This window comes from Diuraphis noxia, unplaced genomic scaffold (assembly GCF_037042655.1).
Source record: "Diuraphis noxia isolate RWA-SAM2 unplaced genomic scaffold, SU_Dnox_SAM2 contig0003, whole genome shotgun sequence".
NCBI classification, from domain to species: domain Eukaryota; kingdom Metazoa; phylum Arthropoda; class Insecta; order Hemiptera; family Aphididae; genus Diuraphis; species Diuraphis noxia.
This window is the reverse complement of record NW_028301713.1, coordinates 57,014,193-57,302,550: the sequence shown is the minus strand read 5'-3', so window position 1 is coordinate 57,302,550 and position 288,358 is coordinate 57,014,193. Positions and strand designations below refer to the sequence as shown.

General features: G+C 28.3%; 8 protein-coding genes across 10 annotated transcripts; 4 read left to right on the top strand and 4 right to left on the bottom strand.

Moving 5' to 3' along the window:
* Positions 1-56,496: 56,496 nt before the first annotated feature.
* Ih (hyperpolarization activated cyclic nucleotide gated potassium channel Ih) lies at positions 56,497-105,821 on the bottom strand. Of its 2 annotated transcripts, XM_015515464.2 has the most exons (10): positions 105,344-105,821; positions 77,940-78,103; positions 73,165-73,301; positions 72,944-73,081; positions 70,363-70,431; positions 66,723-66,872; positions 64,615-64,833; positions 64,381-64,527; positions 64,193-64,310; positions 56,497-57,231 (listed from the first exon to the last, which is right to left on the bottom strand). In XM_015515464.2, exons 1-10 carry the CDS (start codon positions 105,631-105,633, stop codon positions 56,891-56,893), a joined length of 1,773 nt encoding a protein of 590 aa, XP_015370950.1. In that variant the 5' UTR covers positions 105,634-105,821; the 3' UTR covers positions 56,497-56,890. The 2 variants fall into 2 exon arrangements, with proteins under 2 accessions (XP_015370950.1, XP_015370951.1); XM_015515465.2 differs by lacking the exon at positions 70,363-70,431 and having other exon boundaries at positions 105,344-105,820.
* A 3,493-nt stretch (positions 105,822-109,314) lies between these two features.
* LOC149057581 (protein ZBED8-like) lies at positions 109,315-110,682 on the bottom strand. The gene is made up of 4 exons (XM_089223455.1): positions 110,669-110,682; positions 110,230-110,560; positions 109,706-110,024; positions 109,315-109,421 (listed from the first exon to the last, which is right to left on the bottom strand). The coding sequence occupies exons 1-4, from the start codon at positions 110,680-110,682 to the stop codon at positions 109,315-109,317; spliced, it is 771 nt and encodes a 256-aa protein (XP_089079581.1).
* Positions 110,683-117,161: 6,479 nt separating this feature from the next.
* On the top strand, positions 117,162-123,531 carry TRAM (translocating chain-associated membrane protein 1). The gene is made up of 7 exons (XM_015515462.2): positions 117,162-117,545; positions 117,642-117,809; positions 119,706-119,821; positions 119,964-120,179; positions 120,251-120,366; positions 120,430-120,732; positions 120,786-123,531. The coding sequence occupies exons 1-7, from the start codon at positions 117,411-117,413 to the stop codon at positions 120,887-120,889; spliced, it is 1,158 nt and encodes a 385-aa protein (XP_015370948.1). The 5' UTR covers positions 117,162-117,410; the 3' UTR covers positions 120,890-123,531.
* Positions 123,532-129,886: 6,355 nt separating this feature from the next.
* On the top strand, positions 129,887-139,142 carry LOC107172598 (uncharacterized). Of its 2 annotated transcripts, XM_089223055.1 has the most exons (9): positions 129,887-130,237; positions 130,309-130,381; positions 130,500-130,718; positions 133,436-133,558; positions 134,025-134,206; positions 134,731-134,860; positions 138,415-138,577; positions 138,648-138,782; positions 138,844-139,142. In XM_089223055.1, the coding sequence occupies exons 1-9, from the start codon at positions 130,198-130,200 to the stop codon at positions 139,060-139,062; spliced, it is 1,284 nt and encodes a 427-aa protein (XP_089079181.1). In that variant the 5' UTR covers positions 129,887-130,197; the 3' UTR covers positions 139,063-139,142. The 2 variants fall into 2 exon arrangements, with proteins under 2 accessions (XP_089079181.1, XP_089079182.1); XM_089223056.1 differs by lacking the exon at positions 130,500-130,718 and having other exon boundaries at positions 129,888-130,237.
* On the bottom strand, positions 139,059-142,497 carry LOC107166689 (integrator complex assembly factor WDR73-like). The gene is made up of 5 exons (XM_089223057.1): positions 141,427-142,497; positions 141,105-141,336; positions 140,920-141,010; positions 140,529-140,831; positions 139,059-139,618 (listed from the first exon to the last, which is right to left on the bottom strand). Exons 1-5 carry the CDS (start codon positions 141,477-141,479, stop codon positions 139,179-139,181), a joined length of 1,119 nt encoding a protein of 372 aa, XP_089079183.1. The 5' UTR covers positions 141,480-142,497; the 3' UTR covers positions 139,059-139,178.
* Positions 142,498-146,786: 4,289 nt separating this feature from the next.
* Positions 146,787-284,855, bottom strand: klar (klarsicht). Its single transcript, XM_089223454.1, has 23 exons — positions 284,783-284,855; positions 284,167-284,231; positions 244,169-244,239; positions 236,661-236,851; positions 236,431-236,554; positions 236,216-236,333; positions 234,001-234,162; positions 233,781-233,910; positions 231,044-231,168; positions 178,788-179,021; positions 178,470-178,556; positions 178,308-178,405; positions 177,897-178,236; positions 177,634-177,819; positions 177,279-177,563; positions 176,701-177,180; positions 176,477-176,608; positions 176,304-176,415; positions 162,440-162,618; positions 162,187-162,353; positions 160,214-160,505; positions 159,986-160,116; positions 146,787-149,317 (listed from the first exon to the last, which is right to left on the bottom strand). The coding sequence occupies exons 1-23, from the start codon at positions 284,853-284,855 to the stop codon at positions 149,086-149,088; spliced, it is 4,014 nt and encodes a 1,337-aa protein (XP_089079580.1). The 3' UTR covers positions 146,787-149,085.
* Positions 254,508-265,232, top strand: LOC107165958 (uncharacterized). The gene is made up of 21 exons (XM_089222656.1): positions 254,508-254,735; positions 255,215-255,274; positions 255,334-255,558; positions 255,858-256,081; positions 258,112-258,340; positions 258,610-258,699; positions 259,456-259,572; positions 259,701-259,841; positions 260,988-261,125; positions 261,206-261,342; positions 262,116-262,305; positions 262,402-262,472; positions 262,674-262,911; positions 263,008-263,126; positions 263,251-263,446; positions 263,519-263,658; positions 263,808-263,973; positions 264,108-264,346; positions 264,431-264,503; positions 264,593-264,804; positions 264,946-265,232. The coding sequence occupies exons 1-21, from the start codon at positions 254,609-254,611 to the stop codon at positions 265,123-265,125; spliced, it is 3,312 nt and encodes a 1,103-aa protein (XP_089078782.1). The 5' UTR covers positions 254,508-254,608; the 3' UTR covers positions 265,126-265,232.
* On the top strand, positions 270,106-279,125 carry LOC107165959 (uncharacterized). Its single transcript, XM_089222657.1, has 21 exons — positions 270,106-270,344; positions 270,811-270,870; positions 270,930-271,154; positions 271,454-271,677; positions 272,116-272,314; positions 272,576-272,665; positions 273,033-273,149; positions 273,280-273,420; positions 274,666-274,803; positions 274,886-275,022; positions 275,794-275,983; positions 276,076-276,146; positions 276,279-276,510; positions 276,605-276,714; positions 276,784-276,979; positions 277,320-277,459; positions 277,600-277,765; positions 277,900-278,138; positions 278,225-278,297; positions 278,388-278,599; positions 278,783-279,125. Exons 1-21 carry the CDS (start codon positions 270,251-270,253, stop codon positions 278,960-278,962), a joined length of 3,234 nt encoding a protein of 1,077 aa, XP_089078783.1. The 5' UTR covers positions 270,106-270,250; the 3' UTR covers positions 278,963-279,125.
* Positions 284,856-288,358: the final 3,503 nt, after the last annotated feature.

The window sequence follows — 288,358 nt, the reverse complement described above, 5'->3', positions numbered from 1 at the left end:
TAATAATTTTTGTTGTGGCTTGGCGAGGCACGATTGCTGCAATTAGTTACACTACAATTCAACTAGATGGTACGTGATTTAAAGTACGTACCTCCTGCAGTCACAAGTTCCTGGATGGGTGACCACCCGGGTTCTTAGTGACAAAAACCTTCCACCTATACATTTCAAACGTGTTGCCAATCTACCATACCAACCATACTAACCCCTTCTGTTACTCTAACACTAACTAATGTCCACTAACTTAAATTGCCGAACTCAAGACCAATAAAAAAGTAAAAATAAAAATAATTTTCGTGGAAACAGAATTTTAAAATATCAAAATAATTAAGTACGATTATAAGGTTTAATAGATCGGATTTTAGTTCTAATCAAAAATACAATTACTTATACAGTCAACTCGCAATATAACGAATTAACAAAATTCGATATAACGAAAATCTCGATATAACGAATAAAACTACCGGTCCCTTGAAAATATCGCGGTATAACGAACAAATGCAATGTATTTATGTCTCCTCGATGTAGCGAAGCGTTTTTTATCAAAACTATCGCAATGTAACGAATTTTTATAAATTTGAGCTTTCTATTACGAATTTTTAATTTTAATTAAGATAAGATACATGTCTCTAGTGTATAACTCTATGAAAATTTTATATATTTTTAAGTAGTAGGTTATATATAAGTATGTTGCTATTACCACATAATAGATTACGAAGTTTTTCTGTTGATTATCATGCGATAGTACACTCAAATACAGTATCGCAATTCAGATAAGACTTATGTCGATTAGTGGCTCTACGCAAAATACAATATATTTTATACATATGTATACGAATAATAAAATTGTTAAATAAATATGTACATACATATGTATTTGTATTTTATTGATTTAAGTTTTGAATTTTTGTTTTAAATCTCGTTATAACGAATTCAACTGGTATATTCTCTTGATATAACGAATTTCGATGTAACGAACTTTCGATATAACGAATTTTTCTTCTTTTCTTGGTCCCTTGAAATTCGTTATATCGCGAGTTGACTGTACCTACCTAAAAAGTTGTTGGATTTAATGCATGTTTATTTATTTATTTTAGTTTCATATTATTTTGAAACCTTTTTCGTTATTGGTAATCCTTGACCTCAAAACGTAAGGTGAGCAATACACAGAGCCAAGCAAATGTAGTACTTATAAAAGCTACGGCGGAAAATTTCCGGTTTTCCTTACCTTCACCACACGCCACTACCCAACCAGTAACCACATAATATAGTACCTTCACCGTTTCACTACCCATCTAAGTATTATATTCACGCCTGCATTCGCTTATGAGAGTGTCGTGTCTTTAGTATCTCATTTCGTTTTATAAACACCGTACAACCAAATAATATAATGTGTTAAGCTGTTTCACATCGACAAGTTCGCGAACAGAGAGAAGCATGTCAATGGTGGTGGTAAACATCTCACGCGTCACGTTGATTGATGTGGCTATCAAAAAGGAATATCTTGACGTCGCGGCGGCACCACCACGGCTGGAACTCACCGTATGGATATCTCCACCTATTTAATGTATGTCTCTGACAGCTGTTTCGTGTGTATCATACGTATATAACAATCACTTGTATTAAAACATATACCAAACTAACTCCATCCTTTCGCCACCTGGAGCGGAAGACAGTAGTAGGTAGGCTCCACCTATACTTGTGAGCAATAATATATATTATAGGTAGGTACAAGTTTGGAAACTTTAATTGGGCAAGTTAACCGTGACGTGAAACTATTATTAAACCAACTGCGAAATGATATAGAATATAAGGAGGGGGTAAGATATTTAAATTTACTACACGTAGAGCAAGACAAGCGGGGAAACAATAGTTGCATTGGAACATAACAACGTAATATTATGTGGGTGTGATCCATTTTTAATCATTCTGAGCATAGCGATGAATGTATCTATTGGTTTTATACTTATGAGATTTCTTGTAGCAAATTGGATCTATGGTAAGTAATTTTAGGAGTTCATAATTGAAAACATTCATTAATTTTTAAAAAATAATCAAGAAAAATAAATACTTACTTGTACAAAAGTACACAGGCCAAACTATATCTCTTATTTCGTCCTTTCGTAACTTGTAGGGGTGGGTGGTTGTTAGCCTCATCGATGAGCAACAATTAATTATAGGTACAAGATTGAAAAATTTAATTGGGGAAGTTACCGACGTGGAACTATTATTCAGTTTTATTGCGAAATAGCCACGAAATATAGTACGATAGAATGTAAAGTTTATGAGTAGGCGACTAAGCGTACTACAAAAGAAGCGATGAGGAAATAATAATTAATTACACGTGATCATAACAACATAATAAGTTTTTTGTACCTGTAACAAATACATACAGGAAGGGACCTCTTTAAATTAATTTTTGTTATATTGTTATAATTTAAAATTAAATAAACTTTTTTTTCGTTAGTATCGATAACCAGAGGAGGAACCATGGTGCCAGTACTTCTCCTAAAATTAAATAAACTGTCCCAAGAATCATTTTTATACGGTAAACTGGATACACGTTAAAAATACATCATCGAATCAACGCAGCGATAAAATAAAATTGGATTCATATGAAATTTTTACGCGTGAGATTTTGAGTTTAGATATTTTTTACAATAACAATTATAATATGTAATAGCTGAACCTGTTCACTTCGTAGCCCATTTAAAATTCTACCTTTCTTATAGTTCAAATTGTGTGTTAAATTAGTTTCCTGTGATTATGATAGCAGTATATTTTTATACATTTATATTGATAACGGTTAAAATATATTAAGTAATAACTAATAATCTTACAACAATATTCAATTTAGTTTGTCATTATGTAAATTTATTCGTTTTATCAAGAAAAGTCTGACAATTCAAATATTCAATTAGATAATATATTGGCCAATCACTTTTTAACTTAGACAATATTTTGCCAAAGGTCTAATATATCTCTGTACCACATTTTATCACAATCGGTCTAGCAGTTTAAGAATGCATAAAAGAAAAACAGACAGACAGAAATCCATTTATAGATATACATATATAAATAAAAGTGTTAAATTTGAAAATTCCGAATTCATAACGTTTATCTTTATTTTACTTTATTTTATTCGTATCGTTAAAATATGTTAATCACAAAGATCAAATTACTATTTGACGCATGTCAAAACAACGTGTAAGCATCTAACATCTGGGACCCCAAATAAATTATATTCCCAAAACTAAACCTAGACCCAACTGTTGTTGTAGTAGGTACCAAAAATGAATCCAGGGCTCATAAGTTTTTCATTCTAAGAAAAAAAGTTGATAATAAAGCAATAAGTTCCTCATATTTAATATTAGGTAGTATTAATGTTTTGAATTAATCATTTTTATAAAAACTTCATAATATTCAATATAGGTACAAAAAATTTCTTTTTTTTAATAAGGCATCTGGGACTTTAGCCATTGGATGTATTGAATTAACATACATTTACATTTATATCAAATTAAATAAATTGCGTACTTATACAGAATACAATAGATTAATTATTAAAATAGACAAAAAAAGCATAGTGAAGTATCAAAGTGAGCTATAAATTTGTTTTATGCACCAGGGACTCTAAATATGAAATTGTATTATGCCATTTTTCCGGGCACGTCTCCAAGGGGGGGCCTTAGGGGGCTTGGCCCACTAAGAAATGTCAGTGGCCCCGGACTGGCCCCCTTGATTTTTATTTTTAAATATTATGCATGGTGTGTAATATAATTGTCTCGAGCCGGTTAAATCCTAATTTTATATTATATGGTACTCCATAATATATATAGTAAAGTTAACGATCGTATAACAAAAATTAAATTCCGAATTTTTATAAATATTCGTCAATAATACAAGATAGACAATAAGACGTCTATTAATAAATTGAAATCTAGGAATGCCAAATACGGGTATCGAACGCACATTTGATAAATACAACTACAGACAATACTATATATAATAGTGGACCAATACGGTAATCGTATAATAAAATAAACATGCCTAACAAAATGATATTACCCAATATAATATGGGGATTTATTGATTCCGCCGAAAGTACCTGCTTAGGAAAAAGGTTTATATTGATTCCGCCAGCTATTAATTCCGCCGGCTATACTGTTTATAATATCTACACATTGATTCCGCCGGACACTGTTCATCCCCCCCCCCCACCAATTGTATGTCTATTTTAAAATATATAAATGTAACTAATTTTGATCAAATTTTATAATATTTTCATAAAATTTGATCACATGTCTAAATTGAATAAAACTATAATAATTATATAATTCAAAATGAAAACGCATAATCTAATTAATATGTGAATATATTATAAAATGTATAATCTAAATTTTATAAAATTATAATAATTATATAGTTCAAAATAAAAATATATAAATGTTACTACTTTTGATCAATTTTGGTCACATGTCTAAATTGAATAAACTGATAGTAATAATTGTATGTAGGTATAAAATTAAAATGTATATAAGTAACTACTTTTGGTAATATTTGGATACGTATTTTAAATAAGTGAACTTAGAAACTTTCTAATTAGACTATACGTTTTAAAATACATATACAATGTGGAAGGGGGGAGGGGGGATGAAATGTGTCCGGCGGAATCGATGTGTAGATATTATAAACAGTAGCCGGCCGCGGCGGAGTCGATATGTAGATATTATAAACAGTAGCTGGCGGAGTTTATATAAAATCGGCGGAATCGATATACGCCCTACAATATTATTATCTATCGAGTTAGAGACTTAGCACTGAGCAGCGAACCATATAAATAGACGACTTGTCCTAATATAGTTTTTTAAGATGTATATGCTTAACTAATACAGACAATGCATTGTGAAATAAAGTATTATTTTTTATAGATATTGTCTGATAAGGAGAGGAGTGGTATTGGGTACAAAAAACCGAAAGGGGCCATAAAATATTGGCCCCCTTATAGAAAAATGTCTAGTTACGTGCCTGCATTTTTTGCATAATTTAAATATTTTAGGATATTAGTGCTAATTTTTAATAATTCACATAATAATATAGAACTTTTATTTTGTATTTTCATGAATCTATTCCATATTATGTGGCATGAAAAATATAAAAAGTGTTAGTCATTTATTTAAATCCATTGGAAAAATATTAAATGCCCACATTTGTATTTATATTAAAATCTATTTTATAGTAGTTCGGCGAATTTACTTATCACAATGTAAGTAATTATGATTCGTTTTTAGTTTTTCCGGCTGTAATTATATATTTTAGCTCAGTTTATTCTGTCATACATTTGTACGTATTTTTTTTAAACTTTGAACAGAATAAATTTTCATTTTTCAGTTCTTTAGAGCATATTATAGCGCTGTTTTTAAAATTTTAAAAATAATATTAAAGAGCATATTTTGGTTATTTTTAGTGCTATAAGATCCGAGCCGTGCTCATATCTTATAATATAATTCACAAGATGATCTCCTCCACCAGCAATTATTCTAATCATCTATACATGTGCACCATTAATTAAGCAACGGATCCGTCAATATTAAATTAGAATATAATGAGATATTGATAAGTTCAGATACTGAGTATTCACTATAACTTTTATATAAATATAACTTTTGAGTTTCTAGTTTTTCTTTAAGTTGTTTGATACTTACATATATTTACAAACATGTTTTGATAATATTTTACATGCTTTAAACTCCAACATAATTTTTCACAATTATACAATGATATTAAACTATTGATTTTTTTACTATTATAAAAAAGCATAATTATAATCTATGCATCAATGTAAAATAAATAATTTTTTATAATAGTTAAAAAAAAAACAGAAAGGTTGAATGATTTTTAAAATTTTAAATGTATTATTGAATTATATGTACCATCATATACGAGATAAAAATAAATTTAATAAAAATAGTATATTATATTTTTATTAAAATTGAATTAAAATTATATTACAATAATTATTATTTAAAAATTTTTGAAATAAATAAATAATTCATTGAAAATATAAAGGTACAAAAATTTAAATTTTTTATATTTTTTTTTCTCCATATCTTCTGATTAGAAATATTAATACATTCTTTTTCAATGAAAAATTATTTCAGATACAAAATCATTCTTAAAATGCAATTAATTGTTATTTTCAGTTTACACGACTGAGCAAAAAAATGCAACCCTTCATTGACTAAGCCTTTCTATTAATGAAATATTTTGTGTTACAACAGTAAATTTACTTATTCGTATTTCTTATTTTTTCTTTTTAACATTTAAAAAAAAAAAACTAATTAATCACATACAAATTGTAATCATTTAATGTACTTTTAATTGTTTTATTCGTTCAACGTTGGTTCGTGTATGTTATGTATCAAGTTTTTGTTCAAGATAATTCTATATGATATTTTATTTTGTTTTGCCTAATTTATTTTTAAATATATTTTTATTTTAATTTAAAAATAAAAAATGTATTAAAACTTGTATTATCAATGAATTTTTGTGCTTTGAAATCAAATGACGTATAGAATTACCTTTCCTAAAGAATTAATATTATATTGCTAAGCATTTTACAGTAAACTGTATTTTAAATTGAAATTATTAGCAAACGCAAAAAAATGTAAAAACTTTTTACTATTGAAATGAGTTACACACATTATTATTATTTTTTGTTATGAGAAAGAAACTTCCAATTCCACAGTCATTGGCCTGCACATTAAATATTTACAAATATTATAAATTATTTACATATAAATACAATAAAAATTAAATTCATGTGTCAAAGACAGTTGTGTTCTCGAGAAAGTCGTAATTTTGGGCGGTGCTCTTCTAGCTGAGTGTTTTTTTCCATCGAGGATGGGTGGTTCAAGATAATATTATATCTGTAATGTGTGTACTTTTGGCATTGTAAAACGATATATTTGACGGCGATTGTTCACGGCTATTGGAATTTTTTATACAAAATATTTATGTCGGAATATTTTGGTTATAATATAATAATTGATAATAATTAATATTGGGTAGGTATCGGTGTAACGAGAGAAGGTAACATTTAATACACGCATTACTGTTTAGTTGATATCAAACATAGTACAAAATATGATCAAAGTTGTGAAGTTTAGCCTCAACCCATAATAGAATTCAGTCAAAACCACCATATACGCTTATTTTTTTGTGCCATAATCTAAGTAGGTATAATATTGTTGTCAAGAGTGCAAACATTTTTTAATTATTCTTTTTCACGTTTTAATACTGTTATTTAATAAAATGCTGATAGTTTATACAGTTTAATTATTTCTGAACCACATTCTAAATCTAGATCATAACCTATTAAAATGTACTGAAAATTCAGTTTCATGTGTGAAACGGATACTGAAAACACTCCGAGATTATAAATTTAAATGTATAAATGTGTAAAAATAAAAGTGCATAGTAGTAAATAAGGGAATAATATTGGGGTGGTTCCCTGTCGAATGTTGATAATAAGGTGTGTTATATTATTGTTTCGGTCATTTTGGGGCAATAATATTGTGTCAACATTTTAGTTTGCCGTTTTATTTACATACAGCTGAAATCGTACAAAAACTCCAATTTTTTGTAAACAGACAAATGTGATTAACGTATCTCGATTTTATACTGAAAACAATAAGGAAACGATATCACTACCTATATTTATCAGTTCTAAAATAATTGATTATGTAAAACATAGAAAGGTATAGGTTTATCGAATGCGATAATAATAAAAATATAGGTATACGACATTTCACAATATACTACCCGACTACGAGACTAAAATTAATAAAATTACAATGATTTTACCCGTCTCCCTATCCCAGGTCAACAGCATAATATAATATATTGAAGGTATGGAATTATAAAAGCAATCGTATTTCATTGAGATTGAAAAAAAAATTAATTTAATTTAAAATGATAAAACATTCATATACAGTTGTAGATATGTACCTATAATAGTTTATTGAAAAATAATGTAACGAAAAATCACAATAATTTATGTAAATCGTGTGGCAAAGCAATGAAGTGCGATTTACATCGTAATGACGTGTGGAATCCTACATAAACCGTTTTAAACAAACCTATACAGCAGACGACGAGTTCGGCGTTTTCAAAAATCACCTGTTTGAAGTACCGCTAGTGTTCACTTTCCAATCGATACGGGGGTTTATGGGGTTTTTAGAGTAGCACTTTCACTGAGTACCCACCTTAAACGGCGCTGCGCGTGTATCCAGAAACAAAACCCCATCACGTCATTGAAAAGCCAATAGCTTCTCGACATACATATACTTCAGTAGATATCGTGTATGATATAGTTCAAAATCTAAAATCAAATTATCATCGCGTAATACGAGTAAGTATACGACGATATCAAATGAACAATATAGACAGATACCGTGTGTCAATGTGACGAGGCTAAGGAGAAGTGCACCATAATACCGTTATGTGTACAGTGTATAGGTATACGTTTTATTATAAATGGGTAATAATTAAATAACATAATTACAATACTACTGTACAGATTGCACTAAAAGTAGAAAGCTCGGCAGCGTGTATAGGACGACAACTACGAATAATAATAATAATACTAGCTAGGTACGTGTGTGCAGAAAATGGTATTTCATTATTATTATTATCATTATATAGCTTTAAAATACCCAGTACGTGGCTAATTATTATTATTATTATCATGGAGTGACGGGGCGCCCACCCCGAGACAAAGGAATAAATAATATATATAAAGTGTCGGCGCAGGGTCCTGATAAATGCGATCACGGCGTACCCGAGTCCTATACACACACATGGTAAGGCACACGATATAAAGTATAATATTATATATTAAATATATACATATATATGTATATATACGAAGGATATCACACCGTGTAGTATATACTAATATATTTACGGGACGGCCTTTGATTTAACCCTTATTCCGAGCACGCCGCATTGTCGCCCATATATATTCGCTGTATAATACTACGAGTAACGTGTTGGTTAGCGTGAACAAAAAAAATGCCCATATGGTTTTTGCAACCGATAGCACTATGAATTAGGTAAGTACAAAAACCACTCGCCTTCAGCTTTTTTTCGAAATGCATGTTTTAATATTGATTTTTGATAAGAAATAATATAATATTTTTCTATAGTTCACCGTAAGTATTTTCCGTCCGTTAGACATTATAAGTAGCTAAGGTCTAAGATTGTATACAAATGGAGATGATGTTTGCAGGTATACAAAGTACGGAGTACAATAACCAGCTGGTTCTTGAACTCTGTGTAGTATGAATGGGCGAAGGGGAGTCGGGATATACTCCCTCCCAAGGACAAAAAAAATATATAGTAAAAAGTTAGCTTGGATATGGTTAGAATGAAAAATATATACAATAATATTTGAACTATTGCCTAATACGGTAGAAGTTAAAATATTAGGTATTATTGATGAAATACCTATTTCATCAATTATCAGTTACAAATCATTACAATACGATTTAGTATAATATTCTCGATAATAAATACCCAATTTATATTTGAACATTGTGTAAAGGGATGATAATTTATAAAATTTTCGTTTATAATTTTTTTTAAAGATATACTATGTCTATACAGACATGATATAAAAAAACCTTAATTATGGTGAAACAGTCTGTAGGGATTTTCACGTTTTTTATTTGTATTAAATAAATAACGTACTTAAGATTCAGAAAAATTAATTATTTTTTGGTATTTGAAAAATGTAATTATGTTTTTACATTATTTATACCTCTATTAGAAATTAAACTTGTGCCTCCTCAACAAATAATACAATATTAAGATACTTGCTCTCCCTTTGACCTCTTATGTTGCTGATGATCATGAATAGTTATGCGTGTCTCTATGACGGAAAGAGGGAGGCAACTGGAGACTGATGCTGTCCGTCTTATTTTTTCATTGGCCAACGTGCATAATGTATATAACAATTGACTACAATATTGATTCCTCACCAGGTAAATGGTAATCAAATTGAACATTTTGGGACGAGCATTTCCCTCAATGGTGCCTAGTGTGGATGAGTACATATTAGCTGATCCTACACGACCTACGTTAATAATAAAACCAACGTGGGACTTACCTTGTCTTAAAACTATGTTAAATATAAAGTATAAACTACACATATTTTTAACAAAGTTGTTTGAGTGGTTTAATGGTTTGAACTAATTAATAAAAGCCTAAAATTATTTATATAATTATTATAGGTAAAACTATTTTATTTTCTGTAACCATCAATGGAAATCCTATACAAACAAAAATATATTCGTGAGCCAAAATATTTCTTTGGTATACTCGCACTCATAAAATACAATATTTAAATATTTGGCTTCGAAGTGCATATCGTTGGGTATATAGGATTATTATATTTATGTACCAAATTTATAGAACCACCGTGAAAGCGTGATTGACTTAGTTGTGTATCGTTTATCTACAAACTCACACACACACTAGATTTCTATTATCATATAACCCCCGAAGTATCTACCAATATACCTTTAAATACGCAGTGACATTACGTATATTATATTCGTATAGTGTAATGTGCACTATATAATACATGCATTAGTATATATATTATTTAGTATACATACTTTAAGTATACGGTCGACAGTAATGTGCGCGGATGTTACTTATATCACCACCTAGGTTATTTCACATCCTTCCGTGTATCGTATAAGTAATACTCGGCTCCAGTCGTCTGACACACACACACACACACACAAATGGACAAACATTATATAAAAAGGGGTAAAATATGGGAGTGAACAGAAACAGCAGCAGCAGTGGTATCATGTGGATACATGTATAATGTATATATAATATTATATAGTATGAGCGCAGGGCTTACATGACTGCTGCAGTAACACGCGTGTTATACACTGACGGTAGGAGTACAGGGGTGGGTACAGGAGAAGGAGATATACCGTGGAGGTGACGTGGACAGAGGGTGGGGATGTGGGTTAGGTTACATACAATGTCTCGGTATGTGTATATGTGTGTATAGAGGAGGTACTTTGGACACACTCCAATCGACAACACACACTACTATGTCACTCGGTGGCTGCGTATACTATGCACCACGTGTATGTGGGGTGCGTGTATGTGGACGTGTTATCGGTGCAGAGGGTAAAAGTCTGGGGAAAGTGGGTCGAAGGCATCGGCAATGGCGAGAGCGGTGGTAGTGGCGCTTGGAGACGGCCTGTGGTGTGGAAGGGATCATGGTTAAAACGCGTAATGACCGCAAAACAGAAATGCATATTATACGAAAAAATAATAGTAATAATAATAATAATAAAAATTCTCTCGATGGATAACCGAATTTATAATGTACGTGCGTAGTTAATATTATTATTATTATTATTATCATTAATTCGCAAAATATTTTCGTAGTTTTCCCACGCGTCACGCTTGATATAATTTCATATGAAAAATTGACAGTTCTCTACGGGTCTTCCTTGTGTGAAGCGCAATTTTAATATTACGATAATAGCTGTATGACATTTGGATTCGGATGTAATATAGCCTTGTGTTGGTAATATATTTATTATTATTATTATTATTTACCCATCATGGACACTAATAAAGTAAAATAATAACCTGTACACAATGTGTTTATCATAAATACCAGCGGTGGCACGAGGGTTTTTAATGAAGTAGTGCACACTGCACATCCAAAAAAAAAATATAACCAATATTATATATATATATATATATATATAGAGAGTATAGACATATATATTTTTATAAATTGTATTAACTAATTGTTTACAAATTTTGGTTATTTACCAATTATTACCTTTTATTTTGTTTAACACGGTTGTTGTTTAAAATTTCTAATAATGATCGAGTAACATTATCAGCTTATAATCGGAAATAATAAACGAATGAGAGTAAAAATAAATTATAATGCCGATACCGACGCGCAACGGGTCGGCGACGTCAAAAATTAATCGGTGAAAACAAGTTATTTGGTTATGTGCACAAACCGAATGTGTACATCAATTCCATTTTTTAACATGGGTTGCGTGTTTCGACTTGTTTTAATTTTTAATATGCTGTACAAAATGTGCACAGTGATTGTGTGCACTACTGTACCACTGTCTAGGTATATAATACACATTACTCACCGATACCGTTCCGTCGCGGACATCCACCCGGTTGTATGGCCTTCAACAAAAAAAACCTAATCCAAATATTATATTATTTTCATAATATTCTGAATTTAGGTTTTGAAAAATAAATAAAATAATACTATAGGTACTTAGTTGTATTATTATGATTTCTATTTTCTATTTTTCTTGAGTTTGGTAAGGTAGTGTACGCGCACTTGTCCAATTCACACATACATTATACACGAGCCGCCACTGATGATAACGATGATGACTCTTGACGTTGGACGTTCGTCGTTTCGATTGATTCCCGTCTACTGGCACTGATATCGGTCATATTATATTTCCTACAGCTGTAATACTAAAGAGCTGATGAACTTTAATTGATTTTACGACGATAGGTCGGCTTTCTTATTTTTAGGCCTTTTTTTAATTTTTTTATTTTGAAAAGATTTACCTTTGTCTTTAAATAAATAATATTGTGAATCAACCACAGTGCGTAAGTAAATAAAGGCATAAATAAGTATAATATTACTATATTAGCATAAAGGTTTATTTTTTTTAATCCTTTGGAACTTCTCGAAGGCTGAAAAGTAGTGAAAACACAAAACAAACAATCATTCAAAATGCTATCTTGGTCGTTTTTGATAAACCTAATGCAAACAATCATAATATTATAGTGATGCAATTTAAAATAATTCATTAAGGCACATGTTATTATTCATAATATTATATTTATTTTTCATTAGAATCAAGGTATTTCATTTGATATCGATTACTTATTGTATTCAATGGTAAGTACATATTATTCTATATCTTTTCACGTCATGATTAGAAAATCTTCTTAGGTAATTATTAACTTATATCGTGCCTATTTGTTCTGTATAAACATGTTTTTATTATTATTATTTATTATTAAATAATTATTACACCATTGATTATTAAATTATTATTTGTGGGACACGGATTTGCTAAATTCATATTTTCAAAATCATAATATCTTATCACATTCTGTGGTTAGTGAAATATATAACGCATTTATACATGATTAAACTTAATATTCTGTACGTGTGCTATACATACGTCGTATTTACTAATATTTAGGTATATTACATTACAATATTTGTTAAGACGTTGAATAAAGATCTTTTGTGTAAACTAAAAATCATCAATGCATGAAAATCTTAATTTAATAAAATTACCTGATTAAAATTTAGTTATGTATAGGTAATTTAGTGAAGATTTTCAGAGTCCTTTGAATTATATTTTAACCGTAGTTCGAGAATTTAAGGAAAGATAATTCAAATAATAAATTTCAGCAAATATAATTTATTATTACATAATCCTAATTAAGTTTTATTACAACAATCTTAGTAACATATTAAATATAGAATAACGAAAGACTAATTATTACGAGTGTTGTAGTCATTCAGAGTTTCTCAAAGTGCAGGATGATATTCGTCCAAAACTATTGAACTTAATATTGTGTCTATTTTATATATGCTAACAATAATAGTATAAGTGCATAATATGTATACCTGAACGATTATAAATATGTCTAGTAAGCCATATTCCTGAACATCAACAATTATGTTTATACATACTTATGTTTCTTGTATCTTGTATGTAAATATGTAATAATTTCATAGATATGTGATCCGTTGCAATGTATTGTATCTTAAGGTTTTTAAAAAAATGTACACCATAATAATATATTATTCTAACAAAATTAATAACCTGCATACTTATTTACTAAACATAATATATAAATATTATTATATCATAATAAAATAGTTAAGTACTAACTAAATGACCTGATTCCAATGAATCAACAAAAATGTGATGTATTTTAAGCAAAAAATATATAAAAATAAAGTGTATTTACCATCAAATCAAAATGTGTTATTCTAATAATATTATCTTACTAGCTGTTTTTTGCACTCTGGATGTTGTGTTTTATTTACTTTGTTCTATATTAACATATTTTTTTTTAAATAATATATTTATATTTTTGTTAAGATCCAAAGCTGCTTGTGAATAAATTTTATAAACAGTTTTAAATATCAAATCGTTTTGAACAGGTCTAAAGTAAGAGCGCAGGTTTTTGAAAAGTAAAACTACACTATACTATAAAGTTCTAGTCAATTCACAGTTTTTTTTGACGTTTCAACAGCTTCCAAATCAATTTTGCAAAACCTATGTGCTCAACGTTATTATGGACGAGAAGTTTTTCAGATAATTGATAGGTTGCGTATAAAAGAGAAAAATAATAATACAAAAGTAGGGAAGTTTTCATCGTTAGCGATGGATATAAAAGAATTGTTGAAATAAAATTGAATTAAAAATAATAACACGGGCTAAGCATTTTTGATATAATAAAAGATATCATTTCAACTTAGTATTTTGCCAACAAAAATTATAATTTAATATGCTGTGAGACTGAAAAAACTAAATATTATTACGATTATAGATACTTTTCTTATTTCAAATAATTGTTTTAAAATGTTTTTTTGATCCTAAAAATAGATTTCTGTCTTTAATATTTTAAAGTGATCACGTTTCTAGAATAAAATATGATATATTTTCCATTGCATTTCCATAAAGCCTTAACATAAAAATAATTTAAAAGTATTTTTCTCAAAATAAACATAAAATTTAGGTAGATTTACAGAAAAATTAGCAACAATAGGTATTGTCATTAAAACATTGAATCATGACAAATATCAGTTAGTTTAAATAACTATTTATAACACTGGAAAAAATAAAAACATTTATCACAGTTTATACTTGATTAAAATAATATTATAAAAGACTATCAGTGACTTAATAATATCGTTAAGTTATAATTACCTAGATAATTAAATTATTGATCCTTTTTTTTCTTATTAATATTAAATTAATAATCTTCCATGAATTGTAATTTACTTTTCAATTGAATATAAAACTATAGTTTTTTTAAATTAACAACACCATTATACACATATGCAAAATATTTTAAAAATCGGTTGATGATGTAAATTAAGATACTGATAATTATTTTGTTTCCACATACTACATTTTTCTAATGCAACTAAATATTAAATATCTAAATAAAATCATTTTTTTATTCATAATATAATGCATATAATTTAAATATGTTTTGTTGAAAAATAAATATGCTTTATTTAATCTATGAATATAATATTAATACTTTCTTTTGATTTCAATCCATTAAGTAATACTATATTAAGCACATATATCTTACGTTCAGCTTCAATTACAAATTTACAATGGATGCATTTTGAAAGCATTACTTGTAAGAGAAACAACCTAGAGCCCTCATTCAAATAATGATCTACCCATTATAAAATGAAAATGAAACAAACAAAAAATAATAACAAGACTTTTCTGTTATTATTATTATAATGAGAACTTTAAATAGATGATTCAAAATAACATAGAAAACACATTTATATTATGTATAATACCTATTTTACAAACTAAAGTGTTGAATGGGAACACGATTATTATAAATAATTGAATTGATATTTTCATGATAAGTATTATACTTAACCTAACTTTAATATTAATAATATTATATCATAATTAAAATTATATATGTACTAAGTACTTCATAGTTCAATATAATATTATTTACATAATATATTATGTGTATTATATTTTTTATGAATGTTTGAAACTACGTTTGTTTAAATTGTATATTTTGCATAATATAATACACCTTCAAAAATAAAATTAGCATTTAACAAATAATTTGATCGTCGTTTAGTGTAGTTTCTATAAACTAAAGATCTCGTTTTTGACTTAAGATATTATTTAAATTATTGTAGATCATTATACGCTTTCGAGTGATTCAATAAATCAATTGATTTTTATATTACTGTATGTTTTGTATTATTTTATGAATTGACCCTTAAATGTAAATATGATGTAAACCATCAAAGTGAAAAAATCACATAATTATGATATTATATAATAAAAAAGCTACAACAGTATAATACTATAATATCATATTTACGTTTTTCAAGATAAAATATTTCTGATCGTGGGTTTCATATTAAAATAACAATATCATCCAGTTTCCCAAGCAAAAAGACATACATTTATGCAAATAAACGGCTGCGTACGAGTTGATTTCTGGGCACCTGTTTACCTGCACCGATACCGTTGAGTTAATTCCCGGGTCATCAAGAGATATGTACGAGTTGATTCCCGGGTCATCAAGAGATATATACGAGTTGATTCCCGAGTCATTATATATTTTTTTCAATGTTTAGTAAAATATTTAGCCTATTAGCATAACCCAAGAAACACTAAGAGGAGGTTGACTAACAAGTTTTCAAAAATATTTTTTTTTTAGTTTTTACATTTTTGTATTATATTATATTATATTTATTATTTATTAAAAACATCTAGTAATTAGGTAAAAAAATACAAACATTTTTAGTAATTAAATAAAAAAATATGAAAATTGTTAGTAAATTGGTAAAAATGTCTATCACATTATTTTTATAAATTGGTATCTGCAGGTAATGGATTATACAACAATAGGGAATCAACTCAGACCTACCTCTTAATAACCTGAGAATCAACTTGTACATACCTAATAATAACCTGGGAATCAACTAATACATAAAATAGGTCTCGGTAATCTACTCACCCATCGTGAAATAAACACCCTGTATAATATTCCTATGATGGGGGGGGGCTTTCATTTGGGCAAATGACCCAAAATAACATATCGTTTGGGCGAATTTATACACATCATTTGGGCGAAATTTACAAGGACCCCTAATTTATCTAATACATTGTTTGGACAAGCTATAAATATATACTAATTAACATTTATATAGATTAATAGGTTTTCTTTCCCGTTTTAATGACTCTCAGTTAACTCTAACTGGTATGGTTAAAAATCTAATATATATAATCTAATATCTAATATATATATATATATATATATATATATATATTATATTAACTAAATTTTAATTAATAAATGTCACACTTTAGTATCTGATTAGATTAGACATGTGCAAAAAATGAAAACCCACACGTCTTAGTACAATCTAACAAATTATCATTAATTATTAATTAATTATCTGCATTTGTAAATTGGCGTATAAATACCAATCAGCCGAAACGATATAATAATAATAATATTTATCTGTAGTAAATATTATAAAAATTATTGTAGACGTAGGTGTGTTACTTCCCTATTATTCAATAATTTATAAATTCGCCTAAACAATCAGTCAATTTCTCGTCCAAATTATATTTGCTTTACTCAGGTAAATATTGGGTTATTCGCCCAAATGAATGACACCCTCTATAATACAGTGTAGATTACTTTTTGATTATATTTTATTCGTTTCATGACGATGGTACATTATTGATTGTTGCTAAGATCAAAACTACTGATACAATGCACAGTACAGGCCGCAGTGATGAAAACATAAAATGTTAAACACCGTATACACCGTTAATTAACTAGGCAGGTAATGATGATATTTTTTTAATATTACCGAACGTTTGAAATCCACTCAAAATCGTGCAGTATAAAACGAACCTCAATGCATATACTATCATGAAAGATTCAAAGTGCACAAATTCGACCCACTCCCTAAATTACCATTATGATATACAACCTAAACTCACAAAATTGACTACAATTATTGGTAAAACGATTCACACTTCGTGTGGAATCGACGAGTAGGGCGCCCGGGATTGGGCTACATTTTAACTACCTGTTTCATATAAAATATTTATTTATATTTTACTACCTGGATAGGGCCATAATAGTATAGCACACAAATATACTATTAATATGAATATTATATTATAATTATAACGTTTATTAACCAATTATTATTTTTTGTTTAACAAATAAAAATACAATACGTCAAATAATTAATATTTTTTTTAAATACTTCCATACAGATTTAACTAGTTTAATAATAATAATAATAATAATAATAATAATAATTACAACGAGGTCCATAAAATTAGTCAAATATGAAAAAAATGTTATAAATAATGCCAATACTCATTTTACAAAATTTATAATACAAGGTCCATAAAGTTGGTCAAAAAATAAATTTAGTAATAAAAAGTGGCCCAATTACCGGACCTACCTGTAATAAATATAAAATTTTAGTGGTCCAATTACCGTTTACCTTTGGAAAAAAAGGTAAATTGTGGCCCAATTCCCGGGCGCCCGACGAGTAATATCTGAGGATATCTGAATGACTTTTTCATTATTACCAGTCTCATTGAATCATATACCTTTCAAAGTGTATATTATTGTGGCTTGGAAAAAAATCAACACACTTCGCTTCTAAAATCCAGAATGAATCGTTGCCTGTAAAGGGGCAATCGTACGTTAGATTCCAATATTGTACGACGACTGATGAGGTATTATCCTATTATTATTATTATTATAATGGACAGTCCGTAGTTGCGGAATAATGACACACCAAATGACGTAGTGTCGATATATGATTGTCGAAGTCGTTCTATTGGTCAATATTGGCAGGTCACAATATATTATATTATTCACGAGCACACCTGTGGTACTATACATTATGTACGACTGCCGTCATAAATTATAATAATATTCTATTAGCCGCTCAATAGTTTGCATCGCATCGATAGTGTTTAGTCGAATAGCACCGACCGAATACCATTAAATTGCAAAATGTACGAAACGTTTAAATGTTCTCTCTAGTATATTAATATAGTTTCTGCCTATGCCGATGACGGCTGACACATGGCGTTGATTCCATAAAAACAAACGATATTACCACTGCGATTTGAAATAAGAAAATTAATATTTTAACAGTGTGACAATAATAAATGGTATTTACTTTAACCTAAAGACAAATTAAGCAATGATAACACGCAAAAGTACTAAAACGATATATTTTTAACTATATAATATATAATTGTATTTTATTGAAATTTTAACCAAAAGTTATTATGTCTCGATATTAAAATATATATATTTTTTTAAACTAGAAATCTGTACGATATGTAAAATAGTTTATGTAGTAAACTATGAAAGTCATCCTAATAATAGATACGAAAAAAAAACACTTCAATATATCTTGCAATTAGTTACAACAGTTTTATTATGTTTATATATTGTACATAATATGCTATCAATATATGTATCTAACATTTTAATTTGATTATTATAGAATTAATGGAAACAGTTATATACTTCACAATTTAAAAAATCATATACTCGTACCTATGTAAGTATAATTAATATACCTAGATATAGGGCCTAGGTACATGAAATATGCTTGCTACACGAACATTTAACAGTATACCCTAAATCAGTTTGGGGACATGTCGAAGACACGTACTGCATAGTCTAAACGAATCCGGGCACTAGTTCCTCAGCTCAATTTGAGTCCGTAAATACGCTGACTGTGGTGGTGGCGGTGGAGGCTATGGTAGAACAGTTAAATCGCGTTCGTAAGAATAACATACTCGTATAATATTATGTAAATACAATTCAGTTTTCCCATATCACCCTCTCCTCCTTCCCCACCAACTCTTCCAACCCATAAACCTCCACCACCCGTTATAAGTATACACTCCGATAGAATCTAACATGAACATCGTTGCACTTGAATACATAAGTAATGCGTTCGAGTGTCTGCTAAACATTTTGCACGGTCGTATCGCTTTTCTTCCTGCGTGCGCGTGTGTAACAGCTGCTATGTTGCTCACATGTCGAATGTGTGTTTGTGTCTGTGTGTCTGTGTGTGGATCACATATAAAACATAGTGTGTACAATAATATGTAATATATTATATAATATGCAAGTGTAACACGGCTCGTTTCGAGTTGAGTGTACATAGTACTACCTACGTCGTCGTATTATAATGACATACGTTTAATATATCGATATGGTGTGTGGTGAAATAATAATAATAATTAGGTAATTAAATATATATAACCACGATGATAATGATAACGAGCCCATGAAGAAAGAGGGGAGTATATTCATAAGTGCATTTTCAATAAAAAAAATTAATTGTGCTTAAGCTATGCATTATCTCATCTTAGTTTTTTTTGTAAAGAGAAGATTTTAATGCTTAAGCACGAGCATTATTGGAGGGTGCTAATTTTAAAATTTGTGGTACTAATATTCCTTAAGCCCCCCCCCCTGTTTGCGCCTATGGATGTATGACTGAATGTACAGCAGTTGGACGTATTACAACAATATAATAATGATAATAATAATATTAAAATACTTGAAAGATTATCACAAATGTAGACTTATTATTTTAATGTCTATGAAATTTTTTTTTTTTATTGAGACCAAGGCTTCAACAGCTAGGTCATTAGCCTGCGATTTTAGATACAATATTATTAATGGATTCTTTAGTTATGATTGTATGTTACATGATTACAACTGTAATTTACGTAATTTTTACAATAATTTTTAACGTTTCAAGTTTACTTAAAACGTTTATAAAGCGTAAATAGTGCAACTTTTTGCACAATGGGGTATGTCCATGAAATTGTAACGGCGGAAAATAAATATTGCGATAAGCTATGGTAGATCAATAGACTTGGTTTAGGAGTGACTACGAAACACACGTTTAAAATAAATAATATGTAGGATCTTTCAAAATATATAATGATATGTAAATGTCATGATTTAATTTAATCTTTCTTCTAAACATATTCTATATAAAATATAAGTTCTCTAAAAAAGCTGTTAACTTTGTGAAATTTTTGATGCTAAGTACCTACCAGTATGCATACGTATTAATGTCAGTTATATCAGTAAGAACTGAATGAAAACGAAAAATATTACCGTATTAGCTGCAGTAAGTAGTAACAGACTGTCCTATATGAACAAATTTTAAATATTTTATACTGAGATGAATCACTAAAATGACGTAGAATTAATACTTATAGCAACTTTCGTACGAAGTTAATAATTAATAAACAACGAGATTGATGATGCATTTTTACTTAATCAAATCAATTTTAAAACCAATACTCATAACTTACACAATAAAGATTTATTTTATATACCACATTTCTCTCAAAAGTACATGTTGAACGATCCTTTCAATATTTTCATGTCTTGCGGAAATAATCAAGTTTCTAATACACTATTTAAGTAATAATTTAATTGAATAACATTTTGATTGTTATTTAATTTTCTTTAATATCATTTTGTATTACATAAACCCGCTTTTTTAGGTTTTTTATCTATGTAATCACTATTTTTATTTTTATTATTTTATTCCTTGTATTAATACTGTACTACATACTTATACTGAATTATTTAATATACCTGTCAATTGTCAAATATTATTATATTACTATTTTTATTGTTATTCTATGTTGTAAATTGGATATTGTCCGTATAAATATTAAGGTAAATAAATAAATAAATATGATAGTGTAATTGGATAGATTTAAATTAACCAATCCCTCCCACCTTTGAATAATTTCTGATCATCTCCTGACGAGACGTCTCTATTATAACTCGACGTTCATATATTATTAAACGCGGATGAACTGACTTGATGATTGTTATAATAACACGACAACCTAAAATATAGTATTATTACACAATAAAATTAATTGATGAAATGAAAAGATGAAGAGTTAAAAACTTTGCTGGCACACTCCGCTCACTGCGACCACTACCACTCCCTTGCCACTATATAATCTACCACCATACCACTACCACGAGCACATAAAACTATAATAATGATAATAGGACGGCGGTGGACGAGTATATCATTTTATTATTATAATGCACATATCTATAAATATATATATTGTGATATTAGCAATAGTAATGTAACGAGTAATAGTAGTAATATAGTAGTGGCGACGGCGGTGGCTGTACGCCTGTACAGAGAGTAATACAATGGCCGCGAATGGGATTTGCTCACCCCGGGGACGGGATTAATTATTTGTCAAGACCATTATTATACCAACGGATGGCGTATTAGAGAGCACAAGCACGATGAGTATTACATTATAATAGTAGTACAGTGCCTACGGTTCGGAGGGTGAGGATGTATACCTAATTTAACCGAACCACAGAGAGTATTCGTATTATGTGCAAGCAAAGTTGACCTAGTTCTTCGGAACACCGACCTGTTTATTCGCTAACATTTAACGACCAGCCAGCGCACCAGATTCACCGCTGAAGAAAAATACATTTGAATATGATTGTGACTCATACAAATGTGATAAGAAGAATGATCCAACGAGACTTATTGGAGAACAAAATGCTTATTACAATTTCTATAAAAGGTATATACCAAACGATGATTTATTGTTAACTACTGTTCGTGTTTTTGCGTATCACATTGAAAATCACATTTTCACCTCGTAAAGTTTTTTTTCACAGAAAATTCATTGAAAAAAAACCAATATTATTACTGTGATGTTATGATAATATTACCATTATTAGTTTGTTAATTAATTAAAAGGTGAATTTGTGTAAGATGGTTCATCTGTTCAGTTCTGTATTGAAAATTATTATTTAGAACTTATAGGAGTGATCGTGTATTTTATAATATTTTTATTTGTGTACGTATAAATTTGTAACTTGAAAGATGACTGCAGAGTAAAATTTATGGTAGGTAAATCTTACATTGTCACAATTTGAAATGAATGTTTCAAATCAAAACATTAATAGTTACGTAAAATCAAGAGTTTAATACCATCCTGCGTAGACGATTACTATGACTTTCTACTTTTTGACGTAGGTAGCGAACAATGGACTATACAATCAAAAGAAAATAATGTCAAAGTTGAAATGCTACTGTAAACTATATTTTAATATAATAAGTAAGTTAAGTTAAACATTATTAAATTGGTTAAATGTGTTTACATTATTTTTGAATCGTCAATTTATTATTCTTACGTTTGTCATTTTGACTGTCTCTATTTTTTTGGAACTAAATTTAACATAAAATTTGAAAAAAATTTAATTTTTCAGTTTTTAGTCTTATTCAATGATTATCAATAATTATCTGTGGATAATTTATTGACCATCCGTGGAATAACCCATTCAAATAATTATATTACTATTAACTACTCGTATTAAGGTTTATTTTTAGGACAAAAAAATGTAAAATAAAAAAGTGGGCAACCGCTGTGAAGTACCAGTACAAGTCGTACAATTCGAGTGTACCTCATTACTGAGCAGACATTGCGTATAATGTATGTTTTGAGTTTTAATTTAATGATAAATCGTTGTATACGATGGGAAAACGATTCTGGCACGAAAGCCTAGTTTATCAAACAACCCTCTTAAAAGTAGGTACCAACTAAATCCAATTCGCTACCACGCAAAAACCATCATCATTGTCGATGCAATGATCCGAGCATCTTTTCTACAGGAAATAGCATCTTCGAATGCAAAAAAAAAAAATAAATAAATAAAAAACACACATCATCGTAAAATCAATACATTCGTTGTTTCGCTCGGAATCTAATAAGGGAACCTATAGGGGTAGTTATTTAAATATGTCAAACAAATATATAGGTACATAACAAACTAAATAATAATTAATCTCATCGTTCCTCAACTATATGACATAGATTTGGACGAGAAATTTTCGACGTACATATTCTAAGAATTTCGGTTTACGTTTCACCTCGAACGTGGTGTACACCTCGCTTTTGCATTCGCAAGTGTGTGTGTGTGTGTGTGTGTGTACCAGCGGTGTACCGTCGCCGCCGCCGCCTCCAGATCGTCCTGCCGATATAGTTCTACGAGCGCGCACACGAGTTAGGTTTTCGAAAATTTTCCACCTACCATTGATCTGCGCGCCCGGTAACCATGGCAACTCAGCGGGCTGTTAGAGCGGTCTCGCGAATCCTCCGCACCACTCACCGCCGTCGTCGTCCTCGCTCTGTATAATCCACCCGCCGTTTTTCACCCCCTCCCCGACGCATCCTTTCCCCCCCTCTTGCACCACATCATCGCTCTGTCTTTTCTCGCTGCCTTCCCCACCTTCACTCACTCACACTTTATCAGTCTCTCTCACTCTCTCATACTGACTCGTTCTGATGTCATACGGGGTGGACCGGGTACACCAGGATATGCGGCACAGTGCAGGGGCATTGCGAGAGGGTGTGCTCAACCACCACCGCCACCGCCGGACCATCGATTTTACTCGTTACCCTCTTCACGTCGGTCAAACCCACACTTGTCGCCACCGGCACCTTTTAATACAATCCTCTGCTCTCTCGTTGTTACCCTATACACTATTATCTATATGATGTAAATATTACACTTACACACACACACACACACACGTATATTTTAAGCATACAAATATTTTTATATAATATACATTTTTACCTTACTTTTGCGCCTACGATGTGCTTGGCTTAAAATTTCCCTCTTATATAGGCTTTTGAGTGATGGTGCTATTATATATTATGTAAAAATCGGTCATAAAGTTATCTACTTCGAAATAACCGACTTCCGTCGATCGATTAACGGTCAAAAAACACTATAGGTAGGTACTGAAAAACATAAAACGCATATATGATATATGTATAGTAATTAGACAATTGATTGCCATTTTAACTATAATATTAAATATATATATATATAATATATCACTTTTTTTTTGGGTATAGATAATTCCAGCTGTTGTCAAAACTGTGGTACTGCATTAACAGTAAAATTTATCTATGAGTAAAACTTATAATAGCTGACTGTCTAATCTACAACCAAGAACGCGCCGAACATAAAATATCATTCAACCTCGACTCCACACTCGGACCTATTCATGATAAAAACCTAGATATAATTAATTTTTTAAGAAAAACAAAGTTGTTCAATCTTGTATAAAAAAAAAAAAAAAAAATGTTTTATCCAAATTAATAACTTTCCATTGTATCAATACATATTATATTATATAATTACTGTATAAATAAGTGTAACTAATGGCCTTTGTTGTCGATGTAAATATGCTCAATAAAAAATAAAAAATAAAATTCCAGCTGATTATGGTGTTTTATATTTTGTACAGTGATATTCTTAAAGCAGAAAACCCCATTTTTCTACGTATAATTATCGTTGCAAATTATTAATTTCTGTTATATAGGTACAAAACGAGTTAAATAAGTATTAAATGATACTCAATACTAATGGTGCACAATTTAAAACTGCACGGTTCAACTATACTATTTTATTTAAGGGTAATATTGAATAATTAAACACTTTGCTCAGCAGCCCATAAAAATTCTGAATTCTTCAAACTCTAATATAAGAAAATGGTATATTTCATATTTTCATAATTTGTTATAAATTACAAAAAAGTTACAAAAAAAGTGTGACATAGAACTTATAAGATATAACACACAGTATAACATTATACTTTATATTTACAGATATTTTATTTTAACGAAATAATTTAATATTTATAAAGATATTTCAATATTTGAATCCTAATTTAAAAATATATTTGTATGATAACAACGTGAAGAAATATTATTACCTACATAGAGATAAATGATATGCATTAAGATACAAACTTATATTATGTATATTTTTTTTTATTGATCACAAATAAATAACATTAAGCTCATTAGTTACAAGCTACAACCAGATTTTTAATTATGAGATTAAATACAAATATATAGGCTATATAATTGGGCAAATTATGATTCTATACGTACAACTATGATGGATATTAAAATAAAAACATTTTTTTTTTCTAAAAAACAGTAGGTGCCTAATATTGATATAATTAAATGTAGTGTCATCCTATATAATTGATATTGCTTCTCGCTATATGCAATTAATTTATTATTTACATCTCTTTTTCTGAAAAAAAAAATATATATATGATTGTTTTTATTTTCATTAGTGGACATTTTAATTTAACTTCATATCACATCATATTATCATGAAAAAAGGCCTTTGTAGAATAATATTTTTAAATTTAAAATTAATCCAAAATGTTTATCACATCTGTACGGTATTTTATAACTGTTTCATAAATGTGTGTAGTACGTGGTTCCTTTTGATTACCCAGCATTTATTCTCTGTTATTAACAGTATGATAACAATAACAGCGAACTTCGTTTACACAACATTAATATCGTAATATTTCATTCATGGTGCTTGAATTTGTGTGTCTTCAGTATATGGTGACACTAAAAAATTTACTCGCGATATAATAAGAATTGATTATTATTATTGTAGATACGCATTTGGTCCAAAAAGAATATTAAATCGTAAAAATAATGATATAAAAATAAATGTAACTTATCTTGCTTGAGAATTAAGAAAAATGATTACGCTATATGTTTATGATCTACAAAAAACCACACTCAGTTCTTAAACAGCTGAAAAATCGTAATGACTTTTGTCGTGAACATACGATAGAGCACTAACTACACGGTCTGTTAGAGATGTTTTTTATCCATAAATTAGTAAAAATGCTGACTCTACACGGTATTACGAAAAGGAAACCCTATAGCTGTATAAGAAACGTCCTTTTACTCCTTTAATATGCGCTTGAAACCAACCACCGCGGATTATTCATAAAAACGACATTCTTTTACAAAAGTATGAATCTCGACAACCGTGATATTGTATAAATCATATTTACTATACAATTTATTTTCTATCAAGATAAAATACCATATAAACACTGTAAAATAAATTCTAATTTAATACTGTACATTATTGTGTGGTCTTAATATCTGTCTTTGAGAGATAATTGTGTACAATGTTGGCTTTAACAAACAATTAAAATATTATTATTGCTACCTAGCAACATTTTTTGAAATAGAAACAATTGTTCTTTTAATTTTAAAAATCGTATATTCAATTATAGTTTTTGAAAATAATTCATTGATTGACATTTATGAAAGTATTCTAAAATAGAATTTAAGAAAAAAAAACTAATTACTTGGATTATATGAAAGATTTATTGTTGAGAACAAAATTTACTACGTTACTATAGGTATATTAGATTCTGAGTGGAGCAAGGAATGTATTGATTTTACCATGATGTGTGTTTTTTTTTGTGTGTGTCTGTCATCACGTTTTGAGACAGTAAAAGGGCTTCGATTTTCGACTTCAGTACATCGTTCAATCAGAAAGTAAATCTAGTTGGTACTTTGGGGGGTTAAAAAGTTAAAAATTCTCAATATTTTTCTAAATAATCGGGATAAACAAACTAAAAATTAAAGGAAAAACGGTAAATTTTACGCACAATCAGTTTTCGGCAAAATCGATTTTGGTTTTTGATGTAACTTTACCGAATGTTTATATAAGTATATTATATTCACATGCAATTTTCAAAAAATTTCGACTGAAGTTGAACTATTTATAGTCATATGCAACTTTCGATAATTATTAGTTTTTAGATTCTGAACGAAGTGATGAATGTATTGATTTTACAATGGTGTGTGTTTTTTTTTTTTTATGTTTGTTTTTGTGTCTGTGTACAACATAACTAAAATAATGCTTCAATTTCAAACTTTGGGGGTGGTTTCCGATGTAAAAGTGAATATACTTGGTGCATTATAGAGGTCAAAAGTAAACATTTTCCAACAGTTTTAAAAAAATCGAGAAAAACAAAAAAAAAAAAATGACAGAAAAACAGGAATTTTTACCCAAAACCAGTTTTCGACCAAATCGATATTTTTATATGGTTGTAATTCAAAAAATAATCACTGTAAAAACTTGAAATTTTCACCAAATGTTAATGTTAGTGATATCTATATACAGTTTAATTTTAAAAATGTTCGACTTCTTTTGAGTTATTTGTAGACCACTGAAATTTTCGATTTTTTTGAGAATTTTTTTTTGAAGTGTCGGCAAAAAAATATTGGACAACCAAAAAAACATGAAAATTTAATACAAGGTTCCTTATGAGTTTTTCTAATTGTACCTAAAAAAAATTAAAAATCGTTAGTCACAATTTTTTTTTATAAGTGTTTATAGTTCAAATTTTTACGAAATCTGTCGAAAACGCAAATATTTGCAAGTAATTTTGAAGTTGAAAAATCATATAAATTTTTGTGTTTATAACTAAGAATTAAAAATACAACACTAAGTTTTACATAAGTTTTCCTTCAAATAGCTATAGATAAAACTCGAAGCTTCATTATAGGAAAAATTTTAAGTGCGTTTGAATTTTAAATTTTTTCGAAATAGCGTAACGATAAAGATTTATCCTCAAACGATTTTAAATATTTGTAATTATTCAAAAAGTATAAGTCCTAGATACTTGAAAATTTTACCAGTTATTAAGATTGACATTTCCTTTACATGATTTAATTTTCAAAATATTTTGACTTTTTTTGAGATATTTATAGACGACTGAAATTTTCAATTTTTCTGAAAAATTTTTTTGGAAATGTCGATAAAATTTTTTACAAAGTTCCTCATAAGTTATTCTTATTGGCATTTTCTTTATATGATATAAATATAAATAAATATTGATAAAAATTTATTTTTTGGGTAGAAAATATTGAAGATTTAATACAAGGCTCTTAACATATTGTTACAATAGCAGTTGAAAAATAAAATAAATTCATAGTCACAATTTTTTTTTATAAGCATTCAAATTTTGAATTTTGACAAAATACGTTTTCACAAAAATTTTACAATATATAATGACACATATTTTATTGTTTTGTGGTATTTAAAATAAAATATAATCATAATGTTTTAAAATTCAGATTTACGAGGACTATTATTATACTAAGTTTTTGAAAACATAGCTATAGATGAACAATGTATGGGTGTAGGAATTTATAAAATAATAAATAAGTGAGTACAATTTTATGAAGATGGAATGGATAACAATGTGTCGTTTCATAATATCTATTGTCATTAAAAGTCAGTGCATTGAATATTAAATAGAAAGTTATTTCATAAAATAGCTAGGTTTACCAAAAAATATTAAATTAAATATTTAAGTAAGTATATAAAAATTAATTATAAATAATATTTTCAGAAAACTACATATTTTTTTTCTCTTAATGGATTGATAAATATTGATAACGCAAAATATAAAAAAAGTCGTTTAAAAAAAAGCGGGTAAGTGGGTACCGCTCTGCTGTACATTAGGGGGTGGGGTGGACCTCTGACTAGGGTAGGTTAAATTTGAATGCAATGATACGATTCATTGTATACGAAAAACGATTCTGAACGGAGATGATTTGTCAGTCTAGGATATATTATATTTAAATATTGTCATATAATATTCTTTTTTGAAACAAATATTTTATTTTTCAATTAGGACGCATTTTGCATAAGGCATGGTTAATTAATTTTTCCAAATACATTGCATGTAGTTATCATAATTCATAATACCTTATATTATTATGATGATGATAATATGACACAATATCAGTTGGAAAACACGATTTTTATTGTAATTTTAAAACATTAAGTATATTATATAGACAAACTAATACACTATATATATTTAATGTATAACAGTAAAGTTATGCATCATACTTCTGTGTAAGATTTTAAACGATTTAAAAAATACATTTTAAACGAAAACTTTGCTTAATGTTCCATAAAAATATAAACTGAATTTTCTTAGTTTATCGTTGTGTTCTTTTCAGCAAACTCTTCAAATGAAAAAGACTCGTATAATCAAACCACTGTGTTTACTGCGGTTTGCTGTCAAACGTTTGCTCTCAATAATTTCACACCCGTTACACAAATATAGATACTCAAAGTGAGCATATGATTTTGCGAAATTGAGTTCCAATAATGAATATAAAAAAAATATAAAAACCATCCACTACTGTTTTATGCTTATTTTGGTTATCATTTAATAAAATTGTTGTTAAAAATATATATTATAATATACCTACATATTATTATAAGCGTGTATTATTTAATCATTATGCATTTTTTTTTGTTTGTTTGGACGATTATTTATTTATATATTTTTTTTGTCAAGTGAATTCTTTGTGTTTGATTGACGGCGTGTATGTATATATTATTATTATTATTATTACATCTTCATAAAACGATCAATTTTTCGTGTCGTAACAGTTCTTATGTATATTATGTTGTTATTATTATAGTGTGTACAGTTGTTGTTACACTTAATGTACATATAAGCTACGCGAGATCTGTATACTGTTTATTTACAACTTTATTTTCTTACGACTGCACTACATCGTCATTAAGAGTTTTATTATGTTCTCTTATTTACCCGTCATTGATTTAGATTGTCAAAGAACTATCTTAACAGATTGATTTCAAAACGCTTCGAAATATACAAATGTCATAAACAAACCAATACGAGTTGACACGATGTTTATATTTATTTAACAAATAACAATCGATCACTTTTTGCAGAAGATTTTATTACAATATCTGAAAATATTACCATAGTTAATTAATATAAAATAAGAATGTAATATTGTATGATAAACGTTGGTCAAATAAAAATGTTTAATACAGTTCAAATAATAAACATTAATACGTCTATTATTTGAATACGATTTGTTGTATAGTTAATAAGGATGTGATATATATATTTTTTTTAATCAATGTTTGATTGAATGTTAGGCCTGATCCAAGTGTTCAAATGGTAAACGGCTCACTTTTAACTTCGAATAGAAGTCATTACTCCTCATTGTTAGATAAGCACTCCACATTTATTCTAAATTGATCATTTATAAGACCCTATTAATGTAATATATTTGAAATTGTAGTACCGTTAAAATACTAGTAAATATTTAATTAATAACTTTATACAAATTAATAGAAATTCCGTTTTAAATCATTCACTATTTATTGAGATATATAAAAACTTACTCTGCAAAAACCTCAGTATAATATAAACATTTTAATGATTCGACCAATTTTCCGCATTCAAATCTCAAATCTGTTGATTACTGAACTCTGAAATAACTAAAAACCTCACAAGGGGTTACCTCACTTGAAGATAAGATGATGTAGAGAATGACTTGAATTCCTAAAAAAAATTACAAGGTAATAAACTGACCCGTATTACGCGTAGTGTAATCAATAGTTACATATTATAATATATTTTAAGAATAAATATTTAAACAACAACAACATCAAAATCAAAATCAATAAAAAATAATAAAATCAGAAATTATGGCGTTGATGGACAAAACATCAATAAATTAATAATATACTAAATACCCTAAATATTATATTTGTAACAGTTTAAACTTGTATTATATTTATTATAATCGATTTTGTTGTTGGTCCAATGTATTTAATATTATGTATTGAAAAGTTCCTAGGTAACGATTAGATTAATTATAATAAACAACCTACTGCAGATATCATATGGCTCTGACGGTTCTGTTGCGATAAATAAGTATGGATATCGTAGCTGTAAAATTTAAGCTATTTAGGAAAGCGATGATGGAATTTGAGTTCTAGAACTCAAAAACTTTGGACCTTATAGGCATATTTTTTCTATAATTTAAGACAATAATAGTTCTTAGTGAAGGGAAGAATGTGCCTTGGTTTTACAACGGTTCATAGTTTTTTTCTGTGTGTTGATGATTGATGACTCATTATTTAATATAATCATCAAAATATTCAAAATCTTTAGACTTATTGAAGACGTGTAAGACATAATAATTTTTTCAACATGAATTTTTTAAGTCACATTATAAATGAAAAAATACGTTGATTTTTACAACAATAATAATATATTATATCTGATTGTTAGGTACAAAGATTGTATACAAATGGAGATTTCAGGTTTATTTATTGATATGACCATGATACTTACCCGTAGAGTTTTTATAGTTCCTCGTAACAATGATTTCAATTGGAGATTTATAATAATGGTTTAAAATTTTTGCCACTGCGTCTTCAGTTAACAAAATATTTACACCAAGAGTGAACCTTTTCATACAATTTGATGATACTGTGTTAGGTCCTTTTTACTATTTTAAGTGATAATTTTGACAAAAACTCTTTTGGCATGATTGAAAAAACTAACGAAATGATACAATAATTTAAAATAGGAAACCAAATGTCACTCTAAATTGCCATAATACGCTTTTCATTTTTGCTGTGCACGCCATTTCATCGGTTTGTATAAAACCGTGTCTATATTATTAATCCGAGGACCTATATAAATCTACAGTTGTAGACGATCATAATTTATTCTGTACAGCCGTAAATTAAAGTAAGTTATTAAAAAAATTAGTCTATGACGTATTTTGGTATGACGAGGAGGTGAGAAATCAGTATTTTTTACTCGTCTACCATCACCAATGTACCACTAATGCATAAAATCCAAATTAAATCAATGACATTTGCATTGTCTATGCCTATTTAAAGTTTTATTTAATCTATGATAGAATGAAGTATGCATCAACCCCATTGATTTGCGTTGGACATTACGGAATATATTAATGCTGTAGAGTGGAAGTGTCGGCGAGAAAATCTCACAAATGCACAGAACGGCAGAACGTTTAAACAATGTACGTATAAAGCATTGATAATACGGTCATAATTAAGTTGATTCATACGAAGTACAAACTATTTTAATATTCCGAACATTCTAGGTGACTAATTTATAGAATTACTCGATGCCTTGCACTCTATCCTCTCACTAGTCATCTAGCTCATCTAAAATCAAAATTATAAAATTATAATGAACATTGAACAACAACTTTATGAATTATAGTGCATTCAGCGTTTAATAGTTTATTACACTCAGAAATAATCTAATAGAAATACCTAAAAGAAATAATAGTAATCAAAATTACAAAATTGTTTATAAAACTAAAACAGTTAACAATTAAATTAGCGTTAGGAGGAAATAATTCAGCCATGTTGCTCTTTCGATGTTAAATACAAATTGCGCCTAGTACATAATATATTATGTAGACCATCTACGATACCAACTAAATAAAATGTATGAAATAAGTATATGTTTTAGTAGTCATTCGTAAATTACCATAGCCGATATCATTTTCACCTCAATTAACGGCCAAAGAATTCCACTGCCTCTGCTTTCGACGTTTTATCTTTGGTTTACACTTATCTCGGCTTGCCGTCATGCGATCGTCGTACGCAACCTGTTGGCTGCTATCAAACTGAGTGAATATAATGTCAGAGGACGTAAGATGATTGATGATGGTATACGGACATCATAGACGGACAAGGATAGAATTATTGGCGACTTGAGGAGAGACGATGTGAACGTGGTACATCAGTTAGCAAGGGCGAGAAAGTCTCACCAACCACCGTACCAACTATATATAATATTAAAATTCCCGATATAGTATTTTCGATGGAAAATTTTTTGGTACATACTCGAGTGTTATACCGAAAAAAGATGAACAATCTGACCTTAGAGCGACGACACACAAGATATAAACCTGTGGTTAAATAAATGAAAACTGGAGAGGGAGTAGTAACGAGGAAAATTACAATCTCCGACCACGTGTGAGTATCATTCCATGTCATCTGTCCCGTCATGCACTTGTCAAGTGTGTGTCACGTGTATCTTGTGACGGTCAAATTATTTATGGGAGAGGGGTATGTGGTTGATTTTTTTTAATTTGGTACACTATTTAATCATTAAAAATATAATTTATGGTTACCGATATTTTATGTCTGTATCTATGTAATTATAAATATTAAAAAAGGTCATCGAGATCTATCTCTATAATTTAATTTAAACCATTTAAACATCATAATTTTTATGATATGCATAATATATAATTTATTCAATAATAGTTTCTATGTTTATTTTAATATTAATTTATTATTTGATGACGAGTATATAGTGATGCATAAAATCATCGTTTATAGTTTCGTGATGGAGTTATCAATCCTATCTTCATACTTCACCAATGTACGTATTCCTTTATATTCCATATATTGCATGCGAGTCAGACACAGTTAGTACAACTATAGCCTGTAGATCAGTGACATATTTGATGTCAATTTGAGCCTTTCCGATATGCGTTTCTGACAGTACTATCGTCTTTTTTATTTTATTATATTCAAACGAATAATAATAATTTTAAATAATATTTACGTATTCGCTGATTATCAACCCTAACATTTTATAAATAAATAAAATTTCAAAAACCTCAACTGTTTATCTGACAAAAAATAAAAACCTGACAACTTAGACGACACAAAACCTATCACCTAAGTCTAAATGAAAATATTTTTTTTAACATAATTTAAAATGTTTAAAAATTTGAAAAAAATCATATTTTTTATTGTAGTAATTTTTTTAATTTTTGACTGTTTTGATTGAAAATATACATTTTTAATTTCATGAAATAGCCAATAGTTTTTGAAATAATGAGCGTTTTACGTTAAATTTACCGATATGTATACATATATATATATATTATATATACATATATTTACTATTACATACTATAAAATGTGTATCTAATTCTAATACAAGAGGTGATCTGGTGGTGTGACATTATTGTATACGTAAATCTGTGTGTGTGTAATTATTGAGTTTGAATAAAACCTTCACCAAGAGTGTAATATTTACTTTTTGCGCCAAATAAGGTGTTGATCGTACATGGACAGCCTGCATACAGCATACTACCACGACTATCACCATATTATACCGGCTTCGTTAATTTACTCGGGATTGATTTCGACGGTAGTAAACGCGATTACCGACACGCATTCACATAAACAATACACACACGCACACATCATACGTGTATACTCACTGACACGCCAATCACGTCTTTAGCACGTGCGATAAACGATAGGGGGTTCGTTCGTTTTTCCACCGACACCGTGGTATCCGATGTTTTTAATTGGATCGTTGAGAGATCGTTGACGCAGAGAGAGGGAGAAAGATAGATATAATATAAACCTGTCGTGTACGATAAGTAACAATGAACATTGTATTATTATACACACTTTGAAGAGTGTTTCTATCGGTGTCGTGTTTCATTGATAAAATAATAATAATAATAATTTAATATACTACACCATCATATTATAATGTATAACGCGTATATTATAGATAATGTCTTGCATGTATGCATATTATATATTTTTATACTCGTATTGTTCGCATTATCATACTTGAAGAGTTAAGTACGATGGTAACTATATAAGGGCAAGGAGTATACGTGAGTCTGAAAATCAGGACGATAATAATTTCAAAAAACTTCATCGCAGAATATCTATAATGCATCGTGTACTGCACACAATTATTATAAACCGAGCTAAATTCAAAACATTTTTTTATTAGGTACTTATTAAAGCATTATAAAATATTTTTTCATAACTCGAAGGCATTTTTTTAAATCTGGGTTACAGTTATGGAGATACTGAAAATTATAATATAGAATGAGCATAACGATAACCTTCAATAATAATAGTAGATGCCTCTTAAAAGTAGACTGTGAAAAACCAGTAACCACCAAACTGTATAGAGTATCGGATCTTTACGAACTCAATAGTTTAACGATCATCGTTGCCATGATGATTTTTTTTTAATAAGGAACTGTGTAGGGGCGTCAGTCGTTTCCACCAAAAATCTTGATTTTCGTTTCCACCAAGTATCGTTTCCACAAAACCGAATAAGGTTCGATTTTTGTTTCTATCTATTACCTGTATTGAATTATAGTTTGGGAGCCATTTAGAGATATCCTAGATCCACTACGAGAAGGTAGTTCTTATTGATCCCAAAACATTTTTTGACTTAATTTTGTGATTAAATATCCAAAAATTAAATTGAGTTGATTATAATCAAATTAACGTATTTAATAAATTTATTATATTATAATCAAATATTTCTGATAATTCCATAAATTATTTATTACCTACTTTGAATAATTGTAGCATATACCTTTTTTAATGCTTATTTAGAACGATACGTTATGAACATTTGTTAATAATTTTTTTTTAATGTTATTAATGTGTGATTAAAATATGCGTGAAATTATGCTGATCTTGATAACGTAGACATTATCTACACCCTACACGTGATATAAATTAGATCGAATTATATTTATTAATAATAGGTAGGAATTACTACGTGTAAAATCAATTATATTTTAATATCAAATGGTTTATCCCGAATCCTGACAACATCGATGGTCGACAGCACTTCAGATAGATTCTAGGGGCTCTCCAACTACATCTCAATAATATAAGTAGAAATAGATTTGGTGGAAACGAAAATCGAACCTTTTTAATTTTGGTGGAAATGAAAATCACATTTTTGGCGGAAACGATGACCACCCCTGTGTAGTATTGATTTTTTCATGATAACCGTAACGAATGGTTTTATTTGACATTTGACCAAGTGTATTTTAGATTCTGAGCGGAGCGATGAATGTATTAATTTTACCATGGTGTGTGTTTTTATAATTATTTTTTTTTTTTTGTGTCTGTCATCACGTTTTGGGGTAGTAAAAGTGCTTCGATTTTTTACTTCAGTACCTCGTTCGATCAGAAAGTGAATCTAGTTGGTACTTTGTGGGGGGGGTCGAAATTCTTAATACTTTTATAAATAATCGAGAAAAACAAACTAATAATTAAGGGAAAAATGGGAAATTTTACGCACAATCAATTTTCGACAAAATCGATTTTGGTTTTTGATGTAACTAAACAAATGACCATAGATACATGAAATTTTCACCGAATGTTCATATAAGTATATTCTATCCACCATGCAATTTTCAAAATTTTTAGCTTAAGTTGAACTATTCATAGGTATTTGTAATTTTCGATCATTATTAGTTTTATTTTAATTAATGTCGATAGAAATTTATTCGTTGGGAAGAAAAGTTTGAAAATTTAATACAAAGCTCCTAAAATATTTTTACAGTAGCAGGTGAAAAACAAAAGATATATACAGGCACAATTTTTTTTAAAAGCGTTCAAATTTTGAATTTTGACAACATGCGTAAAATCTGCAAGAAAATTCGCAAATTATTTTAAGCTAGAAATTCATAAAAAAATTTTATTTTAAATCTAAGATTTGAAAATTTTTTATAATCTATAATATGTTCTAGACAGATAAACCGTCTTCGCTCAGAATCGTTTTTCGTATTCAATGATATAATATCATTGGATTCAAGTTTAATTCCATCCATTACAGTAACCCACTTGTAACCTACTGTACAGCAGAGCGACATCCACTTTCCCGCTTTTTTTTTTTAATCTTTATTTTCAATATATTCTATAAGAAGTGTACCTAATATTAAAGACCATAAAAACATAAAATATCAATATATTAATGTGATATTTATTTTTATTTTTATCTTGTAATACGCAATCTGTACAATTTAGCACAATAAGCATAAAGGTGAGAAAAGTAACACAACAGGCAAGAAATGCGTGATTAAAGAAGCCAACCATTAGTGACACTTTAGAATGTGATATAAATAATATAATTAAATAAATAGATTATAATATATAATATTATAAATCAACTTGCTAATAATATTATAGTTTATAGAGGATTTTCAGTGATAAATATTATACTGTTTAATAAGTTATTATTGTTTTATATTCCTAACTATTAGCGGTCGATCAATAAAAATACCTCAATATTCGTTTCGATATTATTTATTATTATAAACTGCTTAAATAATTTTATAACAAACAATACTCATTGAAATAATATTTAATTTCTTTTCATTATTGCTATAAATTAAAGTTTTCATATTCTCGATAAAATTATGTCATGATTCAAATCTTCAAGAAAGTGATGCATTCATGTTTATTTATCTTATTAATTACCGCCAATAACTAACCTACAAAATACGTAAATGGGCATAACATAAGACTAGGGAAATCATTTGCAGTGATTACGCACCAAGTAGCAACCCTAACAAACAACCGAGTAATATCCATTATACAAAGTGATTCACCAACATCATCCCTCCCCCCATTTTTCTTCACTAATTATTCAGGTATTCAAAATCTGATTTTTAAATTTTAAAATATTATACTTATGAAACCTTTTTTTTTAAATCTAGAGATTTTTTGTACAAGTTAAGGAATGTAATGTGAAGATATAAATTTTTGTTTTGATGTGATAAAAATATGCGGCAATTGAAACCGTTTGTAAGCATGGCGACGTCACCACCGTAGCAATACTCACAATGAGTGCATAAGCAGACACTATACAAACGGAACTAAATATCTAATGAGCCTGTAAAATAAAAATAATTTTTAATGTTTTACATCTGCCAGGTGCCCCCTCCTTTTATACTAATAATTTACTACTGTAAATTTATTAGAGGATAATTTTTCTTTCGTATCAAAATTTAAATTTGAAGAATAGTTTTTTAGTTATTCAACTTTATATACCAAGGATAATAAGTTTCATGATAATGGGTTTGGTAAATATGGCAGATATGGTAATTTTAAAATGTTAATTTATTTATAATATAAAACTATAAATATTTATGTTTTATATAAATGATCCAAGCCTATTAGTTATTACCTATATCCGTATTCACATAAATTTTATATTTTTGTTCAAATCTTTTTTAAGGACTATTACACATAATAATAAAATACAACTGATAAAACCTATAAACATTTTAGAAACTGATAATTTTTTTGCTATAACTTTGAATTAGAAACTTCAAAGTTTAAAAAAAAATATATTCACCAAATAATTTGAAAAACAAAAGTTTGTATCGTTACAAGAATATAGAATAGTCTTTTTTATATATAATTATACATATTTAGAAATTCCAAAAATCAGAATTTGAATAAATTTATTTATAAATCGAAAAAGGTAGGATGAGCCTCCTTGATGAATCACTCTGTATACATAGTTCAATAACTAGGATCAAATTATAAAAGGACAATAGCACACATATTTTCTTTTTATTAATCTGTATATGAACAATTCTACCAACTCCTTCTATAGTTTCTACTAAGTTGATCTATTGAAAATAGCTTGTAATAAATATAAATTTACATCAATATTTATTCAGTATGATTTATGAACGAACCGTTACCAAACCAACATTTACAATGTTTATCCGTAATTCGTTATCGATGCGCCTTCCATGTTGGTTAATTTTAGATTCTATACAAATATAATGAATATTGATTGGGATCGCGTATAACAACGATGAAGACGACACCTAAACATCAACGTTAACACCCGTTCTCTATTGCTTGCTTCGTCACTTTAAGGGATAACGTTCCCGCATTAAATATTAACGTAAAGAAGGTACATGATGGTGTTCACATAATATAAATACAAACATGCATAATATATATAGGGCGATCAATTTAACGTAAGAAGCTTGTCATTTCAAGAGTACTAATGTTTTTGAAAATATTTTTATTTTACATAATTTTAAGTCTTAACAAACCTATGTTTTTGGAAATAAATTATGTATTTTATTATTTTTTATTGTTGTTGGTTTTTTACGTTTTTTTTAAATTTTATTTTGAATTATGACTTACATTTTCAATTCCATATTCCTGAATAGAATTTTAATAGAAGTATTTCCATAATTCCATCAATAAAAATCAAATTTCGGACGAGTAGATTAATAGTTATAATTATTATGACTTAATGAGTATTTAAATAGTATAGGATTGGAATAATGTACCAAACCACCAACATCTAGCGAGATACCTAGTACTTATTTCATCAATAGTACCACTCTGCAAATCGTTCAAAATTTTTTTATTATGTAGATTCTAAGACAATATTCATGTTGTTTTATACTGTATATTATATATTATATATATTCAAATTCAACTATACGAAATATAAATAATAAGTACGTTATAGTAATATTACACCAAAAATTACTTATGTATTTTAAAATTATTATTTGTATGAACCACTGGGCGTACCTATAGATACTACTATGGAATATTGTTTATATACGGCCCGCTAACAAAAAAAATATATAATAACAATATAACTTTTTAGAAGTAAAATGTTGTTTCAATCCTTTATTAAACCATGTAGTTAAATAAATATACTCAAAAAACACTCAAATTTTTTGAACAAACGAGTTTATATTTTTATCTTAATTTAAAATATATCACAGTGGTAATATATTATTATGGTTTGTATTACACGGTAGCTAGGTAGTTGGTTAACCTATACTACTACGTCATATTGTTTGTATACGGGCCCACGAACAAAACATGTCCCGTGTGGTTGACATATATTCGTTTATAATATGCATAAAATTATATGGAAGGTTTATATCAATACTATAGTGGAAAGCACTTAAACCCCTATTCCGCAGGCACAAAACTATAACACCTATAACAAAATAATAATATTTTATAATTTAAAAACCATATATGTTTTCCGGTTGATAAAAATAACTCTGAATCGGTCAAACAATTCGATTATTTAATCGGTTATTAGAAGTCATGCAGTTATTGTTGTAAGTATTATATGATATTATAACTATTATTTTTTTTTATTAATAAGAATAGCCACAGTGACGTAAGCCACTGAGATACAAAAATTATTTACAAAAAAATATGATATTAATGTTATGTCATTTGGCCAATTTCGTTTACCTACAATATAACGCGTGATGACGAAAATAACGATAATAATAACAATTACAAAATACCTAATGTGTTATTATTTATTACATACGTATTGTACAATCCGTGATGGGTAGGTATTCATCGTTTCACTCTGCGGGTTCCCGAGATTTCATACGTATGATCACAATATTTTATTATTAAATGCATTTCGATTTTCATGAATCGTGTAAAATAGTATATTCATGTTTTTTTTTAACATTCCATGTAAATAATGTAATAATCATCGAATAATTGAAATATTTCAGCTCGACACTGAAATGTTACACAGTAATAATTTACAAATGATTGTTTAAAATCGAATTCTACTTCAGCGCAGGTTTGACATTATTACATCTGACAATGAATAAAACGTTTTTAATTCTTCAAGTATTATTTTAATTATTTTTGTGATTTAAACTCCATCTATAAAAATTTGCCTACCAAGTTTTTTATTGAAAACTTAAATTTCTTTCCATGAGATAGACTTTGTAACGCAAAAGCTCACTAAAACACCACTTACCTACCACGAGGGCGAGACTCAGACTATGATAAAAATAATTATAATATACCTATTAGCTAACCAATATTTTAATGTAGTTCGTAATAGGTATGTGACATTTCACTTTGCATGATTTCGAAAGTTGTACGAATCATCACAATTTTATTATTTTAATATATTTTGATTTCCACGAATCACGTATAATATCGTGATCATGTTTTTGTTACTCCGTATTAAATAATTGTTATCTAAATTATTTTTAACTGCAATATTTTCACTCAACACTGCATTCTTGGATGTATTTTATATATTAGTATTTTATATATTTTTATTTTATATATTAGACTGTTTAAAACCAAATACCACTGAAGCCTATGCGTGACATTATTAGGTATATCCAATGACGAATAAAACTTTATAATTCTAGTATTTAATCATGGCTTAGACTCATTCGTCGTGGTAAAATAGTGTTGTCATGAGAGGAACATAACAAGCTGATTTTATATAAATATAATTATTATTATTGGTTGCCTTTAAGATAAATAATATATTAATGTTATATAATAATAGCATTATTAATATTTTAATGAGGTCGTTTTAATTGGAATAAATACTCTAAAAAGTCAGTAATAATTAATAGGTAGATTTAATAATAATATTCTAATTAAATTAATATATTATTTTTAAATTTTTATATTTATTAATTTGTTCAATACTTTGTGGTTATAATTATGGGCTATGGCTCCACAATGGACATTCGTTGTGGCTAAGCCGTTAAGAAGACTCCTCTCTCTAGAGAAATATATCATTAGGTACACAATTTAATACATATATTATATATTTATACACAGTACTTGAATGTTTAAATTTCATATAGATTAGGATATAATTAAAATACGCTAAAATATTTTTAAAAGAGAAGGGTTATACTGTCCACCTCCAAGCATTCCACAATATATTTGCATACAAGTATTAAAATAACATTTCAGGCATAGGTACTCTTAATATTCAACCATAGATTAAATTGCTAGAACCTAAAAAAGTTATTGTTAAAATTTAAAATGTATAAATATAATAGTATTGTATGTTCAAATTATTAATTTCAATTATACAAAATATTTTCTTCCTACGTAAAGCACATGTTTTATTACTTTATTATAAACGTCTATAACGTATTACACTACATCTAGTGTTTCTTAAATGTTACTATATTATTGAATATTTTACGGTATGCAAATATATAAATTATTATAAAATATTGAATGATAACAATATGGATGGAAATCCAAAACGTACCATTGGCAAAATTTACAAAATCGGGTTAGATATCGATTCTTATGGAAAAACATCGATAAATTGATTGGCGCCAACAAACTAAATCATACATTTACTGTTTCTTAGTTAAATCTGCTATTAAAAATCACTGGTTAATCCAAAACGAACTTTTCCTTACAGAAATATGATATTAAGATAAACAAAACGTACTTTTTCTAGTATTACGCCTAAACGTACTGTTGCCCATGCTAAAATAATAGGAACTAATCATAAACTCTACCAAAGAAACTACTTCCGTAAACTATTCCAAAACGTACTTTCATTATGTTACGCCAAAACACACTATGATCCGTTTTGTAGGAATAGAGAAGTAAGATAAATTATCCAAAACGTACCAAAATTAAATTTTTTAAATTTTAATTAAGTTTGAAATTAAATTAAAAATATAGTTCTAGCATATTGAACACATTTGAATCGTTTTAAATAGAAATATTACATTCTTGTGTAATAAAAAAAAAAATACATTATCTTCATAACAATTTATTTACTTATTAATGGTTTGTTTTTATTGGAAATGTTGATAAATAGAAAATCAATTCTCCAGAAAAATCGGTATTTTGGCAATAGTACGTTTTGAATTTCCACCTTTCAAATATCGCGGAGGGATGTATTACTCTCACTAAAAACCATACGACCCGTTTTATCACCACAAAACGACTTTGCACAATACGACCAGCTATGCAATACTATTATGGTACACAATAAAACTTATTATTATTGTATAGGTTTTTTTTATGCATTTTTTTCATTGGACTTGTTTTAGATATTTTATTTCTATCCAATATATAATATTATTTACTACCACAGTATTTTTGACGACATTTTTCGTTTATACACCTACCTATCGCCAAACGCCATATTGGCAGTAACTCAAAAACTTGCATTACTATAAAAACGATTTTAGCGTCCAGACACGCTGCTGTGAAAACTATCGGCAAGATCAAACTTTACTTTATGTATCTTTGTAAACAATATATATATATATAGCCCTCCCCCCACACACACACACAGATACAACGTATTTTATATTATATATCAAAAATAAACACATGTGTATTCGTATCAAAAAAATAAAACTAATACTTTTTTTATAGTTTGCTTATACGTGTGATTTACGCGCGTTTTAATGTTTTCAGCAATTTATTCTCGAGGCATTGTTTTGCGGGGTGTCTGTTCAAAATGTTGCAGTTGTATTACGCTCGCTATGGGGAAAGATTATGATTTAGTTTTTTTTCCTCTTTCTTTTTCTTTCCTCGAAAAACAGATTTAAACCTCGATTTGTGTTGTATAACAAACACATAAAATATGTTGAACTAAAAAAATAATATATACCTACACAATATAGTAACACTGATTCCACGGAGAAGTAATATTTTAATTTAAAATTACTGTCTGAGCGGCAGCGGCGTCGTACGAGCTAATTAATTTAAAACTAGCACAAAAATATTAGCTTGACTGCAAAAAAATTAACGTTGGTTTTTATTACGATAAACTGAGACTTTGTATGGTAAAAAACTCAGTGGAGATAAATAATTGCTCGGGCTTACTGGTGAAAATTGTGAGCACATTGCCGCTCGGATCGGTGGTGCCACAAGAATTATGCAAAATACCTTAGTACCAACTTTATTATTTTTTTGTTGATCAAAACCCGTGAGGATTCATACATATCTGCCACACGTCATATTCCAGGTATCTATACATTATTGCGCTCTTGAGATGTAACATATAATATAGGAAAGAAGAGAGATGAAATTTGGTTTTGTGAGTGTACTACAGTGCTTAGTTGAACACAAATGTATTCATGAAGTTCAAGAAAATACTCCAAAAACACATGTTTCTGATACACACCGTGCATCGAAAACATAAAAAAAAATTAAAATAAAAAAAATACAGTAAAAACAAAATGTCGCGAACAATAAGTCAAGTTATCAGTGCCCAGTTTACTATGGCTCTACAATACAAATACTTCGGCCCCGACAATTTTTATTCAGAACAAATACGTGAGTTAAGATCAAATCAATTTAAAAAGCTAACTGTAGTTAATCTCTTTAAATAATTCTATATTTAAACTAGTATTTAGTGTTATTTACATCAAATATAAATAAAACCTGATCATAGTTATAAGGTACACATAAAATTAATAAAATACCAATATTCATCTTCGAATTACTCTCCAGATTTAGGTTCTCAAATGTCTAAATTGGAGTGACTGGTGGTAAAATTCTTTCAGAGTTTTACTTGCGCTCAACTTTTATGCTATATTAATTTGGTGGAAATCTAAATATAGTATGTATAAGGTATCTTAATTTTTATAATATAAAACAACTGTTAATAATAATTGTAAATAATTTTTCTATGAACATGTTAATATGTTATACAATATAAAACAGAAGAGTGAAGACTTTGCGAACGACCTTCAGTACCTAGTTGAGTACAGCTGTACTCATCATGTGCGATAACATAATCCAAAAACACGTGTTTATGACACAAACCACGGTAACTTTCAAAAAAAAAAATTTTCGAAAAATACGAATTATGTGAACAATATAGTCGAGTTTGCGGCTGCCTAGTTCACTACCACTGCTGCAATATACATAATATTTCACTTGTGCCCATTCATCACGCCATTTTACACAGTGTTTATAGTTGAGAAAGTGTGTGGAAGAAGAAGATATATTGGACTTAGACACACGACGCGCGCGAATGCCGCATAATAACCAACAATATAATTTCTCATATAACCTGTGTGCGAACGTGTATGTGCGTGTGTGTATGTTTGTAAAATGCATAATATTTAGGCCTTCCAACAAATACGTATTTTTGGGCAAAGTTCCAAAGATATGCTAGGATAACCTAGGATAACGGCATCCAAAGTTTAATTTATTTTATTAGAGAAGATACTATACTCGCGTGTATGACAATAAGTCATTATCCCCCCTCGTATATCGATCGTAAGATAATTTTTTATTATTATTATATTAATCCGTACAGCGTACACTGCACGAGATTATATTTTAATATTCAAAACAAATACAACGCCAGATCGCTGCAGTTATGAAAATAATATATCGTTTTATAGCAAAAGATTATAATATTATCATATAATAGTATATCATAATAATACGGAACTAACTGATTTACGTATTACGCAGCAGATTAATGAAATCGCTTTGCTGATATACATAGCAATATAAATACGATGGATTATTATTAAAACAGGAGCAATGTGGAGAATACCTCCGACAACATTGAAAATATATAATATTATTATGTTAATGCCTCTCGTGTCGAGTTTGTTAACTGTGCATTTGGATTTTTTTTTGTTAATTTTATTAGGACATAAAGTGAGGGGAGGGTATTAAATGAAAACTAGCACGACAATAATAATTCAGATGACGATGAGTTTATACAAAATGGTTTTTTACGAATTGAAAACTCAAGTTTATTATCTGCTCTCTGTACACATATTTTCGTAATCTCTAAGTATAGGTATTATAAACATATTATACAATGCAACGCACGAAAAACTTAAGTTACAACGTAAAGTCTAGAGTTGTGTGTTCTTGTCACGTACAGGTTAATTACATTAGTGATTTAATTATTTTGACGAATTAAAGCATAATGTTGGTTATATATATTTTGTTCGGTCCGTGATCCATTATGCACCACTAACGATATTATCATCGGCGTTTATTGGCCGCAGCGAATGGAAACCACCAGCTAACCTGCTCTCTATTGTTACTATGCAAATTAAGAAACTGTTTTACTGTTCTACATAAATAATATCGCATAAAGTTAGTTTTATTGGCCAATTAACTCTCTTAGATAAAATCACTCTTATTATTCCTCTTCAATCTTATAATTTAATAATACTTGTTTGATCAATGATCAATATGAGTAAATACCAAAACGAAAGTGTTTTTCTTCTGATACTGCAAATGATATGTTAAAGTACTGACCAATAGTTGTCACTAATTTCACTCTACATGTTGGTGAATATTTTGTGTAAATTTCAAAGTATACTTCATGAAAACAGTAAAACCGTAAAAGAAAATCAAAACGGTTAACTCATCAATAGAGACCCTGTATCAAGCTGCAACACCTGCCACCGAACCTCACTCGGTATTAAACGTATTATATTTTTGAATGCTTGAAAATACAAAATAGGGAAACGACACACTCAGATCTCAAGCTACCTACCAGCAAATAAAAAATAAACCTTCAAAGAAGATTGAGATTTAAAAATAATCAATTCGATTACATTAAATGCAATTTATTAAATAGACTATAATATTATTTTTGTTTCACTATCGTTAATAACTAATAATTATATATATTATATTCTTATGAAATTATAATTATTTTTTCAAGTATACAAATCAACATTTCGTGTTAATCTAGTTACCTAATTTAAAATATATGCTAATAAAGAAATAATCTAAGTTGACTGTTGAAGCTTTACTTGTTAATAATAAAAAATAATAATAACAATAGTTAAGAATTAAAAGTTCTCAAAAATTTAAAAAATTAATTAATTATATAGTGACTTAGTTAGTTTTTGTTTTCGGTTTTTAACTTTTGAACAAATGAAATTATGTTTCTCAGTATAAAATATGACGAATTGTCACCTTTTATTCTTACCATTAAAAAAAACTAAAAATGTACCCATTTATACAATGAATATGTACCAAACTGATGAGTTTGGAATGATTCATATTAATTATTGACATCAGTATTTTTATTCAAATATGTTTCATTATAAATAAATTCGTGCGTGACACATAATTTTTACTGAAAACTTACCTATTGTAGTAACGTTTTTAATATATTTACGTAGTTAGTGTCGTTGACGTAAATAAAATTATCAATTCGCTTCATAAATCTTTGTCATCATCATTTTTTTTTTGCTGCTAGTAGTCCCATAATCAAAAAACGGATCTCATGAGGAAATAAAAAGAAGGGATTCAAAATAAAATATAACATAATCATTGGACGTCTGAACGCACCAGACTTCGGAGCACAGACTCATTAACTTAGCTGTTATGCCGAACGCTTTCACGGTGCAACGTAATTTTCCGATATGTTGACAAATTGGATAGAAAAATGTCAACAGCCATACGCATTGAATTAATTTATGAATTATATGCACTTCGTTAAATTTTTATTCATATTTAAAATAATATTATGTCTCTCCGGTCGTTTCTACTTATTCGTTGATGCTGTGGCGTGTGAATTCATATACATATATTTTTAAATTAAACTCGAAATAATCATGAAAGTGGTTTACAAAAATACTATATATTTCCCATTCTACTTAGCGGTTATTATACCAAAGATTTATTAGTTTCAATATTATGCCTACTATAATCTAGGTAAATTATTTTCAAATTAATTTTTTACAACGTTTTCCAATACATACAATACAATAATTTGTTTTGGTTTTTTTCGTAAATTTCTATTCAATATACCAATTTGTAAATTTTACTATTATAACGTTATATATATTTGTAATTGTATTAGCATAATTATCCAAAACAATCATATTTGAGACTTGAGAGTATTATTTACAAACCATTGCACTAAAATATAAAAATTAATCAAATTTTGATTTTAAAAGTTTTCTTTTCATTATTTTCAACATTACACAATTACATTAATCTTACATAAAAACTTGATTAATATGTAGATTTGTAGAAAAATATTATGTTGATAATGAAACATTTTTAATAAGTCCGAATTAAGAAATACGTCCACGGTTTGTTGATTAAACTGTTATATTATTTATAGATAGCTATAAAATATTACAACCAATTTATTTCGAATCAACGACAATCAAATTAAATGTGTATAACAAATGTAAAAACGTTTTACAGTATAAACACGTTGCATGTACTCAAAATATATAATATTTTATTCAAAACAATTAAGTTAAGATAAAATAAAATTAAAAAGCTAACTGCTGAAGATAATCTATTGAAACAACTTGTATGTTTAAAGTGTTTAGTATTATTTACGTCTAATGCTAAATAATTACAATATAAAGTAAGTACATATAAATTTAATTAAATATATTCATCTTCAACCTGCTATCCAGACTAAGGTTTTTAAATGTCTAAATTGGAAATTGGTATGAATGTTTTCAGACTAATCATTGAACGTAATAAAAATAAAATATGAAGTATCTTATAAATTATAATAGGTACCTAGTTTAATATCATTGCAGTTGTTAATACGAATAGCAAATTGTAATAGTTTTATAAAACATTTATTGTGTTTCAAATTTACATTGATTGTACATATAAAACAAATGAAGAAAACAAAATTAATATTTTAAATATATTTTAGTTTTACACAACTATAAATAAACTATGTATAATATACATATTATGTGTATATAAAGCTTTTTCTCAAAGTTGATTCGTTGACTAACTGCTGCAAGCACTTACAAGAGGACTTGGACCGTTTTGTGGTGTGGGGTGATACTATTGGTTTATCCCTCAATGTCAATAAATGTAAGTCTATGTGCTTCACTAGATGCCGTTTCCCTCGTCAATTCTTATACTATATTATAGGTTCTGTCCTAAATTTCGTTGATACTGTTACTTGTGATTTTGGTTTCTTCCTAGTTCCCTCACTCTCTCCTAGAGCCCACATTGATTACATAACATGCAAGGTGATTATGACGTTAGGATTATTAAAAGAATTGCTAGTGAGTTTGAATTAACTAGATCCCTAAAGGCAATGTATTATGCGTTGGTTAGGCCCATATTCGAGTACGATTCTGTGGTATGGAATCCCCAATCACTGGCCCACTCCCAATCTATTGGATGTGTCTAACGTAAATTTCTCAGCTTTGCTGGGTTTATAAGCTCAATATCCACTATCCTCCATATGACTATGACCTGGTGTCACATGGGTTGAATCTACTTCCACTGACAGATCTCGCCGCTCTGCTCGCGACTTGCTCTCCCTTCTAAACCTAATTTGTGGGATAACCGATTCACCATCTCTCCTTCAACATATTCATTTCAGGGTCCTTGCATGCCATATTTGTAACGTTGCCCCTTTCGCTATACTGAAATTAAGCACTGACTATCTGGTTAACGAACCCCTTACTCGTTGTATGATACATGCAAATCTTGACCCTTCTTTTCCTTACCTACTCTAGTTTATTTGTGATTTTTGTTGTATTTATATATTGTTGTTAGTTATATATCATCTATACTCTTAATAATGTAAATATTAACTTTGTTTTTATATCTAAATTAGGCTTTCACCCATCGTATTAATAAATAAATAAATAATTATCATTTGATGGATAGTTTCATATAAAAAAGGCTGATAGTATCAGCCCAATATTTCCACAATAAATTTGAAATTCTAATACTAAACATTAATACAAAATGAAAGAAATGTAACACGGCGGAGTGTATATGCAATATTGATGCATTTGTGTATAGTGTGGGATCCTGTCAAATAATAACCATAATATATATATTATATTATTTAGAACTTCTATGAAAATAATATATTATTATAAAAAGTATCAACTTTAATAGTTGTTATAATTAAAGATATGCAATAGCAAAATTCAACCATCAATATAAAAATCAGGACTTATAGGTATTGTGATGTGTTTTAATTCCTTTAGTAATTTTTCAAATGTATCAGTTATCAAAACACAAAACCTGTTTTGTCAGTGAATTAATATTATTTAAATAATATACTGTTATCAAAAATCAATTTATATGATCTATATAAACCCAACCTATTATAATTTGAATGAAAAAATACAATATATTATACTAACTAATAACAATCAATGGCACTAGATATTGAATATTGATTGATCAAGAAGTCATATTTGAATAGCTTAAATATACTTAATAACAACTTGAATTAAAATTGTACATACAATATTAATGGGTTTAATATTTATTTATATATGCCAACTATATTTAAGAACTTAAGACTTAATCCAAAAAGTTTCAATGCATTCAGAATCATTTTTAGAAAACGTTATTCTTACTTCCAAAAGTTGTATTTAAAATCAAAAAACATAATTACCATCATACTATTGATTTATATATATATAAGTTACAAGTATATAACTTTTAGTATAAAGAGATAACACATTCAATTAAGATACCAAGTTTTTATTTTATTTTGACAATTTTACATTCGAAAATAATAATATAAAATTTTATACTAATTGATAGTCCGAAATCTAGACACGTAAACTGAAAATAAAAAACATTCTGAAATAACTTTTAAATATAAAAAATATATATTTTTTTTAAATATAAAAAAAAATTACAACAAGAATATTATTATTTTTAAATATTATTATAAAATACCCAAGTTCCCACGTATGAAAATAACTTAAAATCTCACAAATCTTCATAAAAATAAGATAGAATAACAACTATACTATCGTTTCAATAATAATTCATATTTTTTAGTAGGTATATTGAATACGAGTATATCTGAGGGTATATGAATAATTCAACTATTTATTTGTAACGAAATAGCTATTTAAGGTTATTCGACATACTATGCGTATGGATAGAATTATTGTGGATATGATATTTTGATTTAATTTGTATGTAAAGAGCGATTCACTAATCATGCTCACTCCCACTTTTTCTTCAATAATGCGTTTATTCAAAATCTTTTTCGAATTTGTAGACATACTTAAAGACCATATTTTCGAATCCTTCATTTTTGTATTACTTAAGAAATGTCTAGTATATATAAAAACTTCTGTTTTTTTTAAATGGAAACACCCATTTTCTAGCATAAATAATTTAGTAAATAATTTATTTTTCTTAACATTTTGATTTAACTCAAACGAGTATTTTTTAAATATTAAACTTTATTGGTCAGAGATAATTTGAGTCTATGATTATGGATATAGAGAATATGTAGGATATAAAAAGATGACTTGAAAATAATACTAAAAATTATACCTAATTTATCAATATTGATAATAACCATTTAATTTTTTCGTTGGACCATTTTAAGGACTTTTGACCTTAGATTAAATGTTTTGATGGTTAAAAATCACTCTTTCAAATGTTTATATAGAAAGATCAGTTTTAAAAGCATTATCCACTTAAAATATACAGTAAATAATAGGTTTCTCGTTTTAAAAATAGTAGTTCATTCAAAATCACATTTAAAATAATATTATAATTTATTATAAAGTTGAATCACCTATTATTTATTGTTTGAATTATATACTTATATAATATATTAGAACTTATAAGCCATAAATGACAATACCAGCATAATTCATAATATAGTGTGAGGTCAGATTATTGGTATAAATAGCTTAAAATTAGCCTAAGTATGTTTTAAATATAAAAAAAAATATTGTGCATGGAATTAAAAATATACCAATGGTAAAAAAAATCAATTCCCCGTAATACTAAAATTTTCACAATTAGAAACTAAATCAGAAACAACCTTAAACATTGAAGACCTGAGCATTTTGATTGCTTAAAACTTGATGAAAAATTCATAAAAAATTGTTTTGAAAACACATAATATTATTTTAAAACCTAATCGCATTAAACACATCTTTTATAATTTATAAACCAAAATGTTGTAAAAAAAAATATACTTATCGATTGTCATAATAAATTGTCAGTATTATAATTATCCATAAGCAATAATAATGTTACTTATACAGTGAAATTAAAAACACGATATATATTGTTCATATTTCAATTATAGTTCATAAATATAGTTTTTATCATTAATATCTATAATTTCCGTGTACTTTAATGATATACTATGATTATAACTTTGATATTTCTAAATAAATATTCGTAAGAGTGATTCTCAGTTATCAAAATGTATATGCTAAGGTTAAATATCCTTAAAATGGTCTTACAAAAAAAATAAAACATGTGTTATATTAGATCTAATGTATATTATATTCTTTGAGCCAATTTTACATACCTTACTATTATATAATTTAGATATTTAAATATTATGACATAATATATAATATACTATGTACAGTGGTGTTTGTAAATGCGTTATTTTCATAATAATATATTAAAATAAATACAATTTTATAATCACCTTATTTGTTTTTTCAATTTTCAATTTAACAAAAATATTTGTAGATTAATATTCAAAATAATATTTTGTTTTAAATATTATGGTTTTAATAATCATACTGACAATTTTAATACCAAAGTTACCTAATATAAATAAATAATACGTGTTACAATTATATATTTATAGATCTGTAGACTTTAGCTTAAACAATTTAATGCTGTTGTTTATACGTAACACTTTAAAATTATTATGGACGAAAGACTATATAATATAACACTTACAAAGGAATGCTTTACCATGGTCGTTGTCCGTTAGTACTTCTCTAATATTATGTACCTTTCTATGTAAATGGAGTTAGTTATAAGTTATAACACATATTCTATACATAAAACGTCTAACATATCTGTTAAATTTCAGGAGCATAGTAGTTATTTCTTTGATGTGTACGTTACTCAGTTCACATCTTGAGTCAAGTTTCAAATTTAAAGTACAACAGCAACCCGTTTGAAATTAAATATTAAATGCACTGAGCGTGCTCTGAAAATACTGAGGTCAAACAAAAATCATTATTAATCTATGTTGTGAATTTGGCAAATGCGTACAGCGTGTGCATATAAAAAAAATAATGATACATAATTTTATTTTATTATTATTAAATAGTATCTGAAAATTCGTTTGATTGAATATTGTATCATTCGTATCAAAATAATATAATGTAGCTATTACTGTTGTACAGTTTAACTATTTATGAGGATCCAAATTTTAAATTCTAAATTCTTAGCTATAAAAGTTGAAAATATTTAAATTTTTTAACAACAAAATAATTCGAAAATCGATGAGATTTTGATAAGTACTATCAAAATTTTAACTCCAAATATGTATATAAAGTGCTTATAGATCTTTAATATTTATCAACTGCTATTATAAAACTTATATGAAGTATCTCATATTAAATTTTCACTTTGTCTTAAGTATTTTTTATCGACATTAATTATAAAAAAAAAAAACTAATAATAATTAAAAATTGGATATGCAATTATTTATTCCAATTTATTCCAATTATTCAATTCAATAAGAGTCAGAATATTTTGAAAATTTTACAACCTTATAAATTATAAATACTTTCTAATATACTATTATTTTGTGGAGATATAATTTTCGTAGTTAATAAATGATTACAAAGTAGTTTATATTAATAGATTCAAGTATGATTTTAGCGTTGATTAATTTTCTATTAGATGTACAAATTTATGGTGTGGTCATTGCTTCATTAAAATTAAATCACTTAGTCAGCATAATTACTTTTTGATTGGTAAATAATAATAAAGCTTTTAATGTATATGGTGGTGTGTAAATATAGTGTGGGTGAAAGATAATCAGCATAATTAAAAAATTAAATTATGATAAAATATGCATAACAGGTGTATGTTAATATATAATTCCTATACATTTTGTATGCTATTATTGATATTACACAAATAGAATTTCTACACGATAATTCACAATTTATATAGGTATTATTTTGTATAACTAAAAATTTTAAGTTAACATCTGAAACTTTATTGGGAAGGCCATATAAAGAACATATTGATGTGAGAGATGTTCTAAAAATCCGAAAAATAATTAAGTATGTAAATTATAATACCATAACTATATTTTAGTGTAACTACAATACTTCACATTTCAGCCCTGAATCCCACAATGTATATATAATATTGTAATTGTTAACTAATTTTAAATTACTGTACATTTGTAAACTAATGGCCACAGAATCCGATGTTTTATATTAAGATCAATAAAAAAATACTTCACATATCAAACAAAATAATTAACAATAATTAATTATTATCGACGCAATTCGTTTCATACTATAATTTCACATAAAAATACGACATTAACTTGTCTAATTTCCTATATTTCAACGAAAGTCTTAATAATATTATTATATACCTACTCGTATTTCATTTATCTACAAAGTACCAAAACTTCTGATGAATTCTTGTTTTTAATTTCAATCTAACCCGTATAATTTAATATAATATGATACACACAAATGTCAAAATAAATATATACTAAGAAAATTCAATTTACTTTATAATATTTAAATGCTTCTGAATGAAAAGGTTTTCGACCGAACAAAATCTATGTTGAAGCTATTTGGATAGATTCCAATGCAATCGGTTGAACAATATCGTCTAAAATGTAATGCGTTTTTTCATCTTGTATCTAAGTGTCTTTCGTACAATATAAACCCGTAAAAGTGTACTTATGTACACCACGCATACATATATTTAAATATACAATATATGGATATTTTTTAGGAAATTTTATTCGTCAAAAATACTCACATACTAACATGTTAGTATTTAATTATTATTTTTAATAATATCTAAAAGCAAACTTTTTAATTTTAAAAGACACTAAATCCTATACACTATCTCAAACGTCAATCGTGTAGTTAATTGAACTGTTATGTCACTAATTTATTTTCTCTCCGTTGTAATAAACAATTATGCAACTCATAAATGATTGGATGAGTACAATCAACTTTATAGGAACATATTTAAATTAAACAATTTTGTGTGCGCCGCATTCCGTTTGAAAAGAATTACATTTTAGGCCACTTTTTCAACCATGTAGCAGAAGTGCTTTTAATTTATATGATCTTGTCACTTTGATGAAAACCACCATTAATAAACCATACAAGTACTACACTAAACATCAGTTGATTTTAGTCATGAATAGGTTTAATTATTTTACTACTAACCACATTATAATATATATATTATACTGTAAAGTGTAAATTCAATACATTGGTTTCCTATTAACCAATTAATATGCAAATACATATTATTATGTGATATTATTACTTGAACAAATTATTCACCTTTTACGGTAGTTATGTGAATAAAATTAATTTACCGTCATTGTCGATGGTATTCTTTAACAACGGTCGTCTCCATCAGTATAAATTTTAATTTTAATTTTTAAGTATATATTTGATCATGTCTGATTTACATACCATTGAATATTCCTTAAAGGTCTTCTTCTATCTTCTTCAAAAGGCAATCCGACTACACATAAGTATTATTTAATCGTATAAAATAAATATGGCAAGTCAAACAATACACGACGGCGACGTTTCGGACGAAAAAAAATCAATTTCATATAGAAAAAACGCAATAGCGTAAAATCGAAATAAATTGTCAAAACTTTTGTCATTAGTTCAAAATATATTTTTATCGTTTCGGTGTTACGCGTATAATTTGATATCCATTTGTATAGGTACATTCGATATGAAAGTGAAAATTCGGAAAAACATTTATTTTATTTTTCATTTACAGACCAAATTCATAAGAAGGTATACCTGATAATAATAATAATATAGTACTGTTAGTATTTGACAATGTTATTATACTTTTCTGACGTTCATATATTATTATAGTTAAGCGAAGTTCTAATACCGTAAAATTTGGGTGATCTGACGGAAAAGTTATTCGAAATTTCCTCTAAATAAACGGGTGATAAGACCTTTATATAATGAGATGTACCCTATACGGCGACAGTGCGATACTGTACTTTTCTTAACGTTTAAATCCCTTAAGCCTTAAACACACACAAACCCAATGACAATATCCAACGTCAACCGGCACTCGATTCCTCAGAGGCAACAAATCAATTGTTCCGCGGCGAAATTTTCCGACGACGGTCACTATCTCTTCATGGGTCAGTCACTAAACATTAATTTATTTAATTTTTCCTCAACAATCATCTTAACATAGCAGACCATTATAGTAATATTATATGAAGGAGGAGAAAGAGATAATGGTGGCACGTTGCGTAGAAGTAAAACGAAATTATCTTACTATGTTTAATTTTTTAATTTATTTTTAATCAAAATAAAAATGTTGTGTAAAACATAGTATTATGATGATATAATATAATAATAGTTAAAAAATATAATTATTTTAATAATTTAATCGTATGGCAATAATAAACGTTCCTCTAAAAAAAAAAAAAACAAAATTAAAAAACACACTTATAATATATAATTATTATTATAGGTAGGTAGTTGTGGGGAGGAGATGGGTAGTTTCAGTAGTGGTTAGTCGAGAAAAATAAAAAACAATAATATCAGTATAAAATTGTTATGTAGAAACTGAAACGCTGACTGTACAACACGTGACAATTTTTTTTGTTCCTCGTCGAAAATAATATATAATAATTATCACATAATTATTTGCTGCCATGTCACAGCTTAGTGTCTCCAGAGACTACGCGCTGGTCGATGTTGGCCATCCGGTTGGCGCGGTCGACCAGCACGGAGGTCACGTGGTCCTTGAACTTGGGATACCGGTCCATGACCCTGGTAAACGCGGTTGCGGATAGCGAGAACAGGTTGCAATAAGTGTCAGCCCGTACACTGACGGGACGCCGGGCCCCAGACGCCCACAGGCACGTCTCACCGAAGTAGCTGCCGTCGCTCAGCGTGGCCACAACCTCCTGTCCACCGGCCACCAACACCTCGACGACGCCCTCGTGCACGAAATACATCTTCGTAGCTGCCGTCCCTTCCCGCATGATCGTGTCACCTACATAAATAAAAAAAACGTCATTTTTTATTAAATTTAGACATTGGTGACTACAATTATTTGAATTGGTTTATGATGATACAGAGAAATGTCCACTTAATTATTTCTTTTCAAACAATGCACACAAACCCCAATTTTCATAGAATAAGATAATAAAATTGATTTTGAAACTTTCTTTTCATAATGCGCAAGTATTAATGTTATTATGTTAATTATTGTAAACTTTTTAAAAAATGTGTAACTATACGTTTTCTCATCAATCTAACATATCAATGACGTATTGGTCCATATTAGTTGGTTATTTGCTTTTTTTTAAACTAGTCATATATTATTAACCTAGCTGTTTTTAAATTTCTCATTATTTAATAATATTGTGTAAATATAAACACTGCCATAATATACCACTACTTCGACTTCACGAGTAGGACATATTTTAGATTTTCTGGTAGTACATAACGACAAGCTCATACTACTAGAGTACTAAAATCCTGATATCTAATATTCTAATGTGGTGGTGCATGTGCAACATCTGCTCAGACCAATAGTATATACATCATATCGTCTTTAATTCAATAAACCTCTCTCACATTCTAAAACACAATTGTTCAGGACACGTGAAAAACGTTTTAAAAACTTTAAAAATTATAATTATAATATTGTATTGTTTGTCAATGTCTTAATGTCTTGCCATATCTGAGGTCTTATTAGCTTATGTTTTTGGCTAACTTACATAGAAATTTTTTTGAATGATATTTGGTGTCGTATTATACATTTTTAATCTCTTAGAAGGTATATTTTATAAATAGTCAAACGTGTTCTGACTGCCTGACTGATCCACTATAGAGTTTAAACTATGATAGCTAGGAACTTGACATCTTAACTGTATTTTCCGTACAACCATTTATTGATACACTAAGAAAGATTTTTTCCAAAATTCGCATTGTAATTATTTAAATGCCACTTGAATAAATTTAAATACAAATCTAACATGTTCATTTATACCATACATCTGATAATAATGCAAACATTATCTTATGGAAAATCACTTGTTTTATAAAAATATAAGAACTCTAGAGAAGTTGAGTATATCTTGCAGTGACACTATTTTGTTCATTTGTGGCATGTATATTAAAATAGTGCATAAAAAACAGTCAAGGGGTTCTATCGTGTCAATCATGATTGCATACCGAACATACCTTAAAATTATTATATATGTACTATTATTTAAATTTCATTTCAGTGTGCTACAATATTGTCATCAAATACTCCACACCTCATGTAAGATGATATCATGCACGTCTGCTGAATGAGGTACCTACTCGCGTGAACACGATTTATGATTTTGGCCAAGCATGGAGATATGTTATAAATGAATATTGTTTTGCAGGTAGTCGTGGCCAAAATCACGGAGCAATGGTTCATGAATATAATACAGGGACGAAGAAGGTAATCAAGAGACGAACGCGCCAAATGTGTGCCATTGTGTCGTAAATCCTCAGTGAACTACACATTTTTAGTTTTATGTCAGACAATTATCTAAAAAATCTGTTATACACGGACAAAATGAGATCCATTTCGCTCAACGCTGTCACTATCGTCTTTCGATTAGTTATTTTAATACTACAGACTGTAATGTGTACCAACAAGTCTCGTATAATAATATCAAAACGCACTGAGCACAGCACTAGAAGAGTATAGTACCTACCTTACTATCACTGGATTATAATATATTTAAAACATTAAAGGTTTGTAATACTAGTCTAGAAATTTCCAAACTTCACTATTATATTATTTAATCGTTCAACTACCTCACGAAATATCATATTATACAACTTAATAATTGACGTTTAATAGGTATTCACTACAGTAGAGTAATAAACAATGTAAAACCAACTATCCCGGTAATTTGTCAAATGTATAATTAAGAGGTTATGTCGTTATACTCCATAAGGTAAAATATGTCTCGAACACTCAAATTCTTTGGTATTACCCACCCACGTAACTCTCATAAATTGTAGGTTATCAACTTAAAAACTTTTGATTAAGACTACGAATCGTGAATCGAACTAATCTTTTACAACTCAGATGTTTTGTAGAAATATTAAACTTATAAAGTTTTAAAAATTAAGTTCACGATGCCACGCTTGATGTCAATATTTATTATTTTCATGGGATACACGGATACACTTATACATAATATATAACATACAATAACTTTGTTCATAATTTGTGTTATGTTCTGTGGCGTGGTATAACGCTATTATTTCCTTTAATCACTAAGGTACTTAATACAAACGCTTTCCTTCAAACGTAAAGATAACAATTTTTCATTTATCAGCTCGAGATATACCAAATAATCCTTTTAATGTAAGACCACTCATTATTTTTAAAACTATTTACGTTTTTGAAAATATGTTGCTGACTTTTATTTAAGTAACTGGTTTAAAATCAGCATTTTTAACAAAAAACATATTTTAACTATTTATATCGTTTTCAATCTGTTTTTTGTTTACAGAATATTTTCAGTGGTGCTTGATACATAAAATTCAAATTTTGAACGAGTAGTTTATGAGTTGACTTTAATACATTTTATTTCAGAATATGAAATTGAAAAAGTATGTTTTCATTTAAAAGAGTAACTTATAATGAAGGATAATGATAAAAAGATAATTTTTTTTTCAAATAGTTATTTTTATCATAAGTTAAGATTTTATCGTAAAAAATTTTTTTTCAAAAACGTAAGTGTTTTGCGAAATTATTAATGAGTGTCTTAAGATTACTTCATATAAATTGTTTATTGGACTCGTATTTACACCCATAAATTTTAGGAACTTTATATATTATAAACATAAATAAATGTTAAGAAAAAGTACTAAAAAAGCTTTATTGCTTAACATATATTAGAAATAAAATTGTTTTGGGTTTTCAAACACTATGTCAACAAAGAATTTAATTTTTTTTTTATATATTATAACTTTATAAGATAGTTAAAATAGTTTTACTAGCTAAACGAGTAAATTATGCTGTATTTTGTTATGATTACAGAAGTTTTCCATGGTTTGTACAAATTACGATGTCAATATGTATATTTTAATTAGTTCATATTTTACAGGTGTGGACAAAAGCGACAATAGTCTATAACATACATTATCATCGCACGGGAAAAAATATTTACCTTCTATATTAGGTCTCGCAGAAAACTGACAATAAATTATAAGCAAAAATGTATGAATAGTTTAAAGCAATAATGGTTCATACAAATCATAACTAATAAATCAACACATTAACAAACATAATATATTAAGCATTGAACGTAACATATTGTTAAATTAGCTAATGGTGTACACATTACACATATATTATACAACTAATACGTATAAAACGACAAGCTATTGTGTATACAGTTTCAGATTTTAATTATTCGCCAGGTTCAACTAACAACTTAGACAACACACAGTGGTCAACAATAAATTATGTGCATATTAAAATAATAAGTTCATACTAACATTATAATATCATTATGCTAACTGGAATACTGTTTTAAAAATAGTGTAAATTAAGATAAATAGTGCAATTCGATACTAATTGTATAACGCAGTAGTTGTTTTATATTAGGATAATAACTACTATTATAGTAATATAGTATATTTTATTGTGACCTAATTTTATTTCTTCCTAATTTTATGATGATATTAATATTTTTTTTTCTTCTATAAAACGTCAATTTTAGTTTTAAACTTCAACAGTTTACCTATTAAACTACCTACCTTACTAAATTATTTAACCACGAAAAATCATTCAATAATACACAACACTCTAAAAATTATAAAATAATTTTCTTAAAGGTTAAAATATATTTAATACATTTTTTAAATACGCAAAAAATACTCAAACATTTCAACTACCTACGCCTATGATGTGATCCATTTACTCGATCAGTATAATATATTTTAAGTTATAATGAAGTAAAAGTAGGTAGGTACACTACAACTAATTACTAACTAATTATATTACCATGACATAATTAAAAGGTTACGAGTTGTTTAAGAGTTCTAGAGTATAAAAATTCGAAAATATCTCACCTTATTTTAACGATGTTCGGGGCATACAAAGTGAGCAATGAAGGACATTTATAAAATGACTAGTTAAATTTTCAATTACTTGTTTTATTGATTTTATTTAGTTAGAGCACAGCATATATTATAATTGGAGTATGAAGTATGTATGTAAATCAAAATCATGTTCTAAATAATGACTTCGACAATGTTAGCATTTTGTTTCAGGTAACATTCTTTGTAAGTCAAAAAGTGGGGGTAATATTGAAATATGAGGAAAGAAAATTTACCCAAACTGACCACTGTTACAATGAATGCATCATAAGATTAGGTTACACGGGTTCTCCCTGGGAGAATTCACCTATTTACCACCAGATGGGTCTTCTGTTGTTAAGTTATTATGGAGCTTTTATATAAATTTGACATTTTCCGATTTTTTGTAACGACATTCTTTAAATACGCTGTGATTTACCACCATGTGTAGATACTACGCACTATAATAGATATAATATGATACCTATCTGTATAAATTGTTTAAACATTCACATTTTTCTATGGATCATTCTTAACAATATTTTTTATCTATGCTTAAGATTTGGTAATATATTATTTGAATATATATATATTTTTTTTTTTTTATTACAAAACTTTAAAAGGTTAGGAGTTTTAAATACAATGCCACATAATATATTTTTCTCAAAGACCATTCACTATATACGAAATCTAAGATGGATTTATTTTTTTTACGATAATGTAGTTTGTTTTTTTTTTTAACTTGTCAGCGAATAATATTGATGGTAAGACCGATAAACATTATCGTTTAGAGAAGAAAAGAAATCGAATCCCAAGGTGGCTTTATTTTTAGGCTTGTCCTTGTGATATATCGTAATACTATTTTTAAAGCGAAAAAGACCATTTTATCAACCGGTAGAAGAAATCCGGAAATCAATACATTCATTATTATTCGAAATTGATTAGAAAACATTTTTTACGTTAGAATTATTAAAACCACTACAACCAAAAGGTTCTAATAGTATATAACGTTATATGCTTATAAAATGGAGGGAGGGGGTGAAATGTAATTATTTTTTAAGCGTTTTGGTTCGTATAATTTTTCAAATAGTAATAGTTATTGTAATAGTAGGTATAGCTGTATTAAATAGGTTATATAACCATGAGATATAATTGATAACAATATATAATCGGATATTGTTGTGTACAATAATAATGATAGTAATAATATCTAGTTTAATTTAAAAATTTGTCAAAATTTGTAATATTAAATTATAGTGCTTCATTAGAGATGTAAAACTTATTATTGAACGGCCGGATGTTAATCCATAATGTAATTTGGAAACCACAATAATAATTGACAACGCAATAGGAAAAAATAATAATATATTATAATGTTCTCTAATTTTTTTTTTTTTTTATCATCTATTCCGTAAGATAGGTGCACAAAACATACACTGCATACTATAATAATTTTTTACTGAAATCTGACGTTGAATACTTAATAATTATAAGAATATAATATTCATGCATAGTTTCATTAGTCAATCATTTAATTACAAACCAAGCATTGGTAAACTGTGTCTCGTGTTTTTATATTGTATTCACTGTTATTTAATATTATTTTTTTATTTTTTTATGCATAAAAGTGCATTTATATTTTATTCATGACCAAGTATCGGGGCAATCAAAAGTTTAATATTTTAACAGTTATTATTCCCATATTATAATTTTGTTGCTATTTTTATCTAAAATGATAACGGTACCTTATTAAAATATGATTTACTATTTTATTTTGATCATTCAATATAAGTATTTCACTTTTGACAAAACATAATATAATGTATAATATAGATTGTAACAGAAAACCCTGCGATTAATGAAAAATGAAAAAAAAAATGATACTGGTTCAATGTATGATAAAAATTATGAAAAATTATATGGATAATATAGTATTTACTTATGTCTAAATGAAAAAAAAAATCTCGTACTGTACTTGTAGTACAAGTGTCTAAAATATATTATGTATAGAATATTTTTAAATATTGATATGATAAAAAGTTATTTGTTTTGTAAAATCATTCTGCGGTTGTAACTTGTATAATGGATTATTAAATATTAATAATGTTACTTATTGTACGATATTTGTGTTATAATTAGGTACAATGTATACCATAATAATAAACTTGTTGTAGTTTCATTGAAATACCTAGCTGAAAACCTTTTAAATTTATTTTATGTGTCAAGACATCGTGCATAAATTTTTAAAAACATCAATGTATAATCAGTTGTGCAATATTTTGCAATGCGGATTTTTTCAACACATAAATCGTTTAAAAAAATGCTTATAGGCACAACTGTGTATTCATAATACTTAACGATGAATGTTAACGTCTTACGAATTTCGATTTTTAAACTACACGATCAGTCAACCAAGAACAGACTACCCTGCAATATCCTGCAGCTAGTCACATTTACAAAAATGTTATGTGTGCTTAAAGCACAATTCTTATGTCACGCGTACTGTTTTAAAACTGAATTATTTTACATTTCCTTCACAGAGATAGTTAAGTATTTTTTCCTCGTCTGTTTACTCTTGTATGTTTTTTATTATTATTATTACTTTCCAGCCACTCTTCTTTCATCCCGCCAACGGCTAGGCCATCTATCAGTCAGCCTTGAGCAGAATTTCTTATTTGAAAATCGTTAAATCTTGCATACTATTGCAGTGCACGCTGTTGTTTTCTTTCATTCCTTTCCTCACTAAACTATATACAGCCACCATCGAGTTACTCGTTTAAAAAAACGCCAGTGTTCAAAACAAAACATAAACAAGAAATTACCTATTGTTTCCCCAGAAAAATTATGAGTGGAAAATACATAAAAAAAATTACCAGGTTGGAACATTTCAAACTCTAAGCAATCAGTCAATTCGGTAAGAAGATTGGAGTCAGCATTCTGCAAAAGTGGTAAATTCGTCACTAATCTCCGGCAAGTGTAATTACGAACGTCCTAAATTTAAAAAATGCAAAGTTTACATAATATTATGATATATCCAACAATTATAATCTACCACACTTACCTCACGCAGTTTGTCGGACATTTCATCCAATATCCACTTTTCGTCAAAAAACTTTCCCTGGTACCTGTGCTCAAAGTATTCTGTTATCCTCTTACGCATGTCTAATGGCAGTCGCCTGTATGACATGTATTCTTCTACTTGTTTGACCTATATTATAACAATCAAACAAAATTATTGTAAATATTGAATAATCTAGTATGTATATTAGCACATAAGATGTACGAATTCTCAAACCTTTTCACGATACTGTCTACGGGATGAATCCAAACTTTGTATCAAATTAGTGGCATGCCCCAAGAATAGAGCATAGCACGTGGCTCCACTAATCATAGACAACATTGTCAACCACATGTCGGTTAATGACTGTGGGGGGAACCGGCCATAACCGATGCACAACATATGTGACATAGCTTTAAACAGGGACCACGAATATTGTTCAGCCCAATTGGTATCCTATAACATAAATGATTAACAGTAACGCTATTAATTTTAAACTTTTGTAAAAAAAAAATAACACAAAATATATAATGATTTAGTTACATAGTTTTACTGTACTTTCTTTGGACAGTAAGTATATTATTAATAAACGATATGATTCAACTGGATTTTGTTCAAAATAAATCGTCCAAAATATAATATTTGAACATAACAAATACAGATACCTCGATTAGATATAATATATAAAAAAAATACTTCAGTAGATTGATTTATATTTGAGTGCAATTTCTTCAGAGAGGTTCTACTTTTATCTTATGCAAAGTAATCCACCGATATAAAATTTAAATTATTAGATTCATCGCGATTTTCAATCCATACGATTTCGATCTTTGGAAGATTTTCTACAAACAACAAGTTTTTACATCACATCACTCAAATCCAACACAATAAAGCTCTATTTTATGCATCACGGAACTTTCGTTTTCCAACAAACATTTAAATTATAATACTGTATAGTGACGTACACATATACGAGTGACATATAGTTTTAAAAGAGTAAAACGAATACTATTGTACATATAAGTTTAAATATAATCAACAAATAACTACAATATTCCTATTAATATGTAACTTAATATAATTATAATTAATAATTTAATACTTTAAAATAAATCTCTTCATAATTTAAGTGTGTTGATTAATTGTATTCACGTATCCTACTTTATTTGTGACCAAAATAAATTAAAATAATATTAATGAAAAGTTAATGATAATTTTTGTATTTATTTAAAATTGACGATTCATTTGACACTATAAAGTATAAACTATAATATTTAATAGATTAATATATATTTACCTATTATATTACAATGATGTACAACATTCATATAATTATTTACAATGTTTTTAGTATTTAATATTTGAATAACGTAGGTATAATTAAACAGCTACACTATAAGTATTATATGGCATTTATACCGTTATATCATGAGGTGGGTACTCATATCTCAACAAAGTTGATAGATTCATGACATTTTTAAGTGACATAATACATTTCAATTTTATAGTATAGGTAATTAAAATGCAATTTTGTCTGACTCATAGATTCACAGTAGGTCTGGTATTCATTGAAATAAATTTTTAACAGGAAATATAATAAAACAATTATAAATATATGACATTGCTTAACTGACACAGCTAATTTAGAACTTAGAAATAGGTATTATGACTTTGCTAAATTAATAGCTGCATAAAGATGTGGCACAAAATAAAGTGTTTTAATTATTGCAAACAAAAAGTCTTTCAAAAATGTTTTCATAAAACATAATATAGCCTCAACAAAAAATCAGCCCATAATAATATAGTTTTACTACCTCGTGAGAGTATTAAAATTGTTTTTTATGTCTTAATATCAATCAAAAATTTAACCAATTCAAACGTGTCGCTTCAAAAAATTATCATAAAGAAATAATTATTTTTGCATAATCAGTTTTCCAACCGATTAATTATTTGATATGATTTGAACCTCCTTGCTAAAATTACAAATATTAGGTAGGTTCAAAAATATTAAATATTATGTTTTTTATTATCATAGTCAGGAAATGGAAATTATGATTAATGTATTAAATTCTCACATCCAGAACTTATATTAACTGTAACTTGATTAACTAATATGCTAATATTATAACTAATGAACTGTAAATAATATTATAATATTGTCATTACGTTAATACATTATATTATTGTCCATTCGCACCATTAAATCTGTTAAAATATTTTACTCTAAGTATAGATTGCTTGCAATATAATATTCACCATTCGCCATTTTAATATCATAAGGAATTTGTTTTCTGAATTTAATAAAACTAAATTATTTTTAGTAAAAAATATTAAATGTTAATTACCTGTAACTCGTTGATGGCAACCCACGAATTGGCCGGAAATCCTTGTAAGCTAGGAACGAGAAATTGTAGACAACCAGACCAATGTCCAATGAGTAACATCATGCATATTAAATTGAATATCCTCATAAACACACTGGCCATGTTCAGGAACTATGATAATGATATTATTATTATTATTATGTAAATTAAGTCGAATACCTGCATTATTGTTAAATGTCACCAAGTACCTAAATCAATATGTATTTTATCAATAGGGATTAAACAAACTATTCACAAGTATTGGTAAATTTCAATAATATTTTATAGGTATCATTACAGAAAAAAGGATTTATTATTTGTTTTAACGTTGATTGCCATGAAGCTTGAAAAAAAATCTTAACATTTTTCATTTAAAAATAATGTACATATTATAATGTAATCTACTTTTGAAAAGCACAAATAACTATTTCACTATTGTATCACGTTTTCGAGCAATTTTATAAAATGTATATTTATATTTTCGAGAGGATACGTTTTTATTTTATAGAAAGTACTTAAGTAGTAGTGAACTAGTGAAAGTACTCTAAAAGTTTTACGTACCATATGCTTTTGATAATAAAATGTATATACATTTTTCTCGTAATATATCAAATGTATCGTTACTATTTAAGAAAATCGAAAATTGTATTAAATAACGATTGTCATGAATTCAATATTTACAGCAGTTTCGTTTTAATTAAAATAAAGTTTATAGCTAGTTTATATAAATACCTACTTAATATAAATACTCGAAATTCCAATTGTTATTTACATTTCAGACGTTTAGCTTAATGTAAAATTTTTCAACAAATATTTAAATCTTAAAACTATAAAAATATTTTAGATTAAACCGTTAAGAAAAAAAAATAGAATACAAATTATTATTCTCCAGTTAAAAATGATATCATTTACATAAAACCAGCAATGCGCATTCATTCAAAAAACAATAGTTAATGAAAAAGAGTCAAGATATATTTTTATAATTTTTAAATAATAATATTTATAAATACTTAAAAATAAATAAATAAATAATCATATTTTAAACCCCTTAATTGTTTTTTTTTTTTTTTTATTATTATTCTATTAATATAATAAAATTGTTTCAATATACCTAGTATTTTTACAATGCTTTTACAATATTATAAAGTTAATGAATTATTAATTGTTTGATACCTATATTTTATATTTTGTATTCGATTCTGAAAACTATATATATATTATTTTTTAGAAATATATGTTAACCTATTTAAAATATTATTAAATAGTCATAAAAGTATGTACAATATTGTACTTGAATATTTTTGTTCATTTATTTTACAACATATTATGAGATAGGAATGTTATGTACATATTACTAGAGATTGGTGTATTTTATTTAGTTAGGTTCGGTTCCGGTATTGATTAAATATTGGTATTTAATTAATTCATTAAAAATTATTAATAAAATTGTAAATTGAGGGTTAAAGTTAAAATTAAATAAAAAAAAAATCACAATCAAAACAGATATGTTTTATGTAAAAGTATAAGTTTCTATTATTTAAAAATATTTTAATTCGATTCTGATTTAAAATATTTTATTGGTTTTGGATATTTTATATGCTATTTTTAGTTCGGCTGTAATCTCTGGACTACTCGTCATTCTTCGTGTAAGAAATATTTATACTTGAGACATTTTAAAATTTTATTTTTTTAATAACAACAGCTGTTAACTATAAAGATATGGTAAATAATGATACTAAAATGTTTGTTTGATAATGAAAATATAAATTAATAAAAAATGTTGCATATTTTAATATAATTTATACATTTAATTAGTAAGTAAGTAGACGTAATTAGATAATTTTTCAAAAAGTTTTAAGTCATCAAATATATATTTTACATAGGGATAAGTACCATAGGTTTAAATTTAATTTCCATCAGTTCAACTGGCTGTTTAATTTAATGATAGGTTATTTAAGTTTGATACTAAATCGTCTCAGTAAAAAGCTGATGTATTGACTGAATTTTACCTTTCTATTTAGGTCGTCTATCGCTTAAATTGTTCACAGTCAATTTAATGTGATGAATTAAATTCCAACACTTGCAAATATTATTAAGTTAAAATAACAAAAATAAAAAGTAATCATAAAACAACGTTTTCACAAAATATAATTACGAGCAAAGTTTTTTACAAGATGTCATTGTCATGCATTTGAAGGCTTAAAGTTTATTAAATTATTTTGCTTTCAGAAGTTTTAAGGTCATTAACTCTTCTATGCTTACGTGAAGAAATTTATTATTTTTTTTATGAAATACAAGCTTGTTCACTAATGTACTATCTAAAATTAAGATAAAGTTACCAATAATTATTGTATGATCTATAATGCACACATTTCTATACCACCGAAGATAATAATAATTTTTATAGAATTTGTAGAGTTATAAAATAATATTTATGTAATATTTAGGTATTATCAATTTATATTCGTTATTTAAAAAAATGATTTAATAACTAATATGTATTATTTATACCTAGGTAGACATATACCCAGTTAATAGGTACTAACTGATACTAACAATAGTATAATATACTAGATATAATATAAGTAGCTAAATTATTAAGACAATTTATATATTTTCAAATTCCTAATATATGTTTTGATTTTATAATAGTTTAATATTAATGTAAGGCATGCATTAAATAAGGTGCACAAAAAAATGATTAAATGAACACTTTATATTATAAAAAACACAATCTGCAGTTAGCGTTATTTTTAAGAACAACAAACATTATTTGTCGGAAGTAAAACACACATACACATAAGCCACAGAATGATTTTGCTTCACACATAAAAAAAAAAACTTAATATACATATTTACAATATTTACAGAATAATTATTATAGCAACGCGAGTGAGTAGATAAAATCCCATGGAGAGTAATATGCATATGTGTTAAACTGGATACTTTGGTATTTCGTTAGAAAAAAAGGCATTTCAGTAGCGTAAAGAGTGAGTTTTTATTATATACAGTGTCTTAGTGGGAATTCTGCAGCCAAAATATTCACCAGGTGATAAGACAATGAAAATGCACTGAACAATAATTGTTATTTTGGCGCAAACACTGCAGCTGATTCCTCGTGCGTTAATTATGAAGATAACAACACTTACAACATTTCATTTTATTGATTGTTACGTTTCGAATTGTGTATATATATATATATATATAGGTACATATTATATATTTCATGTACTTTAATGTGTACCACTCTTTGAATTAAATTGCGGTTTTAATGAATGTGTCGAAGCCGGATGTGAATATATGGTACGTTAGTTTGTGTGCGTGGAAAAATGACCCATCCACAACTGCTTTTGTAATTCACGTCACATATTTTCCACATAGGACGTGGGAGGAAAAACGCGTTTAATAAATCGCCGACAAATCACATTTTTCCTTTGGTGGGTATCAAACTCCGAACAGAAATTCCTCTTCATCGGTATAAAATAAAAACGTGTTCAGATTTTTAAGTTCAAAATAAAGTGATGTATATAGATTATGAGTAGGTACACTGAGTCGTAGTGATATAAATTATCAGAGAAAAATAATAGAAGAAAAAAGGAAAAAAAGCGCAGACGATTATTACCTTGATCATGGATCGGCTTTCAATCTGACCTTGTTGACCCGACGACATATCCGATCGTATTCTTAACATCTACAAAAAAAAATAATAATAAACGCAAACAAGCCGGCGTGTTAGTTTTCGTGCTGCATAAAATATACGCTCGACACTCGGAACAAACAAAACTAAATCTCACGAGTTAGCGGTTAGCGACAATATTACAATAATAAGCTTATCATGCTAATTGTTTAAACATTATTTCAATTCTGTTTAGACAGTTACGAGTTAGACATAATATTAAGTTGGCATTCCTTGTTCCGTCAAATATATTAGGTTTAGAGCACAAACTATAGTTCAAACGATATAATTGAAGGTAAGGGTTATTATCACGTGCATTTCTTTCAAACCAAAATTAATTTTTACTTAAAAACAAAATTAACTTAAATTGAAAAAAAAATACAAAAATTTAAAATATCTACTATACCATAAAAAGAGACAAAATATTTTATACGATGTCATAATAATCAATAGATAATAATATGAATATTTGATTAAAATTATGTAAAGTTAATACAATTATTCATTTTTGTGTTAACACAAGAGTATGCAATCCTTTTTATCGAAAATATTATTGGTTTCAAGTAAAAATATATTTTCTCGATTATTTATAAAAGCACTAGGATTACTTTTGATCACCTAAAGTTCTAATTAGATCTAATTTTCTACCAAAAACTGCTCCATAATTAAAAATCGAAGAATTTTCGCTGTTCCAATACGAAAAAATATTTTACGATAAATTATTTGAGAGAAATTTTCATGTGGTAAATCATCGACTATGAAATAATCGGACGCCTTTTTCTATGGAAAATTACTTTTATCTCATGACAATACATTTAAAATGCAAATTATAATTGATATAATATAAAATAAATTATTATTTTTTTATTATTCCTTCGTTATTACAATTTCGTGTTAAATAATATTAAGTACCAAAACATGCTATTAAAATATTTTTCTCAGTAATAAAAAGTTATTGAACATAATACCTTCAATGATGGTCGCAAAAAAGTGTTACTTTAAATCACTTAATATTTTTTCTTTTTCAGATTTTCTTGTATTAAGAATATATAAATTGTTTATTATTTAATTTTTTTTTAATTATACATTTACTATTATAGGTAAAAATCTATGGTAAATATTAAGAGATAATAATATATTTTATACGTAAGCAGTTATGTACTTTACCAACTAGTTAATGTACTACTGTATAATATAATAATCAACAGACCTTCTTAAAATCTCAACATCACTATTTAAATCAATTAACTAATTTTATAACAAAAACAATTTTTTTTTTGACCAATTATAATTGATTCTTCAAACAAAATTGTAGTACCATATACAGAGTCAATAAATTAGGTAAATTTTAAAATATTTATAATTGTTTTTTTTTTTTAGTTAGTCATAATGTTTATGTCGTTTATGATATGTTTCAGGTTATTATTATTAAGATAAAAAAAAAAAAGTCAAAATAACTGTAATTCATATTATAACAAATGTCCTATTCTAATTTATCGAATGTTTTTTCTTTTAAATAATAAAAACCTATATTAAAATGTTTTCTTATCAAATGATCGGCTTGCTATAATAGAAAATACAAATAAATAAATTGTGAGCAGCACGCAACGGGCGATCATTAGTTTATTTTCTTACAATGTTATATTATAATATTGCAAATAATACAAAACTACCGAAACCATTATGCAACATATGTTATGCCTAGTAAGTCTATACCTAGTAAAATAAAAACCGTTTATAATCAGGGACGGATTTGAACTTTGGACCGGTCCGGGATAATAAATTTTTAGCGGCCCCATGTTTAGATGATAAACTAATAATAATATGTATATTTATAATTATATCAATTCGATACTACTTATTACAATATTATAAAAAATCTTAATTTAAAATAAAAATATTTTTATTGTTCAGACTACAGCTCCATGCCGACTTGCATTGTTAAAATTCGTCGTCGTTACCCGCCGACAAGTGACAACACGAAGACGGAATATCATATTATTTATAGATTTACTGTTCACAGAGATTGTTTTATTTTTGATTAGAATTATTGCTATAACTTTAAATTATTATTCAGTTTTTGTTAAATTTATCCTGTTATATTATGCGTTATAGACTTTGGCAATATTAATTATTCATATTTTGGTTATTGACTTATTGCTTTTTAGTTTGCAATAATTGATATGAATAAAATTTAAAATCGTATTTATAAAAATCTATAAATTTTAAAAATTTTAAATGTAATTTGCGACGGGTTACAGCCGTAGTTTGGTAGCGCTTGCAGCGGCCCTGTCAACTAGTTCGCACGCGGCCCATCGGGAATTTCCCGATTTCCCTATGGCCCAATCCGTCCCTGTTTATAATGATATTCAAGACACAAGTAAAAGTTTGTCATATTAACCGATGTATTTATTATATATTGAACATACAAATATATTATTATATCAAAGAATCTCAAATTTAAAAATTGTTCATTATTTATATAAAAAAACTCACGTAATTTACGTAATATTATTAAACCACTTACGTATACTTCTTCCCATTGATTCACGTAGCGTACCAATCTTGATAAACGGAGTAATCTAACTAAACTAAGTAGTTTTGCAAGTCGAAGAATGCGAAGAGCTCGACCTGCGTGTAGAATCTGTATACCTTCACCCACATCCTGTATAAGTATAAATAAATGTATGTTATATAACACTTCGATTAACTTGATCTTTAGTATAAATCGTGATTACAATTAAGTACCTGATTGAACATAAGAAATAGATAATCCAAAGGTAAAGAACTAATTAGATCCAAGAAGAACCAAGATCTCAAGTAGTTTCTAGCTATCAGTTTTGGTTCTAATATCACTTGTTCAGAATTGTCCGTTTGTAAGATACCTAAAAATAATATTATAAAAATGTTCTAGTAAAAATCTCTGAAGTAAACACTGAAAATAAAATATGCAATATAACTTCTCAATTAAATATTTTGTAATGATTAATATAAAAAATATATATTTTATCATAAATGTATAGTTACTGTAAAGAATCATTCGACTTAAAACATTACCTGCCATACATTGTTGGTAATTTAAAAAAATTTAAATTTTTGAATATTATTTTTTTTTTTAGTATCTATACTGTTAATCTTACGTTATAAGCTACATAATTTTATACAGCTAATATAAATATGATAAAACTATTAAGTCATACCTGTAATATTACAGATAAACGGGGATATATAATGTATACATAACACTAATCAAAAAAAAAAAAAATCAAAAATAGATCTTATATTTTGTAATTGATACCACATTAATTATTAAAAAATGAATAAGCATAGATATATTTAAAATTTCTACAAAATATATTTCATATTAAACTTATTCTAGACATGATTTAATAAATTGCCCTTAGAAATATTGGCTTTAATAACAAAAAGCACTTTAAATGTGTGTAGATTTTTTCAAAACTTTGAAATAGTTTATAATGTCTAAAATTTCTATACAATTGAATACAAATAAATATGACAATTGTATCACAAAATGATTTGTATTAAATCTTAAAAATATGTTCGTTGAGATAACAATGTGTCTCATAATAAGTTCGTCTTTGAATTTCGATAACCTCTTTAGATCATGTATCGTGCTGATATTGGGTGCAATAATACTTAAGTTGTTTAATATTAACGATGTATTTTAGATAGGTACTAAATATATATATTATATATATATATATATATATCAGGGTGATTCTTTTAAGTGGGTACACTAATTATCTCGAAAAAGTATTTAATTTTTTCAAAATATTTTTTTACATGGTTTCAAGTTGTTAACAAACCAACTTTTTTATTAAAAAATTATATTTTTAAATATTTTTTATCCTCATCATTTTTTAAATTTTTACTTTTTTGAATGACAACATAGAGTTTTAATTTCATATTCCAAAGCAGAATATTTTTCTAAGTATTTTGATTCATAAAAATCGAATTTAGGACGAGTAGTTTATGAGTTATATGTATTTAAAGTTTAGACAAGCGGAGAAGTGGGCAAACATTTTGCGGGAAAACCCCGTACCTCCAATCTAAACTTTAAATACTTATAACTCAAAAACTACTAGCCCTAAGTTCGATTTTATCATGATGTGTGTTTTTTTTTTTTGTCTGTCATCACGTTTTGGGGCAGTAAAAGTGCTTCGATTTTTGACTTCACAGTACCTCGTTCGATCAGAAAGTGAATCTAATTGTTACTTGGGGGGTCAACAGTGAAAAATTCTTAATAATTTTCTATATAATCGAGAAAAACAAACTAAAAATTAAGGGGAAAACAGGAAATTTTACGCACACTCATTTTTCGACAAAATCGATTTTGGTTTTTGATGTAACTTTAAAACAAATGACAATAGATACATGACATTTTCACCGAATGTTTATAAAAGTATATTCTATCCACCATGCAATTTTCAAAAATTTCCGACTTAAGTTGAACTATTCATAGGTATTTGAAATTTTAGATCATTATTAGTTTTTTTTTAAATTAATATCGATAAAAATGTATTTGTTAGGCAGAAAAGCTTGAAAATTTAATACAAGGCTTTTAACATATTGTTTCAATATCAGTTGAAAAAGAAAAGAAATTCATAGTCACAATTTTTTTTATAAGCATTCAAAGTTTAAATTTTGACAAAATACGTGAAAATCACAAAAATTCACAAATTATTTTAAGCTAGAAATTAACAAAAAAATTGTCTTTTTAAATCTAAGATTTGAAAATTTAATAAAAGATTCCTTAAAAGTTTTTCAATCATTATCACAAATAAAAAGTCCACTGGAAATTCAAATTAAATTTTTATGAGCATTTGAAATTTAAATTTTTACAACATTGGATTTTCACTTTTAGCGATTTCCTTATTTTGGTGTAACTCTAAAACAAATTACCGCAGATACTTGAAATTTTCACTGAATGTTTATATAGGCATTTTCTATATTTGATAAACTTTTCAAAATATTTAGATTTGTTTTGAGCTGTTTACTGACATTTTAATTTTTCAACTTTTTTAGTTTTTTTTTTTTTCTATAAATATTGATAAAAATTTATTTGTTCGGAAGAAAAGCTTGAAAATTAATACAAGACTTCTAACACATTTTAACAATAGCAGTTGAAAAATAAAATAAATTCATAGTCACAATTTTTATTTACAAGCATTCAAATTATGAATTTTGACAACATACGTAAAAATTACGAAAATTCACAAATTATTTTAAACTAGAAATTCATAAAAAATTTTCTTTTTAAATTTAAGATTTGAAAATTTTTAATAATCTATATACCTAATATATCCTAGACAGGTAAACCGTCTTCGCTCAGAATCTTTTTTCGTATACAATGATATAATATCATTGGATTCAAATTTAATTCCATCCATCACAGTAACCCACTGGTAACCTAGCTACTGTACAGCAGAGCGACATCCACGACTTACTTTTTTTATGAATCAAAATACTTATAAAAATATTCTGCTTTGGAATATGAAATTAAAACTATATGTCGTGATTCAAAAAAGTGAAAAACTTAAAAAATTATAAGGATAAAAAATATTTTAAAAAATATTTTTTTAGTAAAAACGTTGGTTTTTTAACAACTTGAAACCATGTAAAAAATATTTTGAAAAAAGTAAATACTTTTCGAGGTAATTAGTGTACCCACTTAAAAGAATCACCCTGTATATATAAAAGTTTAATGACGTTAAACTCACCAAAAAATAAATAATCTACTTTCTTGACCACAGAAAAACACGGAATATTAATACAATTTCTTATCCAATTATCATTCTACGAAATCAACGAATTTTCCATTTAAATTGAATAAACATAAACACTACTTAATAATGTGAAACGAAATACTCTAACAGAGTTAATTAATAATTAGATAAATTGTTTACCATCTGAAGAATTATAAAAACGTTTTTTGTATTTTTTTATTATTTACGTATTAAGCAATTAATTTTATTTAAGTGATTATTTTTTCCGTATAATATTATAAAACATTATTTACTCTTTAAGATATTATTCAAAAAAATTATATTACGGACATAATGTATATAAAATGAAAATAATAATAATATACGTATTACGTATGCACAACATTTTATTTACAGTATATTATGATTAAAGATTATGAAATAAAAATGTAAAAATGTATTTCAATAAAGTACTATACATCACTAGAAAACGAAGGTCAGGGAATTTAACATTCCAAATAAATATAAATATTTATGATTTTAAGTATAGTTACCCAATAGGTACTTAAGTGGCTAGAGAAAAATAATTGCAATTTGTGCATCCTTACATTTATGATCGTTCAACGTTAGTTTCTTAACGCAATATTATTATAATAATACATTAATACCACAAAATGTTCACCATTCTCATAAATCTAAGTGTATGACACTCTATAATAAGTTAATTACTTGATAAAACTACAGTCAATTTTAGTTGCTTAAAAAAATTATTTTTATATTTCAAAATGTTTAATACTTAATGTATATGATAAAATTGAAATAAAATTATTTAAAATGAAAAATAAACTTAAATATTTTGAATGTCAATAACATTCAAGTTTTAATTCAAATACATTGCACATATGGACAGCATAGAGTTTAAAAACACAATTTTTCAAATAATACATTATGTAATTTAATAAAATAAAAATATTATAAAAATTACATTTAATAAATTACTGTTTAAATAAAAATTAACTATTGTCTAAAATATATATTAGGTATTATCATTATTTTTAAAATACATTATAAGTTCAAATTATGGTAAAATTTTGTTAAATTTAATATTATAATAACATTTTATTTTTACTTCAACTACACAAAAATCAATTTTATGACAGTATTATCTAATATCTTTTGAAAAAAATATAAATATTAAATGCTAATATAGGTACTTACATTAAGATATATTCTTTGTATTACAATATTTACAATGATGCTATTTTTATTTTTATTTTTACATTTAAAATAATTGCATTAATTAAATGTTGTTCAGTTGAGATAGGTATGTATTTGATTTATGTTAATAATCATTTTTTAATCATATTTAATCTATTTAAAAAATCTTCTAAAACTTTAATTACATAAAAAATTTATTGTGAATTGATCGATTGGATAACGAAAACTTACAGTTTTAAAATCACTTTTGTAAACTGAGCTCGGTTCAAAGCAGTGTTTTGATGTTATGCTGACTATAATACATACTGTACTATCCTAACGTCTTTTTATTAATAATTAGCATTCATAAGCCATCAATTGAATCATTTTATGCGTTTAGGAGCAGAGTTAAGGTGTAAAGCTAAAGGCATTTAATTTCCTAAACAAATAATTATGGTTTTTTTTTTTTTTTTTTAAGAACGTGGAAATTGGGAACCATAATAATACAAGGTTTACATCTTCACAACATTACACAATAATAATATTAATATTAACCTTAATTTCATTTATAACAAATATAATAAATTATTAGTATATTACCCGTTCTAAAGTTTACGATAATGTCCACGAGGAATATTGTATCTGATAAACAATTAAATATTATCCATCTTGTATCAAAATCGTCGTTGAAAAAAGATATTCCAACCGGAAGTATAATCAAATTGGCAACCAATAACAGGAGCATACACAAATCCCAATAAAACCTGCAACAGAACCACACAATTATGTATAACGAATAGAATTACACATATCATTTACATAAATTAAATGAGTTTGCATTTACTTTTATACAAACAATATTGCACGAGTAAGTAAATATTAAAGTTCGTATCCATATAAAATTCTGTAAATTTCAATTATAGGAAAGAACTAAGAAATTTATTTCGTTGGAAAAATGTAATTTATTCTATTGCGTATAGAGTATAGTTGAACGCCAAGATAACAATAATTATTCAATGTTAACCATTCGATTTTCGCTAGTAAATCGAAAAATTCACATAATCAGAAAATTAAAATGAAAAAAAAAAAGTTGTTTGTGTGATGTAGACATTTTTACACGGAATTTTAAACCTAAAAATGTTGTAAAATTATGTTAATAGTAGTTCTACCTCCAATACATATTATGTAGGACAATAGAACAATAAAGTATATTTCACATACCTACATTTTTCATATTAATTGTATCATAAAATAAAAACGTATAACTACGACATATTAAACGTGGAACAATTGTATTTTAATATCTATAATAAACAGTAATATATTTCAATCTTTATTACAGTTTAAAAATAACGTTTAAAAACAAGTACCTATATACGTACCTACATATTATCATGGGATATCATCACAATATCACAATATATATAAATTATCATTAATAAAATACAATACCTACACTATAATTAATGCATTACTCAAAACATGATTCTGGCACTTTTAGTAACAACTACTGTGAAATAATTATAACTTCCACCTATTAATTTCAGTGTACTGAAAATCACAAACGAATTATTTAATTAAAATTAAGTTTTTTCCTTATTGTTTTTGGCATAATAATAATTCAAGAAATGAATACATTTTCTTTGGAAAATTCTAAACGATTTCTTTAATGTGAAAAATCATATTATACATTTTAACTGTTTAACTGTTAATCTACTGCCATCATCTTACTAGAACCTACAGCAAACGTTTCCACTTGTCACCTCTCCGTTACCGTCATATAATAATTAAGATTAGTGGTTTGTGAGATTTAAAACAAATAAATCGAAATTAAAACATAAGCAAGAAAAATAAATGAAATGATTAAGTTGCTTACTTTTATTTGAATATATTCGAAATCATCGTTATTTTTTTTAATTATTCATTAATTGCGTGTGAATTATGTATTTTAGATTATAAACCGTAATTTATAGTAATAAAATATAAAATAATAAAAAAAATATAAAATAATAAAAAAATATAAAATATAAAAATATAGTTTTAGTATTTAAAAAATTTTATAATTACGAAAATCGTATATTATTATTTTACGATTTGACTGTAGATAAACCATCCCCAGATAATAATAAATATTATTACTATGATTTACGATCGATAATATTTTATTAAATATTATGATATGTTAATATTATTAAACACCAACCGATCACATTTTTTTAACACATTACTAATAAGTACTAAGTGATAATCGTTACAATATTATTTTTTGATACCATACTATTATGATTAAGCGTTTTTAATTATTTATTTTCTACTAAGAGAGTATGTATAGGTCACATGAACATTATGACGTTAGAAATTGTTTTAAATAAAAATGTCTCATCAATGTATTATTGTAGAGCTGTATAATACACAGGCTATACACATACACTGAATGGTACATCCACTGCAGTTGTCATATTAACATATACAATTTTTAAGTTAATGGGTGACGTCCGTGAACTTATTAGACCTTCAGTAACCATTAATTTTAAAAATTTGCAGACTTCCTTAAAAAAAAAAAAAAAAAAACACAAACACGTGTTTTAAATCGCTGACATGCACAAGTATAGCATACATATATATATTATATATACATAAATACCATATTAATATGTACATTGTATTTGGTGTATCTATTACGTTTTTTTTTTTTTTTCATAGAAACACAAAGTAAAATTAGTTAATTCAAATCGACAATCTGGGCACGAATACTGAAGAATTTAACTATTCATCTTAGTTTTAGACATTTTAGAAAAAAAAACGAATGGGTTGATTGCAAAAAACATATTATAAATGTTCTACGTAAATAAATTGAACGCATGTACGTGTATTTATCACACATTTGTTGACTCTGGTTTTCTAAATTTACGTCATTTAAACTATTAAAATATACTTAGTGAAGAACCATGTAACTACATTTTAAAATCGAATAAATTTTTAAACCATAGTATTTTAATCATAAATAAGTGTGTTGTCGCATATATAGACATCATCAAACATCTCAATTTATTTTTAAAGTAAATATTATTATATTTATATAATTAATATAATATTAGTATAAGTATAATGGCTTTTTACTGCCCTACAATATGTCTAATTTAATCCACTCTAATATGATTATTTGTTTTTGCACATATGTTTAGAATAATCAAAATATTACCACCTTGCGGCGACAATTTAAACAATTGATGAGTTTCTCCGAGCACGAGGGTTTTTTTAATTTTGGCATATAAAAATGTTTTTAGATATGATTTAATATATATTTTCCAAACAGGATAAGATTCAGGGCTGAGCGGTTGTCAGGAAAAATTCGTTTACAATGAGTTTAGATTAAAAGAAACTGTTCGGGCAAGCTGACGAATACATTTAAATAAAAGGGACGTGCCATTGAGAAACGTGCACAGATGGTTATTTCTATCTTTATTTTTTTTCTTTCTATTTTTTTCTCTGTTAGCAGAGCAGTTCGTGTGCTGGATGGAGAGGAGAACATTGGCAAACATGGTTTAGTTTAGCCGCCTGAGAAGATAAAAAAGAAGAAAAAGAAGAAGACGTCTCAGATTCCTGTGTTCCCATTGTAAAAATGAAAAAAAATACACTATTGCAATATTTAGAACACTTGACAACAAAGGTCATTTGGAAATAAAAGTTAAGGATAATAATACTACTCTAAAGTGCAAGAAGAAGTATACCTATGTATAATAATGTACACATGCACTTTCCTAATTATTTGAAATTTGAATAGCTGCATCTGCGATTTGCAGAAACGTTCATAAGTTTTTAATGACTCGTTAAATGCAGCACATTTTTGTCTTCAGATTTACCGTTGCTTTAATAATAATTGTATGGCCACTAAGTAGTCCCATTATGACGACGTGCGCAACACATATACTGACCCTGAAGTTATTGTTTGACAAAAAATGACAAACTAATTCAAGGTGCTGTGAGTAGTAGCTCTCTCGTTGGCAACGTTTTGAGTACAGACGATTGACTAATCACTTGTGAACAGCCAAAAACAAAAAATATTACCTAACATAATTAATAATTATATACCTACTGAAATTCGATTGGCTATAATTACAATATTTACAACTTACACAGTTTACACAAGACTTTTGAAGTCGTTTGTCCGTAATTATCATTTTAGTTTCACACATCAGTCAGGTTACTATCATGATAACTTATTTACAAATTTATTTATATTTGTATTGTTTACAACTTTTACATTTATACAAATATCATACACTAACTGAATAAATCAGTTTCGCTCAAGTGCAGTTTTTTTTGTGTTTTAACTTTTTTTATCAGTTTTCATATTACATATTATAGAAATTGCCTTTAGATCATTATCATTATTAGTATTATGATTTATTATATCTCTTTGATTTATTAAAAATAGTTGTTTCTGGGCACAAATAATTGATATTTTATAATAATATTTTGTATTGAATAATAAAACTGAAAATAATTATTACACATTTATATCGTTAATATGAATACAATATTATATAATTTGAATTGACTAAATAAGTAAATTTTATGTGTAATGGTCTATTTCTATAAGTAAATCTAGTTGTCATATACATTTAAAATGTTCAAACTTTATAAATACTTTATGATTTACAGAAACATAAAACAGGGTTTAATGTTTAGTTAACAGTGGAAATATAGTTATAATTAAATAAGAACTAACTTTCTGATTAATTCTATGCGAGTACATAAAATTGTACTCAAGAATTGAAGTAATTGTTGTGTATAGCTTTCATGTATTATTTATTTGAAACTAGTTACGAAATGAATAGTTTTTGCGAAAATTATAATGAATGGGGCACATACATATTATATTAGTGTACTTAAATTAAAATTAAAACTTTGTTGTATTTTCATATCGACTGACACGAGTTTTTTAATTTTAATATCACCAATTGCAAAATATAAATAATTATACACCACAATATTTTAAATAACTCGATTCCTCTCTCATAATATTACAATGATACAAATTCCACGTTTCATAAAAAAAAAAAGTAGACAACAAATACTTTATAATCACAATGTTAAACATTTATATTATTGGAATATTATTAACTTTCAGACAAAAACAGAGGATTAAAAAACAACAGATTTAAAAATAATAACAATACAACAAATGCATGTTTTTCAATACCAAAATACTACAGTACCATTTAAAAGACTATTTAAATAATTAATTTTCCTATAGTTGAATTTATAATTTAAATTTTTAAAAAAAACCCCGTTTAATAAAAACATTTATCATGCATAATTATTAAATATTTTTAATAGCATTGCAATTAATCAAATTATGTACCTACCGTCATAAAATTAATATTAAACATAACAAGTATTTTTTAATTTTAAAATTATATACTGTTATTGATAATACATATTTCTTACTACATATCCATTACAATGTTCATCTGTTATCATGACAAGTTTAAACATTTTATGTGATATAGATTTCCATACAAAAGTGATAGATTTCACTTTATGCATATATCTTATGGGTTAATTTTAGTTTGTATATTATTGTATATGTAAAAAATTACAATACAATTTAAGAAAATAAGTTACTTAGTAATTTATTTAAATTGAATACATTTGTAAATGTAAATGTAAGTGGTAAATATTTCGTTTTGTTTATATTGAAATTAGGTATTAAAAAACCAATAGCATCTTTATTTTTTTCTTTGGGGATTGATACTAACTAAAAAACTAAAAATATCACTAACAAAAGATTGATATTTTTATCAATTTTTATTCGAGGTAAAATATAAATTACTAAATTCTGTGGAATTGAAAGAAAGTGATAATTTCACTTCTTCAGTCTTGCTATAAAATTGATATTTTACAAAGTGAGTAGGAAAACGTGGAAGGTATTTTTTTTCGTGTTATTGGCAGTTTCTTTTTTTTATTTTTGACTGAACATTCCTAGAAAATTGTAATTTTGTAATTTTATCTTATGAAGATTTTTAAATGTAATTTTGTAGATAATTAAATAGGCATAGCTAATTAAATTCGAGAATTTCAAAATTTTCATATCAGCTGATTCAATAAAACCACCTACAGGCATGTTTCCAGTTGGTAAGCAATATATTTTGCTGTAGACATGACTAATCCAGGAAATAAATATGTTTAAAATGTACAACTATGATAAGTATGAACTTTGTCGAAAAATAATGTCACTATTACCGTAAGACCTAGCTGTCCAATACAATAATGCATGATAATTTAAATCAATATAATGAATGAAGTACCTAAACTATTACGTTTAAATAAACGTAAACAATAATAAAAAAAATATGCCAACATATAATAATACTTCAATCAGAAACACGTTGAGGACCTCCTATAACTGTATAACATAACACATATACATAAATATGTATAGTTTTTATATAACACACAATTTAAAGACATTTATTTCTTATGTTTCTAGCATGCAATTATGATAAGTATAATATTATCATAACATTCATAACTGTATTTAAAATTAATGCGACTTTAGCCATGACCTGTCTAGTGCAATAATACAAAATAATCTGTATATCATTTGACGAATTAATACGCTTTTTATCTATTTTATCTAATTTTGATATGTATAAAACACAAATTCTAAAACTATGACGTTTCAATAAATCTAAACAATAATAAATATACAAGTCTAATCAAAACAATTCACAGAGGTTTATCAAACATTAATCTAGACGAAAAAAGAATGATAAAACCTCAGACTTAATTTATAGAATTTACAGAATTTACAGAATTTATAGAACAACTATGAATAAAAACGTATTTAATTATACAATTTATTTCAAATATTGAACCATGTTTGTGGGACCTTATAAAAATAAAAACTATAGCATAAAATACAAATTTAATTAAGATCTTATATGTAAATATTTAAAATACCTTCTATTTTCTTAGGGTTATCAAAACATGTTTATAAACGAGTATATTGTAAAATGAAGAGAATAAAAAAAAAACATACTTTCATTTTAATCGTATAAAATATTAAGTAGCTTAGTTTAGTTGACATTTAAAATCGAAGACGTTACAAAATAATATCGTAGCAGCTATATTTTTAAGTGTTTAAAAAAAAGTAAAAGATACAAAAGTTATATATAACATATTTCAACGTAATTAATGCATCATGTAAAAATATAATATTAATAATAATTCTATTGCATTGCATTGCAATTTTCAATCATAAATAGCGATAGATAGCACACTATAACAGTTTTACAACAAAACTTTCTATATTCCATTAGTATGATACAATTGATATAATATAGCTGTTGATAAGTATATTCTAGGTTTAAAAACGATCTTTATCCGATTTCTATTCAAAATCATGATATTATGAATTAAACTTTAGTTACTTGAGAAGGTTATCTTTTCTGATAGATGTACAAGGTAGTTAGGTATATATAAATACCATGGTTTCTGAAAAAAATACCTAAAACTCAAATGAGGTACCTAATAATAATAAACTACTTTCTTAATAATTATGATGGTGCTCGTTAAGTAAATTCTATCACAAAGTAGATGAATTGAATAAAAGTATTTTTTTTTTCAAATTAAAATAATTAAATGCGTTACTAAAGATTCCTGCCGAGCCGATGTCGTACAAATGATATTATATTTTCTCCAACGAATTTCAACGCATTAAACTGAAATTAAAATGTTTCATTTAGTTGTATTTTTATGTAAACCTTCAACAAAATAGAAATTATATACCTAATGCTGAGCCTAACTTATAAGTTTAAAAGTTTTCTATATAACATTTTTTTATTTGTATAGACTGTTTTATCTTTTAGATAAAAATAACACGAATCCCATCAACCAAAGGTAGATTGAGCAATTAAAAAAATTAAAATTACTAATTTCACTCCTATAGGTACCTTATGAATTTGATTTATTTTCGTAAAAACTTAAGATTTTAAACGGCAATGTGTTTTAAGTCATATTATTACACTCAGTACTTAATAAATAATACACATGTTATAAAAATTCTATTGTATCATTTACAACTTTTATTAACGGTAATTTATCATTATTTTTACGCTGTTGATATTCGTTCTTTACATTCGTTCTTTACATTTGTAGAACTCATTTTAAGTAAAGCTTCAAAAACTAATTATTACTTTAGGTTATTCACACATCGAATACCACAAACGAAAAAATATCAAAAACTAACCAATCCAATGGGGGGAGGGCTTTGTTTAAAAATATGGGTCTTATCGGGTGAAAGGTCAAACAATAAACGCGTTATTTGACCCGGACCGGGTTCATAAAACGAGTATATTATCAACTATCAAGCCGTGTTCGTAATCGAAGCGGAAACCAATGGTCGACGCGTTTCATCAGTCATCGGCAGAAACAAGAACAAGTCGATGCCATATTCAAAGCGGAAACCGGTTGGCGGTGGTAACGAAGACGGAAGAAGCGTGGACGCGACTATAAACTGGACGAACGTAGCCATAGTCGCTGATGTTCCAGCTGTGATCGGTGATGAGTTGGAAACACGATACTAGCTGACCACGGTGGAGCAGTGCGCCAGTGTCCGGTTCCATGCCAAAATTGATGCACCCGACGTGGTACGTCCGGTCCAACGACACTTGGAAAAATGCACCTCCTATGTCCAAGTTGACCGTGTGCTCCGGCACGGGGACGGTGGAGCTGGCGTGGGTCAACGGGATCGGTATCACGTCACATCCCCGGTACACATCCGTTTCCGGATTTGAATTGTTTATGTGCATAGTGCAAAAGACCTGGATGGCGATGACGGATGGGCGAGAATGCAATTCGTCCGGGCCCAGTCACCGAGCAGTCACAATGCGCACAGGGCAGTCCGGTGCAGCCGAGAATAAATTGTTATTATACGCGGTGCGTGCAGTGGACGTCAACGATGTTATGGAGTGGTATATGCGGCGCCCTGCAGGTCTGGCTAAAGGCATATTATAGAGACGTCAGAGTCAGAAATGTCTAAATTTTTATTAATTTAAGTACTATTTTTTCTATAAAATATAATACAGGAATTCATGTAAACTATAAGTATTTTAATTTGTTCATTTTATGTCTCAAAATTTTCAAGCAAATTATATTATTGTTTTAACTATGAAATAAGAGAGACAAGTGAATATATACCGCTATACAGTTCTACAGATGTCGCGTGGGTACTTAAATATAATTTATATTTTACTTATATTTATATTGAATTATATAATGTCATCAATTTAATCATAATATACGAAAAATGATTCTCTTATGATGTAGTGATATTATAATAATACTAGTAGTTCCGTACACGACTGCGCCAGATGTAGTGATCACGTCGCATACAGGTATCAGTAGTCAAGGATGATGTTTGGAAGGTGACTCTTGAGTTAATTACACAACGTAGAATTCTTCTTAATTAGATTAATTGGTTATTTATTGTGATAAAACATATATTTATTTATAACATGAAGCTGAATGTAAGTTAAGTATTCTGAATGATAGAATAAATTCGGTTTGATTCGAATATTTTCTAAGTTCAAAATATTGTTTATAAGAAATTTTCTAAGTCCAATGAATTAAATTAAACAACAGACTGGCGTGAAGGTGCTCTGGCTAGTCTGGTCAAGTCGCGTCTGAATACAGGCCGTTTCGGGGTCCCTTATATAGTGCTACCCTCTACTCCCCATAGTCTACTCGTTCTTGTCGCTGTTCTCACGGATGTGGTATAATTATCTAGACTGACGGAAATGTTACTCGCCCACATACAAGCCAAATGTGCATCCCGTGCAGCTGCAGACCTTAGCGATTGATATTATAATTAACATTAAGAGTATATATTATAATATTACATTTAAACATTTGGTTCTTTGAACTTTTGTAATGATGCATAAAACTACGTCTTGTGCACCCTTATTGAGGACATTTTTATAGTCGTCTGTTCCCATGATTTAGTATGTCCCTAATTTTAATGATTTCCAGAAATGCTGTCTCTCCTACATTTACAAGGATCGTCGCACCCTTCCCTAGATTGATGCGGCTGGTACCTAGTTGACCGTGAACTATGTAATGCGGGACGCTAGTCCATAGCAATATTATGTATTAATCTATACATAAAAATACTTTTAAGTTTACCTATCAGCCAAAAACAGTGCTTTAAAAACAATAGACCCAATACACAACACGTGTCTACGCCTAGCCATCGGCGCATTCAAATCCAGCCCGGTTGAAAGCATCTACATTATAGCTAGCGAACCCCTCTCTGGATCCGAAGAATTCAAATAGCACTTAATTTCGCCGCAAGACTAACCAGAAAAAACTCTGAAAAAATAATACCAGACCACATCAATCAGATTACCACAAAATACAAATTAGATTTTTCAAATATAATAAAATACTTAATTATACAAACACCACCATGGTCCACCAAAATCAACTTAAACACAGAACTTGCAGTAAACAAAAAAAAAGAAACCATCCCAGAAATCTTCAAAAGTCAATTCTACGACCTCAAAAATAAATATTTAGGACAAGACATATATACCGACACATCCAAAAGCGAACAAGGAGTAGGAATAGCAATCATAATCGACAAAGAAATAATAACATATAAACTGCAAAAGAAATGCTCAATCTATACCGCCGAAGCCATCGCCATAATATCAGCTCTTAAACATATTGAAAACTATCCTCAACAAAACTTCAATATATTCACTCCCTAAGCTTCATCAATAGCATCCAAAATATATTCCAAACCAACGACATTGCCGCCAACATTATAAATCAAATCGATAATCTAAAAAACCAAAACAAGAACGTCCAAATAATTTGGACACCAGGACATTGCAAAATTCACGGAAATGAATTAGCCGATCATCACACAAAAGAAGCCATAGTATCCGAAACTCCTAAACAAAAAAGTAACACAATTTTAGACACAAAAAAACACATCAAAATAATCACTCAAAATATATGGCAAAATCACTGGTCAAACCAAAACAACAAATTACGTGAAATAAAACATAACATAAATCCCTGGCCGCAATACAAAATTTCAAGAAAAACCGAAATAATAATAAACCGACTCAGAATCGGACACACCCACCTCACACATGGACTCATGAAGAACCAACCACCGTCAGAATGCACCACATGCGGAGTAACCCTCTCAGTAAAACATTTGATGACAGAATGCCGATCAAATGAAGAAGAAAGAGAAAAACTAAATATACCAACCAACTTATACGAATCAATCGAACCAAAATAGATAAATACATTTAATTAGAATAAATATAGTCAACAGCCCTTATTATTGTAATTAAATTGTCGCCTAAAACATGTAAATTTTAAGTACCTAATAGTATAATGTAAATTATGTATAAAGCTAATGGCCCATGTCGCCGAAGCTATAAAGATTAATAAAAAAAAAAAAATAAATACTTTATAAATTAACCACGAATAAAAGTTTTAGATTACAAAAAAATAACTGAAATCGTTATAAAACACTAATGAGATCCAATTTGAAATTTGAAAAGAATTTAACATTTAAAACAAAAAAAAAATGATTCTGTGTCTAAGGTGGATAATTCGTTTTTGAGTGTCATAAAAAAAAACAAAATTTATTTTGTCAAAAATTGATTTTCCTTAAAAATTGTCGTATTTTATTTATGATACTTCACTTTTTTTTTGAAAAGTAATTAGCATTTTTTCTTCATTCCTCTCCCAAGAACCAACTAATTACTAGATTCAATTTTCTTTCAAAAATCATGCTCGGAGTTTAAATCTGAAGCAATTTTATTTGATACTACCCCAATAGTTTATGACAGACAGAATAAAAAAAAGTCACATTATTGTTAAATTAATACACACTCGTCGTTCTCTTCAGAAACCAAAAAGAGTTAAGAAAACGTTACAGTCACATAATATATTATGTTGTCTCGTCTTACAAGCAAACATCTCATAGCACATTTTTTTTTTAAACAGAAACAATTATTGATATTTTATTACGATAATATATTAATTATATAATAATAAATTAATAACTATTATTAAATTCAAAAGATGGAATTAAGAGCAAGCTCTTAGTTACCTATATTGTTCATTAAAATTAAAATTAATACCTAGTATGCACATGGTGGCAACTCGAACAAATATTATATTATAATATGTGTATAACTAAGTTATATAACTATACATAAACTTCATATTACTGTTAGTTTAAGTAAAATTTATTTATCCTTTAAAACAACCAAAACGTATGTGTAATATGTTAAAAACTTAATGTTTTTGTAATGGAATTTTTAATTAAAATTGTTTTATTCATTAAGGTATTTTGGCTCATTCTATCATCTAACGATTCAACGCATCAATTATTTACAAAACAAACTAATATATCATTGAAATTTACACTACAAACGTCATATTATTACAGTAAAAACAAAGAATAATACATAATTTAAAATTCAATCGGATTCAAGATATACTCGTATATTGCTCAATAAAACATGACTGATCAACACTTATAATTAGAAAATATTAAAATCTCTGAAAATTAAAATTTTTATTCATCATCTTACCAAAGCCACATTGTTAAAAGACAACTGAAAAACTCTAATAAAAAAAACGAATTTTAATAATTGTAGGTACACGCAATAGTTACCTATATAAATTCTTAGCTAAATAATATAATCTCTATTTTTTTAAATTTAAAATTACTTAAACACTTATAAGCTTGAAGTGATACCTAATACATAATTACACAATAGACTAATGAGTAATGACTTAAATTTATAGAAGGATGTAGGATTTGATATAAGACACTAATTATTTCGATATGATATTTTTTTTTTTTTATACATTTTTAATCCGAATCTATTATTTTTACACGTTATTAATAATCTATTAGACATTATTAAATATTTAAATTATCCTTATTAACCTTTTATTATTTTCCATTTTGCACACTCTTTTCAGATTTTAAAACTATTATATATTATATTATATTATATAGTGTTCGAAATCATGGAAAAATCAGACATCTTATCTTTAAATTATACTTTATTACTAAGTTTAAGTTTCAGTAAAAAGTTACATTCTATCCATAATAATGGCATATGTACATTATCATCGTCTCAAATGCTTTAGGAAAAGTGCTTTTTTTTCTATATGATTATTTTATTACATTTTAAGTATTACAAATTTCATTTTAAATAATAATATTTAAATACTATAAGTACATTACTAATCACTATTTTTAAAAATCCACTTCAATCAATGAATAATACTTCTGATTTTTGCGCCTTATGTATAAATATTAAATATACCAATGTATTTTACATCGAGAAACAATAAAATATTTGTTTATAATTATAAAGATCAAATAAATATACAAATTGACACGATTATAATATTAATTTAAGCTAAATATTTTTACATAATTTTGTTGTAGGTACTTGAAATCTTAACCGAAACCATTGGTTATCGTAAACTTTACGACGTAAAGTGTATACATTATTCTTGTTGGTTGAAAGGAGATTATTATTTATAGAGTATGAAATAAATAATACTGAAAATAAAGTTTTACATCGAACACAATAATAAATGCTCTTTTTAACAACCCTTTTAAACCAACAATCCTTTCAAGTAAAAATTAGAGATCAAAATATATCAAATACATTTATATTAGAAAACGGAGTTCCTCAAGGTTCTCCCCTCAGCTTTTTTTGTTATTTCAAATGGCAATCAATAATCTTCTTAAAATTATCAAAAATCCTGTCAAAACAATTATTTTTGCTGACGACACCCACATATACATTCTTGGTACTCAAATTTCTGTAATGGCCGGAATACTCCAAAAGTGCCTAAATGACCTTTTTGAATGGCGCTTTAAAGCCGACTTCATTTTCTCATCTCAAAAGACAAAATGCATTTATTTTCAGATAAAAGAAAATTACCAAAACCAACTCTTTCTTGATACCACTTGCTTACCTTTTGTTGAAAACATTTTAATACTGGGTCTCACATTTGACAAAAAGCGGTTTTGGAAATCTAATATCATGTCACCCAAAAAAATTCACACAAAAGCCTCAATGTAATTAAAACATTAAGCCACTATGAATGGGCTGCTGATATTATTAAAAGTATATACGCTAGTAACTAGTAAGATCTAAACTCGATTATAGTTCAATTTTTAATGGAAACACAGACTCGAAAATTTTAAAAATTGTAGATATAATCCATAATGCAGGACTGAGATTTTCAATTGGCACATTCAAAAGCAGCCCGATAACCAGTTTGTTATCCTTGACGGGAGAACCCCCACTTCAGTTCAACAGAACTAAGTTATCACTTAATTATATAGCTCGTTTTCTAGAGCCTAACCCAATTAACTCTAAAAACCAATGATACAAAAATGGATATATATTCCGACTCACTCAGTTCCTTGAAAAATCTACAATCTAAAATACTAACTGAGCCATTGGCTCTAAAAATTAGTTACCTTCTTTCCTCATTAATTAGATTCATTTGGACTCCAGGTAATTGCAACATAAAAAGAAATGAGGAGTAGATAAAGCAGCAAGAAATGCATTAATTAAATAGTCCAACCAGTGAAATAATTACTTTTTCATCACTTGTTGACATAGAAAGAAATATAAACAAATATTGCATTGATTTTTGAAACACCAAATGGCACACTATGATGAAAAATAAGTTTAGAGAAATTAAGCACTTTGTCGAGCTCTGGCCGAAATATACTGACCTAAACTGAAAAAATGAGGTAATTCTTAATCGACTTAAAATAGGCCACACAAAATTCACACGTGGACACCTTATGGAAAAGAAAGATCCACCCCTATACCAAAATGCAATGAAAACTACTCCATCAAAATCAAACACATCGCCCAATGCCCAAACTTCAACGAAGCTAGGAAAGACTTTAACATTCCTGAGAACCTGTACGAAGCAATTGGTCATTTTCTAACTATTATCAAAACATAAATTTATATCTAAAATAAAATGAATTGTACGATAACATATTATAATGTAAGAATGTAATACTTCTGTTAAAGCTAATAACCTATGTAGTTGACGCTTAACCTATAAAAACAAAATAATAATAATAAATGTATCATAAAATTTAAAGGTTCAATTTATCTTGGGAAAAATAGCATATAATATTATATTATAGTATATTATCACAACTGAACATAAAAATGAATAAATATTATTTGTTCGTTTAATTAGTGTTCTAAGTATACATTAAGATACCATTTCAACTGAAATTTTAAGTAAACTATATACTATGAAGGGTAGACGATACTCATAAGTTAGATAATTAATAAGTTTTAGATATTAATTAAAGTACACAAAATTAGGTATTCAGTTTTGAAAACAGTAATTTGAATTATATTTCTTGATCTGTAATAACATATGGTAAGTAATTACTCAATCTTTAAAGTTTTGAAAAATGAAAATTCCATTAGCTCACGCAGTCACGCCTACTAATAAAATTAAGCAAATATAATTTCTATAAAAGCTTAATGACACAGCGTAATTACATTCACGATAAACTGATTAATCGAGTGTAACGCATTTTTTGCTAGCAAGATTCATGAAGAACATTATACTATACGTTGAAAAGAAACCCTATTTCATACTAGAAAAAAAAAATAAAAGTTTTCGCACAAATTAATTTATAATTGAGTAATGAGTAATACAATTTAAGCTTTAGAAGAAATAATATGATGATGTACTAATATAGGAATCATAATCAATTCTAACGGAGCCGCCGTGGACGAATATCCGTCACTTTAAAGAAAGTGTAACATTCGGGTAATTTCAGGTAATCAACGTGTTTTTTATTTCTATGTAATGCTAATATACAAGGTATGGAGATGATAGTTCACGGGGTCGAGACCACATCTTGATAAAGTGGAGAATGACATGGTTTATTCACAGTTCGGGAAGGTATGCGTGGATACATGCAGCCTACTCAAATAAGTAGCGTTGGTACGTATTCCCGTACGGGTAGCGTGGCCTATGCGGGACTTGTTTGTTTTATGTGCCCCGAAAACGGGCTTGGCGGTATTCCGGTCCGGCGGCGGTCTACTTGGTTTTTTTTACTTTTTGAAAAAAAAAATTAACCTCTAAATACCGGTATTAACCGGTACCAGAACCGAAACCTTAATTCTGTAATTTTAAGAACCGGAACCGAAACCGGTACCGAATTTTTAGTTTTTTAAAGAACCGAATTGGAACCGAAACCGAAAAAATCATAAAGGTTCCAAGCCCTGGTTCGTATCGTCGCTTCGGTCGTCGTAGATGGGTTTCGGGCGGCGTCTTGGGGTTCGCTGGTATCAACGGTCGGTTCCTGCAGTTCTACTTCTCCGGTGCGGCAGTTGATGGTCTTCTCCGTTTTCAAGTGACAGCAGCAATGAATTTTGGATAGTCTTGATGTCTTGAAGGTTGGAGAATTACTGGTAATGATTGATCGAATGCACCCGCATATATTATACGCATCGACCCGACCCTAGCGTTGTTATGGTTGGTGGGCGTATTGGTGTTCGGCGAGTGAACGTGACATCGATCTACGGGTCGCCAGGCATCCACAATGCCATTTTCACTCGGCAGTAAAGTACTCATGCACAATATAATTGTTTGTGTAAGTTGTGTGCAAGCCATTGAGTGGTCTTTGCTTGCCAAACAAGTAATATTTGTTGGCCGTGAGAACGGCCTTTATAAGTGTTATGTGTTTTGTACCGTATCACAATAATTGTTGAGCAACTTATTTTCAATCTAATGATTGTTGACAGCATAAAAAAACAACTGTACAATCCAAACATATAGTTATTAAAGTTCTTTTGACAATTTATTTCAATGTTTACATCTTATAAACCTACAAATCGTTACATTCATATAATAATAATCTTCTAAAATAATAACTGTGGAACTTTCAAGTATACAACGATTTAATTCTGGTATCGTAAATAATAAAATATACAGGGTGATTCATTTATCAAACAACACTCATTATTTCAAAAACTATTGACTTTTTTAAAATTTTTTTTTTCAAAATTTTTGAACCATTTTGTTCTAGAAGACTAGAACTATATATTTTTTAAATATTTTCATCCTTATATTTATCAGGTTAACCATTATCAACTTTTGATTTTTAAATCACAACCTATACTTAAAATTTCATAAACTAAAAAGGCTATTTTTTCAATGAATTTTCACGTCTAAATTTTCATTTTTCGTTAATCCGTTTACAAGATATAGCCTCCCAAAGTCGGGTGTTTTAGGGTGGTGTTTGTGTGTTATAGGTGTATGTTAGGTGGTATTTACACACAAACACCATAGAAGTGTTGTTTGATGAAAGAATCACCCTGTATAATACTTGGTAACCATTCCATTTAATGGTAATGATAATAACGGTAATTGTGTATACAATCACTTACATTTGTATACCTGTATAAGAATACTAATAATAAAAATATTTATTTAATATACATATATATTCGAATAATATGAAGAAATGTATAAATCTATACATTTATTGGAATAAAAAAGACATTTTACATTTGCGAAGTATAGCGTCATAAATGCTTATTGAATATAACAATCGACATCAATTATTCAAAGTAAATGCTAAGCATTACTTTACAAATCAAGGAAACAAGGGAATAATAATTAAGCGTACGAGTATCAATAGACAATAATTGATTTTTAAAAACAAAATACGTTTAGGTATATTTATAATAGATAATAATATGATCAAATATCTAATATGAAATTATACAAACCTATATTATGTTTATTTGAATAAAAAAAGAGATTTTCCATTTTTGGGGTAACATATTAATATATTATGCATATTGAGTATAACAATAATATCAATACAAAGTAAATCATGGGCATGTCCTTTCAAATCATGCAAACTGAGAAATTAATAATAAGTGCACCAGTAGATATATATAGATATCAATAGATAAGTGGTTAAAAAAAACAAAATAAAAACAATAGATTTACGTTTGAAACCACTCTAATAATAATAAAATTAAAAAAATGACATACCGAGATGTATAAATATGTAATATCAACATATTATTCATAAATGTTTGGAAATTCAAATAATAATTTCAAAAATAAACTGAATGCAAACAATGTATACTCATATTATCATAAATTATTATTATTATTGTCTATACTGCTCTCGTTAAAAAGTATTATAACTAACCGTATATTATATTAATGAAATGTATTATAGTGAGTGTGTGTATTTAAATGCAAATATAAATGCGTTTATAATATGCATCTCGTTTCTTAAGCACCAATAATTTATGAAATTGCTATTACAAAATACTGGTCGTAAAAAAGATATTACGTTTAGATTATGGACGATTTTCTCATCAATTTTGTATTTCAAACCAATTTAACTCATTTACACGGACTACCAATATAATATTAATTTAATTGTTCGTATCTTGATGAGTTATTGTTGTATGTATATTGCATATGCAATATGCATGGAAAAACATTATTATCTATTTTTCAACATTCACAAACAAATGACATACAGACGTTTGACAATTAACCGTAAATATTGAAAACTTAGAAATGGAGTTACTCCGAGTTGTATATATTATATTTATGTCTGTTCCGTAATTTTATATCATACATAACATCAATATTATAAACAAATAACTTTTTTATAAACCTTATCAAAATCAAACTATTTTACGTGTTATTCCTCAATCTTTTATACAATGCTATAATATGCATATTATATACCATAATTTATTGTAAACCACTTCATTACGTGGTTTAATGGAAACCTTTTTACCGCTGGTTTTTGTTGATTGCGTAGAGGATAATCAAAAATAAAAAATTTTTCAATTTTATGAAGAAAAAACAACAAATAACGTTAATTTAAAAAAAAGTTGGAGTTAAAAAAACATAAGACCCAGATAGGCATAGTTTATATTTATTTCCAAGTATCATGTATAACTAGATATATAGGTCTGTTATCCGACCTAAATCAAGATACGTCCACAGTGGCTGTCCTTGAGAACGTTTTTTTTTTTTTTATGGTTCACCGTGTTCGTAGTATGATATATACCTATTAGAGTGTCTCCAAATATCAGCCCGAATAGGATACAAATCCTAAAATCCATTATACAAGACTTGAAAACATTTTACTACCGCCATAATATGTATACCTGGTATTCTTAAGGGTCTAATAAAGGGTGGCCCTCTTTTCGGCCAGTGTCAGTTTTCGGCTAAAACTTACCGTTCCCTTTTCGGCCAGTAGTTTTTTTACAAACATTATTACCTATAACTGTGTGAAAAAATAATAAAATAAAACAATTGACAATAAACTGTAAAAAAATATTAAATTAATCGAATATAAACATTATAATAAAGTCTTATAATACTAATAAAATGTGCATTCACGAATATGTTGAGAGTTATTAAGGTTTCCTAATATAATAGTTGAATAAATATTAATATAATTTTATAATACCTATATAATAATAATTCTGATACAAAAAATATGCGTTCGCTGAAAGTCAAGTACCTAATGACAGTATTTTTTTTATTTTTTTTTTATTTTTTTATCGTTATTGTCGCACAAAACATTTTGATACTACACTATAACCGATTCAGACGCGTTTTATATTATATTATGTCAAACTAACAAGGATCAAGGATAATACTGGTTTATCTTAATTTCCAAAAAACCAACTATGAATGAAATTAAACTTATATTGAAGAGTTCAAACTATAAAAAAAAAGTAAAATTTTTCTAACAAAAACTAATTGCTAATTTATGCGACTAAGCTAATAATATGTAAAACTGTAGGTACCGGCCAAAAAGGGAAGGGTACATTTTGGCCGAAAACGATGACGCCCCTAATAAATGAGGTGTGGCATGTTGGTCGGTTGTTAGTCTTCAAAACGGTAAAATATTTCTATAACGGAATTTCGAAAAATTACATTAATATTTTATTTATACTTTAAAGTATATAGGTAATTTTAAATGGAACAAATCAATTGATCCATAATTCATACAGCATTAAATCAGTAAACTGACACTTTTATAACTCATTTATTTCGATACTTTCCAAAAATAATTTATTAAAAATATTTTCCAGTATAAATGATCAGTCCGGGATTATCATTGACCGCGCATTAAAACAATTAAAATTATTCAAATGGGTATTTGTGATTTTATGCGATTCTAAAAACAGAATCATTTTTTGGTTCCATTCAATCCCTAAAGCGATTTCGAACATATAGTTTTGAAATTCAGTCGATTTTATTTACCCCAACCATAATTGTTATAAAGTTTAAAAATAAATAATATATTTTTTATGTTTTCCGTTAATCATCCATATTATTTGGATATTTTTTTCAAAGAATTTGAATTGAAGACTTACAAATCATACAGTGCTATAAGATGTTTTATGGTCGCCGGACTGTGGGTTTGAGAGGTGCATGCGATTCTCTAAAGAATATGCGAAATACAAAATCGGAAAGTATTAAACTTTTAGAAAATAATGCAATAAAGCTGCAATTTTAACAAATCTAATCAAACAGAATTAAAAATTCAAGAAAATGAGTGCTTATCAACCATCTGATCCAAAGTTTCCTAAAAAACAAAAACTTAAATTAGAGTACAAACAAGAAACTATGGATGGATACCTACTATCTTGGGAAGAAAAAAAAACCTACTATCTTAATATCATAAATATTTGGACATAATATTATATCATATATAAATTAATATTATTAATTACAGTATTATATTGAATTATATTCAGTCCTGCTCAGTTGATGAAAGGTCACAATAATGTATGAGTATTTTGAGTCATAATATTTATGACTATAATACTTTTAGTTGCATTAAAATAATCACCAACGACAAATGGCAAAATATCTGGTCCAAACAAAATACCAAACTCAATGAAATCAAAGGTGACACTACCCAATGGTATAACCCTTCACTCAAAAGTAAAGAAGAAACAGTAATAAATAGACTACGGATAGGACACACTATAGAATCACATACGGTTTCCTCATGGCCAAAGAGGAACCCCCCATCTGCACAACCTGTGGAACAAATCTCACTGTCAAGCACATCATATCGGACTGCATAAAGTATAATCAAGAAAGGATCAAACACGGGATATCACACAACCTCGATGCAGCCCTTGGAGCCAATCACCAACTCAACGCAGATTTAATTAACTTCCTCAAGCAAACCAATATTTATAACCAAATCTAAACATGTAAGCAAACGTAATGTAAAAAATAAAATAACTAATGGCCTTTGTTGCCGAAGTTGTAAACGATCAATAAAAAAAAATAAAAAAATACTTTTACTATAATTATATACACAAATAACTTTAAAAGAACTTTTGACCTGCAGATACATGTTCAAATATTTGATGCATTCTGCTTCATATTTCTATTAATGTATCTGTTTTTTAAGTTATAAAAATTCATATTTAATATATATACGTATTATAATACCTAACCAATATAATAGCATAGGTTATAAGTAGTCGCAAGGCCGTATAAATGTATAATATTATATGTGAGAGATAAAAGTTTCAATTTCAAAACAAAGGTGTATTGCTTTCCCCTCCCGCATAATTTTTTACTTATTAGGACCAACACCACCAGAAATGTTTTGTTAAATATGCTATTATGAGCTAATAAGAGGCAGCGAAACACATATTATGTGGGTATGGAGTTCACTTAACTATTTTTAATTCTGAGCAAAATGAAAGATATGAAGGGTGTACAAAGATGTGTTTTTTTTACTGCAGACACTTTCGTATAAAAAAGAATGAATGTCACAATATTTAGAATGTTCAGTTTTGAGATTCAAAACAAAAACATTATGTAGAATTCATTTAGAAAAACATGACAATAATTTACTATATAATTATTTTTATATGTTTCTAGTTGTAATGTTATACCTATATTTTAAATATTTAGACAATTTAAATTTACATATTTTTCCATATAATATATGACTCATTATAAATAAAATTAATATAATGGATATTATTAAAAACTTTCATTATATTAAGCTAATCAATAAAAATATCAAAAATTACAATACATATCAATATAAGATCAAAAAAATAGAGTTATCTAAATCAGTGTTTCTTAACCTATGTTCCGCGGAACCCTAGGGTGCCGCGAAGATCACTTATGGGTTCCGCGTAAGTTTAAAATCGCAAGAGAGAAAGACCGCCGGCGGGCGGTACTCTAAAGATAATTTTCAAAGAGGTTCCGCATGAAAACAATATTATTATTTGGTGTTCTGTGATATCAAAAAGGTTGAGAAACCAGATCTAAATGAGACAGCTTCTTAGAAATTATATTTATTTAGTAACAAAAACTATGTTTTTCAGTAGTATTCACCAACCTAATAAAAAATCTTTTAAAAATATAGTAGCAATCATCCAAATGTCTGGATAGTTTTCATAAACTACTGACAACTGGAGTACTAGACTATTTAGAAAAGAAATGTAATCATTCAATAATATAAAAATTATTTTTGGTTATTTATATGGTCCAAATCACAATAATTTTTCGAATACTTAAATAATTTTCATTTTTATTAAAATATAAAATATACATCTTAAAAAATTTGAATTTTGAGTATTAAAAACTATGGTATACATAACTATAATATTCTAATTGAGTAATTTAAAATTTACATCTTTACATAGAAAAAAAATAAGTATAGTTATTACTGAATGCATGATATATATATATATTAAAATAAATCATATTACATAATATAATAAAAACTTATTATTATACATTATTACGTTACTACGATTAATAACCTAATATCAAGTAGAAAACATCAAGTTAAGTTCTCTATCTGGTGTTTATGGTTACACATTTATAATGAATGTCAAAATGTGGGACGAATATTAATTGTAAAAATATATTTCCTCCCAGAGTGTAAATAATACCTTATTAGCAATTATGTTTTTAAGTATGTATATAATTTTAAAATTCACAGAATTTATCATCCATTTTATGTTACAAATTATGTTACTAACTTCGTGTGATTATAAGTTTTATTATGTCTTACAGTGTAGAATTATGAAGATTATATAGATTAATTAATAAAAAATTACATATATGGTAACAAAACATACAATTAAAGTATACGGTATAATTCAACAAATATTTACTAAAAAATTTACCAAGTATAAATATTTACTGTCGAATAAAATTGTATAAAATACAAATTCCAAATTAAAACAAAAAAAATCGATGATAAATATGAATTACTAGTAGACTCCTTTTCCCCCTACATAATTCTATGAAAATGTATTCATTCGAAAAATCTAAGCCTACCTGGAAACAGTAATCAACATTATTGTTATAATGCATAAATCCGAGAGGGAAAATATAATTGAACAAACGTTCGATTACGATAAAAAATAAAATATTCGATTAATTTAAATGTAAAGAATCGAATGTTAAAACATATATAATATAATACTGTATTCGATTAATATGGAGTTAACGTGCATTATGTACACTTGACCTATAATATAATCATTTTTGTAATGTAATTGAATATTTATAGTAAATATTCAATTTCGTTCTTTAAAATCCATTTCCCATTTTGCGGTCATTATCGTAACAATTAGGTACCTATATAATATTATAATTTTATTAAATTTAAAATTTCATAATACGTATCGCCATATATCGTCATCAACAAGTCTGACATATTATAGTCTATAGATACTATTGATATAGTGATAATATAGAATGGTAGAAGTGTATATCTATTCATCTAGATATCTAGTTACAATAATAAATTATGCCAACTGGATGTGTGCATTGTTGTATATCGTACAGAACGCAGTTTCAAGGAACATTATGTTTCCATTTAACAAAACTATCGTATGATATCAAAAAAGTTTCAGTAGAAATATTAATTATAAATAAGCAGTACCTATGGTATGCAGGAGGGATGGAGTCGTATAGTGGTCGATCACTCCAGCGAGATTCACCAAATGTAGGTATCCTGGATTATAAGCTTCGCGCTAATATGCCACAAAACAGACACGAAATTAAACATTATATCAATCCATATATAACTATATAAGTAATAAAAATATAAGCTGATCGCAACTCTAGAGTGTAAAATGTGGGTTGAGAACAGAACAACAATTTTTTTTTTTTGAAACGTAATTTAATGCATTTCGTTCTCAAACCTTAAGGAACTGAACAAATGAGTTTAATACGTTTATTTTGAGTATAACCATAGCAAGAATAATATCGTAATATTTGTTCACGGGCACAAACGTACAAAGAAAAAAAACATATTATGTATATTAGTTGGCTTGCATACAAGCAAAAAGGACTGCAATACGATGTTTATTTATTTACGAGCAAAAGCACGTTAATATCTAATATATAACATTATTTGTTAATTGTTCGCAAACATAATCATCAACTAAGAAATTATTAGTAAATAATTTTAATAAAGAAAATTAATTATTTTTATGAAGCAAAAACATTATTATAACAATTAAATTGTTAGGTTACCCCTACAAAAAAAAATATATATATATACGAGTATATAACACCCTGTAATCTGTATAGATTATATACCTTTTATAAATATATTATTGTCCGATTGCAGTCGCATATGTCTGACTTAAAATACCACACACGCATAGTATACTCCGCTTCCCCGCCTGGTAAATATTACATATGTCAGATGAATAAATTTAATGTTTATAACAAACGCATAAATTTATGACATTTAATGCATAGAACGTGTATTATAATACTATAATATACTTATATTGTGTGGTAGTTGGTATTTATAATGTGGGTGTGAGAGGGTTGCGCGTCATATGAACCGGTCTACTACTCAACCCTCCTCCCACTTACGTAGCCTTAATATAACCAGAATAAGATCAGAAAGCCGAAAAAATACATATATTAATAATGATATATCTTAATAAGTTCATCCTTTTGAACGAAACGATACAACTGATGAGAGTTGTTGTAATATTTTTCCTAGTCATATAACAGAAAAAATTTAATATGCCACAAAACACGTTATAAGTATTGCAATCTAGTTCGTTGTGTGAATAGGATTAAAATGAAAGCAATTTAGAATATATTTTCATCTTGTCGGGTTTAAATAAATAAAACGGTTGTTCAGTGGGTTACCTAAGCTTCTGCAGGTATCTAAAAAATTGTTTTATAAACACGCGACATCGGTGACTTTGAAGATTTATTTTATTACATAACGCGCAAACATATTGTTCGAACCCTTTACCGACCTTATATATGCATCTGCAAACCTATTTTGTCTATACTTTTCGTCACTAACAATTCATTGGTATTTTTAAAAGATTTTGAACAAAAATAATTTGTGTTTATATAGTTAAACGAAATAATTTAACGATAGAATATTCGGAGAGAAAAATGCGTTTGTGTCATTTGTATTACAAAAACAACTTTAATTTTAAAAATTGTATAAGTTCTAATATCTGCACAATATTGCATGGCTACACCTACAAATGCACTAGACGTTTATAAATTATAATAATTATTAACATACATAATATAATAACATAATATACCTATAATAATCACGATAGTGATCAAAATATAAATTATATTGTGATGATATGTTATTTATTGTTAACACAATAAAATGATTTGGTATCTACCTCCTACTATAATATTTTATTATAATAAATTGAAAGTATTAAAAATAAGAAAATACTACCAAAATAGCTAAAGGCCTAAAGTCATAAAAACATGAAAAAACATAGACGAAAGACGAAAAAAGTGGTTATTATAATTTTTGGTGTGTATGCTCAATGATAATATTTATAAATTAAGTGGACCGTAACGCTTTAATTGATAATAATAACTAGGTAGACACTTATATTATACGTATACGGTAATTATGAAATATGTATTTATATTTCATTAGATAATTTAATTTATTGTAACAACAGCTGAAAGTTTATATTGCTATATAAAAAAAAAAACGGAACATAATATTATAACTTAAATAAATATATATTTACTATACTTATTTCAAAATCAAAGGTTAATAGTAACATAATTGATTATTTTTGTAGTTTACATTGTAATCTTTACGTATAAATCAATGAATATGTTTAGTACCATCATTTCGAATTTTAATTCAAAGTATAGTAGGTAAAGAATATACATTTTAATAAATTAAAATATTTTATTTATTCTTTCATAATATTTTATGCTGAATTTAATTAACATATTTATATTTTGAACACAACTAAAATAAACTATAATTAATATTTAATCAATGAAAATTGTGTACACAGATATGTATGCAGGTAAAATAATGTAAATATGAAATATCTGTATAATATTACTACATTTTACCGTATTTAATATGAGAATTAAGAAGAGTTGTTTATTTTAAAAAAACATAAATTATAATATAAAAACACACCGCGTATAATTGTTTAATATATAATACACAATTATACGTGTAATGATGAACAATTGTCAAGTTATTAGATGCAAATTATTAAACACACTTATTAAAAAAAAAATTTACTAGTTTATACTTTCCTGTTTTTTAAGTTCAAGCCAATGTGCTGGATAAGTCTTATAATAATGTGTGTTTCTTTTCAAAATTGCACAATAAAATATTATATTACTATAGTATTATAGGTCCACGTTTGAGGACAATCGAAAACTCTGTTTCGAGAAACAACTCTCAATTGGAAATCACACTGACACTGAGATTGCAGCACTTTATACGAGACGATGTGACCAGTGTAAAAATCGTAAAATGTAAAGAGAACAATAATTTATCATTTCATGATATATAGAAGTATAGACTGAGATTTTGTCACAATAGACTTCGAATTTCTTATATATTAAAAGACACCCTATCTGCAGGTGGCCAATCCGACTTAGTTAAAAAAGCCTTTTGTGTACGAGTCAAAACCGGTTACACAAACAAATCGCTTTGATATATCGCATATATTTTTAATAAAAAGGTCGATGTAAAACGACTAGAGAAACGTTAACAAGAGCATCTACCATTAACCAAGCGTAAAATTCAAAATAGGGGTGCACAAACCTGAAGTCGTTTTCTCCTATGACGTTATTACAGCGAACTCGAGACGAATTTCTTATTGTACAGTACAAGTCAAAAATATAGTTATGCGACGGTTTATGTAAAACAAATTATACAAAGTCTACTTTTATAGTGAATTTTAATTGTTTATAATGTAATAATATAATGTCAACATGTTATTAAGACAGGAAAGCATAAACCTGGGCCTGATACGTTTGTTCGGTACTCGGGGCGGTTAGTGTTAGAGTGGATTTAAAAAAATTGCAATTTTTAGGTGACCTTTTTTTAATAATACATAAAAAATCAAGCTAAAATATTATAAAAATTAAAAAAAATTGTCTTTATTGTCTTTTCTTAAAAATTATTTTCCTGCAAATTTTACTCCCATACTATTTATGTATTCTACAACGTCAATCTCACACAACATAAATAACTATTACTACAATTTCATATTTTATTTTTTATATTGTACCTATCATATTATACTCGCTCAAACACATTATAAAAAACTCGTAGAAACACATTATTTTAATTATACGGGTAAAAAACGATTCACCTGGGCGCATGACACCCCGGTACTCGAGCACCCCTAACATGGCAGGTAAACATCATCCCCAGGCCAGGATAAAACCAGTGAGGAGGTCCCGAGCTTAACTCGGTAGGCCTAATTATATTTTGATAATTAATAAGTAAGTGTCGAAATCAATTGCTCTAACCTATTTCAACAGGTTTTCGCAGGTAAAAGTTCTGAAACTCTATGGGCCATTAACCTTAGCTTTCAGCTGCAGTGTATTACCTAAACTTGGAACAGGGGTGGATGATCCAGGCACCCAGGAGTCGTTGCCTGAGCCGTTCCTTGAGCACGGCCTTCTCACTGCCGTAAATCTTCATCGACAACCGGTTCATGGATGGTTCAAAAACGGTTCGAAATCCACTCAAGACGGTTTTCCGGGGCCGCTTGGGCGAGTGTTTTTCATCATCGGCTAGGCCATTCGCCGCCGTGACGGTCACAGCGGCGGTGGTGGTGGTGCCGTCGGAGTAACCTGCGTATTCCGGAAAACCCGGATAAGCCGCGGCGACGTTCATGCCACCGGCGGTTGCAGTAGTGGCCACGGTGATGGTGTTTTGTGAACGCGTTACAACGACAACGATAAAAAAAATTGGAGATGTTGTGACGGGCGCGTTACACCAAAACGACGCACGAGAGGCGAGCGCACGCACGGCGAGTACGTTACGAACACGACGAACAATCGCGTTCGCAATATACACTGCTGCTGTGTGTTCGGCCACCGGTTCGGCGGTTCTTCCCACTCCTCACGGCTACCACCACTACCACTGCGACTGCAACTACTGGTGCAGCGACGACGACAGACCGGTTGCCGCCACCCGCCGAGGCGCCGACCCTTAACACACTATAATAATGTGTAAGAATATAAAAATATATTATTATTATTATTGTATTTCGTATTGTATATACAATACAACAATGTCACATTTTAATATTATTATTATTATTTTTTTTTTTTTTTACCCGTGTGAGCGATAAAACCATTATTGCATGTTCACGCCGAACTCTCGAAGGCGATGAGCATCCTGAGAGCTGAGATGATACTCTTCGCCACTTCGCTACTTCGCTAGTTCCAGTTGAATTAAATTATTATTACTGATAGAGTGATAGGTATTATGCATGAATACTCTCAGTATAATAATTGTTAATATAAATTATAAATAATATGTTGACTAAGCCGTAACCCAGCCGGTACGACTTTACACAGTGGCGGATACTGCAAAGTTAGAATAACTTGCTGTATCTGTCGGTCAATTGAATTTAAGAGAGGTCGATTACTTAGGTATATATTATTCATCAATTTGTTCATTCAGATGGTTAAACTATTATTTATAATCTTATTTACAAAGAAAACATTAACTTTTTTTAAACCTAAATTAAAAACAAAAAATGTACATAGATATCTATATTATATTATTATATTTTATCTATAACGATTAATGAATAATCAATACAAAATACGCGCAGCGTTATATCTGTAATTATCTCGGTTTTAATGTATTTTGGTTTGGATATTATATAGCTCTTCGCTCTTGGTATGTTTTCACGTGATGAAAACTATAACTCTCTAAACTTTTCTGATACCTCTAAGAAGAATGACACTATCGTAGGTAATATTTATAAATAATATAATAAATAGAATATTAACATATAAAAAAAGCGGGAAAGTAGTGGATATCGTTCTGCTGTACAGTAGGTTACTAGTGGGTTACTGTAATGGATGAAATTAAATTTGAATCCAATGATATTATAATATCATTGTATACGAAAAACGATTCTGAGTGGAGACGATTTATCTGTCTAGGATATATTATATTATATCATAATATATTATTATTACTTATTATTAATACTTACAAAATATTTGACTTTCCGGTGGATATTTTTTTTTTGGTAAAGATAACAAACTTATAAGGAATCTTGAATTAAATTTTCAAATTCAAATCTTAGATTTAAAAATAACAACTTCTATCTAAGATAATTTAAGCATTGCCGTAATGTTCACGTATTTAGTAAAAATTTGAACTTTAAATGCTTATTAGAAAAAATCGTGCCTTTGTATTTATAAAAATTTTCAAAAGCTATTGAAAATATATTTTGGAAGCCTTATATTAAATTTTGAAGCTTTTTGACCCAACCACTAAAATTTTATTGACATTAATAAAAAAAAAAACTAATGATGATCGAAAATTGCATATGCCTATAAATACTTCAACTTCAGTCGAATTTTTTTGAAAATTGCATGGTGGATAGAATATGCTTATATAGGTAAACATTCGGTAAAAATGTTATGTTTCTATATAGTAATTTGTTTTAAAGTTACATCAAAAATGAAAATCGATTTTGTTGAATATTGTATTGATTGTAATTCCAATTTTTTCCTTAATTTTTAGTTAGTTTATCCTGATTATCAAGAAAAATATTGAGAACTTTTTACTTTTTAACCCCCCCAAAGTACCAACTAGATTTACATTCTGATCAAACGATGTATACTGAGATCGAAAATCGAAGCACTTTTAGTGCCTCAAAACGTGATGACACACACACACACGCACAAATACAAAATCACGTCACTGTAAAATCAATACATTCCTCCACTCAGAATCTAAAATAACGTTTTCAAAGGGCTAAATTTCCTGAAATATATTGGTAAATGAGTCTCGGCAAATAGTTTACAAATTATAAATGAGTGGATTAGGTACAAATCTACAAGTCATGTAATTGTTGTAAGTTTAACAAATTTTTAAAATAAATGTATAATATAAAAATAATCAAATGGTATTTTTCACCTATGACGTGATCGTATTTTACCTTGACCTCATAATAATATGATTATATTCAACTTTTATGTGTAAAAATATTTTAATAGGTGCCTGACGAAAATAGCTCAGTTAGTATAATAATAAATTAAATCTTCAAAAAAATTAAAATTGACTCATGTAATGTCTGGACTTTAAAGTCATGAGTTTACCTGCATTATTGAATATGTAGTTGAAAAAGGTATGAAAGTTTAGTTAATAAAAAATTGAAAATTCACTCTTCTACTTCCGTACTTAGTATTATCATTGATGATCAAAAATATTGACGGTCTTACTAGCCACCAGGTATATTTTTAATTCAAGACTTCTATTCTAGACAAATAGTATTCACGTTATTATAATAACTACCTATATAGTCACATATTTGTAAAATGTCAATGAATATACTTTATCATGATAACTTGTTAATAATAAAAAATAAAATCCTTAAATTTATTTTTATTTTACGAATCACTTAAAATTATTTGTTCAATCATTTTACAATTTAATCCCTTACAAACTATTTAAATACTAAAAAATGTTAAAATAAATATATTCATCGCTCCACTCAGAATCTAAAAAAATAAAATAGGTACTTGCAATACAAAATATTATTAAATAAATAACTACGCGATTAGTAAGCAAATTAAATTATCGTTTATTACCTTTACATTTTTTATAATTAATCAATGATTTATTGTTTTTAATGGTAGACAAATAAATAATTACCGTTCATCAATAGATCATAACGTTATTGTTCTCCGCCCACCACATCAACTCCAGTAACAATGCAAAATCATTTTTTGAGACCCCTATAATATAGTCTCACGATGGTTAATTGTATTCTATATTATTTATAATACCTATCTAGCTATATCCGAAAAAAAGGCGGTAGGTGGAAAAACTTTAAACAACAAACAGCCCTTACCGACAAATCAATAATTCAAATAATCGCAACGCCAATTACAGAAATAATTTTAATATGATCCTATGATCCAATTGTTGTTGTTTATTTATTGACTCAAAGATTTATTATAGAACATTTGAATATGATTTGGTATCAAGTGCTTAACTTAAATCAGACATAGTGCCTAGAGGTACTTTGATGACATATAAACAATTTGCGACCCTATAGCTAATTAATATATACTTAATACAACCATGAGGAACTTTTTACAACACACCCTCTTTGTTTCATCCTATACATATTAATATAAACCAGTGTTTCCCAATATTTTTACCACCATGGACCACTTCGACAATATTTTATAAATCGCGGACCACCGCCTCAATTTTATGAAAACTAGAAAGAGCTTTTTTTTGCTCATTAACAAGAATACACAAAATTTTTATTTTTATTAATACTATATTACTATACTATAACTATACTAAATAATTTACTTAGCGTGATTTTTGTGACTGCATTTCTTTGACCAGTTTTTCAATTCTCGGATGAATGTTGCTCATAGATAAACGCATGACGTCACTTACACGTCCAAACGATTCCTCTGTTAATTTTTGATTACAAATAGACTAGAAAATCCTTGTTCACACAAGTATGTAGTTGAAAAAACTAATAAATAACGTAAGGCGATTTCCCGGAGTTGAATATGTAAATATGTAATGTTGCCCTTCTGCACCAAAATTCCTCAAGATTCATACCAAAATCAAACATATTTTTGCAGTCAGAGTCGTTTTGCAGTTCGATGAAAGTTTATTGAAGATATTCGGGGGCTTCTTAAACTTTTGCACAAAAAGGGTTTCGAATTATTTTTTGAACACTGTTAACTACGTTCCATTCCGATAAGTATAGCGATGAATATAATTTCAGATTTTAATTTTTCCAGATGTTTTTTTATATTATGTTGAATTTCGATTTTAATATCAGCGTATTGATCGTCGTTGATAAGAGTTTGGAAAGTCTGAAATGCCGAATAATTATTATTCTCGATTTTATTCATCCATAGATTGATTTTGCATACAAATGCGCGAATTTTATCTTCAAAAATAAAAATATCTGCTCTAAATTCTAAGGTGTTGTGTCCCGAACCTTGCAGAATTTGAAAATTGAGGTTATTTGAGTGTTCAAAAATATCTACTAAATAAGCAAGCTATAATTCAAATTTAAAATCACAACATTTTTTAAGTAACTCTGAATCCTTCTCGTTTAAAAATATTTTCAATTCTTCTTTTAGTTCATACAACAGTTTTAGCATATTTCCTTTTGAAAGCCAGTGAACCTCTGTATGAAAAAGTAATGTGTCGTATTCGGACTTTTGAGTCCAATTCAACACAAAATTTTATAAAAATATGTACGTTATTAAGTGCTTTGATTTTCACAAAATTCACTAACTTTATTGCTAGTTTCAAAACATAAGCTAATTTTTCTGGTAATGTTTTTGTAGCTAACGCTGCCCATGAATGACGCAGTGAGTTGTTAAAGTTGACGGATTTTTTTTCTTTTACTAATTTTGCAAGACCTGAACGACATCTTAGCATAACTGGAGCTCCGCCCGTACAAAAGCCAACTAGTTTCTCCCACTTGAGATGATGATGTTCAAAATAATTGCTAATTATTTGTATTACATCAATCCCTTTTGACGTTATCTTAAGTACACTTGACAGCAATAGCTCTTCTTTTATGTAACTTTTATATAACGATTTTTGCAATTGACATAACTATGATCGTGGCGATAATAGTATAATTTATTACTCTGATACCTACGTCCTACACACTTAAAAAAGTAGAAAATACTAATTGGTCGTCATAATCTAATGACACTAATCAGCAGCAACAACGATAAGATAACCGTATATTAGGATAAAAAGGTATAATCGTATACAGAGTATAATATTATACGGTTCCTGAATAAGTTGTGATGTTTTTCGCTATTTAAAAAAAAAATATTAATTTTCAATAGAAATTGAAGAAAAAATCTATGGTACCGCGGACCACACTATGACTGCCCCACGAACCACTGGTTGGGGAACACTGACATAAACTAACAAATATGTCATAAATTATCATACTTACTGTTACTTAGTTTCAACTATAATCGTGCGTAGATAACAGATTTTTGAAGGCAATGGGGTACAGGGCGGGTAATGGGGCGGACTGGGAGGTGAACGGCCCAGTATTCTACTGTCGGGGCCGGCACTACCCGTTTATACCATCCTCTATGAATAAGATATTTATAATAGCTACATACTTTTTCGGGTATTTATTTATCAAATATATTAGGCGGTACTGCCGTACTGGGTTATGCATAAACACCAAAAAGATAACTTGTTTGCACACTACGGGATTAATTTTTGATTCGAAAGCTTCACTAATTTCTTAATCCATGTTTAGTACCTAATTATAGGCTAGAGTCATAACTAGAGACGATTTTTATGCATTTGCATGGTGATACTAAGTAAATGCACTTATAAAATGGTTTGAAATGTCGACGATTCAGACTTTATTGAATCCGTAGACCAATTTTAATTTTGCATATAAATGCATATTTGGTGGGTCGGTGCACTATAAACTTTGGGGTCCTTTTTTAACAAAAAATAAAATAAAAAAATAATAGGTACATATTTAACAATAAAAATTTCAAACCATTAATTTAATTATAATAGACATAAAATATCTTTTATTTATGGTAGCAAAGTATGGAATGGGAAGGAGCCATTTAAATTTGGAGGCCCTGTGCTAGTGCACCGCCTGCACATGCGTAAATCAGAGCCTGGATACAATGTACATGTTATTATTATAAACTACATAGTTTGACCACAGAATAGATTAAATCTATTCTTTGGTTCGACTACGAAATATTAACTTATTAGTTATTAGTGTATCGTTTTAATAGCCGGCAATCGATAGCAGTAGGTAGTCTTAAACTGTTTGGTATTTAAAAATTAAAAATTACATTTATTATTAATATACTAATATTATCAATTGATGTTCATGAGCCCCCGACGGCCCATATATTGAGCCGACCCGGTGTGCTACGGCACACTAGCACACCTGGCCAGTCCGCCCCTGGGTACAGTCAATTGGTCGTATTGAATTGGTCGTCTAAAATTGGTCGTTTGGTGAATTGGTCGTTTGGTAAATTAGTCGTTTTCAAAATAACAAGTAATATAAATAATAATATGTAACAAATATGTAAATAATATGTGTAATAATAATATATATGAAAATAAGTTTAAGTTTTAAAAAATAATATATGTGACAATAATTATAAATTTTAAAAAATAATATGCGTAAAAAATAAAAATAATATATGTGACAATAATCGTTTAAAATATTATAATTCAGATATTTCCTATTTTTGACATCATATTTATACATGTATGTTTGCGTACCTCTAATGTTAGTCTAAAATTAGTCCCGGGTTCTTTTTGTTATAAAAAAAAACATTTAAGGACTTAACTGACACCACAGGAGATAGTTATAACCTTTTTTAATTTATAGCATAATCTTCTTGTCTTTTATGATAAATATCCTTAGTCTTCTCAGATTTTATCATTTATGGTTACAAGATTTTAGATTGATGTTAATTGACCTTATCAACAGCGTACTAATAGGGGAATACTCCCTCACCACTCGAAATTTTTAAAATTAATTATATCGTTATGAGAAAACTAAAATTTAGGGCGACATGTCAATTAAAAATAATAACACGAACACAAATTTGTGGTATATTAAAATGTACGATATGTTTTATGTTCAGGTGTCAGGTCATCCAATATATGAAAAAAATTTTAAAATTCATTTGCGAGGAAATTTGTGTCAATTTATCTTTGTGTCAACAATGCCTATTAGTTTGGTAAAAATTGTAGTCATCATAATAGTACACATAAAATTACACGCATAATTTCATCTGTATAGAAGGGCCAAGTGTCAAACAATCCTTTTGGAAACAAAAAATATGCGACTCACACATTTTTGGGAAAATGTAAACTGGACCAGTGATATTGTAAATTTGGATATGTTTTTGTTAAAATTAAGTTAGGTTACGATTCAACCACCATAAAAAAAACTTACATAGATACTTTGTTCAGTGAAACAACACGCTGATTTTGCTCATCCTCCACGTGTCCACGTCACTCTGCTATCGAAACCAGTTCCCCTATGAGTTAACCAGTTTTCATCGAGTGTATTTTCTCGTACAGAATAACATAGAAAAAGTTTCGTAAAACAATTCAAGTATAAAATAATATAAAATATCCTGTTAGAAATCTAGGCCAATCCACTTGCTGCTGAGAAGCATTTATCATGTACACTGTTTTATTATTTAATTATAATTAGGTGTAATTTAATATATTATCTTAGTAATTATAACTAATAGTTTTTGCTTCGGAGTTGTTCAAAAGCCTGCAAAAAAAAAAAATTAACACATCCATTATAGTAACCACCTACTATCTTACTTATGGATCAGTCACTAAGTATAGGTATGTAGTAGGCACTCACATAGTAAACTCAAAACTTACATAATTTTGCATATTTATAGTATACTAATAAATTCAAACTGAATATTAAGATGATGCATATACCTATATTATATATTATAAGATCACAAATACAAATACACAAACTGACATCTGTCAGTTTTTCCCACTGTCAAATGCTTTTTCCCCGCGGTGTACTTAATTTGTAATATGTAAACTAATATAGAAGATTCATAAATTATTAGGAAAATCGAAGTCTTTGAACATATTGTGTTGTAGTATATCCAACAAATTGTTTTATATTTAGATTCTGAGCGGAGAGATGCGATGAATGATTTTACAATGATGTGTGTTTTTTATTTATAATCTTTTTGTCTATGAACACGATAAATAGTCGAAATAATGCTTCGATTTTCAACTTCAGTAGCTTTTCCGATGGAAAAGTGAATCTAGTTGGTGCGTTGGGGAGGTAAAAATTCTCAATAATATTTCAAAGTGCCGGGAGAAACAAAAACAAAAAACAAGGGAAAACGGGAATTTTTAAGTAAAATATGTTTTTAATCAAATCGATTTTGAAGTTTGGTTTAACTCTAAAATAATTTACTGTAAATACTTGAAATTTTCATTATATATTTTCATTTCCTATATTTGATAAAATTTTCAAAATTTTTTAAGTCATTTATAGATATTTTCTATTTTTTAGTTTTATTTTTTCTATAAATGTCAATAATTAGTATGATATTCGTTGGATAAAAAGTTTAAAAATGTAATACAAATCTCCAATATATTGTTACAATAGTAATTAAAAAATATTAGGAATAAATAGTCACATTTTTTTCATAAGCATTTTAAGTTCGAATCTTGACAAAATATGTAAAAATCAAGAACATGTGCAAATTATTTTAAATTAGAAATTCATGAGAATTTATATTTTTAAACCTAAGATTTGAATATTCTATACGAAATTCTTTATAAGTTCGTCTACTTTTCTTAAATAAAAAATGTCTAATATAGAGAGTGAAATTAAATTTTTATAAGCGTTTGAATTTCAGGTTTTAACATAATTCAATATTCATTCAATTTCTCGTATGCCAATATTCTTATTTTGTTGTTATACAAAAGCAAATCACTGTAGAAACTTGAAATTTATATCATATTATATTTATTTGATCAATTCTTATACTTGATAAAATTTTCAAAATATTTCCTCTTTTTTAAATTGTTTATAGACATTTGAAATTTGAAATTTATTTTGGTTTTAATTCCATAAATATCAATACAATTTTATTCGCTGTGTAAAAATAAGATTAAAAATGTAATATTCCCCATAAGTTGATATAATAGAAGTTGGGAAATATTGAAAATACAAAGACGTGTTTTTTTATAACTGGTAAAAGTTTAAATTTAGACAAAATGTATTAAATTGAAAATGTTTAGTTTTAATTTTTCAGTTAAAATATCCTAAACTGATATACATATAGGTAATAGGTACCATCTTCGTACAGAACCGTTTTTCGTATACGCAATGATATTATATTATTGAATTCATATTTAATATAGGTAGGTACCATCATCCATTACAGTGATCTACTTGTAAACTATACTATATAGCAGAGCGACATTCACTTACGCTTTTTAGAATTAACTATTTACATTTTTTTCAAATACGTAAATATTAGTTAACTCAAAATTCTAAAATTGTACATAGTGACAATAATAGCTAGATACAACCGAAAAATCATGAATTATTATTGGTTAGGTAGTTGGTGTACAATAATAAAATGAAGACATATTGTTTAAACATTTAAAGTATTAATAGGGAACACAAATACCTAAACTTAAGCTAAAGCATTATGAACTGATAAGTTTTTAAGAAAAGTAGGTAATTATTCTGTGCCTTTGCCCTTAATACTTCGTAAATATTAACTAAAACTGTTGGATTTGTATTTTGTATTATTCGTAGCATCGTTTATATATTAAATAAAATATATATGATAATTGTTTAAAAAAGAATTTTTTAATGTAACGTCAACTTAAATAGTATCTAGGTAGATAAATTTTGTTTATAAAGAAAGAACAGTGGCATTATTAAAGTTTAACGCTCGCACAGTTTTTGAGGTTTCTAATTCTCTATATAACGAGTCTCGAGTCCTAAAACTTCTTATAACTCACAAACGTCGTATGATTTGATATCCATCATGAAGTGTTTTAAAGGTAGTAGGTATTAAGTACCCATCATGATTTTATCTTTAATCAGGGTTATAGTATTGATAATATTAATAATAAACTTTCTCATCTACGCCTCGCTTTAAGAATCATAGTCTACAACACGATTTAAAATATATAGGTCGCACAACACCTAGCGGCTAGCTATACCAAAAGTCCAAAATGATTAAATTTTGACTATATATCAGTCTTTGTCACTGTGAAATCGACTCATAAAATTAGCTGTGAAAAAAGACGCACCTTACACCACGGTTTTAACTTACACCATTAACTTTTCAAGGGTAGCGCTAACTGTAATTTTATTATTTCACGATTTAATATAATACATTTATTATTATATTATCTATATAATATACGGAACTCAATTCAGTTAGGAAGTCAGTTGGCAGTCATCTTAACATAATAGATGATAATGTATTCATATTCCTATCATAGGATTCCTATGTGCAATCCATATAATATCTTAAACCGTACTCTACAGTCTACAGAAATCATAGTTATATATTTTACACCATGCTATGTTTTAAGTAATAAGTATAAAAAACAATATAATATGCTCTAAAGTCTAAATTGTTTTTATTGTTTTGGGTTTATGGGTTTTTATACAAACTGCTGGTAAACTATTTATAAACAAAAAATTATATGAACGACCTAATGAACGCGTTCATTTTTACAAAGAACGTGAACGAATTCATTTTTTTAGTGAACGTTCCGAACACTGCTTCGTGGTAGTAAGTACTTAGTAGCAATCATAGACATATAACACAACTATATAGATAGCCGACTACGGGATAATATTGAAGTCAGCCGCCATATTATGCCAACAGGGCAATGTTTATAAAATCGCATGGTTGATAAGGATATTTATTAATGATAACAAAATTAATATAAATATATTTGTACTGTAGTATATCATGTACTTATTACTACTTTATGTAATTTAATTTGTATTTGACATTTTGACTATAGAATATGAAAAGAAATTCGTTTTTTCATTATTTGAATTATTATTTATTATCACTTATCAATATAGGTATCTTATCTATTGAGTTATTATGTAAACATTGCCCTGTTGGCATATTATGGCGGCCCGACATCAACGTTCTTATTGGAATGTAATTTAGTAATTTACAGTCGACTATCTACTATCTAGTTGTTTTATAATGTCTATGGTAGCAATATTATCTACATATTATTTTAGTGCTATTAATTGTACGGTGCTAATAACATTTTAATAATATATAATAAGAATTGATTAATTACACCCATATTTTAATGTTTATTAATTACTGATAAAATAATGATCGTTGCTAATAAATAACAACTATTATATAACTAGTAACAATTGACGAGATGTAGAGAATTGAGATTAGAGATGTTCTGTTGATGTGAAGATGATCTCTTATAAGTTATAGTTGATGGACGCTTTACGCATAGACCTTACACTGAGTATAAGGTCTATGGCTTTACGTGACATCTAGCTGTCGTGAAACGCACTACGACTCACCGATAAGTGGTTATCACTAGTCACCGCCGACGTTATCAATAAAAAAATAAACGGAAAATGTAAACACACGCCGACAGGTGTATTATATTGACACATCAGCAACCTGTAAGCAGCCAACGCAACTGCCACACACTCAGGTCCGGGTGCCAACAACTATGACCACTTTCTGATCTCCAATGTAGTCCATCAGTCACACTCGATCGCCGACCGCCGTACTTACAGCTCCGTTTGCCGACGTGTTTTCATCAACTGTCCCGTCTAGTGCCAAGTCCGTACGTGGCTAAACCCCCATATAATTGTCCAGCTGCTGAGTGCCATTTCGAAAATGGCCCCAATCAAAGGCAGAAAATCTGCCACCAACAAGAATTTGCCCATACTCAGTCACGAGTTCGTCATTCAAAACCATGCAGACATCATGTCCTGTGTGGCCATGGTCATCGTCATCGGTCTCATGGTCCAGGTAAGCAAAAGGCAACATAACTAATTTCTCATGTCATGGGTTGCAGTTTATTTTTTATTGTTGTTGTATCATGTTGTATATTGTTTTGCATTGCAGTTAACTTCACCGGTGTCTTCATTGTTTGTAGCCTTACAATATGTCCAAGCTTCCAGACCTGATTCCTTACAGACATATGGTACCGGTCTAAAGGATTTGTTTACTATATTCTTCTATTTTTTGATTTGTATCATTTTCCATGCCATCATTCAAGAATATGTTTTGGACGTAAGTATATTATAGTTATCTATAAGTGTAGACTATTAAGGTCTTAAAACAATTTTTGTAGACATAATTTGTTTACGATAGTAAAAGTTTCTAAACATTTCTGCTCAAATTATTTCCGGGTTTTGTATTAGTTTTAATTTTCTTCTTACAAGTTTTCTCATAAGTAAGTCTCATATAACAAGTCCTTATGAATTGATCTCAAACTAAAGAAAAAAAGCTCTTAGGTTGAACTAAAAATTTGCCATAAACTAAAATTCTAACCTTTTTATTTAATGTTTTACAAATATTTTATTTGTTCAATAATTTTTACCTACAGTGGCAGACTGACCCAGTGGTCTATTGTCTTATAGAGGTTTCTATTCTTGGCTGGGTTTGAGCAGGTGCCTTGTAACTTGTAAGTGGTAGATTATATCGTATAGGTACATAAGTATAGTAATGCGACAAAATAGGTAATATAGGATTATTTGAGACAGATGCGTCATTTGGATTATAATATTATAATTAAGAGGTAGCGTCAACAAGCATCTAGAATAATATTTTTAATTCATTCGCAATATTAAACTATAGTTTAGTGTCTTATTTTAGTGTGAACTATGTCTGCCCATTGCCCGTTTACGACTACAGCGTGTAGCCATGTTAAATTGGCTCTTCACTTCATCTATGTTTCTATGTGTTGACAACAGGCTCCCGGGCAATTATAAATTTTGTGTTTATCATGGCTAAATGTGGCTAACAATATATGTTAAAAGGTTAATTAGGATTAATTAAGATTAGTTACGTATTATGATATTATTAATTTATTCAAATATTGTATATACTCCAAATTAATACTTTAATTGTAAATTGTATGTATGATATAGATATATTATGTTGTATTTAGGGTGCAGATATGCTTTGTCTACAGAGTACAGTGCAAAAATAATTATTTAGAAATAATACATGGCAGGTAATTTTAGGTTCTTGTGTTTAGTGAAAAAAAAGATTGTTTTATAAATATTATAAATATTATTATTTATCATTTCTAAAAAATATAAGACATCAATAATTATAAAAGTTTGGAACTTACTCCTTCTAAGCATAATATTTTGTAAAAGCGTGACTCATTTCAAATAAAGTTAATATACATTAATATTGCACTGAAGTGCTTAAATTATATCATGACATTGTACATCAAGGGAGGGGCCCTCACCATATTTTTATAAATTAACTATCAGCTGCAAATCAAAGTACCTATCTATACAATTAATAAGTAATGTAATGTTTAATCGTATATTTTTAAGTTAAAACATATATTCTGGATGCAGTACATACCAGTATCTTATGATGGGCCCCCCATCTAAAAAATCTACTATGACATAATATGTCATATATAAATTGGGTGATCAGCACTACTATGCATTAACATACATCATAAATTAAAAGTTTATTTGTTATTAAAAGAACCAACCTAAATAGTAAATTAAAAAAAAAAAAACTCAAATGGTTTTACTTTCTATAAGAAATAAATAACTCTCTTTTATAATTTGCGATTATATTATTAAGTGGAAGAAAAAAGTATTGTCTATCTCTTGTCCACAACTAACTGCGCCCGTGGCCAGGGTAGGTCTGTTTATATGGTTGGGATAGTATGCTGGACGTTACCCAGTATAGTCCTGTATGCTTAAATAAAAAATAATTTGTTTATTCTTACTCAAAGTTATATTTAGGATTTAAATCTTATTTAAGTTGTTACCTAATTAATTTAATGATAAATAAATAATATTCCTTATTCCAATTAAAAAAAAAAAATTAGAGTGGGGCTATTTTATCTACCATCACTCACATGCACTACTGTCTAAAATAAAGATTAATTACTAATTAGCTACTAGTTAATTATTTAATCAATTTCACTTGCAGAAAATAAGCCGTAAATTGCATTTGTCCAAATCAAAAAACTCAAAATTCAATGAATCTGGTCAGCTGATTGTATTCAATGCAGTTTCTATGATTTGGGCGTTAGACATTGTTGTAAAGTAAGTATTTTATAAGGATTATTTCATAATTTAAAATGGATTATTCATTTACATTGTTTTCCAAATTATTTTGAGTATAAAATATTATTTAATATATAAAATTATTTAGATATTTTTTAACAATATTCTATATCTTTTCCAGAGGAAATTGGTTGGCTGATTTTTCATCATTATGGATTGGATATCCATACCACACTTTATCGTTCTCAACAAAATTCTTTTACATAATTCAATTTGCTTACTGGGCACATATTATGCCAGAACTGTATTTCCAAAAAATTAAAAAAGAAGATATGTTTAGCAGAGTTAAATATTCTGTACTATACTTGACATTTATCTCGGCTATATACATAACTAAGTAATTTTTAAAAATTGTTTTTTGTAAACAAAAAAATATTTAATTAATTAAAATTTGGTTTTATGTTTCAGTTTCCACCGTATTGGTGTTGTATTACTTTTGTTGAATTATATTTGTGGATTTACTAAACATGCCGTTAAACTGATTGACATCACTGAGAAAGAAGAAGATAGCAAAAAAGTTCAATGTGAGTTATTTTGGATCTATGAGTATTAAAAAATTGTTTTATTTATATCCATGTTTTTATTAGTGGCCCAAAATGTGTACAACTGGTTGTTTTATACTGTACAATCGCTGACATTAATCCTATCTCAAACGATGCTATGGTTCGGTCTTAAAAGTGTGCAGTTCAGTGGAGAATTGCGTGATTTCAACACTCCCGTGTTTAAATTAATATGTTCGATCAGTGCATTAGCTGCACAAGCTTGGCTTCTTCATGAATTCTTGAATGATCAAAATTCCAATGGTCTCAATTTATCTGCCTCATTTGGATTAATCAAGCCCAAACCAAAAACAAAAACTGATGGTTCTAACAAAAAACGCAAGAATACAGGTATGTTTATCGAGAAAAATAACTGATAGTATTGTATTTAATAATTTTTTCAGTGTCTCGGAAGTTTAATGAATTGACTGAAGCTGATCAGAACACTAAAAAAACATTAAAACATGAAGCAAAAAAAGCAGCAAAAATCACTAAGAGTGTAAAATAGTTTTTGAAGAACATGTTGTTTGTAAACTGGTGCAATATTTTATTTATTTTACATTGCATTGTATTAGAAATATGTATGTGGCATTTACATAAAGCGAATAATAATTATATTGTATAATATTATCTTCCTACATATGCTATAGATGATAAGTACTATTTATTTTATATTCAAAATTTTATTGCAAATTATTATGATCATTAATGTTTATTTTTATGTTATGTATAATATATTATAAGATTTTTAATCTTAAAATGTTGTGAATTATTATTCTTTGTTCTCTATTCATAGTCAATTTTTAATACTGTAATTGTTATTTTTTTCAATCTTACCAAACAATTGAATGCTAAATACTCTATAATTAAATATTATTTTATTTTTAATGAAAATATATTACATTTTTTTTTTTTGTATCAACAAAACTTTATTTATTTTATAATTAAGTGACATAGACTAATTAAGTAATATTGAAACTAATTAAAAATCTATTTTTTCCTCCATGAGAAATTATTATTAAAAAATTTACGAATGTAAATTAATTCATCAAGTTTATCAAATGTATATAAATTTTATGGGACGGGTACAGTTTTCCCGATTTTGATAACAACTGATAACATCGAACCTGATAAGAACGAAAAAAAAAGGCTCTTGCCAACCTATAAAAGTTAGCACAAATCCGAATTCCCGCATCGTTAACCAGCAATTATATAAAAAATAAAAATATCAGTTTAATACCAATAGTGATTTTTCGAAAAATTCATACCAAGAAATTTAGTCTTCTATAAAATAAAACCCTGTTTAGTTATATTTTAATCAGTGAAGTTAGGCTTTAATCATTATACATTTAAATTTTATTTTAATTCATTGATCAATGTCCAATTTATTATCTTAATAAATTATTTTAAACTTTATATTATGATTTAGATTCATTTTATAAGCAATTTGGCTTTTAAAATCGTACTAAAGGTTACCATTGTATTATAATATATTATATTATTATAATATTGTAATCTTTTGATTGAAGTGCAGCTAATATTAGAGAATGTATTTAAACTTACTGAGCTATAATAATTAAATTGTGTATGCAAATTTGAATATGCCAAACAAAACTAATTACTATTTAGTCATATTTATTAGAAATGTATATAATTTATTTTTATTTTTAAAAACATAATTAACTATGGTAGTGTAAAAATATTATTAAATTCTTCATAGGCTTAAATTATGGATTATATATTTTGTTAATCAGTGGTTGAATTGGAAAAATAAATAAAGGTGGGATCTAAATGAAGTTTAACAATTAAGCTAATCAATTTAATAGTAACCCTATTCCTTGATGAATATAATAATGGGGTACGCTTTAATTTGAAGAAAAGATGAAGAGTAGCTCAGTCCCTCCCGCGTCCTCCCCCAATTCAACCACAGTTGTTAATTAAATAAAGGTAGCATAGCCAATTAGAAAAAATTTAGTAAAACAATATATTATAGTATTCATACATCCAGTAATTGAATTTTCATGAAATACATTTTATTTGTTTATTTGTAACTTTATAATAACATACATTTTTGTGTGATAAACTATTCTATTTATTTATTTATTTAATAGATATCAAACGTTAAAATAATTTTTGCTATATTGATAAGTAACAATAAAATTGTTAGTAATTTCTTATATGTTAATAGTTTTTAAAATATTTTATAAACAAAATTATTTTTTGAGACAAGTATTTTTGTAGATAATAGGTATAATAACTATAATATAAATATAATTTAAATTATAAACTAAACTTGTAATAGGTGTTGTTTATATTATAACAAAATGGTAAATTGCTATGTGCTACAAGCAGTTTTTTTTACTTATTTATCAAATTTATAATAACTATAATATTTATGTACATATTCTTATTGTGTAAAATTGTTAACATAATAATATGAATTATAGGTAACATGCTTTTTTTAGTTGGTAAAAAAATGAAAAAAATGATATTTATTTTCTTTAAATTTTATATACTGAGTTATATTTTTGATTGTTATATAAATTATATAGGTATTATATTTTCTTTATAATATTACCACAGTAATAATATTATTACATTGTAAGTAATTATTTTTATTGTTTTACGTAAAATCATATTTTGTTTTAAATACGAGTATTTAATATTTTCAAAGTGTTACATTTAATTACTTTTCTAATTGTTATCTAATGTTATATATTTTATTTTCCTTGTACTATTCCCTAAAGCGATATTAGATATTAAGTATTTATTTTGATTTTTTGTAATAAATCATATTTGGGTTTTTTAACATTTTTAAATTATTACATTTAATTAATTATTATGTTGTGTTCCTGGTAATTTGTTTGCCTATACACTGTTACATAGGTGGTAACTATAATATAATACTGCATGTACAAAATCTATTAGCTTATACATTTTTCTAGTTTTTCAATATAACTAATTATCTTAACATTAATTATGAATGTTCAAATACCTACTTGTGTTAAGACTAGGTTAAACTGTCCAATGACTGATGTTTTAAAACTGAACTTTGTGTTATTTTTAATGTGTATGATTCAGTATCCTTTCAAATGTGTTTATTATTATGTATTAACCATATATTTTGGAAAATAAATTAATAATACTGAATTTTTGAACAAAATATTAAGTTCAACTAGTCCTTAATTGTTAAATAACTGGAATAGTTATCCTAACTTGTTGTCTAACATGAATTTATAATAAATAAGTACTTATAAAATAAGCATCTAATTATCTTAACATCAACAATTGTGTTTAAGAATCCCATTATAAAAATGTAACTATTTTAGATACTTAAAAAAAAAAAATGTAATCTGCAATGTAACGTTTACGACTCATGGCCATTGTAACCGATGTCTTTTGATCGATAAAAAAAAAATGTAACTATAATGGATTGAAGAACACAACAGAAATAGAAGATATTCTAAACTAATATTTAGTATAATAAAATAATATACTACCTATACAGAGTGATTTTTTAAACATGCTCACCTAATTTGTATGCATTTATTCAAATTTTGATTTTTGAATTTTTAAATATGCTTGAAAACCATATCTCAAATTTGAGATTTTTGTACCACTTAAGAATGATCCTGTAACAGACAACAGTACAAACTTCTGTTTTTTCAAAACTTTATTTGCTACTTATTATTCAGCAGACATTTATTGATGCACTTATCTAAATAAAAATTTAGTTGTTCTTAAGTACCTACTATGTATTAATTGGATTAAGTAGCTACTAGTTATCAGTGTTAAATTAAATTAAGTTAACCAATAAGTAATAACCCTGTGTGGCTGTGTCCTGTGATCTATAATAAGTATATTATTATTGCTTTACAAATTAGAATTAAACACTAATTATATATTCTAATTACCATAATTCAACATTTCAATACCTAGTATAGCAGTATGTGCATAAATAATAATTAATAATAATTGTATTGTGGAATAATTTAATTACTATTCAGTATTCATTCTTTTTTCGTGGTTATATTTGGAACGCAAGTACGCAACTAGAATGCAACAAATATTTTACTTTTGAGTTTTTGATACCTACTCAGTTTATGTATTTTATTAGGTACATATTAAACATTAAAATAAATTAATGTACCTATCGTACGTATAATAAAAAATAAAAATTCGTTATTAGAATTAAATTAGTAGGTACCTAGGTGGCTAGGTAGTAAGGTATGTAAAATAGACCTCAAACATAGACACTGAGAATAGAATGATCGAGAATCAACAAAACAAACTACAGTTACGTTGTTGGATTAAGATTAACATAGGTGCCTATCTACTGTTAAATACGTTTTATAATATTCAGGGAAGGTAATAGTTTTGTGATGTAATCGTGTAATAAACTAATAAATATAATAATATGTGAATATTAAAATGCAATTTCCACTAACTTTCAAAAATTATCATAGTGTGCAGTGGCACCGAACTAATTTTTTTTAGGTGTGGCAATGGACATTAATTTATATCCACCCACCTACCTCTATGCAGTATGAAACCTAAGCCATGGGGGGCAAAGCCACCACCACCCCAAAGACACTACAGATTTTTTAACTTGGAAAATATAATTTTCATAAATAAATACCTATATATTATTTACTGCATTTTTGCATTATTTCAGTAGGCTACCCCTTTATAAATGTACACACAAAAAGTGGGGGTAAAGTCTATGTACAGCATAACTAGTCGAAATAATCCTTCAATTTCAAACTTTGGGGGTGGTTTCCAATGTAAAAGTGAACATCCTTGGTGCATTATAATGGTCAAAAGTTAACATTTTCCAACAATTTTCAAAAAAATGGAGAAAAACAAAAAAAAAATGAGCAAAACCAGTTTTCGACCAAATCGGTTTACTTATATGGTTGCAATTCAAAAACTAACCACTTTAAATACTTGAAATTTTCACCAAATGTTTATGTTAGTATTATCTATATACAGTTTAATTTTCAAAATGCTTTGACTTTTTTTTGAGTTATTTATAGACCACTGAAATTTTCGATTTTTATGATAATTTTTTTTTTGAAGGGTCAGTAAAAAAATTTTGGATGACCAAAAAAACTTGAAAATTTAAAACAAGGTTCCTCATGAGTTATTCTTATTGTAGCTAAAAAAAATTAAAAATCATTAGAGACAATTTTTTTTTATAAGCGTTTATAGTTGAAATTTTTACGAAATCTGCGAAAATGCGAAAATTTGCAAGTAATTTTGAAGTTGAAAAATTATAAATTTTTTTGCGTTTATAACTAAGGATTAAAAATACAACACTAAGTTTTCTATAAGTTTTTCTTCAAGTAGCTATAGAGAAAACTCGAAGCATCATTAAAGGAAAAATTTTAAGTGCTTTTGAATTTTAAATTTTTACGAAATAGCGTAACGATAACGATTTATCCTCAAACGATTTTAAATATTTGTTATTATTCAAAAAGTATAAGTCGTAGATACTTGAAAATTTCACCAGTTATTTAAATTGGCATTTTCTTTACATGATTTAATTTTCAAAATATTTTGAAGTTTTTTGAGATATTGATAGACGACTGAAATTTTCAATTTTTCTGAAAATTTTATTTTTGAAGTGTCGATAAAATTTTTTTGGCCCTATCAAAATATTTGAAAATTCAATACAAAGTTTCTCATAAGTTATTCTTATAGTGATTAAAAAATTATAAGAATACATAGGCACAATTTTTTTTTTAATAGCATTTGAAGTTCAAATATTGACAAAAATTCGTCAACCCATGAATATTTGCAAATTATTTTGTTGTTCAAAATTCATAAAATTGTTTGTATTTATATCTAAGGTTAAAAAATTCAACACTAAATTTTCCATAAGTTTTGCTTCAAATAGCTATAGAGAGAATTTGAAGTGCCGTTATAAGAAAAATGTTTTGAGCGTTTGAGTTTTAAATTTTTATGAAATCGCGTAACGATAACGATTTATCCTCAAACCAGGTATATGTTATATGTATATGTATGATATAAGGTATTATAAATTATGATAACTACATGCAATGTTTTTGGAAAAATTGATTAACCATGCCTTATGCAAAATGCGTCCTAAAATATTTGTTTCAAAATAGAATATATGACAATATGTAAATATAATATATCATAGATTGACAAATCATCTCCGTTCAGAATCGTTTTTCGTATACAATGATACCTATTATTGCATTCAAATTTAACCTACCCTAGTCAGAGGTCCACCCCACCCCCTAATGTACAGCAGAGCGACATCCACTTACCCGCTTTTTTCTAGTTACTAAAATATATTAATTTATAATTTTTTGGAGATGAGTGTTCAGTTTATGTGAATAATTTGGCCATTGGCTGAACGAGGGGGGTGTAGAAGTCCCCTGTCCAAGTTTAAAATGTGCACTCCCAAAAAGGGGGAAAGTGACTGGCCATCGTCATATGAAAGTATACCAAAAATGATGAAAAAATACCCTTTAAATAGTTGGTCTAACTTTTTTATTTTTAAATTATAGGCAATTAACTTTTTTTATCAAAACTAACCTATCGCTCATTTGTTTATATATCTTAAAAACTTTTCAACATTTTGACTTAATTTTGGTATTACAATAATGTTTTCTTTTTATCCTGTTAGAAAAATGTCTACCAGAAGTAGTGCTTCGATTTCCACATATTATATAGGTAGTATCTTTTTTTTAGCAAATTGGATCCAGGTGGTACTTAAAGAAAGTAATTTTTTGATTCTCTCTTATTTAACGCCACAGTAAAAAACCACTGAAAAATTACAAAAGATCTGGATTTCAATTTTGCTTTGCAAAAAATCTTTATTTATCACCATAGAAACGAATAATATTTAAATATCAAATAAAATAAAATATTCTTTCGTCCGCTCAGAATCGTTTTTTTATCGAATGTAATCATTGCATTCAAATCGAATACTGTAAGACTACACTATCCTGTCCGAGGACCGAAGGGACGATGGACAAACTTTCTACACCGCAATGCTGACCTACTCTTTTTAATTTTAAATCTATTTCAGTGTTATATAAACTACAATACTACATAGAACATACACGCAATTAAACAAGCAATGTGAAAATGATTATTATTAAATGGAAAAAAGTTATCATTTACTAATTAACTCGTAGTAAATATTAAATTATTTGGAGTACCTACCTAATCCTTTTAAAAATTAAAATGTTTGATAAAAAAAATGTTTACTTTTTCAAATTAATAAATCGGCAGGACCTAGGATCGACTGGAAGTTTTTTGAGGACATGGTGAAATGTGCGGATATATTTTATTATAATGGTTAATTTATTCGTGGATAAGTTATTCGTGGAGATCATGAAATTTTTATTTGAATTAAATTAAAAATAATTATATATACCAATTTTATTCATCTAATAAAAACATTGTCTACAATATTAACTGTAGACATAGCTACACAGTTTAACACATCCATGTAGTCTTGTGTAAACTACTTTTGAAAAGTGTTTGGAATAAATACTCGAATACTTATGAAAGATATATTTTATATTTTGATTTGTGTCACTCTATTCTTTCAAGGGCTACAACAAAGATTGTTACCAATTCATAAATATTAAATATTGAGCGATATATAACAAATAGTTTGAAAAGTGAACAAATTTCAAATAAATATAATTTTCATTCAAGCAAAATCATGTTAAAATATTTAGTTCTCATTTTGATCATTTAATTTTGTTAACCTATAAATTGTATTAGGTACCACTATAAAAACAAAGTATGTATGTTGTATATATTTTACATTAGCAGTTATTTTTTTTTTATAAATGTAATATGAAAACTAATGGGATGAATGGTGTGGTGGTGTGGGGGCTTTGCCCCTACGGGTCAGTGAGCTTTTCACTATTTGTGCACCCCAAAAAATATTGGTCTAGTTGCGCCAATGAATTTGGCATTAGACGTTCTTTTCATCACACATTATGGTAAAAATTAATTTAACATGATAAATGTTTATTCTAAAATGTTGTTGTGTGTTGAGGTATATGTTTCATTACTCATAAACTTAATGTTTATTTTAATCAAACTTAATTTTCAATAGCTTATGATTACATTCTATAATTCTCAAACACTGTACTAAGGGGTGGCGAGGGAAGGCTTTAGTCCTCTCTAAAAATGGTCCAACCCAAATAAACCAAATATAAAAAATATAACATAGCCCCACATGCTATTTTTATAATAGATAAATTATTATTTTTAAATACTTATAAAATATATTTTTTAATTTTTAAAAATTAACAAGTATTTTATTTATTTATTAGTTAGTTTATTAAGTAATTACTAAAAACAATAATTTAATTTATATTGATCAAACAAAAGTAAAAAGTACCTAGTTCAATAATTCAATCATAAAGGATCATCATGTTATAAAACTAAAATTAAATATACTTTAATTTGTGCATCATTTTTAAAGTTGTTATTTGAAGTCTGTATTTAAATATTTCCTTATTTACATAAAACAAAACAGCCTTTTAGCCATATAGGTAACATTATCAAAACATTGTACCTACAATGCATATATTATCTATTGAGAACTTAGAATTTAAAAAATTTGGTATAGTGTTATAAAATTTAAATGTGTAGTATATGTTAAAATAAATTAAATTATATAATTAAGTAATCTCTTTTGTTTTTGAAAAAAATAATGCATAAAATGTATCTGCTCAGCTCAGAATCCCTTGAAAAAAAAGGTTTAGTGCCAATGTGTCATTATACTATTATAGTTAAGTACAGTATAGTGTAGGAATATTGCAAGAATTTGGATTTGTTTTTTAAATTACTGTATTATTTTGATTATTCTGTTTATTAAACACAAAAGAAATTCACTATATCAATTAATTATTTTATTATCATTGTAGCAAAAGAAAGGTAATGTGTTTAGTGCTGTATATTAAGTATGTTTTCTAGCAAACTGTATAATATAATAAATAAATAAATATATTTATTGTAGAAACAGTAAAAAATATAAAGGAGAGAATACATTTGATATTTCCAATTTGTTCAGCACTTGGACCATTAGAACTCGATATTTTTCAGATATTAAATCCCTTAAAGTACCATCTGCTAAAGAAAGTAATGTAGCATGTGATAATAATCAATGTATACAAACAAATCTAACAAATTTTATATACTTATACAATTAAAGCAATTATAATATTTAATATGCCTTATAATACCATTTATTTTGTAATTTGTAGTTAGTATATTGATAACCATTAGTTATAATTGATAAGCGGTAGTTAGGTTTTTAGATATTTTAAAGGCGAATAAAAAGGATTTTAGTATTTTTATGTTGGCAAAGTTGGTCGGGTAAAAAAAAACAATATCTTATGCGGGAATTTTATTTTTTCAATGTTGGCTAAACTGATCTCCCGAATTTTGATTTTGATGATATCTGCTGTTATCAAAATCGGGAAATCTGTACCAGCCCCTAAATTTTATCATAATTATTATGAAATTTTATTTTTGTTTTAAAATATATATATGTATAGTACCTAAGTTAAATGCTATTAATTTGCCATTCTTCAAAAATAGTGATAAGAACTATAGTAACTTGTACAAAGTGTAACTCTATTACCATCATTATTGATTATAATAATATGATGGTATGTTTTTAACAAAATACTCAAAAGCAATAATATTTAGATCCAACATTGTTAGTAACCATGGAAACATCAAAAAAGCTTTATACTCCATCTTCAATTGAACAATTTAGGCAATGTTTTTATTTTTAATAATAAGATTTATATGAAATTAAATAAATTTTACATAAGATACTATCCACCAGGTAATATATTTTTACTAACATAGGTAATAATATCATATACTTTTTCAATGGGTATGGTAATTGTTTTCCAGGTATTGTTTTTGAATATCAAAAGCAAAAGAAAACAAAGCAAAAGATTTTGAATTTATTTGATATTAATCACGAGTAAGTTTAAAATTAATAAAATAGGTACCATAAATAATAATTTTAACATAGAAAATTACAACACCGATCGACAACACATCAACATTTTAATCTATTAAGGATTACATTTTGAAAATAGGACAAATATAGAAAAACTAGCGGCTCAAATTGCCAGTGATGAACCATTGATCACTCCTAAAATACTGCCTCAACTGCTAACAATCTTGCAAAAACTTAAGGATAAAACATTGTTCAATAACTGGGACCATGTCCATGAATCTTTCAAAATTGACAAAACTCTGAGCAGTGGCCATTTGTTACCAATAACAAATGTATCCATTGACAAATTCGGAAATATGTGAGTAAATTTAATTTGAAATTAGGTAGGTAGATATTAGATATCAAAAATGATGGATGCATAATTATCTATATTCTATAAGACATAATAATTATGGATTACCCTTTAGACAATATTTGAGGAGAAACCTGTAAATTTTCTTGAATTTTAACAATGCACCACTTATTGAATAATTACTGTAGGTACCTATATATTAATTTAAAAAATTCCAACATTGATTTAATAAAAATCAGTCATTAATTTGATTTAATAATAACTTAGATACCAACTATGACTAATTAATTTGTTCGAACATTTGTTTTTAATTTCCAAATAAGTTTAAATTGTATTGTATTGTGATTTTTAGCCTCATTTTAAAAGGTTGTGGAAGCACAACATCAGGGTGGACCGAGGTACTCCTAATTTTCCATGCCAATACCAAATAGTGTGATATTACTAATTTTTGTAAAATCGAGTTAGGTATTTGAAGTAGATATTGAATAAATAGAAAGGAGTCGATCAAAGATTTTATTTCTTCAAAACGTTGTTTCCTAACAATAATACATCGTAAGGTAATAAAGTTAGGTACCTTATAATTTTTTTTTTTCATAATCACGTACCTATTTTATATCTCTTACAATATTTCTGTATTAGAATATTCTGATATTTTTTTGTGTTGTATTAATTACATATCACGTTAAAACTTATTATTTTCTGTGTAGTAACTATAATATTAATATAGCAGTCAATAAGAAACTATTAGTTTACTAAAGTACGATGTTGGCATATCATGATCAAAATATTTATGCCCTTTAACTTAAATACCTAGATAGGTGATTTAATTAATTTTACAATAAAAATATAAATATATACAGGGTGTCCTGCAAGGATTTAATCATCACGACATCTCCCGAAATAATGGAAATATCAAAATTCTCGTTTTGTAATAAGACTCACATGGATAAGAACTACAATTATTTCATGTTTTAATTTATTTTAATGTTTTGGTAAAAAAAGTTAAAAGATAGGTATATTATTATTTTATGTAGTTATATCCAAAAAAAATCACTATAGTCATTTTGCAGAGTTTATTTTTCAGAAAATATTGACGTTTTAAAATTTTATTTTCGTTAATTTACTGATTTTAATTTATTTTTAGTATCGAGAAAAATTGTGAATTATTTAACACCATAGTGTTATTTTATCAAACATGTGAAACGCCGCACCGCTCGCGTATTCGTACGGCCGGCCGAACGCTTTCAGTGTGCCTAGTTAAAATCATATTTTATTTCTTCAGTTCTTCAAAACTAGAAAAAATATTAAAAATCAGGAAATTAATGAAAATAACCTTTTTACCAAAACATTAAAATTTAACATAAATTAAAAGATGAAATAATTGTGGTTCTTATCTCTATGACTTTTATAACAAAACCAGAATGTTGATATCTCTATTATTTCGTGAGATATCGCAAATTCGCAATGGTAAATCCTCGCGAGACACTGTATATAATTCATGACGTTTGATTAAAACCATCTAGTAGGTATAGATATTTATACTAAAAAAAAGTCTAACTTTGCGACCTTGTTCATGATTTAAATCGATAAACTAATATATGTACACGTATATCATAGACATTCATAGTACATGATAAACCACAAAGTAATTAAATTTATAAAAATGAATGTTTGTTTGTTTGTTCGTTATCTATAAATTAAAAAGTCTTTTAGTCTATAGATTAAAAAACATGTTGTATTAAATTTTAATAAAAATTATATCAATTGATTTCTTGAGACTCTGTAGAAGTTTTAGCTTCATTTTTAATCGCAATGTGGTGGGCGGTAACTCATACAGTCACACATTTATTTCAGACTTCAGTTCACGAAAATCGAATATAATAATATTTTTCATAATATAGATAATATAGGTTATAGTGTTGTCATTATTTACAGATAATATAATGGTTATTATGATTGGATATAATTGTTTGTATAACTATTATTGTATATTTTGTATTAATTAGTACATTACTTGGTTAATAAATCTATTATATATAAGCAGCGCCAGATAGGCAAGGTATATTGGCCCACCAAGGTTCAGAATTTTAACCGACCATAAAAAAGTTATCACACAGTTTTTCATCATAATAGGTTTTTACTATTTATTTATTATTATTCATAATATTTCAATATTTAGAGTTAGGGGTATTCAGATATTTTCGGTCATACCTATACCATATTACTGTGAGCCAGCCCAAATTTTTCGTGGCCTAGAGTGTTTAACTCGGTAACTCGCCGGACTTGTATATAAATGTAAAGTTAAGTAACAGCTATTATATTATACATATTAGACTATTAAAGACAAAGTCTATGATCCCTCCTATGTATAGTGTGACTGTAAAATTCTTATCTCGGCTATATACAGTATGCACTCACCCTCTGTTCCGTTTTATCGTCTAATACTCAACATTCCGAAATTTTTCCCAAAACTGCATTATATAATTTACAAGTACAAGAAAATATTGTTCTATACGTCAACAAAATTTGAAGCACATAATATTGCCTATACTCAACGCCTGGACTTGTATAGCAATAAAGTAATATTAGTAATATTGTGTACTTAAACTACCTACCAACCACGGGCTAAATTACCTGTAGTCAGTATAGCACTTATATCATTAGTATATTTCAATAATTAGTTGAAATAAATATGAATTACCGGATTTGCGCGTGTACTTCAGTTGCGCCACTGGAAGCTACGACCGGACGTGCAAGATTTGGAACACCCGGACTGGCGAGGAAACGTCGACGCTCGTCGGGCACGAGAACGCGGTGTACATTGTGTCATTGGCCATCGCGGAAAGGTTAGTAAACACTTGCTGTATGCCCACTTAAAGCAACAATACCCACCATGATGCCATATGACTAAGCAACTTTCATTCAGAGAAGAGAGATGATACATGACCCACTGAATAACTATACATCCTGCACAATCCATATCACCATAAGTATATTATATCTCTATATACAGGGTCATTATTTTAAAGCAGAATACTCGATATATTATGTACTCAATATATAGGAAAGTCATTCACTATAATTACAGCTACTATAACTATATGTAGGGTCTGAGCGGCATGTGATAGAATAATCACCCTGTACAGAGACACCCCAGACGCTATATCGGTAGGTACTTACTCTTAAAATCATCTCTGCAGGTCCAAAAGTATCTTAGACACACATACTCACCCTCAAGCATTAGTCTTCTCGCCGAACAAAGCTGCGAAGACGTGTGTGAGTGAAAAATCTGAACCAAACTCAATTTTCCAGGGTGCTGACCGGATCGTTTGACAAAACGGCGCGGATATGGTCGCTGGACAACGGGGGCGAATGCTTATGCACCATGCGTGGACATTCAGCCGAGGTAGTCGCGGTGGCCGTTTATCAGCCCACGCAGACAATAGCCACTTCGTCAATGGACCAAACAACCAAGCTGTTCAGCAGCGTTACAGGTCAGTGTTGCTGCAGAGCCTGTAAATTGTGCTAATAAATTAGCAATTTATAGCTATCATGCAAGGAGAAGCCACGTCGTGGACTAAGTTATTACTTATGATAAAGGGCCCGGATAACTCTTGGACTATTGGGATGCAGTTTTTACGGATTAATAGTTTAAGCACTACTGTTTCCTTCCACAATGATAATAATATTATCCTATAATTTCCTTATAAAAAATCTTAATTAACTGTCACCCTCACCTCCCACACTCCTACTAAAGAAAATAATAAAAATACTTAATTTGTTAAAAAGAAAAAAAACACTGAGATTTGAGAATGCCATGCTGTATATTAAAATATAGATGTTAATTTTTATTAGTAGATAGAATCTATATATAGTATATATATAGTATATCTAGTACAAAATCCAACCTTAGGTGGCTAGGTAATTAACGTAATTATTACGTATATAGATAAATAACTATTAACTATTAGTTGGAACACCTCTATAGTCTATACGCATGTTTCATCACTGTTCACAGGCCAAAACGTTGCCACGTTGAGGGGACATAATGGCGAAGTGGTAGTCAATCAGTTTAACGGTGATGGGTTGACGGTGATCACTGGTTCATTTGACAACACAATCAAAATTTGGGATGTCCGCACTTCCAAGTAAGTTGACGTCAGTAATTGGTTGTATCGATGGTTAATCAGTCGCGTATTTTCAATTTTCTGGGGGTGGTCCAATAGTTCCAACATAGTATAGATAAGTGCTGATATTAAGAAGTTTTTTAATAGATTATAAGAATAAAAAATAGTTGTAATCTTAAAGTACAAAATCCAAGCGTCTTTTTTTACAAAGTTCATCTAAAATGTCTCTTGATAAGAGAGTCTTTACTATAAATGGACATATTATCAGCGTTTTACCTAAATACATTTAGTTCGTCCGATCTATCTTGAGCCAAACTCATGACCATCTTCAGATCAATATAGATCTTTTGAAATTGTTTCGAAAGTGATAACCAAAATCCAAATACTTTTGATGTTACATACAATGCTATAATAAATTCTGATTGTAAATTCGAACTTCTCTTAAACTTTGTGTTTTATGAGAGGTGTCAGATATATAATCATTCCATTCAGAAATTATATCAAGAGCTTCTACAACGCATTCGAATAGTTCCAAAACATCATTTATTGAATGATATCAGCTGTATCCACAGAGTTTCACAACTTATTTTTAATGATCTTTTTGATAACACATTTTCTGATTGTTCAATAGCCAATGAAAGCATAGTATAGTACTACGGATAATAATTGACTAAACTGAAATAATAACTATTATCGACTATCGGGCGGGCGATACGGTTTTATAGGATTATTTAAGATTATATCTACACAAAAATTATAACGAGATATGAATGGTAGATTTTCGGAATAAAAGAAGATAACCAATTCATAATATTATATTACGACTCCACGTGGAGCCTCATTGATTACTTTCTTCACATTTAGCCAATAAAATAATAATATTATGTTTTAAAGGAACCTTTTCGTCACCGACTCGCGGTCCTGTCTCCTGTGCGATACAAAAATGTGCCGCAGTCAAAGTGTTAACTATCTATACTTCTATAGTTTTCAATTTTCAATTTAAAAAATTACCAAAATATGCAAAAATATGCACATTCAAATTTTAGATCTGATATCGTGGCACCGAGAAATAAATTTATTTCGCACTTTGCTATATTTAACAATAATTAAACAAAGTATGCAAATGCTACAAGTCCCTAAGCCTATTAATGATCAATGAATCTATATTTAATACTGATACAATCATTATTTTTAGGATATCACATAGTTTATTTTTGTAAGATTTAAAATAATAAAAATTATTATAAAAAATCAAGGTTCCTTACTTTGGTGGTCATTTAATAACTTCATCAATATTTATATCTTTTGTTATTTTTTACATGCTTTTCATTAATTCGCAATGTTTCATTTCTGTTGTCATCAAATCTTGCGAGTTTAATTTAAATCACTTCTACATGATCTAAGAGGCTAAAATTTTGTATGGAAGTATAGGGTCGGTGACAATACATGACCCCGTTGTCAATTATTGACTTGGACAACCAGGTTTTTTTTAAAAACATGCTTTTCTTAATTCTACTTAATACATGAACTAAAAAGTCGAAAATAAACTTACTTTTAAAACAATTTCTTAATGAAACTTCAAGATTATCAAGATATTACTAAAAGTGTATCTAAAATGTATTTGTTGCAAAATTTTTAAAACTTGTGAATTACAAAAAACGAAAAGCAGGGGCTCCTATGAGTCAAGAATATCTCTTACAAAATTGGAAGTATGATCAATAATTTTTAAAATACTTATCATAAAGTTTATCTAATGGTTCGGTTGTAGAGTGACTTGTGCCCCATGCGCCATGCTTTTCGTTTTTTGTAATTCACAAGTTTTAAAAATTTTGCAACAAATACAATTTAGATACACTTTTAGTAATATCTTGATAACCTTGAAGTTTCATTAAGAAATTGTTTTAAAAGTAAGTTTATTTTTAACTTTTTGGTTCATGTATTAAGTAGAATTAAGAAAAGCATGTTAAAAAAAAAATTTTTTTTTAAATTAATTGAATGCCAAACACTAAACAATTAATATTATACAGTACAGGTGTACTGTGTCATCATATATAATAAGTTTCAAAAACTTACTTGTTTTATAAAATAGCTAGAAGTTCCTAGGTAGTATACCAGTGGTGTAATTACAGGGATGCACGACGGTGCACTTGCACCCCCAGGTATTATGTAGCAGATGCAAAGATATGCTTTTGCACCTGCAGATGCTGAACTTTATACCTATTGAAATACAATACCAACTAAATTTCATCGATTCGTTGATTTTTTTTTTAACTTATTTAAAAATGTTGTATCACTTTAATTAATTTCATATAAATATTATATTTTTATATGTATAATGTACGAATGTACCATATATAGTACAGACACAGCACATAAAGTATTTAAAATATAGGTACATACAGATTTTGATATTTGTTTATGTTATATTGTTATCAAATATAAATAGATACCTATAGCACACGCGAGCAATGCAATTAGCTTTAAATATGAATAATATGACTTAATTTATCATTACGATTATTGGACCGATAACATTTTGCACCTGCTGAAATTTAATGGAATTACGCCAATGTAGTATACTGTATAGTTTATATTATTGTAGAACTAATTAATCCACCATTCCATTCAGAATTTAAATTATTTTGAAAAAATATTATTGTTTCTTACTAGTTACTAGCGGGTATCATAGAATATAGATTGGGCGGTTTGCGTTTGGGCGAATTGCCTTTTTACCCGTATAATAAAAGTAATGTGTTTAGGCGAGTTAACCGAGTTTCTTATGTGTTTGGGCGAGACAATATATTTTTTTTATTCTTGAATTTTGTGATCGGGATTATCATTTTTCGTATTTTGTTTATCATTTATCTTTAGATTGGACATAATTAGTGAGCGAAGGTTCAACGTAGTACTGATGAGGATTCAATATTATTAAACAAGTGATTGACGTGCAGTGCGGACGGTGCGACACAATATAAAAGATAAAATTGTAATGTTTATAAGATAAAACAAAAAACAAATATATTTTTTCAATTTTAATTACATTTTAACTTCATTTTTAAAAAATCTAAATCATTTCAATTTTTAATCATACCCGTGGAATTCACGGACTAAGTCTGTCAAAATAAGAGGGAAAATGGATTGATAAAATACAGCATCCCAGGGTATTCAAAACAAATAATAAAAAAAAGGTCGCCCAAACGCATTACAATGTTTTAAAATCACTCGCCCAAACGCATTATGCTGAATTGCCCAAACACATTGCAATTTTTAAAAATTCGCCCAAACGCGTGACGCCCTATAGATTATACAAAATATTTATAATATATTAATCATTATTACACATTAAACTTAATCTACAGTATTGAAAATGGATTCCTTTAAGCGGACTATACATTTATAAGAGTTTTTGTTAGTTAATCCTAAAAATTGTAATCGGTTTACATGGTATGCGTTTTCATCTCGCGTTTTTGACGAGCGGCGCTGGCGCGTCAAAACCGCTCTAGTGTGGCGCGGCCCTTATATTTATCTGGATCCAAAGCTTTGTAATATAGATAATTTTATCTAATTATGTATAGATGTACAGCAACATTATATGGCCACACTGCTGAATTGACTGCCTGTCACTACGACTTCAGTTACAGAGCAATCGCCAGCAGTTCATTGGATGGTACAGCCAAGTTGTGGGATGTGAGGAGGACAGACAGCTGTCGTCACACTATTGCTGGTCATACAGACGAGGTAGAGAAATATTCAATATTGTTTACTAGTTTCATAGAACCAACAATTGTTAAGTTTAATTGTTATATAGGTGCTAGACATTTGTTTCGATTCAGTTGGTCGTCGAGTGGCTACGGCGAGCAGCGATTGTAGTGCTTGCATCTGGGATGTAAGCAGTGGCGACTTGATTTCTGCAATGATGGAACACACAGCAGAAGTTACAAAAGTATCTATTCAATTTATCTGAAAAATCTAAATTTAATAAAAACAATAATTTGTGATCTCAGATTTTTTGGGAACCTGCTGGTCATCATCTGCTCACTGCATCACAAGATCATAGTTCTAAGTTTTGGGACACAGAAACTGGAGAATGTTTGCAAGATTTAAAAGGACATACTGCTCCCGTATTTTCGGTCTTAATGAACTACCTAGGTGATACAATATTGACGGCTTCTAAAGATAATACTTGTTGTGTTTGGCAACAATTCAATTCAAAAAATAATTAATACCTAATATAATTTAATTATATTTTAAATTTACTAATTGTTAATAGAATAGTTAATTATATCAGACTTTTTTTACAACATTAGAATGTAATTATTATTTTAATTTTTTTTTTTTTTTATGAAATATATTGCCATCCTTGAATTGATCCATCAATTGTAGCTGACAACAGTGTGTTATGTCCACACATCGGTAACCATAATGTACTGCTTGTAACTATATTTTGACACAAATCTTCATCCTCAGTAAACATATGTCCTTCATGTTTAAACTTGTGTTTCATGTTTGTACGACAATCAGATTCTTCTATTATATACACATTACTGTCAAATCCACTAACAGCATAATTTTGTGAATTGGTAGGGTCAAGACTAATGTTGATATTGTTATTACATTTTGTAAACAATTCTTTTTGATAAATTATTGGGGTCTTACAATTTCTCAAATCATATGTAAGTAAAGTTCCAGAATTAGAAATTGATGTCAAATTTAAAGTCGTTGTTTCTTTAGAACTTGTATATGCAGTGTTTAGAAACCATTTTGCATGATTATCAGCCTCTGAAAGATAAAAATATAATTAATTAGGTAGAATGAACAATTTAACAATAGAAGAAATAAGATTGTTGTTGGATTATGTACTTTTATTTACATTTAATATATTTTTAGAAGGGCGTTTAACCTTCTTCTTTAATCTAACCTTGTAATGTTACATTTATCAATTATGATACAATATTATAATATATTCAATATGTTGAACATTGGAAAACTATAGAAAGAAACAAATAAAAGTACAAAATAATTTAGTTGTTTGAAAACAAATAAAATATTACTATAAAATCTTAATACTGTTATGTAAATGTAATGTTTAATTATTCATAAATTAGGCTCAATAATTTAGAGTTCAATACTTAAGATACATAGTTCAAAATTGTATATAAATATTTTATTTATGTTAGAAATATAATTCAGTAGAAAGGCACATCGCCTAGATTTTTTTATGATAATTTATACAAATTTATTTTTTCCTAAATTGTTAAAAAAAATTAATTCAATAGGTAACTAATTTATTAATAGTTATTTATCTACTGACAAAATACTATGTTTTGTCCCATGAGAGAACATGTGTGAAAACAAAAACTGGTTGGACTTTGTGCATCTACTACCAAATTTTAGATAGGTGACGGTCGATGTTAACATCAGCAAAATGTGTACGCATGAGGATATGCAATGGCTTGGTCGAATGAAGGAACTCATTCTACAATAGCAGATTTAACATGTTCTCTCATGAGTTAGAAAAAGTGAATTCGGTTATATAACTTAAGGTTACTTTAAAAATCAATTAATAATACAAATTTTCAAATATAGTACCAGGAATAAGTTGTATACCTAAAAATAAAAACATTATTTTTGGATAAATGTATTTAAATTACCAACAATCGTATTTGGAATCCTATATTAAAATACTTACCAGGCAAATTAATATTTCTCACATGCTGACCACTAGTTAAATCATACAGATCAAATGATCCATTTTCCGAATTTTGAACAACCAATTCATTTTTTGAAATGAAATGTGGTGTATAAGTACATGCAGGGTCGTTGGTCACATCTTTGATCATGAGCGTTTTTGTACTTTTTTCAATGTCAAATACACAACCTGTTTGACAAGCATTTTCTTTTCCCCAAATTATTAGGGTATCAGTTGTACAATCAACAGCTAAATGTGCATTTTCCACTTTGCTATCAATATTCACCAAAGGAATCATTTGATCTGAAAATATATAATACATATTATATATTAGACAATTGAATGACTTGATATGTTTAAGTTCTAAATAACTATAATTTTGTATACTTGCCTGATTTATGGGGATCCATTTCATATATTGAAACTTTACCAACTCCTTCTTCAGACAAAATTGTTTTAGATTTTCCAAATAGGGTTTTCATCTGTTAAAATTGGTAATGTATAATAATTATGTTTCTTTATATGTCTAATTTCAATGATAATATAGTTACCAAAATACTTAAAATTTGTGTTTACATCTATTAATTGATTATCAGTTAAAGTGCCACATTTGATTTTCAAATCTCTACTCGTGTTTATTGAATCGTGTTCATTTTCAATTTGGAACAGCTTGCTTGGAAGTTCCAAATTCAAAACTTCAAAACAATTTTCTCCTGGTTTTTCACACGCTAAACACACCGAAGAATCACAACTCAATTCCATTGAAAATACTGGTTTATCCACACTAAACATTTGCAGCTTATGATACCTTATTAAAAAAAAATATACATATCAATCCGTTAAAATTTAATAGATGTTTACTATATTTAAAAGCGAAGTTTACCAATAATATTCTTACCTTTTAAAAGAGTCAAAAAACCAATCATCAAAAACGTCTACTGATTTCGACATTTTTACACTTTTTCAAAGTAATTATCTTGGGTAGGTTATTCGTTAATTAAATTATTTTGAGTATTATGAGCAAAAAAACATTGGTTAAATCGGTTAGTACTTACTAGTAACTACCATAGTTATATTAGTTCGACATCGACATTTCGAGCGATGGCTAATGCCTCATACAAAATGTCTGTGAAAGTGTGAAGGCTGAAGATACTAACTAGCAGGCTCCCGCGGATGCTTTCGTACCACGATTTAAGATACTATCTTAAATCGTGTTTCGTACTATAGCTGTACTATCACAGTACTACTTATCAATTTTGATAAGGTCAATAACTGATTTGGCAAACGTGGAGTTGGTTCCCGGGTCAATTAAATGTGTACGAATTGGTTCCCGAAAAAAAAAACTTTCCAGTATATAACTGTTCGAATTGGTTCCCGAATAAAATTACTTATCTACTATAGATACGTATATGTACAATCGATAATCTTGATAATATTTTATTAGGTTTTACGATGTCTGGGAAAGTTTATAAATATAATTTAAATTATATCACTCACTTAAATTAAAGTCAAAAAAAATTGCTGAAAAAGAAAAGTTTATCGATGAAAATATTTAAAAAATGAGAGAGGGCCAAATTTCGAACCTACAGTTCGTTAAAAATGTGTGTTGTAAGTTCATACCACACTAATTTTTTTTCAAATATTATTTACCTATTAATACTTATTATTACATTATAATTACTTATTTATTACAAGCACAATTATTATTATTGACAAATACGTATATAGCGTATATTATGTATATATTAATATATTATACTAAGCAACATTTTTAACCATACCTAGGTATTCCAGATAGCGTTTGAACTATTCGAACTTATCTGAATTCTAGACAGTCCTAAGTCTGAATAAATGGGAAGGAAATTGTTGCTTGTTGAATATATCATAATTATTTTAAAAGTTAATTTAACAAGATTGTATTATCATGAAAGCTTGCGGGAACCAATTCGTATGTTTACCTGTAGACAATCCGGGAACCAACTCGTATGTTACCTGTAGACAACCCGGGAACCAATTCGACAATTGGGAACCAATTCGTAGTCGTCCACTGATTTAATCATAGACCTAATAAGGTCTATGGATTTAATGCATATTCTATTACCTATCTTGAAAGGGGTTTTAGTAAAAATATTTATCAGATATAATTTATAATTTAAGACCGATAAAAATAAATAATGGACAATAGTTGTTATTATTATTGAGGTTAGGTTAGGTTAGGTTATTAGTTTTTTTTAAATTAATATCGATAAACATTTATTTTTTGGGTAGAAGATCATGAAAATTTAATACAAGGTTTTAAACATATTGTTACAATAGCAGTTGAAAAATAAAATAAATACATGGTCACAATTTTTTTTTACAAACATTCAAATTTTAATTTTGACGACATACGTAAAAATCACGAAAATTCGCAAATCATTTTATGCTAGAAATTCATAAAAGTTTTTCTTTTTTAATCTAAGATTTGAAAATTTAATATAAGGCTCCTAAAATATTTTTACAATAGCAGTTGAAAAATAAAAAAGGCGGGTAAGTCGTGGATGTCGCTCTGCTGTATAGTAGGTTACAAGTGGATTACTGTAATGGATGGAATTAAATTTGAATCCAATGATATTATATCATTGTATACGAAAAACGATTCTGAGCGAATGTATAGAATAGATTATAGATTATTAAAATTTTTCAAATCTTAGATTTAAAAAGAAAAATGTTTATGAATTTCTATTTTAAAATAATTTGAGAATTTTCGTGATTTTCGTGATTTTTACACATGTTGTCAAAATTCAAACTTTGAATGCTTGTAAAAAAAAATTGTGACCATGTATTTCTTTTATTTTTCAACTGCTATTGTAAAAATAATTTTTAATAATCTGCTTATAATATATCCTAGACAGATAAACCGTTTCCGCTCAGAATTGTTTTTCGTATAGGGTACAATGATATAATATCATTGGATTCAAATTTAATTCTATCCATTATCAGTGGTCGAAATGGGGGGGGGATACGGAAGGATGACATCCCTCTACCTTTTTGTATTTACATTTTTCATCTCTTTACTTATTTTGTCTAGAATAACGCATTCCTCCTAAGACTTGTGTTTTAAAATGAAATAATTATTATGATTTTTATATTTATACCTATGTATAAGAACACTTTTTATTTTTCGTATAGGCCGTTTCGCAATCTTATTATCTATATAGGTACCCGTATTTAGAGCCACGGATTAAGAATTAACATGTACCTTATAGTCGTGTTTAGAACTAATAATATAATATTTTAATATCAAAAAATAGTAACAATATTGATGATAATAAGTAGGGACGTAGCAACTAGCAATATGCTAAAATATCTAAACGTCATTTCTGACAATATTTTGATGCATAAACAAAATGTGAACTATGAAAAAAAAATACTATACAATAAGGTATGATTGGTATGAAGAATGTTATGATTATATCAGGAAATCTGAATTGTAAGGCATCCCTCCACTTATCTTGAGCCATTTCGACCACTGTGACCATTACAACCCCCCCACTTGTAACCTACTGTACAGCAGAGCGACATCTACGACTTACCAGCTTTTTTTTTTTTTTGACTGTCAATAATTTTGATTTTATATTACTTATTTTTTAATAGAAAACAATTATATTTTTACAGTCAATAAATTTGGTTATTAATATTATTTAAAACTACCGGACATTTATTTTAACCCAGTTAATTTGAGTATAGGTTATTTTTGCACCGGTTCTAGTGACGTGGATCATTTGTCACAGGATAATATTTACCGGATCAAATGTTGTGGAACCTAGTATTATAGCTGAGTAGCTGACCTAACTATAGTTAACTATAAATAAAACAGCCAATAAGAAAATTGTTTAACCTCAGCTGTTATATTATTTTACGAGTTGAAAATTGCAATATTTGAATGATTAAATCTAAAAAATATATTTATGTTAAGCTCTATTAGTAATTTCTTGACTCAATATTGTACCAATTTTCATTTATCATTGATAAGTTATTAAAGTGAATGAAAATGAAAGATAGATTTACTATTTGAAAAAAATTCCAAAATCAAAACAAAGACACTCCGAGAGTGATATATTTTGTGTATTTTATTCATAGGCGTAAATTGGGGGGGGGGGCTTAGCCCCTCTAAAAAATAGTATAGCCTTGTTATAAATTTCTAATGTTATAAATTATAAATTATAATCTTAGCGTTAGCCCACCCCCTTCTAGCAAGCCAAATTTACGCTTATGATTTTATTATTAAATTATAAGTTCAAAATATATTATAATATTGAAAAACAAATAAGTGATGGCTTATTTATCAAGAAAATATTTTTCCTCAACTTGCATTAAGTCGCACGCTCTAAAATTGTTTGTTATTTTTTAAAATTTGTTCATAACAGTATAATACTCGATACTCGTAATATATTTTCATGTATTGTATTGAGTAGGTATGTGCTGGGAATATACAACAACGAATAATAAAAGTTATAAAAAAAAACTTATTGAATGTTCAAAATAAATGTACTATCCGATCACAGAACAAACTAGTTAGTTGTTAAAAAGTTTTCCGTATAAATTTATTTCATTGGTTTATATATTAATAGATTTTGATTTTAAATCCTGAACAACGATAAACAAACAGTAGGAAGTAATTGTCGATAGATTGAAAATACACAGCTTAGGAGTATTTCAGTCACTTAAATAATGTTTAACTACATATCATATAGTACCCATATAGGTAGAAAAGAAAAAAAAGGTATGTAAGAAATAAATATTTGTCTTTGAAACTGCATTTTGTAATCAGTACTGAAATCATTTGACTTTGATGGTTTTACATACTTGTTCGTATATACTAGGTGTACCTACTATTAAGTTATTATAGATCACTGCTGCAGTCGTACAGATCCATAGTTTTTATTTAATTATTTATATTTTAATTTTTTTTTAAATTTAAATAAACAGGCCTCGGTGTCTATGGCCATTATTGGCATAAAAGAAGTTTAATGGTTAACAGTTGTTAAGGATACAGTATTTAGATATTAAATGAGCAAGAACAGATTATCAACTATTTAAAAGATTGGTTTTGATTAAAAAGGTCATCACGTGACTTAATGGTACCTGGATGGAGAGCTTCCGACACGATATTTGATATTATATGTAAAAACGACATTCGGATACAATATGTTTGATTGATGATAGGAGTGTACCGCAACTGGCGCATATAGCTGGGTTTTCTTGCTTCAACAAATACTGCAGGCGTGTTAGCGATGTATGCCTATTTCCTATACGCATTCAATTTATTGCGATTTCCATCTTTTTATCATCAACATTTACTTAATTCACCGTTGATGTAACTTTTTAATAACCAAGAGGGAGTCTGTATAATTTCGTTTTTGATAACGTCAATTGCGTGGTAGACATATTTTTATATTAGGTACATAGGTAACATTTAAAATTATAAATTATGAAAATGAAATTGTTAGATAATAAAATTGTATAAAAACAACTATGTTGGAAACACGACCATCCAAAATAATTTATAAAATTATTAGTATAAATAAATTATAAAATATATACTATGCGACTCTTATAACTAAAAATTAATATTAAAACTCAAATCGTATTGATATTTCAATAGATTAAATCAAAAATCGTAGGTAGAGTTTTCGGGGCAATTCAATAGTTTGTTTTATTTTAAATAGACTACATGAAGTGTGTTCTTCATATTTCTCTTTAAAAAATTCATCTTTATTTGGCATCGACGACCTATATCCATTAGCACTACATAAATTATTGTCATTATTATAATATTACAAAGTTATGTAGTCCTTAACATAGGCTTAAAAATAAATAATTAATAATCGTATTTTAGTTAATCAGATACTTCTATCGCTTAACTTGTAATCATTTAAAATAAAAGGCAATAGCTAGTAAATAGTTATGTTAAGTATAATCATTCATTCATTCAAGTAGTAAATTTGATATTTAAGTATTTAGAGAGCCGATTTAAATCAATAAAAAAAAAAAAAAACAATAGACGACAAACGGCAGTATAAAAAAACACAGGTATCTAATATCTATAGGCATATTATGAGACTTAACGTAATGGTTTTATAATATTCATGAAACAGACCATAAACATAAGCAGCATAATTTCATATATTATTACAACGTACCATTTGAACGTACCATTTGAAGTATCTCAATCAACACACATTAAATATTTTGTAGAAAAAAAAACGTCAGTAATAATGTCTGTGTAATAATCGCTTTATTTTATTGAATAAAGATTAATAACATTTTATGTAAAAAAAATCCCTTTATACTCAAACGCCAATATTGTTGCAGTATTCATATGATGCAAAATGACTTTGATACAATTATTTATTTAAATTTAAGTACAAGTATTACGTACAATCGACACGCGCTATACAAAGGCGACGTCACGGCTATACTTATATGTTATGATATTATAATGTACTTGACTTACGCGAAACGAAAATACGAAATAATAATAATAAATTAGTCAAACTATTATTATTATCAATATAATATTAATCGAAAATACAATTAATAATAATAAATTCAGTTACAAATAATATTATTTTATGTTACCATCGTTGCAGTGAACGACTTAAAAAATGCAATTTTATCTTATTAGCAAACCTTATAAAGTATAAAAAAAAAACTTAGGTTTTAACATTTAAAATATATCTATTCATAAATATATGATATTTATTGATAAATGCTATCTGCACCCACAAATATATTATTATTAATATATATTTGCAATTACGATGTAGTCACAGATTGTATTTTAATAGCTCTCGGCTAAACGTTACTGCACGGAGGTTTAATGTGGTATAGGTACATCGAATAAATATAATATATTTAATTTTGACATATTATATCATATTTTTAACCAATGGGCATGTGGTATACACAATTGGTGTCCGTCCGTCCGGACGGACAGTATTGTAAACGAGGTAAATAAATATATGTAACAAAACAAAAAATTAAAATAATCAGACTAGACAAATCATAAAAAATGAGATAAAATTATCGCCATCGATAAATAATATATATAATTGTGGGAGTAGAAAGAGTGAATAATAATAATAATTATCATGAATCAGACATCATGCAGAGATGGCTAAGATAGAGGGTTTTACTCGAGAGCACATATTATAAAATATTGTAATATTCACCCGGTTTAATCATATATTATAGTTTAGTATTATATACTATAACGACTATAACTATATAATATTAACTACACACGCGAATTACATTATTTATATTAAATATGTTATATATAAATACTACGAAATAATATTCTTCTCCGTTCCCAATAAATATTTACAGTAATATTATATAATATTTGAGTAGATATTTCTTCAATCGTAAACTTACGTCTAAGAAAAAAAAAATGATCACTGAATTAGATTGTCATCGAATTATTGTGTTACATCTTACACATACCCATATATAGTATGTATTTCGAATTACGGACGAAACGATTATCCGTCCGAGTTATGGAAGACACATAATATTATATTGCTGGTTTACAAAAATCAAATCGGGGGGAAAGAAACTTTCTCGTCTTGAAAAGAATATTATAACATGATTTTCAAACTTTTGTACTCTGTATATAATATTAAAATTAAATTGGTAACATACGGCGTATATAAACAAAAAAAAAAAAACAATGGATAACTACGATAATGGTAATTAAAAAAAAAAAAAATAAGAATAATAACATTTGGAAAACTACAGCCTACTGATACTGACATTTATATAGTGACGACGGGATTGATTGAAAAATGGAGTGATTAAAAACCTTCTGAATAAAATGTTTTGACTTGAAAGTATTACCGAGGATGTAACATTGCAATTTTAAATATATATATATATATTATATATTATATAATATATCTACAAACTTGTTTCACAATAATAGTTGTACTTAAAAAAAACATCAATCTAAAGTAAGAGCAACCGTTTGCCGCACCATAGTACTGGTCTGCATAAAAAAAACCAAAATAAACTATAAAAACGAACCGAAACGATCAAACGAAATGTCGAATTCGTTCGATAAAATAGCCTATTAATAATATTAAAACGATGATAAATAAGCGTTCAAAAGATATACATTAATTGCAAATATTCGTTCTAAACAATATCCAATACAAATAGTAAGTAATAATATATCATTATAAATGGACATAAAAATAATAATTTAGGAAAAAAAAACATTTTAGTTTTCTTTAATATATAATATATAGTTAAGGTAAATTATAATTGTTAGGAATGTTGTTGATTTTGATGAGAGAACACGACATAGTAGGCCGGATGAGAGCAAGAACGTCGTAGACTATACAGCACGCTATCCTCTCAGACGATTTATTACCAAACCGCCGTCGCCGTAATTGACGGCGATATTGCAATAACAAATATGTAAAGTTATGTACAAAAACAGAAATTAAAAAAAAAAAAAAAAAAAAACAATTCGGAAGAAGAGCGACGTCAAATTCCGGTGACGCGAGAATCACGTCGGCGGTGGTCCGTTTATGTACCGGAGACCGAGCGCGAACGACCACTTGTAGTTGTTCTGCAGGTCACAGCACTGCGGTTCCAGCCAGTCGACGGACCATAGGATCATGACAATCAAGTAGAACGTGCCGGCGATCCAACTCATACGCCTGAAACGCGAGTTGTTGTTGTTGTTGTGACGCGTTTCCTCGATAGTTTCCTCCGCCGTCGCTGCATCCGCATAGACACTGCAAAGCACAAAACACACGTGAGATAAATACGTTGGTAACGTCAGAAAATTTGTATGGTGGCATGACGTATGTAGTATGTGTACGGTATATATTATACTGTAACCGAGTGACAAGTAAATATAATTATTTATTAACGATGCGGTGGCTACAAAATCTATCAAAAAAAAAAAAAAAACCACCAAGCCAACAACCATTTTGGGTAGCCTGCAAGTATATAGATGTCCACTTGGTGGAGCTGTAGGCCTTTTATTTCTGGACATTTTACGCGGCGCACTTTTGGCATTTTCTACCACCCGTTAATTATAGTGTGATGACCTGCTAAAAACCAAAACTATTCAGCTGTGTCTAGTTTGAAAGGCGTTCGATATGCATATATAATATTATAATATACTGAATAGCAGTATACGGTATATTTGGAAAATAAAATCAACTTTTTAGCTAGTTTAGCTGACATGTTCAAGGTTCGAGTGGTGAAATAATTACCGTTTAAAAAAACATTTGATCTTCAAAACACTGTCTTATAGATTTTCAAGAACTAGACTCCCAATAAAACATTCATAATATACCGTAGATTTATTATTATATATATAATACAAACAACAACATACATAGTATGCACATCACTTATAATGTGTTATGAATATCGAAGAACCGTATAGATCCAAATTAATTATTTCTGTATTAAAATAGTATGAAATTATTTATTTAGGAAGTATGCGAATAACACAATTGACGTTAAACATAATGCTATTTTACGGATTAATGTTACTGAATGACGTAATGTTTATCACGTTCGCAGATTAAGCATCATTCTTTCGTCAAAGTTATACAATTATGATTATTGAGATGATAATGGATTCTAAAGGGCATATGATTTATGATTTGTTTTTATAGTTTTAAAACGTGAAGTTTCGCGTAATGAGAAAATTAAATGGTAAAATCTAATCATACATATTTCACATTATAAGGTACATATAAAATATACAATAAACGTTCTATATATATACGTATAGGATTGCACGGTACACGTTGAATTAGCCTAATGCGAATATACCGCACATAATTGATAATTTTCTGCTCGTTGCGTGTTATACACCGAAATGTGCTGTGAGCGCATAAAAAATTTAAAATTACTAGTTAAACGCAATCCGTGTAAATAGGTACTTGAAATACGATAATATATGAAAACGCGACAAGCGACATATAACTTCGACTTTCGTTCGGAAAAATATTATTTATGAACAATCAAAACAAACACCATTCATCCTGAAATTCGGCGTACAACACACAACCACCTAATATACATCCCAACCAAACGTCGTTTTATTATCAAACTGTACATATTGCCTTAAATCCTGTACACTGTACACTATACTTGTAATAATATGTACTTTTGTATTTGTTTACATTACAATCGCTCTGTATATAACGTATGTGTATTCTTTCTATAAAATTGAACGTCGAGAGCATATTGTGATTGTATTATACAATAGTTTTCTAACGACTCGACGAATTTCGCTCGTGCAAGTTTATAAATTCAGAACTTCAAATTTGATGCATTTGCAGCATTTTTTTCTATTCTTGCTGATTTTTACATTGCATTAAATTCGATTCTTGTCGTTTTGGTTATTCGCGAGTAAATTATTATCAGTTTTATCTTTTCGATAAATTTTATGTGCATAAAATTCACAACCCTGGGCTAATTATTATGTATAAAAAATGATTAATAACTTGTAGTCCCAAAGTTGAAAACAATTATCGTGGTTTCGTAGCCAACCTATATATAACATTGTCGTGCAGCGTTGTATTTGACCGTACTTGTACTACAATGATTAATGACTAATGTAAGAGCAGATATTTATTTTATTAGAACGAGTATTTCATAGGCGTCTATTTTGCCTGAAAACAGTTAAAATTTTGGTCCAAAAAATTAAGACGGATTTATTTAACAAAAGAAAATAATCCTTCTGTATACTTAAATTCTATGTATAATATAAGTTGTGATTATATTATTCAAGTGAAACTTTATTATTATTTACATATTATTATAATGTAGGTTAATGTTTATAGTTAATGTGATTAGATAAGGGCTATTAGTGCGAATTGCAGGCCTTTTAAAAACAGATTCATAATGTAATGGTAAGTACTAAATAGATAGAATAAAGTTTATTTGGGATAGTTGCGAATTGTGATAATGATATTATTATAAATTATAATAATAGCACACAATAATATATTAATTTTGCATAGTGCCGATTGACGTTTTAATCGTTTTATAGAAGGTGAAGTATATACCAATATATAATATATTCATAAAGCGATAGAGCCATGACAATTATATATATGAAAACAACATACTGTAGTGTTTAATATATATAATATTATTTTATTACACGTAAACGATTTCACGGTCATTTTAATCGATGATTTTTGAAGTTGAAGATTATAGGTCGAGACGTCAACGAGGGAAAACGACACGATACGACTGAACTACTACTGAAGGGATACAATTTTTAAGAGTTTACTTGCGAGAGCAAAAGAACAAAAAAAATAATAATCACACGATTATACCAAAGACCTAATTTACCAGTCAGCTGTTTAAAATATTCCTGTTTTCCTTTTTTGTTTTTGTTTTTCTCCAATATTAAGAAAAATGTTGATAATTTACTACTTTTGACATTTTAAAGTTTCCAAAATGAATCCCTTGAACCAATTTTCTACCAAAAACTGGTTTTAAAATATTTTGGTAGAAAACGTGATATCAGACAAAAAAATATAAGCTAATACATAGCTTGGTTCATATTCTAAAACATACTATATATATTAAAGGTACTAAATATCAACATAGATATAACGTCATGTAGTAGATGCTAATTGAATAAGAATAGACAGTGGTATCAAGAAATAATAATATTAAATCATTATTCAATTTCGACATATTGTCAACTAAGTTCAAAACTTAGGTCGTCGTGAGTGGATAGGTAAAGGCCATATACTCATTTTTATAAAATTGTCTTATATGGACTAATATGTATGTAATATGTAATCATATTATGTATATTTCAATAAATTTTTAAGTAATTCTACAGGCACTTGTATTTTATTTTTTTGAATTCTGGTAAAATACGAAGAAGCAATTGTGTACAATTTGCTAAACATTGTTCGTCTTCATCATCGGATTCTATACATAACATTAACTATATAATATTATGCATTACACGCAAAACAACGATGGTCTAGAAAACAACAAGCCCAAGGTCTATGTGGGATGAGTATAACATGTGATCATATAGGTATAAATGTGTTTTAATATTACGAACACGAAGGTCTTCACCTCGTCAGTTCACGTTTTGGACTGTCCGTAGAATTGATTAAGGTCAGCACAGCAGAGAAATGACACCCGAACCAGTCTCCATACAAATGAATATTATATATAATATAAATATTTATAAAAATTAAACTAGGTTATGCAATATCATATAGTCATCATACTCCGAAGCAAGTATTATGGAATATATTATATTTGTTATATAATATGTAGTCTAGACTATATCAGAGTTTTTAAATTTCAAAATTGTTAAATAAGTAAATATACACGTAGTATGCACAAAAGTAGGTTTAATGTAAAGTAAAATGCATTATGTATGTTCGCCAGTACTAAAATATGAAATAAAAAGTTAGAGTATATTTTTAAAGATTTTTCAACACCTAATTTTGATATAATACAAGTTTTGAACTAACTTATTATACAACATTATTGCTATAAAATGTTTGTGTTTTGGATATATTAAACGAAGGAGAAACATAACCCTTAAGTTTTTTGCATAGAAATTATGGTATTAATACGGATTATGGTCAATTTTATTGAATAAGTTCATTCGTCAATTTTAACAGGATGGACCCAATTGTTGTCGACAATCTATAATTATTGTTGTAATAATGCATAGAATAATTGGGAGGCAATGCACAAGTAAGCTGCGTGCAGTACAGTCAAAAGTCACATAATGTATTATATTATGTAGGCACCTATATAGTATATATAAATAATACACAATAAACCAATATCGTCGAACAGTCATCATGTCATGACCTAAATCATCCGGAGCAAGTGAACGGTTAAGATCGAATATTAATATTAAATTTAAATTTAAAAAAAAACCAACTGGAAACCTCAGAAGATCTTGATAATTGTCATTATTAAATTAATTGAAAATGTAAAGATAATATTAAAATAGCTAGCTATGACATCAAAATCGAAAAACTACTTATCAATTATAGCTGTACCAACTTGCTATATTTTTTATAAAATATAATAATTACTATTTATAATGATATTATTTTATTTTATTTTAAAAACAAAGTAGTTAAGTATCATAATTTATAATATATTTATTTAGAAATGTTTTAGTTATTTATTTTAAATACTCTTATCCGTACACACACTAATTAGTAATAAAAATTGTATTTAATTGCACTTAAAGTTAAAAGTGCAATTGTCTATTGCATACAACTGCGAGTTAAAATCGTCTTTAGGAAAAACTTATTAACCGGATAGCGTGAGAAGACATTTTTATTAGACAAGAAAAATATTAAGACTCATTTCCGACAAAAGTTTACGTATATATTATATAATATACTTAAAATATTATTTTCTACGTTTTAACTCTTTAAACTATAACGCAGTAAAAACATCACTTGTTTTTTCAATAATGGATCAGGACGAGACAGAAAAACGGTTATGATGATGATATATCAGCCGAGTATATAAAAATGTATGATACACATACAAATATAAGATATTATAACATAATACACAACAACCCCTTTTTACTGCATATAGTGCAACCATCAAGATAATATGTTTTTACAATGTACCTATGTTACGTGGCATAAACGACGGACTATTGGAATTGGAGATATAGCACATTTGTAAGTATTTCCACTGTGATAAAAAATGTATTGTAGTAATGTGGAAACAAAATGTATATTGCCTGTAGCATTTTAGCGTATCTCATAAGTGCGTTAATGCATTTTATCGTAATAAAATAACATTTTTACAATTACAAACTGTTGATTAAAAATTATAACTACCTATTAGAAATATATGATATTATTTGTATTATTACATTGACGTTGTACAACGTACCACTTGACGTGAATCAGTTAGAATACGTAGAATATACAGGAATACATTTTACTTAAATGACTTTAATATACCATGCGACTCACGTAAAATCGTTTGATTCTCGTTACAAGCGAACCCTTTAGTTTTGAATAATTTTTACACCGAATATAGGCGATTATTACAATAATTACTCAAGCTGCAACCCACGCACGTTAAATAGGTGTTTATATAAAACACCAACTGCAGCGTGTGCAAACAGTATACACGTTTATAATTACGCTGTTGGCGTATTTATTACAATAAGTAATAAACAAAAGCAAGGAAAAAACTAATTTATAAAATATGTCCGGACTTTTGTTTTGTTTTTACCAAGGACGTAATATGTTAAAAAAACCAACTGCAGAGTCCAAGTATCTCAAGTTCTTTTCGCAGAAATAAAGATATGACGCCAGTGATGAAAAACCAATTTTTTAGTAGTAAAATTAATCATAAAATTAGACAACTTGAAAATTATGTTGACTAAGTTTTCGAGCAGTTGAAAAAATCTAAACTATATTACCTTTATCGGCATTTTCGTCGTTAAGAAAAAAACATGCCACCTTGCAGGTCCAGATAGAAGTAGACTGACATCAAAAAGTACAAGACGTTGGTGACGACGGTTTTGGAGTAGTGCAAAGGGCTCCGGACGACGAGCAATGCGTCTGGTTGATCGGTAATCAGTATAGGAAACGCTTCGTCAATTACGATCGACATTGTAGTCTGCATATCAGCAAAATAATTTGAATGAAAATAGTAGCCAACGTGAAGTGGATAATTCCAATAAAGTAGACAAAGGCCAATAAATTCGAAATGTTTAAAACTGCTCGGAAACACGAGTAACGATAGGTCAGACTCTGAGCGCAGAAGCGATACAACTGCGGTAGCGACAGACTAGCGAGTAGAAATATACTGAACAGTTAGTCACCAGTTAAACGGTCGACAATTCACGAGAATTGCGCCTGGGCCCGCCGCCCGCGCGTTACATAATAATATATTTTAATATAATACTCCATATAGTCAAAACGCACATAACTGATTTAAATTTCCTATCTCATCGGAACACACAATTTAGTTTAGTCTGATCCAATAAACGCTTCCCCTACCCCTGACTACGCGATCTACTCAGTTTTTTTTTAAGGTTTTTTATATTTCTTCAATGATATAAAATAATAAAAAATATTATACGTATATATTTAATTTGAAAAATAATGATTTCAAATAGAATAGTATACATGCAATATATTAAAATCAATAAAATCAAATTGGCATGGAACATGAGACATTCAAATTAACTGAATGCGATTAAATTTCAAATAAGTGGCCGAAATAAAATAATAATAATAATACATTTATAGATTAACCACAGTTCAGGTACTTAAGTGACATACACATATATATTATCATTATACCTAGGTCGGCGATATATATAGTAGTTTCGATGTATACCCAAGTCCGATAATATATAATATGAGATGTATCTAGTGAATTTGAAAATTACTTGTTAAGTTATCAAATTTAAATCTTTCAGGTACACCCGCACTCTATATCCGTGGGATGACAACCCACGTCTACTTCTTTTACTATTAACTATAGTACATATTTTGGAACGCGTCCTACAGATATTATTTTTAATTTGCAACACACTATTAGATAGCAGAATAGTTAAACATGTGAGTATGTGGCTATTATTTCGCTTCATCTGCGGAATTCACACAAATATAACTTGTCTATTTTGAAATTAAAACTGATAGTGTTTAATGGGTTTATATTATTATAGAAAAACTCAATATCGCTTGACAGTTTATTTAATCAGCGTAATAAAAATATTAAATGGTTCTTCAATTAAAAGCACGTACTAAAAAGAAGCCGAATATAAACAAAACACATTGCAACTTATAAAACCGTTTAGACACGTAAACCTAAAGGTGATGATTGCCAAAGATCAAGCCGTTCCAACGTGAAAATAATGTCCAACGTTGTTGTAAAACAATTCTTGTATGTGCACGAAAAAAATCATCAATAACAAACCTACTTATATTCACAATGTTATTTTTAGTATCTCATAATTAGTAACGAAGTATTCGAGGCTTATGAAAAAATATCGCAAAAAGTTGAATTCTTGTATTAAATATGATATTTACCTCATTCCAGACGTCATAATCAATATAATAATTTTAACGTTAAAAAGTAATTAGTAATACCATTAGATTATTACAATATATCGTACCATAACAAAACCAAAGTACAATATAAATAAATGGTATTTTAATAATTATTAAATGATTTTTTTAATGATCTACAGATTTATTCACGATTTATAATTACATAGAATGATGTATGCAATATAAAATTATAAAATACCTACTAAAAAACAAGAAATAGAATACACCACATGCATAATATATTTTCAAAACTTTAAAACAATGGTGATAAACTAAATCAGTGACACAACCAGAATTTTTTCAAGGGGGGAGGGGCTAGAACATAGGCATTTTAAGTACAAAAAAAAAATTGATACATATAAACTACATAACATACACATATAAGTATATGATATATATAACGATACATTTTTCATGAAAATATAAACCAATGTTTAATTATATTTTAGAATTCATTCAGGAGAAAATACAAGTACTCATATTAATATGTTTGCAATTATAACAAAAAAAGTGAAATAATTCATAATATAAAATCTAAACAACTTTTGAGTTAGTTAAAATGTATTTATAATTTCTTCAGATGTTTTACTAATGTCAAAATGAATGTTTAGAATTATGAACAAAATTTTATCATTCCAAATTAAATAAACAAAAAAAATTATCTTGTAAAGCCAATTAGAGGTATGGCAGTTAGAGTATTGATACATATTATAAATAGAGGAATCAATCATTTTTGTAAAATTAATTTAATGTGAAATAACTAAGAAATATTCCCAAATATAAAACAAAATATTTATTCATTCAATGAAAGATAAAGATTACTCATCATGTTAACCATCATATTATTATTATTTTTAAAATAATTCATTTCTAATTAAAGATATATAGTGGTCACTATTGATATTGAAAAACTGTAATAAATATAAAACAAATACAAACTATATAGTAATAGTTTGGTTAGAATATAATAAAATTCAATAAGTACTGAACGTATGAATAGAAAATAATATATAGTCTATTAGCAATATTGTATTTACTATACAGATAGTCTAAATTATATATTTAAATTAGGCAATCTAACAATGCTTTAACTAAATTTCTATATCCAATAGATCAACTATCTATATTAGTGGTACATGCAAGATAAAGCACAAGGTTATGAGTTTATGACAATTAAAATACCTAAATTTCCAATTTCAGGGAACACTTTTAATGATTTAATTTTTGTAGTTAGGTTTTGGAACTTCAATAAAAATAATTTTTCAATTTAAAAACACTAAAATACAATATGAGGATTGAAAAACAAGCAAAATATAATCAACACATTTCCATTTTCTAATCTGTATTTCTGTACAGTACCTCATTTATGTTGGAGAATTTTGAAGGTCGATCTGTATTAAGAATTGACATGCAGAAAATAAATATTATTTTCAGCTTACCTGGATACCCAGGATAGCGTGAAATACAAAACATGATAAAGCATTTAATTCAGACTCAAAACAAATATTTTCCAACATAGGAAAAGTAAAAGGTCTATTAAAATTGCAATAATTGGTAATCATTGACCTAATCTAACAAAAAAAAAAGTTTAAATTATATTCTACTAACTTTTTTTCTAAGTTAATAAAATAAAGCATATTGGATTGGTAGATGAATATGAATATCATAAAAACAAATATTCAGGTACATTTAAAACTATCAATGATGAAAAGTTAATTTCAGACAATAAAAAAATAGAAAGACCCAAAATATAATTTTTTAAATATTAACTCTAGTCCATATTTAAATCTTGGTTTCCAAAATACAATGTCTAAATAAAATAATAGGATGATAAATAAATGATGTTTTATATTTATAAAAAAATATTATAGATGATTATTATTATTCTCATTATTTATGAATGGAGTCTTAAGCTCCTAACATATCAATAGCAACAATGTTTTGAACTTTTGCACATATTAAACATAATTTAAAGTTAATAGCAGAATAAAAAAAAATGGGCAGAATGTAAATTAATGTAATTAATGGCCAAAATGTAACCAAGTATAACTAATAGTTTTATAATTTGTATTTAAGATTACAAAAATTGTTATAGCAGGTTATCATTAAGGTAAAAAAAATAATATTATATTTATTAAGAAGTGATGCTTCCAGGGTGTGTTTATAAGTTTTACAAAAGTATAACATATAACAAATGCATGATTACAATAACCCATGATGTCAATTTTAATATTGCAATGAATTAACTTATCGTCAAATTTAAAGCTAATAATATTATATATTGCTTTTACTCGTGGATAATTTTGAACACATTAATTAGTAAGTATCTTGAAATATTTAAGATTTTGAGCAAAGTAATAAACATATTATGTATGAATTAATTTTATAACAGTGTTAGGTTTTTTTGTGTGTGGATACTCTTTTTATAATAGAAAAAATGCTTTGATATTTTTTACTTCAATGTTTTTAGTCTGACAAGTAAATCTACTGGTACTTTTGATAGAACAAGATTGAAAAATCATTAAAAACCATTTATACTAAACATTTTTACAAAATTATTTTTTATTTAAATATTTGTTAGGGGTTTGAAACTTGTAAATATATTATATATACACATTTAATAATCATTTAGATTAATTTAATGCTCTTGCCTATTTATATCACATATCTATTCACATTGCTCTACTGTAAGTTAGAATAAACAATCTTCTATTAAAATAATTAAATATTAATAGTAAAATTAATAAAATTACTAGAATAATTAATAGCAATATAATCAAATAATAATTACAACTTGCTTTAAAATTAAAACATAATAACGACACGAAAACAGATAATATTTCTAAGTTATAATTTGATAATATGTCAATTTATTATATTTAAATGAGGAAAATGAATTCTTCTGTACCAAAATTTTCAAAGCAGTACATTTGTAAGACAAAACCAACACATGTAAGCATGATATTCCTTAAAGTGTTTCAGCATAGAAACAAAATAAATTTGCCGCTAAATTGGAGTTGAATTTGTTAGAAGTTGAAAGTTATATGGTGTGTTATAAATTATTATTGATTACACTAAACTATAATTTAAAAATATTGTTAATTTAACCACAGATTTCTATAGGTATAAGTTATTTATATAAATATTATAAAGCCATTTTGTAACATTAAATTATATATTTTGGGCAAGTAAGTAAATATTTTTGCTTTATAAAAACAAAAAATTAAATATGATGTACAAGAGCCAAAACTATATGATAAATAGTATATAATATTATATACTAATATTGCAATGTGCTAACATATTATTGTTTAAGACTTTAAGAGAGACCCAACTTACATATCAGTGTTAACAAGGCTTTCACAGCAATCCAATTTGTCATCATCATCAATACAATGCTCTGATCTTCCTATGAGGTCTTTGCAGGTCTGTTGAAGTTCTTTCAACTGTTTTTCGTTATTCTCTATTCTCTATAAAATTGTAATGGTAATAATTAATATTATTTTATTATTGGTTATAAACTCGGTTATAACTTAATAAAGAATAAGTGTATTTAATTTATATTACAGCTAGTATTGATGATATTGCTTCACTGCTAGGAGTCATAATAGTCATCAAATTGTTAGCTAGTTGTTTTAGGTTAACCAATCGTTTTTCATGTTCATTAAGTTCATGTTCTGAACCTGAATCTGACATGCCACTGTCAGAAGCTGAACCAAAACATCCAGACTTTTGGTTTCTACCAACCATACCATTGTCACCAAAACCTTTAAATTTCAACTCAAGTTCCATTAGCTGTTTGTCACACTCAGCCCATGTGATTAACGCATTCTGATATCTTAATATCTCGCTTTCTAATCTGTAACCATGAATACAAACATAAATACATTTGTATATAATTTAAGACAAATCATAATAACATTAATATTTAATAAAGTATTGTCGTAATGGCTTTACTAATTGTGTTTTGCTACAGTATAATATTATTTTTTTATAATTTTAGTTATTGCACGTCAGAAAATATGAGCAGTTATAAACTGTTATCAAATACACCAACAACTAAGTATTGCCCATTGGACTTAAAAAATATATACAGAATTTATGAAAAGCATCCTGATTTGTCAGAAATATCAGTTTGTTGTGCAACTAGAATCAGTTATAGATTTATGTTGACTGAGAAAGTTTGCGTGAAGAAATTTAATCCACAATTTATTAAAGTAAATAAATTCAAAATAGTTGTTGTCAATTAAATAATATAGGTCTGTCATTTGTATTTATATCTTTTTTTTTATATAACTAATGGGTAAACACTATTTAATATTGATAATATACACAGCAACTCATAACATTAAATACCATTTCAAAAATTAATAACAAATAATTTCAAGGTTCAAAGTTGCAACAAAATAATCAAGTATCATGCACAAGCTTTATACACACCAAAGTTTGAAAATAAAATTAATGGAGTGTTATTGATTGAAGTAGTAAACTTAGATCTTAAACGTTTTAAGAAAAAAAGTATTAATGGTATGATGAAAATTGCATGTAGATCAATGGAATTCCTGATACATTCTTTAATAAAACAACAAATTATTATAACACATTTTTTAATGAAAATTATGACCATCTCTGGGACAAAAAACAATGTATAATCTATGGCACGAATATAAAATCATCAAATAGGATGACAATAAATTACTATGAAAAATGGATAACAGTATCAAACAATACCGTTACTGTTAATAGAAAGTGTCGAGAAACTGATGAGTAAGTAAATAATATATGCATACAAAATGGTTTGTTCAGACTACACTTTATAAACAATATCAATGTTAAAAGTGGCAATAATAAATGGATGTGTCCCATAAGACAAGATGTGCAATTTTGTGAAGAGGATATAGGTTGTCCAATGATATGTGACAATAAGATAATTGGAATTGCCAGTCAAAGATATAATTGGAGGACTTGGGCCATAGGAATGGAGTGTGGAAATTTAGATGTGGAGATCAGATATTTGTTTTTAAATCGAGAATATCTGAATTGGATAAAACAAATCATTGGGATAAATTCTTAGAGTTTAAACACTATTTTTAGTCTTACAAACAGTAACAAAAACTACTTTTTATTTTTTGTTTTAAATGTTTAAAAGATAAACCTTTGTTCCCTAATACTACAGGGTGTCCCACGAGGATTTGCCCATTGTGATATCTCCTGGGATAATAAATATATCATAAATCTGTTTTTTTTTATTAGACTAACATAGACAAGGGATACATGTATTTTATTTTTGAATTTAATTAAATTGTTTCTAAAATGGTTTAAAAAATTATTATTTTTCTGACAATTTTGACAGTTAAACATTTTATTTTCATTAATTTCATGATTTTTAATGTTTTTTTTAGTTTATAGATAAATCTGCAAAAATCTGGTTTTTATCCGGGCGACGAGCCCTCTCTACGATTAATGGGTATGCCCTCAAGGGACACCTCTATATATATATATATATATATATATATATATATATATATATATATACTTGCCTCTGTCTAGCGTTAGTATAGATAGAATATAAATCTGCAATTTCTTTGTTCATTTGACTCAAAACAGTATTTGAATTGTTCAACTCATTGAAATGTCTGTTTAATTCCTCAGTGATGCTCACTATGTTGCGACCATTCCAATAAGTATCCAAACTTGATAATTCAGTCTAAAAGTATAAATTTAAAATATGGTAGATATATATTCATGCCATTATAAAATCAAAGTAGATATCTATATTAATGAATGACATACCTTAGCAGTGTGGATTAAGGCTTGAAGTTCGTTTTTGTTTTGTACATTGCTGTCCAGTCGATCGATACGCAAAAACGACATCAAACGACTTTTGATTGCGGCTATGTCGGTCTTTAGCAATTGGATTTTCTCTTGTTTTGAGATATCCAGTTCCAAACGTTCACACTTTTTGACCATACCTGAAAACAAACAAGGATAATACGATTACCATAATATTAACTATAGAACAATAGTAAGCTTAAATAATAACTAATATGAGAACAAATACATACATAATAATCAATATTAATAGGTATTATATAGATTTGACGCCGAGAACTATAATTTTCTAATAAAAAAAATTTATTAAAAAAACATTTTTTTTTTTTGAAAATCTCGTGTTTTATCTTTATAGTCATTATTGTAATACTGCATTTGTATAAGAAAATTAATTTTTACAACCTTAAAAACTTTTTAAGCCTGTATACATTTGTAATTCAAGTCAAAAGTAAAATAACTTTCAATGTTTATTAATAAAATAAAATAAAATATTTATTTAATATGTATCCAACACACATCGAATTATTTAGAAAAATATATTTTTTTTACAGGTATAAAATCAAATTTAGGTAGCTAATAATTATTGTATTGTATTATGAAAATCTAAATTTAAAAATCAATTAATTTATTCTTGTGAGAAAAAAAATCTGTACGTTTAGAATATATTAATTTGTAACTTGTAATGTCTTGCATTGACTGGATATCAAAACATCAAAAGAACATTAGTCATAATTTTCTTTTAACCTTACACACACGTTTTTACCTTCGTTGTCTATTACGCAAGCTATAGTGTTATTTAGTTCGATGATGCATCTCCTCAACGTTTCCGTTTCTTTAGATCGGTAATTTCTAACCCTATCTTTCATCACATCAAATCTCTGATCAATATCGATTTCGGGAAACTCGTCGTCAACAACAGCAGATGATTTGTTTGGGCAAGCTGACGTTGGGGTACGGTAAAAACTCGTCTTTTTCGGAGTCGATCGATGAAGCCGCTCCACGCCGTTCTTTATCTGCTGGAAACTCTCGTCTAGGCTACAGTCAAAAACGCTGGAAGTATCCGTTTCGTCCGAGCTTGTGTTGAATTCTAACCGCTGTGACTCCAAATCAAACAACGGCATTTCAAAATCAGACGTGCCACCGTCGTTGTCCAGTTTAAGGTCCATGTGAAATTATTATTACTAAATTCACAATTCAAATGCGGTATTTTTTTTTAATGAGCCAGCGGACCACGGAGCAGTTGTATATAAATAGAACTGAATACACCACAAATATCTTTTCTAGCGGTTCTAGGCCAACGTATATTAGGTTATTTTGTCATCATTCGCACAACGTAAACCAGTACATTGACATTTTCTGTAAGATACATTATTATATTTATCTTGGTGTTATGGAAATTCGCGCTTTTTTGTGATATGGTACGGTTCATTTTGTATTTTTTGTAGTAACGTTTTCCTTATTGTTACGATCAACGCAAGTAGTAATTTTTTTCATAATTTTTCTTATATTTCTCAAATCAAGACACCGACAGGTGACAATTATTTCGAAAGACGATGCACCAAAAAATAATAACAAATCATGAAACGTCCGAATGTAATGTATTGATGTAATTATATCATAAATTACTCGGAAATTATGTACAATGGATTTTCCTATAGAATTAATATTTTATTAACCTGTAAAATTTTTTGTACTTCATAAACTTAATATGTTAGCAAGTTTTAAACTCCCTTCCCTCTAAATTGTACATATATCTACGTATTATACTATTATAGCACCATCATCAGGCGACTGACCGTCGCGAAGATTGTCTTTAATCCAAAAACTTAAATTTTATGATTAATATTTCCCTGTATCTCGGTATTTTACACCTAGAAAAACTATGTAGTCATTTTTACACTAGCCCATCGGTTCTTAATCTGAGTGTTTAATATCTAAGAGAATGTCAGATTGTAGTTTATCAGTCACCAGAGAAACAAACGCAAAGCACAACCACTTTATACATATAAATATATAATATTATAATATTACCAGTTTTGTTTAATCTGCTATATTAGATTCAATTAATATAAAATAATATACTTTATTCAGTGAAAAATTATGAAGAAAAGTATTCAATGATTTACCTCGTATGTTTATGAGATTTTATTAAATTAAAAATTTATCAAGCTGGTGCAATGGTGCGGACTACGAATATTTGACTTCTTACGTCGACAGTTCTAAATAATTATATTAATACGTCCATAGATAATAGACAAATATAAATGAAAAAACGTTACAGAAATACTAAAAACAGTATATATATAAAAATTATAGTTAAGATTCCACAGAATAATAATTTAAAATTATTAAATACATTAAATTTAATTTAATTTAATTAGGACCTAAACAAGGACAATAATACAATATTATCTTGTGGAGGAATACATACAATGGGATTTATTATCCTTCATAAAATCCAAGAATATGTTTAACAAAAAACATCAATCGTTTTCACTAAAATATAATCTCAAGATTAATTTATTAAATGAATTAATTACTGGTCACTTATCTTTGTAAACAAAAAAACGAACTTTTTAATAATTAGTTTCAACGAAATACTTTGATTGTTTTTTTAATAAGTATAATTAGTATAACAAGTAAGTTTAATTAATGAATAGAATATCATATAATCTATAATAACTACATAATATTATGACTGATAACAATAACAAATGTGATTTTAATTGCACAAAAGTACTCACCGATGTTAAATTTAAATACGGATTTATACGCGTTCTAAAGATTATGTGAAAACCATTTTTAGAAAAATCCATTTGTTAACTATTAATATAAAAATTCACTAGGCAGTTAAAATGTATAGGACTAAAGGACTAAGAATACAGAACACGTTTCCTAGTAAAGTAATAAACTTATAACGAACGTATGGCGATAATTGAGTTTTATACATGATCAGAACCCTTGAAATATTTACATTTTACATGATAGGGTCTCAAATGAGCGATTTAATATTATATAGATTAAGAGCACAGGAAGTGGTCGTAACCTTGTCAGCCAGATATAAATAATAACATAGATCTTTTTAAAAGATTAAACGTACCTATAACCAAAAGATTTAAAAGGATTCATAATTGAAAAAATAATAAAAGGAAAGATAACAGAAACTAAAGTAAGTTATAAAAGCTCTTAGTACAGCTCTTTAAAAACTTCAAATTAATTTTTTAAATAAAATATATAATTTAAAAAAAGTAACAAAGAAAATAGGCGCAATTTAGTATAAGAAAAATATTATTTTCGTGATTATTAATGGGATATTGATTATATCAAGCTCAATTAATTTATTTTGTTTTATTAAAGAATGGTGTATTTAAAAATGATTTAATTAGAGCTAGATTACAAATGGGCGTTAGTTATAAAATGTATAGTTCTAGAACTTAAACTTAGTCCAATATTTATTTATTATTATTTATAGCTGATCCCTTTTCGGTGAAACGTCCTCTAAAATAGGTAATAATAATTTTATAAGTATATGCGTTTTGACAACGTGTAGGGTTATCTGCATTATATATTTATGTGATTACGTTACATGATCTGATGAGAACTGAACACTGTTATATAAATCATCACACTATCGAAGTAACTAGAAAATTAAATCGGTTAATCATTTGGTAACTAAATTGTATTTATGACCAGACAAAAACTCGTATTGATTTCTATGATAATTAGAGCTAGAAATATAATGCCTTAAAAAACGAGTGTTATGTCCTTAAACTTCAAATCAATGCACCTATAAATTTTGTCGACATTTTATTATTAGAACAATTTAAAAACAAAAAATATGTTTTTTTTATTAAATTTAAATCTTAAAAATATAATTAAGATTTCGTTTCTTATTGTTCTTTATTATTCCTTATTTGGCCGTGTTCCTTGTTGTCCTATGTTATCCGTGAGTTAATTTACTATAAGCGTCAGTACGAGTGCCGTGTAGATACATTTTATAATTTGTACATGCCATTTAGTGGAACATTTGCATTAATCAACAATACTACAAAACATTTTGAATTTTTGACACCGGAAATTTAAAATTGAATGGCATTCCGACTATGCAAGCCGAGTGTTGTGAAAACAATTATTTTCGTTACGAATAATAGCTACTTGATCTGGAAAAAATGAAAGAAGTACCGAGTTCGATACAATGGTGGGATTACGAGAAAATCTTTAAATTGTGTAATTCAATACTTAGGTATACCAATGTGACATTTGAGCATTTTGAAATGTACAATAAAAATAACGGGTACCTACTACCTAATAATAAATACTAGTAGTACTCAAGTACAAGGAACAACTGTACAAACCAAGGTACAAACTATGCAAATTATGATTTTTTAAGCATACTTAATTTTTACCATTTTTGTTCGTATAAAACTTGTAAACACCACATTGAATGTGAATATACTTGATACTCAAAGTGAGAATCATGGAGAACTTCTCTCTTTCAGTATATTAAGATGACGTTTTAAAGTGTCGCCATTTGAACAAATAGTTTCCAAGTTTTCTAATTGCTGCACTAAAGATATTAACTAATTAACAAAGTAGGTATTAGGTGGGTAAAGTATTAATTGAAAGTAAAATAATAATATACATTATTAAAATATTAGGTATGCTATGTCGTACTTATGTCATTTTATCAAGCCATAGTGGTTAATGTTCCTAAATCTATGTATTTTTATATAATTTGAACTTTAAATATTCAAATTTTCACATATTTGACAAATATGGCTGTGGAATTACCAAGACTACACTAGTATTAGGTACTTTTTGGAACATCGATTTCAATACTTAACATTTTTCAGGAAAACAATCGGCACAAAAATTAGAAAAAATGAAGGTTTCATCTAAGACAAAGTATAAACCTAAGTACTAACCTATTTGGTAACTAATAGTTATAATAAGATGATTCCGGGAATCATAATTTTGATAAACGCGTAACTAGTTTTAACATAAAACAGAAATTGTGGGGACAATAGTAATCAATGTCTAAAATTATACCGAAGTATAAAATAAATAAATAATATTATAAGGAGTAGTTCAAGAAATAGGTAATTTATAGCTGAAGTGCACAAACTACAACTGCGTGTCGAACGGTACAAACTGGTGTATAATCGCAAGTCAGAAGCCAGAGCCTGTTGATTCCAGAGGCTCCAGGTGGTAAGTTTAATCTCACGTTTCCATGGTACCGACGAGACAGCACGTGGTGTACACCGAATGCTAAAACGAGCGCAGTACGCTGAGTATAACGTTTGCACGTGACGAAATTTCAGATCGCCATTATTATTTCTATTATTATTCGATCAACGCATAAGTTGTTGACACACATAATACCAATTATATCAATAATAAAATTGTGAACGTTGTACATGTTGTTGTTATTCACGTTGTCGTTGACCGTTTGAGAAAACAAAACTAAAAACACAAAATGCATAAAAATGAACCGTACCGATTAAAACGAGTGATTTTGTTATGTTTACATCGACCGCCGGTACATATATATATATGCTTAATACCAAATTGTCGCGTGCTTAAATTTACGAATATTAAAATAATTATTAATAAGCATAATAAAAAACCACATCCCCGTCCTGGAGATAACGACTGTGCCAAGCCCTCTAACGAAACCGCACCAAGTGCATAACACATTATTTCAAATATTATTATTATTATTATTATAACCCTCTGCGTGTGAAAAAAACGTCCCCGTCGACTCTTTAACGACATGACGAGATGGTGAATTGGTGACGATGTTTAAGAGGGGAGATTATTTAATGAAACGGTTACCGAACGCGTAAACAAAAATCGGCCGTCTGCAAGATCGTAGTCCACGGGATAACGTATTGCTATATATTGTCCTTACGATTATAGAGAAGAGAACACCAATAGTGAAATACTGAAATGCATGAGGGAAAAAGTCCACGGAACGAACGGCGACGTGAGTCTATTATCAAATTTTTTATCAAAAATATTGTGTCAACAGAAAAACAGACCTTTTTTAATTTAGATTTCTAAAATTGGCCAGGATTCGAATACCCTGTTGGTACGATTTTCACGTCAGCAACCGCCATAAAGGTTTAAATCGAACTTTGGACAAAGGCCCACCAAGGCAAAATTAATGGAACACGCGCCATTTCGTAAATTTCGTTTGTTTGTTGTTATCTTTAGATTGACCCGGCGATGAGTGTACTGTAAACGCCATATTATACTATGATACTCGCACACTCTTAATGCTACTACTATTAATAATAACAGTAATAATAATAATGGCCGTTGACGTAATATTATAATAACAATTTGATTATCGCGTTTCCGTCAGAATTTAATTAGCAAGACGTTTGGCAGAACCAAAAAAAGACGGGATTTCCGTTATACCGAGTTTACCGATCACTGTATTTGGTAAGTTAAATATTTTACGGGCAAGTAGGTAACAAATGTTTGATTGTAACACGTTACTTTACAAGTCAAATATAATATTAAAATCAACTCTAAGTGACAAGGTTAAGTGGGAACCAAGCTTAAAGCTTATAATTACGATACCGACGGTCGTTTATGTCTGAGATAATAAAGTGATAACATTTCGAGAAACATTTACAAACTTGAATTCAACGCGACGACTGCGTGACGCGAAAACACGAATGTACGTTTATAATGACGAACGGAGAAAACAACATCACTGTCAGGCACTCGGGAAAAACAAAAATATTATTATACTGCATTAAGCACGTGATCATTAGACGCAAATCGCACGCGGAACAAATTGCAAAGCGCCCGACACCATAACGACCAACGATTCGGCAGCTGCTGATAGACTGAAATCTAAAGTACCGTCTACCGAATGTGGCCAACAACGTCAAGGCGGCGGCTGCAGCGATGACGGCGAGTGACGACGGCGAACGATATGCGACGGCGGCCCATAAAGCACGCGCGCGTTCTGATGAAACCGCGGTTCGGTTAAATCTACAAACTTCAACCGCGGTCGAAACGTGTGGACACGACGAGGGTCCATGAGCACAATATCAATTATCATTTCATCTAGGCGGTGATTCCGTACATCGTTCGAACGCGTTGTTATCAAACGGAAGCGCTCGTAACTGTGAGAGGGGTAAAGACCGCGGGATATTGTAGCACATTGTAGTATGTGTGCGTTTGTATAATTTTATTAGTGCGGCAGCACCGTCTGTGGACAGTGGTCCCCAAAATGGATAAATAGGTTCCTGAATCTGTGATTATAATATATTTTTAAATTAATATTGTTGAGCGTTGACGGGCTATATAGCAAAATGGCATATGATTTTTATACTAAAAACGTGTATGCGCAGACGCCATTTCAATACTTTTTAATATGGTCTCGAAGAGTAAAAATTTTATTAATTGATCTATAAAAAATTCGATGAATAGATTCGTGTATAAATTACCATTTATTATTCAAATTTCTAATAACACAGCGAACGTATTTAATTTAATAGATGTCAGTTTACTGTTTTTTTTTTTTTTACTAGTTCATACGTAACATAAGACAAAACGCAAAAGAATCGTATTTTTAATGTTTTTGAATAAGCTTTGAATAAAATCAACCATTACAAAAATTATAAAGAATGACATTTTTGAGGGAATGAGTGAATGACATATCAATTCGTCAAAATATTGTCTCGAAAATGTTAAACATAATTTAAAAGTGCAACATTTTTTCATTATTTTGAGAATAAAATACAAAGTCAAATAATAATAAAATATAGGACCTATATGTCATTCCATCAAAATTCATAAGAAACGATTTTAGGCGAAAGCGTATTTTCTACACTGCGCGAAAGTCTGAGTGATAAGATAAATATTTACATTCTGTTGATTGTAGATACCTGGTACTTATAATAAGAGGACGCGGCTCTATTCGGTTTGATTTAATTACCAAAAAGAAAACTGAGTATTATTGTGTATTTACATTTTTTATTTAATGCAACTTAAATAGCGGCCACGAAGAGTTTAAATTTTTTTTCGAAGGTTCTCATTTGTTATTCAGAAACATAATTATCCAGGGATGTCATACTGACGTGAATAAATTTATAGTTATCCACAAAGCTATTTTAAGATTTAAAGTTACACACTCTCTATTCTATATAATATTACTTCTACCCCTTTTTCATAATCTCATATGTATGTACTGGTGTCTCGTCCATATTATTTTTCATTCTAAAACAATTAACGACATTCTAATTTTATCCCTCTACGTATATAATTACCTACACCTAAAAATAAAATAACATTTACAGAAACGCAATTACTCATTGTACTACTCATTAATTTATAACTATTTTAGTTTGATATACTCGAATAAAGATTAACTATTGTTTTTCTTTTTTCTTTTGTAATTATCAAGTTATCATAGTTGTATACTAGTGGCTTTAAAATAAAAAATAATTTAAAAAAGATCACCTAGATTAAAAAAAAGCATAACAATAATAAATTCAGTTACCTAGTGGTATTTTTTTTACGTGAAAATTGCAAATTCTTCACCTAATATGTTTTATCGATTTATATATGAGAAGATTACCAAAATTCAAAATCATCGATTTTCACATCAACAATTATATATTTGCACAATCTATTTTAGACCATAGGTATATAGTATATACTATTTATTATAATTTATAATTTATAATAAGCTATAGAAACAGAGGACAGACACTTATATAATATTAAATATTCAAGTGTTTAACAAATATCAACAACAGTTAAAAAAATGTAAATGATAATTTAATTCATTGGATGTTATAATGAAAATCATGTTTATAGTAACATATAGATAAACCAACATAATATTATGCTGATATACTTCATTGTGCTTAATGTGCTTAGATATAAATTTAGATAAAACGTTTATGGTCGAGGGTCGACTGTTTAGCAAGTAGTAACATGACACTATATATAATTTAAATGAACATAATAGGTATAAATTATATTATATGATAAATAGATAGCGTGTTAATATTCGATCAAATATTTATGTCATAAACTCATAAATGTATAACACAAAAATGTAGTGGATACTACAAATCGATTTACATATTTTTATTTTTCGAAGAAATGTACCATAATAATATGTAATAGTACGACTATAAAACATAATACGTATACCTAATAATATTGTAAATTGTATCATTATTATAGAGGAATTTCGCGATGGATGGTATAGGGTAATATTATTATTACCTCACAGTATTAATTACTTATAAATGGTATTGTCGCATCTACCTTCAACGATTAAAAAAATTTACTAGAATAAAATAGTAACAAGTATATTATTAAGTTATTGTCATAACTATATTTGACATTAGTTAAACGTCCTAATTACTATATAAAAATATGATAATATCTTAAGTATTTTTTTTAATTATGACTTATGAGCACTATTAAAGTATATTATGCACCTGTATACATAATTTTTTAACTTAATTGGACCAATATAATCATTAGCGCAATCATGCATTAAGATTTTTATTTTTATATTTAAAAAAACGAGTCTATGATATATCATTATATTTTAGCACTCATACAGAGCCAACGTTCCGTGGTAACAGTTATTATTTTGAACAATAAAACTTTTCTTACCTGCAGTTACCATTATTTTGTTACGTACAACTCCATATGTCTCTATAATATGTGTATCACGCTCTAATGATCACGATGAGGTATAACGTTCATATAGGGTTGACAACATCATAATATCTAATAATAACACGTCCATAACATATTCTATCAAAAAGTATGTATACAAACTATATAGATTGATAAAAATTGTTTACGGTGAAAATTTATCATATAATCAAAATACCTAGTTAATCCTTAAATTGTTAAAAATCACAATCTACGATCACAATCTCGTATGTTATGTTGTGTTTTTATTAAACCCCACTATGTATAAAACATATTTAAATTAATTTTAAATTCCAAATAATGCACACAAAATATGAATTTATAAATAAAAACTCCAAAAAAATAAACAAGTATACCAGAATCAATATTTTAAAACTCTTACATACAATTTACCTAAACAATTATTTATTTAAAAAAATTAATGATCGAAAGAAAACGATTTAAATTAAACATACCTAATGTTTAAAAATACATATTAACTGTCTAAAGTAACAACACAACTAATTGAAATAAAGCCTTTTAAAAAATACACGGGAATCGACGAAATTTTAATGACATGGTTAATTTGGTTAACTTAAAGAAAAAGATAATGAAAATTGCGACTAACTATATAAAAAAAATTGAAAATGAATGTTTCAAAATTATATACTAATACTGAATAATATAAGTATATTGAAATATTAATATATTATGGTATTTACATGATTTGAACTTATTATTAAGGAAGTTATATTTATTTACGACAGCAGGTTCACAGCCTCATTAATAATTATGAAGAAAACAATATTAAAATGTATTAAAAATTAAATTTTTAAAATATATTTAGTTATAATAGGTATATACATGACAAGATTAAACCCAACAACGAATAAGCAAGAATTATAAAAATATATTTTAAATACGAATCTATCAATATTATGGTAATTTCATGCCAAAACTAAAAACTAGAAATTAAGTTTACTGTTAACCCACGCATATTATTGCAGTATACATGCGTACAACTATGTGTGGTACATTGATACCTATATAGACTATAGAATATAGTCCCTACTACCTACATTATTAAATACATTACAGTTCTAAAACTGATCATCGTTGCCTCGTCAGCGAAATAGTGTATTATATTGACATTAGAATTTAAAACTAGTCCGTAGGCTGAACGTAGGTGGCGACTCGAGGCCGAAATTAAGGTATAGAAAAACGAGATTGACAGTTGGCATATTACCTATTTTTTATTTTATTTTTGAAAGTCGAGATTTGTTCGATTTGCTCTTACCGTGCTGCTGCCGATTGCAATGTGGTTGACGGATGACAATGAAAAAAAATGAGAGAATACAATATCGATCGTTTTGTATTCGGACACGCCATTATAATTTATACTCGTGTCATACAATATGACACGGTGTTTGGATTGACAAAAAAACGATACATAATGACATATTGTTTACCTTTGATCATGGTCTGCGTGGCCACGTGCGCCACTTCTACGCGGAATGCCATTTATGGGTCGACAACGGTTGATATGGCGCGGTTAGGACCGCGGGCAGACTAGAAATTTTGCAAAATAACAATTCAACGACGACGAATATTAAATTTTTGTAGAAAAGTTTCGCACAAATCGCTGGAAAAAACTATACGTGGATATACGGCAGCGTTCGGCCGTCGTTCCGCACTAGTCTGACGCTGCGGATGGACTGGTTCAGGATGGCATATTATTATAATATGCAATTATAATGATGTTTAGTAGCGCGAAACGGAAGCGAGAACAACGAATGGAGAACGAACGTAGGTAAATTTACCGAAAGTGATAAATATATTTTACACGGGTATCAATAGGAAAAATACACCGGAGCACATCTTCAGTTATAACCAATTAATATTATATTGTTGTAATCTATTGCGAATCATAACATTGTACAAGATAGTAATATTATTATTATCGTGTAAGCGACGAACACGCGATCACCAAACAGGTGATTGCGATACTACACCGGCAGCGCAAAACGCGCGCGTCGCGAGAGGTTCTCGCTCAAACACAACGCACACGCGAGTAGGTATAAATCATGAAATGTGCAGGCGTGACGCCGCCGAGCAGGTGGGGCGCAGCCGTTACTCGCCGAATACCCGACGAATAATACCATAATATTGTGTATACCTACTTATGTTATTTGGCGGCAGGTACCTGGCCGAGTAATTGTCTAGATATTATGATATGTATTATAAATGAGATAATATGATATTATATTATACTGTGCATAGGTAGATAGAGACAAACAGTAACTTTTTTCAAATACGCCCACCCGCCTGTCTATTTTTATATGCACAAATAATGCACTCGTCCGCGTTATGGTATTTGGAATTTTAATGTTATGCATATATTATACTCAATGACCTCTTTCCAATCGAAAACTTCTCTTTTCTCGTTTCAAAATGCTTCAAAATTTAAATACAAACGAGCAGATTCCGAGCTACTCTATATAATAGCTTATGACATATGTAATTTACGTACGTATATATGCGTACTGTATAGCCATAGAAGTAACATACAGAGGAAAACTGCAGTCAAGTAAATGTTTTAATAACAAATTATGTTCTAAATAGGTCAGTAAAATTTAATTTGATAATAATATAGGTTTAACTAAATATTGTTAATGATCATTGTCTATTTAATGTCTTATGAATTAGTGTAATCATACATTCATACCTATTATTTAAATTTAAATATTTTCGTCAATACAAATACATAAAACTCGACAACTATTAATTCGAATTTCGATTTCAATACATTGGCGTTTTAAAAAGAATAATCCGCTTAAAAATGTGCAGCCTAAAACCCATAAGGAATTAATCAAATTAGTTTGCAATGCATAGCTGCGACTTTGCTGTAAATTGTTATTACTTGTTATTTATCAAAATATTCATTTAGACATGATATAACCGTGGCAAAAACGCTATATGCCTATATGCGATCTGATCGATTTCCGCAGTTAGTCGCGAGGGGAAAAATCGAGACATGTTTATGGGGGTCACCATGGTGACATCGCGTTTCGTTCGTAGGCTTTTCGCCCACAAAAACTGCGTAGTAAAGTTTATTACAATGTTTCATATAAGGCGCCAAAACTACTGAAAAAAGGCTAAGACAATATCATCCTATTGTCGCTTTGGTTCGCTATGTATACATAATACCTTAATCTAATAATTTCAAAATTAAGTGACATTTGGATGACACGTGTACGACACAGTCATAAAATCTAGGGCATCTATTAGTCATTTAAAATGAATACTTAGACTGATAAACTTATAAATAAATAAAAATATTTATCGCGACGATACAAAGGTACTTTACTACATAACACTATATATTTCATTCGGGTAACTGATAAAATAAAATGGACTATAGAGTACCCCGTTGGCGAAGTGGCACTGTCAACATCAATCATAAGTCGTATGTAGTATCAAGTAGTATGCAGGCTTGGTACTCAATTTAGTCCACTTAAGCCCGGCGGAACTGGGTTTCTTTCTAATAATATGTCTTGGGGCGGTATTTAAACATTTCACTTTTTTTTAAATGTGTGTGAATACAGTATACTATTAAACGAAATAAACTTGTATAACTATTATTATTATTACTACTATTATTTTATAATCGTTTTAACTATGAATTACCTACTTATCGAGTGAACAACTGATAATGTATGAGTTATAAATTCAAGGCCATTAAAATATCTACACTTGTTATTTTATGACGAAAAAAATAGATTTTAAGACATTAATAATGAATTATTGTTTAATAAATTATTTATTTAAAACGTGTCAAACTGTTATTTAAGACAATATGAAATACTACATACTCAATACTTGGGTTTAGCGATAAATAATAACTTATAACATTTTTAAAAGTGTAGATTGAAAGCACTACGTTATAATTAAATAGATTTATATATTGTGTAGATCTGTGTTTAAAAATAAAACTAAAAATATATTTGATTACGTTACCTCCTCTTTTGTCTCAGTAATAACCATTTGTTAGTTAAAAACGTTAGGATAAAATTGGTAATTTACTTAATCAATAAATTTAATATCCTGTCAATTCTACAATAATATAATAACACAAACTACTCACTTTCAATTTCTGCTATGTCATTGCTTGAAACAAACGTTTGACTATCTTTGATTCCTTCTAAACATAAACGGAGACAATATTCATTTTCTCTGCACCGTTGTTTTAACTGACCCTGTAAATTAAGTAAATTATGAAGTAAAAATAATATAAGTTTAGAGTTATCATCCACTTACAATTTCTGTAACTGTAAGGTTTGAATTCGGAGAAGTCACAAGCATAGAAAGCTGATTCAATTGTAATCGACTCCTAAGGATAAGTTTACGAACGGAATCTGACGAATCATGTTCAAAAGCTTCATCGTCAAGCTGAAATAATATAATAATAAATTATAAAGCTCTATACAACACTTGTATATATTTTTATTGATAAAAATAATAAAGTAATCGTAAGTACTCACTAAACTTGGTCTACCGATACTTGAAGCGCAGTCAGACTGACTATCAAAGCATTTTCTGTAATCGTCACCAAAGTCCAATAGTCGTCTGACCGATTCCGGGTCCGGTGGGTCCTCGCTGTAAGGCTCGCTTAAGTATTTTTCCTGATAGCTATCCCAAGCCTGTTCAGAAAACGAACTAAAGTCTGTGGTTGTACCAGACGGCAATTGAGCGGTCAATGGAAAACGTTTTTCTCTTGGAGTGACGGCACCGAATTCACCTAAACGGAACACCGGCATTTTCATCGGACGCTTACGTACTGCCGGTCGTTTTGAATCTTTTGTAACTTCTTCTTCAGTTTCCGAATCCACTCGTTGAGACTCATTATGAGTAATGCCACACAAAGAGCCGGAAAACGATCCAGAAGTGATCATTTCGTTGTAGGTAACAGAATTAACAATAGATGACAGGCTATCAGCTGACCCACTTTTACTTTTTCTATCCTAGACTCATAAAAATAAATGAATTAATACAATTGGTTTTGAATTTTGATGCATTATGATGTATAGGTTAATATTATATTTTATCAGCTGTTGCTTACCACAGTGCTCTTTCTTCTGTGTTTAAGTTTACGTCGCCTCAGTGAATTGGTGTTATAAGATCCACAACAGTCTTGCGTTTGAGTTGCAGTGGATTCCTCGATGGTGGATGAGTCTCTACCGTTTACACACACTTGTTCATGAGAAATATGATTGAGGGCCGATTCAGAAACGGACAACTGACAAGACTCGGTCAGAAGTCTAGCCTTAGGACTGCTTTGGGGAAGACCAGACATGCTGACCGGTCTCAATGTATTTCCAGTATTTGTTTTCGATCTCAATTCAACCTGCAAATGTAAATCAAGATTTTATTAAAATAATAATCATACAATTACATTATAGTATCCGGCTAGTTACCTTTGGAGAACTGCAATCGTTTATATTTCCTGGGCTTGAAGAAAAATCCAATTCCTGAGTTTGAACTACGGTTATATCACACGACCGCGAAGAATGTGAATAATTATCTGAGTTTAAATGCTGATCGTCGTCTTCTGTAGTGTATTCACCACTAGCATCACAACTATCGCCGATGAAATCTTCGTTCTAGAAAAATAAAGTTACATGAAACTTCAATAATACATATGTTTGATAAATTATAGATAAAAAAATTAGTATATTACTTCTGGATTAGCCGTTTCATGTCGGAAAATTCTTCTTTTCACACCACAGCCAGACATCCAAAGTTTTTCATAATGTTTATTCTTGGAAACTGACCAATTGACGTTTTCAACCAGAGCTTTAATTTCTTCTATGTTGGCTCGTTCTGCCAAAGACACGGGCATTTCTGGTTTCTCAACTTCTTTCTTCGTGTTAGCACTGTATGTCCATTCTTCTTCTTCCGATGATTCCGACGTTTTTACTTCAGCTTCCACAATAGACTTCATTTGGGACTCTTGTTCCGAATCCGTATCTAAATGTCTGTAGTAAAAAGTTGCCAAGTTTGGGCCCTTTCTATCCGACCTATGCAAAATGTAACTTTTAACTTAAGTACTTAATTTGATGTGATCAACATTTTATTATTTTATATTTACCTGTGAAAATTAGCCGTATCGTCGAATGACATTCGTTCAGATTGGAGCACTGGTGATGGTGAAGTCTTTGTTTCCATTTCAGTGTTAACTTGTTCACCCTAAATATTTAATCGGCTTAAATTTATATCTTAGAAAAACAAATTGTACAGTATGGTCACTTACGTCTGAAGAATTTGACAAGTTATGATCGACTAACCGTGGACATTTATGAACCGGTTCTTCATCGCAATCCGAAGAACTATTGCTGTCCTGCAATAAAAATACATGTGCATGTTTTTTTTAAATAATATAATATATATGGTAACAGCAAACGACGTAAATCCTATATTACGTACGTCCGTACGAGTATGTAACGTTACATTAATTAACTTTGTTAGGACGGATTACTCCGAATTTCTATAAGTGTATATATACTAGGTATTATATAACTCTTCGGTCATCATTCTAAAGTCTAGAATCTAGATAGTTAGTCCGACATACCTTTCGACATTTTTTCACGGTCAGACTTTCAATGAAGCAGATCCACTCTAACGATCTTATATACAATAGCTGCCAGCGGTGTTCGAAATTCTTTGCTTTTTTGGTGAGTAGCGGCACGGTTTGCACCAACTCTAGAGGAGTCGTAGGTTGATGATGTTCGTCAGCTAGCAACTTGCAGTATTTAAGCACCAACCGGATGCACTTGCCTTTTGATTCAATGTCACTGTGGATAGACTAAAATAAAACAGAACATATTATTAGACAACAGAAAACAGAAATATAATTATATATAAGTACATAATATCAGTATATACGACTTAAATCAGATAATATTATTTTAATAACTGCATACCTATACACAGATATAAAATACGAAACTTAATCATATTATGCGCAGGTGGACATTTTACAACACGATTTCAGTAGTTTTGCTTATATCTATAATATTATTATGCTACATGTTAAATTATAGAATCAATTTATTTTTGTTTAAACATAACATTGCCTATAATAGTAGTTTCCACTTATATCAATACTATATTTGTTTAAAAAATTTTAAAACCCTTATGCCTTTGTATAATTTTATATCGTTCAAAAAATATTTCAATGAATATCCTGCAGTTTAACAATATTAGGTAATTTTTAAAATTCTTCTTTATCATTCAATGTCATATTTTGTGGTCTACCAATTAACCAATTTAAATAATATCTTTGTCAGCAATAAGACACTATATTAATATTAAGCTGTCGTATTTCCAGTATAGACTTATATATATATATATATTATATATATATATATATATATATATATATATACATAATATATTTTCATAACCATTTCCATTGTTTTAAAGACCCGCTTGAAAAACAAGTTTTAATGATGTCTAAATTTAATTAATATCATAGTGCAGTATATTATATTTTATAAGAACGTATACTATGAATATTATAATAAAACTATATTGTCTGTTCCTATACATATATTTCAACCGATTCCATTTAATGTAAACATAAAATATTGTTTTGATGTTAAAAAGGTTTTAATGAGTTTCGTGGAACTCACGTACCTATATACTAGCTGTTAAAAAAAAAAAATTCTGCTTTAGAATTATAAGATGTCCTTCAAATTCTAAAATAAATATATATTCTTAGATAACACTTATGGGATTGTGGTATTGGTTGTTACTTTCATCGGTATTACATGTTATTATAATATGATAGATTTATTGTTTTTAAACTACAATATTACATATTACACTTTAGTTTTAAATCGTGGCCAACATTTTGAGCACCACTGAACCAGTAAGTCATAAATATGATACAAAACGCGGTGGAATATAGTATATACAAGGAGAGATGGCCCAGATATATTTAAATCCAGCGTGCCTTTCACGCCGCACGTAGACTGCACTGCATCATTGCCGCCGACATCATCATCACGTGGCCCAACTATAGGGAAAGGATATTTCGTTAAACGCGATAAATGTGTTATACATTTATATATATATTATAATATAAACATGTGTGCGTGCGTGCGTGCGTGTTTTTTTAAAAACACAAAACTCGACAGAATGCGTTCGGCGGACGCCATCGGAAAGGAAATGACAACAAAAAATAAACTCCGACTATTTTCTCTGGTGGTCATGGTCCGAACGACGAGTTCTACGACCGCCGTTACAGCAGTGTTGTTGTTGTATATTATACATAATATATTATTATTGTCGTCATCATCGAACTGTCAGAGTGTAACCATATAGTAATTTAATGTAATAATGTAATTTGCAGCTGCATGTGCGACAGTATACTGAAGAATTAGCACAGTTATTCAACGTTACAAAAAAGTATTACGGTAGACATCCGTTAACACGACTATCACGTTATATTGTTTTATATGACTTTATGGGCTTTCCGGTGCGATGTATAATTTTGTTGACAGTTATGACTATTATGAATTACCATGTTAATATTTCAGACGAATATTCTTGATAATATTATTATAATTTTAGGTATTTAGGCTTAGATAATTAAATAGTTTTGCAAACAGTATAATATCCAGTGCAATAACAATAATTATTATCTTAAAAAATAATATTAATGTATAACAGATATATTATGTATTTCTTATCAATAAATATAATATCACGAGATTCAACTTTATAATTTACCTACTTGAATGTATTGTATATTATGATAACTGCTCAAGTACAATGTGCAAATGATGAATAAATGTTATTAATTGTATGAATACATAATATTGTTTACCTTGTATAACAGATATTATGTTTATGTTATTATTATTATTATTATCAGTCCTAGTCTAAATTATTGACAGTAATACTTTTTTTTCTCTTAAAAAATCATTCACAGTCCAACGATTGTCTACAATCCAAATATATGAGAACGTGTTAAATTATCTACTATACGCTAATAAGTGTAGTTCCGGTCCAAGGTCTCTCATTTTATTAATATCTCCAAACGACTCGATAAAAACCTCCTATAGAGCCGTTTACGGTCAATTCACGTGATGAGTATACATAATTTATTCCCGTGTAAACTCACACGAATCGTCGTGCGTATTATCTGAAGTGCGATTAATCACAAAACGTTTAAGTCGAAACGTTTGCACACAGCGGTAGCACCATAATACGTACCTATTTAAATTTTAAAACGATAATATTCCGACACGGCACGTGTGAACACAAGTGCCGAATACGCCGGAGGCTGATTTATTTCTAGTCCTTATAAGGTGAAAATTATTGTTTTCGTCGCCATATTATTTCCGCCGTGGTTGAACAGCGTAGATGTGTAATCGAAAGACTTAGTGATTTAGCATAGTAATATAACATTATCGACAACTCAACGATGACCGACGTACATTAAATATTTGTTAATTGATCACGCGCGGTATATATGCTGTTGTGGATGTGTCGCGCGTACCCATGGAATGGGTAGAAAGCGCCGCCATAGGTACCTGAACACTGAAGTCCTACCTATAATATTATTATAAGGTTCACCGAACGAGTTTTTATTTTATTTTACCGCCGAAAACTTCGAAATAAACACGCGAGCCAGATAATATTAATATTCTATATTTATATGCATTAGGCGCAGAAATGATCGTATAATTTCCGTGTTCAATTTAAAAAAATAAAGTTATACCTCAGCATAATAATTCGCTTTCGTGCCCGGGCAGTTATATACCATTCATTATAACGCAGAGGGTGCACGGCGTGGAAAAATAGTAGGCATTACCCTCCCCTTCCCAATTGGACGCAATTAACGCGACAGCCGTTGTCATTTCCTGCTATATGTCCTAGGTTCGTCGGGCATTAATCGATATAAATTTCCAAAACACGTGTTAGTTAGTCGTGCTGGCAAGCCTAAACGACGACTGCGACTTATATACAATATAGGGTGTTTTGTTTATAACTGTAGTTGACACAATTTTTGTTTTAAAGGCGAATAAATCTATTATTATTATTTTTTTTTTGTTAGTGGTTTTTCATTCAAAATATTTTAACCATTATAAACCATTATGCTTAAAAGGATTTTTGAAGTACATAATATAAATATAAAACATTTTAATGAAATAGTTTAGTGTTGCAAGCCTATGCCTTATACCTATAATTTGAGAATTTATTGTTTAAATGTATACGACTATAACTTTCGATGCATATAATAGGCACAGGTTTAAATAAAAACTAAGCGTGCTTAAGCTATGCATTTTGTCATTTTAGTTTTTTTATCTTATAAGAAAAAGTTTTTGATACATAAGTACGAACATTATTTGAGTGTGCTAATCTTAAAACTGAAGGTGCTAATATCCCCTAAGCTCCCCCTCCCCTATTTGCGCCTATGATTCGATGGCATACTTCACTCATCGAAACTGACAAATGATAATTGATAAACAAAAACTATTTATTCAATATTTGAAATATACAAATTTAAATGATTAAAAAAGTATATCGTTTGTGACTCATCTGAACTTAATAAAAGTACCTATATGGGATGTACTCAAGAAAAAAAATATGCATACCTATAGAGATGGGTAAGTGAGAACAAATTTACCTTGTACAACAATACCAACTGATAACTTTAATAAATATAGTTGAAAATTAGTGTGGCCATCAGTTATCACCCCGTATACATATTTATGTGACTATTTAGTCGGTCACAGAAATTTGGATGCTGCGGTAACACTATAATATGCTGCGGCGCCTACGAAAGATCGTCACACGTGTCATATTAAAAATGTTTTTTGAATACGCACTTGTTTCTATTTTTTAATTTGCTCTTGAAAACGACCATATATTATACATAGCATGTATGTGTGCGTTATAATTATACCTACTGTTGTACGTTTCCATAGGAAATAACATATATGGCCACAGCCACGATTAGATATAGGAAACGTAAAAATGTAAACGTATTAAAAATGTAACGTGCGTAAATGGTTTTCGGCACGCGACTATTAAGGCATTATTATTATACTACATAGAATTAAATAACATAAATAATAAGCGACTTTTGCAGCAGACTACATCAGTCCCGACGAACATCTCGACAAAAATATTATGACCAAGACAATCATTTTTCCTTTGCATGAAAATCGAAGAAAAAATTATGCCGGTAAACAACCAGCATGAGTTTCATCTGCTGCTGCTAAGTGTAGAATAGGTATAATATTAACAGTTATTTTTAAAACGATTTACGTGCTTTGTCTCTGATGACGAGATACTGCGGTCGATGGTTAGGTTAGATTAGGTTACTTTGATACGGTTTATATATGCGATCGCAGTGCGATCATCGCACACAAGACGATATAGATGAAACATGAGTGAGTAATAATATTATTTATCGCGAACCTATTCTTGTTTTGATGGTAATATATTATTATTATTAACAAAGTATTGTGTCCTATTTATGGGTCAAGTGAATACGTTGCACTGGAGATTAAAATTTTACGATATTCCTATATGCAATATACATATACGCGACATACGTATACTGTTGAAATTTAACATTAATAATTGATAATTGAGCTATTAACTCTCCACGAAAAATTATCATAATTTATTTTTTATCTAATTATTTGATATTATGTTAAAGTATGAGCTTTTCCACAAATAGTTTCGACTCTAAACATTTTAATTATGAATCATTCGTATAAAACATTTAATTATTATTATTACGAATTCAAAAGCAGCCAAAGCGTACCGATATACTTAAATCCCGGTTGCAATGATTTTAAGCGTAGTAGGCAATATAGGCACTACTGCACTAGGCACCTAGCTGCATATATATATTTATATGATCAATATTTAGATTACCCACACTGCGTTACTGCTCCGTGCTCTCGCGAAGAGTCCTAGCTCATTATAGTAATCACCACACAACAGGTTAATGGTGGTTAGGCTAGATCAAGCTAATATTTTTTTATAATTAGGTACACGTATCATATGTAATATATGATTATATTATTAGCAATGGACTACGGTATTAACTACCATAGTGGTGTTCAGTAGTATATGAACGCGCTAGAGTCTTACTTTCGATTCATTTTAGACTTCTTACTTAAAATATTAGAGATACGGAAATCTCTCTCAAATATTCGAGAAACTAGAAAAAAAATTAGTATTAATAAATTATTGAAAAAAATCAAACATTTAGTATATATATTAAGAGTTATAATTAAAATAAATACATGATTATTATTTCGTATATTATAATACGTGAGCGATCGTTATCAATTATCATACATTCATAAAATAGTCGAACAATATCACGATGAGGATCTTCATATCATATAAGGATTAAACGGGATTAGTGAGCGATGGTCAGACACAATTATATGTCTCTACATTTTATGAATCATATAGTAGGCCTAAAAATAATAATAATATATTATATATGTATAGTGTATACGAAGTACCCATGTAGTGAATCATTTGGATACTTCGGGGCAGGTGGTTCGCTGCAGGCGGCGTTTATAAAGGTTATTTACGAAACGCGCCTAGAATATAATATGATATTATAATATTATTGTAATAGTGCGGCGTGGTAGGTCATTTCAAAGCGTATTTATAGCAAGGCGAGGCCGAATGGGCCCTCCCACCCTTGAAGTTTCATTGTGAACAGTATTTGAAACAGGAACCTCATATAAATGGTATTTTAAAATATATTTTTCACAAAGTTTACCTATACTATCCACATTATGTCGATTACATAATATACCATATATTTACAAATTCACGATTCAGACATTTCTTTTTTTAACGAACCATCTTTAATATCTCGCTCAACGTCGCTTTGGCAGTTAGGTATACCGCCTAAGAAATCAGTATTTCTATAAAAGCCCTTAGGATAATACCGCTTTTGCGTCCTCATACACCTAACTAAGATTAGAAATTTACGGTGGCGACTCTTCTGCCTAAATTCTCTAAATCCACTTATAAGGATAGGTGTTTCGACAATCATAATATATACGCGTAGTGCCATATATATATAATTATCCTAATATGCTTTTCGGTGTACTGTCGTGTATTGATGGGCACACACGCACACGACCCCGGACAATGCAACCGAACGTGCGGAAGAAGAGGAGGTCGAGTGCAGGTGACGACGACCCCGCAGCCATATATATATATATATATATTATAATAATGTTTAATATTAATATGTAAACGAAAGCGTAAAGAAAACGTAAAAACATACACAAATTGTGATTTTTGTAGTTTTTACGTTTTCTAAGAATCAACTGCACTGTATATAATATTCTTTCATCCAAGGCTTAATATATAAGTAGACAGACATAAATATATGAACTATGGCTTGGTTAGTTTAGATAGTGTATACTTACAAGCCCTCTGGTGCAATACAAAATACAATACACGAACAAAGACCACACGCCGTTTTATGAGCCTACACACACACACACACACACACACACACACAAGTGCGGCGCACGCGCATAATATAATGTTACTGGCTGGTTGCAGACAAACCCCGTTTATGTTTTGGTTATGAGTTATAACTTATAAGTGTTATAACACTTTTAACTTATAAGTTTACCCGATCAACACCACGACCTATATAGGATCTGAACAAATTTAAATGCACTCTCTCACTGCACGCCTTATCGGCGTTTTGTATATTAAATATAAAGTATAAACAACATAAAATGAGCATATTTTTTTTCTAAACCCATAAAAATGTGTTAAAATGTTTAACGTATACACTAGGTAGCATATAATATGTGCACCTTCACTGAGTCTATATCGATTTTATCTTAATGGGTTTTTTTTAAGTCTTGGATTCTAATTTCTTATATTTTTATTTCACTGACCCGTTATTGGTTTTTTTTATTCAGTTAGAACATTTTTTTTCTCAAATAACTGCATGCAGACATACCGTGATATATATAATATATAGGTATATTTATCGGATATTATTATAGTTATTAAATATACGTGAGATTTTCGTCCGTTTAACGAGCGAGATAATTCATACAAGTGTATTATAGTTCATATACCTTGCAATGCAAAGTCAACATTTGACGACAATAATATGTGTACCTAAATTTTTCTTTAATTATAACATTTTACATTATTATGCTGTAGTATTGTAAACCATTGCTTGTAATTATATATTATTATATTATCACATCGGCTAAAACGTAGGTTACTTAAACGGAAATTTTAGGTACCCACTCTAAAACGTTAAATATCCGGTAGACGTTAACGGTTCTAAATTTTTGGCGTGAAAGAAATAAAGATCTTAATTCCGCTAAATATGAAGGAAAACCCGTATTACACTTGTCCTATATACATATGTAAGGTCCCTTGCAATTACGTGCACGCGATGTATATATAATTATACTGCAGCAGCGGTTAATTTAATGATACATATTATATACATTGGCAAATAATGACATATAAGTCTACATTATGCACAATATACATATAAATCTACAAATGCAAATGAAACATATGACGCCAATAGTGACATAATAATAAATAATATATAAATAGGTAGTGTGGATTATTTTTTATTAAAAATAACGTAGAATTTATGTACACTTTTACGACCCACGAAATGGCGTTTTGTCAATCTTTCTGTTTAAAATATGAACACGCACGATTTAAAAAATCAAAAACGGTCTTACCGTGGGCAGATGTGTGTATAAACATATATAATACATGATTATTTTAAAGGGGTCGTGACACGAACGCCGCCAGATATTATCGTCGAGGTTTACCCGCGTTTCACTGCAGATGCACGTGTAAACAAAACGTCTTAAATATTTTTTTTCGTCGGACCTACAGCCTGATAGGCATGTATACACACCGACTGAGCTATAAGTATATACCATACAGTATAAGTCCAAAAAGAATTATCTAAATATATATGAAAGAAGTGTAAATACAACGTAAAATAATATATGGGGTGATTTTTAAGCGTAAATTCCATATTCAAATTTTGATTTTATACTTAACAAAATACTTAATAAATTTTTAGGAATAATATTAATATTGTGTTATGTAAGGATAATATAAGTTTAGGACCTGCATTTTATCGATAAACATGTTTAGATTGGTTTTTATAGATAAAATTTATGTTTTCCGAATTTACAAGGTATAACCCATCATACTCACGACGATTAAGAGTTTTTAGATTTAAGTATTAGAAAATTCCAAAAACCAGAATTTGAATGAAAGCATAGTCATTTACAAAGTGTGATAATGGCGTGAGCGCTTCAAAGATCATCCTGTACATGTATCTAAATTCTAAATGTAATATGTATCTATGTACCACCGCATCGTGCGATACGCGTAGTTCGATGAGCGTGGGACGTGTATCGTCGCGGACGCGCACCATATGGTAAATATACACACGCAAGCGGCCGAGCGGAAACTCGCATCATATAATATACCGTAGACGTCAATTATATTATTATCCTATACGGTTCGTAAAAAATAAATAAAAATATGTCGAACGAAAAAATGTTCGTTTCGGAGCGTTCTGCAGTAAATTCGATTTAGATGTAGTATGCCTACATAAGTATTAATCTACCTAAATATATATAAATGTTAAAATGATAATAGAGAACCTCACGGAGAACAAAAAACGATATCGCCGAATTATGGTGGTCGCGTGAAGAACGTGTCCGGTTTGCAATGACTTAACCTTTTCGTACGCTAACTCCTCTCTCATCTCTTTCTCTCACGCATACGCCGCGCTCAAAGAATCGAGTACATTGAACCAACTGTTTTTATTGTTATCATTATCATTGATGCCGTCGTTGCCGTTGTTGCGTTATTATAATATTTCACGTGCAACTATAAATACGTGTAGTGCAGAGCAGGGTTGAGCGATATATATACAAAGGTGATTTTTTAATGCATTTATAGGCACTTGTAACTTCACGGACGTCATGTACGCGCAAACACGGCTAGTCCATAACATAATACACTATTGTAGTATTGTGTGTCTTTGCTTCTCACCTTTCGATTGTCATCGTATCTTGAACTACCTATATATAATTCATAATGATTTTCACGAATCGAATGTTTTCATATTGAAGTTATGGTACCTACTGCAGTGCATCATGAGCTAGATGGTATAAAGACCATCTACCAACTACCATATGAGTGCCCAAGATGGGTTGGGGAGGGGTTATCCCCCCAAGCGACCACTGGCTTATTCTTTAATAAATGCATAGATATCTGATATCTATACTATACTAGATTATTTTTATATTTGCATATTTAATTAAATAAATAGGTATTTTAAAAAATTTACAATTTAAAATTGAACTATATATACATATACTATAGTAGCCGTTAGTACAAGAATCTTTATTGGTATTGGTTCAGACGTTTTTAATTAGGGCCCTCTTCCTTGCGAAGAAAGTCTGCACGCGCATATGCCGATTACCTTACAAATAATCGTCTGTAGGTATCAGATTTAAAATCCTTGCAGTTATCGCGGCTTATCAGAATTTATATATTTTTCCAATATTGCAGGGTTGATGGACGAATTTCAATCAACTCATCAACATTATCAATAAATAGGTACGTAGTGCATACTATACTACTGCATAGAGTAGTATGCGTATATAATTCCGCTACAATAGAACAATTTAAGGATTCGGTGTGAGCGGCGGTATCGGCTCAGAAACGAACGGATTTAAATTGATTAATAATGATACTATAATATACGATATATTATATTATATATATTAAAATAATTCAAAAGTGCTTAGCAGCCGATGACGACGTCACGACGACCCCAACAACTATATTGTACTATTTGTCTATTTCCGTACGCGTCTCCCGTGTTGCCAAATCGACGTCGGGCGGGCTCAGCGAACGAAATTAAAAACCGTCGCGAGATGACGATGACGACAACATATACAGCTATATAACTATAATAAGAGAGCCGCCGCCGTGAAGCTGTACGCAACACTGTATTATTAGTAGCGTTATCGTTATTATTATTATTATTATGCGATATTGCGTGTCACTTATAATATAGTCCACCAAGAGTGACATAATAATAACAAGCGGCGAGCGGACAATATTTTAGTTTTCAGACCGCGCTGCAGCAGAAATACGACCTCAACTCCCACGCGGCCGTCGTACGCGCGGGCTTTTATAAAATAATAAGTCTCTGAATTAAATCGTTATTGCGGCACGAAATGTTGGAAATACCTGGGTTATTATGTATTAGGAATATATTTATATATATACCGTGGTTTCTGATTGTACAGAATCATTGTGTAACCACCAATTGCAGTCACCACAGCGCGGTTTTTTTTCCTAAGGACCATACGAGGTGATTTTTACGCTCGCCATACACATAATTTGTATTCTCTTTTATAAATTTTAGATTTAAATGTCGACCAATGTTTATAAGATGTTTAGGAATGATGAGTGAGTATACTATAGTATAATATACCATCTATAGCAAAAATTTAAAAAAAATCAAATAAAAGCATATTCATAAATGGGCATCGTAAGCACATAATTTTTTTTTCTTTGAAATTTTGATGTATTGATTTCGAAATTTTAACAAGTGATTTCCAAGTTATTATATATTTTTTGCAAGGTAATGAGAATGTATTGATTATGATATTATATATATATAGGTACTTAGGTAGGTATAGTATTAATATATATTAAACGTATAGTCGTAAAGCTCATATATAGGTATAGTCCACAACAAACGTTGCTATGAATAATAAGCTAAAAATGTTGCACCTTAAATAGTTTTTATTTACTTTTTACCAAATATGTATAAAATAATTGTTTATGACATCGTTTTACCAAAAAATACGAGCAGTAATTTGTATTATAATTTTATTTATTTTAGTGATTCTATTTTATTTTGCACTATATCGACATCACAACTTCATTCACGACAACAGTCAATTATACTTTAACTAGTTTCAAAATAATAGAATGCAACACTTAATTAAAAACTATTATTATACACCGGCACACCGTTTACTGGACTGTTTCATTGTAACTTTGACCTAATTTTAAATAATAACGGAAAATTGTACACAACAGAACATAATATTAGATAATCTATGTGTAGGATTGTAAGATTAGAAACAAACATTTTCAAAAAAATTAAAAGTACTGAGAGTGAAGCTATATATTAAATTTCTTGAATCACTGAGCAAGGAGCAAGCAGTACGTTAATGAAACTATAATTTCTGACGTCTTCCGATTTGTAATGAACGATAAAATATAAACTGATGACGGCTAAATTCACAACTTGGACAGTTAATATTTAAACATAACAATTATTGATTTACCAATTAAATATTTTATATATAATAACTATGACGACAAGTGAAACAAGTGTGAAATCGTTTTAAGCCAATCATAATAATTGATCGGTATATGTCTGTGATGAATATATAACTAAACGTATGTTTGTAGAGAACCGATCACTCCTTGAGGACTAATTTATCAATCGCATTATTATTATGAAGTATTCGTGGTTTGAATCTCTTCAAATTTGAATTCTAAAGCTACTTATAATCCATATAGATTTTTGAGTACCTAGTTGAGTTGTATTAATAATACGATTAAACGTCAAATATAGGGAATATAAAACAATAGCCTTGCAAAGTAGGTACCTACAAGACTTATTTACGTATTTTACACGACTATACTATTAAAGATTTAAATAAAAACTTTAATGTTTTCTTTTTTTACGATAATTACTTCAATGGCGACGATCTTTACAGAAAATTTCTCTTTTTTGTGTACATTTTGTGGCTATGACTAGTATAAAAATATATACAATGAATATAATATGCATATTTATATATACACTGTCGCTTTAGTTACTATGCAAAATTCACAGCGTCTGTTTTGTCAACCTACGCTTGTTTCAAAAATATACCCCAACAAATACAGAGATCATCGTGAAATTTTTTGACACGGCTGTCGTATTATATAATTTAATTAATCATATAATCTACATTGTATAACGTATAATATAACTCGAGGATATCGCGCAGAAAATATACGTTTTGCGATACTATACAAGTTCGAAACTGTATAATATAATGAGTAAGAACAAGATATTTTGTATTTCCATATATAAAGCCAACGAAATATGATCTATATATATACGTCCAAGCTATTATCTATAGGTCCACGAACCACACAATTTCACTCGAGGCATAAATACATCACAATATAATTGCTCAGTTTCAGTTAAAATGTATATTATGTTTATAATTCTAAGTCGTCAGCTATATACTTAACGACATTAACGAGGCCAATAACCCGGGTATTAACAATATTATTGTTAGTGATATACAGAATATGCATATATCTATTTAATATTTGTTTGTGTACCTATCTAATTCATTTTTTTTGCGTTTAATATTTTATATAACGAATAGGTACCTATACCTACTAACCATTTACGCAATTTCTAGAGCAGAATTAGGTACACGATGTTTGTTAGAAAAAACTATAAAAACGAATATTGAATCACAGCTAGTCTTAACATGATCAATATGAAGTCATCCATAGCGCTGTTCATTTAGGAAAAGTACCATCTATCAAAACAAACCAGTTGTGCGTAATCGGAATCCACACTGATCGTCTATGCCCAACGAAGTCTCAACTTCGCTATATAATTTATATTATGAACTGCTTAACTTTAATTAAGTGTTTACTATTTTAATTTCAAATGTATATAAATAATTTCATACAAAAATCTTTTACTTAAACGGATCAACACCTCGTTAATCAAGTCGTTATAATATGTTGATAAACCTGGCCAGCCATCAGTTGTACAATATAGTAGGTATATTATAATATTTTGTAAGCTAATAACCATCACTGACCTGACCGTAATATTATAATACAGACGCGAGTACGCGAAATATCAAACAACATAAATTATTTTAAGCATCGTGAGATAACGGTGTCTTAGAAATTGCACACTTCGAGAAGATTTCACTGTTTTACATAAAAATATCATAATTTGACGTTTACAAATATAGGTACATTAAACTAAAATATCAAACAAAAGGTTGTAATTGATCTTGAAAGTGTATCCATATAGTCTATGCAATTTACTAGAAATATTACTATTATAATATATTGTAGCAGTCAGATTTTTTGACGTTTTAAAAAATACCTTATCTCAATACCATAAAAAATTAAAGAAGAATCCTCACAAACATTAGAAGAATTGAATGTTACATATTACCTATATACGCGTCGCCGTTGGTAAAAAGTTGTCTAGTCTTGTAATAATTAACAATTATACCTATATAGTTAATTTAAAATAAATAAAATATAATTCGCAATCTTAATTATTGTTAAATCTCGTATAATCTAGACAATATTTTTTTTGCATATTACTTTGATCTTTATTTGTAAGTAAAATATATACATATTGAAACATCTAAAAATGTAAAAAAAAGTTCTAAACATAAGTTTCAATATAATATTTTTTAATTATAACTTTGTATACTATAATAAGTAATAATGCTGCAGCTGTCTATAATTTAAATACAGAACTACAAAAATCTATAGACTTTGAAAAAATAATAATATCGGCTTCATTTTTTTACATTTAGAACGTTTTATGAACTTTGAATATATTCGTAGACGTGACCTGATCACACTATATAGTATGTATATAATATATCTATATGATATAGGTACCTATATATACAAAAGAATACTTAAAAAAATATAATTGTGATATTGTATATATACTAAATTAATTAACATATTATATATCAATATCACACAATTTAAAACATATACCTACAATGGTTAGGTACATATAAATTATATATATATATATGAGACGTTTTATTATTTTACAACCAGGTGATTTACTAAGCATGCTCGCCTTCATTTAACTGCAAAAATATTAATTTGATGACAGTCACAATTTTTTTTTTAAATCATTAAATTTATATGAAGTAATGAAGTAATATTTTATATAACATTTATCCTAACCAAAAATATATTATCTGAATACGTACAGTGTTTTTCTCAATAAAAATATGACAAATACGTATATCTGTGGATCATATAATAATAATAATAATAATAATAATAATATATAGATCATAATTTTATAAATTGCTGATGCCATTTACACATGCCATCGCAACAACCTCTTTTAAAGAGGAGACTAGAAATTATACGAAATTTGATACAATTTTTTTTCTCCAGTCATGGTCCATCACTGAATTATTTACGTTCATGTATATACGTATAGTATAGGTATATCGTATATTTACTGTATTATATTTGTAACAATAATATATACAATATACGCTCATGGCAGTGGCGAAGTACAAACGGAGGCCGCGCGCAAAAATAAATAGCCGACGCGGCCATAGAGTCGAATTCCATTCGTTACGCTCTCTCCGTGGCGAGCGTTGACTAACCTAAGCAATAGGTAGGTACCTATTATATGTAAAATATATATAAAATTACCTTCTACCAAGTTATCAGGTATAATTTAATAATGTAAGTATTAACTATTAAGAACATCGTTGCATCAAATTTTCAGACATATTTTATAGTGTAATAGTCACTGCATGATCACTGATCAAATTGTATTAAAAAAATAAAAAAAGCTATAAAACTAAAATAATTTATCCAATCAAAATAAACCAATCGATATAGCATGTACCTAAGGGCTTGGACACGTAGGGACTCAAATTTTTAAAGCGTTAATTAAAAAATAAAAACAGTTAAAAGTGGAAAATCAAAACATACTCAATGTCCTTATATTTTCATTCACAGTTATAGATTACTCATACTAAGTTTTGTCGCAGAGACCCTAGGCAGTGCCTTAATGCTTTAATTTCTAACGATGGCCAATCTGGACCTGAATCATGACACGTATTTACTTAATAATGAAGTTAGTTTAAGACCACTTTAATTTGCACCCATATATATATATATATATATATAATTACAGTGAGCGTGAATAATGTGAATTGTTGTCCACTTTGTACTTATTATAGGTATACGATATACTTTGTATTCCCACTACAGGATTACTCGCATAGCGGCAAACCCACGTGTATATACCTATAACATGCGTGCGTGATGCCCGTCCAACGAATAAATGGAGTCTACTACTACATAATATCATACTATGCCTAGTCAACGTGCGTGCGTTTTATACAAAGGAAGCGTCTTCGTTTGTGCACTTTTATATAGCAATGAGATTGGCGACAGCCATCGTCAAGTATATATAATAATATTGTATATAACGACGAAAGACGCCAATCGCGCGAGCAAATAGCCTATAGGCTATAAGTTATAACATAACGGAATATGCGAGCGCGTCGTATATACCCGCAGGTTCTTATATATACAACATTTACATGGCACCTCGGGCGAATGGCGATACGATTTTATATCCATCAAATCATCTCGTATATAATACACGACGTCGAGGAAACCGTTTCGAATGAAATGCGCGTCTCCACGACAACGGTCGTGATAAAGGCCACCGCTTTCCGATCTATAGATCCAACGAGTTTTATAGTTTCGTGTTTTTACGATTAGAGGTGCCCATACCTGTCCGGCTGCGTACGACTGAAACACGATATTATAAAAACATATATAATATATTTATATATCTATATAATATTATATCAACAGTCTGTTGATAAGAGAAAACTAAAAATTTAGCAATAATATATTCTATAGAACGTGAAATAGTAGATGGATTGGACTTGGATGATGTTATTTGCACATTTGCTGATCTCAAATCAAGAAAAGTTAATTTTTAATTATTGTTATTTCTGTCGTTACCTATAATAAATAATGTTAACAATCTATTATAAAAATATACAGCAATTTAAACATAGATAATGTATACTTGTGTTTGGTGCAAAATGGTTATGTGAGGTACTGGTAAAAATACTTTACATACTGAATAAGGGTGCCTGCAAAAATGTAAATGAGTATGAATTTTTTTTTGTGGGCCCCGCTAAAAGAGTTTTTGCCCCGGGCCTCGCAAATTGTAAGGACGGCCCTGTCAACAGACTAAAAAAACGAATTGGTTTTAGGTGTCAATAATCAATGATCGAAATTGACTTTGTAAACAAATTCGGGTTTATCAGCGTCATAGATAAACGTCAGTCAAATACATAAAAGTACCTAAAATGAATAACTCGGCCGTCTTTATATATTATTTGCAGTATATATGTATAATAGTATATAGTTATAATTATTTGTCACGAATATATTATATATTATGCCATTGCCCGCCACAGTAGACCGCGAAATTAAATATTATACATATATTATACGGTGATCGGTGAGTCAGTTTTCAGACAGCAAAAAAAAGTAAAATCGTTATATCTGGCAGAGATCTGGGATGGTATTGTCAAGTCAGCCGCGCTGTTACGGTAAATATTATTGGCTCTGTGATATTAAATTTCGGTCTGTCAGAGATGCCACTTTTCGGCGGTATATATAACGGTGTTAACACACAAGGTAAAAATGCATTGAAACGTCACTCATAATTTCTATAAGTTTTAACTTTTTGAAAAAATTTTATTTCTTTACATAAATTAGTTTTTAATTTGATAACATCTTAAAACAAAATTTTTGAAAAAAATTCTATTTTTACAAACGTTTATCGTAAGTAATAATTTTTAAGTTCTTACTTTTTTAAATGACAATACATTTTTATTTTACAACGACCAACTGGAGCTACCATGAGCTATATGCTATGTGTCAAAAAAATCCTTCTGTATGTTATATGTATGTGCAGACGACGTTTCATTATTCGTGACATTGTATATCAGCCACCGGATTATATACGTAATTTATGAGTTGATCTTTGAGAGGGTGCGTATTGTGACTATAGATGCAGAAATTTAGACACGGTGACGATATTTTATGATACCTACATTTTTCTTTCCGATTTCAAATTAGAACTAGGTATTATAATTATTAAAAAAGTTCAATGCACATACGTGAGTATAACTGATCGCTGATGTATAAGTACTATAATATATATATTATCAATATTATGTTGCATGGCGTATCACTAGGTAGATATTGAAAATAAAAATCAACCATAAAAAGATTATTTACTTAATAGTAATGTTAAAGTGGGATGAAACAAAAACTTATATTAGTTTATAATAATTATTTACACACGACATATTATTTGGTAATAAAATGACGTATAAAATATATAATATAAATAAATCTAAGCATAAATTCCAATTTATCTACTAATTTGTAAGACTTAATACTTTAATAGTCTGCGTGAAAGACAGGAAATACCATAGAAAAGGACTAAAAAATATCACACAAGCTCTAACATGTCGTACGCTCTAACCTGCAATTCAGCTAGGTCTATGTATATACGACGACAACGTAACTCTAATTTATTAGTTAATTCTATTTATATTATGCATAATTCCATTGCAGACGAATTATATGTTGTACCTGGTACTTGAGGAATATTCGCAAACAATTTTAATAAATTGTGATAAATTATTAAATTGTATAATTATTATGTTCATTGAAACTCCTTATATACTTTGATTAAGACTTTTTAAAAACTTGCAATAAATTCTGTTTAGATTGTATAGGATTGGAGAGAACTTCGCAGATGTAACGTGTGTACAGTATACGACAATGTATGTGCCAACCCTACAGCAGCGCACTGCTATCAATAATTTCTACAACAGTTAACAATTCTCCGCAACTATATATATATATATATATATATATATATATATATGTATATATAATTTATTTATGTATTAAAATTTGAAGTATTTAGTTTATATGATTGTATTGTTTCGTGAGCACAGAACATTACCTAGAGTTTTTGTCGCGTACCCAGTTATTAAAAACCAATTTAACCTGTATTCATGTACATACTTATATATCTATAATATATTAATACCTCCCCTTAGCGGCACGGGTTCCCTCGATATGCGATGGGCGTCTCCATCACATAGATTTATATCTCAATTCCGTATATTATACCTCGATGGGTATTATTACCAACGGTCAACCGCGTGTCGGTCGACGATATCGCATCCGGTATATTATTTTTTTATTATACTATTGTATTATTTCAAATGATATTATAAAAAGTGTATTATTCCAAGCCGTAAAAATGACATGCCCCGTTGATTATTTTATTTCGCCAAATATCTAGAACGCATAATAACAATATATATTTTTTAAATTATTCATTAATTTCGAGTGCTGACTGTGCGCGCGATTATCTAAAATGAAATAAAATATTTCTCAGAGTTTTTTCTTGCTACACAATAATAATAACCTAGGTAATGGAAAATACTAGCTTATAATATCTGTAGTTTCTATAGGTTGTGTAGTACGATATCGTGCGATAGTGACGAATGTTAGATTTACACATAACCATAAAACGCATAACATAATATATTATAATAAAAATACGATAATTATGATTTTAAAAAAATAAAAAATAAATATGCAACCTTCATGATAACAAGATAGTTATCGACGTCGGTTCCGCTTTCACACGTCATCAAATTCCTTTTTCGGTTTTGAACGAAAAAATACTATACAAAATTAAGAAACTTAAGAATGTCGTTTTCGACTTCGGAACGACTCTTAGAAGACATTTTAGGAAAACAGGTTGGGGAGGTGTAGTTTTGCCTTTAAGGCCAAGTGTCTTATAGCGTTTCACTAAATACATATTTTGTACCTATATCGTTACTTCTGCACATGTAGATAGATAGATATTTACACTGTACACTGTATATCGAGAGAAAAGTAAACTTCAATACCTCGACGAGTTCAAGCGTTAAGTGAATAATACTGTATAGTATTTTATATATAAAGACAAATTTTGATTAAGATACATTGGATATATCAAAACTTTCTCCCCGATAGGCATCTAATAATAAATCAAACATATAATATTGACCACACGTTGACCCCATCCCATTTATATTGCAATAGGAATAAAAAACAAATATCATGAACTTTACTAGAAAATATAATAAGAATTATATATTAAGTTGCGCAAATTTCTAAATCAAACGGTCTACCTCTATTTATTATCATAATTATATTTAAAGTTTAATTATTTACGTTACAAATAAAATAATTTAAATTATCTATATAAAGTACAAGAGCTAGTAGAACTTTTTATATTCCTGTTATTTATAACTACTAAAAAAAATATGCCAAAATACTTAAAAATATTGTCCACATCACAAAATGGCTAAACGATAATTTATTCTTAGCTTCGATTAAATATATATTCTTATTAGGTATGTATAAAACACCAAATTTTAAAAGAAAATAATTTCATAACAACGGTGTGACCAGCTTTTTAAAAAGGTAGAAAGAACTTAATTTTTGACTATTCTTAGACCACGTATAACTGTTATATAAAACAGTATTATAAAATATACTTTCATTGCTCTATCGTATATTTTATTTGACAAAAAAAGTCAAAGGGGGAGGGAATAAGAATTATTACAGAGACAATTTTAAATATCAACAACTCATGTTAGCATATAATGCATGGAATATACAAATCAAAATATTGATAATATAACATAGAATAGATTCTAATCGTTTCAAGTGCATATTATGGTGATTAATATTCGTATTATAGATATTATATTATACTGATAAAGTGATAACGCACTGAACCGGCGAATTATATTAGTTTTAATATTATTGTTATCGTTTGTACGTATGCTACTACTTCATTGCAAAGCAGTATTTTAAAAGTTGAGAACCAATGACTTTTCTAACAATAATACTATATAATATGCTCCTCCGTTCTTTTTAATGGTCGTCGTCGCGACGGGATTCTATCGGCCGTTTACAACCCCTCCGCCACCAACCAAGCCACCAGTTTAATTAAATGTAAATTATGCGGTCGTATATATTATAATATAACCTAACGAATTCCCCGACAACAAATGATAAACCGTTTGAACAAAAACTGTCGTGGACACCAAAAACGTTGAAAAATATGTATAGTAGGCGCGTCGCAAAGTCTTCCCAATGTTAACAATATAACAATATACTATAAATTGAAACGATAAATTCGAGGTTATATTATACATGTATATTATAATGGTCAAAAGCAAATGAATTAGAAAATTCTCGGTTAGTAAATGTATACTAATCTACAATTTTTAATACAGACAACAAAAAACGTTTTGTTATTATGGCTCGATTGTCAATTACGCCCATAACTATATTATAGTGATGAGCCGTTGATAAATCATAAACATATATGCAAATAGGGTACCTATTTATAGAACTATATTTACACAAAAATTTTTACCTAACAGAAATTTGTGTATAAATAGTTTGTCTAAAAAAAAATATGTATTGCTTATACAAGCAGTACCTAATTAAATGTTACTTAGAGTGAAAAATTAAAGAGCTCAAAGAAGTCGAAAATTTTTGAAAATGTTACCATCTTTCAAAAATGCTAATATAACTTATGTAGTAAACATTTCAAGTGTCATAAACACTACAGTTAGTTTTTAAGGTTAGGTTATAAAATTTATTTTTTCCAAAAATTGGTTTTGCTTAAAAATTAACATTTTTTTTTTCTCTTTTTTTCCTGTTACTTTCTTAACAGTCTGAACATAGTGGAAATTTTAAAATTCAATTTGACCAAAAAAGTAGGTACTAACAAGAATCGTTTTTATATCAGAGAAAATTTTAATATTGGAAGTCGCTTAAAAACATATCATTTTAAATATAATATATTCATTCGCTACACTCATATCCTAAAATACTAATTAACCAACCTTAAAATATTGTTTACTATAACTGAATAATAAAATTATTTATATGTACCTACTGCGATTTCCTGAACCCATATCATAATCACCTAATCTTATCCGCAAGTTCGCGCATTAAAAATTGATAGAATATTATGCACGTGTTTATCAATATAATATAGATATTGGTAGATTTTAAAGCCGGGTTTACAACTTATAGTTTTAGCTCACATACACAGTAAACTAAAAAAATATTTAAATTCATAAAAATCCCGATGAGACAATACCATGCTTTGATGATTATAGACATAAATATATTTTTTAAATAAGCCAACAACCTAGCCAACAAAAGTATTATCAATTTTTCAATGTATAAATTTTTAAGATATTATAGCTGAAAAATATGTATAGAATATGCACTAAATATCTTTAAAAAAAAACAAAATATAATCATTTCTTGATGAAGCTAAACTAACTAACATATTGAACAACTATATTCAACTCGAGATTGATAAGCAAATACGTGAACTTCTGAGCCCCTAACATCATACTGCAGTAAGAAGCAAGAAATAACAATTTTACATTAGTACATTCAGTACCATTTTTTTCCAACTATAACATAAAAAATTAAAACGCATGTACATAATATTTTGCCTTATATTTTGACATTAAATGTAGCAGGCTATGATGAGATAAGCACGACAACGCCTGTTTTAGATTCGTGTTTAAAAAAAACCGATTGTTTTGTGATTGTTTTCGACAACGAAAAAATCGCGGGAACGAAGTGGTGTACATCTGCAGATGGTATATAAGTATATAACACACGTTTATCAATATACAAGTCAGAATACCGCAGTTTCCGATATAGAATTAACCATGGGGCGCTTGCGCATAAACGTCTCGAGATTAAAAAAATGTCATGCTAAACGATGAAAGCAATCAACCATCAGAGGCAAGGCAGAATGTTCAATTAACAATTTTTATTTACCTAGCAGTGTTCGACAACGATTCATTCTATGATGTCTAGCCATTTGGTATAACAAATTCATATTATGTTAACAAAAGGTTCTTCAATTTCAATAAATGCTTGGTACGGTCTTTAATGATCTACGAGATAAACATCACAAGAAACTCACCCTGGTCTAAAACGTGCAGGTGTGGGTGGTGTGGACGAAAATCCTTCAGCGTCGACGTCGGAATGCGACCCTCAAACTAGCGGTTCGAAAACGAAATATACGCAGGTACACGTGAAACTGGTTTTCGACGCGAACGCGTCTGTCTGGCGAACCTCGGACGATAGAACAAAAAGAAGACGCGTCGGTATATTTCGTCAAAGGCACTCAATCGATCCCCGTTCGGACGGTTATGATTTTTGTATATATATTATATTATATGCACTATCACCAAAACCGTATAACGCATAAAATGATAATATATAAATTTCACACAGTGAACGTCACACCGGCGTCACACCGCACGCTAGACTGAAGACCATAGCTTGCGCCGGTGTGTGGGGCGGCGCCCCCTCGCACGACTACCGCGCCAGTCTTTCCGCGCATCTACTCCACCGACCACGACGACCATGCCGCCGATGCTGGACCGGATCCACGGTAACTATGGTACACACTGACACCGTGATTTAACCGTGGCCAAACCGTCTTCGCGGGGGCGATGTATGCTTCAATTTTTCACCACACGTGTTAATGGTATATTTTATCACATCATGGTATAACTAAACCGACAGACACCTGTTTTTTCCACCAAAACAATGATTTTGATATCAAAGACAAAATACAGAATTACCCTAACCATCAACATGCAAATTATAAATTTAAATATATAATATCATAACCGAAGAAACACTCCAATACAAAATCGGCGAAAAAATATTCAAACCTACATATATACATGCATCTTCCTGTGAAATGGGTCTAAGACTAACCACTAGTAGTCTGTCAGCTTACAAGCAAATTTTACTCTTTCATTATCAGAAATATCATAAGTGTCATGTGGATATACCATGGGTATATTATTATATTCTGTGGTATTACAATCTGTGGCTAGCTTTTCAATTTATAGGTATCCATATTGGGGCTAGGTAAATTGAGTCCGAGATAAGTTTGGTACATTTTGAAAGCGGTAAATTGAGTCCCGGGGAAAAATAGGTAGTAGTTAAGTTGAGCCCCGGAAAAATAAGGCAGTAGGTAATTTGAGTCCCAAGGAAAAACGATTTATATGCATTTAAAATTTAAAAATGTGCACTATAAAATTTTTATTTATGATTTGTGAACAATTCATATACATGCAGTCAATGAATGTTCACAAATCACAAATAAAAATGTTATAGTGCATATTTTTAAATTTTAAATACATATAAATCGTTTTTCCCTGGGACTCAACTTACCTACTACCTATTTTTCCCCGGGACTCAATTTACCGAGTTAGGGTCATTTGGGATTCAATTTACCAACCCCGTCCATATTATATTAAAATAATTTATTATATATTCAACAAGTATGTAATTCTATGAAATATAAATAATAAGCGGAATTTCAAATTAGAAAATATGGATGTTTTTTTATGATTGTATTATTTACTGCAAAATTGTAAACATGAGCTATATGCAGATTACAGACTACAATATTGAACAAGTTTAAGTAAAAAGGTATGGTGTATAAATAATAGGTTAATCTTAATAAGGTATACCTATATAACTCGTCAAGAAAAACATTTTAGTTCTTTCATTATTATACTATATAGTTTAGTAATAAAATCATACTTAGTAAACAATTAAATAAACATTATTTTCTCTAAATATTATGTGTAAAATAATAATGTAGGTAAACCAAAGAAGAAACTACAGTATATTAATTAATGCAATTTCCTGTTACAGGTAGTGAAACATGTAAGGTTCCAACATTAAAATTATTTTTGTGAATATTACCAACAGAACAACGATGGGAATAAATATTGGACTAACCATACTTAAAACATAATTAGTATTTTTTTTTCTACCTATTAACTAAGATTTTATATTAATTTACATACAGTTTTATGTTAAACACGAAATAAATTAATAATAATTTGAGGGTGAAAAAATTATTTTACATAAATAATTAAATGTTAACGTTTCAAAATACGATTTAATAACTTATATATATTTAACTAGGTATTTAAGAGTTGAATTATGTAAATTAGTTACAATATATATATTACTGATATCAGATATTGTAATGATTTAACATAAATAATATAATAACTTAATGTGTACGAAAATTGATAAAACTCTAAGGATTAAAAGCGTTAACATTATAATATTTTATCGATCTATTATTACCATTATTGGTCTAATTTAATTTAAGTTCAATACAATTTAAAGCGGAAGTTTTGTGGTAACTGCCAAATGTTGTAGAGAGTAGACTTAACCTAAATAGTACATAATGTAAAATACATAGTACCATGTTTTCTCAACAGGTAATTGATTATGTATGTTATTATACTTAATTTTAAAATAAATACCTATTATGAATTACAATTATTAGTAATTATCAAAACTCAATATGACTAATAACTACTTACAAACGCGTAATATACACATCATAGCTCCGTGACTGTAATGTCAAAAGAAAATTATTTATTAGGAAAAAAAGTCTTAGTGTCATAAACCCATAAACGTATATAAGTTCAATGCCGCAGTACTCGTCAAAACATTTGTGGCTGAATTATTATCGCAGCCATAAATAATAAAATATTCTAATATATTTTCTTCAAAGACAATAAATTATATTGACGAAAAAAAAATTATAGTAAATAAATAAATAAATTATAAATGGAATACAAGCAGGTGGGCCGCAGTCATCGTGGTGATGATTATGATAATAATCGTATAATATAGGTAACTATCCGGTTTGGTATTGCGGAGATTACCAACATCCGATATCTCTTCCTATATACGGTGTATCCATATAGCTAGGTACCTACTAAACAATATATAAACGTGGGCGGCCAATACGCGTGTTTACAAGACGTCGCAAGTATCTCAGCTATAGCTGTTTGATTAACCTTAGAATTACACATTGTAATATGGTTGTAACCATTACGATGTCCATACGATGATTTAATAACGTATGTTATATATTGCGTATTCATACATATAGGTATACGCACTATTATTACTAGCTGATGTTGCAGCAGCTGGCGACCATACAAACGATTGAATTGCTTCTCAGAAAACAGAAGACAGTTTGTAAAGAGATTTTCGATTTTATCGTGCGTTTATTTGCATATATACACACAATTTGTTAGTGTCCATCGTCGGTTTCATTATTGGTTTACAATCATTGTATTATAAGATAATAAGATATTCAGTTGAGCTTTATAATAAAAAGTAAAGATATTGAAGGTTAGTTTAAGTTAGGTTAGATGTAATACTATACTATATAATTGGAACTTAATTCTCGATTTAATATTTTAGTCAAAAGGAACGAAAAACACAATCATGCATGATGTAATACGTAAATATTTTTAATTCAATAATATGATAATTCCGTCCGAAATCGTAGTATTATAATGAACTATATTATTTTATTATTATATCTTTTTAGAATACGAAAAAGTATTAAAAAACGGTTTCGTCAAAAAATTAATATGGCAACCTAACTTATAAAGCGTGTCTATAATATTATTTTTTATTATTATTATTTATTTTATTCTTTTTAAACGTGAGCTCTTTATCTGATATCTGATGCATGAAAAATATTTGACACAAATGTTTGCATAAATGTTAATAAATATTAATAATTTAAAATGTTTGCATAATTTTTCAATCAATTTTTTATATTAGATAATGTGGTTTAAACTCTTGAAAAAAAAAATACTGAAAGGAGCTTAATGATTGAATAGATAATAGGTTATGCCCCTTGGTAATCTAAATAATAGGTATAACGTAAATAGTTTTAAATTGTAACAATGCCATTTTTAAGAAACTATATCCAATTATTCATCAGATGTAGATAGTAAAAAGTTTGATAATGTTGTAAATATTTTATTTGCAAGAGAAATAAAATGTTACAATAAATCCTTGATAAAGTAAAATATCATAGAAAAAACTACAGATATACATACATACAGGGGACCCAAATTATTATAAAGTGAAACAATCGAAATTTATAATAATACAAATAACAGAGTACTTTTTTATTTTATTACCTATACATGTAATGTTTAACTATCATTATTATATAGTAACAGTATATAATACGATAATTATTATTTTTTTAATCCACATCAATATGGTAAAAAAAAAGGATATCCATTCATGCGACAAACCAGATATATAATATAGATACAACCTTTATCACCAAGGTTTTATAATACATAACTAAGAAGCTACATATAATGCCCGAATATTATTATAATGTTGTGTTATGGTGACACAAAACCAATGTCAATCATCAAGAAGACAACCTATAAAGATATTTGAAGTGCAGGTACCATACAGCCGGTATATACCTACACCTACCTGAAATAATACATGAGACAAAAAAAATAAAACCACTTTTATATAGACGACGGCGGCGCGACGTGAAAACTCTTATATATTGTTATTCTCTTTTATCGGTTAAGTACAATTTCGGGTCCGTGTCCGGGTTTTCAGTGGTTCTCACTTCTCGGTTCTTAGGAATGGGTGAGAGTGAAGTAGGTATATATAAAGGTAATCAGAATACACTACATCAGCCATCGTTGTGCAACATGCGTAAACGTACCTACCGTGCATTATGTACACACGATTGACAAAACAGAGCAAGGTCAAGACTGTATATAACAGTGATGAACCAAATACAATGTATTTTACAGGGTGTATCTTCACCACGTGTATGTCATCGTAGGTATATATCCAATCATCGATGTTACACATCCATGCGCAGCAATCATCATAATATATCTGTCTAAATGTTAAAACTTCTATATATATGAATAATTAATACTAATATGGAATAATATCTTACATCACGTAATATAATAATCAATAGAAATTATTAAAGGACTGGGTTCAAGGAAATAGAAGATTAAAATACAACGCTCAATCACTAACGTATTCATGAAGTCAAAATTCTGACACCTACATATTAAACTCGTCGTCGTCTCAAATATATATACTATAAACTGTAATATTCCATTAAGGTATGAAGTCGTTTATTATATTATAAACTTTTTTCCGTGTTATATTTCAATACGATTAATCCTTTACTAATGTAAATCGTTCAATATGTCCACTACAGCGGAAAGCTATTTTAAATAAGTATTTAGTTTAATCTTCAAAATATACCTATATGCATAAAATGTATAGTTTTGAATAAAAAGCTACCTCAGATATTTAAGAAATATAAAAAACTTTAATTTAGTAAGCAAAATCATGATCTCTTGTCATTATTTTTTTTAAATAATATTTTAAAAATGTGGAGAGACATTCTGCTGTGTAACGTTTTGAATTATTTATAATTTATAGCACATATTAAGTTTGAGATTTTTAAAAGAAAATAATATTTTAATACTATTTATCAATATTATACTGTAAGTCAATGCGTTTTACACGAAAATAATGAGTTACAATTGATTAGGTACTAAAAAGAAAATAATAACTATATATATAGTCATATTTATCGTTTTTTTATAAACCGACACCTAAATTTTCGACTATACGTAATAATATTATGTACGCATATTAATAATTATACGCATAGATAAGGTGCTCAAATACTGGTCGGATTAATTATAAATATATATATATATATATATCATAGGTAGGTACTGTATAAGATCGATGTGTGCAATAGCCTGGTACGACGGTCATTATCGCAGTAAGTACCTATGATGGCGTGCGACTTTTTTCATCAGTTTCATTTCACGAGAGTGAAAGTTCGATCAAGTTTTTGGACGATTTATCAAAGAGATCATTACGACACAAAAGTTCTACGTGCGCATACAGGAAAGAAGTCTTTATCATTATATTATATTTATACATGAATATTATATATATATATATTATATATATATAAGTATAAGTATACACGTATGTCTAAACGAGTCGGTCATCATCAACCAACACGTATACCTATATAGCCCATACCGTATATAGTAGAATAATATTATATTATAATGTACAATACCATCGCGCGATAATATAATATAGAAAATAATATACATTTATTTATATATAAATCTTTGTACGATTAACGATATAGCGCTTATTATTATAATGTACATACGGTCACGTTGTTAATGAACGATAATATTACGGTTTGTGATATTATTATATTTTTAATATATACGTATTATATACCTATACATAATATACGCGCGGGAGGATCGTTAAGACATAAACACCATATATACATAATAGTGTACGTGTCGCAGGTATCCCGGACTTAGGCGTATATATTTGTATCATTTATACGGGAATGATACTTAAATAGCTCTGGAGAGAGCAGAGAGAGAGACCAGCTATAGCTTGTACATAATAATAATATAATAATGCTCGCCACACGTCATTATATATTACAGTATACGCGCGTCCTTCTACGCACGCGGCGATTATTCACTTACGAGTTCAAACACGTCTGCGGGATGATTATAATATTCCATATTATGTAGAGTACATAATATTAAATAGACTAAAGAATTATTTCGATATAATATATTTACGATCGCGTGAAAGTTGGACATCTAGATTATTATTATATTAACGTGTATTATTATATTATTAATATATTTAAAAAGTTTGAAATGGTTTGCATATATGAATAACAATAACACGACTTTTTTAACATTAATTTATCAAGTCCGTTTTTTAAAGAAAAGAAATTTTTTATGGCTACCAAAGTATACTTAGAAGTTGTTATTTGCATCTTATATAATATACATATATAACTTATAACCCACGATTTAAATTTAATTATCAATTGACAAGTTAAAAAAATTGATACTCTTAGGCTAAATATTTCTTAGAATATTTTTAAGGTGTAGTCGGTGTAGATAAGGATATAATATTAAATGTTTTATCGTTTAAAATACTGGAGAGGGCTCAACAAATTTCGAGGAATTGTCTACCATTTCTCTAATCTTAACTTAAAATAAATAATTTAGTATAGATAACTATATAATTTATAAATATTTCTGCATAATATTAATTGAGCTTCAAAATATGAAATCAAAAACACTACCAATTACAAAAAATAAAATACCTACCTAATATTTACATAGTTTATTTCTATCACTATGTATGAAAAATGATAATAAATGTTAAACGATTTTGTTGTTGTTAGAACTAAGAATATTTAATTTGGGATTGTTATATGTATATATGAAACGACTAAAAAATTCTGTCTAAAAATCACATTTAATAATAATATTTTATATAATTGTCTAAAAATGCCCGTACACTATAGGTACTTACTCTTAACTCTCAAGTTCTAACCGTTGTTAGTGTGTTATTTATCGTAACAGCAAAATTGTCAAACATGACATATATTGACATATATTGATATACTGTTATATATATTGCAAAAATTTAACATTATCATGGTATCGGTATAATACATATTGAAATTATTACGTGGTATTATATATAATACCAGCTAAAATACAAGCGCAAAACATTGCTTTGGAGATTCTGATAAGATATAACAACGAAAACAAGTTTCGCTCGTGTCCGGAGTACAAATCTTGTCTCTCCGTGACTTATCGGATAATTATATCAAAAAAAGAAAAAACGATCGAGCACAGAACCCTCTAATCCAACTCATATAGTTGTACATATATATAATATATAGTATTTATTAAAAATAAGAACGGAATTATTTTATTAATAATTTTTAATGAAGAAGATAACAATGTGAACAAAACTCACAGGTACATAATACGTATATGATTAAATAAAAGTATAATACCTACTATAATTATTTAAAAAAATTAACTTGTTCCTTGAATTTTTAGTTTTTTTTTTGAAAAATTAATTGTTAGCTATTTTGACAAAAACATGTACAATTAATTATTACGGATACTATATTCCCGCGTCCCGCCTTAAATTTGGCCAACTTATTTTCTCTGGGATCAAAATAATAAGTATACTCACCCGAAGTCTATACGATATAAGTGACGGTTGATCTCGCGTGTGACTGATAGAGATTAAATATACATACATACTCAATAATAATAATATATATATACATATTACATTGTATACAGTATATCGATTGGCGATTGCCAAATGCCAGTTCGTTAAACATTATATAGAATTTCTAAAACGCGACCTTCAGCAACAATAATAATAATTGATCGTGGTGAATTAAAAATAAAATAATAATAATAATAAATCGATACTTCGCAAGATTATAAATCATAGAAAGCGTGAATATAATATAATTTCCATTCCGAGAATCAACATCGAACAAAAATATAATAATAAAATATATCTATACATTATATGTGCAATCAAATGGGAAATTGATTTGTCAGCAAATATATTATATGAATACATTATATACATTTACCTATGTGGTTAGGTAATCCGGTCTAAAATAGATTCGTATCGAAAAGAGCTGCAGCTGTCTAAAATGAGCAGTAACTATCATTTTATAATTCTTTAAAATAAATGTTTTAAAAGTCACGATCGAAGATTGCAAGAGTTTCGACTTTCGAGATATGCTATACCTTACCAGGTCTGTAAGGGTTGACTATAGGCATTCACGTTCCTGACTTCATATACTTTCATTACCATTTATAAGTATAGCTTAATATTACACCTCCACCACCCTCATAACCATGGTCGTAAGACGTGGCTGTATTTGTAGTTAGGTAATAACTGTATTATTATATTGTGTAACATTGTCAAAGATGCAGCGCCGTAGTTTTCGATTCAAAATGACTTTGAGACCAGGCGATTCGGATATTGCTGTGACGAGTTATATAGGTATTGCAGTATTCATTCGAATTTTCAAATGTGGCTCTAAACTATGTGTAATGGCAGAGATAACTATAACGTTTTTGTTTCATAACCATTTCCATATATTCATTATATCTACGTACCTATATGTTATTCTCTCGTGGAGAAATTACGTTAATAATAATAATAAATAAAGAAAAAACACATAAATAATACAATAAACCGACCGGATAAATCGCGTCATTTTGACTTGTACTATATCAGATTCGAACATGCATCGTTACTCCACGCGAGAAAGTCTTACACAACTATATATAATGGAATATGTATATATAATGTATAAGGTACCCATGCATGCTGCTGCCACGATGAAAAATCTCAGTTTATGCTTATCACACGGTTATCACAACATTACAGTGTGTTTGTAGGTTCGTACATATATTTTCTAATAACTGTTATTTCTCCGTCTTAAAATAATAATAATTAATAACGCACGTTTTTTGTTTTCTATAGAATAATATGTAATTGGATTTTTTTCCTGTACACGCAGTTGTAAAACACAAGATAATAATTAATAAATATACATATTTTATCGAAACAAAGATGTAATATAAAATAGTTAACGAGTTAAAAACACATGATTCGAAATAATGTACACGCCTCTGAAGGGGAATCGCTCAACAGAGTTTAATTTTCCTGTTTTATACAACTCTGAAATAGTCAATGGTCAATAATATATTAATTATCTACCTACATCAATAGTCGTTAAAAATAACGATTTTTAACGAGTTTACTTATAATAAATACAACGGTTGCGCTTAACATCATTAGACGAATGTTGACTGACACACATATTTCGATAGCCACAATATTCACTATTTCACAATAATACAACGCCAATTAATCCGAAGTCGGATATTTGTCCAAATTGGAATTTTTACACATATACAAAATATTCATTCTTTACTCGTCAACCTAATGCATAACTTTTGTGTCTTTGTATTAAATGTGGCGTCAAATTGTATAGGTATAATACATACCCAATGATAAACTGAAGAAATCAACAATACACGGTGAAAAACAGCTTATTAATATATGAGCGTTTTATGGTATCATTGGTATAAACATTAACCAAAGTTTATATTAACTGTCTATCTTGTAAGCCTGTGAATAAATGTGTTATTAAGTTTAAGTTATCAGTAAATTTACCACTGCAGCATTGGACAAATTGAAAAAAGAGAATTTTGTAAAATATTGATAAAAATAAATTCTCATGAACAAATGTTTGGAAATTCTATTAAAAATTTCGTAGGGGCTAAATACCTTCCTACGAGAATTAAAATAACCACGAACATAGGTTACCCCTTAACCATTTCGCAGGGTTCGTGGCTCTGTAACCGCATTTCGAGTAGGTGAGATGAGGCCGCCGCCGCCGTCGATTAGTGACCGATCCAACGTCACTGTTGCAGTATATACCGCAAGCAAACCGGAGCCAGCGAAAACGATAAATTTAATGCGTCGACAATCAGCGTTACCGTTTCAGTGATCTTGGCGACCGCCTCGCCCCGGATGCTAATCTGGCTCCGCAAACAGTAACCACATCTGTTCGAGTACCAGTAACTGCAGTAGGCACCGCATCACGGCCAGCAGCAGCAATAAAATGCGCTGTTAAATGTCGTCCGAGCACTATATATAGCTGGCAACTGTTAAACAACATTGTTCGCGGGACTGCTCGTCGTAATCCAGCCTGGGTCGCTCTAACCGGCGGAGAAGCTTAAGAAGCAATAACGTGTACAGTGCGATTACTGTCGACTTGGCGGCTGCTTATACGTCAGCGATTACGCAGCCACCGCCGCCGTCAATATATGACGAGCCCCAAACGCATTTCCTATAGAGTTAGGCCTCCGACGACAGAACACTTCGACCTTCTTTGTTTCATATTCTTTTTTCTTGCTCAGTATCCAATTGATTTTCTTCATCATTATATTATAGTTTAGACTAGTTTAGCCAACAGTGTTCCTCATTCCGATACAATACAATATCTATAAAACGACCACTGTACTTATACGCCTATAATATTATACCACATATGATGTGTTTTACGACAGTAATATTGTTATTATCATCGTGTCTTGGATCGTTGTTGTTCATATAGTGTATTTTGTTTGACTTTTTACTTTAATAATACACTTTGTTGGGCTCAGAATAACAGTTATATTATACAATATAATTATAAGTAAGTATATCTATAACAGAAATACATAAGTCTAATAATTATAGGTAATATTTATGACGTATTTGGGTTTATTATCAATAATAATAGCGACTTAACCAGGCTGAATCGCTATAGAAAAAATCAAAATCATTTATCAAATTACTTAGTATATAGTAAGCATTCCATTTCGATCAAGGAGTAAATAAACTATAAAACTATGGCGATAGGTAGATGTACAAAACGTTTGAGGGACATATTATTTTGGCTTAGTATAATTCAGAACATTCAATTGGAAGTTACATCATTTATAAAGTCATATAAATATAAATATAAATCATCACAAATAACATAATGAAATACAAATTATTCTTAAATATATTTCTAACACTCCAAATGAATACATGAACAATAATTATAATAATATATAATTAACTTGTTTATGTGCAGATTACAATAATCTGTTTGTCGCAGTCACGCCTATAATGGTATTAAATTTTAAGATCAGCTCTGTGCTGCGTGTTGTCTATATATTTGAAAATTCTTATTAGTTGAAATGAATAATGATAAAGTATTTCATCCAATAATAAAATTATTAATACCATAATAAGAATCAATATACAATATGTCACGAGTATCTGCAGAAAAACAGCTAAAAATCGAAATGTTCAATTATTAAGTAAAATAAAATATCGACGCGCAGATATATATATTATATAATATAGATGTTTGTAACCCTTCATCATTATTGCAGCTATTTACACAATAAAAAATGATTGCTGTATAATATATTTTAATCAAAGAAATCTCTAGTGCAGCTATTCCAATTCTACGGCAACATATATAAATATGGCTGTCATTTATTTAAAATATATTATTTTTTTATTAGTATACATAATTATTCATTACACAGTAATATAATGCTGCGGCGACAGTTTATATATATAACAATATAATATTATGATATTATAAATTATTCGCGAGCCATTAAGTTGAGATAGTTAGGTTAAGTTATAGGTTAACCATCACAATAGGACAGTATTATCAGTAATTACTTAGAGGATATCTCTATTAAACATTTGAATAGCTATAATACTATAAATTAATTAGATTTTAGAAATTACAGGGCGATCTGAGCTTTTTAAAAAATATCCGTTGTCTCTATGCAAACATACAACATAGGAAAATTTGTATTCAGCAGTATCGATTTTATGTAGTTAACTTTAGTTAAGTTTTTTACTTTTATCAAACTTAAATTATAAGAACATTATGATTATATTTTGGGTTTTACCGATATTTTAACTTTTAAGAAATTTAAGAGCATTTTAAACATTTATATTTTAAATACACATCGCTCACTTGAAAACTTGAATACCGTATAAGAAACAATAAACTAACAGAAATAACGTTCTTACTTTTAAGTTTGATAATAGGCCAATAATAAACCTGCTGCTGAATTAAAGCTAGCAACACACAATTGGTTTTGGACGTTTTGGTGAATGCAAATTCGTTATGTTGTACATGTTTGTAAAACGCACGATGAGTAAGCGACACGTGTGGTTGAAATATCCTCTGAAGACCAAAACATAATATTTATATGAATTCACGACATAAATTTAGTATATAAGTACCTATTTCCAGAAAATTCACAGTGTGGTCTTAGAATCAAAAGAGCGGAAGTACAAGGCCCCTCGAACCACTCCAATGTCTCGGCCAAGAAATTCAAATATTATACATTATTTAATACTTATATTGTAGTTTATTATTATTGTGCGGTTGTTTAGTCTAATAAAAACGTTTGTCGACCGTTGCACAACTGCAGGAGTACATGCGGTAATGAAACGTCACCGCCGCGGTCCAACGCCTAAATCGATTATACACGCAATACGCGGCTATATAATATAAACATTTACCGCGGGTTTGTATGGTTCGGAAAGCACGCAGAGTACGAAATATTAATTAATAAGAACACGGTGGTGTTGATTAAAAGGATCTGTTAAACGAGAAAAAAACAATGGCCTATTGTTCGTCCGCGACGACTCACTCGGTTCGACTGCTGGTTATTATTATATAATTTTAAATATATTTGGTATTATATACGCAGTCATTATTTTATATAGATAAATTTATCACAATCTACACGCATAACATTATATCGTCATCGAATATAACGATGAAAAAATATCTATAGATATTATATAGGTACTATAAACTATAGTTTTACTGGCTCCGCACACCGAAAAAAAACACAGTCCTCCGATGAGTTGTGCAGAAAAGCGGAAAAACGTTCCACGCCACCATATAAAACGCTTTTTGCAACAGTCATTTCCACATTATACAACAATAACAATATAATAATAATGAGTATCTATACGAAAGTATTATAGTGTACCTAAACTAAAACCGAGAAATGGCAATTATACGTAGATAGGTAGCAATTATAACGGTATGGCGTAGCTATGATCACGGTTTTGGTTTGGAACCCTATTAGATATACACTTTTTCTGTTTCGATTTTAGTTTATACATTTTTTAGATTCGTTGGATTTTAATTTCCTATTTGCAGGTTCTTAAGATTATGCAAAAAAGAGATTCCGATTTGAGTGTATACCTATACTTTCACAACATAAATCTTCATTTATAAAGGAACAAAATTGGTTTTTAAATGCAATTCATAGCGATGAAAGCAAAATATATAAAAAATAATCAAGACAAAAACAAATTAAGTTAGGTACTATTGTTTTCATTATTAGATTATGAAGTATACCACCCCTATGTGACGTAAGATTTTATTTTATGAATTAATTATAATAAAAAGTAATACAATTTATAAAACCGAAAAGTATATAATAGTTATACGCAATATTATAGGTCAAGTCACCAATATTTTCCTATATACAAGTGAGCTACTTTAAAAACTTTAATTATTTGGTGAACAAACACTATTTTGTATTAATACATTTGGCATTATGAATTATCATAAATATTGTATTAAAATATTCATATTTTATCATTTTTCCAGAAGATAATAAGTTTTTTCCTCACATTTACGTACTTGTTAAGAAATTTTACTTTGTATATAAAACGTAAGTGCATAATAGGTGATGTGTGTTTTTAATATGATCGACCAATATCCTTCTATAAAGACTGACCAAAGTTGAGGTTGGCGATCACTGCAATATAGTATGAAAAAGTATAAAACGGTACTGTTTTCGATTTGGGTACCAAGATAAAATTAAATAAGGGTGCATGGGTATCATCAGTTTCTGTAACGAGTGTTCCAATTTCGGTATCGGTATTTTTAATTATAATTCCAACTATTCCAAGTTATACATCAGTATAACATTTATTTCAAGTCGGTAACTATAATTTTGAAAAGCTCAAAAAGAAAATTTAAAATAGAAAAATTCTATTAAAGTATTAATAATGTGCATCTATAATTTGTATAAAAAATATATCACTGTGCAAACTGCTTGATGAAGACTAAGGTAATTAACTATATAATAAATATAGTTTAAAACGAAAGTTAAAAAATATCTCATTTATCTCATATAATATTAGGTATATACCTATATAGAAGGAAGTCTTCAGCGAGGCACCCTCCCTGCTCAGTACTTGATATATACTCACGTTATTCTAGAAAGATCCATTATCTTATCGGATCGGATGTATATACATTATACGCGTAAACGAAATAAACGAAAACAACAAATGCCTAATCTAAGATATTATGTGCCTATATCTTATATTAATATATCGAGTGAAAGTTTAAGAAAACCGTTTTCCTCTAGTGAAGTTCAGCCGACGCACGTGTAGTGTGTACCTATATATCACATATTTATATATATACGTTATACTTATACTCGGTTGCGTGCGTGCGTGAACACGAACAATTATCATTAAGCCAAAGACGTTTACAACCGCGACGACATTGCACATATGCATGCTCTGTTCTATATGCCAATGTACCTATACGTATATAAATATATTTTTTTAATGGCTGCAGCGGACAGGGAGGTATACAGAGTACATGCGAATGCTGTCGGAACGCAATCGTGAGAATTTAAAAGATTAAGAAAAAAAATTCGCGAGATGAAAGGTGTATACGATTGTGATAAGCCCATATACACCGCATTAAATATAGATGAATAATATTATATTAAAATTGAGGTAGTCTCCAATGGGGTATTTAACATGGATTTATTTATTTTAAGAGTTACTGCAGGGCATAATGTGATATCAAAATCGATGTATCAAAACAGTTAGAGTTCATTCCACACCCACTACGTAAATGACGCGGAAACCCCACTGGAATATAATTTTAAATGTATAAATGATGTATTAATGTATTATTATATATGAGTAAGTTATACCTATATGTTGTAAGCGCGCATATACATAATATAATATAGTTCAATTTATTAAAAACCACTACGGTAAAAAATATTAATAGAAAGTAAAAATCGAATTATTTAATATTATACTTTTAAGTGCAAAAAACATTATTTCTTTTTAATGCAAAAATTGACAAAAATTCGAAGTAGCCTGAATGTTGCATAGATATGGAATACATTTGAATTTCGAAATTCAGAGTACAATGAGAAATAAAAAAATATTAATCATTAAATCATATTGCTTTGTGTCTACACTGCTATAGAGCTATATATATACGCAAATAATGCATAACAAATGAAGTAGGTATATTCACTTTTCAGGGAAAACGACTACAGTCGACAAATTTTGGTATAATCTAGAGATTTAAAGCACTTTATGTCTAAATACAATATTTTATTAGCATTTATTGTTATTCATCACGAAATGTTGATATTTTTTTCAAGCGTTCAGTCAATAGGTCGAGTTGTTGAAACGTATTCATACACGATTCAGGAAATGATTCGTACAATATTGTCACACATTATACGATTTTATATTAAAGTGACTACCGATGTAAAATATTAATAAAATGTACGATGCACCTACACAATAGGTATTTATTATGGTAAAAAAAAAAAATACATATCTAAGTTGTATATATGAAGTTTTATGCGTTGAAAGAAATCGTTGTATTTTATTATTTAAATTAAGATCAAATATTCAATACATGAAAAACAATTGATAGTTTACTAACATAGAATTTTAAAACGATACGTGCATCTATTATTATAATATTATGATGATATATTGCGTTATATATACCCTCATGGGGGTATTTTATGATCTCATGAGTCATAATAAAGATGCATGTAATATAAATTTAGAAGATCGATTTTTGATCAATAATGTTATACTATCAGCAATATACATTATTAAAGAAGTATACACGTATGTCTGCATATTATCTATATAATATAATGACGTGATATTCCAAATGGTAAATAGATAGTAAATTGGTAAATGGTTTAATTGTAAAATGGCAAATTCATAGAAATCTTTTGTACATTGACAAAATCTGAACTTCTTTATATACTATATAACTTACACTCTGCAGGTAAAAAAAAAATCGACACAAGTAAAACGGATAAAGAAACAAGGAACCAACAACAGCTGCTTTATTATAATATGATGCGTTGCTATCATCGAAACGTAGTAACTATGAGTATTTATAAAAACAAGTAGATCATCTAAACGAAGAGAATTACGTGCGATTAAAAAATCAATCAAACCTCATCTCCATACAAATAGTTTATGTATGACATACTTACAAGACAATAGACAAATGAAAGTGACAAAAGTCAACATAAGCCAGAGAGAAGGATTTTCCTTACAGGTGTCGTACTGCTCGATATAAATATATTATATATTTTATTGTGAGGCAAGTGCGTCTTATCGAAATATATATAAAAATATATACTATATTGACAGTGATAATCGAGTTGTACGACCTGGTTGAATAAAACATTACATTTTTAGTAAATTATCTAGATGTCTTTAAAGCCTATTAAAGGTTATTCCGTTGATGACACTTAACCTCAAATAGTTGTGCAGCAATGCAGTAAATAAAATTACAAAATATAAAACGAGAAAAAGAAAAACAATTGAACTAGAATTCATATGAATAACTTAAATTTGTTAAACTTCTATATTGTATACACGGTTAAATATACATATAAATATTATATATTTATGATACGAAAGTTTTATCGCTTTTATATGTACCTATAATAATAAAATAAATAAACTAAATATACGATTAAATCATATACAATGGACACAATTTTAAATACTTTGTACCGTTATTTTTGATAGATAAAAAAAGGCAATTTTAGATTTGTTGAACTGGTACTGATTCATATATATATTATATATACTATATCAATGTATATATATTATGTTTATTTGTAACCGACTATGCATGTCGAGGAATGTGCTCAAACTATGGTACCTGTATGATGTGAATGGCGTTGTCTGTCGAGTGTACACTATAACAATAGAAAGAATTTTTATGGTACAAAATAATAACGAAAAAACCAATCAAAATCAAAAAAACCAACCTACTAAAATTTTATGCATACATTTTTTTTTTTTTTTATTGATCATTTACAACTTCGGCGACAAAGGCCATTAGTTCTTACATAAATTTATATTTCATTAAATATCAAGTAAAACGCGAAATAAAAATTATAACAAAACGTTTTAACTTTCAAGTGCCCGTCATTAACCTGGAAATCCTAAGATAATGTACCTACCAACAAATTGTGAGAAAAAATAAAGACGACAATACCAAAATATAACAATTTAAACACCCCATAACAACTGGAGTTTATATACGTAAATTAAATAGGTATAAAAACAGTTCGTAGGTATATTATATAGTCAAAAGTATATATTCAAACAACACATGACACATATATTATACACATTAACAACAGGTACTTAATTAATGTAACTCAATTACAGTAAATTACATTATATTTTGCATAGTTAGTGCTATTCTAATTTTTAATTAAAATGTAGGTGTGCAGTAATAATTTAATGGGGGATTTTGTCCTAACTCAATAACTCAAATAAATATATAAGTATGTTATATTATATCAAATCATATACAATATATACACCTATATAAAATCGGCAATAATATTTTCAAATTACACCAACATTAAAGTTTAGATCAAACAAATAATAATAATAATACTCATAAGTCATAATATATTATTAATATTTTTATAGACAACTATATGCGCGATAGAATATTTATTCATTATATTGTAGCTGCAGCCTATAAGGAAAACTATTGTTATAAAGTCATAAGCCGATTTCTCATTTGTATAAAAACATAAAAAAAAAATTTTCTCCAAACCAATACGGAATAATCATCCGTGAATTCTATGTCCGCTCGGAAATTATTATGATAAATAGGTATACGAATTATGCATGCAGAACAATCGCTAATTTTATTCTAGGGCATTACAATAGGAGACGGACTACACTAAATGATGATTACACATATTTACGGTTTGATACGGCCTACAATCCAAACGAATTATAATAAGAAGTAAAAACAAAAATAGCGTCAGTTTTTTCTTTTATAATTAATAATAATGATTTTTTTTTCAGTAAAATATCATAACTTTCTCCGTGGTGGCTACGATTTAGCAGCGAAATCCTATTGTACCTATACATTATTGTTATACATCTAAATATACACATATTATACAAATTATTACGAAACAATAAACTTCTTGTTCATCGCAGATTATTAAGTCCAGTCGTCGCCATTTGTGGTTTTTATAGAATATTATTCCTGCACCAAGTGGAATATTGGGTATCTATAAATGCAAACTATATCTATTGCAGGTGTAGGACGACCAAGCGTCTGAGAGGCGAACAGAATTCGTTTTTTTTTTCGTATATACCGGCTGATCGCCTCAGTCGGTTTCCGCAAGAACAATGCGAAGGGCTCGCGTGAAATTACGGTACGATCGGAGGATATACCGTACACCGATTACCGCGGGTCCGGATGTTTACCATCTACTATACTATATTTGTACATTATAATTTATAATATTATATTATATTTTAATGTCCATTATCATCACAACATAATGATACACCGTGTCGAATAAAATTCCGTTACAATGACCCGATTGCATATTTTACTCGAATAATGTTATACCTATTGTATATAGGCGTACTGGAGTATAATATGATACTATGATGGTTGTTTTTGAATTACTCGACGGCATATAACCAGCAGTATTATGATTATTATACATCATATCCCGACATTGCGTTGGGAGGTGTTTGCTGCATGCAAGACTACAAGACTACATTTTTTACACTTTGATTGATCCGCGGTTATCGATTATTATTATTCCACTAGCCTATATAATATATATATATATGTGTGCGTGTGTGTAGAGAAAGACAGATACACATACAGAACTGTAAGTCACGGCCGTGCGTGTAATATTATTACATTTACAGTCACGTAAAACAAATCTGATTCTTATTGCTGGTTATTAACTATTATACACAATACGCGGATACGTGGTAGGTACATGCTATATAGCATCGACCGGCGCGATACGATCTTCGCGGAGAAAATTCGTCATATCAAGATCATGACGTGTGCGCCGTGCTTTGTGCTTGCAGTTCTCGCTGATCGTTTGTTTACGTATAGTAATCCATATATTATAAGAATTGCTACACTGATTTTCTAAAAAAATTATTTTATTGATTTTTCTAACCTAAATTTTGATTTATTTTAAACCTGATTACCTATTTATTATTATTAATAAAAGTAATAATAATAACAATAACCAATTTATTCAATATTCCGCGATACACAAAATTGTTTAGAAAAGTATTCATGATTCTGATAATGAAATTTAAAATATATACTTAAACAATAGATTTTCATAAAGTTATGAAAAAACTCAAAAAAAAAAAAAAAACTAGCATAATAAAAATATAAAAAATTACACTTTTTTTAGATATTCAATGATATGACCACAGCAAATATTGACGAAGAATTAATATCGTTGTCTATGTATGTATATGCGAACTGCGAAGTTGATATGAAACAATAAGTATAGACGGAATTGTAGAATTGCATTTTGCAGATTTGGGAGAGCTCTAGCTGGCTGTCTAAGTTTCATATACATTTGACTCAACACTATATAAACAATGGGTACCTATTTTTAACAAATATATTCATGTTTAAATTTATTTATTGTTTTTAATTTCGGTGAATTAAAATCTATAGATGACGATTACAAGATTTTAACAATACTACACCTATATCATGTTATAATAAGTATTAATTATATACTACAATTAATATACAACTAAACCACATTGTTTGATCGAAAACTATAACCGAGACCGCTAATAATATAGAACTTCATTTATTGGTGAATTTAATTATAGGTCAGAGAAACAACGGTGTTCATCAGCACATTTTTCCTCTAATACATATTTCGAATGTATACCTCTACTCGTTTTATAGCTACATACATGAAAACCATTTCGCACATTCATGGTTCTTTTGTTTGAAAAAATACTGCGGTCGAATGATAATGGATGCATGAAAACAATCTAAGCGAGATCGTCAAGATCCTACAATATATGTATATATTATATATATATAATATGTCAAGACAGTATTATTATATGCAAAAAAAAGTTAGCAATTTCATTGATGGCGAATAAGATATCGAACAATGGAATATTTTTTTACGAAGCGTTGTGCACCTATATTCACTGTTGATAGATTTTTACATTTATTATGGTAGACACATGTCAAAAATAACATCAGATTGCTCAACGATATACTACTTTGAGTGATTCAAAAATGAATAGGAAAATAGGTAAACTTTATTATGATTTTGAAACGTGTAGAATAAGTGCAGGTATAACAATAGTAGATAACGTTTTGACGTGTACAATTTATAAACAAGCACACATTATATAGAATTAATCAGATATACATACACAAGATGTCCCACGTGAATTAATTAAACAAACTTTAAGTGAAACGGTGTTCTGTTTTCACAACATTTTAAATTAGAATATCTTTGTGAGACATTTTATTATATTCAAATATAATATATTGACTGTTATAATTATAAATTATAATATATATTATATAATCATACAGTCGTCAAAATATTTTTAATATTTTTGTAACATACATTTTAAAAATAACTATCACATAACATTATATGAAGTAGAAATTCAAGATTATTTAAAACTACAATTTAAATGTTTAGCCAAATACTAGACACGAAATAAATAATCATAAAATTGTCCTTCGACTGATTTCTTAATACCTATAATTAACGAGAATGCGTGATTTATTGAGTTAATTTATTAAATTATTAATCATGCGATTATTTTAAAAGTTAAACTACACACTATAATTTTTATAATAAGTATAAAAATATTCAAATACCTACGTATAATTTAAAAATTGGGTAGGAAGTGGGTAAATAGTAGGAGTTTTAATGGCTAATAATATATATTATACATCATATAATAGTATTATATTATATTCTTAGTTTCTCAGGTTTCTCTAATCTCTATACGTCTACAGGGATGAGACTACATTCAATATATTGTAAATTTGTAAACAGACGGGTGTATACAAAATTAAGTAATAACAGGACAAACCTATCTACTGTATATTACATATATTTATTATTAATATACATTTATACATAAAAAAGATATAAGTGAATAATCGCTCGCACTCGTAATTCATAAATAATAAATTTATGCAGTACTCAAACAAAATTTTCCAAAAATATTAAAGTCCACACTGTCATAACACTCATAACATTTACATAAGGTAATAGATTAAATAATAATATTATATTTACATTGGTACTATAATGATGTACCTATAAATTGTCTTTTTATGACAAAAAGGTTTTTTTTTTATAATAGTTATATGAGCAGTCGGGTAGGCGAATAAACAAATTTGGTGTGATGACTGTATTATTATCATTTCAGAAATTTCTCTAACGCATTATTATTATAAGCGTAATACTGTAATAGTAATAGCGATAGTAATAATAGTACCTAATGATAGTATTAAGTATTAACCATATTTAATACATAATATTGTCATCGTACATAAGATCAGCGTGTCAATGTATTACCATTTTTCTTGATAATATACCTACACTATATAGGCTATAATAAAGATCACATATAGCTCAGTCACACGGGCGGCGAATATAGAGTATATTGCTGTACAGTGTACATGAATCAAAAATAATATCGTTAGTCGTTTTGGTGATGCGCAATAATGCACCACTACTGCGGAATAATTAGATAGGCGCTACCAGCGACTGTTAGGTAACTAGAGAAACCGTTTATTCTATAATCGTCATTTTTCCAACCAAACTTAACGAGTTTTTCCACGTTGCGAAATATGCAGTGATACGTCATAGTAGAGTTTCCTTCGTCTTGAAAAATAAAATAAAATACCGAATTCTATAGAACACCGATACATAACGACAAGAAGTAATTGAAATCGTGTCAGAAGTCATATTATATAATGTTATATACTACATACTGCACGGTGGAAGCAAAATAATTTCTCACAACAACATCAATAATAATAATAATAATAATTGCAATCATCGCGGTTATTATAATTCAACCTCGCATCACATTAGTATAACTCGCTTCGCAGAATACCTATAATACTCGTATATAATATGTACTACCTATATAATATGATGCAGCCATGGAAGGTAGTATTATGGTTGGTGCCATTATTGTACAGTGCATAACGCCAAACGAGACGTGTTGCCATTGTCTGTACTTCTGCAGTCGGCTCCAATAAACTATAATCTATTGAATATTGACTATTGATTATAACTTTTTTTTTTAATTTTCTTACTATAGAATCTATTCTGCTCCTCTTCATTCCACACCAACACGTTAAAGGCTTTTGTCACCACGCCCGCCAATTACTTTATTTTATTCTCATATTATATATATATGGTGTAAAGTATGTATAAGTATACAACATAAACACAATATCTATTCAATAGTAATTACTAATTAGTCAAATAAGTATAAGTACCTATAATACAATATAATATAAGACTTGAAGTCCAGAAGTTCATACATTATAATTTATAGTTGCAATATCGCATGGCATTTAATATTGATGTGCTGTTTTATTAAAAAAATTAACATGTTTCAAAACAAGAATTTTTCTAAAATGAATTGGAATTAAGAATTCTTTAACTTATGATAGTTATATCAAGATATGCCTCTACTAGCTGGTGATCGACAACGAGTATTCGAATGCGGAGGTTATTAATATAAATCTTAAATATTCATAAATTTTCGTTTATATGATATGAATATGACCGAAGTACTAATTAAAATTCATATATACTTCTAAGAAATGTATGAAAAATATTAAGAAAACATGAAATTACCTATTACAAATTTAAAATTACATTTATTAGGTATTTAAGTAATTTTCTAATTTGTAAATAAGTTAACATAAAAATTCAAAACTACTCTAATAATATATTATATTATATATTAAAGTTAAGTATAAGTAGACAGCGAAACACAATTATTATAACAGACAAAGAATTCTAATGAGCTTATTAGTCTTTGTGAAGTATTAAATACGTAATATGTATTATTATACTATAATAATAATGACAAATTAAGTGTCATATATGGATTAATTATTATACTATTGTTTCAATGAGAAATATCAAGTTATTGTTCATTGTATCTAAATACATATAATAGTTACAAGATCAAATTGTTACATATGAATTGAAATAGAAGTAAAATGTAATAAGATTATACCTACCTATTATATGCAAATTATTATTATAATCCGATTAATGTATAAATGTGTCAATGTTTTATTGAGTTTATAATTTTATATAATATAATAAGTGTTATATTAAATATTTTATTAAATAAAATGTGTAGGTATATCACGTATGTGTATATATGTAATTTTTTTTTTTAATAGAAACTTCATCATATGAATGTTAAATTTTTGGCACAGGTGAAAAATAACTACGTCTACAGTCACCATTTAAAATAAATCATTTGACATTTTGGGCTTAAAATATACCTACTCAGAGTCACAAGGTGTAGAGTATTAGATGCGTATACGCTTTTAAATAATCACAAATTTTATCAATGTTCTGGAACCTATTTAATCTAAGCCAACAATGACTGGCTCATTACGCAGTACGCACACAGTACTAGCTAACCACCTACTATACGAATATACGACGATGTTATATAAAACTCATTTTCAAGACACCGGCACACAAGTTTTATTGTTATTACTATAGAGTTTATTCATCACACGCTTGCATAACAACAAACATAAAAAAATGTGTTTGTTACTTCACTACAGAAGAAACCGATTAATCATCCTATTTCTTGTATGGACATTTTGACTTCTACAACTACGCTATATACACCTCTTCGCGATGAAAGTATACGACCTTGACTCAAGTTCAACACCGTCATATTCGTGTTGTAAAAAATAATAATAATAGACAAATACATAATAATATATGATACATTCGAAACGTTGTATATAATATACAAACATAGAGTGATCATCAATCATGATCACCCTTTTTTTCTTTTAGCAATGAATTTATTAAAATTCTGATTTTTAGAATTTTATATAAACCTAATTATAAAGACTATACTTTTAATTTTTAGTACTACTCATGAAGTGTCCTATAGCTACGCACAAACTTCTATTTTCCGAACTCACCCCTGTTTTTAATGTCTATTATTTAGCGAATAATTTTTTTGAAAACGTTGATAGAAGTAATTCAAAATTTTAACGAATAATTTTTCAGTTACAGCTTTTAATAATCGCTGATAGAACAGAATAAAGAATATTGGTCTGTATTTTTTTTTTTTTTTTTAATTTATAATTCGTATTAGTATTTTTAGTGGCGTAATAAGTATGCAATAGTGTCAGAAAAAATATAAATTCATCAAATTTATACAATTTTTAAGCAAAATCATCTAAAGTATTGTTAAAGCTAAATAATGCTAGTAAAGTATTAAGTTCATTGTCAGCTAATATCTTCGACACAATACTACGACCTTAACATTATACCGTGAATAATCATGATAACATTAAAGTCCATCAACGATTAATTAACGTATGTAACGTCAACACAATGATCGCCAGAGAAAATAAAGAACATATTATAATATACTATAATTATGTACTACTAACGCAATGTAAAAAAGGCGGGTAAGTCGTGTATGTCGCTCTGCTGTACAGTAGGTTACAAGTGGGTTACTGTAATGGATGGAATTAAATTTGAATCCAATGATATTATATCATTGTATACAAAAAACGATTCTGAGCGAAGACGATTTATCTGTCTAGGATATATTATAGATTATTAAAAATTTCAAATCTTAGATTAAAAAGAAAAATTTTTATGAATTTCTAGTTTGAAATAATTTGCGAATTTTCGTGATTTTTACATAATGTTGTAAAAATTCAAACTTTGAATGCTTATAAAAAAAAATTGTGACGATGTATTTCTTTTATTTTTCAACTGATATTGTAACAATATGTTAAGAGCCTTGTATTAAATTTTCAAGCTTTTCTGCCTAACAAATAAATTTTTATCGATATTAATTTTAAAAAAACTAATAATGATCGAAAATTTGAAATGCCTATGAATAGTTCAACTTCAGTCGAAATTTTTTGAAAATTGCATGGTGGATAGAATATACTTATATAAATATTAGGTGAAAATTTCATGTATCTATGGTCATTTGTTTTAAAGTTACATCAAAAACTAAAATCGATTTTGTCGAAAATTAATTGTGTGTAAAAATTCCCGTTTTTTCCATAATTTTTAGTTTGTTTATCCCAAATATTAAGAAAAAAAAAATATTGGAAATTTTTACTTTTGACCCCCCCCCCCCAACCAAAGTACCAACTAGATTCACTTTCTGATCGAACGAGGTACTGAAGTCAAAAATCGAAGCATTTTTACTGCCCCAAAACGTGATGACAGACACAAAAAAAAAAAAAAAAACACACATCATGGTAAAATCAATACATTCATCGCTCCGCTCAGAATCTAAAAAGATATTTAATGTCGTGATATCAAATTTTTACACTATACATCTTTAGGCGATTATACTATTGAGGCTTACCACCACGGCAGTCAACATACTCCGAGTTAACTCGGATGGACAAAGATTTAACTTCATGAAAATTTCCGGGCTTGTTTCCATGTTTATCGAAGGTTCAGACCACAAGTAAACAAAATCCCAACCAGCTGATTGAATGGTATTTCTATATTATTTTATTTCTACATTGTATAAGTATATCTACTTTCTAGACTTAAACCAGCGAAGTAATCAGTAAATTTAAAATTCAATACAAGCAACTAAACTGCAAATAAATACTGCAGTTTAATGGTATACGTAGTGCACCGAGAGAAAGTAAAACTTGTCTTAAAACCGGCACATAAACACAGTTAAAATTGTCGCGTTCAGGTTATAAGAATTGATACGGATCCAATTAAGGAGTATATTATATTATTGGTCCATATTAAACATCTAAAGACAATGCTATTGATTTGATTTGATTCGTTTCCAAAGAAGAGGCTCAGTATCTAGTAGTTACTATCTAGAATAATAGTAAAGATAATAATACAAATAATAATAATTGGACTGCAGCTGAAGAAACCATTCACAGAAATTTTTTTTTGTTTTACATTGTTTCACTGACATAATGTAATGTAAGTACACAGCCTTGTTCTTTAAGGCATCCACATAACATAATTGGAAGTTATCTTCGGGGGATATATTATCGTTAACTATATATATTATAATAAAGTGTCAATGACATTTCAGATTAATTTAAAATAATTCCAATATGATGCTTGATTATTATTTCATATTTGTCTATATATTGTTATGTTGAATAGGTACCTACATGTTTATATACTTTTCAATATAATATATTACATATATATTGTTTAATTTGATTTTGACTTGGTTTTATAAAACATTATTTAAATTTGTATAAGTAATCAAAAACAGATCAATAAATATTGCGTATTTTATACCAGATTACTCATTTGCAACAGGTACATATTTATCAGTGTATTATACAAGATCGCAAGATCAAAATAACAATTTTGAGGTTCCAGAGCCAAATTTTTGAAGTCTTTAATATAATAATAAATTGTCTATGATTATATTTTTATTTTCATAAAACATTAAATATTATAACTTATAAGTTATAACTCATAAAATTATCAATTTAAAAATTGTCTAACTATGTCTGAAGAGCCAATTCTTATATTATATTCTCAAAATGTGTCGACTGTATAAAACACAATTTCCTGACTACACCTATATAATACAATGTATTCAGTTGTTTTCTTGTGTAGTCTTCGTACTCTGTACAGTTAAATACATTTTTTAATCAGTGTATAAATATTAAATTTGCGAACACGTCAATCAATGAATTTTTACTAAACCGTTCACAAACAATATATTACCTAAAAAAGACTGTGAATTAATTAATCATTCACATAGAGCACAATACTCGTGAAATTGAATTAATTCATTAGTGATAGGTAAACTATTTACATATTTTTCATAAATAGAAAAATAATTTTAATTGTAAAATTATTTTTTAATGTTTTCTTCGTAATTGAAGTTATTTTAGTTTTAAAATTAATCGAAGTCCCTACATATTTTGATATTAATAAAAAAAAATGATCAGACATTTATGAATAGACTTTTTTTTTTAAATAAATATTTTTATTCATAATATGAAGGTTTAATTGTGTGAGGTGTTTTCTTTTGCGTACAATTATATTTGATCAGTAATAATTTCATTAGTGTAAATGTATGGTACAATGGTATATTGGTACAAAGTTAATATGTCCTAAAAAATGGACTAGTACAACATACAATTGATAAAAGAAAATATTAATATGAATGCACACAAACAATATTTTAGAATAAATAAATATCTACCAAAAATGTATATTTATTTATAAAATATTTTAGGGACATGATTATAATTTATAACAATAATAACTCGACAACAATTTAAGAAAGCAATAGGTAATACATAATATATACCTATTAGTATGAATGAAATTTCAAGCTACCAGTGTTTAAAAATAATTTTTTGCAAACTAGTTCATCCCATAAGATCGATACTTATTAAAAATAACACTCGAGCATAGAAGGTAGGCAAAGATAACCGGTAAATCGACTTCGTCGAAACGCGCCATATTTCTACTGAAAGAATTTAAACACTTTAACATTTTTATTAGAATTGAATCGTGTTGATAGTGGCGAATGCAATAGTTAATTTTTATATCAATTATAAATTTATAACCTTTTAAATATACACGCATACACAGTACACACACAAATATATTACATGAACATGATAGTATGATGTTTAACATAATATTTCATATTATTGTTAGAGGTACTTTTATAATATTTTAGGTACATCATATTTATTAATTACAACATTTATATTATACCTCATTGATTGTGTATATAGGATTCACTTAATGCTGTTGACAATACATAATACCAACATTTATAATTAATGATATATAAGTAAAAAATTATAATATTGAATGATAAACAATTTACTATTTAAAACAATAAAGTAATAAAGTAATTTTTACTAACTAAATAACTAAAATATAATTCACCAACAGTATCAATCAGAAAAAGAAAAAGATAATCGCCTTGTTCCACCCACAAATCACAACAATTTAACACAGCGCATAAAACCCATTGTCATCGAATGTTAAATTTAAAATTAATATTCAATATCAATATCAAAAATAGAAATTTGATATTATACTACTCGACAAACACGACTTAAAACCAATAACAAAATGATACAATTTTTTTTTTTTATTATTTAAATTGGTTATTCACAACGAATGTTGTATAAAATCCAAAATAACTTTAAATTAAACCACTGTATATAATAATTTTGGTATAATAATTATTATTGATTTGTATATCCGCCGTAACGTTTGAATCTTATATTATTTTGGTATTTAAAATAAAATTTATTCATTTCTTTAGCCAGAAACATGCGCAGAAATTCGAATTTACTTTTTGGATTTATCTTGCGATAAATGGTTTTTTGTATTTATTGGAAACATACAGATTTCTTTCAAATACATATAGATTCTATACAGAAAAAATATTCCTCTTTTTGGTTTGCATCTTATATTCACGACTTACGAGTATTATTACATTTTAATCGTTGGTAAATTACCCCTGCTAAAAATTAAGGTTGATGACTTTAATTTCATGCACTCACCAAACAATGTCTATACAGCGCCTGATAAATAAAACTAAGAAGAACTAGAAATCCAAAATGATTGTACAATATAACACAATAATATTGTATTTTTAACAAAACCTAGGTATGCATCGTGTACATTTTTATAATATCATAAACAAAATTCAAAAAAGTTAAATAACTTATTTCCCATTTTCAGCTTTATATACAATTCTTTAAATACATTTAAAATAAAATCACAAGTAAATAGTAATAGTAAAACTATATCGATACTTAAGCAATGTTTGTTTACTCGAGTACATTATTGTTTGCATAACTGCAACTTTTTATGTTTTTTTTTTTTTTACCAAATATATATACCTAGGAGGCTAGGACTTAGGTAAGGTTGTGTACTAAAATGTATTTAACTTTAATTCCAATTTTTGAGAAAATGAAATAAAAATTATACTAATACAATTGTAAACAAACATTTTTCTTAACTACCTATGGTAATAATTAATAAATCTTACCTTGTGCTCTTCTGCCTTTTGCCTGATTTCACGGCGATTCCAATTGACGCGAAAATAATTAGGTTTTAATTTCACTTCCATTTGGGCCATCCATTGATCCAAGGATCTCAAATTTGATTTTACTTCTACAAAATATTAAACATATGTTAATACTATTTAATGTAACATAAACATAAGTAAAAGACCAAAAAAAAAAATAATATTATTTCTGAATTCCTATAGTTTGTTATTACTAGGGATTGAATAATATGCATCAAATATAAATTTCATCCAGCTTATCATATTGAACATAAATTAAAAATAAACCATTTTATTATAAGTTTAAATTGCTAATAAAACATTTTTTTCATAATATGTTTACCTATTTTAATTTTAAAATCATTTGGTGTAGGAACTTGGAAAATTTAAAAATAACATTCTGAAAACAATAGAATCTAAAAATATAAGCGAAAAATTAAAAAATAATTTCTCGAAGAATGATAATTTTTACAAACAAATGTTCTAAGCTTTAATATTTTATTAACATTGAAATTGATTGTAAAATGAAATGTAGATATTGACACATACAAAGAAGTTACTTAAATAGTTTTATATTGTTGATTATTTATAGTATCAACAATTTAAAGTTTATATACATAGAAGTAATCAATATAAGCAAAAATTAAGTTGTTCTTTATAAGTTAGGTCTTATATTGTTAAATAGGTAATGAGTGAACACATAGGCTGATAGATAGATAAAAACTTTCCTAAAAAGTTAGTAATAATAATAACAAATCACTAAATCATAATCTTGAGAATTCTATAAAATATATTATAAACTTATTTTAGTTGTTCGTTATTATTTAAAATTATTTAATTCATTTTTCAAAGTTTATTTCTATAGTCATAAAACTATCAAGTTATTGAGTTATGATAATGTACCTAAATAAATTATTATTAAGTAATTCAATTTGAACATGTTAGTAAACAGTATAAATTACTTATTATATATATGTAGATTATTTAACATTTTAAAAAATGATTGATTGTTCTTAATAAATTACTAATTGTTTCTATTTATCCAATCCTAACACCTTTCAATAATATTAAATTACAAAATTAAGGAATCTATACAAATTGAAATATTATTTATATATTAAATAAAGCTTAAATTAAAAATTGATTTTTTTATAATTACTTTGTAGAATATATTGGTAATCCAATACTAATTTACATTGACCACTTAAACATTTTAACTTACAATCATAATTAATATACCATTGGGTTTACTGTTAAGATCCCAATTAAAATATATTTTGACATAAGTGAAGTATGAGTCAATTCCCATGAAATAAAATAGTTATAATATCATACCTAAACAGCTCTAAGTTGTTAATAATTTATTATGCAGTCATTATTACATAATACAAAAGAGTAGGGAAATCTGACTGATTGTTGAGGATTCTAATTTGACTATCTGACATTTAACTTAGCAAAAGATAGTAAGTTATTATTGATTAGAAATTTAAGTATAAAATTAAAAGCCACAATAATCAATCATATTATTCTAAAAATAATTCTAGCCATCAAACAAATATGATCAAAATTAATTATTTCCTAAAGAAATTTTTAGAAGTTATTCCTCATTAGAGTAACACATATTTTTGTTAAAATATTTAGTTTAGAAATAGAATAGACCCTTCTATTATTTGTTGATTAGTACTGATGTTGTGAACAAAAATCTTTTTAAAATAGTAGATTGAAAGATAATTATAACTAATTATTTGAATAAAAAAATATCTATGCTCTCTACTCACATAAATCATATATTTAATTTGATACAAAATTATGTCATACCAATGATCAATTAGAATATTAAATCTAAAATACCTATTGACATCACATTATACTTGAGAATGACTATGAAGGCCCCAAACTTTACTAATGCCAACATTTTTTTATTAATAATTAGTAAGCCGTTTAAAATCTAAATATAGTACCTACACAAACTGACAGACCAATAGGAAAACATTTCCAAAAACAAAATAACTTAAAGCTAATAAACATTGCATAGTAATATTTAAGTAAAAATACAATCAAGATATACATTATATTGACCCATTTCCATATTTACTAAAATAGTACATAGAAGATTGAGTTAAATATAAATAAAACTCCATAGATTTGTTTAACAGAAATCTTACATTAATATAACTTAGTTTTTTAAAAACATGTAAGGCTTTGGTTTTAAAATGTTGGCAATAATATACTTTAAAAATCCAAATGTTTTAAACTCCAGATAACTTTACTATTTACTTTATTATGATATGATACACTTATTTGGGACCCCACTTATGCATATATTATATTTATAAATGGTTTAAAAATGTATTTAGATATTTTTAGTAATTTTCTTAAATGATCAATATTAAATTCCTTAAAAAGTGTGCAATGTTATCTTAAATCACAATAGTATTTTATGACTTCTGATAAAAATTAGTAAAAATTAATGAACAAATATAAAATTGAAGTTTTAAGTTAACATCAATCATAATAGAAATTGGCATAAGATAATTAAATTTTTCAAAAAGAAAATAATTTATATGGAGTAATGATAAAAATAATTTTTAAATTCTAAAAGATTAAGATGTATAGACAATATTAATTATGATTAGCACTTGGATCACAGGGAAATGAGATCATAAATATTTAAAAGCGAATCATAGCAGAAAAAAGTTCTAAGTTTTAGGATAATAACCTAAGTAATGTGCATTATATATGGACGAGCAGCTTTGGTTCAATGACGGTTCTCGACAGTGTGGCAGTCTTTTGGATAGTTGCGCTATATGGCGCAATATATTCAGTCTACGAACTTCCTCACTCATACTCTAAAAATTAAAAATATATCAATTATTAAATGCAATATTCAAAGATATTTGTTATATAATAGATTCTTAATTAATTCCTTTAAATCATACCAGTCTTTTAGGTGATAATACATTTTCTGTCAAATTGCAATTATTGGATTTTGATGCAGAGCCTGAACAAAAACTTTTTTCTAACTCTTTAATGTAGATATTTAATCGTTCAACATTCCAATCTTGAATCGGTGAAGCATTGTTAAGGTCACATCCAACTTCCTATAAATAAATAATATAAATTAACCAACTGTAGAATACATATAAATATTTATACACGCAAAATACAAAAAAATATACTCTTAAATTTAAAAGCTTTCTACCTTTTCAACAAAAAGGTTTAATTTTTATCATTTTTTGCTTAATCTTATTTTACTTTTTATTGGCTATTTGTATAATATATGATGTTATTATGAGTTAAATATTTGATATCTAAACTTGTAATAAATTGTTGATAATCAAAATCATTTAAAACTAATTTTCTTTTTTTTTAAGTGCTATTCAGGTTTTTGACACTCTTTTACTAAACTTATCCAACCAATACAGTTTATTGCATTATCCATTTAAATCAATTCGTCAATATTTGAGATATCATATCTCGCCATATCTAACCATCTATGATAAGGCCTTCTCCTTTGTCAATTTTTTATTCAAAAACTATTAACTAATCAAATTTAATTTTTATGTACCTATGTGTTTGAGTTATTCACACCTAGTACTTCAATATTTAATAACACCTAAACTTTTTATATTTTATAAGCTAAATAGTCATCAATAAAAGATAATTAATTTTAATTTCATTAATATAAAATATTTCTTCTAAATATAAAGGATATTTTATTTTTATTTTTTGTAGTCGTTTACTTATAGCCAATATTTCATATTTTATTTTAACATACCTAAGTAGTAATTGAATCCATACTGATAATAAATAAAAACTATATCAAAAATCTAAATTATACACTTAGATGTTGTATAATTAGGTAGGTACTCCATACAGTACATTGACAACATAGTATACCTATTTAATCGAAATCATTGCTAACAAAATAAAATTATTACTTGTTAAACTAAATACAAAGATAATTTTGTAATTTTTTGTTTTAAGAAATATGTAAATACACATAGTTTGGAAATCAAAATAACTCTGATGAAACAAACATGAAATGAAAACATTAATTTTCAATTAAAATTTCAATAGAAATTACAAAAATAAATTTAAAATATTTTGGATTCTTTTTTGGGTATATGTTGGTGAAAAACGGCCTAATTGAATTGATTCCCCAATATAGGAAGTCAATATTTTACCCTTAATAAGTATCTTTAAATTGGCTCCCATGACTTTATTATCGAATTATCTCTCAAAAATGTATTATTGGATTAGTCCCTAGTATTTTTTTTTCAAAAATATATTGGTTAACAAAATGTTGTTAATGTTTTAAAGTTAGTTAAACATTGTGTCTTAAAGAAGTTAACGTCAATATGATTCTTAATCTAAACACATGGTTTACGGTATCACATTGGGCATGGATCAGTTGTACTTAAAACAAAATTTGTAATTTACCAATAATGCTGCTTAAATTTTAGGTTAGTATACCAATTGCGTTGCTTAAACTTTAGGGCATTTTTTTATTAATACACATTTTTATAAAAATATATACTAGATGTAATTTAGAATAATATTATAATAGTAATTTATTAAATTTGCCTTAAAAGTAAATGTGTATAGTATGAGAACCCTTGGTTAAATAATAATATTTTACAGTTTAGGGAGCCAATTCAATTATAGATTTTTTAGGAATCAAATCAAGGGTCTAATTCATATTTACCCAACATTGGGAGCCAATTCAATAGAGCCCGTAAAAACTAAGTGCCTATGACAAGAGAAAAATAACAATTTGTAGAATTACTTTAAGCTTTAAGCTAGTAAATTATAACTTGAAATGTTCTTGAATATTGACTGAAACATGGTCCATAATATAGGTAGGTTTAGGAAAATTTGATATATTTAAAATAATAATAATAATAATAATAATAATTTTGAGTTCAAAAGTTGGTATTTAATTTTAATTAGGGATTAAATAAGTAAATATAATAGTACTAGATAAAATAACGCATATCAATAAAAATAGCGAATTAAAATTGATGTTACCTAACTTAAAGAACTTTATTAGAACTCAATTTTATAATTACATAAAAATAATACCTATAAGTATTACATTAATACGGATCCCAAAATAATTAAAATTATAATAATAATACGCATATTGCTTACTCTGCAGCTTTCGATCAAGTTGTTGTCCATCAGATACTGATAACTTGTCCTAAGACTGGACAAGAACTCGTAACTACTATCACCTCTCCAACAATCCTGATTCGTGGTCTCATTTTTCCTAAGACAATTATACGTTTTAAATTTTCTCAAATAATTTTTAGAATATAATACATTATCACCATGTATGTTGTATTATATCGGTACAATATAATTACTTGATTTTTTTGGTTAGGCTGTTGTACGGTCTCTGCGCCGCTTGCTGTCCATCCTCTACATTGACCGTAGAGGGGTGCAGCGACGATAACGAGAAACAGGTCTTGATCGAAGAGTTTTCGAAGTCTGCGTACATAAAGAAAACAAAACGAATGAAAATAATTGCATTATTTGCGTGTCCAAACAATTTTAAACTCCATGGTGTACATGTGCACACGCATACACGACTTACTCGTTGGCATTTTTCCGGTGTCCTTTTCACGATATGGCATTGACTTAGATCTAATAATACATGGCACTGATTTATGGATGTTCCTCGTTGGAGGCACAGAAACAGAGCGGGCCAAGTGCCTGCTCAGCCGTCGGCCGCATCGAGGGCTTATTCGACTATTGCAGTTCCAACAGTATTGACGTTCCTCCGATCTGAAAATCGTAGTACAGTCATTGTTACTTAAAGTCCAAAGAAAACGCATAGGCCATAAAGAACACTTATACTATACCGTGTAGGTCATTATGTCATTTAACTTTAGGTAGAATTACATTTTAATTATCATGTAAGTAACGTACTACCAACATTTTATTACCTACTTAGGTGCAAATAGTATTTTGATGTAGAGATGAACATTTTTTCATATATTCCAATGAGATTGGTAAAATTTTCAGGCTTTTTATGGGGTGGGGGGGGCGGGTTCGGGGCTACACAAACACAGTGATGCCCCGTCTGCGCCTATGGTTATACCAATATACTTTTACTGGACATTAAAATAGAACTCAACACTTTTCTAAGAGTCGGGTTTGCTACACTTCACCGTGTCGTGTCGTATACTATCAGTACTTATATATATTATTTATTTAAAACGTACGCAGGTACCTAACAAATGTAGGTAACATACGGTTACCTTGAAATGAATACACTCAACTTAACGATAGAATTTCTATAATTGTAAACGAAGGAAAAGTCTTATTATGAGAAAAATTTGGAATGTCTGATTGTTATAAACAAATAAACAATGAAGTAAACGTTTGAAAAACATTACAAACACTATGATGCAGCGTTTTGAACAGTTAAGTTCCGATAACCAATACCATGGTTGAGTTTGTTTATAATCTGGGCTATCAAGGAATACAAACAGTAAAATTATTTAAGACTTGTACCTACCACGGTTAATTTCCATATCACACCAACTGCTTACGAATTTCAATCTTACAAACGTTCCAAAAATTGGCGTCAATATTGAAAAATATTAGACTTACGATTATAATAAATATTAAATAAATAGAATTTCCTCTACACAGCACAACAGTGTAAAGTTAGCCCGGCTTAATTATACGGACGTACCTATTCAACAACCGTGGTCGTGGTATTCACAATAACTATCATTTTATATTAAATTCAAAAAATAAAATAACCAATAATTGGGAAATTACGATCTCGTGGTCGCTGCAATTAGTCACGCAACGTGTTTGAGAGTAGACTCTGCACGCTACCACTAGTTCCCAGATGGGTGACCACCCGGGTTCTTAGCGGCAATAATACATTGTCACAAATTCGCATGTTGTCAACGTACCAACTAAACTAACCCCTCCCCTACAATACCTGATATGGCCATAGTTGCCGGACTCAAGATCAATAGAAAAAAAATATAATAATATGTGATTTAGATTCCGTGAACAGAAATAATACGACGAGACTTTAAATCGTTTCGTTTCATTTCACAACAATAATAACGAGTCGCCTACACCGTGCGCCATATTTTGCTCATTATTAGTGCGATGGCGCAGACCTTGGAACTTCTACGGAAAACATTTAAGTGCCTGTCGCATTATTTCGCAATGAGCGAAGCGCGACCGTTCTCCATAGACGTAATACATACACTTTTTGAATCTCTATGGAAACTATTCACTCCTACCGTCACGCGAGACAAATTCTTTTTAAAACGCGTTTTTAAACGGATAACGTCACGAGCCAGCGAAAAATCCGCTGATAAATTTAGAACACAAACCATTCACCAAAAGAATGGTGTCGTTTCTAATACCTTTCGGGGATGACACAGCAGCAGTAAACCGTTTAATATTTTTACATACACAGATCCAGACGCGATAACATTGAATAACAAACCATGTTATAATATATAACAACCTCTATAATATATAATAGGTATTATATACAGCAGGTATGGAGTATCGATTATTGATAGTTAACCGCCACACCATGTCTAATTTAGGGTGTTCAGACACTCTGACTTCCTGTTTTTACGCCAATTGCGTGTGGTGGTGAACTGAGAATATATATATAATATGTACATATTTAATAGCCCAATTATTAAACAGTGTTTGATTTAAATGCCGATTCCTGTACGATAGATTGTGAAAAACTATCATCAAATTTAATTGAAAACAAAATGTTATCAGTAATAATCATTATCAGTTTAGTAATGTTTTAATGCTAAAGGTGCTGACTTTTATATTATAATTGAGATAAGATATTATACAATCGTAGCATAGGCGCCCGCAGGGGGGCAAGCTGGGGCATTTGCCCCCCCCATGCTTTTTCAAAATATTTTTTTGAATTGAATGTTTTAAGATAAATTATTATATACTATACAACAAATTTAAAGTATAAAATAAGTTGTAATATAATAAAATATAATATATTGTATACGAGTATAATAAAAAAAGGTTATTATTTTAAAACACCTAGTAAAATTATAATATTTATCCTCAAATCCTAACATTGCCCCCCCCCCCTAGAAAAATTTCTGCGGGCGCCTATGAATCGTAGGTATAGTATGTATTTTTTTATCTAGCATAATCTTTTTGTGAATACTATTATTATACTGTATAAAGGTTGATATGATTTTTTCCATCCACTATAAAAGGCGAGTATTATGAAGAATCGTATCAGAAGGCGACAGGTGAGCAATGTTTAAACAAGGACACGAATGGTAATACGCACTACATCCTACTTATACCTAAGTAGTGAGTACACGAATAGTTTTGTGTTCTAATAATTTATTATGTAATATAATAAAGTTCGTGCTAACTGTCGACCAACGCGAAACACCCAACCCGTCCTGACACGATGAACGGTGTCGTCCCGTTTTTCCCATCACGTCAACAGGGTCAGCGATTATACCGCATCGAATAAAACTGCTTCAACAGTTTAGCATCATGGAAACGAAGATGACCGGCGTGAACGAAGTGACCCGTCAAAACTTTGACGTTGATGTCGCCATGTCCGCCTTCGGACGTCAACGCGGCGAACTCGTCGAAACGATACGCAACACTGCACTACAACTGCAATCTGCATAGTGCAGTACATTTTAATATATTATAGTACAATTAATACACGGTCCCGACAAAAGTGCATCGCGTTCTTATGCTTTCTAGTTTCTAGATCGTTTGCTATTTTCAACTTACACTACATTACTATAGGTACTCGGTTATTAATACTGCACTATATTATTATTACACACCGTATTATATCTTTTTTTTTCAGTTTTCAACCGACGACGCAGCGGGGAGTGCTTTCGCATTTCTTCCGCTGCGCCCTATAGTAACCAGCTATTATAATATAGGTCAAGACTCGTGAATAAATTAATCTATTTAATAAGATCTGGAGAAAATAAATTTGGGTTACATCGAGAAAATAAAAGTTTCGCTCAGTAGGTAGTGTAGTGATAGCTGCGCAGGACACGACGATCTGTACCACAATAATTATTTAACGACGTAGCACGCTTGTAAAAATCTTGAAACGTTGTTGAGAATAAGAGACAGGCAATGAATAAATCAACACTCCGATTTACTATGTTTAATACAATTTAATGTTTATTACTATAAGTATTAATAAAGTTACAATATTAAGCGCACAGTCGTTAGCTCAAAAGACTTCGACTGATGCAACTATCTCTCTAAAACTATTAAATGATGCTCTACCCGTATTTATATGGGTTCTATCAATGACGTATGATAACGTGATATGACTGATATGCCTATTTTGCTAATATTATACTTCTTTTTACTGTCGGCTTTGCGGGTGTCATTCGATTGCGTCTCGTTTCAATCTTTTATACCACATGTTGGATAGGTAAAATTACATTTTCTTACCTTTTCATGTTCCGATTGCGTCCTATTGTATAATATATGAGCATTCAACAACACTATTTTAATATGAATTTAGTAATGACTACCTATTGAATACATCCGTACTTCGTAGTTCTGGGATTGATATATTGGAAAATGAATAGTCATAATTTGCAATTATTTAGTAATTATAATAAATAGTTTACTATACAATAGGACGCAATCGGCACAGAGAAAAGGACGGAAAAAATCACTTACCTACGTTTGGGACGCAATCCACAAACTCTGGGCTTTGCATTCTTTGGTGAATAGGTAAAAACAACTTGTTGTTTTGGTTCATAGTTTCATACCCACTTTGCCGAATCCCAATTAGCCCACAACTCAGTTCGCCGACAAATATACCAGTTTTAAAATATTTTAGAAACATTCCCATTTCGCCGACAGTCTAGTTTGCCGACATCTTGGTTTTCCGACAAATTATAAATATATAGTTTCAATTTTCCCGATTCGCCGACAGGTGACAATAATTTTTATCAAAAACGGATTTTATGACAGCGATAACACAGTATGTTGTCGATAAGTTCAATGATTAAATGATTTCCCACATATAAAATCCAGAGGGAGTACAGATTGGTGAATTTAGTTCGTTCCAGCCGTGTGTACTGTAAAGTTCAAAATTTAATAGTTAGCCAGTTAAAAATTAAAATGGAATAGTTTAAAATAAAATCAGAAAAAAATCATAATTTATTAGTAGTCAATAATTTTATTCATCGAGTGGATAGAATACGGGACAAAACCGAATATTATATAAATGCATACAAAATTGCGGCGGTCGTGTTATTTTAAAACAAATGCAAAGGATAGGTAAATAATATAAAATGGTTAATTTTTACACGAAGGATTGTTAATAAGTAAGTTATTTTGTACTTTATTTTAGATTGGAATCAAAAGAAATTTCATTATTGGACTACATAGATATAATAAAATATCATATACCTATACATACAATAATTTTTGTTTATAATTTTTTATTTTAATTTATTTTGACTTTTTTTTATATAATATTTATATTCGGCGAATTGGGAATCGGCAAATTGGGAACATGTAAAAAATAGTCGGCGAAATGGGGTGTCGGCGAAATGGGGTGTCGGCGAATTGAGAGTCGGCGAACTGGGGTGTCGGCAAATTGGGTTTCGGCGACGTGGGAAGACACGGTTGTTTTCACCTTTGATCTAGGCTTCTAGATGAGTTATTAATAATAACTAAATTCCCTAATTATGTTAGATCATATATTATATTGTATGCATAGTTAATATAGTTATACATAACTTGACTAGTTGGGTTTACTGCATTAGCCATTAGGTACCTATTGTAAATAGTATAACAAATTTTTGTTTAATATTATTCGTGAACCGTGAGATCATACCGTACACAAGATTGTGAGAAACGACCATAGAACGAGGTCCACAAATCAATTACATGGCAAAGTGCGATCGTTTATCGTGAAGTAAATTGTGTTAAAACTATTTGTAATTAACACCATATACACACATTATTCTAATCGTTAATAAAAATCAATTTACTTTTACTTTTGAAGTTCTATTAAGTATATTGTTATGAAAAATTAATTCATTTTGATTGGACTAATAATATAATAATATAGATACTCAACTTAGCAATATAGTACATTAATATCATCATGTGGCGGTTTATTCCGAAGATGGGCCTGTGTGCAAAACTAAAAAATGGACCCCTCGTTTTTTTATTAAATAATATAGGTATAGATATATAAATTCAAATTTAAAGTAATAATTTTTATTCTAAAATTCTAAAATATTATGCAAATCCACAAGGTACTTTCCATTTTTTATTAAAATTTCAATTACATAAGAAATAAGATGAAATTACGTCATACAAATAAAAAAATTTTGTGGAACGTTGAACAATAATGGGCCCCCTCAAGCCGAGGGCCCGTGGCATTTGCACACATCGCACACATATATGACACTGATTAATATTTATTCATGATGTGTATTCCATCTACTCAGATGTAAATAACGCACTTCAATATTTTGATATTATTCTAAAGCATTAAAGTAAAGTGTAATATTTTTTATGATGATGATATTCAAATATTTCATTTCAAGTGTTTATATAAAAACACCACTTGTTAGATAGGTATCTAACCACCTATACATACTATAATAATACGTACCTATAATACTTATTTATCTCTTAACAATTAATTGCATTCACGGTGCATTCCAGTCTACTATAAAGTCTAGATGCCCTATACCCATTGGCTTACTCTTTACATTCACCTTCACTTATCTTTTCCTATTTTAATTTTTAATAATCTGTTTTCTCTGATATATACTGTGCTTTAAACATGTTCAAAGTAGGTACTTAGAACTGCTAGATTCGATCTACTAGTCACGTTGAAATACATTTGCGTAAATGTATCTAATTAATCTCATGCACGATAAATTTGTAACTGACTCAGTTTTATAACAATTTAAATACATTTTGAATATTTATGTGATGGTACCTACTAACATATATATGCTCTGTTAATTACTATTTAGTGAAATTTTAATCGCAAGTTTTTAAATTTTCAATGCACTCTTGTCGTTATAACCTTATCTATACAAAATGTGTACAACAATAATATTGAAAAAATAATTTATAATATTATAAATATTATGCGTTTATAAATTTGGTTATTGTTATATTATAGTTTATTATTTTAGTTATATTATTACTAAAAAAATTAATTATTTGTAACATAATCGTTGAATGAAATCGTTTTTCTAATTTTATTAATATACAATACAATTGTTAGGTTATACACGCAAGACTCAAAAACAAGTATATAGGTATAGGTACATCACCTGGTTGTAATTGTAATAGGTACAATAATTTGTGCAACTATGTAAGTACTTAGACATGATATAGCGAGAAGCACAAAGAAATGATATTTTGTGGTCACAGAAATGTCGTTTTGCTTACTCACCGTAATATATGTAATATTAAATTACCAAACTATAGTTGCAGTATTTTTACAATTATTTCTTATTGCAGCGTATACCTACTTTGTAACCACTCGTCTAACATTTTGATATTTGATATCTCACGAAATAATGGCAAATGTAAAAAGTCGACAGTAAAATTAAATCTAAACAAATATTTTCTGCATTTATCCGATTTCAAATAGCCCTATACTAAAGAATAGTGTTTTATCTTAATAGTTTAACATATAATAGCTAAATATATAATTGTATATACAATAATATATTAATAAATGAATAAGCCATCAAGTGCAAAAGTGCACCAGCGCTGCAGTCTCATATTTGAATATTATAACTCCATCATGGTAATATGTATAAAATCGTAATACCTACGGTCTTTAAGTATACTTAAATATTTCAAAAATAAGAATTTGCATAAACGCATACATAATTATTAAGGATAAAATGGGGGTGAATCTCCCTATACAATGTTAAACGTTATCCCACGCTGTAATATTCAAATCATCTGGAGCGTGTATAATATGCATAATATTAGAATTTAATGTGTACCTACACATAATTTATATGCACGACAGTATTCTGACAAAATCGTTTAGATATTTATTAACATGTAAGTATATTAAGTTACCTGTGTCGACAGTTTTTGGTTTTCAACGATCGAGGTGTCGTTTTGTTGGTTTTGATTGTTCGACATCGGTACTGAAACACACATAAAGCATAATATATAAGCACATTAATATTATTCGTCCCAACACACGTCCTCATGTTGCATGAAACAATACTATAGTATACAAAAGACAACTGTCGCATGTGCCCACCACACAAAGGGTTTGAAAAAAAAATTACGGATAGTCGTTTGCCAGAGGGAATGACAAATCTTAATCTATAAGCGCGCACTGAAAAGACAAAACGACACGCCCCAGTTGTCTTATAAAATGAATATAAAAATAAGAATGTAAATAGTGAGTCGACATACTCGGCATCTATATGCGAGTGTCATTTTAATTTTTTAAAGTGATTTCAGTGATTCGACTGGCAAAATTTACTTTTAATCAAGCTAAAATATTTATCATCAAATGCGTTATTCACCGATGTGAACGGCGTATATATATATAATATAAGAAAACGTATTGTCAAAGCGCACTCCATCATAACTCTTCAAAATACGATATCCGACCGATACCACGAGTATATAAGTTAAGAGTATAATCGTGGTGGTTGCTATTTTATTATATTCGTAAAAAAATTATTGCTATACAGACATGCAGTACAGTATATATACATTTTTTAGGCAACAGTCATGTTCGACAAAATGCAAATAACAAAAAATATTATGTATGCAACGCAAATGTCTACCTCAAAATTAAAATAACAAGATGTCCGTTCGAAAACATGATAATATTTGTACATTGAGTTAAAATTCGGTACAAATATTATTTAAAAATAAATAGTGTAATCACGTAGTAACAATAATAAATCGGTACTTACAAATTTAGGGTAATTTTAATTTAAATATTTTAATATAATATGGTTTGACATTGACAGTTAATATAAGATGTATTTTAAGATATTCTCAAAATATTGAGATGCAATTTTATATTATTAAAATTATAATGATTTACAAATAGGTAGGAAAATATTGTCAACTACCTATGTACTTACGAGGTGCTTTTGGTTTACATTTCTGACGAAACATAAAAACCATAATAAGATAATAATTAATAATAAAATATAGGTATTACACGCCTAATATAATAACTATATAAGTCAAAATATCATAGATAAAAATCGAAAATAAAAATATTGTTTTTTTTAATTAATTCACGCGGGCACGGCTGTATAATATAGTATACCATTCGATTTCCCGCGTCACTTACCTAGTTGTCAGATAGATCTATATAATTTATATGAATTTTTCATTCGTTCTCCACGCTATATCACCCTCATCGCGATGACGTCATTTATAGACGTCGCATGTTTACAGTATGTATAATACATAGGTACGGCCCTCGATTAGATACTATATATGCCCTCCCATAGCGAACGGAGTATAATAGTACATAATATAGAATATAATTATTTCTAATAAGTAATAACTTTTAACGGTCTGTTTATCGTGCAGCCGCTACGTTTACATAATATGCACCTCTTTATATATTATACGCTCGCAGCTTGTAAAGCGATACAGTACACCATCAGCTCAGCCAACCACCCATCGTCTTCTAAAATACAGTCACATTTACACGACCACTCCGGTAATCGGTATAATGGGGTTCGTTGTTTGCTTTCTGAAAGCGTCTTGTTGGAAAACAAGAGCAAACGGCTTACGCGACGATTTACCGAAACTTTATCGATATTACAAACTCTCGAACACTCATACACGAGATTTTATTATTTAAACCTGATAAATATACGAAATTATAATATGCTTGTTGGGGGGAGGGGGTACAAACAAGATAGCTCAATCATTGATCTCATATTAAACAATAATATTATGTAATATACGTATATGTATATATGTATTTTCAGGTACTGATTATATACTACCTATATACTGTATCTACTGTCTAAACCTTAAATAATTATCTAATGCGTTTTCAAATGGCAACTATTCCATTTTATAATATATGTTCCAATACTACAGAAATCCAAAAACACAAATCTGCAGAAGTACCTAATTCGAAAAACAGTGACAATTTTTGGCTTAAGGGGAGGAATTACCATAGTTAAATACACATATACAGGGTGATTCTTTTATCAAACAACACTCATTATTTAAAAAAGTATTGACTTTTTTCAATTTTTTTTTTTTTCAAAATTGTAGATTTACACTCTTCTTGAATTGTTTATTATTTTTATATTTTTCACCCTTATATTTATTATATACACCACCATCAACTTTTGATTTTCAAATGGTAACCTATACTTCAAATTTCATAAATTAATAAAGCTATTTTTTTAATTAATTATTACGTTAAAATTTTGAATTTAGCGCTAGTAGTTTATGAGTTATAGGTATTTAAAGTTTAGATTGGCAGAGTGGAGTGGTACGGGGTTACCCCGCAAAATGTTTGTCCACTACTCCGCTTGTCTAAACTTTAAATACTTATAACTCATAAACTACTAGTCCTAAATTCGATTTTTATGTATCAAAATTTTTAGAAAAATATTCTGCTTTGGAATATGAAATTAAAAAACTATGTTGCCATTCAAAAAAGTAAAAAACTTAAAAAATGATAAGGATAAAAAATATTTAAAAATATAATTTTTTAATAAAAGCGTTGGTTTTTTAACAACTTGAAACTATGTAAAACAATATTTTGAAAAAAGTCAATACTTTTATAAATAATGAGTGTTGTTTGATAAACGAATCACCCTGTATATGTATAGACCATATATATGTTTAGATACGTATATATTACCCTCAGAGCCTTTTTTTATTTTTATGTTTTAATAATTTATTTAAAAAGTATACATTTTGTATACATACATACTCGTAAACAAAAAAAAAAATCAACATTTATTATTATTATAGTGTTCTTAGACCTTAAGTAAAAAGGTTTTTTATAGTTGATAGAAATATTTTATTCAAGTTTAAATATTTATTTGTTTCCAACTGACAGTTATAGCCTTTAGGTCAATAGAGAAAAGTGAGATAATTTTTGGTAATCAAATAAAAAAAAAAGAAAATCTTCAATATCAATATTCCACTGGACTGCTCTGGACAATTTGATTAATGTTAATGCATTACCAATAGCAAGTATACTAATTAATAACAAGTTATATTGTACCTATGCGTTTAAAAAACACTAATCCGTTATTAAAATACATTGTTTCGGAATTAAATCTTAATGCAAATGAAATCACAAGACTAATGATATATAAGTACATAATAAGATATTTCCTTAAGTAATAGCTTAACAATCCACTGTTATCATATGCAGAGCATGCCTTGAAACACATGATAATAATAGGCATAGGAAAGACGTGGGATGATAGTATATGTTACCACTCGTACGGTCAGTGCAAATAATTAATATGCTCAGACAAACTATTTAAAACGTAGTTAAAATTTGTATAGTATAATTATTATTTATATATATATATATATATATATTGTTCGCAGGATTTTTGTTCGCCGGACTTTTGTTCGTAGATTCCATAAATTCATAACCAATCTATACGAACAAGAATGAACATATCAATCTGACTGAAACTCTCGACGAAATCGTTGGACCAAACCAGGATCAAAACACGGAAATCATAAAAAAAATTGAATTAACCAACCGTATTATAGACAAAATATAATCTTAATTAACAGTACTATTTATACATGGAAAATAATAATATAATATGCCCATGAAGGTATGAGCTAATTGAAGTTTGTAAAATTTGAAATTTTTTTAACGAATTTTATGTAATTGTTTGTATTTACTGAGAAATAAATGAAACACTAGCTAATCACGCAAGTAAATATTATTTATTTAATAAAACCGAGTTATTTTCGTTATTAATAGTATTGCTTATGAATTATGATCATTTGATATATCGATATGGGAACAGAATTATAGCATTGCAAACAAGTTTGAACTTCGATATGCTTTAGAGGACATCACACCCGCGTGTATTGTCTCCGACTTACACATATACGACATACCAAATTTATGCTAATAACCAGTTTCAATAGTGTGTTGTTAGTTTAGGATCGTGTTGGACACTTGGACGTCCCACCGAGGGAAAAATATGATCTCTCTATAGCACGCCGAGAGTGGGATCCGTATAGATTAAAAAATACTCGACGCTTTGCCGAAATTGTTGGTGCGTGCCGGAGATGGATATTTTTATGACTATTATGAGTATGGGTACATGCACATAGACCATATACTCCATCTGAGAGCAGTGAGAGCACAATAGCCACAAATCAAAATATGACATTATGATAATCCCACATAGACACGTTGTTGTGATGTTATTAAAATGCACAAACTATCTATTATTTTAATATTTTCAAACGACCGTTTTCCAACGGCGGAACACGAGCACCGGACAAGACTTTCGATATGTTGAGGCGTTTCAAATCATACCTATACGGACGGTCGACAGAAAATATATGATATCAAGTAGACTGCATCAAATTCTGCATCGCCTATATGCGCACTCATATATTATATTATATAGGTACCTACTTTACATACACATCGAAGCACGCCACAATACCGTATCCGAAGCTCCGTCAATCTTTGAAGCCAGATCATACGAGTACGGGGCGCAGTTCCAACAATGATATCTAACTAATATTTTTTTAATTATTACGGATGATTTCATTTTTTCTATCCCTCCCAATACTTATCGACTTGTTACTTTCTTATGACAGATAGATAGATTTTAATATGTATTGTACAGAAATAAAATTACAAATACATAAAAATAAACTGTTATTATTATTATTATTTATTGAGCATTAAAGCTTAAACAGCTAAGTCATTACTCATTAACCTGGGATAGTATATTTAGTGAGTTATACAATTTTATCTTAATATTAAATTGTTGAGTCAATGCCGATGTATTTTTGAAAAAAATATGAATCAGGTGTGTATTGTGTTCTCCTAGTGTTTCGTCCCATTACTATTATTATTTACAATGTAAATTATATTAAATTCCTAGAAATAAATTCAATGACGCCACGCTACCGTAACAGCCATTCTGCATATCTAAAATAATCTGAATGGCGAGAAAGCTCATTGAATGGTGGTTAAATTATGAATGTTTTTATACGTAGTATTTAGATTTACCCTTGTTATACGAATAATATATAATAATATAAACATAACAATAATATCAATAAATCTACGTCTTATGTGACCGAAGGGCCGATGATCATACAAAAATCGAAAACACTTATAATAACGTTAACCACATGCAATTTGTAATGTCAATATAATAATATAATAATAAATAATAATGTAATATAATTATGTCAATATAATAATAATATAGTAATAATTTGAAATGTTAATCTATGTTAAGTGCTGTACTTAACAAAAATATCAGTGTCCGAGCGGCATATAAAATAATAATTATCCTATACAGTCTATACAGTATAGATACCTAACTAATTATTGGTCAATAATCAAGTGATATAAATTCTTCTAATTTATACCTACTAAATTTTTCGACAGTGTGTCTTACTGCACTACAACATTTTGTTTATAATATCGCATCGATAGTAATAAAATTAAAGAAAATAATCATAATATAGGTAATCTAATCACAGAATATATATTTCATATATTCTGTGATCTAATCATCCACATGTTTTTAACTTTTTATAAAACGAATCGCAACATCATGTGCAGAACTACTGAAATATAAAAAACTAACTATATAATATCAGAGTGTACGTTACGGTTATAATATAAGTGAGTTGATAAATAACTGATTCATGTATAAAATACTGTCGCAGGAAAACATGAAAAACAATCTAAAAACTAATTATTGAATTCTACGGCCGCTTGATATATTAGAAGGCAAACGAAGAGATAAGATATGTCAACATTAAACGATTAATACCTATTATCGTGAAACTTTTGTAACGGCAATAGATGGGTGAAATATAAATAACAAGAAGTTAAATTCGACAAATATTTGTTTATCGATAAATATGGAATAACAAGTATTCTACAACATTGAAAATAAAATAATATAGAGTATAAGCATAAGACTATATGAGCATACGACAAAATATACATAATAATATGTGAATAAGTACATCTAGTCGAATTACGCATAACACATTTTTGGTGCAGTAGGCAGTGACATATTACAATTAGTTTTCATAAAAACACAGTTACAATATAATATCGTCCCAAAGACTTAAATAACTAAAATAATATTATATTAAACGGTATACAGATAAAAATATAATATTATGTGATTAGTTTAAAATGTAAATTGTAGCACCTAAACTTTGTTTGGACTATGTAGTAAGTGCAGTCTAAGTGCAACAGTCATTGCTACTAATTATATGATTTGACGAAAACGAATGCGATTTTAAGTTTTAACACAATATCTGTAACAGCAGTCGATTGTATTTTTTTATTCAGTTTATTTTAATTGCAAACGTTTACAATTAGTATAACTAATACTAATGATAACAGAGCAATCATAAGACTACGGAGTTCGACTTGATGATTTTTTAGTACAATAGAAATATCACACGCACTATCTCACTTATTCTTGTGCATATCACACTCAAATCAAATAAAACAATAATATTAATAATTATTATTACAACATTAAGGATCGTAATATTACTTATTAGTTTAATTTAGATATAGATACAATTCATGTAATTTTTTTTCCCCCTTTATATTAATAATTTCTCACGTTAAACCCAATGGCCCATGTTGCCGAGGGTATTCATTAATAATAAAAAAAAAAATTACTTATTAGTGAAATAAATAAAATAAAAATAGTTAATTAATATCCACTAAAATGAGACCTGTTGTATTTAAATAAACGCAAGACACAATACATAACAATGTTTTAATAAATAAATGGTATATTTTAGTTTAAATAATACGAAATATATTTTAACAAAATAAAGAGCGTCTTATAGTTGTGAAAGCACGATGTTCTACGCATATTTGCGATATCCGAGCGCGGTTTAATTTTCAGACACCAACAAATTGTTTCAATCGAAATTATAATATCTCCTCCGCAATACCAAGTTTTTCGCAACAAATTTATAAGCGACCATTGGGGACTTAACTAGTTACCTAAATTCCTAAATACCCACGAAAACCGCATGACTGCTGTAGACGAAAGAATAGATTGTCTGCTCTGAGTACATCGCCCTGTAGTACGCGAACAACAACAAATACACATAATATATTACTCTCTATAAAATTATAATTTATAACTATATCATACTGAAAGGACTATTATTTATTTCCATATCGCAGCCCGCATAGCGTATTGTATTATCACTCGATGAATTGATCGATGGTCGACATCAGACCAAATAATTATTTTTATTTTATTTTATCATTCCTGGTGGCTAATTTTTATGCGTGTGATATTGATTATGCAATTTTTCTGACGATGAACGTCAACCCAAAATTTTAATTTTGGATTCTAACCGATATACTAAAGCTATATATTAATAATGGCTTAAAGCAACATTAGTGAAAGGTATTACAACGAAATTTAACTTTTTCGGATACAGGGAATGTATCGTCAAAGTTCATTGTTGTGTGTATATCAGGAATTCATTATATTTCATATTTTATATAAAATAGAATTGAATATCTATATCTATATCATATACAATGTACATTTATGATTCCTAGAATATAAATTTGTTATCTGTTTATTATAATATATATTATCATATACGTTGAACGAATTATTTTTCAATTGTTTTCAATTTACCTATCAAATATATTAATATAAAATAAATACTTTTGTTCGAACATCGGAACAACTTCACGTCGCGCCGATATTATCGGCGGGTGCTATCGTGCCGTCGGCGTTGAAGTTCACCGAGCACCCTACCCCTCCTACATCGGTAGACAACTCGTCGCGAGTTAGGACAGATTCGCCGGCCGGTGCTGTCTGTTTTCCGCGGTTGAGACTGACGGACCATTTTCCTCAGCTCCCGCCGACTACGCCAGCGTGCTTGGTTCTCATTTTTGGCTAACGTGTGTCTTATTATTATAATTTCTACCACGTGTCACCTGGTGATCGGTCGCAGCATATCTTGTATATATTATACAAATAATATACACATATACCCGTACTTATTACTCTCTGCGGAGATCGCACAGTTGTGTACCGCGTGCGCGGTGCTGGAGTCACGGTCACTCAAATTCATATTTCGCCATCAGCCCTGGAGCTTCCTGTCCCGTGACCTGCCTGCCTGGGAAGTGTACCACCCGTTGCCGTCACTTATTGCCATTCAATCAGGATATATTATAGCTCGTCGGAGTGGAGACGTGCGAATGTCGCTGTCAGCCGTCAGGTCGTAACATTATTGATTTGTATTCATTCTTAATTTATCGATTATTATATCATAATCATTGTAACGATATATTTATATTTTGTATGATCGACCACTTTGGTCTGAAAGTGTATTATTATAGTATTGTGTATTATTCAGTATTCTTAAGTATATATATTGGGGCGCCCGCTAGGTAGAGCTTTTTTTATGTATTATATATTATAATCATGTCACGATGTTGATATATATTATTACTATTATATTTGTATGAGTGTACACACACATACGTGGTTAATTGTATTTATAAATATTGTGTATTCATTTGGTGACCCGAATCCCTAACGCCGCAAGTCGATATAGCCAACCGCCGAACTTGTAGGAGCTATCTCGGCGATCAACAACTTTTATAAAAGTCTATTAACATGTATGTTATGATTTATGAGTTGAATCATCTTATCATCAATGGTGCATATGGAAGTACCTATAAAGGTCATGTGGGAGTAAAGAAATCAATTATATATGGTGCACATTAAATGCACGAAACTAATCGAATAAAACAAAATCATCGCCATTACATATATTTTATTTAACCTCATTCAACATAGGCGTGTTCAGACTTTGATGGCCGAGGGGCACAACAAATTTTTAAATCCTGAAACCCATTTTTTTTTTTTTTTTTAGACATTATTTATAATACATAATTCACAATTAAAGGAATATTTTTAATTTTGATCAAAAAATATAACCATTGCCAAAACAATAAAAATATACATTTAAAATTAAATTAAAAACAGAAACATAATATTTATAATATAATATATATTATAATAATATAACCATTATTACCTAACCATATTATTAGTTATGAAGAATTGATGAACATAATATTATATGATAATATAATACTTAATCACTAATTAAGAAATGCTCAAATAATTCAAATAAGAATACAATTTTCTATTATTTGTATACAACAATAAAACAAGATACAAAAATTACAAATCTATAGGGTACACACAGTACGATTTTTTTTTTATTCTGGCATTTTTGTTTGAAGCACAGTCCGCCGGGGGAGCCAGTGCCCACTTGGCCCCTCCCGTAAACACGCTTATATTGTTCAACAATTAGTTTTGGCAGTTAGGTATAAGCAAGAAAAACTTATAAAAGGAAAAACAAAATAAAAATAATGATATTACTATACTACTAATAATAATAAGACATATTTTAGTATATTTATCTCATTTTTATGTAGCCATGCGGCCATACAAATAATATTAGGCATATCTAAAGTATATATTTAAGTATCACAAACATAAGTAATCAATACTAACAGAGGTGTTCGAGTTTTTGACGAGAAACAAATATTTTTATATTGAATTTTAATAATTTCGGTAAAATTATTTTTTTCCAAACATCTTCACAAAATCGAATTCATTATTTTGCGATTTATTTTGCACAATGATCAAAGAATAACAATATAATAAAATATATTATAGCTCAACTAAAAAGGAATTATTTTTAAAATGTATACGAATATTGATAGTTATACATTATACGATGTTTATTAGGTTTATAAATTTTAGCTAAAATTTAAAATCATACTATAATAGGTAGGTACCTAACCTATATATTACGTTTAATCTTTACTAAATTTCATAAATTAATCTCATATTATATAATGCGTTAAGTCCGGCAGACAAAACACATTGATGTAAATTTAAATCTATAATATTATAGAATATTATATTTCAAACAAACACCTTATCGCAGTTACATTTTTTTAGGGTACAAAGTGTTAATTTATTTTTATCCCAACACTATACAAATAATACAAATAACTAATTGGACTCGAATAGACCGGTAACGGCTAAAACGTTTTGATACTTAACGAAATGATGATTAAATTTCTCTAGATTCTTACAGCGGGGAAAGAAAAAATACGTCAATATATTTCATGTGATTTCATTCACATTGTATTTTCAGTGGTGAACAGTGGTCTCATCCAACCTATGCGCTTTTTAAATAATATGTATTACCTGTTATAAATTTTAAATTCAAGAATCTCTTATGATTTTGTATTTATTCAAATACCTAGATACGATGATCAATCTAAAAATCATGAATATAATGATTTTAAGTATTTTCGTTATCGGCGGATTAGCAGCTTTTGATATTGAATACAAATCACATACAGGTATACTTTAAAATTTTAAGATTTATTTTAAAAATTTAGAACCCGTAAAATACTATTTTTTAACACAGGTAGTACTAAATTATTATGAAAATAGGTGTATATATCCATGTATTATTTATGAAAACTATGCATATTATTAAGCGTACACAAATATTTTAAGTTATAACCAGACCATCGTCATAGGTACTTTTGAATGTATTATATATTAATATGTTTCTCAATAATACATAATTAAGTCTTAAAAATATTACACAGTATAAAAATTCAACTATCCACAAGAATTTGTTTTTAAAAACAAAATATATATGAGTATTATTTTTTTAATGTACATAATAAAATTACATAAATTGATACATTGCTGTAGTTAACTGTGTTGATTTAAATTTGGTTTTAAATTCAGTGGGTAGTTTAAATTATTGTAATTATATATTAAGTGTTTGCAAAGAAATCATTTTATAACTTTTGAATTTTTTCCTCAGATCACTATGACATCACAACAATTTATAAAATGGGATATAATACTGGAGAAGAAAGGAATCGTAAATATTTAATTACAATCGGAATTTAAACAGCTTAACATTAAATTTACTCTTTTTAGGAGAATCTTTCAATAATTCCAAGTGTCTCGGATGCTATGATGCAGAAATTCATTTGAGAACAAATGCAATTGGTATGCCAATTGGGTTTAATGGAATAATTCTGAGTTCCGATAAGAAAAGTCTAGAATTCATAGCAGATAGCAAGTATCCATCCAACATTTTCACGCGAAATCAAATTGAGTACGACATCAACGAATGGTCCGTCTTTAAATTACCTATGTCTGGTACGTAAATTACTATATATCTATATCGAATTAATATGTTTAAATTTTGAAAAATGTATGGAAATACTAACAGGTATATACGGTGATGCAATTTATTCTATAAAATTGTATGTAATTATATATTATATTATGATGTTATAGCGAAACAATGATGTATATTGTATACATCAACTTATACGAAAAATATCCTTGAATGTTTTTCCAAAAACGTTCAGTCAGAATTTGTTTGTATATTTTTTAAATAACTTGACGTTTTTGAATTTTGACATGTATTCAATCATCAATCGTTACACATCCAGCTGAAAACCTGCAAATCAATCGCACCTATGAATTATTATTGTGGAAAGCTAACAAAACTGAAGAATCGTTCAAAATCAAATGGAAACAAAGAAATTCAATTAAAATGTGTATATCTGTTTCGTATTTACTAGAAGATGAGTCAAAGTGTACGTTTTCAATGGACGTAACTGATGACAATAGTTTTGAAAAACAAGTCATATATTCTAACAATATACAAGAATCGGTAACTTGGTTTTTACATTTAAATATCTACATATATAGGTAATATATTATATTAAAATGCATTTACGTAGTAACTTTTTATAATTTGAATATAAAATAACAAAAACATTATTGAATTTATCATAGACCTATAAACTATGGACAGCGCATTCCACTCCGCTCTGCCCACAATGCTAGGTGAGGTGAGCCTATAACTGAGAGAGAAAGAACATAAAGTAGGGAACATGGGGGAATTACTAAACTTTTTTTATTTCCATTTCCTTTATCCATAGGTCTATGCTTTATCATCACCACAGAACAATAATATAGAATAGATCACTCGATCAACTAATCGGGTTACTGTATCCCTAGTCCCTACGGTTGAAGTATTGGAAATTGAACCGTATCCATAATCTGATAGAATGTTAGCAACGTGTATCCCTCTTAGTTACGGAATTATAAAAACGGAAACAACTTAACAACGCAATGGTCAATGGGCATTACCATAGGCCACAGATATATAGAATAATATTATTCTATATATCTGTGCCATAGGCATATAAAACAACTAGATAGCCGACTACAGGATAATATTGAAGTCAGCCGCCATATGCCAACAGGGCCATGTTTACAAAATCGCATGGTTGATAAGAATATTTATTAATGATAACAAAATTAATATAAATATTTGTACTGTAGCATATTATGTACTTATTACTTCTTTATGTAATTTAATTTATATTTGACATTTTGACTATAGAATATGAAAAGAAATTCGTCATTATTTGAATTATTATTTATTATCATTTATTAATATAGGTATCTTATCTATTGAGTTATTACGTAAACATTGCCCTGTTGGCGGCCCGACTGACGGAATGTAATTCACAGTCGGCTATCTAGATGTTTTATAATATAAATATTATGTCTATGGGCATTACAAAACACTATACCAGTTCTGTCTCTATTTGTGTGATAATAATGATATGATTTATTTAAGTGATAACGCATGCCACGCCCTCCTAGAGACAGTGTTCAAACAGGAGCGTTTAATCATAGAGTAATATATTACTATATGGTTTAAATACAGGAATGCACCGCTCATGGTGCGCATGCGTAGTATGGTATCGTCCGCATAACGTAGATATTAGATAACGTGTTGATTATTGATTATCAATGAATTAAGCGGCAAACTTAAATTTTGAATAAATACGATATTATTGTTATTAAATTATATTTTTAAATATTTTTAATTTATACATTGTGATTATTGTTTTTATTAATATTACTATTGACTAAAACTATTCTATTATTATTAAAAATGTTATACCTACACAATAGAATAATAAATATTATTATTATTAGTTAGCTCTTATCAGTTACTAACGTTATGGAAACGATAAAATATTGCACATGCGCACCATGAACGGTAACCATTCCTGTATTTAAACGCTCCTGTTCAAACCACTCTATGGTTCAAGGCCACAGTCTTTAGATTTTGCCATTACACACAGTGTCTATGCCCTGTCATCACGAGCGTCTAGAGAGTATTTAACATTATTTGTTTAACAACAAATCAGTACCTAATTACAAATTATTACGTTATCAATGAAATATAACGATCGGCAAGATTTTATTGTAATACAATTTTTTATTTGGCAGTAGGCACACTGTAATACACTACTTTGTTACTTTATCGTATGAATTCTCTCTCTAAGCGCTGTCCATAGTTTATATGTCTGTGGAATTTATGTATTTTTATACACCTATATAATGTACGTCATGGGTCTGTGTTAGAGCAATCACCTGGCAAGCAGGATACATGGATTTGATTCCCGGTACGGAAAAATAATTTTTTACACTATTGTGTATTGTCCACGGTAGAAGTTAACACATAATATAACTCCTTAGGTTTTTCAGCAATTTTATTTTATCAATCAAATGTTTCAAAAATTAAAACATATACCAGCATAGTAAAATCAAAAAATTCCACAAAACGTTTGTTCTAACAACAAAAATGTTTATTTTAATTCAAACATGAAATTTTTGCAGAAAATACTAAAAACAGGGTTGTTCAAAAGTAGTTACTGGTTATTTGAAAACAATACATATAGTTTAAATTTTAAACTAGTAAGGAGATCATCAGTAGCAAAAATTCTCAATAAAGAATATTATGGTAGAAGAGGAAATTATTATAAAGAAGAGTATACTTATAAAACAATATACTTAGAAGGTTGTAAGATTGGAATCAAACGAATAGCACAATGCACTGACGAGTATGGTAATTAAAGAAATTATTACCACAAAATGTTTTTTTTTCAAACTTGAATTAAATTATATTTATATTTAAATATTTATAAACTGTCTATAATCAATAATTATATTTAAAATTAAATACTTCATTACATATATTTTGCAGTTCAGAAGATAAATTATAAGCTAGTTAAAATAATAACAATGTTCTAGTATTCTACACATTCTACTATTATATTAATAAACACTATCTATTATTTTAAACTCACTCAAAATATGATTGTTTATGTTAAATAGAAAAAGAAGAAACATTTACGATAACTGCAAGAGAATTACAAATCACACCATATAGACCAGCTTTGCTAACCTTCAATGTTTATCCATTTGGTAATAAATTATGCACATAATTATATATTTTGTATATTCTATTAACTGTGCTGAGAATTTGTTGGGAACAAAAAATTTTAACCCAAATTAATACATAAACTCAAAGAATGAGACAACATATTTCAAAATGCATTTTAATTTAGAACGAATCTTGAAAGCTGTTGACATTATAATGAAATGAAAGATATTGTTGTATTGAAATTGCTGGATGATCTAGATGTCTGTTAACTATAACATACACTAAATATTACATGCAACATCTCAGTTTTGTAGTTAAATGTGTATCTACATCTCGTTAGAAAATTCATTGGTATTTATAAAATATTTTTGTTATATAGGTAAAGACAATGCTAGTAAATACCTTAGTAATTTAATTATGGCGTATACTAAAAATTACCATCTAAATCGCTGTTTGAGCGTATATATTTATATAATGAAGCATTCTGGGGTATAAAATGTTTACTTAATGAAAGGTAGATATTGAAAGCCGTGTTAGGTTTTAATTAATCTGACATTATTTATGATAAACAAAAAAGACAAATTGAGCTATAAAAGAATGAAAATTTTCAATTCCAAATAAAATGCATTAAATTTACAATCGTTAAAAATAAAATTTAAGCCATACAATTATAATAAAACTTAAAATAAACAAGTACCTACAAGAAATGTGAAAACGTTTTATTTTATATATACAATCTAATCACATATTGATGTACAAATACAATTATGCTAAACATAATATGTTAAAATATATAGACAGTACGTGGCAGGAAAAATCTGTATCACCGTCTTCGGAGTGCCTTAACGGAGGATTTTCAGACGAAAACGGTTGTACGTGTCCTCCCGGCTTCAAAGGCAATAAATGCGAACATGGTAAATAATTTGAAAAATTCATTAAAATTGTCGAAAATTTGAAATCGAAAGCGATTGGCGTATAAATAAGAAAAATAGGATGACTTGAAAATGTTATATATGCATATATATATATATATATTTATCAGGATGTGGACCGAACGCGTTTGGCGTTGACTGCACCGGAATGTGTTCAATGCACAAAACAAAATGTCGGCAAATGATGTTTTGTATCAACGGTTTTGGATGCAAGTGTCCGGCAGGATATACAGGAGACAATTGCACCACAGGTATAGTAAGCGCAATGTATATAATTAATTATAATGATTTGAATACAATATATACCTACGCGTTAATAAAAGTAAAGACCGCATTCACACAATACATACATAATATCACCCAACAAAATATTATTAAATATTTCGGATCTATATAAAAGGTATTTCATTTTCAACTTCACCTATAATTTTTAAGCAAATTAAAGTGTTCAAAAACAAAAAAATTTTGGTTCCTACGCGCCTATATGTATTGAAAATATAGGGAGTATATTCACTTAACTACACATATTCTACAATATTTTTAAATAGATTTTACCTCCGGTGTATTCTATAGTCTGACATCTATAAACGTTTGTGGGTAGAACACGATTGAGAACGGTCCTTATCGGCCGTACCTTTTTTAATAGCACGATTGAGAACGTTCTTACCTGCTCACTTTTATGCAACGTTGCCACATTAATTAAAAATAAAAATACAATATACAATATATATAAGATATCCATTTTTTAAGATTAAAAGTAAAAAAAATTATATTTATATACAACATATTTGTCAGCTTAAGATAAAAATTTAAAAAATTAAAATTTATTTACAATATATTTATATATTTTATTTGTCAGCTTAGGATTAATAATTTAAAAAATCAATATTTTTTTCCTAAGTACTTATTTCCGGTTAATTGTAAATACCTTATAATGTCCTTATTTTGTTCAAACTCTTTATATAAATTAATTGTTGAAACAATACGATTATAATCTTTGCTGGCCATGGTTTTTGTAATATTATTTTCAATGGAGTTGATTATTGCCACGGTTTGTACAATTTTATACTTACAAAACAACGTTTCATAACACCAAAAAAAGATGCATTTGCATCAAAATCCAATAAATGGCAACGTCGCTAGAAAAATCGTTCTCAATCGTTTGATTTTAAGGTACAAAATATTGTTTCTTTGATCTGCCGACATCGTTCTTAATCGTGTTGCTAAAAAGGTAAAACGTTCTCAATCGTACAACACCGACGTTTGTATACCTAAATTAGATATTTTATTTTATTATTTAATGCACAATAAATGCGAGATATATTGATAAAATATTAACTGTATTATTATGACTACGCACCTATAAGCATTTTGACCAATGAATTTTTTACGAGCAGAATGTAAAAATGGTACGTATGGCGTAAATTGCGAACAACAATGTTCAGAGAGATGTATATCGAAGTCATGTGACGGTTACACTGGTGTTTGCGACAAAGGATGTACGGAAAATTACATTGCTCCAGATTGCAAAGAAAGTAAAGCTATAAATCATTAAACTTATGCAGTGTTATTGTTAAAGAAAAAAATGATGTGGTATAATTTGTTTTGCGATTAGAGTATCCGTGGCTGATATCACCGCCAGAACTGGAATCCTCTGATTTTAATTCAATAAAATTGAAAATTGATTTTAATTCAGAAAATATAGAAGGCAGTAGCAAGGTCAACTCTCTCTATTACCAAATCATATTTAAGGTAAATATCGTTTAACAATACATATTACATACCAATATTATGGAAATACTATTACAAACTTGTCTGTAGAGCGTATACAGTATACATAATGAGCGCCTACAAATATACTCATTAAATAAAAAATAAGTATAAACTAAAATGTTTCAAAACTTCGTAGTTAAGAGGAAACCACACCCGAATACGTAGCTTCCGTCTTACAAACGTAGAACACAGCAAAAACTGTACTTGCACGGGACAACTGCTCTCCCACAGAATTTATAGTAGAAATATAATATTTTATGCTTGAGCATTATAACTTTAATTATATTTATGTTACCAAAAAATAACGACGCTGTGACACTATTCTTACCTATCCGTTGTGAAATTCTGATAATTCTACTATAAATACTGAGGGAGAACGGTTGTCCGCGTAAGTATAGTTTTCGCTATGTTCTACGTTTGTTAGACGGAGAAACTTCATGCTAGTGTGGCGTCCTTTTAATATAAGTCACTATAACCATATAAAAAAATTAACATAATCTATTTTCGATGTTCAAAAAACCAGTCAAACTAACTAAAAAGTTAGGATAAGCCTGATAAGGGTTGTGATAAATTCTATGGTAATAAGTATAGCAGTTGGTATATAGAAAAAAAATTCAATAAATATTTTAATTATCTTAACTAACAATAATTTAACAAAATACGAATACTTATAAAGGGGAAAGAGGTTATATATTCATATATTTGGAACGCTTCTCATTTAGATGCATCTATAATATTTATATATATTTAAGGCCACTTTAAATGAATCAGAATTTCAATACTTGGAAATAAAAGAACTACTACAACGAGAACCCAAAATAGAAACCATAAGCAAACTCAAATCGGGAATATCGTACTCTTTCGGCGTGATTTTAGTATCAGAAGACGGAAATTACAATATAGAAGATATTAAAATAGCCAATTACTCGACGAAGTGCCTAAGTATACACAAAACTCATTAACTTATATACAATTAAATTATTTATAACAGTATAAAACACATTGTAATAAAATAATACTATTTTTTTTATTATAAAGTTCCAAGAAATATTAATTATGATGTCAATTTATTGAGTGGAACAAACTACATAAATGTTACTTGGAATAAGGTAAACAACGAACAAAAATTGGGTATAATAATTTTGTATTTAAGTTCGAAATAATCCTTTTGGCTTAATTTATTTTTGGTTATACTTTGTAAAGGACTTCAGTCCGTTAAATTAAGCTTATTAATGTTTATTCATTGTCGCTTTTAAAATAAAATAAATATAATATATAATTAATTCTAATGTTTATTATTCCATGTATAGATTAACAATCAAAATGAAAAGGACTGTAAAATAACTGAATACCTGTTAAAACTGATGTTTAATAACACCGATACACAGCAAAAAAGTTATTCAGAAGAAGTAAAATCTAATAATAATAATGGACATATTTTTGAAAATCTACTATCTGGTGAAAAATATGCAGTTCAAGTAACAGCAATATGGGCTACGGGTCAAGCTACACCATCACAAATATCATATATTTACACTGAACTATATGGTATTGTACATACAGCATTTGAAAAAATATAATTTTTACTAAAATGTTTATTTATCGTAAAAAAAACCCATTAATTTTTGATAACTAATCTTGTAGGATTTGTCCAAATAAAAAATATAAAAGCAAAAATAAATCAGAGTTCTTCACTGTTAATAACGTGGGATGTTGATGAAAAATATGTAAATACGCCGTTGAATTATGTAATCAAATACAAGGTATGAAGTTCATAATATAATATTTAATTATTTAATAACATGAAAAGAGGCAGGCGTTAAATTTATAATATCAACAACAATATGATACCATTTAAATATAAAATATGTTCAAAACTGTATTTAGGTCAATAAACATTTTAGTTGTTCAAACGAAGTCCTTACAAACAAATGGACATCGTTGTTAAATTACAATCAAACAAAACGCGAAATTTGGGATATTATACCAAACACACAGTATGTTATAAAAGTTGACCCCATAATTGAAGGACATACTTACAACGACTACATTAATATAGTTTTTGTAAAAACACCTATTTCTAGTAAGTAGTTTTCAAAAATGTCAGTATTAAACCAATTCAACATCTTTAATAATATCTGATTGTTATTTATAGATACGAAATTAACACCTGTAATTAACGATGCAAATGGTTCATTTGTCACCAATCAAAGCGCATACTTCAATTGGAGGATAAACAAGACAGAGTGTACTAAATTAAATGGTTTCTTTCGAGGATACCAGGTCATACTTAGAGTTAGTAAAGTGCATTCATTTGACTTATTGTGATTTTTTTTTTTTAATTTAAACTATGTAAACATTGACACATAAATACATAATCACACAACCCTATATAAAATCGTCTTTTAGATTTTTAAGTTTATTTTAAAAATCAAATAACACAGGATATTGCTGAAAGCACGCAAGTAGAAACCTCGACTGAACAAGACACGGTGAACTACGACGGATTAAAACCCGACACCAAATACGAACTGCAATTATACGTACTGACGAATTATGGATACAACTCCGAACAAGGATTGTTGATACCGTTCAAAACCAAAACTAAATGTAATAATGATACTGTACATTATTTTCCCAAATAGTTTGACATCAATTTCCTTTCCCTTATGATGTCATGCATACACGCCACTGGGTATTTTAGTGCATACTTTATATCATACGTTATTTTTATTACATTTCAGTTTTAGAACCAGTGGATGAATTAATAGTTTACAAGAAAAACTTGAAACGCAAATCAATTGGAATCAGATGGAGTTTCCCTGATGAAAACATCTTCAACGGTTTTATCATCAGCGCAATCGACGAGAATATGAATAACACAAAGCAAATTACTATAGAACCCCAAAGATGCATTGCTTGGCCAAAACTATACTGCACTACCTTTGAAAGCCTTATACCAAACCACCAATATACCATAAAAGTATAATACTATTCAACAAATATCGAACTAAAGTTTTTTATAAACTACAATATAAAACTTCATAATATTGTGTATTTTATACAGATAAAAGCCAAGTCGGAAGACTATCCTACAGGCGGTATGGCGGCATCAGTCGTCAGCAATTTTAATGACGGATGTAAGTATACATTACAATACAAAATACTTAGTTACAGGTCTTTAAAAAGTTAAACAACAATATAATATGCTCAATACAAATGTTAACAGTTGCTGATAAACCGGAAAATCTCAGGACAACAGACGTAGGCTCTACGTATATATCAGTGGAATGGGACATTCCATGGATATTTAACGGTGTGCTGAAATCGTTCATAGTAAGCACTGAAGAGATTTCATCTAAAGACATCGAAAAATGCTGCGACAGCAAACCCGACACAGAGATTCCGATAACAGAAGAACTCCCATCTTATAATTACACAGTAAATATAAAATTAAAATTTTTTTATAGAGTCACGATCGATTGCGGAGTAAATAATGTACGACAAATATGAGCAATACATATTGAAATTCATAGAGCCATAGGCGGTAATGACTATTATTTATGGTATTAAACATTTCAGATAAACGACTTGAAGCCCGGTTCCACTTATTCGATCGGTATTTTATCGAAGACTTCATCATATGGTCAAACTAATAGGATACATGTGACGACTTTATTCACTCCCGCGGTCACTGAAAAAGTTGAAAATGATCCGCTTTTAACTCTTGTGACGCAGACGCCATACGAATATACAAATTAGTTTCCAAAATTGGCTCTGTGAAACTGTAGTAACGTAGAATATCATTGCACCTTAGAAATTCAAACTGTATAATACTATAATACATAAATACATAATATAAATTACAAGTACTTTTAATTATTTTGTATCGGTACATCTGCAGTTATGTATAGTCATTATCATAAGCAACGGTCTCACGGTGGCAGCTTAGGGTACTTGGGCTGCCCCTGCACTTTTTGAAAGGCACCTGTCAACAGAGTTTTAAATCTGATGGTTCTCAACTTTTATTTAGAAAAAAATATCATGCATTGTTTATTTTATTATAATAATATTATATTGCATTGTCAAATTGATGTCACCATCTCTTTATGATTCTTATCGAAAATCGCGATAATTATTATACTATGCATGTAACGGTATTCGGACGATTGACACCTGACGGTTTTTTCGAAATCGGACTTTATGCACTTAATATTTTTAAAACACGGACAACTAACAATAAACAATTACGATGAAAGAAAATATTATAAACAAAATAAATATCTTTTTTAATAGCTTATCATATGATATTTTTTTCATATGGTAATATGTGGATGATATTTTAACATACTTAAATGTAGGTACATAATATGTTAATGGTACGTACAAGTTAATTAACAATACGCAAGTTATGGGCTTCAAAAGGAGCCAAAGGCTCCAACCCTCTGTAAAAATTGTTGTTAAAACAATAGTTTAAATGTGGTCCTACCCCCCCCTCCCACCAATAGCTATTTATTGCCTTAATATACCATATTTATAAGACCATTTACAATTTTTAACTTTTTAATTATTTTATAAACATATATAGCTTTTTATAATTGCGAAATACAGTTAGTACAAGTTATCCTAAAGATTGGTTTCCAACTCCTCCATATTTTCCAAAAACTACACAATGCCGTCAATAAGCTCCTTCTTCTTTTTTTTAATAAACTAGCCACGGAAATCTTTCTAACCAAGTGTATTAAAATCTCAAATGCTTTTTTGTACACATATTCAGTATAGGAAAAATAAAATCTTTATTAGGAATCTATATATTTTTTAAAACCTAAAACAAAACTAAAATAATATTGTACTATGCCTAGAACCTACTTTATTACAATTATTTCAAGAATTCTTTGTAAGTATAAATTAAGTCAAATACTAAAAGCGTGAGAATGCTGTATTTGTACCATGATTACGCTTAAACAAGTGAGAAAAAAACCACATTAATTCTTACCTCAATTTTCTCTTTATCAGTTAAGGTACGATTTACAAACAAACAAATGTCATTAGGGACCTTGTTATTCACATTTTCATTTTATACAAATGTAAATGTAAAATACCATCAAGCAAATTTCATAAGCCAGCCAACAGCGTAAATACCATATTCCATCCACATTCGGACATTCCACATGGTATAAAATATAAGTAGAAACATTTAGCAAAACGTATAACTATGGTCTATGAGGAAAATAACTATAGATTTCAATTATATAATCAAGCTAAGAATAAATTCAGATTTCAAACAGTAAATACTAAATTGTAACATAGGTACCTGAGAATTTAATTTTTTATTCAAATGTTCGTCTTCGTCAATACTCAATACTAATAGACCTTTTCACATTCAGTGTCTCGCTAGAGGTCTCACTACTACAAGTGTACTCAGCAGTGAAAAAATACGTTATTACTGACGTCTTCATTTTATTTAAATTAAAATAATATAATATTAAAAATCATATACTAAAATAAAATAACTAATAAGAATTCCGTTATAATTATTATCTACCGACTTCTTCTATCATTTAATTTATTTTGATAGCAGCAGAGCGTTTGTTCAATAACCAAGAACTCGGTATTTTTCAATCATGTTTGGCACCAAACTGATAAAAAAAAAAAAAAATCATAATATTAATTGAAAATGTTAATAACTGAACCTTCGAAATTTTTTTACAAAATCCTTCGTAGCTTATGATAAATTTTTTTTTTCTTAATCATGTAAAAACACAAAGTTTTACATGTACGAGACACGAGTCAATTGGGGGTGGGTTCAGACCCCTTGGACCACCCTCCCCCCCATAAATACGCCACTGGATAGTATCATAAAGTGATAAAATAATATAATAATAACCTTGGTCTAAATATTTTTGGCGGGTGATTGTGATACCTTCTGAAAATAAATTTCCAGATATCAACTTATTAACAAAAATATTCATAAATATTTGAATAACATGAACATTTTTGTTTGTGTTTATTTTACTGCACTAATAAGTAGAGTTAGGATGTTGATGACTTTTTCATTTTTTTCCTTTTATTCTGTACAATGCTATCCTAGCTAAAGATTTTTTTCATGCTCCCTTGATGCAGAATATTCTAATTTTATTTTGAATTTTTTTGCATTTTTTGAATTTTTTTTGTTTTTCAACGTCATTTTTCAACATTTTTAAGTCATTTTTCATCTTTTAGGGCATTTTTTGTACTTTTTATACAATGTGGTTTTTCACAATATTATAGATTTTAGGGCAAATTTTACACCCAAGTTTGGGAATAAATTTAATTTATTTAAAATCTAACTTTGGATTTAGACTATTAGTAAAAAATAATTTTAATACTAATTAAATTAAAATTTATTTATACCCATATCTCTAATAAAAATTATTATTTATAAATAAGTTTTTTCACTTACTTAATTAGTATATCAGATAATTTTTAAGGTCATTTTTTGAAGTTATTAGGGCATTTTTGCACTTTTTTTAGGGCTTTTTTGTGTGTTTTTTAGGTCATCAACATCCTAACTCTACTAATAAGTAATAGAAATATTAAATACTATAATAATTTTAGATCTTAAATTTGTATTCTTCAGCTCAATTTGTGATTTGTTATACGCGTGTCTTCAAGTACTTCTATAGTACTAATTATTATACTTATTATCAATACGAATAACGTTGAACGTATGACTTGAAAATTTTGTTCATAGAAATTATAACATTTAATGAAAAAAAAATAAAATTAGATACATGAACGATGAACCTAAAATTAATGAATAACATAGGTGCGTAATATACATATTTTTTTTTCAAAATTGAACAATGTTTGTCATTCATTCAATCTTGAACTTAGAGCCAAGTATTACCTATGTGTTAAATCGACTTGAAAAATGCAGTCAATCCAAATCATGTGCTAAAAATAGGTTTACCATTAGAAAATACATACGGTGCGTAAGTGTTAACAATTTGATAAATTCACAAAGCGTGTATTTTAGTACCTCCTAGGTTTCCCCCAAAATGTATTTCAATACAAGTTCATCCGGCCGAAATATTTAGTATCACCTTAAACCGTGATCACACTGCATATATGTATAGATCTACTTTCTTACCCGAAAAGAAGATGTTGAAGAAAATCACAAAAAAAATGTGAATTGTAAAATCAATATATTCATTTCTTCACTCACAATTTGAAATTGTAGTTTAGAAATCAAGGTTTTATTTCTGAAATTACTGACACCATAACCATACGTGCACCTACTTATGATAGAATATATATAGTGATGGGTCGAGTGATCGACCAAACCACTCAAACATAAATTTTGCTGTAGCAAGTAGTCGCCGCAACGACCACTAACATAACCCGTTCGTTCGTTAAATATCGACCATAATATTATATTGTCCACCATAATGTATAACGCAATCATTGAAAGAATTTTGTTACACACAAATATATTATACATGTTGTACATATTCCTAGCATTCTAGTTGTACATCGGACGTCAGCCCAGCCTAGAATTTGAATTCTAACCGATAAACTGAAACTATTTATTAATAATGGCTTAAAGCAATGTTAGTGTAAGTTATTACAGCGAAATTTAACTTTTTCGGATTTAAAGATTGTATCATCGAAAGTTCATCGTTTTGTATACATCATATACGTTGAACGAGTTATTTTTCGATTTTTTTTCAATTAACTTATACCAATATATTAATATGAAATAAATTATTTTATAAAATAAAATAAATACTTTTATGAAAGTCTATAAATATGCATGTTATGATTAATGACTTGGATCATCCAATCATCGATCGTGTACATGGAAATATAGGTCCCTACTCTAGAAAGATTATTTGGCTATAGAGAAATCAATGATTTGGTACACATACAATTCACACCTAAGAAACCAATCTAATAACACCTTATCGCCATTACATATATTTTTATAGCCTTGTTTAAAAATTAATTCAGTAGTTAAGATTAGCAATAAAACTTTATATAACAGGACAAATTAAATGAAAATAATGATATAGTTCATAATAATTATTATAATAATAAGACGTTTTTTAATACATTTATCTCACTTTTATATAAGTATCACAAACAAAGGAGTTCGAGTTTTTTAATGAGAAACGAATATTGTTATCTTGAATTTTAATGATTTTGGCAAAATTGAATTCAAGATTAAATTATCATCTTGCATTATTGCACAATGATTAAAAAATAACAATATAATATAATATTAACCTCAAATTACATAGCTCATCTTAAATAGAATTATTTTTAAGATGTAAATTAATATATTATGCATAATGATGATATTGTAAACATTCTAGAAATACATATTTTAATGAAATATGAAGGATATAAAATATTTTATAAGGATCTAAAATTTCTGCGAATTAATAAATAAAAGCCTCTAAACATTTTAAATTAAAAAAAAAATTCAACTAAAATAGAAATAACATTATGGTCTGAACGAACACCGTATCGCAGTAAAATGTTTGTAGGGTACAAAGTATTAATTTATTTTTATATAGGAATTATTAACATTTCAATAATGTATATTGTATAATATTGTATGTGAATAATTAGTTAGACTAGAATAGACCGATAATAGCTAAAACGTTTTGATATTTAACGAAGTAATGATTAAATTTCTCTAGATTCTTACAGATAACAAAAACTATAAAGTACGTCAATATATTTCATGTGATTTCATTTACTTTGTATATGCAGTGGTGAACAGTGATGTCATCCATAGTATACACCTATGCGCTTAAATAATATAAATTACCTATTATAAATTTTAAATTCAAGAAAATATTAAGATTTTGAATTTATTCAAATACCTATAGGTACAATAATGAAAGTAGAAATCGTTACTATACTGATTTTAGATATTCTCGTTATCAGTGGAATAACAGCAGAAAATGTTATTGAATACAAATCACATACAGGTATATTTTTAAATTTTATAATCTATTTTTAATATTTACAACCACATCAAACATTATTTTTTGATACAAGTAATAATAAAATAACAACTAATAAATTATTACTAAAGTAGCTAAACATATATGACCATGTATTATTTACAAGACTATGCATATTATTAAGTTTGAGCATACATAAATATTTTAATTTTTAATCAACCCATCATCATCAACATATTTATGTTTCTCAATAATATACATAATTAAGTCTTAAAAATATTACACAGTATAAAAATTCAACTATCCACAAGAATTTATTTTTAAAGACAAAATATTATATTATATGAGTATTATTTTTTTAATGTACATGATAAAATTACATAAATTGATACATTGCTGTAGTTAACTGTGTTGATTTAAATTCAGTAGGTAGTAAATTATTGTCAGTGTTTGCAAAGAAATAATTTTAACTTTTGAATTTTTTCCTCAGGTCACTATGACATCACAACAATTTATAAAATGGGATATAATACTGGAGAAGAAAGGAATCGTAAATATTTAATTACAATCGAAATTTAAACAGCTTAACATTAAATTTACTCTTTTTAGGAGAATCTTTCAATAATTCCAAGTGTCTCGGATGCTATGATGCAGAAATTCATTTGAGAACAAATGCAATTGGTATGCCAATTGGGTTTAATGGAATAATTCTGAGTTCCGATAAGAAAAGTCTAGAATTCATAGCAGATAGCAAGTATCCATCCAACATTTTCACGCGAAATCAAATTGAGTACGACATCAACGAATGGTCCGTCTTTAAATTACCTATGTCTGGTACGTAAATTACTATATATCTATATCGAATTAATATGTTTAAATTTTGAAAAATTTATGGAAATACTAACAGGTATATACGGTGATGCAATTTATTCTATAAAATTGTATGTAATTATATATTATATTATGATGTTATAGCGAAACAATGATGTATATTGTATACATCAACTTATACGAAAAATATCCTTGAATGTTTTTCCAAAAACGTTCAGTCAGAATTTGTTTGTATATTTTTTAAATAACTTGACGTTTTTGAATTTTGACATGTATTCAATCATCAATCGTTACACATCCAGCTGAAAACCTGCAAATCAATCGCACCTATGAATTATTATTGTGGAAAGCTAACAAAACTGAAGAATCGTTCAAAATCAAATGGAAACAAAGAAATTCAATTAAAATGTGTATATCTGTTTCGTATTTACTAGAAGATGAGTCAAAGTGTACGTTTTCAATGGACGTAACTGATGACAATAGTTTTGAAAAACAAGTCATATATTCTAACAATATACAAGAATCGGTAATTTGGTTTTTTACATTTAAATACCTACATATATAATACGACATACGAGTATATAGGTAATATATTATATTAAAACGCATTTACGTAGTCACTTTTTATAATTTGAATGTATAATAACAAAAACACTCTTATAATATGCACGTCTTGGATCTGTGTTAGAGTAATCGCCTGGTAAGCAGGATATAATATGAGTTTGATTCCTGCAGGGCCGTTGACTTAATTTTTAACATTATTTTTCACAGTAGGATTTAACACTTATAAATCCTTAAGTTTACGAGCAATTTATTTTATCAATCAAATGTTTCAAAAATTATGAAAACTAAAGCATGCCACCATAATAAAAATACTAATTTTGGTAAACATTTCACTATAGTAAATGTTAATTATATATTAACGTATATGTTTATTTTAATTCAAACTTGAATTTTTTCGCAGAAAACTTTAAAAACGGTGTTTTTCAAAAGTAGTACCTGGTTATATGAAAACCAAACATACAGTTTAAATTTTAAACTCGAAAGAAAATCATCAATAGTAGAAACGTACAATAGATACTACGAAATTGATTTTGAAACACTGTACTTGGAAGGTTGTAAGATTGGAATCAAACGAATAGCACAATGCACAGATGAGTATGGTAATACGCAGTACCGAAAAATGTATTTTTTTTCAAACTCGAATTATATATAATATGTTAAATATTTATAAATAGTCCATATGATCAATGATTAGGTATACCTACTTAAAATTAAAAACTTCATTGCAGTTCAGTAGATAAAGATAAATTATAAGTTAGTTAAAATAATAACACTGTTCTACTGCACATTATACTATTATATTAATAAACACTGTCTATTATTTTATATTCACTAAGAATATGTTTGTTTATGTTAAATAGAACAGGAAGAAATATTGACAATAGCTGCAAAAGAATTACAAAAGACAACATATGAAGCATCTCTGCTAACCTTCAATGTTTATCCATTTGGTAATAAATTATATGCAAGCACATAAATATATATTTTGAATATTCTATCAATCGTGCTATGAACATTTTTTGGGAACAAAAAAGTGTTTTGGGGGCGTATAATTATTGCTCAATGTTGTATATTCCAAGTCATGTTAGGTTTTAATTAATCTGACTTCATTCATGCTACACAAAAAATACCAATTGATGTATATAAAAGGATGAATGAAAATTCTCATTCCCTCATAAAAATAATTATATTCACAGCTGTTATAAAAATAAACAAGTACCCACAAGAGATGTGAAAACGTTTTATTTTATATACAATTGAATCACATATTGATGTACCAAAACACTTATGCTAAACATAATATGTCAACAATTATAGACAGTACGCGGCAGGAAAAATCTGTATCACCGTCTTCGAAGTGCCTTAACGGAGGATTTTCAGACGAAAACGGTTGTACGTGTCCTCCCGGCTTCAAAGGCAATAAATGCGAACATGGTAAATAATTTGAAAAATTCATTAAAATTGTCGAAAATTTGAAATCGAAAGCGATTGGCGTATAAATAAGAAAAATAGGATGACTTGAAAATGTTATATATGCATATATATATATATATATATTTATCAGGATGTGGACCGAACGCGTTTGGCGTTGACTGCACCGGAATGTGTTCAATGCACAAAACAAAATGTCGGCAAATGATGTTTTGTATCAACGGTTTTGGATGCAAGTGTCCGGCAGGATATACAGGAGACAATTGCACCACAGGTATAGTAAGCGCAATGTATATAATTAATTATAATGATTTGAATACAATTAATATACATGTATATTAAAATATGAACATTTAAAATCTAATTCTTTCAATGTAACTTTAGGTGTACCTCAAAGTTCTCATTTGGCTCCTTTATTCTTCTTATAACTTATTAATGTTTTTAATTTTCTACATTCAAGTAAACTTCTTTTTGCCGTGATTTGAAATTATTTCCACAAACAAATTCCTATAATGATGCATTTTTATTACAAACGGATTTGAATATTTTGACAGACGGATGTACAATTATTAAATTATCATTAAATATTGATAAATTTAAAGTTATATCTTTCTATAGAATTTGAGAGCCACTTATATACAAATCCTATCATATTAATCAGTCTTCCTTGATAAGTAGGTACGTGTTTATGAAATTAGCGATTTATTATTGTAATGTCTGATTCAACTCTTACTTATATTAAACACTTGTTACATACAGTTTAATAAATTCTAGATGATTTTAGGCTTTAGTACAAGATATTGTGAAGATTTCACTAATTCTATTGTTATAGAAACATTATAGACTTTTTTAGTAAGTACCATCAAAATTGGAATATAACACTGTATGGTTGCCATACTTTAATTATGAAATTAAATTCTTAGATAATACTCAAAACCTTTTCTTCCACTTCATGGCCTTCAAATTCTAACTTAACTCATATGCGATATTCTCCTTATTGACCAAAGCTATTACACTCTTTTTACATTGCTAGTTTGTCTGAGTGGACGAAAATATGATATGAAATATTTATTTAAGGTTGTCAATGGTTGTGTTAATTGCGCTGAAATTGTAAGTTTTCTCGATTTTAATGCCCCATAATGTAGAACTAGGTCAACCACTATGTTTTAAGTTTTTACATATAAAACGAATTATGCTTCAGCTTCTCCGATGAATAGGATAATGTCAATAGCTATAGTGAAAAAAAAATGATTTGTTTAATTTTAATTCCATTAATTAAAGTGTTCAAAACCAAGATCTAAATATTTCTTACCAACGGACCTACACGTAGTGGAAATTTACAGATTATATTTACATATCTATTCCACAATATTTTTTTCATTCATTGACTTAGCTCCGATTTATTCTAGACATTTGATGTGTCTAATGCTCTATATTTAAGATTTAATATTTAATGCACAACATGAATTCAAGTTCTATTAATAAAATATAAACTGTATTATTATACCTATATGGGAAGAATGTACGAGTGGTACGTATGGCGTAAATTGCGAGCAACAATGTTCAGAGAGGTGTATATCGAAATCGTGTGATGTTTACACTGGTGTTTGCGACAAAGGATGTACGGCAAATTATATTGCTCCAGATTGCAAAGAAAGTAAAGCTATAAATCATTAAACCTATGCGGTGTTATTGTGTTAAAGAAAAAATTAATATGGTATAATTTGTTTTGCAATTAGAATATCCGTGGCTCAAGTCACCGCCAGAACTGGAATCCTCCGATTTTAATTCATTAAAATTGAAAATTAATTTTAATTCAGAAAACATAGAAGGCAGTAGTAATGTCAACTCTTTCTATTACCAAATCATACTTAAGGTAAATATCGTTTAACAATTAATATTACATACCTATAATATGGAAATACTTTTATAAACGTGTCTGTAGAGCGCATACAGCATACCTAATGAGAGTCTTAAAATATCCTCATAAAATAAAAAATAAATACAAACTAAAATGTTTCAAAACTTCGTAGTTAAGTGGAAACCACACCCGAATACGTTGTTTCCGTCTTACAAACGTAGAACACAGCAAAAACTGTACTTGCGCGGGACAACTGCTCTCCCACAAGATTTATGGTAGAAATATAATATTTTCTTGGGCATTATAACTTTAATTATATTTATGTTCTTAAAAAATAACGACGCTATGACACTATTCTTACCTATCCGTTGTGAAATTTTGATAATTCTACTATAAATACTGAGGGAGAACGGTTGTCCGCGTAAGTATAGTTTTCGCCATGTTCTACGTTTGTTAGACGGAGAAACTTCATGCTAGTGTGGCGTCCTTTTAATATAAGTCACTATAACCATATAAAAAACTTAAACATAATCTATTTTCGATGTTCAAAAAACCAGTCCAACTAACTAAAAAGTTAGGATAAGCCTGATAAGGGTTGTGATAAATTCTATGGTAATAAGTATAGCAGTTGGTATATAGAATAAAAATTCAATAAATATTTTAATTATATTAACTAACAATAATTTATCAAAATACGAATACATATAAGGGGGAAAGAGGTTATATATTCATATATTTGGAACGCTTCTCATTTAGTTGCATCTATAATATTTATATATATTTAAGGACTCTTCAAACGAATCTGAATTTCAATACTTGGAACTAAAAGAACTCGGAAAACAGAAATCCGTAATAGAAATCATAGACGACCTTGAATCGGGAATTTCGTACTCTTTCGGTGTGATACTAGTATCAGAAGACGGAAATTACAATATAGAGGATATCAAAATAGCCAATTCCTCAACTAAATGCCTAAGTATACACAATACTGACAAAAAAATAATTTAAATTATTAATAACAGTATAGAACATATAGTTGTTAAATAATAATTTTTTTTTATAATTAAGTTCCAAGAAATATTGATTATGATGTCAAATTATTGAGTGGAACAGACTACATCAATGTTACTTGGTACAAGGTAAACAACTAAAATAAAATTGGGTAATGTATTTCAGCATGTTCCTTACGGTTATTTTATTCCTTGTTTTCTTTTTAATTCCAAACAAATATAAGATATAATTAATTCTAATGTTTATTATTACATGTATAGATTAACAATCAAAACGAAAAGGACTGTAAAATAACTGAATACCTGTTAAAACTGATGTACACCGATACACAGCAAAAAAGTTATTCAGAAGAAGTAAAATCTAATAATAATAATGGACATATTTTTGAAAATCTACTATCTGGTGAAAAATATGCAGTTCAAGTAACAGCAATATGGGCTACGGGTCAAGCTACACCATCACAAATATCATATATTTACACTGAACTATATGGTATTGTACATACAGCATTTGAAAAAATATAATTTTATTGAAATGTTTATACACCATAAAAATAAAAATTCATTTTTGATAATTCATTTTGTAGAAATAAAAAACATAAAAGCCAAACTAAATCAGAGTTCATCACTGTTAATAACGTGGGATATTGACGAAAAATATGTAAAAAGGTCGTTGAATTATACAATTAAATACAAGGTATGACGTTCATACTATAAATAACTATACGGCAACATTTTAAGTTAATTTATTGAAAATTATGTTTAGGTTATTAAACATTTTAGCTGTTCAAACGAAGTCCTTACTAACAACTGGACATCGCTGTTAGTTTACAATCAGACAAGATGCGAAATTATAGATTTGACTCCGAATACACAGTATGTTATAAAAGTTGACCCCATAATTGAAGGCTATACTTACAACGACTACACTAATACAGTTTTTGTAAAAACACCTATCTCTAGTAAGTAGTTTTCAAAAATGTCAGTATTAAGAGGGTGCAACACCCGTATTTGTTGTCTCAGTTATGAGCATTTTTATTTTACAATATATTATACGCGCATAACTCACTTAAAAACTGAATTAATGTAAAAATACACCCAAAAAAACAAATAATGTTCTTACCAACAAGTTTCATATTAGGAATTATCATTCAATTGTTAAGCTAACGGGGTAAAACATTAACTGCTGAGCGTAAATTTGCTATGTTACGCATTTGTAAGACTGCAGAGATAACAAATACGGGTGTTGCACACTCTTAAACCCATTCAAAACCTTTTATAATATCCAACTGATATTTATAGATCCAAAATTAACACCTGTAATTAACGATGCAAATGGTTCGTTTGTCACCAATCAAAGCGCATACTTTAATTGGACGATAAACAAGACTGAGTGTACTAAATTAAATGGTTTCTTTCGAGGATATCAGGTCATACTTAAAGTTAGTATAGTGCATCAATTTGACTTTTTGTGACATCTACACAACATACATTTACACATAATCATACAAAACAATATCAAATAATATTTTAGATTTTTATAAAATTTAAACAAAAAAAAATGATACCGTATTGTACATAGGACATTACCGATGGCACGCAAATAAAAATCTCAACTAAACAAAACACGGTGAACTACGACGGATTAAAACCCGACACCAAATACGAACTGCAATTATACGTACTGACGAATTATGGATACAACTCCGAACAAGGATTGTTGATACCGTTCAAAACCAAAACTAAATGTAATAATGATACTGTACATTTTGTTCCCAAATAGTTTGACATCAATTTCCTTTCCCTTATGATGTCATGCATACACGCCACTGGGTATTTTAGTGCATACTATATATCATACATTATTTTTATTACATTTCAGTTTTAGAACCAGTGGATGAATTAATAGTTTACAAGAAAAACTTGAAACGCAAATCAATTGGAATCAGATGGAGTTTCTCTGACGAAAACATCATCAACGGTTTTATCATCAGCGCAATCGACGAGAATATGAATAACACAAAGCAAATTACTATAGAACCCCAAAGATGCATTGCTTGGCCAAAACTATACTGCACTACCTTTGAAAGCCTTATACCAAACCACCAATACACAATAAAAGTATAATACTATTCAACAAATATCAAATTAAAGTTTTTTATAAGCTATAATATAAAACTTCATATAATATTGTGTATTTTATACAGATAAAGGCCAAGTCGGTAGACTTTCCTACAGGTGGTTTGACGGCATCAGTCGTCACCAATTTCACTGAAGGATGTAAGTATACATTACTAGGTGTACAAAATACTTAGTTACAGGTCTCAAAAAAGTTAAACAACAATATATGCTCAATACAAATGTTAACAGTTGCTGATAAACCAGAAAATCTCAGGACAACATACGTTGGCTCTACAAACATTTCACTGGAATGGGACATTCCATTGGTATTCAACGGTGTACTAAAATCGTTCATAGTAAGCACCGAAGAGATTTCATCTAAAGACATCGATAAATGCTGCGTCACCAAACCCGATATAGAGATTCTGATAGCAAAAGAACTCCCATCTTATAATTGCACGGTAATTTTTAAGTTTTTTTAATGTAGATTTAAGATCGATCGCGGAATAATTAATAATGTAGTTACGCGTTACAGCGAATATAAGCAATAGGTACTGATATAGTGATATCCATACACCATACAGCAGATAGCCATAGGCGGTAACGAATTAATAGATATATATTTATGCTTTTGAAAATTTCAGATAAACGACTTGATGCCCGGTTCCACTTATTCGATCGGTGTTTTATCGAAGACTTCATCATATGGTCAAACTAATAGGATACACGTGACGACTCTATCCACTCCCGTGGTCATTGAAAGTGTTGAAAACCATCTGAATATAACACTTACGACGCAGATGCCAGACGAACATAAAAATTAATTTCTGCAATTGACATAGTGAAGCTGTATGAACGTAGAACATCATTGCACGTTAAAATTAAGTTTCGGTAATTTGTATTATTATTATTTTATATTCATTGTGTTTTATTATCGTTCACTTGAAAGCAACTTGAAATAAAACATATATTGTGTTACCTTTCATACTTATAAATGTTATTATTTTTATGTAAGTATGAAATGTATTTAAAGTGATTTGTATTTTCAAATAATAGTAAGATTGTATTAATTATAATCATAATAGCCCAACGTTGATTTTTAAAACTATATTATCTCTTTTACTATTTATTTCTTATACAGATCTGAAATTAAATTAAACATTATTTATATTTAAGTCATATCACTCATTTATAAAACAAAGAAATAAATTATGGGCATGAACTGACGACACATATAATATATAGTATATTATAATATATTATGTATAAAGATTTAAAAATAACTATGTAGGTATGCATGACGAATAAATAATAAAAATTGACAAAATTTCCATTTCTATGATATACTCTAATTTTTACTTGAAACTGTTCAAAATGTATGATTGTAATTTGACCTATTAAAGCTAATTAAGCATTTACTCGCATAAGATGAAGCCAAATAATAAGTTATTACCAAGTACATTCATTACATAATGGTGAAAACAATGAATTACACTATTATAAGAACTAATCAGATTAAGCCGGTATAGAATTATATTAATGAAATCGAGATGACTTTAAAATAGTGTGTGGTTACTGCAGGTTATAATATAGCCAGTTATTTTTGAAAAATTCAACAAAGCCATAAATAATTACTGCAATACCGATCAATTTACATAAGATATAACTATAATTTATTATTTTAAGATAAAATGATTAGTATATTTCTATTCCCAAAATCATGAACAGAGTGGCCTATCTATGATCAAGCTTTTAACAATCAATTATTAATACAAATGTAATTTCAATCAGGTTTTAAATTAAGAAAAATAGGAAACTGTAATAAATTAGACACTCCAAAATATTATTACGACATAACCGGGTAAACATTTAAACATTTTAAAGGCAGTATAAGTATATAGGTTAGATCATGTCCTTTTAATTGCAGAATAAAGTTACTTCAAAACGTTTAAAAATTCTAATCGTTCAACCGAACCAATTCGGCGATAAAAGCTTTCGAATTTAAAGCGGCACACCTGTTAGAGTGGATCGTCAAAAACTGTCAAAAACATATGTATACTTATGCAATTTATATTTTTAAGCTTCGGCAAATAAAATTAATCTGATTCTAATAGAACTAATATTCCGGAATAATCCGGGGTAGGGTTATAAAATAAAAGCGTTCGTTCAGAGTATAAAAACAACAATTCTTAGTGAACATCGGCATCAAGTAGAAGTTATTAAAACACACCGGTATACACACACACTAAACTAGGATTTCTAGAATTTTATTAACGACGAAGTTGCTATATTAGTATTCAATATTCATTAAATATACTATATGTATTTAATATTAAATTCATAAGAATGATTTTAAAATTATAGACTTCATTTAAATCAGAAAATGTGTTGTTGCTGGATGATTTTTAAACAAATATGTATTTTAATATTCTATTAGCACTAAAACTTATAGTGTCACTATGTAAAATATATGTATAATATATTTGTACCTATCTATCTATCTATATATTTATCTAATTGTGAAGTTGGACTACAATGGGTAAAATATAAAGAATGGTTTCTTTACAATCCATATAATATTATGTACCAATATGAGTTTTAAAATCAACGAAACTAAAATGCATTATTTTTAAGCTATAACAAAACTCATATGTCGATATAATTTTACAATTATATAATATCAAATATATATTATATAGTTAAAAGAATATGAGCAATTTGATTTGGAAAACATAAACTGCTATTGTCTACTTGCCAGTTAGTGTATGTTATTGTAGATATTATATAATATATCTATATTTTAAATAATAAATTAACACTTTTTATTTTAATTGTTGTTTGAAAATTTGATGTATTAATGTATTAATAGAATAATATATGATTAACACGAGGTTTTAAAAAAAAAAATAGTATTCAAATTTAGCTTTAAATTTCAAAATATGATCTAATATTGGTAATTGAAAATATAAATATGATATTTTATTTAAGTCTCATAATTTATTTTCTACGGATTACCAGAATGGCTATATGTTAAGCCAGATAACAAATTTAATTTATTTATTATTTTTTCACACACAAAAAGTTTCTATGAAATTTACAGGTTTAACAATAATGATTAATGATGCACATCTATTTTACTCAGGACGCATATATGATGCACACACAAATGAACCACATATTTGGCAAGCGACAAGCGTATATATATGTATACATGAGAATCCATACTATGTTTTAATGTTTTCCTATTGTCTGCAGACGTCGAGTGTAAAATTGTTCAGAACAAAACGACTGAAAACGTTGGTTATTAATCTAAAATAAGAATACGCGTGCACAGTGGTTGAAAGTAAAAACATTTTCATCAAACCATCAAATGGTTGAGAATTTTTGGCTAAAAAAAAAGTAGAAGAGCTTAAATAAATTGCAACTCAAAATTCAAAATTCGATTTAATTTCTAGACTGCAACTGATGCAGTATTACGGTAAAAATATTATACAATATACACACTACTATATCTAACGACGATAAACAATTATACTTTTGTATTCATAATAACCACAAAATTCCATCATTCTTCCTTACGATTATATATGATACTTTACTTATACAACAGTGAAACTTCCACTAACGGACATCTCCAAGTAGTGAATTTTTTATATTTTTTTTGGTGGGGGAGACTACAAAGCGTGTCTACAAACAGAACCCTCTAAATATCGGACAAAATTTCAATTACAGAAAGTGTCTGGTACTTAGAAATTTCACTGCAATATATTAATGCTGAGCTGCTCATCATTCATTTCACGACGAGCTGCTCATAGTAAAATTATATTTGTACAATAATATTTATTTTGTAGTGAAAACTGAAAAATATTGTATTATAAAAAAATATAATAACTATACCTATAATGTGAAATATTCAAATAGTTGCTACGGTTATGTCCAAATAATTTTTATCACAACTAAATTTGTCCGAAAAAAAGTCAATTTGAACGTTTTGTCAAAATGCCGCTGGCTGCAGTTCATGAAACGTGCACGTTTTTCCATGACATATTATAGCGGACATCAATGAAACCAGTCGCTAACGTTTTGAATAATAATTTCGATTTTAAAATATTTCCATATTTAAACCGCAGATATTAAGTACGTATAGTACTTATCATTGCTGTTAAATAAAATATCATCTAAAATATACATATAATACGCAGCACAAGTATTTTACACATAATTCTTGTAACAATTGATTTTAAATAAGAATTTATAATGATATATTATTGAGAACTAAATGGTTTTTCTTTGTATTCATTTTGATGGGAGTAGATATAAGATAAATTATTACTATTATGGAACGATTTTAAATATCAATAACTGCAATCCGTAAATACCTTTTATACCTACAACGTGCATATAAAATATCGTTATCGATTGTAAATAAATCACTTCATGCCAAATGTATGTAATATTATTTATACTATTATTTATACCTACAGCACAGTAAAAAGTTAGTTAACAAATATTAAACTAAGTACAGTAAAATAAAGAAAATTTTATTTTTCTTATAATTAATTTACGGAAAGAGCAAAAAATGCAAAACTCCGTTTTTCTATATACATATATTAAGCACAAAAGTGTAGAACTATGAAAATCTAAATGGCTATCAGGGATTGAAATACGTTTAAAACAATAAAATAAGCATGATAATAAGAAATGAAGAGGCCTAAATTTTATTATACCTGCAGTGACATGCACGAAATTATATTTTGTAAATTTTTAAAATATTTTTCATGTGTTTTAGTATTTAGGTACAGCGAATACAGACAAATTGAAAAAATATGTTATTTGGTTATAAAGGTTGTATTTTTTACTACTTATTTGAATGAATATATAAAAAATATTTATGACATTTTTTTATAGTTATTTATTAACATTTTTAAATTCAGTTTAAAAACAGTTAAATGTCACCTTTTGTTACTTCATTATTATACCTATTGGCTATTGGTACAATAAACATGTTGTATTCTGGCTAAATTTTAGCGCATACCTATAAGTTGTGACTTGTGATACTTCGTCGTACACTCGTGCTACTTAAGTTAAAAAGTAACTTATAAATATACACTATTATAATAGTCTTTAGTAAGATGAATTCACAGTTCAGAATTGATGACTACCTATAACCTATTATAGTATTATTACGATCGTAATCTGTAAAGTAAATTATTTAGGTTCAACAGTGATGACGTGCATGCAGACATCTTGTAATTAATATACCATCGCTGTGAATGGCATAGTGGCATACTGTGCAAATCAAAAGTTCACACCAAGCTTATGACACGTAAAAAACTTTGTCAGTGTGCGACAAATATATATTAAAACGCCAGTCAAATCGAAAGATGAAATGTTATTTCGTTTAAATAATAACGAAACATATATATGGCAACATTTTATACAATATATACCTCTATTAAAGTATCCTGATTATTTTTGTTACACTAAAACAGCGGACATTGATTCATCTACGGCAGCGGTTCCCAAACCGTGTTCCTAGGAGCCGTTGGTGCTCCGCAATAGCTTACACAGGGCGGAGACTCGTAACACTACAAATTTTTTTAAATTTTACGTTATTTTAATTGAATATATTATATGTATTTCATGAAGACTAAATATATATGGTATTATGGTGTATATAATGTCTCAAAAATCGGAACCGCGCAAGTAAACTTACAACTTAACAAAACACGCGGCGAATCACGGCAGATTAAGACAACAAACACGAATTACAAATACGCGTTCAGAAAAATCATGAATTAAACTCGAATCCAGGACCATTCATATAATACCATTTGAAACTAAATCGAAATATAATAAGGATCATTGTTGCTATTTTTGACATTTCATCTTACACATATATATTTATATAGGTACTAATAAAGTTGTTTATATATAATGTAACCCTTTGCATAAATTTACTTTATTTTACGATTTAAGATTGGTAATATAATATATTATGATATAATGCACTAATTATCAAACTCACCCAATCGAAATCTATACACAACAACAATAAGTTAAACGCTGTAGATTTGTTGTATAATTTAATCTCTAATTATTTCAAATCTCCACAGATACATACCTGAAAAATAAAAAAATAATTATTAATATTTAGTCGTAAAATAAGTATAATACTTTAAAAGAACTCTTTTAAAATACGCTTGAATATAATATCACAGTTAAAAAACATGAAGGTAAGACAACGATAGTTTTATTACGATTGATTTCTAAAATTGAAACTGCTAAATAATTAAGACCTCGCAAAATCGTCTTATATTCTTATATACAAATGTTAAACATTTTAATCTTCAACAAATAATTAAATTTTATTGTTGTGCAGATAATATAATACCTATATATATTATACGAAACGTCGGTTGAGCCCGTCTGTCACTGTATGTATGCCAATCGAAATCGAAGCGTAAAATTTTACTCCTCTTAAATTATAAAACACGTGTGTACTCGAATAAAGTATAATATTAGCAGCCTACGACCTGCATAGAGATCCAAAATAAGCCAACGACAGACGGACAAGTCGTAAAACCGTATATACGTACTCGCGTATTTCGTTCAGTTCAGGTGATTTTCATAAATCTCAATACTTCCGGTTCGGAGCGGCGAAGAAGACGCGCTCTGCAATTCCCCTGGCGGCGGCGTCGGTACACCGCACTTCATATATTATAGGGCACGGGTTTCGCCGGAAGAGTAAATATTTACGTACGTTTTTTCCCTGCTTTTTTTTTTTGGGCGGGTGACGTAAAATATATATTTATTGCCACGGACAAGCTGCTACCCGCGCGACGTAGACGCGTATTTTATTCCCGAGCGCGCAATGCATAAAATACGCGAGCCCGAAACGACCCGAGCGTCGTCGTCGTCGTTTTTCCTTTTACGCGTAACGCCTCACCCCGGTCATAGAATCCTAATACTAATAATAATATATATAGTGGTATACACTCACACACAGACACAGACGTCCACGTGCTCTGAAAAATTCAACAATTATTACTATTATTATTGTTATTTTACGTATACATTTTATTCGAAACCGAAAGTTTCCGCATCTCCATTCGCCCCCGCTCCGAGCCCGGCGTTTAGGTCTGCGAACCGAATGGAGCACATAAATTCAATTACGAGTGAACATAATATAATATATGTATATACATAACACAGCCGTCTACTTGTGCGCCAAATGCGAATTAATAAAGCGACGGCGGGCTACGAATGATTTAATAAACATTAAATAATAAAAAAAAGCCAAAAGTTTATCCACCAGTGGATTACATAATTAAGCGAATTCTATTATTATTTTTCTATACACTTAAAGTCGATGTATATTTTACTATAATAATAATGCTTTTTTTCAAAATCGATTTTGATTGTATACCCCGGAAAAGTTGTGGTCCGAGCTCGTCTATACACATTCGTATGTTCATAACCAAAAACTGATTTTTGTATTATGTCCGAAAATCACACGTTTCATAAAAATGTATGAAAAGTAATAACAGTTTTCTTACAAGATTATATTGTATAAGTTAAAATGGATCACCCAGCTAGTATAGTTTGTTTGTTGCTAAATGACATTTTTTTTGAACGAACGTTATTTACTGCTACCTGTAATGAGTTATTTATATGTTATCCCGTTTTTATTTATCCAAACAAATATTATAAAATAAAAATAAAAAAATAAAAATAGTAGATGAACTATTATACAACGCGTATACCAATAAATTGATTGTTTCTGTTAACTGATGTGGCGATACACAATGAGTACCTATATATTAATTTTTGATTAACAGTGTGTGTGGTATGACGAAACGTTCTACTGTCCGAGACATAAATTCAAAAAGTTAATAGTACAGAATGAGTGACACTCGATGGAAAGACTTGAGTCACCAAGTTCGTATTATTTCAAAGTGATGTTCTACCATTATTAAACAAAACTTTGTTAACAAACAACGAAGTTGGAAAATAAAGTCCAATTGTTTATTAATTCATAAATATATGTATGCAAATAGTCAAAATTTTACTTTTTTTATCAAAATAGGTCTAAACTAAAATCAATTAATTTTAACTATTATAATATGTATATATTTTTTAGTTAAGGCTTCAACATCAGAGATGATTAGCCAAGGTTATAAGGTATATATAGGTTTATTACTGTGAGATAGCCTAAGGTTGGTTAGAACACTTGAATGTGCGACAAGGATTTGTCACTATTAAAACCCGAGTAGTTTACCCGTCCGGTAACTATAACGAAACCGACCAATGCTTAACTTCAAAACACGTTAGTGACTGAAACCAAACGCCGTTTGGGACCAGGGAACAATTATATAGCATTTAATATATTATAATTAGTGATATATTGCTGCAGGTTTTAAACGTGAATATAATGGACTTGTCTTCCAAATCAAATTTAAAAATGTCAAAGTGCGTATAGTTGATGGTGTGGAATATGGAAATTTAATAATACGCGTAACAACCAATCGCTGCAATGACATTTAAAATTAAAAAAATCTAATTGATGCGCAGAAGACTAGTTCAATCAGCTGTAAAACGGTAAGGTTAGGTAAAACGGTAACTCAAAAAAAAACTCACAAACAGCACATGTCATCATAATATAATTGCAACATATTATTATAATATAACTACGCATTACTTACCTACCTATAGGTACCAACGGTTTAAGTTTTGATATGGACGATCTATCGACTGTCACATTGTAGTTTAAAACCCATTTATTTGTTCTAATAATATATTATAAGGTACTAATTAGTAATTTATATATATATTGATGCATAATTGAAAGTTTCAAATAGTTATAAAACTGTTATCAACGTATAACAAAATGTACCTACTTATGTATTTGATGTTTATTTAATCTAAACATTTATAATTTTAGTACCAATATATTATGATTAAGAAAAAAAAAATCCTATTATTTTAACGCGATTTTATAAATTAAAATGTTAAACCTTAAGCGAGTATAACTATCTATACAACGCACATAATCAAAGGGACCACACATTATAAAAAAGTTTGAAAACAACAAACTTATAGGCACAACTGTACTAACTTTCACTCTATGCAACAAAATATTATTTTGCCGCATCCTAGACGTATTATATATATATATATATATATAAATGAACAATCTGCAATGAAGCAATCATATCGTAGTTATTATTGTTGCCATGTACAATCATTCAATTATACGCGTATCGTCGACGAGATAATATTTAATAACAATAATAACAGATTTCGAATCACATCGATCCTCTCCGTGTGGTCCAGATTTTTCGGCGTGCGTTTTAAAACGACTTTTCCGCTATTTCATCCCCGCAACAACGGATAAACAGGATATACCACACGACGGCGACGACGATGTTTCCTGTATCGGTCGGGATCACGCGCACACGACTCGTCGATTAAATAATCAAATCTCGAAGATTTATATTCGCACAATAATATGTATAACGTATACGCGCCTGAGCCGCGGTCGAGATCACTCTCTCTTTGGTGGCGCATCATATATCGGTCTCTTCATTAGCATATTATACCATACATTTAACCATCGTGTGCATACATATACCATGCGTACTGTTACCGCTGGTCGACTCTATAATCTACATTTATATTTATACATGTTACCTATGATTGTGCAGTGCTCGTGTGCGGTGGTGGGGTGCCTATTCCACTATATACAGTGATTTATGCGCGATCGCATGCGTGATTTATTTGCGAGTATATACCTAAGTGAGGGTAATTTTTCATTATTTTCAATTTTTTTTTTCTTTTGCTTCAGAAATCTTTGGCCGAGACACCGACGTTCAAACCCCGCGACCTCTATATACCCGACGAGAACATTATGTTTTCATCGTTACGTAACTAGTGGTACATATATTACATACATATATATGTTACACGCGTTGTGCCAGTGTGTATAAATTATTAATAGGTCCTCCGCATTAGTTTATTGGTCCCCACACGTTTTTAGAAGAAACTGCTGCACGATTGAAATATGTCGATGTGTGATTTATTATGATTGTGGCAGTGATTGCAGGTGAGGGAAGAATCTAAATGTTAACTGGTTAGTGGTTCTATACTTTAGTCTTTGGTGCATATAAAATTATATATTATGTACAGTTTCCGCGTAACATCATCATCTTTTGCAAAAG

Coding starts and splice junctions, on each gene's coding strand:
- Ih (XM_015515464.2), bottom strand. CDS start 105,633: ATGAACGTCGCCGCGGCTTATCCGGGTTTTCCGGAATACGCAGGTTAC. Junction 78,104..105,343: donor CACCCCTGTTCCAAGTTTAG/GTAATACACTGC, acceptor GTTCTGTTGCAG/GTTTTATTGGGATTTGTGTA. Junction 64,311..64,380: donor TGTCCGACAAACTGCGTGAG/GTAAGTGTGGTA, acceptor TTTTAAATTTAG/GACGTTCGTAATTACACTTG.
- LOC149057581 (XM_089223455.1), bottom strand. Junction 110,025..110,229: donor AAATCAAAGCACTTAATAAC/GTACATATTTTT, acceptor TTTGAATTATAG/CTTGCTTATTTAGTAGATAT. Junction 109,422..109,705: donor TATACTTATCGGAATGGAAC/GTAGTTAACAGT, acceptor AAAAATTAACAG/AGGAATCGTTTGGACGTGTA.
- TRAM (XM_015515462.2), top strand. CDS start 117,411: ATGGCCCCAATCAAAGGCAGAAAATCTGCCACCAACAAGAATTTGCCC. Junction 117,546..117,641: donor TCATCGGTCTCATGGTCCAG/GTAAGCAAAAGG, acceptor TTTGCATTGCAG/TTAACTTCACCGGTGTCTTC. Junction 117,810..119,705: donor TTCAAGAATATGTTTTGGAC/GTAAGTATATTA, acceptor TTTCACTTGCAG/AAAATAAGCCGTAAATTGCA.
- LOC107172598 (XM_089223055.1), top strand. CDS start 130,198: ATGAAATTAAATAAATTTTACATAAGATACTATCCACCAG. Junction 134,207..134,730: donor GCTGTTCAGCAGCGTTACAG/GTCAGTGTTGCT, acceptor CACTGTTCACAG/GCCAAAACGTTGCCACGTTG. Junction 138,783..138,843: donor ACACAGCAGAAGTTACAAAA/GTATCTATTCAA, acceptor TTGTGATCTCAG/ATTTTTTGGGAACCTGCTGG.
- LOC107166689 (XM_089223057.1), bottom strand. CDS start 141,479: ATGTCGAAATCAGTAGACGTTTTTGATGATTGGTTTTTTGACTCTTTT. Junction 141,337..141,426: donor TTTTTTGACTCTTTTAAAAG/GTAAGAATATTA, acceptor TTTTTTAATAAG/GTATCATAAGCTGCAAATGT. Junction 140,832..140,919: donor AATGGATCCCCATAAATCAG/GCAAGTATACAA, acceptor ATATATTTTCAG/ATCAAATGATTCCTTTGGTG.
- LOC107165958 (XM_089222656.1), top strand. CDS start 254,609: ATGATTTTGTATTTATTCAAATACCTAGATACGATGATCAATCTAAAA. Junction 261,126..261,205: donor TGCTCCAGATTGCAAAGAAA/GTAAAGCTATAA, acceptor TTTTGCGATTAG/AGTATCCGTGGCTGATATCA. Junction 262,912..263,007: donor TATTTACACTGAACTATATG/GTATTGTACATA, acceptor CTAATCTTGTAG/GATTTGTCCAAATAAAAAAT.
- LOC107165959 (XM_089222657.1), top strand. CDS start 270,251: ATGAAAGTAGAAATCGTTACTATACTGATTTTAGATATTCTCGTTATC. Junction 270,345..270,810: donor TGAATACAAATCACATACAG/GTATATTTTTAA, acceptor TTTTTTCCTCAG/GTCACTATGACATCACAACA. Junction 276,147..276,278: donor TCAATGTTACTTGGTACAAG/GTAAACAACTAA, acceptor TTACATGTATAG/ATTAACAATCAAAACGAAAA.
- klar (XM_089223454.1), bottom strand. CDS start 284,855: ATGAAGTGCGGTGTACCGACGCCGCCGCCAGGGGAATTGCAGAGCGCG. Junction 236,334..236,430: donor AGCCTAACCAAAAAAATCAA/GTAATTATATTG, acceptor TAATTGTCTTAG/GAAAAATGAGACCACGAATC. Junction 162,619..176,303: donor TGACATAGCAGAAATTGAAA/GTGAGTAGTTTG, acceptor GTTTGTTTTCAG/GTATGGTCAAAAAGTGTGAA.